Source organism: Vidua macroura, chromosome 2 (genome assembly GCF_024509145.1).
Source record: "Vidua macroura isolate BioBank_ID:100142 chromosome 2, ASM2450914v1, whole genome shotgun sequence".
Classification (NCBI taxonomy): domain Eukaryota; kingdom Metazoa; phylum Chordata; class Aves; order Passeriformes; family Viduidae; genus Vidua; species Vidua macroura.
Window position 1 is genome coordinate 63,495,360 of NC_071572.1, and position 284,876 is coordinate 63,780,235.

General features: G+C 43.1%; 10 protein-coding genes across 25 annotated transcripts; 5 read left to right on the forward strand and 5 right to left on the reverse strand.

Moving 5' to 3' along the window:
* Nucleotides 1–75,970: 75,970 nt before the first annotated feature.
* IMPG2 (interphotoreceptor matrix proteoglycan 2) lies at nucleotides 75,971–128,036 on the reverse strand. The gene is made up of 21 exons (XM_053970946.1): nucleotides 127,964–128,036; nucleotides 126,306–126,566; nucleotides 115,941–116,107; nucleotides 107,014–107,045; nucleotides 106,892–106,915; nucleotides 102,061–102,090; nucleotides 97,908–97,954; nucleotides 97,330–97,421; nucleotides 94,178–94,339; nucleotides 93,049–93,107; nucleotides 91,709–91,726; nucleotides 89,568–89,812; nucleotides 88,859–88,941; nucleotides 84,822–85,131; nucleotides 82,704–84,355; nucleotides 81,582–81,801; nucleotides 80,177–80,387; nucleotides 78,306–78,494; nucleotides 77,920–78,118; nucleotides 76,935–77,014; nucleotides 75,971–76,039 (listed from the first exon to the last, which is right to left on the reverse strand). Exons 1-21 carry the CDS (start codon nucleotides 128,034–128,036, stop codon nucleotides 76,027–76,029), a joined length of 4,167 nt encoding a protein of 1,388 aa, XP_053826921.1. The 3' UTR covers nucleotides 75,971–76,026.
* A 4,984-nt stretch (nucleotides 128,037–133,020) lies between these two features.
* On the reverse strand, nucleotides 133,021–186,886 carry SENP7 (SUMO specific peptidase 7). Its single transcript, XM_053970781.1, has 24 exons — nucleotides 186,824–186,886; nucleotides 174,351–174,397; nucleotides 171,742–171,849; nucleotides 169,457–169,551; nucleotides 161,003–161,200; nucleotides 159,236–159,433; nucleotides 155,798–155,913; nucleotides 154,866–155,035; nucleotides 153,564–153,915; nucleotides 152,845–153,002; nucleotides 151,793–151,939; nucleotides 150,364–150,397; nucleotides 149,402–149,569; nucleotides 146,843–147,105; nucleotides 145,689–145,822; nucleotides 144,862–144,978; nucleotides 143,267–143,386; nucleotides 140,978–141,070; nucleotides 139,979–140,151; nucleotides 139,493–139,545; nucleotides 139,128–139,165; nucleotides 138,836–138,904; nucleotides 136,612–136,762; nucleotides 133,021–134,479 (listed from the first exon to the last, which is right to left on the reverse strand). The coding sequence occupies exons 2-24, from the start codon at nucleotides 174,384–174,386 to the stop codon at nucleotides 134,342–134,344; spliced, it is 3,129 nt and encodes a 1,042-aa protein (XP_053826756.1). The 5' UTR covers nucleotides 174,387–174,397; nucleotides 186,824–186,886; the 3' UTR covers nucleotides 133,021–134,341.
* A 669-nt stretch (nucleotides 186,887–187,555) lies between these two features.
* TXNL4B (thioredoxin like 4B) lies at nucleotides 187,556–194,490 on the reverse strand. Of its 3 annotated transcripts, none has more exons than XM_053970993.1 (4): nucleotides 194,367–194,454; nucleotides 193,937–194,092; nucleotides 193,464–193,615; nucleotides 187,556–188,724 (listed from the first exon to the last, which is right to left on the reverse strand). In XM_053970993.1, exons 2-4 carry the CDS (start codon nucleotides 194,066–194,068, stop codon nucleotides 188,592–188,594), a joined length of 417 nt encoding a protein of 138 aa, XP_053826968.1. In that variant the 5' UTR covers nucleotides 194,069–194,092; nucleotides 194,367–194,454; the 3' UTR covers nucleotides 187,556–188,591. The 3 variants fall into 3 exon arrangements, with proteins under 3 accessions (XP_053826968.1, XP_053826967.1, XP_053826969.1); XM_053970992.1 differs by lacking the exon at nucleotides 187,556–188,724 and adding an exon at nucleotides 192,660–193,019 and having other exon boundaries at nucleotides 194,367–194,490; XM_053970994.1 differs by lacking the exons at nucleotides 187,556–188,724; nucleotides 193,937–194,092; nucleotides 194,367–194,454 and adding exons at nucleotides 192,660–193,019; nucleotides 193,710–193,906.
* LOC128803743 (putative protein FAM172B) lies at nucleotides 188,731–191,374 on the forward strand. Its single transcript, XM_053970986.1, has 2 exons — nucleotides 188,731–189,800; nucleotides 190,297–191,374. The coding sequence occupies exons 1-2, from the start codon at nucleotides 189,570–189,572 to the stop codon at nucleotides 191,350–191,352; spliced, it is 1,287 nt and encodes a 428-aa protein (XP_053826961.1). The 5' UTR covers nucleotides 188,731–189,569; the 3' UTR covers nucleotides 191,353–191,374.
* A 3-nt stretch (nucleotides 194,491–194,493) lies between the features above and the next one.
* TRMT10C (tRNA methyltransferase 10C, mitochondrial RNase P subunit) lies at nucleotides 194,494–198,362 on the forward strand. 4 transcript variants are annotated; one of them, XM_053970989.1, is made up of 2 exons: nucleotides 194,494–194,563; nucleotides 196,535–198,362. In XM_053970989.1, exon 2 carries the CDS (start codon nucleotides 196,566–196,568, stop codon nucleotides 197,817–197,819), a length of 1,254 nt encoding a protein of 417 aa, XP_053826964.1. In that variant the 5' UTR covers nucleotides 194,494–194,563; nucleotides 196,535–196,565; the 3' UTR covers nucleotides 197,820–198,362. The 4 variants fall into 4 exon arrangements, with proteins under 4 accessions (XP_053826964.1, XP_053826962.1, XP_053826965.1 ...); XM_053970987.1 differs by lacking the exon at nucleotides 194,494–194,563 and adding an exon at nucleotides 194,581–194,693; XM_053970990.1 differs by lacking the exon at nucleotides 194,494–194,563 and adding an exon at nucleotides 194,735–194,797.
* Nucleotides 198,363–199,887: 1,525 nt separating this feature from the next.
* Nucleotides 199,888–209,142, forward strand: PCNP (PEST proteolytic signal containing nuclear protein). Of its 3 annotated transcripts, none has more exons than XM_053970444.1 (5): nucleotides 199,888–199,965; nucleotides 203,415–203,635; nucleotides 205,559–205,633; nucleotides 206,121–206,176; nucleotides 207,148–209,142. In XM_053970444.1, exons 1-5 carry the CDS (start codon nucleotides 199,911–199,913, stop codon nucleotides 207,275–207,277), a joined length of 537 nt encoding a protein of 178 aa, XP_053826419.1. In that variant the 5' UTR covers nucleotides 199,888–199,910; the 3' UTR covers nucleotides 207,278–209,142. The 3 variants fall into 3 exon arrangements, with proteins under 3 accessions (XP_053826419.1, XP_053826418.1, XP_053826421.1); XM_053970443.1 differs by lacking the exon at nucleotides 199,888–199,965 and adding an exon at nucleotides 200,042–200,349 and having other exon boundaries at nucleotides 203,467–203,635; XM_053970446.1 differs by lacking the exon at nucleotides 199,888–199,965 and adding an exon at nucleotides 202,148–203,391 and having other exon boundaries at nucleotides 203,467–203,635.
* Nucleotides 209,143–213,128: 3,986 nt separating this feature from the next.
* ZBTB11 (zinc finger and BTB domain containing 11) lies at nucleotides 213,129–232,658 on the reverse strand. Its single transcript, XM_053970441.1, has 11 exons — nucleotides 232,192–232,658; nucleotides 228,986–229,221; nucleotides 228,117–228,348; nucleotides 226,175–226,977; nucleotides 223,440–223,619; nucleotides 222,697–222,933; nucleotides 222,161–222,305; nucleotides 221,035–221,152; nucleotides 218,325–218,483; nucleotides 217,692–217,867; nucleotides 213,129–216,365 (listed from the first exon to the last, which is right to left on the reverse strand). The coding sequence occupies exons 1-11, from the start codon at nucleotides 232,499–232,501 to the stop codon at nucleotides 215,833–215,835; spliced, it is 3,129 nt and encodes a 1,042-aa protein (XP_053826416.1). The 5' UTR covers nucleotides 232,502–232,658; the 3' UTR covers nucleotides 213,129–215,832.
* Nucleotides 232,659–235,325: 2,667 nt separating this feature from the next.
* RPL24 (ribosomal protein L24) lies at nucleotides 235,326–239,161 on the reverse strand. The gene is made up of 6 exons (XM_053970447.1): nucleotides 239,054–239,161; nucleotides 238,863–238,938; nucleotides 237,657–237,767; nucleotides 236,399–236,535; nucleotides 235,941–236,004; nucleotides 235,326–235,453 (listed from the first exon to the last, which is right to left on the reverse strand). The coding sequence occupies exons 1-6, from the start codon at nucleotides 239,056–239,058 to the stop codon at nucleotides 235,373–235,375; spliced, it is 474 nt and encodes a 157-aa protein (XP_053826422.1). The 5' UTR covers nucleotides 239,059–239,161; the 3' UTR covers nucleotides 235,326–235,372.
* A 94-nt stretch (nucleotides 239,162–239,255) lies between these two features.
* Nucleotides 239,256–256,669, forward strand: CEP97 (centrosomal protein 97). Of its 7 annotated transcripts, none has more exons than XR_008435723.1 (12): nucleotides 239,256–239,421; nucleotides 241,622–241,764; nucleotides 242,674–242,832; nucleotides 243,232–243,333; nucleotides 243,818–243,931; nucleotides 244,686–244,852; nucleotides 246,078–246,242; nucleotides 248,051–248,184; nucleotides 248,701–249,472; nucleotides 250,484–250,559; nucleotides 251,295–255,263; nucleotides 255,808–256,669. XR_008435723.1 is itself a non-coding variant. In XM_053970442.1 (11 exons), the coding sequence occupies exons 1-11, from the start codon at nucleotides 239,370–239,372 to the stop codon at nucleotides 252,006–252,008; spliced, it is 2,598 nt and encodes an 865-aa protein (XP_053826417.1). In that variant the 5' UTR covers nucleotides 239,256–239,369; the 3' UTR covers nucleotides 252,009–256,669. The 7 variants fall into 7 exon arrangements, 1 of the variants encoding a protein (XP_053826417.1); XR_008435718.1 differs by having other exon boundaries at nucleotides 251,295–252,950; nucleotides 253,759–256,669; XR_008435720.1 differs by having other exon boundaries at nucleotides 251,295–252,950; nucleotides 255,155–256,669.
* An 8,086-nt stretch (nucleotides 256,670–264,755) lies between these two features.
* On the forward strand, nucleotides 264,756–280,134 carry NXPE3 (neurexophilin and PC-esterase domain family member 3). 3 transcript variants are annotated; one of them, XM_053971025.1, is made up of 6 exons: nucleotides 264,756–264,963; nucleotides 272,097–272,857; nucleotides 274,483–274,556; nucleotides 277,542–277,748; nucleotides 278,629–278,998; nucleotides 279,216–280,134. In XM_053971025.1, exons 1-6 carry the CDS (start codon nucleotides 264,871–264,873, stop codon nucleotides 279,298–279,300), a joined length of 1,590 nt encoding a protein of 529 aa, XP_053827000.1. In that variant the 5' UTR covers nucleotides 264,756–264,870; the 3' UTR covers nucleotides 279,301–280,134. The 3 variants fall into 3 exon arrangements, with proteins under 3 accessions (XP_053827000.1, XP_053826999.1, XP_053827001.1); XM_053971024.1 differs by having other exon boundaries at nucleotides 278,629–279,292; XM_053971026.1 differs by lacking the exon at nucleotides 264,756–264,963 and adding an exon at nucleotides 269,424–269,498 and having other exon boundaries at nucleotides 278,629–279,292.
* The last annotated feature ends 4,742 nt before the right edge of the window (nucleotides 280,135–284,876 follow it).

Below are 284,876 nucleotides of genomic sequence, written 5' to 3' on the forward strand. Positions count from 1 at the left end.
CTCCGGAGCGCCGTGTTCTGCCTCTCTAGTCGTCTACATCTTAGCGAAAAACTTCTCCGCTGCATTTCGCAAGGAGAAAGCCTACCAGCACTGCTCACGTTCGCCGATCTTGCCAAGAAATGGGATTTGCTGCTCATGCCAAGGACACTGCACTTTCCTGGGCAAGCTGCAAAGTGCTGGCAGATGGCCGTGCTCTCTGCCCGCTCCTGCCCAGCTTTGGGTAGTAGCGGGCACATTCCAGCCTGGCGAAGGCAAAAAACCTCGAGAGCTTTCACGCAGCTTTAGGAGAGCTGAGATGCTGAAAAGCAGCCAAGCTGAACAGCCGGGCTCAGCTTCAATAGGGTGCAATTGCCTGAATGGGGAAAACGAAGCAGCAGAGCAGCGGGCTTCTGTGCGCACTGAAGGCAATTGCAAGCATGCAGCAGCTGCTCCTTGCCAAGCACAGGCAGCTGCCTATGTTCTTCTTTCTTGACAAACTCACTGCTGCCCTTCTTTTCAGCAGCTGCCATCGTGTTCTCTGCATCTGGGAGCCTCAGGGGACGAGCAGGATTTTCCCAGGAGGGATGCGTCAGGACTACGTCAAAACCCAGGCAAGTTGTCCTGGAACGCCTTCCATCCGCATGCCAAGAGGGAATTCAGCAGGCAGGAGAGTGGCAGCCAGCGTCCTCCAGCAGTCTGCCAGCTTCGCACACAAGCCTGCTTCTTGGCGGCTTCGTTCTTCGCCTCTTGCAAGCTACCGCGATCTCTGGCTGCCGGAGGCGGAGAAGCGGCTACTTCGCGCACAGAAGACTGGAGCGGCAGCGGTGCCTTCCGGAGCGCCGCTTCTGCCGAAAGACGCCGGCAACCGGCGCTTCCCTTCGGCCAGCTCCGGAGCGCCGTGTTCTGCCTCTCTAGTCGTCTACATCTTAGCGAAAAACTTCTCCGCTGCATTTCGCAAGGAGAAAGCCTACCAGCACTGCTCACGTTCGCCGATCTTGCCAAGAAATGGGATTTGCTGCTCATGCCAAGGACACTGCACTTTCCTGGGCAAGCTGCAAAGTGCTGGCAGATGGCCGTGCTCTCTGCCCGCTCCTGCCCAGCTTTGGGTAGTAGCGGGCACATTCCAGCCTGGCGAAGGCAAAAAACCTCGAGAGCTTTCACGCAGCTTTAGGAGAGCTGAGATGCTGAAAAGCAGCCAAGCTGAACAGCCGGGCTCAGCTTCAATAGGGTGCAATTGCCTGAATGGGGAAAACGAAGCAGCAGAGCAGCGGGCTTCTGTGCGCACTGAAGGCAATTGCAAGCATGCAGCAGCTGCTCCTTGCCAAGCACAGGCAGCTGCCTATGTTCTTCTTTCTTGACAAACTCACTGCTGCCCTTCTTTTCAGCAGTTGCCATCGTGTTCTCTGCATCTGGGAGCCTCAGGGGACGAGCAGGATTTTCCCAGGAGGGATTCGTCAGGACTACGTAAACACCCAGGCAAGTTGTCCTGGAACGCCTTCCATCCGCATGCCAAGAGGGAATTCAGCAGGCAGGAGAGTGGCAGCCAGCGTCCTCCAGCAGTCTGCCAGCTTCGCAGACAAGCCTGCTTCTTGGCGGCTTCGTTCTTCGCCTCTTGCAAGCTACTGCGATCTCTGGCTGCCGGAGGCGGAGAAGCGGCTACTTCGCGCACAGAAGACTGGAACGGTAGCGGTGCGCTCCGGAGCGCCGCTTCTGCCGAAAGACGCCGGCAACCGGCGCTTCCCTTCGGCCAGCTCCGGAGCGCCGTGTTCTGCCTCTCTAGTCGTCTACATCTTAGCGAAAAACTTCTCCGCTGCATTTCGCAAGGAGAAAGCCTACCAGCACTGCTCACGTTCGCCGATCTTGCCAAGAAATGGGATTTGCTGCTCATGCCAAGGACACTGCACTTTCCTGGGCAAGCTGCAAAGTGCTGGCAGATGGCCGTGCTCTCTGCCCGCTCCTGCCCAGCTTTGGGTAGTAGCGGGCACATTCCAGCCTGGCGAAGGCAAAAAACCTCGAGAGCTTTCACGCAGCTTTAGGAGAGCTGAGATGCTGAAAAGCAGCCAAGCTGAACAGCCGGGCTCAGCTTCAATAGGGTGCAATTGCCTGAATGGGGAAAACGAAGCAGCAGAGCAGCGGGCTTCTGTGCGCACTGAAGGCAATTGCAAGCATGCAGCAGCTGCTCCTTGCCAAGCACAGGCAGCTGCCTATGTTCTTCTTTCTTGACAAACTCACTGCTGCCCTTCTTTTCAGCAGCTGCCATCGTGTTCTCTGCATCTGGAAGCCTCAGGGGACGAGCAGGATTTTCCCAGGAGGGATGCGTCAGGACTACGTCAAAACCCAGGCAAGTTGTCCTGGAACGCCTTCCATCCGCATGCCAAGAGGGAATTCAGCAGGCAGGAGAGTGGCAGCCAGCGTCCTCCAGCAGTCTGCCAGCTTCGCACACAAGCCTGCTTCTTGGCGGCTTCGTTCTTCGCCTCTTGCAAGCTACCGCGATCTCTGGCTGCCGGAGGCGGAGAAGCGGCTACTTCGCGCACAGAAGACTGGAGCGGCAGCGGTGCCTTCCGGAGCGCCGCTTCTGCCGAAAGACGCCGGCAACCGGCGCTTCCCTTCGGCCAGCTCCGGAGCGCCGTGTTCTGCCTCTCTAGTCGTCTACATCTTAGCGAAAAACTTCTCCGCTGCATTTCGCAAGGAGAAAGCCTACCAGCACTGCTCACGTTCGCCGATCTTGCCAAGAAATGGGATTTGCTGCTCATGCCAAGGACACTGCACTTTCCTGGGCAAGCTGCAAAGTGCTGGCAGATGGCCGTGCTCTCTGCCCGCTCCTGCCCAGCTTTGGGTAGTAGCGGGCACATTCCAGCCTGGCGAAGGCAAAAAACCTCGAGAGCTTTCACGCAGCTTTAGGAGAGCTGAGATGCTGAAAAGCAGCCAAGCTGAACAGCCGGGCTCAGCTTCAATAGGGTGCAATTGCCTGAATGGGGAAAACGAAGCAGCAGAGCAGCGGGCTTCTGTGCACACTGAAGGCAATTGCAAGCATGCAGCAGCTGCTCCTTGCCAAGCACAGGCAGCTGCCTATGTTCTTCTTTCTTGACAAACTCACTGCTGCCCTTCTTTTCAGCAGCTGCCATCGTGTTCTCTGCATCTGGGAGCCTCAGGGGACGAGCAGGATTTTCCCAGGAGGGATTCGTCAGGACTACGTCAAAACCCAGGCAAGTTGTCCTGGAATGCCTTCCATCCGCATGCCAAGAGGGAATTCAGCAGGCAGGAGAGTGGCAGCCAGCGTCCTCCAGCAGTCTGCCAGCTTCGCACACAAGCCTGCTTCTTGGCGGCTTCGTTCTTCGCCTCTTGCAAGCTACCGCGATCTCTGGCTGCCGGAGGCGGAGAAGCGGCTACTTCGCGCACAGAAAACTGGAGCGGTAGCGGTGCCTTCCGGAGCGCCGCTTCTGCCGAAAGACGCCGGCAACCGGCGCTTCCCTTCGGCCAGCTCCGGAGCGCCGTGTTCTGCCTCTCTAGTCGTCTACATCTTAGCGAAAAACTTCTCCGCTGCATTTCGCAAGGAGAAAGCCTACCAGCACTGCTCACGTTCGCCGATCTTGCCAAGAAATGGGATTTGCTGCTCATGCCAAGGACACTGCACTTTCCTGGGCAAGCTGCAAAGTGCTGGCAGATGGCCGTGCTCTCTGCCCGCTCCTGCCCAGCTTTGGGTAGTAGCGGGCACATTCCAGCCTGGCGAAGGCAAAAAACCTCGAGAGCTTTCACGCAGCTTTAGGAGAGCTGAGATGCTGAAAAGCAGCCAAGCTGAACAGCCGGGCTCAGCTTCAATAGGGTGCAATTGCCTGAATGGGGAAAACGAAGCAGCAGAGCAGCGGGCTTCTGTGCGCACTGAAGGCAATTGCAAGCATGCAGCAGCTGCTCCTTGCCAAGCACAGGCAGCTGCCTATGTTCTTCTTTCTTGACAAACTCACTGCTGCCCTTCTTTTCAGCAGCTGCCATCGTGTTCTCTGCATCTGGGAGCCGCAGGGGACGAGCAGGATTTTCCCAGGAGGGATGCGTCAGGACTACGTCAAAACCCAGGCAAGTTGTCCTGGAACGCCTTCCATCCGCATGCCAAGAGGGAATTCAGCAGGCAGGAGAGTGGCAGCCAGCGTCCTCCAGCAGTCTGCCAGCTTCGCACACAAGCCTGCTTCTTGGCGGCTTCGTTCTTCGCCTCTTGCAAGCTACCGCGATCTCTGGCTGCCGGAGGCGGAGAAGCGGCTACTTCGCGCACAGAAGACTGGAGCGGTAGCGGTGCCTTCCGGAGCGCTGCTTCTGCCGAAAGACGCCGGCAACCGGCGCTTCCCTTCGGCCAGCTCCGGAGCGCCGTGTTCTGCCTCTCTAGTCGTCTACATCTTAGCGAAAAACTTCTCCGCTGCATTTCGCAAGGAGAAAGCCTACCAGCACTGCTCACGTTCGCCGATCTTGCCAAGAAATGGGATTTGCTGCTCATGCCAAGGACACTGCACTTTCCTGGGCAAGCTGCAAAGTGCTGGCAGATGGCCGTGCTCTCTGCCCGCTCCTGCCCAGCTTTGGGTAGTAGCGGGCACATTCCAGCCTGGCGAAGGCAAAAAACCTCGAGAGCTTTCACGCAGCTTTAGGAGAGCTGAGATGCTGAAAAGCAGCCAAGCTGAACAGCCGGGCTCAGCTTCAATAGGGTGCAATTGCCTGAATGGGGAAAACGAAGCAGCAGAGCAGCGGGCTTCTGTGCGCACTGAAGGCAATTGCAAGCATGCAGCAGCTGCTCCTTGCCAAGCACAGGCAGCTGCCTATGTTCTTCTTTCTTGACAAACTCACTGCTGCCCTTCTTTTCAGCAGTTGCCATCGTGTTCTCTGCATCTGGGAGCCTCAGGGGACGAGCAGGATTTTCCCAGGAGGGATTCGTCAGGACTACGTAAACACCCAGGCAAGTTGTCCTGGAACGCCTTCCATCCGCATGCCAAGAGGGAATTCAGCAGGCAGGAGAGTGGCAGCCAGCGTCCTCCAGCAGTCTGCCAGCTTCGCACACAAGCCTGCTTCTTGGCGGCTTCGTTCTTCGCCTCTTGCAAGCTACCGCGATCTCTGGCTGCCGGAGGCGGAGAAGCGGCTACTTCGCGCACAGAAGACTGGAGCGGCAGCGGTGCCTTCCGGAGCGCCGCTTCTGCCGAAAGACGCCGGCAACCGGCGCTTCCCTTCGGCCAGCTCCGGAGCGCCGTGTTCTGCCTCTCTAGTCGTCTACATCTTAGCGAAAAACTTCTCCGCTGCATTTCGCAAGGAGAAAGCCTACCAGCACTGCTGACGTTCGCCGATCTTGCCAAGAAATGGGATTTGCTGCTCATGCCAAGGACACTGCACTTTCCTGGGCAAGCTGCAAAGTGCTGGCAGATGGCCGTGCTCTCTGCCCGCTCCTGCCCAGCTTTGGGTAGTAGCGGGCACATTCCAGCCTGGCGAAGGCAAAAAACCTCGAGAGCTTTCACGCAGCTTTAGGAGAGCTGAGATGCTGAAAAGCAGCAAAGCTGAACAGCCGGGCTCAGCTTCAATAGGGTGCAATTGCCTGAATGGGGAAAACGAAGCAGCAGAGCAGCGGGCTTCTGTGCGCACTGAAGGCAATTGCAAGCATGCAGCAGCTGCTCCTTGCCAAGCACAGGCAGCTGCCTATGTTCTTCTTTCTTGACAAACTCACTGCTGCCCTTCTTTTCAGCAGCTGCCATCGTGTTCTCTGCATCTGGGAGCCTCAGGGGACGAGCAGGATTTTCCCAGGAGGGATGCGTCAGGACTACGTCAAAACCCAGGCAAGTTGTCCTGGAACGCCTTCCATACGCATGCCAAGAGGAAATTCAGCAGGCAGGAGAGTGGCAGCCAGTGTCCTCCAGCAGTCTGCCAGCTTCGCACACAAGCCTGCTTCTTGGCGGCTTCGTTCTTCGCCTCTTGCAAGCTACCGCGATCTCTGGCTGCCGGAGGCGGAGAAGCGGCTACTTCGCGCACAGAAGACTGGAGCGGCAGCGGTGCCTTCCGGAGCGCCGCTTCTGCCGAAAGACGCCGGCAACCGGCGCTTCCCTTCGGCCAGCTCCGGAGCGCCGTGTTCTGCCTCTCTAGTCGTCTACATCTTAGCGAAAAACTTCTCCGCTGCATTTCGCAAGGAGAAAGCCTACCAGCACTGCTCACGTTCGGCGATCTTGCCAAGAAATGGGATTTGCTGCTCATGCCAAGGACACTGCACTTTCCTGGGCAAGCTGCAAAGTGCTGGCAGATGGCCGTGCTCTCTGCCCGCTCCTGCCCAGCTTTGGGTAGTAGCGGGCACATTCCAGCCTGGCGAAGGCAAAAAACCTCGAGAGCTTTCACGCAGCTTTAGGAGAGCTGAGATGCTGAAAAGCAGCCAAGCTGAACAGCCGGGCTCAGCTTCAATAGGGTGCAATTGCCTGAATGGGGAAAACGAAGCAGCAGAGCAGCGGGCTTCTGTGCGCACTGAAGGCAATTGCAAGCATGCAGCAGCTGCTCCTTGCCAAGCACAGGCAGCTGCCTATGTTCTTCTTTCTTGACAAACTCACTGCTGCCCTTCTTTTCAGCAGCTGCCATCGTGTTCTCTGCATCTGGGAGCCTCAGGGGACGAGCAGGATTTTCCCAGGAGGGATGCGTCAGGACTACGTCAAAACCCAGGCAAGTTGTCCTGGAACGCCTTCCATCCGCATGCCAAGAGGGAATTCAGCAGGCAGGAGAGTGGCAGCCAGCGTCCTCCAGCAGTCTGCCAGCTTCGCACACAAGCCTGCTTCTTGGCGGCTTCGTTCTTCGCCTCTTGCAAGCTACCGCGATCTCTGGCTGCCGGAGGCGGAGAAGCGGCTACTTCGCGCACAGAAGACTGGAACGGTAGCGGTGCGCACCGGAGCGCCGCTTCTGCCGAAAGACGCCGGCAACCGGCGCTTCCCTTCGGCCAGCTCCGGAGCGCCGTGTTCTGCCTCTCTAGTCGTCTACATCTTAGCGAAAAACTTCTCCGCTGCATTTCGCAAGGAGAAAGCCTACCAGCACTGCTCACGTTCGGCGATCTTGCCAAGAAATGGGATTTGCTGCTCATGCCAAGGACACTGCACTTTCCTGGGCAAGCTGCAAAGTGCTGGCAGATGGCCGTGCTCTCTGCCCGCTCCTGCCCAGCTTTGGGTAGTAGCGGGCACATTCCAGCCTGGCGAAGGCAAAAAACCTCGAGAGCTTTCACGCAGCTTTAGGAGAGCTGAGATGCTGAAAAGCAGCCAAGCTGAACAGCCGGGCTCAGCTTCAATAGGGTGCAATTGCCTGAATGGGGAAAACGAAGCAGCAGAGCAGCGGGCTTCTGTGCGCACTGAAGGCAATTGCAAGCATGCAGCAGCTGCTCCTTGCCAAGCACAGGCAGCTGCCTATGTTCTTCTTTCTTGACAAACTCACTGCTGCCCTTCTTTTCAGCAGTTGCCATCGTGTTCTCTGCATCTGGGAGCCGCAGGGGACGAGCAGGATTTTCCCAGGAGGGATTCGTCAGGACTACGTAAACACCCAGGCAAGTTGTCCTGGAACGCCTTCCATCCGCATGCCAAGAGGGAATTCAGCAGGCAGGAGAGTGGCAGCCAGCGTCCTCCAGCAGTCTGCCAGCTTCGCACACAAGCCTGCTTCTTGGCGGCTTCGTTCTTCGCCTCTTGCAAGCTACCGCGATCTCTGGCTGCCGGAGGCGGAGAAGCGGCTACTTCGCGCACAGAAGACTGGAACGGTAGCGGTGCGCTCCGGAGCGCCGCTTCTGCCGAAAGACGCCGGCAACCGGCGCTTCCCTTCGGCCAGCTCCGGAGCGCCGTGTTCTGCCTCTCTAGTCGTCTACATCTTAGCGAAAAACTTCTCCGCTGCATTTCGCAAGGAGAAAGCCTACCAGCACTGCTCACGTTCGCCGATCTTGCCAAGAAATGGGATTTGCTGCTCATGCCAAGGACACTGCACTTTCCTGGGCAAGCTGCAAAGTGCTGGCAGATGGCCGTGCTCTCTGCCCGCTCCTGCCCAGCTTTGGGTAGTAGCGGGCACATTCCAGCCTGGCGAAGGCAAAAAACCTCGAGAGCTTTCACGCAGCTTTAGGAGAGCTGAGATGCTGAAAAGCAGCCAAGCTGAACAGCCGGGCTCAGCTTCAATAGGGTGCAATTGCCTGAATGGGGAAAACGAAGCAGCAGAGCAGCGGGCTTCTGTGCGCACTGAAGGCAATTGCAAGCATGCAGCAGCTGCTCCTTGCCAAGCACAGGCAGCTGCCTATGTTCTTCTTTCTTGACAAACTCACTGCTGCCCTTCTTTTCAGCAGCTGCCATCGTGTTCTCTGCATCTGGGAGCCTCAGGGGACGAGCAGGATTTTCCCAGGAGGGATGCGTCAGGACTACGTCAAAACCCAGGCAAGTTGTCCTGGAACGCCTTCCATCCGCATGCCAAGAGGGAATTCAGCAGGCAGGAGAGTGGCAGCCAGCGTCCTCCAGCAGTCTGCCAGCTTCGCACACAAGCCTGCTTCTTGGCGGCTTCGTTCTTCGCCTCTTGCAAGCTACCGCGATCTCTGGCTGCCGGAGGCGGAGAAGCGGCTACTTCGCGCACAGAAGACTGGAACGGTAGCGGTGCGCTCCGGAGCGCCGCTTCTGCCGAAAGACGCCGGCAACCGGCGCTTCCCTTCGGCCAGCTCCGGAGCGCCGTGTTCTGCCTCTCTAGTCGTCTACATCTTAGCGAAAAACTTCTCCGCTGCATTTCGCAAGGAGAAAGCCTACCAGCACTGCTCACGTTCGCCGATCTTGCCAAGAAATGGGATTTGCTGCTCATGCCAAGGACACTGCACTTTCCTGGGCAAGCTGCAAAGTGCTGGCAGATGGCCGTGCTCTCTGCCCGCTCCTGCCCAGCTCTGGGTAGTAGCGGGCACATTCCAGCCTGGCGAAGGCAAAAAACCTCGAGAGCTTTCACGCAGCTTTAGGAGAGCTGAGATGCTGAAAAGCAGCCAAGCTGAACAGCCGGGCTCAGCTTCAATAGGGTGCAATTGCCTGAATGGGGAAAACGAAGCAGCAGAGCAGCGGGCTTCTGTGCGCACTGAAGGCAATTGCAAGCATGCAGCAGCTGCTCCTTGCCAAGCACAGGCAGCTGCCTATGTTCTTCTTTCTTGACAAACTCACTGCTGCCCTTCTTTTCAGCAGTTGCCATCGTGTTCTCTGCATCTGGGAGCCGCAGGGGACGAGCAGGATTTTCCCAGGAGGGATTCGTCAGGACTACGTAAACACCCAGGCAAGTTGTCCTGGAACGCCTTCCATCCGCATGCCAAGAGGGAATTCAGCAGGCAGGAGAGTGGCAGCCAGCGTCCTCCAGCAGTCTGCCAGCTTCGCACACAAGCCTGCTTCTTGGCGGCTTCGTTCTTCGCCTCTTGCAAGCTACCGCGATCTCTGGCTGCCGGAGGCGGAGAAGCGGCTACTTCGCGCACAGAAGACTGGAACGGTAGCGGTGCGCTCCGGAGCGCCGCTTCTGCCGAATGACGCCGGCAACCGGCGCTTCCCTTCGGCCAGCTCCGGAGCGCCGTGTTCTGCCTCTCTAGTCGTCTACATCTTAGCGAAAAACTTCTCCGCTGCATTTCGCAAGGAGAAAGCCTACCAGCACTGCTCACGTTCGCCGATCTTGCCAAGAAATGGGATTTGCTGCTCATGCCAAGGACACTGCACTTTCCTGGGCAAGCTGCAAAGTGCTGGCAGATGGCCGTGCTCTCTGCCCGCTCCTGCCCAGCTCTGGGTAGTAGCGGGCACATTCCAGCCTGGCGAAGGCAAAAAACCTCGAGAGCTTTCACGCAGCTTTAGGAGAGCTGAGATGCTGAAAAGCAGCAAAGCTGAACAGCCGGGCTCAGCTTCAATAGGGTGCAATTGCCTGAATGGGGAAAACGAAGCAGCAGAGCAGCGGGCTTCTGTGCGCACTGAAGGCAATTGCAAGCATGCAGCAGCTGCTCCTTGCCAAGCACAGGCAGCTGCCTATGTTCTTCTTTCTTGACAAACTCACTGCTGCCCTTCTTTTCAGCAGTTGCCATCGTGTTCTCTGCATCTGGGAGCCTCAGGGGACGAGCAGGATTTTCCCAGGAGGGATTCGTCAGGACTACGTAAACACCCAGGCAAGTTGTCCTGGAACGCCTTCCATCCGCATGCCAAGAGGGAATTCAGCAGGCAGGAGAGTGGCAGCCAGCGTCCTCCAGCAGTCTGCCAGCTTCGCACACAAGCCTGCTCCTTGGCGGCTTCGTTCTTCGCCTCTTGCAAGCTACCGCGATCTCTGGCTGCCGGAGGCGGAGAAGCGGCTACTTCGCGCACAGAAGACTGGAACGGTAGCGGTGCGCTCCGGAGCGCCGCTTCTGCCGAAAGACGCCGGCAACCGGCGCTTCCCTTCGGCCAGCTCCGGAGCGCCGTGTTCTGCCTCTCTAGTCGTCTACATCTTAGCGAAAAACTTCTCCGCTGCATTTTGCAAGGAGAAAGCCTACCAGCACTGCTCACGTTCGCCGATCTTGCCAAGAAATGGGATTTGCTGCTCATGCCAAGGACACTGTACTTTCCTGGGCAAGCTGCAAAGTGCTGGCAGATGGCCGTGCTCTCTGCCCGCTCCTGCCCAGCTTTGGGTAGTAGCGGGCACATTCCAGCCTGGCGAAGGCAAAAAACCTCGAGAGCTTTCACGCAGCTTTAGGAGAGCTGAGATGCTGAAAAGCAGCCAAGCTGAACAGCCAGGCTCAGCTTCAATAGGGTGCAATTGCCTGAATGGGGAAAACGAAGCAGCAGAGCAGCGGGCTTCTGTGCGCACTGAAGGCAATTGCAAGCATGCAGCAGCTGCTCCTTGCCAAGCACAGGCAGCTGCCTATGTTCTTCTTTCTTGACAAACTCACTGCTGCCCTTCTTTTCAGCAGCTGCCATCGTGTTCTCTGCATCTGGGAGCCTCAGGGGACGAGCAGGATTTTCCCAGGAGGGATGCGTCAGGACTACGTCAAAACCCAGGCAAGTTGTCCTGGAACGCCTTCCATCCGCATGCCAAGAGGGAATTCAGCAGGCAGGAGAGTGGCAGCCAGCGTCCTCCAGCAGTCTGCCAGCTTCGCACACAAGCCTGCTTCTTGGCGGCTTCGTTCTTCGCCTCTTGCAAGCTACCGCGATCTCTGGCTGCCGGAGGCGGAGAAGCGGCTACTTCGCGCACAGAAGACTGGAGCGGCAGCGGTGCCTTCCGGAGCGCTGCTTCTGCCGAAAGACGCCGGCAACCGGCGCTTCCCTTCGGCCAGCTCCGGAGCGCTGTGTTCTGCCTCTCTAGTCGTCTACATCTTAGCGAAAAACTTCTCCGCTGCATTTCGCAAGGAGAAAGCCTACCAGCACTGCTGACGTTCGCCGATCTTGCCAAGAAATGGGATTTGCTGCTCATGCCAAGGACACTGCACTTTCCTGGGCAAGCTGCAAAGTGCTGGCAGATGGCCGTGCTCTCTGCCCGCTCCTGCCCAGCTTTGGGTAGTAGCGGGCACATTCCAGCCTGGCGAAGGCAAAAAACCTCGAGAGCTTTCACGCAGCTTTAGGAGAGCTGAGATGCTGAAAAGCAGCCAAGCTGAACAGCCGGGCTCAGCTTCAATAGGGTGCAATTGCCTGAATGGGGAAAACGAAGCAGCAGAGCAGCGGGCTTCTGTGCGCACTGAAGGCAATTGCAAGCATGCAGCAGCTGCTCCTTGCCAAGCACAGGCAGCTGCCTATGTTCTTCTTTCTTGACAAACTCACTGCTGCCCTTCTTTTCAGCAGTTGCCATCGTGTTCTCTGCATCTGGGAGCCTCAGGGGACGAGCAGGATTTTCCCAGGAGGGATTCGTCAGGACTACGTAAACACCCAGGCAAGTTGTCCTGGAACGCCTTCCATCCGCATGCCAAGAGGGAATTCAGCAGGCAGGAGAGTGGCAGCCAGCGTCCTCCAGCAGTCTGCCAGCTTCGCACACAAGCCTGCTTCTTGGCGGCTTCGTTCTTCGCCTCTTGCAAGCTACCGCGATCTCTGGCTGCCGGAGGCGGAGAAGCGGCTACTTCGCGCACAGAAGACTGGAACGGTAGCGGTGCGCTCCGGAGCGCCGCTTCTGCCGAAAGACGCCGGCAACCGGCGCTTCCCTTCGGCCAGCTCCGGAGCGCCGTGTTCTGCCTCTCTAGTCGTCTACATCTTAGCGAAAAACTTCTCCGCTGCATTTTGCAAGGAGAAAGCCTACCAGCACTGCTCACGTTCGCCGATCTTGCCAAGAAATGGGATTTGCTGCTCATGCCAAGGACACTGCACTTTCCTGGGCAAGCTGCAAAGTGCTGGCAGATGGCCGTGCTCTCTGCCCGCTCCTGCCCAGCTTTGGGTAGTAGCGGGCACATTCCAGCCTGGCGAAGGCAAAAAACCTCGAGAGCTTTCACGCAGCTTTAGGAGAGCTGAGATGCTGAAAAGCAGCCAAGCTGAACAGCCGGGCTCAGCTTCAATAGGGTGCAATTGCCTGAATGGGGAAAACGAAGCAGCAGAGCAGCGGGCTTCTGTGCGCACTGAAGGCAATTGCAAGCATGCAGCAGCTGCTCCTTGCCAAGCACAGGCAGCTGCCTATGTTCTTCTTTCTTGACAAACTCACTGCTGCCCTTCTTTTCAGCAGCTGCCATCGTGTTCTCTGCATCTGGGAGCCTCAGGGGACGAGCAGGATTTTCCCAGGAGGGATGCGTCAGGACTACGTCAAAACCCAGGCAAGTTGTCCTGGAACGCCTTCCATCCGCATGCCAAGAGGGAATTCAGCAGGCAGGAGAGTGGCAGCCAGCGTCCTCCAGCAGTCTGCCAGCTTCGCACACAAGCCTGCTTCTTGGCGGCTTCGTTCTTCGCCTCTTGCAAGCTACCGCGATCTCTGGCTGCCGGAGGCGGAGAAGCGGCTACTTCGCGCACAGAAGACTGGAGCGGCAGCGGTGCCTTCCGGAGCGCCGCTTCTGCCGAAAGACGCCGGCAACCGGCGCTTCCCTTCGGCCAGCTCCGGAGCGCCGTGTTCTGCCTCTCTAGTCGTCTACATCTTAGCGAAAAACTTCTCCGCTGCATTTCGCAAGGAGAAAGCCTACCAGCACTGCTCACGTTCGCCGATCTTGCCAAGAAATGGGATTTGCTGCTCATGCCAAGGACACTGCACTTTCCTGGGCAAGCTGCAAAGTGCTGGCAGATGGCCGTGCTCTCTGCCCGCTCCTGCCCAGCTCTGGGTAGTAGCGGGCACATTCCAGCCTGGCGAAGGCAAAAAACCTCGAGAGCTTTCACGCAGCTTTAGGAGAGCTGAGATGCTGAAAAGCAGCAAAGCTGAACAGCCGGGCTCAGCTTCAATAGGGTGCAATTGCCTGAATGGGGAAAACGAAGCAGCAGAGCAGCGGGCTTCTGTGCGCACTGAAGGCAATTGCAAGCATGCAGCAGCTGCTCCTTGCCAAGCACAGGCAGCTGCCTATGTTCTTCTTTCTTGACAAACTCACTGCTGCCCTTCTTTTCAGCAGCTGCCATCGTGTTCTCTGCATCTGGGAGCCTCAGGGGACGAGCAGGATTTTCCCAGGAGGGATGCGTCAGGACTACGTCAAAACCCAGGCAAGTTGTCCTGGAACGCCTTCCATCCGCATGCCAAGAGGGAATTCAGCAGGCAGGAGAGTGGCAGCCAGCGTCCTCCAGCAGTCTGCCAGCTTCGCACACAAGCCTGCTTCTTGGCGGCTTCGTTCTTCGCCTCTTGCAAGCTACCGCGATCTCTGGCTGCCGGAGGCGGAGAAGCGGCTACTTCGCGCACAGAAGACTGGAGCGGCAGCGGTGCCTTCCGGAGCACCGCTTCTGCCGAAAGACGCCGGCAACCGGCGCTTCCCTTCGGCCAGCTCCGGAGCGCCGTGTTCTGCCTCTCTAGTCATCTACATCTTAGCGAAAAACTTCTCCGCTGCATTTCGCAAGGAGAAAGCCTACCAGCACTGCTCATGTTCGCCGATCTTGCCAAGAAATGGGATTTGCTGCTCATGCCAAGGACACTGCACTTTCCTGGGCAAGCTGCAAAGTGCTGGCAGATGGCCGTGCTCTCTGCCCGCTCCTGCCCAGCTCTGGGTAGTAGCGGGCACATTCCAGCCTGGCGAAGGCAAAAAACCTCGAGAGCTTTCACGCAGCTTTAGGAGAGCTGAGATGCTGAAAAGCAGCAAAGCTGAACAGCCGGGCTCAGCTTCAATAGGGTGCAATTGCCTGAATGGGGAAAACGAAGCAGCAGAGCAGCGGGCTTCTGTGCGCACTGAAGGCAATTGCAAGCATGCAGCAGCTGCTCCTTGCCAAGCACAGGCAGCTGCCTATGTTCTTCTTTCTTGACAAACTCACTGCTGCCCTTCTTTTCAGCAGCTGCCATCGTGTTCTCTGCATCTGGGAGCCTCAGGGGACGAGCAGGATTTTCCCAGGAGGGATGCGTCAGGACTACGTCAAAACCCAGGCAAGTTGTCCTGGAACGCCTTCCATCCGCATGCCAAGAGGGAATTCAGCAGGCAGGAGAGTGGCAGCCAGCGTCCTCCAGCAGTCTGCCAGCTTCGCACACAAGCCTGCTTCTTGGCGGCTTCGTTCTTCGCCTCTTGCAAGCTACCGCGATCTCTGGCTGCCGGAGGCGGAGAAGCGGCTACTTCGCGCACAGAAGACTGGAGCGGCAGCGGTGCCTTCCGGAGCGCCGCTTCTGCCGAAAGACGCCGGCAACCGGCGCTTCCCTTCGGCCAGCTCCGGAGCGCCGTGTTCTGCCTCTCTAGTCGTCTACATCTTAGCGAAAAACTTCTCCGCTGCATTTCGCAAGGAGAAAGCCTACCAGCACTGCTCACGTTCGCCGATCTTGCCAAGAAATGGGATTTGCTGCTCATGCCAAGGACACTGCACTTTCCTGGGCAAGCTGCAAAGTGCTGGCAGATGGCCGTGCTCTCTGCCCGCTCCTGCCCAGCTCTGGGTAGTAGCGGGCACATTCCAGCCTGGCGAAGGCAAAAAACCTCGAGAGCTTTCACGCAGCTTTAGGAGAGCTGAGATGCTGAAAAGCAGCAAAGCTGAACAGCCGGGCTCAGCTTCAATAGGGTGCAATTGCCTGAATGGGGAAAACGAAGCAGCAGAGCAGCGGGCTTCTGTGCGCACTGAAGGCAATTGCAAGCATGCAGCAGCTGCTCCTTGCCAAGCACAGGCAGCTGCCTATGTTCTTCTTTCTTGACAAACTCACTGCTGCCCTTCTTTTCAGCAGCTGCCATCGTGTTCTCTGCATCTGGGAGCCTCAGGGGACGAGCAGGATTTTCCCAGGAGGGATGCGTCAGGACTACGTCAAAACCCAGGCAAGTTGTCCTGGAACGCCTTCCATCCGCATGCCAAGAGGGAATTCAGCAGGCAGGAGAGTGGCAGCCAGCGTCCTCCAGCAGTCTGCCAGCTTCGCACACAAGCCTGCTTCTTGGCGGCTTCGTTCTTCGCCTCTTGCAAGCTACCGCGATCTCTGGCTGCCGGAGGCGGAGAAGCGGCTACTTCGCGCACAGAAGACTGGAGCGGCAGCGGTGCCTTCCGGAGCACCGCTTCTGCCGAAAGACGCCGGCAACCGGCGCTTCCCTTCGGCCAGCTCCGGAGCGCCGTGTTCTGCCTCTCTAGTCATCTACATCTTAGCGAAAAACTTCTCCGCTGCATTTCGCAAGGAGAAAGCCTACCAGCACTGCTCACGTTCGCCGATCTTGCCAAGAAATGGGATTTGCTGCTCATGCCAAGGACACTGCACTTTCCTGGGCAAGCTGCAAAGTGCTGGCAGATGGCCGTGCTCTCTGCCCGCTCCTGCCCAGCTTTGGGTAGTAGCGGGCACATTCCAGCCTGGCGAAGGCAAAAAACCTCGAGAGCTTTCACGCAGCTTTAGGAGAGCTGAGATGCTGAAAAGCAGCAAAGCTGAACAGCCGGGCTCAGCTTCAATAGGGTGCAATTGCCTGAATGGGGAAAACGAAGCAGCAGAGCAGCGGGCTTCTGTGCGCACTGAAGGCAATTGCAAGCATGCAGCAGCTGCTCCTTGCCAAGCACAGGCAGCTGCCTATGTTCTTCTTTCTTGACAAACTCACTGCTGCCCTTCTTTTCAGCAGCTGCCATCGTGTTCTCTGCATCTGGGAGCCGCAGGGGACGAGCAGGATTTTCCCAGGAGGGATGCGTCAGGACTACGTCAAAACCCAGGCAAGTTGTCCTGGAACGCCTTCCATCCGCATGCCAAGAGGGAATTCAGCAGGCAGGAGAGTGGCAGCCAGCGTCCTCCAGCAGTCTGCCAGCTTCGCACACAAGCCTGCTTCTTGGTGGCTTCGTTCTTCGCCTCTTGCAAGCTACCGCGATCTCTGGCTGCCGGAGGCGGAGAAGCGGCTACTTCGCGCACAGAAGACTGGAACGGTAGCGGTGCGCTCCGGAGTGCCGCTTCTGCCGAAAGACGCCGGCAACCGGCGCTTCCCTTCGGCCAGCTCCGGAGCGCCGTGTTCTGCCTCTCTAGTCGTCTACATCTTAGCGAAAAACTTCTCCGCTGCATTTCGCAAGGAGAAAGCCTACCAGCACTGCTCACGTTCGCCGATCTTGCCAAGAAATGGGATTTGCTGCTCATGCCAAGGACACTGCACTTTCCTGGGCAAGCTGCAAAGTGCTGGCAGATGGCCGTGCTCTCTGCCCGCTCCTGCCCAGCTTTGGGTAGTAGCGGGCACATTCCAGCCTGGCGAAGGCAAAAAACCTCGAGAGCTTTCACGCAGCTTTAGGAGAGCTGAGATGCTGAAAAGCAGCAAAGCTGAACAGCCGGGCTCAGCTTCAATAGGGTGCAATTGCCTGAATGGGGAAAACGAAGCAGCAGAGCAGCGGGCTTCTGTGCGCACTGAAGGCAATTGCAAGCATGCAGCAGCTGCTCCTTGCCAAGCACAGGCAGCTGCCTATGTTCTTCTTTCTTGACAAACTCACTGCTGCCCTTCTTTTCAGCAGCTGCCATCGTGTTCTCTGCATCTGGGAGCCTCAGGGGACGAGCAGGATTTTCCCAGGAGGGATGCGTCAGGACTACGTCAAAACCCAGGCAAGTTGTCCTGGAACGCCTTCCATCCGCATGCCAAGAGGGAATTCAGCAGGCAGGAGAGTGGCAGCCAGCGTCCTCCAGCAGTCTGCCAGCTTCGCACACAAGCCTGCTTCTTGGCGGCTTCGTTCTTCGCCTCTTGCAAGCTACCGCGATCTCTGGCTGCCGGAGGCGGAGAAGCGGCTACTTCGCGCACAGAAGACTGGAGCGGCAGCGGTGCCTTCCGGAGCACCGCTTCTGCCGAAAGACGCCGGCAACCGGCGCTTCCCTTCGGCCAGCTCCGGAGCGCCGTGTTCTGCCTCTCTAGTCATCTACATCTTAGCGAAAAACTTCTCCGCTGCATTTCGCAAGGAGAAAGCCTACCAGCACTGCTCATGTTCGCCGATCTTGCCAAGAAATGGGATTTGCTGCTCATGCCAAGGACACTGCACTTTCCTGGGCAAGCTGCAAAGTGCTGGCAGATGGCCGTGCTCTCTGCCCGCTCCTGCCCAGCTCTGGGTAGTAGCGGGCACATTCCAGCCTGGCGAAGGCAAAAAACCTCGAGAGCTTTCACGCAGCTTTAGGAGAGCTGAGATGCTGAAAAGCAGCAAAGCTGAACAGCCGGGCTCAGCTTCAATAGGGTGCAATTGCCTGAATGGGGAAAACGAAGCAGCAGAGCAGCGGGCTTCTGTGCGCACTGAAGGCAATTGCAAGCATGCAGCAGCTGCTCCTTGCCAAGCACAGGCAGCTGCCTATGTTCTTCTTTCTTGACAAACTCACTGCTGCCCTTCTTTTCAGCAGCTGCCATCGTGTTCTCTGCATCTGGGAGCCTCAGGGGACGAGCAGGATTTTCCCAGGAGGGATGCGTCAGGACTACGTCAAAACCCAGGCAAGTTGTCCTGGAACGCCTTCCATCCGCATGCCAAGAGGGAATTCAGCAGGCAGGAGAGTGGCAGCCAGCGTCCTCCAGCAGTCTGCCAGCTTCGCACACAAGCCTGCTTCTTGGCGGCTTCGTTCTTCGCCTCTTGCAAGCTACCGCGATCTCTGGCTGCCGGAGGCGGAGAAGCGGCTACTTCGCGCACAGAAGACTGGAGCGGCAGCGGTGCCTTCCGGAGCGCCGCTTCTGCCGAAAGACGCCGGCAACCGGCGCTTCCCTTCGGCCAGCTCCGGAGCGCCGTGTTCTGCCTCTCTAGTCGTCTACATCTTAGCGAAAAACTTCTCCGCTGCATTTCGCAAGGAGAAAGCCTACCAGCACTGCTCACGTTCGCCGATCTTGCCAAGAAATGGGATTTGCTGCTCATGCCAAGGACACTGCACTTTCCTGGGCAAGCTGCAAAGTGCTGGCAGATGGCCGTGCTCTCTGCCCGCTCCTGCCCAGCTCTGGGTAGTAGCGGGCACATTCCAGCCTGGCGAAGGCAAAAAACCTCGAGAGCTTTCACGCAGCTTTAGGAGAGCTGAGATGCTGAAAAGCAGCAAAGCTGAACAGCCGGGCTCAGCTTCAATAGGGTGCAATTGCCTGAATGGGGAAAACGAAGCAGCAGAGCAGCGGGCTTCTGTGCGCACTGAAGGCAATTGCAAGCATGCAGCAGCTGCTCCTTGCCAAGCACAGGCAGCTGCCTATGTTCTTCTTTCTTGACAAACTCACTGCTGCCCTTCTTTTCAGCAGCTGCCATCGTGTTCTCTGCATCTGGGAGCCTCAGGGGACGAGCAGGATTTTCCCAGGAGGGATGCGTCAGGACTACGTCAAAACCCAGGCAAGTTGTCCTGGAACGCCTTCCATCCGCATGCCAAGAGGGAATTCAGCAGGCAGGAGAGTGGCAGCCAGCGTCCTCCAGCAGTCTGCCAGCTTCGCACACAAGCCTGCTTCTTGGCGGCTTCGTTCTTCGCCTCTTGCAAGCTACCGCGATCTCTGGCTGCCGGAGGCGGAGAAGCGGCTACTTCGCGCACAGAAGACTGGAGCGGCAGCGGTGCCTTCCGGAGCACCGCTTCTGCCGAAAGACGCCGGCAACCGGCGCTTCCCTTCGGCCAGCTCCGGAGCGCCGTGTTCTGCCTCTCTAGTCATCTACATCTTAGCGAAAAACTTCTCCGCTGCATTTCGCAAGGAGAAAGCCTACCAGCACTGCTCATGTTCGCCGATCTTGCCAAGAAATGGGATTTGCTGCTCATGCCAAGGACACTGCACTTTCCTGGGCAAGCTGCAAAGTGCTGGCAGATGGCCGTGCTCTCTGCCCGCTCCTGCCCAGCTTTGGGTAGTAGCGGGCACATTCCAGCCTGGCGAAGGCAAAAAACCTCGAGAGCTTTCACGCAGCTTTAGGAGAGCTGAGATGCTGAAAAGCAGCAAAGCTGAACAGCCGGGCTCAGCTTCAATAGGGTGCAATTGCCTGAATGGGGAAAACGAAGCAGCAGAGCAGCGGGCTTCTGTGCGCACTGAAGGCAATTGCAAGCATGCAGCAGCTGCTCCTTGCCAAGCACAGGCAGCTGCCTATGTTCTTCTTTCTTGACAAACTCACTGCTGCCCTTCTTTTCAGCAGCTGCCATCGTGTTCTCTGCATCTGGGAGCCGCAGGGGACGAGCAGGATTTTCCCAGGAGGGATGCGTCAGGACTACGTCAAAACCCAGGCAAGTTGTCCTGGAACGCCTTCCATCCGCATGCCAAGAGTAAATTCAGCAGGCAGGAGAGTGGCAGCCAGCGTCCTCCAGCAGTCTGCCAGCTTCGCACACAAGCCTGCTTCTTGGTGGCTTCGTTCTTCGCCTCTTGCAAGCTACCGCGATCTCTGGCTGCCGGAGGCGGAGAAGCGGCTACTTCGCGCACAGAAGACTGGAGCGGCAGCGGTGCCTTCCGGAGCGCCGCTTCTGCCGAAAGACGCCGGCAACCGGCGCTTCCCTTCGGCCAGCTCCGGAGCGCTGTGTTCTGCCTCTCTAGTCGTCTACATCTTAGCGAAAAACTTCTCCGCTGCATTTCGCAAGGAGAAAGCCTACCAGCACTGCTCACGTTCGCCGATCTTGCCAAGAAATGGGATTTGCTGCTCATGCCAAGGACACTGCACTTTCCTGGGCAAGCTGCAAAGTGCTGGCAGATGGCCGTGCTCTCTGCCCGCTCCTGCCCAGCTCTGGGTAGTAGCGGGCACATTCCAGCCTGGCGAAGGCAAAAAACCTCGAGAGCTTTCACGCAGCTTTAGGAGAGCTGAGATGCTGAAAAGCAGCAAAGCTGAACAGCCGGGCTCAGCTTCAATAGGGTGCAATTGCCTGAATGGGGAAAACGAAGCAGCAGAGCAGCGGGCTTCTGTGCGCACTGAAGGCAATTGCAAGCATGCAGCAGCTGCTCCTTGCCAAGCACAGGCAGCTGCCTATGTTCTTCTTTCTTGACAAACTCACTGCTGCCCTTCTTTTCAGCAGCTGCCATCGTGTTCTCTGCATCTGGGAGCCGCAGGGGACGAGCAGGATTTTCCCAGGAGGGATGCGTCAGGACTACGTCAAAACCCAGGCAAGTTGTCCTGGAACGCCTTCCATCCGCATGCCAAGAGTAAATTCAGCAGGCAGGAGAGTGGCAGCCAGCGTCCTCCAGCAGTCTGCCAGCTTCGCACACAAGCCTGCTTCTTGGTGGCTTCGTTCTTCGCCTCTTGCAAGCTACCGCGATCTCTGGCTGCCGGAGGCGGAGAAGCGGCTACTTCGCGCACAGAAGACTGGAACGGTAGCGGTGCGCTCCGGAGCGCCGCTTCTGCCGAAAGACGCCGGCAACCGGCGCTTCCCTTCGGCCAGCTCCGGAGCGCCGTGTTCTGCCTCTCTAGTCGTCTACATCTTAGCGAAAAACTTCTCCGCTGCATTTCGCAAGGAGAAAGCCTACCAGCACTGCTCACGTTCGCCGATCTTGCCAAGAAATGGGATTTGCTGCTCATGCCAAGGACACTGCACTTTCCTGGGCAAGCTGCAAAGTGCTGGCAGATGGCCGTGCTCTCTGCCCGCTCCTGCCCAGCTTTGGGTAGTAGCGGGCACATTCCAGCCTGGCGAAGGCAAAAAACCTCGAGAGCTTTCACGCAGCTTTAGGAGAGCTGAGATGCTGAAAAGCAGCAAAGCTGAACAGCCGGGCTCAGCTTCAATAGGGTGCAATTGCCTGAATGGGGAAAACGAAGCAGCAGAGCAGCGGGCTTCTGTGCGCACTGAAGGCAATTGCAAGCATGCAGCAGCTGCTCCTTGCCAAGCACAGGCAGCTGCCTATGTTCTTCTTTCTTAACAAACTCACTGCTGCCCTTCTTTTCAGCAGTTGCCATCGTGTTCTCTGCATCTGGGAGCCTCAGGGGACGAGCAGGATTTTCCCAGGAGGGATTCGTCAGGACTACGTAAACACCCAGGCAAGTTGTCCTGGAACGCCTTCCATCCGCATGCCAAGAGGGAATTCAGCAGGCAGGAGAGTGGCAGCCAGCGTCCTCCAGCAGTCTGCCAGCTTCGCACACAAGCCTGCTTCTTGGTGGCTTCGTTCTTCGCCTCTTGCAAGCTACCGCGATCTCTGGCTGCCGGAGGCGGAGAAGCGGCTACTTCGCGCACAGAAGACTGGAACGGTAGCGGTGCCTTCCGGAGCGCCGCTTCTGCCGAAAGACGCCGGCAACCGGCGCTTCCCTTCGGCCAGCTCCGGAGCGCCGTGTTCTGCCTCTCTAGTCGTCTACATCTTAGCGAAAAACTTCTCCGCTGCATTTCGCAAGGAGAAAGCCTACCAGCACTGCTCACGTTCGCCGATCTTGCCAAGAAATGGGATTTGCTGCTCATGCCAAGGACACTGCACTTTCCTGGGCAAGCTGCAAAGTGCTGGCAGATGGCCGTGCTCTCTGCCCGCTCCTGCCCAGCTTTGGGTAGTAGCGGGCACATTCCAGCCTGGCGAAGGCAAAAAACCTCGAGAGCTTTCACGCAGCTTTAGGAGAGCTGAGATGCTGAAAAGCAGCCAAGCTGAACAGCCGGGCTCAGCTTCAATAGGGTGCAATTGCCTGAATGGGGAAAACGAAGCAGCAGAGCAGCGGGCTTCTGTGCGCACTGAAGGCAATTGCAAGCATGCAGCAGCTGCTCCTTGCCAAGCACAGGCAGCTGCCTATGTTCTTCTTTCTTGACAAACTCACTGCTGCCCTTCTTTACAGCAGCTGCCATCGTGTTCTCTGCATCTGGGAGCCGCAGGGGACGAGCAGGATTTTCCCAGGAGGGATGCGTCAGGACTACGTCAAAACCCAGGCAAGTTGTCCTGGAACGCCTTCCATCCGCATGCCAAGAGTAAATTCAGCAGGCAGGAGAGTGGCAGCCAGCGTCCTCCAGCAGTCTGCCAGCTTCGCACACAAGCCTGCTTCTTGACGGCTTCGTTCTTCGCCTCTTGCAAGCTACCGCGATCTCTGGCTGCCGGAGGCGGAGAAGCGGCTACTTCGCGCACAGAAGACTGGAACGGTAGCGGTGCGCTCCGGAGCGCCGCTTCTGCCGAAAGACGCCGGCAACCGGCGCTTCCCTTCGGCCAGCTCCGGAGCGCCGTGTTCTGCCTCTCTAGTCGTCTACATCTTAGCGAAAAACTTCTCCGCTGCATTTCGCAAGGAGAAAGCCTACCAGCACTGCTCACGTTCGCCGATCTTGCCAAGAAATGGGATTTGCTGCTCATGCCAAGGACACTGCACTTTCCTGGGCAAGCTGCAAAGTGCTGGCAGATGGCCGTGCTCTCTGCCCGCTCCTGCCCAGCTTTGGGTAGTAGCGGGCACATTCCAGCCTGGCGAAGGCAAAAAACGTCGAGAGCTTTCACGCAGCTTTAGGAGAGCTGAGATGCTGAAAAGCAGCAAAGCTGAACAGCTGGGCTCAGCTTCAATAGGGTGCAATTGCCTGAATGGGGAAAACGAAGCAGCAGAGCAGCGGGCTTCTGTGCGCACTGAAGGCAATTGCAAGCATGCAGCAGCTGCTCCTTGCCAAGCACAGGCAGCTGCCTATGTTCTTCTTTCTTGACAAACTCACTGCTGCCCTTCTTTTCAGCAGCTGCCATCGTGTTCTCTGCATCTGGGAGCCGCAGGGGACGAGCAGGATTTTCCCAGGAGGGATGCGTCAGGACTACGTCAAAACCCAGGCAAGTTGTCCTGGAACGCCTTCCATCCGCATGCCAAGAGGGAATTCAGCAGGCAGGAGAGTGGCAGCCAGCGTCCTCCAGCAGTCTGCCAGCTTCGCACACAAGCCTGCTTCTTGGCGGCTTCGTTCTTCGCCTCTTGCAAGCTACCGCGATCTCTGGCTGCCGGAGGCGGAGAAGCGGCTACTTCGCGCACAGAAGACTGGAACGGTAGCGGTGCGCTCCGGAGCGCCGCTTCTGCCGAAAGACGCCGGCAACCGGCGCTTCCCTTCGGCCAGCTCCGGAGCGCCGTGTTCTGCCTCTCTAGTCGTCTACATCTTAGCGAAAAACTTCTCCGCTGCATTTCGCAAGGAGAAAGCCTACCAGCACTGCTCACGTTCGCCGATCTTGCCAAGAAATGGGATTTGCTGCTCATGCCAAGGACACTGCACTTTCCTGGGCAAGCTGCAAAGTGCTGGCAGATGGCCGTGCTCTCTGCCCGCTCCTGCCCAGCTTTGGGTAGTAGCGGGCACATTCCAGCCTGGCGAAGGCAAAAAACCTCGAGAGCTTTCACGCAGCTTTAGGAGAGCTGAGATGCTGAAAAGCAGCAAAGCTGAACAGCCGGGCTCAGCTTCAATAGGGTGCAATTGCCTGAATGGGGAAAACGAAGCAGCAGAGCAGCGGGCTTCTGTGCGCACTGAAGGCAATTGCAAGCATGCAGCAGCTGCTCCTTGCCAAGCACAGGCAGCTGCCTATGTTCTTCTTTCTTGACAAACTCACTGCTGCCCTTCTTTACAGCAGCTGCCATCGTGTTCTCTGCATCTGGGAGCCGCAGGGGACGAGCAGGATTTTCCCAGGAGGGATGCGTCAGGACTACGTCAAAACCCAGGCAAGTTGTCCTGGAACGCCTTCCATCCGCATGCCAAGAGTAAATTCAGCAGGCAGGAGAGTGGCAGCCAGCGTCCTCCAGCAGTCTGCCAGCTTCGCACACAAGCCTGCTTCTTGACGGCTTCGTTCTTCGCCTCTTGCAAGCTACCGCGATCTCTGGCTGCCGGAGGCGGAGAAGCGGCTACTTCGCGCACAGAAGACTGGAACGGTAGCGGTGCGCTCCGGAGCGCCGCTTCTGCCGAAAGACGCCGGCAACCGGCGCTTCCCTTCGGCCAGCTCCGGAGCGCCGTGTTCTGCCTCTCTAGTCGTCTACATCTTAGCGAAAAACTTCTCCGCTGCATTTCGCAAGGAGAAAGCCTACCAGCACTGCTCACGTTCGCCGATCTTGCCAAGAAATGGGATTTGCTGCTCATGCCAAGGACACTGCACTTTCCTGGGCAAGCTGCAAAGTGCTGGCAGATGGCCGTGCTCTCTGCCCGCTCCTGCCCAGCTTTGGGTAGTAGCGGGCACATTCCAGCCTGGCGAAGGCAAAAAACGTCGAGAGCTTTCACGCAGCTTTAGGAGAGCTGAGATGCTGAAAAGCAGCAAAGCTGAACAGCTGGGCTCAGCTTCAATAGGGTGCAATTGCCTGAATGGGGAAAACGAAGCAGCAGAGCAGCGGGCTTCTGTGCGCACTGAAGGCAATTGCAAGCATGCAGCAGCTGCTCCTTGCCAAGCACAGGCAGCTGCCTATGTTCTTCTTTCTTGACAAACTCACTGCTGCCCTTCTTTTCAGCAGCTGCCATCGTGTTCTCTGCATCTGGGAGCCGCAGGGGACGAGCAGGATTTTCCCAGGAGGGATGCGTCAGGACTACGTCAAAACCCAGGCAAGTTGTCCTGGAACGCCTTCCATCCGCATGCCAAGAGGGAATTCAGCAGGCAGGAGAGTGGCAGCCAGCGTCCTCCAGCAGTCTGCCAGCTTCGCACACAAGCCTGCTTCTTGGCGGCTTCGTTCTTCGCCTCTTGCAAGCTACCGCGATCTCTGGCTGCCGGAGGCGGAGAAGCGGCTACTTCGCGCACAGAAGACTGGAACGGTAGCGGTGCGCTCCGGAGCGCCGCTTCTGCCGAAAGACGCCGGCAACCGGCGCTTCCCTTCGGCCAGCTCCGGAGCGCCGTGTTCTGCCTCTCTAGTCGTCTACATCTTAGCGAAAAACTTCTCCGCTGCATTTCGCAAGGAGAAAGCCTACCAGCACTGCTCACGTTCGCCGATCTTGCCAAGAAATGGGATTTGCTGCTCATGCCAAGGACACTGCACTTTCCTGGGCAAGCTGCAAAGTGCTGGCAGATGGCCGTGCTCTCTGCCCGCTCCTGCCCAGCTTTGGGTAGTAGCGGGCACATTCCAGCCTGGCGAAGGCAAAAAACCTCGAGAGCTTTCACGCAGCTTTAGGAGAGCTGAGATGCTGAAAAGCAGCAAAGCTGAACAGCCGGGCTCAGCTTCAATAGGGTGCAATTGCCTGAATGGGGAAAACGAAGCAGCAGAGCAGCGGGCTTCTGTGCGCACTGAAGGCAATTGCAAGCATGCAGCAGCTGCTCCTTGCCAAGCACAGGCAGCTGCCTATGTTCTTCTTTCTTGACAAACTCACTGCTGCCCTTCTTTTCAGCAGTTGCCATCGTGTTCTCTGCATCTGGGAGCCTCAGGGGACGAGCAGGATTTTCCCAGGAGGGATTCGTCAGGACTACGTAAACACCCAGGCAAGTTGTCCTGGAACGCCTTCCATCCGCATGCCAAGAGGGAATTCAGCAGGCAGGAGAGTGGCAGCCAGCGTCCTCCAGCAGTCTGCCAGCTTCGCACACAAGCCTGCTTCTTGGTGGCTTCGTTCTTCGCCTCTTGCAAGCTACCGCGATCTCTGGCTGCCGGAGGCGGAGAAGCGGCTACTTCGCGCACAGAAGACTGGAACGGTAGCGGTGCCTTCCGGAGCGCCGCTTCTGCCGAAAGACGCCGGCAACCGGCGCTTCCCTTCGGCCAGCTCCGGAGCGCCGTGTTCTGCCTCTCTAGTCGTCTACATCTTAGCGAAAAACTTCTCCGCTGCATTTCGCAAGGAGAAAGCCTACCAGCACTGCTCACGTTCGCCGATCTTGCCAAGAAATGGGATTTGCTGCTCATGCCAAGGACACTGCACTTTCCTGGGCAAGCTGCAAAGTGCTGGCAGATGGCCGTGCTCTCTGCCCGCTCCTGCCCAGCTTTGGGTAGTAGCGGGCACATTCCAGCCTGGCGAAGGCAAAAAACCTCGAGAGCTTTCACGCAGCTTTAGGAGAGCTGAGATGCTGAAAAGCAGCCAAGCTGAACAGCCGGGCTCAGCTTCAATAGGGTGCAATTGCCTGAATGGGGAAAACGAAGCAGCAGAGCAGCGGGCTTCTGTGCGCACTGAAGGCAATTGCAAGCATGCAGCAGCTGCTCCTTGCCAAGCACAGGCAGCTGCCTATGTTCTTCTTTCTTGACAAACTCACTGCTGCCCTTCTTTACAGCAGCTGCCATCGTGTTCTCTGCATCTGGGAGCCGCAGGGGACGAGCAGGATTTTCCCAGGAGGGATGCGTCAGGACTACGTCAAAACCCAGGCAAGTTGTCCTGGAACGCCTTCCATCCGCATGCCAAGAGTAAATTCAGCAGGCAGGAGAGTGGCAGCCAGCGTCCTCCAGCAGTCTGCCAGCTTCGCACACAAGCCTGCTTCTTGACGGCTTCGTTCTTCGCCTCTTGCAAGCTACCGCGATCTCTGGCTGCCGGAGGCGGAGAAGCGGCTACTTCGCGCACAGAAGACTGGAACGGTAGCGGTGCGCTCCGGAGCGCCGCTTCTGCCGAAAGACGCCGGCAACCGGCGCTTCCCTTCGGCCAGCTCCGGAGCGCCGTGTTCTGCCTCTCTAGTCGTCTACATCTTAGCGAAAAACTTCTCCGCTGCATTTCGCAAGGAGAAAGCCTACCAGCACTGCTCACGTTCGCCGATCTTGCCAAGAAATGGGATTTGCTGCTCATGCCAAGGACACTGCACTTTCCTGGGCAAGCTGCAAAGTGCTGGCAGATGGCCGTGCTCTCTGCCCGCTCCTGCCCAGCTTTGGGTAGTAGCGGGCACATTCCAGCCTGGCGAAGGCAAAAAACGTCGAGAGCTTTCACGCAGCTTTAGGAGAGCTGAGATGCTGAAAAGCAGCAAAGCTGAACAGCTGGGCTCAGCTTCAATAGGGTGCAATTGCCTGAATGGGGAAAACGAAGCAGCAGAGCAGCGGGCTTCTGTGCGCACTGAAGGCAATTGCAAGCATGCAGCAGCTGCTCCTTGCCAAGCACAGGCAGCTGCCTATGTTCTTCTTTCTTGACAAACTCACTGCTGCCCTTCTTTTCAGCAGCTGCCATCGTGTTCTCTGCATCTGGGAGCCGCAGGGGACGAGCAGGATTTTCCCAGGAGGGATGCGTCAGGACTACGTCAAAACCCAGGCAAGTTGTCCTGGAACGCCTTCCATCCGCATGCCAAGAGGGAATTCAGCAGGCAGGAGAGTGGCAGCCAGCGTCCTCCAGCAGTCTGCCAGCTTCGCACACAAGCCTGCTTCTTGGCGGCTTCGTTCTTCGCCTCTTGCAAGCTACCGCGATCTCTGGCTGCCGGAGGCGGAGAAGCGGCTACTTCGCGCACAGAAGACTGGAACGGTAGCGGTGCGCTCCGGAGCGCCGCTTCTGCCGAAAGACGCCGGCAACCGGCGCTTCCCTTCGGCCAGCTCCGGAGCGCCGTGTTCTGCCTCTCTAGTCGTCTACATCTTAGCGAAAAACTTCTCCGCTGCATTTCGCAAGGAGAAAGCCTACCAGCACTGCTCACGTTCGCCGATCTTGCCAAGAAATGGGATTTGCTGCTCATGCCAAGGACACTGCACTTTCCTGGGCAAGCTGCAAAGTGCTGGCAGATGGCCGTGCTCTCTGCCCGCTCCTGCCCAGCTTTGGGTAGTAGCGGGCACATTCCAGCCTGGCGAAGGCAAAAAACCTCGAGAGCTTTCACGCAGCTTTAGGAGAGCTGAGATGCTGAAAAGCAGCAAAGCTGAACAGCCGGGCTCAGCTTCAATAGGGTGCAATTGCCTGAATGGGGAAAACGAAGCAGCAGAGCAGCGGGCTTCTGTGCGCACTGAAGGCAATTGCAAGCATGCAGCAGCTGCTCCTTGCCAAGCACAGGCAGCTGCCTATGTTCTTCTTTCTTGACAAACTCACTGCTGCCCTTCTTTTCAGCAGTTGCCATCGTGTTCTCTGCATCTGGGAGCCTCAGGGGACGAGCAGGATTTTCCCAGGAGGGATTCGTCAGGACTACGTAAACACCCAGGCAAGTTGTCCTGGAACGCCTTCCATCCGCATGCCAAGAGGGAATTCAGCAGGCAGGAGAGTGGCAGCCAGCGTCCTCCAGCAGTCTGCCAGCTTCGCACACAAGCCTGCTTCTTGGTGGCTTCGTTCTTCGCCTCTTGCAAGCTACCGCGATCTCTGGCTGCCGGAGGCGGAGAAGCGGCTACTTCGCGCACAGAAGACTGGAACGGTAGCGGTGCCTTCCGGAGCGCCGCTTCTGCCGAAAGACGCCGGCAACCGGCGCTTCCCTTCGGCCAGCTCCGGAGCGCCGTGTTCTGCCTCTCTAGTCGTCTACATCTTAGCGAAAAACTTCTCCGCTGCATTTCGCAAGGAGAAAGCCTACCAGCACTGCTCACGTTCGCCGATCTTGCCAAGAAATGGGATTTGCTGCTCATGCCAAGGACACTGCACTTTCCTGGGCAAGCTGCAAAGTGCTGGCAGATGGCCGTGCTCTCTGCCCGCTCCTGCCCAGCTTTGGGTAGTAGCGGGCACATTCCAGCCTGGCGAAGGCAAAAAACCTCGAGAGCTTTCACGCAGCTTTAGGAGAGCTGAGATGCTGAAAAGCAGCCAAGCTGAACAGCCGGGCTCAGCTTCAATAGGGTGCAATTGCCTGAATGGGGAAAACGAAGCAGCAGAGCAGCGGGCTTCTGTGCGCACTGAAGGCAATTGCAAGCATGCAGCAGCTGCTCCTTGCCAAGCACAGGCAGCTGCCTATGTTCTTCTTTCTTGACAAACTCACTGCTGCCCTTCTTTACAGCAGCTGCCATCGTGTTCTCTGCATCTGGGAGCCGCAGGGGACGAGCAGGATTTTCCCAGGAGGGATGCGTCAGGACTACGTCAAAACCCAGGCAAGTTGTCCTGGAACGCCTTCCATCCGCATGCCAAGAGTAAATTCAGCAGGCAGGAGAGTGGCAGCCAGCGTCCTCCAGCAGTCTGCCAGCTTCGCACACAAGCCTGCTTCTTGACGGCTTCGTTCTTCGCCTCTTGCAAGCTACCGCGATCTCTGGCTGCCGGAGGCGGAGAAGCGGCTACTTCGCGCACAGAAGACTGGAACGGTAGCGGTGCGCTCCGGAGCGCCGCTTCTGCCGAAAGACGCCGGCAACCGGCGCTTCCCTTCGGCCAGCTCCGGAGCGCCGTGTTCTGCCTCTCTAGTCGTCTACATCTTAGCGAAAAACTTCTCCGCTGCATTTCGCAAGGAGAAAGCCTACCAGCACTGCTCACGTTCGCCGATCTTGCCAAGAAATGGGATTTGCTGCTCATGCCAAGGACACTGCACTTTCCTGGGCAAGCTGCAAAGTGCTGGCAGATGGCCGTGCTCTCTGCCCGCTCCTGCCCAGCTTTGGGTAGTAGCGGGCACATTCCAGCCTGGCGAAGGCAAAAAACGTCGAGAGCTTTCACGCAGCTTTAGGAGAGCTGAGATGCTGAAAAGCAGCAAAGCTGAACAGCTGGGCTCAGCTTCAATAGGGTGCAATTGCCTGAATGGGGAAAACGAAGCAGCAGAGCAGCGGGCTTCTGTGCGCACTGAAGGCAATTGCAAGCATGCAGCAGCTGCTCCTTGCCAAGCACAGGCAGCTGCCTATGTTCTTCTTTCTTGACAAACTCACTGCTGCCCTTCTTTTCAGCAGCTGCCATCGTGTTCTCTGCATCTGGGAGCCGCAGGGGACGAGCAGGATTTTCCCAGGAGGGATGCGTCAGGACTACGTCAAAACCCAGGCAAGTTGTCCTGGAACGCCTTCCATCCGCATGCCAAGAGGGAATTCAGCAGGCAGGAGAGTGGCAGCCAGCGTCCTCCAGCAGTCTGCCAGCTTCGCACACAAGCCTGCTTCTTGGCGGCTTCGTTCTTCGCCTCTTGCAAGCTACCGCGATCTCTGGCTGCCGGAGGCGGAGAAGCGGCTACTTCGCGCACAGAAGACTGGAACGGTAGCGGTGCGCTCCGGAGCGCCGCTTCTGCCGAAAGACGCCGGCAACCGGCGCTTCCCTTCGGCCAGCTCCGGAGCGCCGTGTTCTGCCTCTCTAGTCGTCTACATCTTAGCGAAAAACTTCTCCGCTGCATTTCGCAAGGAGAAAGCCTACCAGCACTGCTCACGTTCGCCGATCTTGCCAAGAAATGGGATTTGCTGCTCATGCCAAGGACACTGCACTTTCCTGGGCAAGCTGCAAAGTGCTGGCAGATGGCCGTGCTCTCTGCCCGCTCCTGCCCAGCTTTGGGTAGTAGCGGGCACATTCCAGCCTGGCGAAGGCAAAAAACCTCGAGAGCTTTCACGCAGCTTTAGGAGAGCTGAGATGCTGAAAAGCAGCCAAGCTGAACAGCCGGGCTCAGCTTCAATAGGGTGCAATTGCCTGAATGGGGAAAACGAAGCAGCAGAGCAGCGGGCTTCTGTGCGCACTGAAGGCAATTGCAAGCATGCAGCAGCTGCTCCTTGCCAAGCACAGGCAGCTGCCTATGTTCTTCTTTCTTAACAAACTCACTGCTGCCCTTCTTTTCAGCAGTTGCCATCGTGTTCTCTGCATCTGGGAGCCGCAGGGGACGAGCAGGATTTTCCCAGGAGGGATTCGTCAGGACTATGTAAACACCCAGGCAAGTTGTCCTGGAACGCCTTCCATCCGCATGCCAAGAGGGAATTCAGCAGGCAGGAGAGTGGCAGCCAGCGTCCTCCAGCAGTCTGCCAGCTTCGCACACAAGCCTGCTTCTTGGCGGCTTCGTTCTTCGCCTCTTGCAAGCTACCGCGATCTCTGGCTGCCGGAGGCGGAGAAGCGGCTACTTCGCGCACAGAAGACTGGAACGGTAGCGGTGCCTTCCGGAGCGCCGCTTCTGCCGAAAGACGCCGGCAACCGGCGCTTCCCTTCGGCCAGCTCCGGAGCGCCGTGTTCTGCCTCTCTAGTCGTCTACATCTTAGCGAAAAACTTCTCCGCTGCATTTCGCAAGGAGAAAGCCTACCAGCACTGCTCACGTTCGCCGATCTTGCCAAGAAATGGGATTTGCTGCTCATGCCAAGGACACTGCACTTTCCTGGGCAAGCTGCAAAGTGCTGGCAGATGGCCGTGCTCTCTGCCCGCTCCTGCCCAGCTTTGGGTAGTAGCGGGCACATTCCAGCCTGGCGAAGGCAAAAAACCTCGAGAGCTTTCACGCAGCTTTAGGAGAGCTGAGATGCTGAAAAGCAGCCAAGCTGAACAGCCGGGCTCAGCTTCAATAGGGTGCAATTGCCTGAATGGGGAAAACGAAGCAGCAGAGCAGCGGGCTTCTGTGCGCACTGAAGGCAATTGCAAGCATGCAGCAGCTGCTCCTTGCCAAGCACAGGCAGCTGCCTATGTTCTTCTTTCTTGACAAACTCACTGCTGCCCTTCTTTTCAGCAGCTGCCATCGTGTTCTCTGCATCTGGGAGCCGCAGGGGACGAGCAGGATTTTCCCAGGAGGGATGCGTCAGGACTACGTCAAAACCCAGGCAAGTTGTCCTGGAACGCCTTCCATCCGCATGCCAAGAGGGAATTCAGCAGGCAGGAGAGTGGCAGCCAGCGTCCTCCAGCAGTCTGCCAGCTTCGCACACAAGCCTGCTTCTTGGCGGCTTCGTTCTTCGCCTCTTGCAAGCTACCGCGATCTCTGGCTGCCGGAGGCGGAGAAGCGGCTACTTCGCGCACAGAAGACTGGAACGGTAGCGGTGCGCTCCGGAGCGCCGCTTCTGCCGAAAGACGCCGGCAACCGGCGCTTCCCTTCGGCCAGCTCCGGAGCGCCGTGTTCTGCCTCTCTAGTCGTCTACATCTTAGCGAAAAACTTCTCCGCTGCATTTCGCAAGGAGAAAGCCTACCAGCACTGCTCACGTTCGCCGATCTTGCCAAGAAATGGGATTTGCTGCTCATGCCAAGGACACTGCACTTTCCTGGGCAAGCTGCAAAGTGCTGGCAGATGGCCGTGCTCTCTGCCCGCTCCTGCCCAGCTTTGGGTAGTAGCGGGCACATTCCAGCCTGGCGAAGGCAAAAAACCTCGAGAGCTTTCACGCAGCTTTAGGAGAGCTGAGATGCTGAAAAGCAGCCAAGCTGAACAGCCGGGCTCAGCTTCAATAGGGTGCAATTGCCTGAATGGGGAAAACGAAGCAGCAGAGCAGCGGGCTTCTGTGCGCACTGAAGGCAATTGCAAGCATGCAGCAGCTGCTCCTTGCCAAGCACAGGCAGCTGCCTATGTTCTTCTTTCTTGACAAACTCACTGCTGCCCTTCTTTTCAGCAGCTGCCATCGTGTTCTCTGCATCTGGGAGCCTCAGGGGACGAGCAGGATTTTCCCAGGAGGGATGCGTCAGGACTACGTCAAAACCCAGGCAAGTTGTCCTGGAACGCCTTCCATCCGCATGCCAAGAGGGAATTCAGCAGGCAGGAGAGTGGCAGCCAGCGTCCTCCAGCAGTCTGCCAGCTTCGCACACAAGCCTGCTTCTTGGCGGCTTCGTTCTTCGCCTCTTGCAAGCTACCGCGATCTCTGGCTGCCGGAGGCGGAGAAGCGGCTACTTCGCGCACAGAAGACTGGAGCGGCAGCGGTGCCTTCCGGAGCGCCGCTTCTGCCGAAAGACGCCGGCAACCGGCGCTTCCCTTCGGCCAGCTCCGGAGCGCCGTGTTCTGCCTCTCTAGTCGTCTACATCTTAGCGAAAAACTTCTCCGCTGCATTTCGCAAGGAGAAAGCCTACCAGCACTGCTGACGTTCGCCGATCTTGCCAAGAAATGGGATTTGCTGCTCATGCCAAGGACACTGCACTTTCCTGGGCAAGCTGCAAAGTGCTGGCAGATGGCCGTGCTCTCTGCCCGCTCCTGCCCAGCTTTGGGTAGTAGCGGGCACATTCCAGCCTGGCGAAGGCAAAAAACCTCGAGAGCTTTCACGCAGCTTTAGGAGAGCTGAGATGCTGAAAAGCAGCCAAGCTGAACAGCCGGGCTCAGCTTCAATAGGGTGCAATTGCCTGAATGGGGAAAACGAAGCAGCAGAGCAGCGGGCTTCTGTGCGCACTGAAGGCAATTGCAAGCATGCAGCAGCTGCTCCTTGCCAAGCACAGGCAGCTGCCTATGTTCTTCTTTCTTGACAAACTCACTGCTGCCCTTCTTTTCAGCAGTTGCCATCGTGTTCTCTGCATCTGGGAGCCTCAGGGGACGAGCAGGATTTTCCCAGGAGGGATTCGTCAGGACTACGTAAACACCCAGGCAAGTTGTCCTGGAACGCCTTCCATCCGCATGCCAAGAGGGAATTCAGCAGGCAGGAGAGTGGCAGCCAGCGTCCTCCAGCAGTCTGCCAGCTTCGCACACAAGCCTGCTTCTTGGCGGCTTCGTTCTTCGCCTCTTGCAAGCTACCGCGATCTCTGGCTGCCGGAGGCGGAGAAGCGGCTACTTCGCGCACAGAAGACTGGAATGGTAGCGGTGCCTTCCGGAGCGCCGCTTCTGCCGAAAGACGCCGGCAACCGGCGCTTCCCTTCGGCCAGCTCCGGAGCGCTGTGTTCTGCCTCTCTAGTCGTCTACATCTTAGCGAAAAACTTCTCCGCTGCATTTCGCAAGGAGAAAGCCTACCAGCACTGCTCACGTTCGCCGATCTTGCCAAGAAATGGGATTTGCTGCTCATGCCAAGGACACTGCACTTTCCTGGGCAAGCTGCAAAGTGCTGGCAGATGGCCGTGCTCTCTGCCCGCTCCTGCCCAGCTTTGGGTAGTAGCGGGCACATTCCAGCCTGGCGAAGGCAAAAAACCTCGAGAGCTTTCACGCAGCTTTAGGAGAGCTGAGATGCTGAAAAGCAGCCAAGCTGAACAGCCGGGCTCAGCTTCAATAGGGTGCAATTGCCTGAATGGGGAAAACGAAGCAGCAGAGCAGCGGGCTTCTGTGCGCACTGAAGGCAATTGCAAGCATGCAGCAGCTGCTCCTTGCCAAGCACAGGCAGCTGCCTATGTTCTTCTTTCTTGACAAACTCACTGCTGCCCTTCTTTACAGCAGTTGCCATCGTGTTCTCTGCATCTGGGAGCCTCAGGGGACGAGCAGGATTTTCCCAGGAGGGATTCGTCAGGACTACGTAAACACCCAGGCAAGTTGTCCTGGAACGCCTTCCATCCGCATGCCAAGAGGGAATTCAGCAGGCAGGAGAGTGGCAGCCAGCGTCCTCCAGCAGTCTGCCAGCTTCGCACACAAGCCTGCTTCTTGGCGGCTTCCTTCTTCGCCTCTTGCAAGCTACCGCGATCTCTGGCTGCCGGAGGCGGAGAAGCGGCTACTTCGCGCACAGAAGACTGGAGCGGCAGCGGTGCCTTCCGGAGCGCCGCTTCTGCCGAAAGACGCCGGCAACCGGCGCTTCCCTTCGGCCAGCTCCGGAGCGCCGTGTTCTGCCTCTCTAGTCGTCTACATCTTAGCGAAAAACTTCTCCGCTGCATTTCGCAAGGAGAAAGCCTACCAGCACTGCTGACGTTCGCCGATCTTGCCAAGAAATGGGATTTGCTGCTCATGCCAAGGACACTGCACTTTCCTGGGCAAGCTGCAAAGTGCTGGCAGATGGCCGTGCTCTCTGCCCGCTCCTGCCCAGCTTTGGGTAGTAGCGGGCACATTCCAGCCTGGCGAAGGCAAAAAACCTCGAGAGCTTTCACGCAGCTTTAGGAGAGCTGAGATGCTGAAAAGCAGCCAAGCTGAACAGCCGGGCTCAGCTTCAATAGGGTGCAATTGCCTGAATGGGGAAAACGAAGCAGCAGAGCAGCGGGCTTCTGTGCGCACTGAAGGCAATTGCAAGCATGCAGCAGCTGCTCCTTGCCAAGCACAGGCAGCTGCCTATGTTCTTCTTTCTTGACAAACTCACTGCTGCCCTTCTTTTCAGCAGCTGCCATCGTGTTCTCTGCATCTGGGAGCCTCAGGGGACGAGCAGGATTTTCCCAGGAGGGATGCGTCAGGACTACGTCAAAACCCAGGCAAGTTGTCCTGGAACGCCTTCCATCCGCATGCCAAGAGTAAATTCAGCAGGCAGGAGAGTGGCAGCCAGCGTCCTCCAGCAGTCTGCCAGCTTCGCACACAAGCCTGCTTCTTGGCGGCTTCGTTCTTCGCCTCTTGCAAGCTACCGCGATCTCTGGCTGCCGGAGGCGGAGAAGCGGCTACTTCGCGCACAGAAGACTGGAACGGTAGCGGTGCGCTCCGGAGCGCCGCTTCTGCCGAAAGACGCCGGCAACCGGCGCTTCCCTTCGGCCAGCTCCGGAGCGCCGTGTTCTGCCTCTCTAGTCGTCTACATCTTAGCGAAAAACTTCTCCGCTGCATTTCGCAAGGAGAAAGCCTACCAGCACTGCTCACGTTCGCCGATCTTGCCAAGAAATGGGATTTGCTGCTCATGCCAAGGACACTGCACTTTCCTGGGCAAGCTGCAAAGTGCTGGCAGATGGCCGTGCTCTCTGCCCGCTCCTGCCCAGCTTTGGGTAGTAGCGGGCACATTCCAGCCTGGCGAAGGCAAAAAACCTCGAGAGCTTTCACGCAGCTTTAGGAGAGCTGAGATGCTGAAAAGCAGCAAAGCTGAACAGCCGGGCTCAGCTTCAATAGGGTGCAATTGCCTGAATGGGGAAAACGAAGCAGCAGAGCAGCGGGCTTCTGTGCGCACTGAAGGCAATTGCAAGCATGCAGCAGCTGCTCCTTGCCAAGCACAGGCAGCTGCCTATGTTCTTCTTTCTTGACAAACTCACTGCTGCCCTTCTTTTCAGCAGCTGCCATCGTGTTCTCTGCATCTGGGAGCCGCAGGGGACGAGCAGGATTTTCCCAGGAGGGATGCGTCAGGACTACGTCAAAACCCAGGCAAGTTGTCCTGGAACGCCTTCCATCCGCATGCCAAGAGGGAATTCAGCAGGCAGGAGAGTGGCAGCCAGCGTCCTCCAGCAGTCTGCCAGCTTCGCACACAAGCCTGCTTCTTGGCGGCTTCGTTCTTCGCCTCTTGCAAGCTACCGCGATCTCTGGCTGCCGGAGGCGGAGAAGCGGCTACTTCGCGCACAGAAGACTGGAACGGTAGCGGTGCGCTCCGGAGCGCCGCTTCTGCCGAAAGACGCCGGCAACCGGCGCTTCCCTTCGGCCAGCTCCGGAGCGCCGTGTTCTGCCTCTCTAGTCGTCTACATCTTAGCGAAAAACTTCTCCGCTGCATTTCGCAAGGAGAAAGCCTACCAGCACTGCTCACGTTCGCCGATCTTGCCAAGAAATGGGATTTGCTGCTCATGCCAAGGACACTGCACTTTCCTGGGCAAGCTGCAAAGTGCTGGCAGATGGCCGTGCTCTCTGCCCGCTCCTGCCCAGCTTTGGGTAGTAGCGGGCACATTCCAGCCTGGCGAAGGCAAAAAACCTCGAGAGCTTTCACGCAGCTTTAGGAGAGCTGAGATGCTGAAAAGCAGCAAAGCTGAACAGCCGGGCTCAGCTTCAATAGGGTGCAATTGCCTGAATGGGGAAAACGAAGCAGCAGAGCAGCGGGCTTCTGTGCGCACTGAAGGCAATTGCAAGCATGCAGCAGCTGCTCCTTGCCAAGCACAGGCAGCTGCCTATGTTCTTCTTTCTTGACAAACTCACTGCTGCCCTTCTTTTCAGCAGCTGCCATCGTGTTCTCTGCATCTGGGAGCCGCAGGGGACGAGCAGGATTTTCCCAGGAGGGATGCGTCAGGACTACGTCAAAACCCAGGCAAGTTGTCCTGGAACGCCTTCCATCCGCATGCCAAGAGGGAATTCAGCAGGCAGGAGAGTGGCAGCCAGCGTCCTCCAGCAGTCTGCCAGCTTCGCACACAAGCCTGCTTCTTGGCGGCTTCGTTCTTCGCCTCTTGCAAGCTACCGCGATCTCTGGCTGCCGGAGGCGGAGAAGCGGCTACTTCGCGCACAGAAGACTGGAGCGGCAGCGGTGCCTTCCTGAGCGCCGCTTCTGCCGAAAGACGCCGGCAACCGGCGCTTCCCTTCGGCCAGCTCCGGAGCGCCGTGTTCTGCCTCTCTAGTCGTCTACATCTTAGCGAAAAACTTCTCCGCTGCATTTCGCAAGGAGAAAGCCTACCAGCACTGCTCACGTTCGCCGATCTTGCCAAGAAATGGGATTTGCTGCTCATGCCAAGGACACTGCACTTTCCTGGGCAAGCTGCAAAGTGCTGGCAGATGGCCGTGCTCTCTGCCCGCTCCTGCCCAGCTCTGGGTAGTAGCGGGCACATTCCAGCCTGGCGAAGGCAAAAAACCTCGAGAGCTTTCACGCAGCTTTAGGAGAGCTGAGATGCTGAAAAGTAGCAAAGCTGAACAGCCGGGCTCAGCTTCAATAGGGTGCAATTGCCTGAATGGGGAAAACGAAGCAGCAGAGCAGCGGGCTTCTGTGCGCACTGAAGGCAATTGCAAGCATGCAGCAGCTGCTCCTTGCCAAGCACAGGCAGCTGCCTATGTTCTTCTTTCTTGACAAACTCACTGCTGCCCTTCTTTTCAGCAGCTGCCATCGTGTTCTCTGCATCTGGGAGCCTCAGGGGACGAGCAGGATTTTCCCAGGAGGGATGCGTCAGGACTACGTAAACACCCAGGCAAGTTGTCCTGGAACGCCTTCCATCCGCATGCCAAGAGGGAATTCAGCAGGCAGGAGAGTGGCAGCCAGCGTCCTCCAGCAGTCTGCCAGCTTCGCACACAAGCCTGCTTCTTGGCGGCTTCGTTCTTCGCCTCTTGCAGGCTACCGCGATCTCTGGCTGCCGGAGGCGGAGAAGCGGCTACTTCGCGCACAGAAGACTGGAGCGGCAGCGGTGCCTTCCGGAGCGCCGCTTCTGCCGAAAGACGCCGGCAACCGGCGCTTCCCTTCGGCCAGCTCCGGAGCGCCGTGTTCTGCCTCTCTAGTCGTCTACATCTTAGCGAAAAACTTCTCCGCTGCATTTCGCAAGGAGAAAGCCTACCAGCACTGCTCACGTTCGCCGATCTTGCCAAGAAATGGGATTTGCTGCTCATGCCAAGGACACTGCACTTTCCTGGGCAAGCTGCAAAGTGCTGGCAGATGGCCGTGCTCTCTGCCCGCTCCTGCCCAGCTTTGGGTAGTAGCGGGCACATTCCAGCCTGGCGAAGGCAAAAAACCTCGAAAGCTTTCACGCAGCTTTAGGAGAGCTGAGATGCTGAAAAGCAGCAAAGCTGAACAGCCGGGCTCAGCTTCAATAGGGTGCAATTGCCTGAATGGGGAAAACGAAGCAGCAGAGCAGCGGGCTTCTGTGCGCACTGAAGGCAATTGCAAGCATGCAGCAGCTGCTCCTTGCCAAGCACAGGCAGCTGCCTATGTTCTTCTTTCTTGACAAACTCACTGCTGCCCTTCTTTTCAGCAGTTGCCATCGTGTTCTCTGCATCTGGGAGCCTCAGGGGACGAGCAGGATTTTCCCAGGAGGGATTCCTCAGGACTACGTAAACACCCAGGCAAGTTGTCCTGGAACGCCTTCCATCCGCATGCCAAGAGGGAATTCAGCAGGCAGGAGAGTGGCAGCCAGCGTCCTCCAGCAGTCTGCCAGCTTCGCACACAAGCCTGCTTCTTGGCGGCTTCGTTCTTCGCCTCTTGCAAGCTACCGCGATCTCTGGCTGCCGGAGGCGGAGAAGCGGCTACTTCGCGCACAGAAGACTGGAGCGGCAGCGGTGCCTTCCGGAGCGCCGCTTCTGCCGAAAGACGCCGGCAACCGGCGCTTCCCTTCGGCCAGCTCCGGAGCGCCGTGTTCTGCCTCTCTAGTCGTCTACATCTTAGCGAAAAACTTCTCCGCTGCATTTCGCAAGGAGAAAGCCTACCAGCACTGCTCACGTTCGCCGATCTTGCCAAGAAATGGGATTTGCTGCTCATGCCAAGGACACTGCACTTTCCTGGGCAAGCTGCAAAGTGCTGGCAGATGGCCGTGCTCTCTGCCCGCTCCTGCCCAGCTTTGGGTAGTAGCGGGCACATTCCAGCCTGGCGAAGGCAAAAAACCTCGAGAGCTTTCACGCAGCTTTAGGAGAGCTGAGATGCTGAAAAGCAGCCAAGCTGAACAGCCGGGCTCAGCTTCAATAGGGTGCAATTGCCTGAATGGGGAAAACGAAGCAGCAGAGCAGCGGGCTTCTGTGCGCACTGAAGGCAATTGCAAGCATGCAGCAGCTGCTCCTTGCCAAGCACAGGCAGCTGCCTATCTTCTTCTTTCTTGACAAACTCACTGCTGCCCTTCTTTTCAGCAGCTGCCATCGTGTTCTCTGCATCTGGGAGCCGCAGGGGACGAGCAGGATTTTCCCAGGAGGGATGCGTCAGGACTACGTCAAAACCCAGGCAAGTTGTCCTGGAACGCCTTCCATCCGCATGCCAAGAGGGAATTCAGCAGGCAGGAGAGTGGCAGCCAGCGTCCTCCAGCAGTCTGCCAGCTTCGCACACAAGCCTGCTTCTTGGCGGCTTCGTTCTTCGCCTCTTGCAAGCTACCGCGATCTCTGGCTGCCGGAGGCGGAGAAGCGGCTACTTCGCGCACAGAAGACTGGAACGGTAGCGGTGCGCTCCGGAGCGCCGCTTCTGCCGAAAGACGCCGGCAACCGGCGCTTCCCTTCGGCCAGCTCCGGAGCGCCGTGTTCTGCCTCTCTAGTCGTCTACATCTTAGCGAAAAACTTCTCCGCTGCATTTCGCAAGGAGAAAGCCTACCAGCACTGCTCACGTTCGCCGATCTTGCCAAGAAATGGGATTTGCTGCTCATGCCAAGGACACTGCACTTTCCTGGGCAAGCTGCAAAGTGCTGGCAGATGGCCGTGCTCTCTGCCCGCTCCTGCCCAGCTTTGGGTAGTAGCGGGCACATTCCAGCCTGGCGAAGGCAAAAAACCTCGAGAGCTTTCACGCAGCTTTAGGAGAGCTGAGATGCTGAAAAGCAGCCAAGCTGAACAGCCGGGCTCAGCTTCAATAGGGTGCAATTGCCTGAATGGGGAAAACGAAGCAGCAGAGCAGCGGGCTTCTGTGCGCACTGAAGGCAATTGCAAGCATGCAGCAGCTGCTCCTTGCCAAGCACAGGCAGCTGCCTATGTTCTTCTTTCTTGACAAACTCACTGCTGCCCTTCTTTTCAGCAGCTGCCATCGTGTTCTCTGCATCTGGGAGCCGCAGGGGACGAGCAGGATTTTCCCAGGAGGGATTCGTCAGGACTACGTAAACACCCAGGCAAGTTGTCCTGGAACGCCTTCCATCCGCATGCCAAGAGGGAATTCAGCAGGCAGGAGAGTGGCAGCCAGCGTCCTCCAGCAGTCTGCCAGCTTCGCACACAAGCCTGCTTCTTGGCGGCTTCGTTCTTCGCCTCTTGCAAGCTACCGCGATCTCTGGCTGCCGGAGGCGGAGAAGCGGCTACTTCGCGCACAGAAGACTGGAGCGGCAGCGGTGCCTTCCGGAGCGCCGCTTCTGCCGAAAGACGCCGGCAACCGGCGCTTCCCTTCGGCCAGCTCCGGAGCGCCGTGTTCTGCCTCTCTAGTCGTCTACATCTTAGCGAAAAACTTCTCCGCTGCATTTCGCAAGGAGAAAGCCTACCAGCACTGCTCACGTTCGCCGATCTTGCCAAGAAATGGGATTTGCTGCTCATGCCAAGGACACTGCACTTTCCTGGGCAAGCTGCAAAGTGCTGGCAGATGGCCGTGCTCTCTGCCCGCTCCTGCCCAGCTTTGGGTAGTAGCGGGCACATTCCAGCCTGGCGAAGGCAAAAAACCTCGAGAGCTTTCACGCAGCTTTAGGAGAGCTGAGATGCTGAAAAGCAGCAAAGCTGAACAGCCGGGCTCAGCTTCAATAGGGTGCAATTGCCTGAATGGGGAAAACGAAGCAGCAGAGCAGCGGGCTTCTGTGCGCACTGAAGGCAATTGCAAGCATGCAGCAGCTGCTCCTTGCCAAGCACAGGCAGCTGCCTATGTTCTTCTTTCTTGACAAACTCACTGCTGCCCTTCTTTTCAGCAGCTGCCATCGTGTTCTTTGCATCTGGGAGCCTCAGGGGACGAGCAGGATTTTCCCAGGAGGGATGCGTCAGGACTACGTCAAAACCCAGGCAAGTTGTCCTGGAACGCCTTCCATCCGCATGCCAAGAGGGAATTCAGCAGGCAGGAGAGTGGCAGCCAGCGTCCTCCAGCAGTCTGCCAGCTTCGCACACAAGCCTGCTTCTTGGCGGCTTCGTTCTTCGCCTCTTGCAAGCTACCGCGATCTCTGGCTGCCGGAGGCGGAGAAGCGGCTACTTCGCGCACAGAAGACTGGAACGGTAGCGGTGCGCTCCGGAGCGCCGCTTCTGCCGAAAGACGCCGGCAACCGGCGCTTCCCTTCGGCCAGCTCCGGAGCGCCGTGTTCTGCCTCTCTAGTCGTCTACATCTTAGCGAAAAACTTCTCCGCTGCATTTCGCAAGGAGAAAGCCTACCAGCACTGCTCACGTTCGCCGATCTTGCCAAGAAATGGGATTTGCTGCTCATGCCAAGGACACTGCACTTTCCTGGGCAAGCTGCAAAGTGCTGGCAGATGGCCGTGCTCTCTGCCCGCTCCTGCCCAGCTTTGGGTAGTAGCGGGCACATTCCAGCCTGGCGAAGGCAAAAAACCTCGAGAGCTTTCACGCAGCTTTAGGAGAGCTGAGATGCTGAAAAGCAGCAAAGCTGAACAGCCGGGCTCAGCTTCAATAGGGTGCAATTGCCTGAATGGGGAAAACGAAGCAGCAGAGCAGCGGGCTTCTGTGCGCACTGAAGGCAATTGCAAGCATGCAGCAGCTGCTCCTTGCCAAGCACAGGCAGCTGCCTATGTTCTTCTTTCTTGACAAACTCACTGCTGCCCTTCTTTTCAGCAGCTGCCATCGTGTTCTCTGCATCTGGGAGCCTCAGGGGACGAGCAGGATTTTCCCAGGAGGGATGCGTCAGGACTACGTCAAAACCCAGGCAAGTTGTCCTGGAACGCCTTCCATCCGCATGCCAAGAGGGAATTCAGCAGGCAGGAGAGTGGCAGCCAGCGTCCTCCAGCAGTCTGCCAGCTTCGCACACAAGCCTGCTTCTTGGCGGCTTCGTTCTTCGCCTCTTGCAAGCTACCGCGATCTCTGGCTGCCGGAGGCGGAGAAGCGGCTACTTCGCGCACAGAAGACTGGAGCGGCAGCGGTGCCTTCCTGAGCGCCGCTTCTGCCGAAAGACGCCGGCAACCGGCGCTTCCCTTCGGCCAGCTCCGGAGCGCCGTGTTCTGCCTCTCTAGTCGTCTACATCTTAGCGAAAAACTTCTCCGCTGCATTTCGCAAGGAGAAAGCCTACCAGCACTGCTCACGTTCGCCGATCTTGCCAAGAAATGGGATTTGCTGCTCATGCCAAGGACACTGCACTTTCCTGGGCAAGCTGCAAAGTGCTGGCAGATGGCCGTGCTCTCTGCCCGCTCCTGCCCAGCTCTGGGTAGTAGCGGGCACATTCCAGCCTGGCGAAGGCAAAAAACCTCGAGAGCTTTCACGCAGCTTTAGGAGAGCTGAGATGCTGAAAAGCAGCAAAGCTGAACAGCCGGGCTCAGCTTCAATAGGGTGCAATTGCCTGAATGGGGAAAACGAAGCAGCAGAGCAGCGGGCTTCTGTGCGCACTGAAGGCAATTGCAAGCATGCAGCAGCTGCTCCTTGCCAAGCACAGGCAGCTGCCTATGTTCTTCTTTCTTGACAAACTCACTGCTGCCCTTCTTTTCAGCAGCTGCCATCGTGTTCTCTGCATCTGGGAGCCTCAGGGGACGAGCAGGATTTTCCCAGGAGGGATGCGTCAGGACTACGTAAACACCCAGGCAAGTTGTCCTGGAACGCCTTCCATCCGCATGCCAAGAGGGAATTCAGCAGGCAGGAGAGTGGCAGCCAGCGTCCTCCAGCAGTCTGCCAGCTTCGCACACAAGCCTGCTTCTTGGCGGCTTCGTTCTTCGCCTCTTGCAAGCTACCGCGATCTCTGGCTGCCGGAGGCGGAGAAGCGGCTACTTCGCGCACAGAAGACTGGAGCGGCAGCGGTGCCTTCCGGAGCGCCGCTTCTGCCGAAAGACGCCGGCAACCGGCGCTTCCCTTCGGCCAGCTCCGGAGCGCCGTGTTCTGCCTCTCTAGTCGTCTACATCTTAGCGAAAAACTTCTCCGCTGCATTTCGCAAGGAGAAAGCCTACCAGCACTGCTCACGTTCGCCGATCTTGCCAAGAAATGGGATTTGCTGCTCATGCCAAGGACACTGCACTTTCCTGGGCAAGCTGCAAAGTGCTGGCAGATGGCCGTGCTCTCTGCCCGCTCCTGCCCAGCTTTGGGTAGTAGCGGGCACATTCCAGCCTGGCGAAGGCAAAAAACCTCGAGAGCTTTCACGCAGCTTTAGGAGAGCTGAGATGCTGAAAAGCAGCAAAGCTGAACAGCCGGGCTCAGCTTCAATAGGGTGCAATTGCCTGAATGGGGAAAACGAAGCAGCAGAGCAGCGGGCTTCTGTGCGCACTGAAGGCAATTGCAAGCATGCAGCAGCTGCTCCTTGCCAAGCACAGGCAGCTGCCTATGTTCTTCTTTCTTGACAAACTCACTGCTGCCCTTCTTTTCAGCAGCTGCCATCGTGTTCTCTGCATCTGGAAGCCTCAGGGGACGAGCAGGATTTTCCCAGGAGGGATTCGTCAGGACTACGTAAACACCCAGGCAAGTTGTCCTGGAACGCCTTCCATCCGCATGCCAAGAGGGAATTCAGCAGGCAGGAGAGTGGCAGCCAGCGTCCTCCAGCAGTCTGCCAGCTTCGCACACAAGCCTGCTTCTTGGCGGCTTCGTTCTTCGCCTCTTGCAAGCTACCGCGATCTCTGGCTGCCGGAGGCGGAGAAGCGGCTACTTCGCGCACAGAAGACTGGAGCGGTAGCGGTGCCTTCCGGAGCGCCGCTTCTGCCGAAAGACGCCGGCAACCGGCGCTTCCCTTCAGCCAGCTCCGGAGCGCTGTGTTCTGCCTCTCTAGTCGTCTACATCTTAGCGAAAAACTTCTCCGCTGCATTTCGCAAGGAGAAAGCCTACCAGCACTGCTCACGTTCGCCGATCTTGCCAAGAAATGGGATTTGCTGCTCATGCCAAGGACACTGCACTTTCCTGGGCAAGCTGCAAAGTGCTGGCAGATGGCCGTGCTCTCTGCCCGCTCCTGCCCAGCTTTGGGTAGTAGCAGGCACATTCCAGCCTGGCGAAGGCAAAAAACGTCGAGAGCTTTCACGCAGCTTTAGGAGAGCTGAGATGCTGAAAAGCAGCAAAGCTGAACAGCCGGGCTCAGCTTCAATAGGGTGCAATTGCCTGAATGGGGAAAACGAAGCAGCAGAGCAGCGGGCTTCTGTGCGCACTGAAGGCAATTGCAAGCATGCAGCAGCTGCTCCTTGCCAAGCACAGGCAGCTGCCTATGTTCTTCTTTCTTGACAAACTCACTGCTGCCCTTCTTTTCAGCAGCTGCCATCGTGTTCTCTGCATCTGGGAGCCTCAGGGGACGAGCAGGATTTTCCCAGGAGGGATTCCTCAGGACTACGTAAACACCCAGGCAAGTTGTCCTGGAACGCCTTCCATCCGCATGCCAAGAGGGAATTCAGCAGGCAGGAGAGTGGCAGCCAGCGTCCTCCAGCAGTCTGCCAGCTTCGCACACAAGCCTGCTTCTTGGCGGCTTCGTTCTTCGCCTCTTGCAAGCTACCGCGATCTCTGGCTGCCGGAGGCGGAGAAGCGGCTACTTCGCGCACAGAAGACTGGAACGGTAGCAGTGCCTTCCGGAGCGCCGCTTCTGCCGAAAGACGCCGGCAACCGGCGCTTCCCTTCGGCCAGCTCCGGAGCGCCGTGTTCTGCCTCTCTAGTCGTCTACATCTTAGCGAAAAACTTCTCCGCTGCATTTCGCAAGGAGAAAGCCTACCAGCACTGCTCACGTTCGCCGATCTTGCCAAGAAATGGGATTTGCTGCTCATGCCAAGGACACTGCACTTTCCTGGGCAAGCTGCAAAGTGCTGGCAGATGGCCGTGCTCTCTGCCCGCTCCTGCCCAGCTTTGGGTAGTAGCGGGCACATTCCAGCCTGGCGAAGGCAAAAAACCTCGAGAGCTTTCACGCAGCTTTAGGAGAGCTGAGATGCTGAAAAGCAGCCAAGCTGAACAGCCGGGCTCAGCTTCAATAGGGTGCAATTGCCTGAATGGGGAAAACGAAGCAGCAGAGCAGCGGGCTTCTGTGCGCACTGAAGGCAATTGCAAGCATGCAGCAGCTGCTCCTTGCCAAGCACAGGCAGCTGCCTATGTTCTTCTTTCTTGACAAACTCACTGCTGCCCTTCTTTTCAGCAGCTGCCATCGTGTTCTCTGCATCTGGGAGCCTCAGGGGACGAGCAGGATTTTCCCAGGAGGGATGCGTCAGGACTACGTCAAAACCCAGGCAAGTTGTCCTGGAACGCCTTCCATCCGCATGCCAAGAGGGAATTCAGCAGGCAGGAGAGTGGCAGCCAGCGTCCTCCAGCAGTCTGCCAGCTTCGCACACAAGCCTGCTTCTTGGCGGCTTCGTTCTTCGCCTCTTGCAAGCTACCGCGATCTCTGGCTGCCAGAGGCGGAGAAGCGGCTACTTCGCTCACAGAAGACTGGAGCGGCAGCGGTGCCTTCCGGAGCGCCGCTTCTGCCGAAAGACGCCGGCAACCGGCGCTTCCCTTCGGCCAGCTCCGGAGCGCCGTGTTCTGCCTCTCTAGTCGTCTACATCTTAGCGAAAAACTTCTCCGCTGCATTTCGCAAGGAGAAAGCCTACCAGCACTGCTCACGTTCGCCGATCTTGCCAAGAAATGGGATTTGCTGCTCATGCCAAGGACACTGCACTTTCCTGGGCAAGCTGCAAAGTGCTGGCAGATGGCCGTGCTCTCTGCCCGCTCCTGCCCAGCTTTGGGTAGTAGCGGGCACATTCCAGCCTGGCGAAGGCAAAAAACCTCGAGAGCTTTCACGCAGCTTTAGGAGAGCTGAGATGCTGAAAAGCAGCCAAGCTGAACAGCCGGGCTCAGCTTCAATAGGGTGCAATTGCCTGAATGGGGAAAACGAAGCAGCAGAGCAGCGCGCTTCTGTGCGCACTGAAGGCAATTGCAAGCATGCAGCAGCTGCTCCTTGCCAAGCACAGGCAGCTGCCTATGTTCTTCTTTCTTGACAAACTCACTGCTGCCCTTCTTTTCAGCAGCTGCCATCGTGTTCTCTGCATCTGGGAGCCTCAGGGGACGAGCAGGATTTTCCCAGGAGGGATGCGTCAGGACTACGTCAAAACCCAGGCAAGTTGTCCTGGAACGCCTTCCATCCGCATGCCAAGAGTAAATTCAGCAGGCAGGAGAGTGGCAGCCAGCGTCCTCCAGCAGTCTGCCAGCTTCGCACACAAGCCTGCTTCTTGGCGGCTTCGTTCTTCGCCTCTTGCAAGCTACCGCGATCTCTGGCTGCCGGAGGCGGAGAAGCGGCTACTTCGCGCACAGAAGACTGGAACGGTAGCGGTGCGCTCCGGAGCGCCGCTTCTGCCGAAAGACGCCGGCAACCGGCGCTTCCCTTCGGCCAGCTCCGGAGCGCCGTGTTCTGCCTCTCTAGTCGTCTACATCTTAGCGAAAAACTTCTCCGCTGCATTTCGCAAGGAGAAAGCCTACCAGCACTGCTCACGTTCGCCGATCTTGCCAAGAAATGGGATTTGCTGCTCATGCCAAGGACACTGCACTTTCCTGGGCAAGCTGCAAAGTGCTGGCAGATGGCCGTGCTCTCTGCCCGCTCCTGCCCAGCTTTGGGTAGTAGCGGGCACATTCCAGCCTGGCGAAGGCAAAAAACCTCGAGAGCTTTCACGCAGCTTTAGGAGAGCTGAGATGCTGAAAAGCAGCAAAGCTGAACAGCCGGGCTCAGCTTCAATAGGGTGCAATTGCCTGAATGGGGAAAACGAAGCAGCAGAGCAGCGGGCTTCTGTGCGCACTGAAGGCAATTGCAAGCATGCAGCAGCTGCTCCTTGCCAAGCACAGGCAGCTGCCTATGTTCTTCTTTCTTGACAAACTCACTGCTGCCCTTCTTTTCAGCAGCTGCCATCGTGTTCTCTGCATCTGGGAGCCTCAGGGGACGAGCAGGATTTTCCCAGGAGGGATGCGTCAGGACTACGTCAAAACCCAGGCAAGTTGTCCTGGAACGCCTTCCATCCGCATGCCAAGAGGGAATTCAGCAGGCAGGAGAGTGGCAGCCAGCGTCCTCCAGCAGTCTGCCAGCTTCGCACACAAGCCTGCTTCTTGGCGGCTTCGTTCTTCGCCTCTTGCAAGCTACCGCGATCTCTGGCTGCCGGAGGCGGAGAAGCGGCTACTTCGCGCACAGAAGACTGGAGCGGCAGCGGTGCCTTCCTGAGCGCCGCTTCTGCCGAAAGACGCCGGCAACCGGCGCTTCCCTTCGGCCAGCTCCGGAGCGCCGTGTTCTGCCTCTCTAGTCGTCTACATCTTAGCGAAAAACTTCTCCGCTGCATTTCGCAAGGAGAAAGCCTACCAGCACTGCTCACGTTCGCCGATCTTGCCAAGAAATGGGATTTGCTGCTCATGCCAAGGACACTGCACTTTCCTGGGCAAGCTGCAAAGTGCTGGCAGATGGCCGTGCTCTCTGCCCGCTCCTGCCCAGCTCTGGGTAGTAGCGGGCACATTCCAGCCTGGCGAAGGCAAAAAACCTCGAGAGCTTTCACGCAGCTTTAGGAGAGCTGAGATGCTGAAAAGCAGCCAAGCTGAACAGCCGGGCTCAGCTTCAATAGGGTGCAATTGCCTGAATGGGGAAAACGAAGCAGCAGAGCAGCGGGCTTCTGTGCGCACTGAAGGCAATTGCAAGCATGCAGCAGCTGCTCCTTGCCAAGCACAGGCAGCTGCCTATCTTCTTCTTTCTTGACAAACTCACTGCTGCCCTTCTTTTCAGCAGCTGCCATCGTGTTCTCTGCATCTGGGAGCCTCAGGGGACGAGCAGGATTTTCCCAGGAGGGATGCGTCAGGACTACGTAAACACCCAGGCAAGTTGTCCTGGAACGCCTTCCATCCGCATGCCAAGAGGGAATTCAGCAGGCAGGAGAGTGGCAGCCAGCGTCCTCCAGCAGTCTGCCAGCTTCGCACACAAGCCTGCTTCTTGGCGGCTTCGTTCTTCGCCTCTTGCAGGCTACCGCGATCTCTGGCTGCCGGAGGCGGAGAAGCGGCTACTTCGCGCACAGAAGACTGGAGCGGCAGCGGTGCCTTCCGGAGCGCCGCTTCTGCCGAAAGACGCCGGCAACCGGCGCTTCCCTTCGGCCAGCTCCGGAGCGCCGTGTTCTGCCTCTCTAGTCGTCTACATCTTAGCGAAAAACTTCTCCGCTGCATTTCGCAAGGAGAAAGCCTACCAGCACTGCTCACGTTCGCCGATCTTGCCAAGAAATGGGATTTGCTGCTCATGCCAAGGACACTGCACTTTCCTGGGCAAGCTGCAAAGTGCTGGCAGATGGCCGTGCTCTCTGCCCGCTCCTGCCCAGCTTTGGGTAGTAGCGGGCACATTCCAGCCTGGCGAAGGCAAAAAACCTCGAGAGCTTTCACGCAGCTTTAGGAGAGCTGAGATGCTGAAAAGCAGCCAAGCTGAACAGCCGGGCTCAGCTTCAATAGGGTGCAATTGCCTGAATGGGGAAAACGAAGCAGCAGAGCAGCGGGCTTCTGTGCGCACTGAAGGCAATTGCAAGCATGCAGCAGCTGCTCCTTGCCAAGCACAGGCAGCTGCCTATGTTCTTCTTTCTTGACAAACTCACTGCTGCCCTTCTTTTCAGCAGTTGCCATCGTGTTCTCTGCATCTGGGAGCCTCAGGGGACGAGCAGGATTTTCCCAGGAGGGATTCGTCAGGACTACGTAAACACCCAGGCAAGTTGTCCTGGAACGCCTTCCATCCGCATGCCAAGAGGGAATTCAGCAGGCAGGAGAGTGGCAGCCAGCGTCCTCCAGCAGTCTGCCAGCTTCGCACACAAGCCTGCTTCTTGGCGGCTTCGTTCTTCGCCTCTTGCAAGCTACCGCGATCTCTGGCTGCCGGAGGCGGAGAAGCGGCTACTTCACGCACAGAAGACTGGAACGGTAGCGGTGCCTTCCGGAGCGCCGCTTCTGCCGAAAGACGCCGGCAACCGGCGCTTCCCTTCGGCCAGCTCCGGAGCGCTGTGTTCTGCCTCTCTAGTCGTCTACATCTTAGCGAAAAACTTCTCCGCTGCATTTCGCAAGGAGAAAGCCTACCAGCACTGCTCACGTTCGCCGATCTTGCCAAGAAATGGGATTTGCTGCTCATGCCAAGGACACTGCACTTTCCTGGGCAAGCTGCAAAGTGCTGGCAGATGGCCGTGCTCTCTGCCCGCTCCTGCCCAGCTCTGGGTAGTAGCGGGCACATTCCAGCCTGGCGAAGGCAAAAAACCTCGAGAGCTTTCACGCAGCTTTAGGAGAGCTGAGATGCTGAAAAGCAGCAAAGCTGAACAGCCGGGCTCAGCTTCAATAGGGTGCAATTGCCTGAATGGGGAAAACGAAGCAGCAGAGCAGCGGGCTTCTGTGCGCACTGAAGGCAATTGCAAGCATGCAGCAGCTGCTCCTTGCCAAGCACAGGCAGCTGCCTATGTTCTTCTTTCTTGACAAACTCACTGCTGCCCTTCTTTTCAGCAGTTGCCATCGTGTTCTCTGCATCTGGGAGCCTCAGGGGACGAGCAGGATTTTCCCAGGAGGGATTCCTCAGGACTACGTAAACACCCAGGCAAGTTGTCCTGGAACGCCTTCCATCCGCATGCCAAGAGGGAATTCAGCAGGCAGGAGAGTGGCAGCCAGCGTCCTCCAGCAGTCTGCCAGCTTCGCACACAAGCCTGCTTCTTGGCGGCTTCGTTCTTCGCCTCTTGCAAGCTACCGCGATCTCTGGCTGCCGGAGGCGGAGAAGCGGCTACTTCGCGCACAGAAGACTGGAGCGGCAGCGGTGCCTTCCGGAGCGCTGCTTCTGCCGAAAGACGCCGGCAACCGGCGCTTCCCTTCGGCCAGCTCTGGAGCGCCGTGTTCTGCCTCTCTAGTCGTCTACATCTTAGCGAAAAACTTCTCCGCTGCATTTCGCAAGGAGAAAGCCTACCAGCACTGCTCACGTTCGCCGATCTTGCCAAGAAATGGGATTTGCTGCTCATGCCAAGGACACTGCACTTTCCTGGGCAAGCTGCAAAGTGCTGGCAGATGGCCGTGCTCTCTGCCCGCTCCTGCCCAGCTTTGGGTAGTAGCGGGCACATTCCAGCCTGGCGAAGGCAAAAAACCTGGAGAGCTTTCACGCAGCTTTAGGAGAGCTGAGATGCTGAAAAGCAGCCAAGCTGAACAGCCGGGCTCAGCTTCAATAGGGTGCAATTGCCTGAATGGGGAAAACGAAGCAGCAGAGCAGCGGGCTTCTGTGCGCACTGAAGGCAATTGCAAGCATGCAGCAGCTGCTCCTTGCCAAGCACAGGCAGCTGCCTATGTTCTTCTTTCTTGACAAACTCACTGCTGCCCTTCTTTTCAGCAGCTGCCATCGTGTTCTCTGCATCTGGGAGCCGCAGGGGACGAGCAGGATTTTCCCAGGAGGGATGCGTCAGGACTACGTCAAAACCCAGGCAAGTTGTCCTGGAACGCCTTCCATCCGCATGCCAAGAGTAAATTCAGCAGGCAGGAGAGTGGCAGCCAGCGTCCTCCAGCAGTCTGCCAGCTTCGCACACAAGCCTGCTTCTTGGCGGCTTCGTTCTTCGCCTCTTGCAAGCTACCGCGATCTCTGGCTGCCGGAGGCGGAGAAGCGGCTACTTCGCGCACAGAAGACTGGAGCGGCAGCGGTGCCTTCCTGAGCGCCGCTTCTGCCGAAAGACGCCGGCAACCGGCGCTTCCCTTCGGCCAGCTCCGGAGCGCTGTGTTCTGCCTCTCTAGTCGTCTACATCTTAGCGAAAAACTTCTCCGCTGCATTTCGCAAGGAGAAAGCCTACCAGCACTGCTCACGTTCGCCGATCTTGCCAAGAAATGGGATTTGCTGCTCATGCCAAGGACACTGCACTTTCCTGGGCAAGCTGCAAAGTGCTGGCAGATGGCCGTGCTCTCTGCCCGCTCCTGCCCAGCTTTGGGTAGTAGCGGGCACATTCCAGCCTGGCGAAGGCAAAAAACCTGGAGAGCTTTCACGCAGCTTTAGGAGAGCTGAGATGCTGAAAAGCAGCCAAGCTGAACAGCCGGGCTCAGCTTCAATAGGGTGCAATTGCCTGAATGGGGAAAACGAAGCAGCAGAGCAGCGGGCTTCTGTGCGCACTGAAGGCAATTGCAAGCATGCAGCAGCTGCTCCTTGCCAAGCACAGGCAGCTGCCTATGTTCTTCTTTCTTGACAAACTCACTGCTGCCCTTCTTTTCAGCAGCTGCCATCGTGTTCTCTGCATCTGGGAGCCGCAGGGGACGAGCAGGATTTTCCCAGGAGGGATGCGTCAGGACTACGTAAACACCCAGGCAAGTTGTCCTGGAACGCCTTCCATCCGCATGCCAAGAGGGAATTCAGCAGGCAGGAGAGTGGCAGCCAGCGTCCTCCAGCAGTCTGCCAGCTTCGCACACAAGCCTGCTTCTTGGCGGCTTCGTTCTTCGCCTCTTGCAAGCTACCGCGATCTCTGGCTGCCGGAGTCGAAGAAGCGGCTACTTCGCGCACAGAAGACTGGAGCGGCAGCGGTGCCTTCCGGAGCGCCGCTTCTGCCGAAAGACGCCGGCAACCGGCGCTTCCCTTCGGCCAGCTCCAGAGCGCCGTGTTCTGCCTCTCTAGTCGTCTACATCTTAGCGAAAAACTTCTCCGCTGCATTTCGCAAGGAGAAAGCCTACCAGCACTGCTCACGTTCGCCGATCTTGCCAAGAAATGGGATTTGCTGCTCATGCCAAGGACACTGCACTTTCCTGGGCAAGCTGCAAAGTGCTGGCAGATGGCCGTGCTCTCTGCCCGCTCCTGCCCAGCTCTGGGTAGTAGCGGGCACATTCCAGCCTGGCGAAGGCAAAAAACCTCGAGAGCTTTCACGCAGCTTTAGGAGAGCTGAGATGCTGAAAAGCAGCCAAGCTGAACAGCCGGGCTCAGCTTCAATAGGGTGCAATTGCCTGAATGGGGAAAACGAAGCAGCAGAGCAGCGGGCTTCTGTGCGCACTGAAGGCAATTGCAAGCATGCAGCAGCTGCTCCTTGCCAAGCACAGGCAGCTGCCTATGTTCTTCTTTCTTGACAAACTCACTGCTGCCCTTCTTTTCAGCAGTTGCCATCGTGTTCTCTGCATCTGGGAGCCTCAGGGGACGAGCAGGATTTTCCCAGGAGGGATTCGTCAGGACTACGTAAACACCCAGGCAAGTTGTCCTGGAACGCCTTCCATCCGCATGCCAAGAGTGAATTCAGCAGGCAGGAGAGTGGCAGCCAGCGTCCTCCAGCAGTCTGCCAGCTTCGCACACAAGCCTGCTTCTTGGCGGCTTCGTTCTTCGCCTCTTGCAAGCTACCACGATCTCTGGCTGCCGGAGGCGGAGAAGCGGCTACTTCGCGCACAGAAGACTGGAACGGTAGCGGTGCGCTCCGGAGCGCCGCTTCTGCCGAAAGACGCTGGCAACCGGCGCTTCCCTTCGGCCAGCTCCGGAGCGCTGTGTTCTGCCTCTCTAGTCGTCTACATCTTAGCGAAAAACTTCTCCGCTGCATTTCGCAAGGAGAAAGCCTACCAGCACTGCTCACGTTCGCCGATCTTGCCAAGAAATGGGATTTGCTGCTCATGCCAAGGACACTGCACTTTCCTGGGCAAGCTGCAAAGTGCTGGCAGATGGCCGTGCTCTCTGCCCGCTCCTGCCCAGCTTTGGGTAGTAGCGGGCACATTCCAGCCTGGCGAAGGCAAAAAACCTCGAGAGCTTTCACGCAGCTTTAGGAGAGCTGAGATGCTGAAAAGCAGCCAAGCTGAACAGCCGGGCTCAGCTTCAATAGGGTGCAATTGCCTGAATGGGGAAAACGAAGCAGCAGAGCAGCGGGCTTCTGTGCGCACTGAAGGCAATTGCAAGCATGCAGCAGCTGCTCCTTGCCAAGCACAGGCAGCTGCCTATGTTCTTCTTTCTTGACAAACTCACTGCTGCCCTTCTTTTCAGCAGCTGCCATCGTGTTCTCTGCATCTGGGAGCCTCAGGGGACGAGCAGGATTTTCCCAGGAGGGATGCGTCAGGACTACGTCAAAACCCAGGCAAGTTGTCCTGGAACGCCTTCCATCCGCATGCCAAGAGTAAATTCAGCAGGCAGGAGAGTGGCAGCCAGCGTCCTCCAGCAGTCTGCCAGCTTCGCACACAAGCCTGCTTCTTGGCGGCTTCGTTCTTCGCCTCTTGCAAGCTACCGCGATCTCTGGCTGCCGGAGGCGGAGAAGCGGCTACTTCGCGCACAGAAGACTGGAGCGGCAGCGGTGCCTTCCGGAGCGCCGCTTCTGCCAAAAGACGCCGGCAACCGGCGCTTCCCTTCGGCCAGCTCCGGAGCGCCGTGTTCTGCCTCTCTAGTCGTCTACATCTTAGCGAAAAACTTCTCCGCTGCATTTCGCAAGGAGAAAGCCTACCAGCACTGCTCACGTTCGCCGATCTTGCCAAGAAATGGGATTTGCTGCTCATGCCAAGGACACTGCACTTTCCTGGGCAAGCTGCAAAGTGCTGGCAGATGGCCGTGCTCTCTGCCCGCTCCTGCCCAGCTCTGGGTAGTAGCGGGCACATTCCAGCCTGGCGAAGGCAAAAAACCTCGAGAGCTTTCACGCAGCTTTAGGAGAGCTGAGATGCTGAAAAGCAGCAAAGCTGAACAGCCGGGCTCAGCTTCAATAGGGTGCAATTGCCTGAATGGGGAAAACGAAGCAGCAGAGCAGCGGGCTTCTGTGCGCACTGAAGGCAATTGCAAGCATGCAGCAGCTGCTCCTTGCCAAGCACAGGCAGCTGCCTATGTTCTTCTTTCTTGACAAACTCACTGCTGCCCTTCTTTTCAGCAGCTGCCATCGTGTTCTCTGCATCTGGGAGCCTCAGGGGACGAGCAGGATTTTCCCAGGAGGGATGCGTCAGGACTACGTCAAAACCCAGGCAAGTTGTCCTGGAACGCCTTCCATCCGCATGCCAAGAGTGAATTGAACGTCCTGATCATATTTTCAAAGATTTCCGTTCGTTGAATCACTACTGTTGGCTCTGACTCCCAGCAGAGAGCCGAATGCGGGAAGTGTCCTTGACTGCGCTGATAATACCTTAATGCTGTCCCTACAGAACCTCCCTGTAAGCCATGCTTGATCAATTCTTCAGTTTTAGAACCATTTTAGAACTATTATAAACCTTCATCCCTTTAAATGAATGTATTATGATTTTGTCAGGTATATTATTTAAAGATTGTATTCTGGCAGTTCTGTTGTCAGCGAACATGCTGCAAATCCGGGTAAATAGAACTCCTTAACACCAGGGCATCAGTGAGAAGCGAGCATTATCAGCTGCGGCCCGCGTGGTACAGGTCCATCCAGCATGCGTTCCCATCCTCTGTAAGGGCGTTGCTTGCTCGCACTCACACAGGCACGCGCATCTCGATTCCCAGGAATTCGTACATATTATAATTGCTCATTACCATAATCCTGCCCCTGGTTCAGCCCCTTTTATTGTGTTGCTTTGGCTGTAGCTGTGTTCCTGATCCAGATACGCTCCCGTCCAAGGTTCCTTTATCTCCCTTCTTGTCCTTGCTCATTAGGCAAATCCTGTGCACCCTGTTTCTTTGCTAAGAGTACACATATGCACTAGAACTCCTTGTTCTTAGAGTAACCCTTTGGCATCAATTCCCCCCTTTGAAACTTCGCAAATCCCTTGAGGCCGTTTCATAAGTCTCAACTCAGGTTTTATCCACAGTATGTATATTCCTGCAAGATTAAGGTCAATCCTTTTGTGAACATGACCAATAGCAATGCTGATAATTATTACAATTATAATCACCATTATAATGGTTTCTGTACCTCAGCCAGCCATCTTTTCAAGGACCTTTCTATATCTTGAAGAATTTTTTTGAGCCAATTAGTCTCAGAGGCTGTTCAGATAGCATTGTTGTCAGCAACTTGCTCTATTTTTGTTGTCTTTGGAGATCTTTTGTTACATTTGAGATGTGCATACAACAATCATCTCTATCCACAATCCCGTTGTTCTTCGGCCAATAATCCAAGGTCATTCTGTTTTGTAATATCATTTTAGTATTTATTTAAAATCTGGAATCCCCTTTCTGTGACTTTGGATAGTTTCTTTACTTGCCAAATTCCTTTGCCATTACATTAGTCAAATTATCATACTGAATCACCATTGACAGATTTATGGGGAAAATTCCCCAAAGAACACATTCCCCTTCTAAACTGGGGATAGGGAGGCAGGCTGTAATGCTGGACAGATTATACATTTTACCAAATCCTTGGATTAAATTCAATACTAAATTTTCTTCAACACCTCCACCTAAAGAGAAAATGATTCTCATAAACATTAGTCTAATACATTTTGCTGCTCATTTATGGTTGTCTTTGAAATTTTCAGCTGCTGGGGTCTGGTGTTTTCTGCTGTCCACTCTTGGTCAGGAGCCCTCTTAATTTGGGTGCAAGATAAAGGAGATAATCCCTTTCACTTTCACAGCAATTCTTGTGGTCAACAGAACCAGATAAGGTCTTTCCCAGTGCTCCTGAAGTGGCTTGGATTTCCAGGTCTTGATGGATACATGATCCCTGGGCTGAAATCAATGAACTGGAATGTGTAGGGTAAGAGATTCTGAGAGAATGATAAATCTTTGAAGTTAATTCAAGGATTTCCCTAATGAAATGAAATATTCTATTTCCTGATTCCTAGTTTGTTCCTTGGACCCAGGGAAGGAGGCAACAGTCTCCCAAACATAAACTCATATGGGCTTACCTTCAAGGTACTCGAATTCCTAACAAGGCCAGTGGTAAAACCTGTGGCCTTTTCAAGAAACTTTCCTGACACATTTTGCTAATGTGCCCTTCTAAGGTTTGATTCATCCACTCAACCATTCCATTAGATTGTAGTCTCCATGGACTCTGTAAATCCCAACTAATACTCAACTGCTTACTAAGTTGCTGTAACACTTCAGATATAAAATGGGGTCCCCTATCAGATGACATCCAAACCTGGGTATGATCTCTTTGAGGAGTACCTTGGTGACTTCCATAACCTTGTTGGTGCAGGAGGGGAAAGCTTCTGACCACCTGGAAAAGGTATCTGCTAATACCAGGAAATACTTGTAACGTTTTTGGCATGGTAGGTCAGAAAAATTAACTTGCCAGTAACCCCCAGGAATGTTTCCTCTCTTAGTAATTCCTGGAGGCAGTCTTTTTGAATTTAAAGTGCTATTTTTAAGACATATCGGGCATTTTTCTGTAACAGACCTGACAATTTTTGTCATACAGACACCGAGTATCTGTGTCCATAGACCAGTCATCGGTTCCCCAGTGGGTTTGCTGATGTTTCTCTTTCACAATTTGCAACTCCATGTGGTAGGAGTCACCAACCACCCACCCTCTTCATTCTGGGCTTTGCACTCAGTAGTTAGTTTTGAATCAGCTTGACCATATCCAAGGCTAACTTCTGGAAGTGAAGTAATTTTCTTATGTATTAATGCTAAGGTGCCTTGTTGCATAACCTCTTGTGGAGCTTTCCCTACAAGTCTACTTCCTACATGAATTTGGGAATCCCCACATTGGTGTGCCTTGCAGAGTAGTTTTAGGGTAATGCTTACAGGCTGAGTTCATCAGAACAGCCTGGAGTTCTGCCAGCCCAAATCAAGGGTGCTACTGCATTTTTTATGGATTCTGGTATTTCTCCACAATTGTCTGGTTCCAGCGTTCCCTGCAACATAAAATTCCTTGCCTCAATGGCTTTAGTCTTCGGTACCAATAATTGTATTTTTCCATCTTTAAATACAATCTGAGCCTCCAATAGACAGGCCTCTTCTGAAAAAAAGAACCAGAAAGGCATGTATAAGAACTGGTGTGTTATCCACTGTTTGCCAAATTTAATGGGGTTAAAGAATATTTGTTTTTCCAATTTCCCACTTACACCAATAATATTTACAGTTTCTTGGCTTAATTTTCCCTGGTTGGTATTTAACACTGAATAAGTAGCCCCAGTGTCCGTTAAAAGTCCATTCTCTGTTTCTAATATTTTTCCTCCTTCTCCTTTTTCCTCTTCCACTCAGACACACAGCACACACACAGTGCACAGAGAGCACACGCAGGGTACACAAAGCTAGCACGAGACAACATCAGCTGTTAAATGGTCACCTTCAAACCTCTTCCAGCCTTGCAAAATGCAATCTAGAGGTGAACCTCTTGGTATTCCTCTGCCTGGAGCCTGTGATGATAATCCTAAACCCATACCAAATCTTGCAATCACTAAGACTGAAACAAGAGGGCACTTCACACCCACAGATGCAATTCCAGCCACGCACACAGAAATCAAAGCACAGTGGACAGCACACACCACAGTTGCCACAAAACCCCAAAAGACACTCAGCCATGCATTGATAAATGAGTGAATGAGAAAACAAGCCTTACATCACAGGCATCCCAGTGTCAATCCTATGTGCCAGCAAACCCAAATCAACCCAGAACTCACTCTCATACACACGCACTTCCAGAGCCCAAGAAGGCCTCAGAGCATCTGATCAAACCTCACCACAAGGCATGGAATAGCACCGACCATTAGGAAGAGAATGCAGCCATCCCCTCAGCCAGGGACCCCGTGGAGCTTTTGCTCTGGAAGCCTGTGTTTTAATCCCTAATTCTGGGGTTAGATTTAGACCTGAAATGTGAGGCTTCTGTTCTTTCCAGTGATTTTTTTTTTTCCACAGACTTTTAGCTGTGGATACAAGAGATAATTAGGATTTTTTGTTCTTTCAAGTGGATTGTGACAGCAAGATTTCTTGGTTGCTTGGGTTTTTATGTTGGCAGTGGTATTTGTGTGTTTTGTTGTGGGGTTTTGGTGGTTGTTGCTGTAGTTGTTGTTATTACTATTATTATTATTATTATTATTATTATGTTGGGGTGTGTGTGCCAGTTACATGAAAAGTTTGTCTTCCAAAATCTTCAAGGAAAACATCCTAACTGTTACCAGAATGAGGATGTGGAGCAGTGACTGCACTGCTATGTAATGATGTAGGAACTAAAAGCTACTTTCACCATCATATTGGCCCAGCATGGCCAACAGTCATGTAGAACTTCTTGGGAAGTAAAGCAATCCTTCCAGTTACCATGAGGAGCAGATCTATGGGTCAGCAGGGCCTTAGCTCAAGTGCTGCTTGCTTAGAACACATCCTTTTGAAATAATGACAAGTTTGGAAGTGGATGTAATTTTTTTAAAGATGCATATTATTTAATCAAAGGTTTATACAGTGCCATACTGAACATGGTTACCGAATTTCAGTTTCTTTCATGAAAATCTGTAGCACTTCCAGGCTGACTGCAGGAAGAATTCCTTGAAATACATCTTTTTGTCCAGCCATTGTTGGTCACTCTAACTGAGAGGGAAAATTCTGGGGGCCAGTCAGGACTAGGAGCTTGGCTTTGCTTGAATATGACAAAACTCTAGGTGCTTATTACTTGTGTGGCCACCAGACACCCACTTTCAGCTGCCTCTTAAAGCACACTGATGAACGCTTTCATAGCTGATAGAAAGCACACACGCCCAAAAAATAGGTACTGGAAGGCACACATCCCAAACACAGGTGCACAAAGAAAAAGGGAGAAAAACTGGCAATAGCATGTTCTCTTTTTGCTTATGCTGCTGTAAGTTGGGAGATGTTACTCATGTTCCAGCAGCTCACATTTCCCGTCTTTTTGGTCTAGGACACAGGTAGTCAAGTTGCCATGGCAGCATTTACATTGCAGTCAACCCTTGTCATTTCCACTTGTGCAGGTTTGCTACATCTCCTGTTCAAGTCCAGCACACCAACTCTCATCTCTCCTCCTACACACACTCACCCCCTGCTATAATTAGGTGAGCAGCTACAGGTTTTTTGACCCCAAATGTTCATTTGATCACTGTCAGCACAAATGCAATAAATTAGACAGACTGCATGCAGCTCCACAACTGGAATGAATAGTCCTTCCTGCACTTATAAGAAAAACAGCATTTGGGGGAGCAGGAGGCATGCAGCTAATGGAAAGTATACACTACAATAATCCTAAACTGACCTTCCTTCTAAAAGATTAGACTATCATGTGAAGAAATGAGGAGCTCATGTTCTTGCTGTGATTTAGGCATCTCTTCTTTTTCCAGTCCTAGGTAGCAAAATTTGATTCTCGGAGAACTCCTGTTTTGATAGCCCAATTAAAAATTGTTGAGACCAAGAACTAATCACCATGTTTAAAAGGAATTTAGTTTGAACTTTGCCTGTCTGCTCTGGGATCTGAGGACATATCCTCTGCAAGATCTGGAACATTTGCCATCCAGTAAAATTACACGGGAGTAGGCAAAACAGGGAGACGTTACATTTAATGTTTGTATCAAACCAGTTGCTACCATTTGTTTGCAAAATGATGTTATTTTTAGTTTTTAAAAGAAACCAACCAACCAAAACTCACAAATTGCAAATGGGTTGTGCCCAGTTGCAAAGTGGTGAACATTTTTTCTTTGCCTTCTAACAGCATTCACAGGACCAGTCAGTGATGCAAAATTTCCAGTCAGAATTTTTCTGTTGTGGAAAGTAGAAAGTGGCAAATTTTCCTAACCTAATTATAGTTATATCTTGGAGATCTGTTTCTCTCCTCAAAGACTTCATATTTTCCTCTATAATTAACTTTTTTTTTCTGTGAAACTGTAAATACATGGTTGTTTTCTGGAGATGTATTGAATTAATTGATCACCTAGTCTTGTAGAGTACCATGGTATGTCTTTAAGAGAATAATAATAATAAAATAATGGGGTAGGGAACAGCAAAATTTAGGAACTTTCTTTTTTCCACTCTTCCCTTCAGTGTGGAGAATTGTGATACAAATGAATTAAATGAATACTGAATCTCCACTTTGCTCTTGGAAATTGGCTTTTCCTCTCATATTTGACATAGCATTTATTTAAATTTTTCTTTAAAGTTATTGTTGAAGCGAAGTCTTCTGTAGTAATTTGGGATAGCAGTCTAGATGTAACAGTCTAGTCTGTGCTCTGTCCTTAAGACAGTAGGTATTGACTACTTCCCTGAAATTTCCTTCCCTATTGTCCCATACTGGTGCTTTCTTCTAATTAAAATAGTATGCTTATTCTTTGAAGTGCAGGTTCCTTTTCTAATGCATTTCTAGGGCACAATGTTAACAAAAATATAAGACTTCCAATTATCATTTGTATAGGTATAAAGGTAAATTATTTGGAAAAGCATGAGTGAAAAAATTCTCAGTTAAGTACCAGCCTAGAAATTCCAGCAGAGTGTGCTGTAGGTTTTCTGCTTAAATACATTTGAGAGTGAGGGAGTAGAAGCAGTGTTGGAAAGGCAGGTAAATGTCTCCCTGGGATCCAAAATGTAAAGTTCAGATAGCGAGGCAGAGCCTGTATGCATACCTCAAAAATTTCTCAGGTGTTATTATTAATTGTTGAATTTGGTAGCTGTAGAATAATTTTATTTATTTGAAGCCATCACAATTTATTATTCAGCCTGAAATAACAAAATAGATCGATGTCAGCAAGTCATTTATATTTTACTTCTTTATTCAAGTTTATCCTGTTCAGGAGACTAAGCTGGTGAAGTAGATATGGAGAGGAAGGAGGAGTCTCTCACTTCAGTTACTTTATTGACTCTTTCTAGCTTGTGTTAGTGATAGGTCTGAATGGAGAGAGTTTAATTTATTTTAGATGGAAAAAATTTCTGTCAATAATACCAAAATACTCTTGATACTGTCAGAGTACCGTGAAATACTTCACTTTCAAAAGATTGATCCATGTTTGTCTGTTGCCTTCCTAATAGTCAACATGGTCATTCCTATCTGCCAAATTGGTATGCACTACATCAAACTGCCTTTATGTAGAAGTCTTCTGAACTACGGCCTTTTGAACTATGTTAGGGTTTGAGTCTCTTATCTTTCCCTTTTTTCCCAAAGCTCAAAAGATGAAAAGAAAATAGCATGAGACTTTCTAGAGAGATCGCATGAGAAAGGCCCAAGTTAACAAACCTTTAAAATCAGGAAGCTCTAGTAGAGTCTCACACATCCTCACACCAAAAAAGACAAAGCAAATGCCCACTTTAAATATGTTCTTTTAAATCCACTATTGAAAGAGGTCACTTATGCTTTATGAGCAGCCAGAAGGTTTTGCTGGAAAGGCATCAACTGATTAACTAGAATTCAGGTTGGTTGCATTCCAGCATGTCCTACAGTCTCTCAGTTGCTTAGTCAGATGGCAGACTATTTTTACAGACTTGTTGGTTTGTTGTCAAATGGGATAAAGGGACTCATCTGACTGACAGGAAAGCTTAAATTTTTCCAAGCCTGTCAGGAAAGAAATCTTGTAGTAAGGGGAAAGCTTGTACTATGCCATTTGCCAAAGACAGGACTGACAGGAGGTAAGACTATTAAATAAATAGATCAGCTTTCTTTACTCAGAAGCTGTGCAGGAATGATAGGCCATCTGCTCTCCTGATTGTCCTTAATGGATAAATGAAAACTGAAGAGAAGTTTGGCCAGGTTTTTTCCTTCATTCTTTCTAATGAGCCCTGGTGCTGCTAGTTCAGCATGCAATTTTAATTTAAGACAACTGTTACTCCTTATGTCAGTTAACAGCTTGCAAAGACCCTGACACTGTGGTTAGTAAGACACGAGGAGAGCCATATAAATGCAGAGAATTTTCTACCAGTAATTTGGAGGAGAGGTAATATATGTTTAATATGTTATACAATCTTTTATGACTCTTTATTTGTCCTGCATTATAAGGGTCTGAGGTGTTTCACTGCTTTGCTTTTCTGTTTATTTTTGGCCAGATTTAATGGCTTTTTGTGTTGGGTTTTAGTTTTGCTCTTTTACCAAAATTCATTCGTACAGCTTATGTGTGAACTTTCCTCAAATGCTTAATGGACCCCTTCAGCACCCAAATGAGGCACTAATATAATTATTGTCTAATTAATAGAGGAGAACAATTAATAGATTGAGGAAAAGGTGTACAGATAAGTGTCATTTGGCCTACCATTAACCTGAGAAAGTGGAGTACTTCTCTCGGTTCTAATGAAGAGGAAGAAGTGCTCCAGATTTCCAGATATTTAGTAACTTAGCAGCTTGCCCAGAGCAACATAGAAACTGTGTGACAGCTAGGAATGTGGCCCAGACCAGAGGAAACTGAACATGATTCTGTAAACTAAATGTACAAGGCCAGACATAATTTCAGAATATGAGCATAGTGTATTTATAACTATATAAAATACTGGAAATGGGATCCTCTTCTCTGTGTTATTAAAAGGAAGTTACATTTCCTTTTCTTAGTTTTGTAAGTTTGGATTGGTGGGATTTTTTAAGTTGGCAGCACTCATTGGATACATCTGTTGAGTAGATTTCCTACTGGGAAAGCATGTCTGTGGGATTGGGGTGGGAAAGCACCCCAGTCACCCCAATCATTAAAAGTGTTTCAAAAAGGAAGACAGGGGAATCTCCACAGACAGCTGTGGACAAGAGTTTTTTATTGGAGGTAGTACAGAGAGTGGGACAGCAAAGGGTGGTGGCACTAAATGGGATGGATGGCAGCACAGTGAAGCAGTACACTGTACAGTACAAGGTAAGTCTGTTCCTGGAGGCAGGGGATGAGTCCTGGTAGAGCCCCCAGGCTTATGAGGATGACTGATCAGCGAAGGAAGTAAAATTGAAGCTACTGCTTAGGGTAACTATCTAAATAGTGCTACACTGAATAGCTCTGAGGAAATGTGATTAGTATAGAAAGGCCAGTGGTGATGGGGCTGAAAGAAAAAATATCAGATCAGAGAGAGATAAGATTCCAAGGTAATACAAAGAAAGAAATAGCAGGTACAGGCTGGAGATGAGACATACACAAAAAATGCTGTGGTCAGTGTCACAAGTATGATATCTTTACAGAGGAAGAATCCAAGATTGTTTTTGACCACATTGTATTTAAAACCATTACAGAATGTCTGGGGGGGGGGGGGGGAAGTGAAACTCAGGTCAGGATCCAGGAGTTGATAAAAGATGGATCAAAACTTATTTTCTCTGTGAACAGTTTGTGAAATTCACATTTGAGTAGTGTAAGTAGGCACAATTTTAGAGGGAAGAAGCCCCCGTAGGATCTAACAAAGTTAAGAATGTGAGTTACTGAGAAAACTTCTAGCAGAATTTGCATTCATTAACTTTCGAGATCTCTGTTCCCTTTGGTGCTGGCTTCCACCTTTGTTTCAGAGAACAGAGGACAGTGCAAACTTGCTGGCTGGGGTAGCTCTGGGTGTGCACAAAGTTATGATTTTTATGGGTATTACACAGATATGCTGATTTTTATGCTAAGTAAACCTAGTCCCATGTAAGTGCTTCTGTACCCTGAGGCTCATCTATATCATAGTAGCCATGTACAGAATGTAAAGCAGAATTGCCAAAAGCAGATGAGGAGAGATGGTGATGGCTGAAGCAGTATGTCAGTTTGGTGTGGTCAGCTTGATCAGGGGTGTAGATGAGGACCAGGATGAAGTCCACATACATGCTCATGCTGAAAGGTATTGCTGTCAGATGCCTTCAAGGGTGACCATCACATTTCTCTCTTAGAAGTGAAGCTAAGGTGTCCCATTTTAGAAAGCTGGGGGGAATAGTATTTAGGTTTGAGGACTCCAAGTAGAAATGAGTCCAGAATCCAGTCAACCCCTCCAGAACCACTGTGTGTTTAAATGCCTGAGTACTTCTCATTTGTTGTCCAGTTCTTTTAAGTTCATTGTCAGGTCACAGGATCTTGTTAAATGCCTTTGTATGCTAAGTCCTCCAGTCTCAGACAGCTTCTCTTATTTCAGGTGAATAGCAAGACAGACTAATTTTAATCCTTATTTTCAATTATTAGCTCATCATAATAACAATTTTGAGGCATAACAATCTCATCAAGGAAAGGCAACTGGATATTAGGGGACACAAAGTCTTGTTTAAAGTTGAGACACCTGAGATAGCACATGAGAAAATCAGCTGCCATTCAGTGTGCAACACTCCTTCAAGTCCCACTTTATGACAGAAGAAAATTAAATATTATACTAGATTATACCCATACTATAAGAAATGCAGCTAACAAGTGGGAGAAGTTGAGAAAATTAAAGGAGCAAAAAATCAGAAACTAAAAGAGAAACTGGGGCATGGAAAACAGTAAGAAATAGAGAATATAGTCTTAGCACACACCCCTTTTTTCTCTGAGTGTTTTCTGGTACATCTAATAACATTGAAGTCTGCTGCAGTAGGAGTGTGTAATTTTTAAAAAAAATCTGCATTTGATATTTTATTTTACATATTTACTTATTCCCCTTCTGCACTTGGAGACTGAGCTAAAAGAGTTAACAAGGCATAGCAGGGTAATTCCACAAGCTGAGTCTTGCTCTGATGGTGAGGAAGTTTGCTGATTACACAGTTAGAGGCAGTTTTCCATGTATATTACTGCAAATGTAAATCCAAAAGTGACTAGCACCAAGGTGTGCACTCTGAGTTTAGGCTCACCCAGAAGAATGTTACTGCATCAATGGTTATGATGATGTATGCTCCAATATGGACCACAAGGCTTCTGAGAGTTTACTGCAGGGGTCTTTGCAATGTGCAGATGCACCAATCATGAATTCTTGGTGGATTTTCAGAGCATTGCTCTGGATTTTGGAAAGCATAGTCCCAGATGCAAATTGTGGGAAGCCACTGCTAGCTTAGACTCTGTTTGGGAATTGGACACCTTACCAAACCTCTTGGGATCTTTGCTCTGGTTTTACACAGCATCTAATAAGACACCTGGTTTGCCACTGCACTCTGGTTTGAGCTGGTTTTGTGGGGATGACAGCAAGTCTCTGTTACCTCCTGTCCTCCTGGTTTACCTTTGTTAGAACAGCACAAGCTTATGTTGAAGTTTTGTGGTCCATTTCAAAGCAAACTTTGTCCCTTTATCTCTTTTCTAGGACTCCATCTTGTTTCAGCCAGCTTGTAATTGTATTTAAGCCTGTATCAAATGGTTGCTTTTTGGTTCTGGCTTTGTATTTATGTTGTTGTTGTTTTTCACCTGGAAAACTTGCTAGAGCCATGCACCAGCTGACAGAGAGCCTTAAAGAAGCCATTTGTTTTCATGAGACACAGGAAACTTGTTGGGACTATCTGAAAGCAAGGCTCAAATTAAGCAGTCTTTCACTGTCTGTGCCACAATACATAGAAGAATCTGAAGGACAAAGGCTGTGGATTGAAATCTTAAATGGACAAGTGTCAAGAAAATCCTAAACTGGGCTGTCTTTCTAGCATGCCATGCAGATATGGCAGGCATCTGGGCCCTTGCACTTTCTTGTCCTTGAAATTCTTGAGTAACTCTTCATGCACTGCACTTCATTTTTAGAAGAGCACCCCTTGAAACTCTGCACATTCATTCAGCCAGGAATTCCACTGTGGTTCAGCAGCTGTATAATTAATAGCATGCTAGAGCTGGAAGGGAGAAGTCATTACAGAGACCAAGGTGCACACCGTGTTTAAACTACAGCCTGGAGCTTGGTCACTTTGAAGTAATGCAGACTGTTCTCTGTTGTGCAGGGCTACTTTTAGCTCCAAATATTTGGTGACTAAGTAGTCATTGATGCTTTTTTTAAATATTATTTTTTCTCAGAGTAAGGATAAAAGCCCAAAGATACCTGGAAAAATTTAGCAGATGCATGAAAATTTTCCCTGGGGAGCCCTGCCAGACAGTGCACCCAGACACAGGTGGTCAGACCAGGGAGCTGGTGTGACTGGAGTATGAAAACACATAATATTATTTGTAAGATGGTGTTTCTGGCAGATCTCAATCCCTTTTAGTTATTTCTAGCTTTGTCTTGGCATGTGTTAATCATCCTGATAAAACAGACAAAGGAGAAAGAATAGAAAGTCTCTAGTTTGCATTGTCATGCCTTTGATTAATAGTGTTTAAAGTGTTCATGGGGTAATGAAATAAGAACAGTTTTTGGTTTTGGTTTTTTCTTTCATTAAGAGGCTACAAAACAACAGGTGCAGATTTGCCAAGGAAACTTAAGAGATTTCTCTGATGTGATTTGTGTTCCTGGTCCTTACATTATTTGAAAGTAGCTGCATTCAGCCTTAGCCAAAAACACACTGCTTACTCTAGGATAAAAATAGAACTTTAAAGAAGGCAAGCAAATTATCTTCTGACTATCCAAGTTTCAAGTTATTCAGATAAACTCCTGTATGCCACTAAGAAAGATTAGATATATTAAACAGCTAGTAACTTCTGCTATATATAAAGTGATTTCCACATTTCCAAGTGATAAATTAGCAGGAAATTCAGAGGACATTTATGTACCTGTTGTTATTAATTTTAAAACTGATAGTAACTGCTTGCATGTTTCCTGCAATATTAATGATAATATTGCTTTTAGGAAAAAACCTTTCTAACTTATAGGGAGAATTTGGAGTATGAGAGAGCAAATTTATAAATGAAGCAGATAACTCAAACTTGGATGGTACTCTTGAATAAAAAAGCATAATGTTCAAAAGAACTCATGGAGGCATAGAAGCTGATTGCTTCAGGCTTCCTTATTATGGGTGATATGAGAGCTGCTAAATGTGAATCTTTGTAAAGTAGCACTGCTATAGCAGCAATGATTTAAGAAGCTAGATAAAGTTTTTAGAAAAGGAGACTATTACACCTGCTGCTTTGGGGGGTTGTGATGGAGGAAAGAAGTAGATGAGATTTTGGGTTGAAAACCATAAATCTTCCTGTTCCCTAATAAAGGGAATAAAATATGGTCATATTTTAATTTCTGATATTGGGTTGGTAGTATTATGTGGCATTCAGCTGTCCTCACTTCTCAGGTAAATAGGCAGGTTATACTGGGGGAGGAGAAGAGTATTCTACCCCTCTTTGATCTGTAAGTAATAAAGCCAACAAGACTTTCAGTTATGGTGGTGGATTTTGTGTGTGTGAGATATAAACACCTGTTTATTTTCCATAAAATAATAAGTCACCAGATGGTAAAGGTTTTTATCCATGCTGCTCTAGCAGGATTTGTACTAGTAAATTGGAGGTGAAAGGTACCATACCATTAGTGCCTCTAACTAATAGTGAATACTTTGTTAATTCCCAAAGTATTCACTATTCCTAAAATAATTTTTAACACCTTTTAGTGCTGACATCTCCCTTTTATTAACATCCATACTTATTTATGTGGGTAATGTTCAGATGAAGTGTAACTTAGAGTACATGGGGTTTTATGTGAGTGCTCCTGAGATTCAGTGCCAACTAGAAAATCAGTTGTCCTCAGTGATTTGGTGGCTTATGTGAAATGAGTTGGTCATATCATTGCAGTCTCCAGTGAATATGGACTGTCACCAGCAGCCTCAACAGAGAGGCAAACTGCAGATAAGTGTGATAATTTGGGAAGTGATACGTGTTCGGGTGGATAATAGCTAATTATTACTGCCAAAAAGTGTTTTACTGTGAGCAATGGTGCTTACTGTCACTGCTGGCAAGGACCTACTAGACTGGGATGAGACTGTTCTGAGGTTCTGGGAGCAGAGCTTATTGAAGATACAGTTAAAGATTGGACCTTGGTGACTGTGTGGGTAGATGGCAGTTTTGGAGGGAGGTGTAAAGCACAGGATTAGTGTTGACGGAGTTTACCTAGATCAGAATTTTTCAAGACTTGGTCACGATCAATTCTGGGACAACACTTAGGGGTTTGTTCAATGGCTGGATGTTCTTCATCCTAGTAAGCGTCCAGGGTGATGGACACTTACTTACAGCCAACTTTCTGCAGGAAGCACCCTGACTACAACACAGTGCCTCTAGAAACACTTTGTGGCAGATTTCTCACCAATGTGTCAATATCTGAGTTAACAGGTTGCTTTTTAAAAGTGATAGGCATAAGATTTCCAGCATGATTTAAAGAAATTATTTCAAAGCAAGGAGAGTGTCAAACTTTATGCTGACAGTGGGAATAGGACTGCATTTATTCGATCTTCCTTTAAGGAGCAAAGGCTGTACCAGTAGTTGATGTCTTCTGCAGAGGAATCAGTCATGAAACCACTTTCCATAATAAGCTCTGAGATGAACTGTCAGACTCTGAAACCAGAGAACACTTTTGTCTTTGTGGTTCTGTCTGTTCAGGAGACACTGGAAAATGTTTGGCAGCTGCAGTGTTTCCACCTTTGGCAATGAGCAGTGCCCAGCATCCTTCCAGCCTGTGCCATTTGGAGAACCAGTACAGCACTATGTGTGCCAGATGTGAGCACCCACCAAAGCCAGGGAACCCCTTCATGGCCAAACTGAACTGCCTTGTCATCACTGGGCAGGGAGTTTGGCCTCCCTCCCCATGGGTGGGTGTGGATAGGGGTCTTGCTGAGAGGACAGCTGCCATCAGTGCAGGTGAAATGATGAGGGCTGCCCCATAGGATGATTCTTTCCAGGCCAGCAATTGCCAGCTGCAGCCAACCTGCTTTTCCAGAGCTCAGTTGCTGATCAAGGCAGCAGATCAACACTGATCAAACCATCACTTGTGTGTTCTGTGAGGTTCCCTAGTCTGGCAGCAACCTGAGCAACATTATAGTCCATGTACAATAGCTTACCCAAGAGGGCAAGTCAGCCTTCACTGAACTTCAGTCTGTGCTGCCCTGAACCCAAACTAAGCTGGCAGTCTTCCCTCTTAGTGTGAGATCAACTGTTTGTGGTCTGCATATTTTATGGCAACTTTACTGAGCTTGGTAGCCTGCAGTTGCTTTGGTCTTCTTGCTGATACTCGGGAGAACCCTGTTTGTCCATAAGGTATTTTGAAGGCAGCTGCAAATGAGATTTAATCAGTTGGAATAAACCAAAAACCTTTAAAATAGAGTAGGCTGATATCAGTTCTTTGTCCTGCTCTTAGAAAGACCCTGTAAATACAGGTGGATGAGACTTCTTTCCATTTCTACAGTTTCACATAGACTTGTATCTGAGCTGTTGTTGCTGACTCAGACTGTAGCTTTGTCCTTTCTCTATTTTTCTCCCCATCTTTTGCTGCTTCCTCCCAGCCTCAAAAGCATTCCAAAGTGGGATCCAATTGATATGGATGTAGAGTAGTTAGTATTGCTGTTGCTAGTGGGTTGGGCTGCTTCTTTAATTTGAACCAAGTTTTGATTTGGCCTTTCAAAGCTGAAGCTCTATGATACTAACTAAAGGGAAGAAAGCTCAGAGTGGCAGGATTTTGAGGCAAGCGTACTGGAGATCAGAAGATGTCCTGAAATGATCAAATAATCCCAGATGTGTGAGACAGCTGATGGTTTAATAACATGCAGCCAAAGACAGAGTAAGTAATGGCATTTTGCTGTACCAGTTCTGTTTTTCAGCATTAATTTTCTGTGGGATTTAGCATGATCTTTCATTTAAAGCTGGATAAATACTTCTGATTTTCAAATTTGGTCTCTGAATGCATCCTCTGATGAGTGATCTTTGCTAAATTTGAGGTTTCCTATTTCCCAGAGTAGAATGGGGACAGGGCACAACCATTGTATGTCAGGAGGCTTAGTTAACTAGAGCTTGTTTAATAAATGTATATGAGAGGTTTTCATGAGTGTTGGAGAATTCTCATCTTTGGTTTTCTATATTACAGGGCTGAACAGTTCTCCTATTTTTGTTGCATTGTCTTGTGGGGTTTTTCCCCCATGACCAAGTTTCTCTTCTTATAAAATCACCTGTTTTTTGCACACAAGTAATTAAAGACTGGAAAGTTTTGTTAAGTGCTTCTGAAACATACTGGTCATCACAGCTAATCAGGTTTTTTATATCATGATAAGGTGTGCTGCAGTGCTCAATCTGGAGAGGAACAGTGCACACTTCACAAGTTTCTTCACAGGCAGCTGAGAGTACTTGATACAAGACAGTTCTTGAATAGGTGCTGAGCAGTGAAGCTGCAGAACCCCTGCTCTGCTGGTCATGCACAACCCTCACTAATATTTCAGAAGTAAAATTTTCCATGTAACCTCCAAGAATAGATGCACACAGCAATAGATGCATCCTTCCTTCCTGCTTATCTCTGGGTGCAGAGCAGGTTGCAGAGGGCCTGACTGGGCAAAATGCTCAAAGTTCTGCTCTCCCCTTTGCAAAGCAATATTAAGGATAATTACATAAAAGCTTGATTTGACTTGAAAGTTTATCAAATCTTAATGATTGTGGGGTATTTCTCCTCTTCCTTATATAGGAAAAAAACCTTTAAAATATAATATCTTTCTTTACTTTATTTTTCCTGACATGACTTTATTCCATCTTTCCAAGCTAAATTATTCCCTTTTAGAGACTGGTTTGGTCTGCCTGTAAACTGTGGACTAGTTCTGTGCTTTGAACACCTTACCAGGAGCTTCTATTTCCCTCCTTTTCTTGGCAGATAAGTGAAAAGCTCTCATGTGCTTTGCTCTTTGAAAAATGTCCATGGTGGCATCAATATTCTTAGAGATAACCCCAAAGCATTTACCATCCACCTTACTCTCCAGTCACATAGCCACTGCTTCTGCTTTTGTTACCTTGGTGTATTCAGTGTTGCATTTGCATGTCCATCAGGAGCTATCTGCATAATTCTAAAGGTTTAAGGGTCAGTCTCAGTGTTTATGAGGCTCCCATTCACATTCCCTGCTAGCCTTGGGAGGACATTCCAGTGTGGGATCGTTTTTGAAACTTGAATGGTTTTTTTAACAGATATTCACATGCTGACTTTATAAATGTTGATGTGGTGGGAAGAAGAGCAAAATGAGAATTCCGTATGGAATAGCTCTGTAGACGACACTGCCTTCCCACCATGGCTGTGGGTTTGCCTCCATGCCTAAGGGGAGCAGGTAAAAAGCAAACATTAAAAATAAGTGTGGGAAGATTTTGTTGATTTTTGTTGTCATTGTTGTTGTTGTTTCTGGTTGTTTTAATTTTTTAATAAAAACTTTAAATAACAAAGGACAATAAAGGAAAAAAAAAGCTGTGCAGCAGTCTCTGGCTTATTGGAGGACTGTATAAAGCACTCTTTTGGATCAAAACATTCTGATCTTTCCATGTGAAACTGGGAATGGGAAGAAAAGGCACTGCCTTACTGAGCAGATGATGTGATCTACAAACAGTTAACTGCAGTCAGTTACCTGTAGGTCACAGCAGGAGATGAGTCCTGTGCTGCTGCTGGAAGTGTTCTGCATCCCCCTCCCTTTCTGAGACAAGTGATCATGTAATCACTGTGTAATCTTCTTTGGGTGGGGCTGAGTGAATTTCCTCATAGCTGTCTCCCATGAGTAGATGGAAATCTTTCACACTTCAGTTTGCTTGTAAGCTCACCTCTGAAACTCTACCTCTTCACTTGCTGTCTTTTATCCAGCCACATGCCTGTGCTACAACATAAAGTTTTGATGTGTAGCCATATCCTTTATTGCTCCCATTTTCATTTCTGTTCAAGCTATGTCAACCTTTCCAGAAAGGCATGGTTTCCCCATCTGGTAATCAGCTGTGGAGATGCAACTGCAAGCCTAATTAACACCAACTCTAATTTGTGCTTAATAGATTTTTGAACAACGTTTAAACCTCCAATGATTCAAGACACATAGTCCTATTTTGTTGGTTTAGTTGTATAAATGAGAGCTGGGGGCAGTGTCCCCTTATAAAAGGTAAAGCTTTAAGTGTAGTTTACTCCAACTTATATATTTAGTACAGAAACAAAGTCCTTAGATATGCTGATGGTAGAATTGATTTTTAAAAAATATAAATTGGCATCTGTCTCACAAAATTCTAGTATTGAGGATATTTCTCATCCTGAAACAACTAAGAGTTGGAATCTACTTTTGTGCTTAACTGGAAACACAGGAAAACTAAAAGCACAGGCTCAGAACAGCTGTAGCAGCTCAGGCAAGATTATGTTTTAGTCCTGCAACCTGCTGCCATCCCCCAAGCAGAGCTGCCTGCACTGCTCAGTGTGGTGGGTGACCCAGTAAGGAGGGTGAGTAGCAGCATAAACAAGAGTCCAAGAGGACAGGAACTCAACAAAAATTCCTGGGGGTCATTAATAATCTGGAATAGGAGAGCTAATTAGTGATAAATACGGCAAAACCAAAACTTTCCCACTTGGTCTGACAAATTAAAAAAATTCCTGGCACAGGAATAGCTTTGGAATTTTTTTCCAGTTGCAAAACCAAAGCAAATGGATCAATGTTATGTAGAAGATGATGCATCTGTTCCCAAACTGGATCAAGTAGCGGAAGGACGAGACAGAAATGCTACTGGTGTTGTAGTACCCTTCAAATAAACCAAGCACCACAAAATCCCTGTGAGTTTTTTACTGATATTTAAAACAGTAACAATGCCCTGACTCATTTCCTATGCTGTATAGAGTCAGTCTGTGTCTGTCCTACAATGCTTACAGATAGACAAATAAATTGGTATTGGTGAATATTTTTGGTCTGTGTTTTATAGGATGAGATGAGTGTGCCTATGCTGGAGCTCCAGCACCTTTGCATGCCTCTCTTCACAGAATCCATGTGGCAGAAGGCTCAAAGTCCTCTCATACTCCTGTAGCCCTTCAGAATAAGGAACAATTACAGCAGGCCTGATGAGAAATGTGAATTAAAATCTTGATTATTAAAGGCTTTTTTCATTCTAACATTTAAGCTGTAAGTTCTTAAAACGTAAAAAGTTTATTCATGCACTTCCTTGGAGGTTTGGAGGAGATAGGAGAAATTTGTAGTTTCAGCTGTCTCTGAGAACCTGAAAAAGCCTGTTTTCTAGAACTAAACAGTTATCCAGCAGTACCTGAAGCTCACAGTCTGGGGCTTCATGGAATACAGACTCAGTTACTTGGTATCTTTTAGCTTCTTGCTGGGCAAGGCTCTGTGCTCTGCAAAAAAAAGCAAATACAAGACAAGCACACAATTCAGCCTGAAAGGCTGATAGTCTTGCAGCCCTGGACACTTGTTTTCTGTCAGAATTTCTGGCCCTGGCACAATTCTGCCACTGTAGATTCATGACTTGAGGTTTAAAAATGTCTTGAGAGATCCAGCCTGGGCTGCTGTGTGTTTGAGACCCTCTGTTAAAGGGGCAGCTGGTCGCATCCTGGGGGACCTAATTTTCTTCTGTGCTTCCATCCTTGAGGGGAGCCACAGATGCTGATAGAACTGTCAGCATTTAGTGAACAGTACCTACTTTTTTCCATGCTCTTAAATTAAGCCAAGTCATTCAAACCTGCACTTTTTACTTCTATCAAGTGAAAAAGCAATGCTAACTGATAATAGACTGATAGATTTTGTTGGGTGGTGGTTGGCTTTTATTTTGTTTTGTGGGTTTGGGAATTTTTTTGTTTGTTTTGTTAGAATATTTAGAGTTCTTTATCTTTGCCTTGGATTTGGGAAAGTATCAAAGTCAATCATTAAGTTCTTGGCTTTTTGAATAGGGATGAAACACCTTCAAAAGAGTTTAACTAAAAGCAAAGCACCCAGGAATGTGCTTTCCAGCATGAATTTTCAGTCTATAGCTTTGCAAGTGTTAATGAACTATATTTGGCACTTTAGTTAGCAAAGAAGTTTAACAGCTTAGCCAACTCTGTTAAAATAAAACAATTTTCTGATCCTACACACACATAAATGCTCATGGCTAAGACACCTTCTCCATGTCAAACCCATAGTCTCTACATGAATGTTATAGAAAAAAATTTGGAAATAAATTTTTATTGTAGTGAAAACATACCATCATTTTCATATGTATACACACACACAAAGAAAATATCACTGTATATTCACTGAAACACCTCACACTCAGTGTAACCAAGCCTCCTCTCAGCTTGTGCACAGCAGAATACCTTGAAAACCTCTGTGATCCCAGCTGCCATCCACTGCTGCACCCAGCAGGAGCAGCACCAAATCTCCCAGGGCTGGCAGCTGAGCTCCACAGAAACAAGTCCCAGGTTGCTGCCCACCCTGAGCCCAGCAATTCTCTGCTCTGACAATGTTCAGCAGCACCATAATATTTCCTGCTGTTTGGCATTATTTGGCTTTCAGTGGTTTATATAAGCATTTCTTTGACAGATGTGTGGCTCTGATACCCATCCCCTGCCACTCAAGGCAAGAAGGTACTACACAAATGATCCAGTGAGGTTCTCCAGGACATGTAGAAAAATTGCATTGAAATATTCTGTTGTTTAGCTAAGCTGTCTAAAAACAATCCAGTAATTCTCACTCTCACTTAACTCTAGAAAGTATCAGGTGGCTGTTGGCACATGTGGGCCAATAACTACAGATGTAGTAGAAATAAATCACTTGCCCTTTTTTGCTAGCACAAGCGAATGTGATTGTAATTGATGCCCTAACCCTGACAGCTGTGTTAATGACTTAAACAAGAGACATTGGGTGACTGAACAGAGCCCCAACACATGTAGTCAGAACTCTCTTCATAACTTGAAGATAAAAATCTATTTATTTTCTTGGAAGTACCCCTCTCAATTCAGCTGTTTCAAAATGCTTTTTCTATTTAAGGAATTCTATGCTGGTTTCCAGTAAACTAATTTCAGTTTTTCCTTTCCCTACAGGAAAGTGCTGACATCTACCAAATGTGCATGGACTTAAGTACCTGATTTTGAAAGGGTGCTCACGGCAGGCTATTGCCCAGTTCAGTAATTTCAAATATTAGTTGGCTGAATTCAACCGTGAGTAAACACTAAATATAATATAGATATAAAAAACGGGCACAAATGCTAGTGTAATATTTCATTATTAAAACTAGTCATCTTTCTATTTCAACAACTAAATCCATTATGAAAACAAGCTGGGAAGGAAACACACAACAAATAAATAATGCAATTAGCTTACTAAATATGAAACAAAATGTATACATACAAAAAAAAAGTAAAAATCAATGTTAGTCACTTAAGTTTCACAGAACATTTGTATGATAGAAGCCCTTCTGTGCCCCAGCTTGTGTGTCTGCCAGAATGAGCTAGAGAACCACCCATCCTGGCTTTAAAGACACTGTAGTGTGGTGCAGAAGCACTGTCCTGCCTAGCCAAGGCTCCCTGTGGGGTCACTGACAGGTGGTGGTGATGCTGATTTCCAGGGAGAGCCCCCAGGGGGCTGCAGGCTCAGCACTATCCTCTTCTTTGCTAATGCCAGGTGGCAAAATGTACATCAGGCAGCTGTACAGAAGAATAGCTTTTCCAGTGAGGTTTTGTTTGTGTCTGCTTTAAAATTTTGCAAATGCTTTAAAATAACGCTAACATAACTCTAGCGCAGTAGTTCTCCCCTACAACTCATTCATTTGCAAATCAAATATTTCCTTCTGCTAGTGTTTTATACCCATAAAATTGCCACTGGAACCTCCAGTGAGGGGATAAAATGCCAGGCAAGGATTTTCAATGTGCATTTTATTTTGGCTGTGCATGTATCTTGTCTTATCCGAGGGGATTTTTTTTGCCTTTTGTACACAAAATCTTTCAATGTCCATTTTGAAGTTAAAGAAAATTGAACTTTCATAACCTCTGCCACTTCTGATTGCCTCTTAAAAGTGTCAGCTTACATGGAAAAACCAGAAGAAATTGAGATAAACAGACATCTGTACATTTTAGCCTTTCATTTAGAAAACATCTGTATCCATCCATGCAATGTTAAGACTATAAGTAACTTTGCAGTTACATGTGAGCCCATTGCTGGGGCAGCAAGGTAGCATTTATCTCCCACGTGTATTCTATCAATTTCTTTTTTTTCTTAAAGCAGCTTCCTAAAATGAAAAACAGAAAAGCAGTGGTTAAGTTCATCTCTTTCAAACATTGGATTCAAGGCTTATATAAGGCAGCCCTTACTGTTTTCCAGCTGTGGAAAATCTAGATGCTAATCCTTTTCAAGATGAAAAAATGAACGACTGACATGGAAAAATGGGAACTGCTGTTCCTTTCAATAAAAAAAAAAATATTACTGATGATCTGGGAACATGAGATTTTGCCACTGTATATATTGTTAATAGGATGCCAAAGAACTGTACTACAGTATTGTTCAAAATAACCCAGCAAGTTGTGGTTTGCTGCTTCCTACAGCAGGAATACATTTCACACGAGTGTGCATGCTAAAATTCAGTCTTTGAGGACCTTCTTTGTGCTTAGCTTTCATCAAAGCATACAGCTCAGACCGATTAATTGTTTGGAATTTTAAAGTTTCTGTTACAACTGGTGCCCACCATACCAGACAGGACTGTACCAATGATCTGTCCAGTGCTGGTCAGTTGCCAAGTCTTGAGAACTCAAGACAAACTAGCATTTTTGTTTAGGCTTTTTAAAATTTCTGTTTTTAAACAAAGCACTGGGTAATGGGAATTACACCAGATGATTTAACAATATTCTATCTGTGCTTTCAAGGACCTAAATTGATGTCAGAGCTCTGACACCCATTAACTCTGGAATTCCCCTTCACTGCTTTTTGTTTTTTTTTTTTTTTTTTTCCCTGGGACTTCTGGGATTATTAAATACTGTAAAAGGGTTGAACCTCTTCAAAAATAATGTTGAAATCTTAGCCTCTAGTGTCCCAGCATTTCTAGAACCTTAAAAAATAATACAGTAATGTAAAGTCCAGAGGACACAATATCAAAGGAGTTAGTTATCCAGACAAGACATTTCACTCACATTTGATGCTGCCTAACAAACTCTGCAAACTGGCGGTCTTTAGCGTAGAGCTCTATAATTCGAATTCTGTCCTGAATTTCCTAGAATACAACAAACAGAATTGTAAGTACACAATAGAAATCAGAATGCTACTGAAATAACTGATTTCTGGGTTTTGGAAAATAAAACTCCTATGTGTAGCTATTTCAAAGAGTGGAGCTTGAAATTGGGCACTCCAATGCTAAATTTCTTCTTTATTTTATTTATTTTATTATAATTTTTCTAATTGAAAATAAAAAATAAGTGAAGCACTTCATTTGAATTCAGTAATACTTCACTTTTAAACCAAAAACAGGGTTTGGACAGAGTGTGGCATTTCAACAGGCTTTAACAAAACCATTTATCTCTCAGAGATACTTTGCCTACCAGTCAGCCTACCAGCTACATACTGGATTCACACCTTTCACAGTTGCTTAAGGATCTGTGGTTAGTTCTGGGATGTAAATCCCTTCTCTTTAGCCATCTAGAGTAAACCTTGGATACTGTGTATACAGGAAGAAATAAGATGTGATCTAACTTGCAGCTTATAGAAAGACTTACACTTTAAAAACAATCAGAAAACACCCAAAACAAAACTGCCCTGTGAAAAGGCCTGGATGTACCAATTTTTCACTCTGTAACTACTCTTACATAAACGAGTTGGCTTTAAAAGGTGTGTCAAGTAATACATCAAACCTCCCCAACTCCCATGAAGTTGCCTAAGGGGTCAGCTCCTTTATTATGTGTAATTCATTACAGGTCAGAAAAAACCCATAACCTTCTGTAAAAGCAAGCAGGGAAAGCAAGCTTTTCTGTCTTCTTTTAAATAGCTGCAGCAGCTGCAACCTGTTTATCTGGAGCATAGACACTGGGGAAAGATCGGGCCCACCTCTGAGGTTAGAAGTGTGGAGTAAGCTTACTGTTTCCATGATCTTTCCCATGTCACCATGAAAACAAGGTAATTTACCTCCTTGGTAAGTTCACTGTTTTCATAAATGTGCCTGATCTCTTCACTGCTGTAGTCTGTGGATGTCTCTGCACTGGTAGAACTGTAGGACGTTAGCTGCGGATATCTCCGGTAATAATGGCTGTAGCCAGTCGTGTCACTTTCATACATGGGGTTGTATTTAACTGCATTCTCAATGGATGAGAGGCTGTCACCCTGCCTGGGGGAGCAATAAACACACTGTGAGCTTCTCTGCAGCCTGGAAGGGCAGCAGATAGACTAAGGAAGCCTGGCATTTGGAGGTGCCTGCACGTCCTGTTGCTTGTAAACTGTGTGGTATAAGACTTATGACAGAATTATCCTCATTGTAGTCAATGTGTTTTAAAATATTAGATGGCGTCACCTACCCCTGGGAGTCCCCAGTATCACTCTTTGTGTACTGGTCTCGAAGGGTCCTGGCCAAGAAGAAGATGACAGCAGATGCCACAAGAAGGAATCCTACCACAGAAGCAATTGCAATACCCACAACCAGTGGCTCAGACACGTATTCCTCACAGTGCTCCCCTCTGTACCACCAGTTCTCTCCCACACGGCACCTGCCACAAAGAAACACAGGGAAATTGCACACCAGCAAAAGCTTTGGTTAATGTATTTAAGTTCCTGTTACGATGTGCCCTCAGTTAAGTCACCCCAATAAATATCTTTGCATTGTCCAATCACTAATTTTCCTTATTATTGTTATTATATGTACATGCTTTTTGGTAGATAATCATGTAACAGTTTGAGTTGAGAGAGACCTTTAATGGTCATCTAGTCCCCTGCAATGAGCAGGGACATCTTCAACTACATCAGGTTGCTCAGAGCCCCATCCAGTCCAGGGGCATCTACCCATCTCTCTGGATAACCGGTTCCAGTGTTTCACCACCACCACTGTAAAATATTTCTTCTTTATATCTAGTCTGAATCTACCTTCTTTTAGTTTAAAGCCATTACACCTTGTCCTATCACAACAGACCCTGGCAAAGAGTTTGTCCTCACCTTTCTTTCAAGCCCCCTTTAAGTATTGAAAGGCCACAGAAAGGGTCTTCCAGGAGCCTCCTCTAGTAGTAGTTCCAGGATGAACTACCCCAATCATGGAATTGAATGCAGGTAGGTAAAATAGCAAAAAGGGTAACGCATTTGTGGTAGAAAACACCTGTGCATTATGAAATGTACAGTACCCTGTGAGGTGTTAAAACTGGAAGATGTTTAGACTGAGGAAAAACTCCTGCCCTGATTGAGCCTTGCATGTGACATATCAACATTGCAAAGGTAGGACTGGAACAGGCTTGGTTTCACATACCTACCTGCTTCTGATTAACACTATCACACAAATGTTTAAATGTATAATTCATATTTAATAATATCAAATTTTAAAGTTTTAAAACCGTTTTTATTTCTTCTGTTAACTGTTAGCAGTCTAAGATTGACTTTAAAGAAGTTCTAGGCGAACTTTAAAAAAAAAAAATCACATGAAGTAACATAAATAACTACTAGTAGTAATACTATTGTTTGTGGTCATTTTCTTAATTTTTGTTGATAGACACATTTTATTTTTAAAAATAGACTATTACATTGTTTGAAAAGTAAAAAGTAAAGTGCCATGTCAGGGGCATCACCACCTTGTCTGCATCTTGCACAAAGTCTCTTTTATTACCTGCAAAATACAGCGATCCAGTTCAGATGTATCTGTATCTTTTTTTTTAAGCAAATATCTGGGACCTGTTCCTTCATCCTTTTATGAACCCAAATGTACAATTATTTACTTTGATCTTTTTTCCAGACCAAAAGTAGTCTATTTAATGTATTTATGCACTATCAATGTGATGTTCAGATATAAATTTCTGTTATGGAATAACCTCTCATAGGTGACATGACACTATTGAACACTTTGCTACTTGATAAACCTCTGGAGGTAAATTCTGTCCCCAAAGGCCAATAAAAGTGATTTGAACAACCGAGTGTGTTCCATTACAACCACTATTCCTCGTTAGTTTTATTTTCTGATGTTTCTGTTCTATTGATTTGTTACTGTCTCATTTATGATATATAGATAGGAAAACTAATGTTAATACTGTGACTTGCACTGAGCAGCACAACATGAATGATAATTACAATCTACTCACTTGTTACACAATATTGCACAAAATTTTTGACAAATCTTATAGAACACTACAACAGAGGAGACAATAAGAGTTTTCATCCAGGAAGCACAACTTTCAGCAGCAGGGTGACCTACCTACAGATGGCCCCTTGCCCAGGGCTTATGTCACACTTGCCGTCATTCAGGCAGAAGTTTGGCTGCAGATCACAAATGCTGTTGCAGGGCAGCCCATCAATGCTGAGGTAGCCAGGATTGCAGACACACTCAGCTTCCCCACTCCAGCGATTTACTAAGCACTCAGAGAACTCGTTGCAGGCCTGGAACTTGCAGGGATCTGCTTGCTCACCTGACAATACACAGAGCAAAAACTATTAATGAAAGGGGAGAGCCTTAACTGAGACAGGGTGCTGGCTGTCAGCATCTCTAATGGTTTCCTGATAATCCACAAAAATCCAGTGTGCATCTTTCCTGAGTAACAAAAGGTTCTGCTAAGGTGAATAAGCACTAGCAAATATTCCCCTGTCTGCACATGCCAGTGGCATGGCTAGGACCACCCAAAAAACAGTAAAAAAAGCAAGTATGAAGCGATTTTTTTTCATATTGGAACAGACAGCACCTCGTATTTTCTCTGTCTGCTGGAACTCTCTTTTACAAATTAGTAAACCACAGGTGATCTCCAGTATTTCTTGCTATGGAAAGCCTAGGCAGCATATGGGGAAGGGCAGTGGGATATCAGGCACTCACCATCTGCTGCAAGGAGATTTGCCTTTTTGTCTGCAAGGAGTACAAGCTTGAAGCATTCAAGATATCTCACTTGTATCAGGCTTAAGAGGCTGGCATACAGCTAAACAATCAATATCAGAACATTTGCCATGCTAATTAGACCATCATTATAAGATACCTATCTGGGAAGAACAGCTACCATATGCCAACAGGTCAGCACTCTTATTTTTCTCTAACCTTAAAACAGGAGAGATTTCTGGGTTGCTTATATGGTAAACTACTGGCTAACTTGGACAGGGAAAAAAAACCCAACAAAACAACCTTCTCCCTGTTTCAGAGAAGTGAAGCAAGAGGGCTTGTCACTTTTTAGTGTAATCAAGACCTTACCCCAAGCATGAGGCAGCAACTGTTACCAGTGCAGATGCCCACCTGGCAGGTAAACTGGCTACCACCTGTGGGAATAACCATGTGGAGTAAATTCAAACCACACATGAAAGTAAGCATAAAAGAGATGGGCACCACTTCTCCCTGAGCTGTCTGTTCCTCCACTCAATGCAGGGGCATTATGCATTGATTTTTCTCCATAAATCTATATGGATCCTATACAGCTTTCTCTGTCTGGGTCCCACGTTGACATTCATTTCTTTAGTCCCAGAGCAGATTTTCATTTGTTTCTTTTTACTCTATGAAAGACTGTCTTTCTAAAGCCCAGCCTGTGAAAAGCAGTGGGCAGCCTCTGAGCTGTGGGAACCTTAGCACTTAAACCAGAAATTTTTCTTTATCTCTTGCTTTAAACTGCATTTCCGTGCTGCCTTACCCGATTCCACATCCAGGGAGTATTTATCGATGGCCAGGTTCATGGTGTGATATGCAGTGTTGCAGAAATCTTCCAGGATCATGTACACAGCGTTGGTGACATTTCGAGGCACAGGTTTGGCAAATTTCATTCGACTGTTCACCACAATGCTACCATTTCTGAAGTTCAGGATTTCCAGATTCTGGAATCCTGTCAGATTTGACTGAAGGTAGGGCACCAGCTGCAACACAGGGGATATGACAGAAAAGCTGAATCTTTGAGTCTCTGCTCGAGCCAGTTGCACTGTTACTGCAGCAGACAATTAGAGTCTGAATGATTTTATCCAAATCCTACATCAAGGGCATTAATCTTTACCCAGCTGAGGTCTGTGCTGGCAGCCTGCCAGAAGCCTGAGTACTTCAGGCAGTTCTTAAGAGTATAGCAATTTGCAAGGAGTTTCTAAAAATCTACAATTCAGAAACACAGTTCTCAGGACACACATTGTGTTCTCCCTTGATCTAAGTACCTGGAATACTTGCCATTTCACAGGGTTTTTCCCTCAAGCATGTCCCCGTCCCTCTCTCTGCTTTGCTTCCTTCAATTCTCACAAGAGAATGCTTGTTTCACTCAGAAGAAGGGAATTTCACAGTTAAAATTTGGCAGTTGTTGCTGTGTAACTCCTGTGAGGCTTTCCAAGTCATCAGTCAGGTTAGGAACAGCTTAGTTCCCTGAGCTACCTCCCACTTAGAACAGGTTGAATGTGTTGCAGAAAAGTTACCTGCTCACAGCCCCAGGTTTTCTTGCATCTTCCTCCCTACACACTAAATACAGAGCACTCTGGAAGCAAGTAGGGGGAGTGTAGTAGTGACTTCAGCTACACTGCTATATTTATTGACACCAGCAGAGCAGCTGGTCCATGATGCTAAGGAGCTCTCCTTTAGAGAGATTATTATCTGAATAAAAGATGAACAGCATCCCACCATCCATTTCCAGACAGAACTTTCCCCACCGAGGGACACAAATCTTATATGTGAACACCAGTTCTGAGTTGCTTTCTGCAAAAGAGAGATGACTAAACATAATTTACCAACAGTTTTTGTCTGTCTGGTGCTAATGGACATTTAGCACAGAAGTGACTCTTACCAGTTCCAAGAATCGCTGCTCCAAGGCTTTGTATTCAGGGGAGTTTTTATTAAACAGGTCCTCTGAAAACATCATGTTGGTAACCCGAAGACTGAAAAACACCACTAGAGCTCGGGATGGGACGGTACTACTGTAATGAGTTTCATGTGTGGCCCAAGCCACACTGGCCATCTCTGTGGACTGGACACGAGTTGTTAGCTCCATGTGACTTTCAGTCATTCTCCTTCCCTCCTCAGTCTGCTCAGGAGAAAATTGGACAGTGCTAACACGACCCAGGTCTACTGAAACATCCAGGACTCTTGTTGTTTCATCTCCCAGCTTTGTTGAGGTAGCCACAGATAATGATGGCATGGATCCCACAGGAGGAAGATGGGACAAAAGCTCAATGGTGCTTGTTGTTACACTCACTGTTTGATAATCCATAACAGTGCTGAAGCTCATGGAAATATGTGTGCCATGGTCTGTACCATCCTGTCCAGCAAAGCCCTCTAGGACAGTGGTGTGACCTATTACAGAAGGAACTGCAACTGAACCTTGAGTAACCACTGGCATTGCTGGTTGCACTGTCTGATCTAAGGTTTCTAGTGCCCTGTCAGTAGGCCAAACATCAGCTGGTTCCTTCACTGCTGATCCACGAGTGTTTTGGACTGCCAATGATGAATCTAGGGCTTGCTGCTCTTCTGTGGAAGCATCAGGCTTTACCACAGAAGGATCTGCAGTCAGAATAGTTTCTAAAGAGACTGTGTCCAAGTGTTCTATTGTAGCAGCTTCCATTACATCTGGCTGCTTCACTGTGAATAGTTCTTCTACCACTGCCCTGTCTTCGTTTTGGTGTTCAACTACTTCAGGGATTATGTTCTGGCCTACACTAGACTCCTCAGGTTGCTCCATACTGACAGTCCCTGTAGATATATGGAGACTATCTTCCACAGACAGACCTGTATATGGTGGTGAGACAGGGGCCTCTCCAGCTGGCATGACAAAAGAGGAATCATACATGCCCAGTGTTTCTGTCTGTGTAGATGGTTCCACAGATGATGGCTCTTCTGTCTGTAACAGAGGTACTTGCAGAGTTGTAGTCTCTGGAAAGACAAATATTTCAGACTCATCAAAGAAATCTTTTATATCGACTATCCCTTCATTCTCATCTTTGGAAAGATCATAATCTAATTTATTCCCAGAGTTAAGAATATAGTCTAAAATCATGCCTTCAGGAATATCCTCAGTTTTGATTAATAAAGACTCATTGTCATCTTCAAGCCAGCTATCAGGACCAGGGTAGAAAACTGGTTCCAGGGTTGCTTCTTCCCAAGGCCAGACACTTGATTCCATTTCTTTTCCTGAACCATCAAAAGCCGAACCAGACCCATCATCATATATAACTCTATCTCTAAGAAATATATCAGTTTCGTCTTCCATAGGGGGCACTTCTAAGGGAAAAGGAATTTCTTCCACAGAGTCTGCACTGTCACTGCCCTCAGGACTACCTTGGATTACTTCTTCCTTCTCTTTAATATCAGTCTCTACAACTGACAAAGAGGCCACTGTTGGTGCAGAGAGCAGAGGAACTGCATAGTCATCAGTAGATGGAGATTCTTCAGGCACAAGGTGAGAAGGACTTAAAGGCAAAAGTTCTTCAGAGAGTCCAGTATCTTCAAACATTAAAAATAAAAACAAATTGACAATTTTATGTTGTTTATGATAAAAAGTGTCAAATTTCATTCATTTTATTATCTGTAAATGTGTGTTCCACATTTTCCATAATATATCCCAGCCTTTGTATTCCAAAGTCATAAGGACTCCTGTTAACCTCTCCCACTTTCCATTCAGATATTCTATGGGCCAAGTCAAGACATACCAAATTACTTCTATGCTATTTAACAAGTGCCATGTACGTATCATTTCCAGAAGAGAGAAACAGGTATTATGAGCTATTACAAGCATTTTACCTTGGTAAATAGCTCTTGGATACATGCACACACAAAAGGTAAAAACTGGCAGAGAAAGATACTCAATTTTCAGAGCTTTCTGAAAACACATTTCAGTGAACTACAATTTGGTGAGTATCAGGAAATACTTGTATCCAAATTTAAGCTTCAGTTAATGGCATTAACTTACCGTCTAAAGAACTGGGGGCTGAAAACCATTCCAGAGAGTCCATAGAATCATGTTCTAACACTGGTACAGTGACTAAATGAGTAGTCTCTAAATTCTGCCCAGGCAAAGAAGTGACATTAGCCTCTGAGGAAAGTGGAGCTTCGGGTGCCAAACCAGCCTCATAGTCCGTGTTCTCTGGTCTTGGCTGGATTTCATTGTCACTGGCCTGCTCACTGTCTGAGGTGGAATCTGGTTTGGTGTAGTCAAAGGGCAAAGCATTGCTGACAGTTGACTCATCTGCAGAAGGACGTTCAGCTAAAAAGGTGCTGTCCTGGAACATAAAGCCGCTATTGATATTTCCAATAATAATATGTTGGAAGACTGACTGACTACTACAAGGGAAACACTGATTGTCTGCATTGGGCTGAACACACAGAAGGGGTTAACAGCAGGCAGTGGTCAAGCCTTGGACTACTGCCTCTGAGGTAACAATGCACAGCAGCAGGATGAGTGGCAAATACAGACCCTTGCTAACCTTGTGCAATATACATGTAAAATGCACATCCTTCTGACTAATGTCATGTTCAGTCATGTCCATGAGAAAGGGAAAGAAACCATTCAGATCGTTTGGAGTGCAGAACCCCTTAGGCTATTAAGAGATTTACCATCTATATCCAACCTCATCTCCTTTCCTATGCTGAAAAAACAAATCTGTCCATCTCCAACTAAATCAAAGATAAATGTTGTCTGCCTTCCTAAAGCATGATGAGGCTCTCACAGCTATTATTCATCAGCCACACAACCAATACAGTAATTCTAATATTTCCGTTACTATGATACGTGAAACAGTGTAGAAACTGAACTTCAATGGATGCATGCCCAGTTATCATTTATTGATATCTTTTAGTATATCTGTAGTACCCAAGAGAATAGCAAAGACCAGAACCTAATGAAGAGCATTTAGAACCTGGAATAATTTAGTCTCAAAGCCAAGATACCTGTGCAGGAAAAAAAAAAAAAAAATCTATCAGCAGTAATGATGAACAACAAAGTGCATGCAGAATGAATTTGTGAATTATTTGAATTGTGAAAAAATGATTTGTTGTTACATCTCCAATTACCACACTGTTTACTTGCTATTCCACGTCCCAATCATTAGCTGGTTTACAGTTAAAGCAGTTAGCATATTTCATCTTTGAATATTAATCTCCTAGTTGGTGTCTGATGAAGTAATTATATTAGAAAAAGGCAATAAAGATATTAAGTTATTTGGTCAAGGCTACGAAAGCAAGCTGATAGCCTAAAACTCAGGAATTAGTGTTTTACATGGATACCTGCCCACACATAAATGCTGTGCAGCAGTGGGATATGGACCAAAAACCCTGTAGGGTATGAAAAACTGCCAAGCAATTTCAAGAAGCAGCAATTTGCTAAGGGCTAACAAATTGCCAATGGTAACAAATAAAGTTAAGTAAAATTACAGTGGAATACAGTGGAATACATATTACAGGTTTCTGTAATATGTATTACAGTTCAAAACAACTGTAATAGTTTCTGCAGCTCACTGTTCCTATCAAATCTCTTTCTATTGCTTGACCAGCAGGAATAACAGGAAGAATCCAAATACTTTTCAATTTGAAATTTTACTCCAGCTTGAAGTGTGGGTGAATTAAATTTTCAGCTTAATTCAAACTGCATTTGAATGCTTTGGAAACAGGCCAGTTTTTTTAAGTTTTTGGTTTTGTTTTGTTTTTTTTTTCTTAAATTACTTGTTTGCATGTATTAGAATATTTTAAAATGCCAATTGTTATGCCACCACTGTCTCATCAAATTTTTTAATTTATATGGTAAAAATTGGTTGAAAAGTATATAGACCATAGAGACATGCTCCAGCAATTTTATTTTTGGCAAGACTAGCCACTATAAATAAAGCTGTAAGAAGAGTTACTGTACAAAATTAGAAATAAATTACACATATAAATTCCATAAAGAATGAATTAAGGCTACCAGCACTTGCTCCTTGATACATTTATTTAATGTAAGCATTTAGTTGCCAGGGATTGCACCTTGTCTTTTATTTGAATATGGATAAATGCTCCTATGGCAATTAACATTATTCAAAAATCCTTGTTACAGGGCAATATATTATACTAACAAGTTTAATATAATATTGGCTAGTTCTGGTTTTCACCAATGTAAAAGGCTTACAAATATGATAGATGGCTGGAAACACAGAACCCTTCTCCATGATTTTTCATTTTCTGCTGCCAGAAAGGCATTGTATTCCTCAAGCCAGAGCATTCTACCCTTACAACACAACATAAACAACAAGAAAATGTGGATTTCAAAAACTAGACTTAATTTTTGTTTTACTTTTAAAGAGAGCTGCAAAACTCAAAAGAATTATTTGTATCATCTAGTAGCAATTGGATGATGAAATCATGACAGTCTCATGTTACGTCATGATACTGGTATGCTAATACAAATCTAGCTTATTCTCAAATCACCTAGGGCAAACTACAGCAAAATTCTCTTCCATAGGTAGCAGTTCTACTTGAAAGCATCTACTAGAACCATAAAGGTTTGACATCTGTGGAAATAATTGATCAATTGCATACTGTCTAATCATATTTAGAATTTTCTTGTATTTGTCTGAAGCTACTTTGTAAATTACCTCTGTATTGCAGATGGTACACAGCCGGTTTGGAGATATACTTGATACCTTTTACATAATCAGAGTTTTTGACTGAAGGCATAGAAGCCTTTGTTCATAGTCATGATTAGAAAAATATAACTTCCACATTTTTTGTCATAATATTCCCAAAAACTGGTTTTAAATTTATTATTGCAAAGCTACCACTACTCTAAAATATCTTCCTGCCTGCACATCTGTCAGAGTACAGAATGGCAGAATTCTTTGTCTCACTAAAATTAACATCTACAACATTTTAGACTAGTTCAATGTCTCTAGTAAGATGTCTTCAGTAAAGAGAAAGCCCTTTTCTGAAAGCTAACTTAAATTCATGTTTATCTACACCATGTTTAATCCATTATGGCAAATCCATGTGAATTTTTATTTTAGACATCAATAAGCAGTTTTTAAAACTCAACAAAAACTTACATGAAATTAAGGACATTATACGTACATCCATTCTAACAATATTTGCATTCTGTGAAAACAAATTTTGTGTACATAAAATTTTCAGAAGTTGGCTAAAATTAAATGTGTCAGTGTTCTTAACATTATCTCATGATGGACTGAGAATCTACCATCCAGCACAAGTGGATCTGGATTTTAGGGCATTATCTGAGCTCATTTCTTGTTGAAAGCACATCTGTGTTACAGAACAGAGTGGAGAGCAGAAACCAACTGCCCAGACAATGATTCAGCACTCAGAAGATCTCTCTGTTGGCAGAACTAACTGACTTGATCTCAGCATTGCTGGCACCTAACTTAGTATCTTTGTTTAAAGTCCCTTTGTACAGACATGGTCAGGGACATCAAGTCTCCTGTCCAATACAGAACTCTAGTCTGTGTCTTGGATTATTCCAGAGGGAATTGGGGAAGACAACTACAATTTCAAGAGACAAAAAAATAGAACCAGTGCCAGTAATTTTCCTCTGCTGGTATTAGGAGAATGGTATCATTTTAAAGCCAAATTAAGAACTTTCTTTGAAATAAATACAGTAACAAAAGGAGATTATTAAACTTAGTGTTTTATCTTTTCTAGCAGCCAGCTGTAGGATTTACATCTATTTCTTCTTTCCAAAGAAAAGTAGTATCATGGAAGGAAGGATCACCTCTTTAGAGATGTTTACAATCAAAATAAGATGATCACAGAAAACTGTTGGGCAGCAAATGCTACAATTGTCACACGAGAGATTTCACCAGTTCTTACTCCAATATAACGTGTCCCTTGATTAGTACTTAGTCTGCATGAACAACAGGATAGAGAAGCTCTGAGTGTTGGCTACAATTCTACCTTGCTGAACTAAGTTGTTCAAATGTGTCCAAAGGCCATTTGAACAGAAAGGCCACTGCTCAGAACCATACTCACATTGAACTCCGGTCGCTCCAGCTCAACTGGATGCTCAGTAATCCAGGATGGGTCTTCCGATGTAGGGTGCAGTATTTCCTTCACTGTGGAAACAGAAACACTTGGGATCTAAAGGCTGCAGTAATAGTGTGAGGAAGTTGTGTTGGAAGACCAACTGAAAAACTCTCTCTGATTTCAGATTTGTAAGTAAAATCTTCTCAAAAATTTTGCCAGAGAGATTTTGTTTCTGGAAATGCCTCCAAATCACTGACAGGAAGTGAAGGGGAAAAATGAGAACAAAGGCGTAACAGCACCCTTTCATCACCTCTGGGAGGCTCACTGAATATTCAGCAATAATCCAGGTATTCCCTTTGTGCTGCCTAAGGCAAACACAGAGCTACTAAACTGAAGGTCACCCTGATGCAATGTGCACCATGTGAACCACATTTCCCCCTTTTATTCCTATTAATTTTTTGAAAATATTACTGAAACTGCACACTAAAACCCTCCGTTTCAAAATAAAAAATGGGGGGGGCAGGCTAATGGATCAAAAATAGGATGCTACTGCTCATGACTTGGCCTGGTTAAGATCAGAGCAAAACAGGCTACAACATAGTTGATTCCGTTCTGTTTAATTTTTCAGAGGACAGCTGAATAATTCACTCATCTGAGATTTATTTTATAAGAAGTCAGATGTGTGGCACACTGATGCATGATAATTAATACCCACCATTAGTAAGCTGAAGAGAGTTTGGATCTAAAGCGATGGAAGCATTTTCAAGCAGAGCATTTTTCTGGAGAATCTCAGCAATATAATCTCGGAAATCACTGATGGTGTACACAACTGTTGGATTATCCTCTATGCCCATGAAGGAGTTGTCTTCCACCTTGTTTGAATGAAGGTTAATCAGGTCCCAGGTGGCATTGCTGATGGCTTTTCCATCAAATGTGACAGCATAGTGAACTTCCACCCCGCTTCAGTTGTACAAAGAGAAAGAATACAGATGAGAAATTCCAGGTTTTCCTAAGCAAGCAAACACTATATTTTTTCACAAGAGCCCACGTCAATACCCTTTATAATATAAAAATGGCTTTAAAAACTACTTAATACTTTTTACAAAGTTCTCAAGGGAAATGCTACCCAAAACTGACATCTGGTCTGGTCCCAGTCCCGTATTTCTACTAGTGAATGGCAGACAGACCACAAGCAGACCAAAACACTGGCTTTCTGCAAGCATTATTAGTGGGTCCACCAGCATGCAGTGATGAGAGTGGTGATTTTAAGATCATACCAATAATAGGAACAGCTCTGAGGTATGAAAATAGATGGGCAAAACATGTTGTACATAGTAGCAATCTATAGTAGCAAGTGAGAGTCCTAATCTCTGTCACTGTGCAGTGTTAAACTGCTTGAAAGAATGTTTTTAATAGCAACAAAATAGTATTTAATTCATCAAATTGGGAAAATTTATCTAGACTCATTTGATCATTTATTCTACAACTCAATTTTGTATCTGTGTACAGTTTAGGGTTCTTTTTTCATATTAACTCCTCCTTTTTCTTTTTTTTTTTCCTTAATAGATCTGGATGTCCTTTTCCACATGACAAATTAGGCTGCAATCAGATTTACCATACACTAGGCATAAGCAAAAGGGAACTTTACAAGATACAACATATTTTGGCTGTAGACAGAATACAGCAAGAAAATTAAATAACCTCTGAACATTAGAAACATGTGCTCTGAATATAGGTTTTCCTGATTCCAGAGAGCTGGATTGGATTTCTAAAACAATGGCTCTGTTTAGAGAAGTCTTTAAAACCCCAGTTCCAGATACAACAGAGAAAATTCACAAATACACTGACTAAACCCAGGAGCCTGGGGTTTTGCTGCTGGTTCATTGGCATGAACCCACCACAGGCTCACCATGGGCTCTGACTGTCAGCAGAGGAGATTAAAAAGGACAGCAGCAGTGAAAAGGCACAGGAAAAATGGAACAGAATATGCTCCTCAAACATAACATTTAGGTTTAATACAACTGTGCTGTCATTCATAATTCCTAACAAATAACTACAACACCATCCTCTTTCTGGAAAGGGCTGAACATCTGGTGCCTGGAACATAGCCCTTGTGAACAGTTGCATACAGTTTGTGAAGAGATTTGTGTTTCTAACCTTTCTTGAAAATGCTCATTCTCTTTAAACTTGTTCATGGAAACTGGTTATGCTGAGATACACACAGAACAAATTAATAAATTTAGTAAATTAAGGCTGCAGTTCTTTTTCTGTCTTATGACATTCTTAACATACTAAAGAAGGAAAATTCTGGATTCTTAGCTTGCATGTGTCTGATGAAAAACAAATCCAGACTAATCTCATGTTCTGCTAAAGAACATTTCTTAAAGTTCTGCTAAGATCTGCAGCACCTCTGACCTTGAAGCTAAGCCAACAGCCTTTGCTGGAGAACTGTGGGTTTCTTACCTACTTCAATTTCAGTAACAATAATAATCCCATATCTATTCAAGACTTTGCTGCAAAGTATGAATACTTTGAGTCATTGTTAAGCAATTTTGTTTTCTTCACAAAAGAGACTCTTATACACAAGTTACTCCAGTAGCTGACTTGTGTTTAGGATGATTTTTCCTGAGTGTTTTTATTTTTATTATGACTTAAATAAGCAAATTAAGTTTATCCTTAATTGAAACAGATCAGTTACTTGCAGTTTCTGGTAGAACCCTCTCTCACAATATTTATGTTAGATAACTATCTTGCTCTGAACACAAAAATACAAATCCCAAAAAAAACAATGCCCTCCAGCAAAGCATGTTTTTCCCATCTGTATTATGACAATATCTATAAAAAAATTGTCTTTACCTGTCTTCCTCAGAAGGGCTGATTATAAAAACAAAATAGAAGAGCAAAACCTATTAAATCAATGTTATAACTTCCTTTAAGTCTTAAGACTTTAACAAGTTTGCTTTGGTATTCTACAGGGCATAACCATTTGAAAACGCATACAGGAAAATCCTTTTAAGTTGCATAGTTATTCATAGTTATTCAGCTACATAAAAAATTGTTCTGCTTTTAGTGAATGGAGATATTTTCTATTGATCCCAAGGAATGAGCAGAGCAGAGACATCTCAGATTATTGTAAATAATGCAGGTAAATTGCTGTCAGTACCAAGAAGATCAAGGCTCAGTTATTTTACCTAAAGGTTTAACTTACAAGCAATGGGTTTTTACAAGCAGTGAACAGACTTCCAGAAATACCAGCCTTTTATTTGTCTTCTCAAATTAACCAAGTGCTTGCAAACCTACTAGACTGCAAATACCAAGATGGAAGGTTTTGCTACCTTCCAGTCTGAAAACTGGATGTAGCCTAGGGTTCCAACGACAAGACCTCTTTTACTACAGCTGCTTTGTTACCTACATGTGTGCTAGTTAAAATACTCCAGGCGATAAATTCTAAGAAATACAGTTTACAGTCTCAAATAAAACACAATTTATATTAACTCATGAAAATTAGAACTCATTAGATTTTAAAAGTTATATCCAATCCATTCAAGAAAAATCACAATTTGTGAGCCCTGTACTCCAAAAGTCAGACATTTTACATTTGATACATTAACTTAACAAATTAACTTTAAATTTCACTCTGAAGCACAAATGGATTTGAGGGAATCAGGTCTTTAAAAATATATTTCTAGAAATACAGAGAGTTAAAACATCCCATATAATTTATCAAACTATCCCCTACCTCTTTTTTTTGATCCAGGAGGGAGAGACCTTTACATATCCTAAACACTAACCTTTAGAGCCATCCCAAATTAACATCAAGAATTTGAAAAAGAAATTTAAATATACCACATTTTTCCAAAAGGATTTCTGTGTCCTTCCTTGCTTAATACTTGGTCATATTAGAAGTAGCAGATACAAATATATCTTTTAATTTTAGGATAGAATCTTGAACAATAATGCCTTGTCTTAAAATCACAGCAAACATTTCATGTGAAAAATGTCAGGAGGAAAAAAATTCAGTTCTGTATTTCTATTTCAGTTGTATGTATAGAGGTACCAAATATGAGAGCACTCAGTTAATACATCCTAGGAGTTCCCACACACACGACTGACATCCTGCCAAGCATCGTGTCAGCTCATTGCATCATCATACATGATCATGCTCAATCACCATATATGCATCAGCATCTTTTTACCTGTAATCCAGGATATGGATGTTTTTGTATCCAGGTAGTCCTTCAAATACACTTTTAATCTATTTTGATGGAAAAACAAACAAATTTAACACAGATTCTGTTCACTTCTGCTCACGTGGTGAGAAATCAGGAAGTGTTTCTAGCATTTTCCAAAAATGTATCTGAGCTGTTATATAGAATAGGTGAAAAACAGTTAATTATTCTTTTCTTTATGGAAGAGTAGTTTTGGTGACAAAAAAGAGAAAAGGGGGAAATAAAAGGGGAAATAAAAAGTACGAAGAACAACATCCAATATTCCCAAGAACTGTATAGAAACATTCCAAGGAGAGAAATCGAAAGAAACTGCCAAGATAATCAACTGTGCTACAGGAGTCAAAACCAAGATAGAGAATACTGAAAATTCATGCTGGTTTAGAAAGTTTTTTAGCTTCCAAAGATCCTTGCCAGTTGAGGATTATTTTTTATTCTGTAAATTCTTGTTCCCATCCCCCATCTCCTTATTTTTAAACTGTCTCTGGTGAGACTTAAACAATCACAGTGCTGCTGACATTTTTTTCCGAGAGCGTCTTTATTCAAAGTCAAAGAAAACCAGGCAACCAATCAAAGGATTGGAATATCCATGTGCCAGGTGGACTCTGTCCCATTCAACATTTTTTACACAGACACATACCATGGCATTGCTACTTGGACTTACAGCTAGGAAAACTGAGATGTCTAGCCTACACTAGTAACTTGTGAAAGTCATGGTGATAGTTTTTGGCTGCAGTGAAGAGTACATCTCTTTCCCATTTGGCCCAGGATCTGGCATAGGGTTAGCCCCAGTAAAAAGGATTCAGAGAATCAACCCAAACTAAATGGGGCTAAGAAGGAGGCAAAGCTAGAGAAAAGACAAGCCTCATGATAAGCAGCCATATGACAACTTAGATGCCTCTCCAAGGAGAAAAGGAAGACACAGACCCAGCTCCCAAAATATGATGGCAATATAATTACTGCCATTACAGACAAAATGAAAAACAAATCTTGGAAACCATAGGTACACAAAAACCAGCAGCCCTGACACAGGTGATTTTTGCTGTTATTGCTTTGCAGAGCCAGCAAAAGGAAAAATGAAGTTAGGGGAGGGAATCACCTGAGAAACGAATCGTTCAGACAGCAGTTGATACACAGCAGCAGATGGGTCCTTCAGCTCCTCACTGTACTCTTCACCAACAATCAAAATGTTGAACTCAATCATCTGCTCAGTTACAGGTCTGACTAGCTTTTCATCCTGCCTCTTTATCTCATTATTGATCTGGAAGGGAAGGAAGAAGGGACAGAAGATAAACACTTACTGACACGTGAGTGCTGCAGTCCAAAGCACAGCATGTTCACTGCTGGAGCCATCAGCACACCTGTTTGCCCTGCACTGTAATGGAGAGCTCGGGAAGCCTCAAGGACAGAGGCAGCAACTAATGAGGCAGTCTAGTAAGCAAGAACATTTCCTGAATTGAAGATAATTCTCCATTTGGACACCTTCAGTGTAAGTCCATCTCATTGACCTCAGGTACGAAGTGAAGTACAGATGTGTGGACGGTTCACGAAGCAATTTAAAGTGCAACCATGCCTACTCAAACATCTCACTTGAGCCCAGTCAGTGCAGGCTGATTTACCCAAAATTTACTCATTTATCACAAGGCTCCTACTCACTATTCTAGCTGGGAGACAAGCTGCCTTTGCCGAGTTCTACATTTGGAACAACATCCTGCATTGTTCAGCCTCAGGAGGTGAGAGATCCCCCCAGATATACAATGGGCACTAGGAATGGGAGCTCTGCTGAGCTAAAGCAGTGGGCTTCAACTGCTGTGTCTACAGCTGCCCAAAAAGCCCCAGAGCAGTGGCTGTGCAGTGCATCAGAGATGCATGGAGCTATCATGGTTGCCACAGGCAGCAGTTTTAATGCCAAGTTTTAATCTAATTTGAATGACTGGGCATGCTTTCCTGGTATTTTTAAAACAGCATACTATTCCTTGTGGTATACTGAAAGACATCAGAAAAATTAAAAAAACAAAAAAATAGATACTTGTCTGGGAGGGAAGAGAAGGCTGGCTTGTTAATTTTAGCCAAATGTCTTTTCCTAGAGGTTTTGTCTTTGACTATTTACATACATATTTGTTGCTTTTTTCTGATTAAAAAGGAAAAATTGAGAGCCAGAAAACTAGATCTTTCCAATGGAGCTGCAGTCTAAGTTATGTATCATGCAGGAAATGGAAAAAAACCTTTCTCCAGAAAGTTTATGTGCCATCAGTGAGTAACTCATACATTGTTTAATAACCCTCTAAAAATTTTTAGTTAAATTCTCTTTCCGGCCCCTCACATTCCTTTTTCACTGGATAACTCTGTCCAAAGACCGTAAGGACTGGTACATTACTTAAAGTTAGTTAGCATTTGAGTGATACACATTTAGCAGGCATATATATAGTGCTATCATTTGGCTATTTGCAACACTATGTAGTTTAAATAATTTATCAGCCCCCCAAAACCTGGTACAGTCAGCATGCAAAGTGCAGAAGACGAGCTTTGCTCACTCTTGGCCTTGCAATCAGCAATGCATTTTGGCTGCTAAGATCAATGAGGTGAGATGTAACTGTACAGAGTAAAAATGCTCTAGCAGCAGCAATCTAATTCTGGTTCCTTTCCAACTTACTGAGTGGTCCTATTCTCTGCTCCAGTAGAAATATTCTGGGCAGCTCTGTTTCAAGAGAATAATGCTGTTCTTGGGACCAAACCACAAGTGTTCTTGGTACATAACGTAAGGCAGGACCCTTGAGTCAGAAGCTGTCTGTTTCATATTCTCTATTTATTCCAACATCAGAGCTCCAGTCAGCACTGAAAGCTCTAGAAGAAAGTACAGTTTGGCTCAGCTTTGTTTCAGGGCCACACTAGGTTATTGAACAATATGGCCCAGTTAATCCCAGTACAATAAATCAGCTACTTATATGCAGTATGTGAAACTTTGTGAGCTTCTTTGTGATCCATTGAGCATTTCATTTTTATAAGAAAACAAAAGTCAGCTGATTGATAACACTGGTTTACAAAATTGTCTTCAGTCATGTTGGCCCATGAATACTGCAATTGGATTCTAGGGTGTGGAATTCAAATTTCATCTGGAGGACCTGTTTCCTAGAAGCAAATACTGCCCTGGGACCTATGTGGTGGTCAGCTCACTTCTACAGAGATGTTTTAAATATGGGTCTAGACTTCTCTGTGTTGTGAGCTTTGGTTAAATATCACAGAAAAGGTGACTTGTAGGATGTTAAATAAAAGTTCACCTACATCAATAGAGGAAAAAGAGCAGAGTATCAGAGTCTTCAAGGCTGTCCAGGCCACCTCTCTGCTGTCCTACATAATTGTACTCTGCAGACCCTTGGAACTCTACTACAGCAACCTAGGGAATATTGTGCTTCCAGAGGAATAATAATGTTCCACATTCTTCTTGAAGCTTTCAGAGCCACTAGGCATTCCCTCTCTAGTCCTATGACACTAGCAAAATCCTCACCTGATAGTTCAACTGATATATTATCTCCCACTGTGGGGGAAGAGGCATTTCAAAGCCTCTCCAAAATATCTGACCAGGAAAATGTCTTAAAACTTTAGAAATTCACACCCTGATTTTATTGATGCCATGATGATTTTTTGTCTTTCTTTTTAATATACCTCTTAGGTACTCTCAGTACCCTTGGCATGCATACTTATAATTCCTTAAGTCTGATACCTTAGCATAGTCCTGGTATTCTGTCAGGCCAGGAAACCAAACACCCTAAAGGCCTCACAGTTGGAGACCAGAAAGCCCTATGCTATCTTGAGAAACCAAGGCCCCCTCTAGAACACATCCTGCAAATCAGGATTAGGCCCATCTGAAGGGGAACACTTTGGGATAGGGGGATGCCATATTATTAATTCAAGCATCTCATTGGAACATCTTTGTTAGACATACTAATTTGCAAGGTCCATAAAATCGTATATGTGATCTACCGTGAGTGTGCATTTCAGCATATTCCACCTTGGCAAATTGTCGCACCATAAGAATCCTTATTAAATACTGAGGTAAAAATCCTTTATCCCTTAACTGTGTCTGGCTCTTAATTTTAGGACCAAGAAAAAGGCATCACTATGAAATCTTAGTTTGTGTTAACACACCATATTAAGAACACCTTTAATTGCTATTAAAATGTAAATGACCATAAACAATATCATGTAGGGAAGGCAACAGAATGTTGAACCAAATGAAAAAAACCCACTCACAGTGGTGTCTACATTGTCATGCTCATGGATGGTATCACTCGCAGGACTCTCAACGGAGACCTCATGAGGGGGAGGAACATTGGCAGCTGCATCTGAGTTTGAAAGAGAACAGTATTACTTTGTTTGGGTTTGTTTGCTGTTGTTTTTTTTTTTTTTTTTTTTTTTTTTTTTGTTTTTTTTCTATATACCCACAAAGCAGTTCAGCAAGCATAAAAAATAGAAAAATTTGATTCCTATTCCCATTATCTTGACAGCAAAAGCACAGGAGACACATGAAGAGCCTGAGGAAAAGTATCAAAAACACTAATCACTATAAAATGCTAACATTCTGCCTAAGCAGATGTATTTTTGGAAACATGAACATAGGCGCAATAAAACCAGCACAGAACTAATTTCTTGAGTAGGATTTTCATGATTCACGAAATAACAAAATGTCAGCACATAACACGATCTCCAGATTAGAAATGGCATTAGAGAGGTGTAAAAATTCAGAGCTCTTTCTGAAATCCAAACACATGAATTTCTCAATTTTCTGGTAATTCAGAATGAGCCTTAACAGCAGTTAGATAAAAACTGACCTCTCAGTGTGGTAACATCAGCATCTGAAGGTGGAGTAGGAGTCCCACTAGATAAAAAACAAATCAGAAATTGAAGCTGGATATGGTAAGATAAATGTAGTAGTTTTTAATATTTCTGTGATTCTGATAATACACCAAGAAGTACATGTGCAGAAGAAAATTTTTGTGGCACTATTTTCCTCATAACTTCATAAAAATTAGGCTTAGCAGTATTTCAGTTATATTTTACAACTTAGATTTGGTGCCACTTGCATCATACAACACATAATGTGCATCTCTGGGTTGCTAAGCCTCTTGTACCCCAAATGACCTTGAGTCCCATACAAAAATACATTTTGCCTTCTAGCAGTTCTGTAAAGAAAGCAAATGCAAAGAGATAAAACACAGAAATAACTGCTTATACCCTATAAACCACTCAGTTTTTAAAACATTCCCCAATGCATTCAAACACCATAACTGCACTGCAAGAAGATGGGTTCTTTTCATAATTAATTTTACTATGCTTATTTGGAAATCTTCAAAACACATCCATTTCCAAACCCAGTTATGGGATTCACACACACATATAAAATGACTCTGGGCCAAATGTGAAAAACATTTCAGAAGAACAATCACATGAAGACTGTCAGCCTGAAGAAAAGCTAACAGCTTTGACACAACTCTTAGAGTAAACCCAAGCTGCTTGGAGCCAATTCTGTAAGCCTGGAGCAACTGTCAAGTTACCAAGAGTGGGAGACATGCTCTGACAGAAACAAGTCTTTCCTGAATGAAGGGAAAAATATTTTTTGAGTTTGTCATATTGTTAACATATACAGCACAAGTGGTAAGACTAGAAGTTTAACTGCTGGGGAGAAACTGAACATTACTGAAGTTCATTATATTGAGATGTTTTTCTCACTTCTAAAGGATCTCCTTTTTTATTTGTGATCATACTTGTGCCATGAAACACACATTGCAGCAAGTCTTCACTCTAATATATACAACATCAGCCATGGTCCTGGCCTTGCCAGGTTTGTTTTATATAGATTCACATATTCTACAACTGGTCTTGCAATCTAGCCTATCCTCAAGCAAAACTCCACTCAAAGTTGATATCTTGCCTCCTTCAGGCTGTATAGTCAGTCTTTGTATTACTCCAAAAAAGGTTTCCACCACCAGGCAGACAACCAGACTCACATTTCCATTCTATAGATACCAGAGCACCAGCATATGACCAGAGACCACAGATTCACTGAGTTAATGTCTGAAACACTTTCTCTCTCTGCCCCTCACAGACACATAAGGCCTATGTGCCAATAAACAAACCTGAGGGCAAACCTGATGAACTTTCTATTTAAGTCAAGAATCTTTTCACCCATCTTTTCCCAGAAGGCACAGTAAATCCTCCACAAAATAATTAACTATACCAAAACATAGTTCAGGGAATGTTAAACAGACAGGGTGAGATCTCCACAACAATTCTAAAATATTAACAAAAAATAAAAACTTCCACATGAACAAATCAGAAAATACTTATTCAAGAGTTTAAACAGTATCTTCATGTATTTTCTTGTACAAATAAAATCAATGAACTCCATGCAAGCTTTGAAGTGTAGTTCTGCCTTCTTCCATCTCATGGACACTGGTACCTGTTTTCAGCCAGCACAGTGCAAGACTGCTTTTGAGTTTGCCAATTCTTTGACAAATTCAGTAAATCATTTTACTAAAAAGTGTAATTTAGACAAGATAGCCTCTCTTAAGGATATTTTCTTGGGAATGCTGGTTATGTTTTGGAGGGATTTAGTTTATTTACTCATTTGTCATCTTAGAACTGCAATAAAAATTATTTCTTAATTATTAATTGGTCTGATGAAACATTTTCCAATAAAGTTCACCTAGCTTCAAGAGGCCTCTTTTACCAGTTTCAATAGGAAGTATATTACATCTATAACAGAGTGTCACCAAATAACAGCATCAGAGCATTTTAGTGCATCATGTTTAATGTTCAGAAGCAGGAATGACTCTACTTTTCAGTAGAGGTGAACCAGTTTGTTATTTTATTCCTTACAAACTATTCAGTGTAACTAGGGTCAGAATAGAAACTCAACAAAAGCAAAGTGATGAATAGTAAAAACTCTGCTACAGGATTTTTAATGTTCTGGTCTTTCAAACCTATATCTAGCCATTAGCTGAGTCCACCCCCTTTTCTAAAGAAGAGGGCAACAAGATACATGATTTGCTGTGGGAAGCCCTGATCCCAACCTGAGACTCATGGGTCTTGATCCAGGTGGCCATAGATTGGTGCCCAGCATCCTTTGAGGGGCCTCCAGGCACTCCTGACCTCCAGCTACTGCCCCACAAGGCACAGGTCACCCATGCATCCCACATTGTCCCTGCCAGCCTTCTGCACACTTGTGCTGCAACTAAGGGCATCTCAAAAGGACCAAAATTACTATTTGACCAACTGAGCACCCAGTTCTGGGGTGGGTTAGCCTTGGCCAAGGGCCAAACACCCACCTAGCCACTCTCTCAGTCCCTCCATCTCCGTAAGACAAGGGAGAAAATATGATGAAAAGCTTCTTGGTTGAAATAAAGCCAGGAAGATCACTCACCAATTACCTCCATGGGAAAATCAGACTCAACTTAGGGAAAACTAATTTATTGCATATTTGAGTACATTTGGGTAGTGAGGAGCAGACTAACATTAAAACACCACTTCTTCACCCTGTCCCAGGCTCAGCTTCACTCTGGACTCCTCTACCCAGCACACGCTCTACAGGGGCAGCAGCTCCTTCAGGAAAGTCCTGCTTGCTCCAGTCTGAGTCCTCCCTCAGCTGCAGGGAATACATGATTTGCCATGGTGTGGTGCCTTTGGCCTTGGCATTCCCCACACCACTGTTTCTCATTCTTTTTGCTCCCTCTTCCTCTCTCTGTACCATGTTTTTGCCCTTTTTCACACAGGCTTTCCCTGATCTGCTGCTGCCACCAGTGTAGGGCTCAACCCTGCCCATCAAAGCTGTCTGGAACAGCCTCACGGCAGCCCCAGACCCACCCAGAGAGGAGCCCCCTGAATTAAGTTGCTTAAGTTTTTAAAGGAAAAATCCTCAAAGTAGACAAGGAGCCCCAAACAAAATGCTGTGGCATAAATCACACTTTCAAAAGAGGAGCTGTTTACAAATGGAAAGGCCTAATATCTTTCTCAATTTCTACTTCAAGATCAGATTACTGGTCCTAGACACATTAAAGTGAAGTTCTCCAAGTTTCAAAAGTCCAAGAGGACTTTCTCTGTGACTGACCCCAACAAATGGCAGCTCCCCAACAGGGTACTTCTGTCACAAGCATCACCTTAGGCACTGGTTTAGCCACATGGTTACAACCACAGCCCAAGCCAGGCCTTGGGGCAGCCATGATAGCTCTGAAAGGTGAGGTGAGAGTAAGGCCAGTGTCACGGTGAGAATTAAGGTTGTGTAACAAACCCAGATCCTTAAGAAATAACAGACCACACTCTTTGTCAAGGCTAGGTAATATATTCTTACCGGTGCTGAGGGGCTTTTAAATACAAGCCCTCAGGAGCTACCAAATTTTCTGACAGAATTCCAGTGCACAGCTGGCTGAAAATTAAAAACCAAGCACTTGAACATCACCTAATAAATCTAACCAAACCAGTCAAACACCAAATTTGGTCAAACGATCAACTACCACTTTTTTCCAAGAGGATGAAAATATAGTTTTAAGGACACTATGCTGTAACCAAGCTCACTTTATGCACAATATTGATTTTTCATTACTTTACTAGAATAATGAGATCTGCTTTCTTTTTGCCTTCTACTTCCCCTTAACATTTTTCAAATGCCTACTTTATTGATCACCTAAAAATGCATCAATTTTACTGGGCACCTATAAGGAGGTAATTAAAAATGTACATGGTAATGCATATGAATTGTCTGAACACATCACTTTTCAAGGTAAAAACAGATTCAAATTTGCTCTCATTTGCACCACTTAAAATACACAAGATTTTGTATGGTTTTGCCCCAGGATTAATCCAGGGCCCACACTTGATTTTTAATTCTACCTACACAAGCAAGCCACTTCAGGTAGAGGGACTGTATTCCAACAAGAGTTTATTGTGAATTTGACACAGACATATGAAATGTAATTTCCATTGTCCTACCTGCATGAGTGATTCCCTGGATCATCTTGGCTGAGCAGTAAGCAAAATATAAAAACATACACATATGTATGGAGAGCAGGAAGGAGTACAGACAAGCAGATGTCTATGCACCAGAACAAACAACACTGCACTTGTATTTCCTTGGTAGAAACAAGCGGTTTCAGATCACACAGCTCTGTTAGACACCAGGATCCAGGCAGGTGTAAGACAAGACAAGGGCCTAGGAAGATGATCTGAAGCAAACAGTGCTTATGGACAGCCTATACATATTACTACAGCAATCACAGCTCACAAATACAGCCTACATTCCCCTTCTTGTCAAGGCCCATGGTACAACTTCTGTGTGACATCAGTCATGTCAGGAGAAGACGTGACAAGTTCCAGTCCACCAAAGCATAAACAGAGTTCCACTGACTCATAGGCCTAAACTGGTTCTTTATGTGCAGCCATACTGTGTAATTAAGGAGAAACAACACTGGACCTGTCAAATGGGCCATCACTGATACCATTTCACAGCTCCCCATGAAGTTCTATGAAGGTATTAGATTTTTCTCTACATTTCTCTTCAACGTTTAAGACAAACCCAAGTCTGTGGTTGAAGAAAATAACATCTTCAGATTTGCAATACACGTTCTGGACATCCACCAGTTTATCCATTATTTATAAGATAGTTGGTCAATTTGAATGTTCTAAAGTCTAACTGGCTATGTCAAGCATTTCTTTTTCTTGAACAATATTACTTCAATTCTCATATTGCACAAAGGAGAGAAAAATTTATTGTCTGATTTTTCTCATTTTTGAATATTTCAATCACACAGTCTTGAACCAACTAGTGTGCAATTTAAGAAGTATTCTTATGCAATTTCAGAATGCAAGACAAAGCCTTGTAATCAGATTCTCTTCCTTTTAAATTTTACATGTGTTTATCTTAATTTTCATTTAGGTAGTTCTTGAATTTTAATCTCTCTTGGTTCTAATTAAAACAGGACAAACCTTTCATATTTGCTGCCAGACAGTAGGGAGCACAAAAGAAAATATGCAAGTGAAAAGGAACAGTGTGGAACTCTTCACATGTGGTAAAGCTGTGTAGATGATAAAAAATGTCAGAAATTAGGAATATCACGGCCAAGTGCACATGCAAAGAAACTCATGCACAGTAAAGAAACTCAGGTACCTTTCTATGTCACTGCAGGCAGAACTGCTGAACTGATGAAATTATCCCAGCATAGAAGACAAACTCTTACTCTTTCATGAAGCACATTTAGATAAATAGTACAAAAGCCAAATTGATACATCATCATCCATTGCTACCACCGCTAATTAAATATGTATTTCAGATTTGGCAAGGCAGAGAACATGGACAGAACACAGGAGGTCTGGACAAGATTTACTGCCACTAATTTCAGTGAGGTTAGAATCAGCAAGTACCATCAGAAAGGACACGTGCCTCTACATATTTCATTTTACATTAAAAAATGCTCCTGAAGAAGTGGAAAAGTAGTATGTTATATTCCTCCTTTTCAACTATCCTATCCTCTTTATCTTTTCCTCAGTATGCTGTTGTGCATACAGCATTCAAGCAAGGCTATGACATAAAAGCTCTTGTTTTCCACTGCAAAAATTTTGTGCTACATCTTTGCTTGCAGCTGATTCTCAAGCTCTGGCTTTTGATCCCCCAGGAATTAGACAAAAGAACTGTCCTATTGTCAAGAGACAGACTCCAATATTAAGAGACAGAACTTCATTGTGTGAAGTGCCAGTGGCCTACTGAATAAAGCAATCAGTAAAAGTCTTTAGCTGATGTAGTGGTCTGACACTTCCAACTGGGGCAAAAACTCTACAATGCCCACTGCACTGCTCTGTACACATGTGGATTGTGTCCCATATATTGCTTTTCCTTTTGACGCTTTCTCCTTGGTGGTACTTAGCTTAATCACTCAGTTCCTGAAAAGGCGAGGGTAGCTGAGCATTCAACCTATGTGAATGCATGCTCTAAACCTTACGGGGACAAACTTCCATCCTGCTCTTACGCCACTGTCAGTAATGCCGGATTGGGAGTTATTCCAGGAACTAAACCACAAGAGCACAAGGCACCTTTCTGTAGGCTACATTAAAACTAGCCCAGCACTTGACTAGATGAAATCAGATTTTCCAGCTAGAGAGAGACACCACATTGACATCTATGTAGGATTATATGAGTTGTATCCAACTACTCAAGTCACAGCTTCAGTTCTACAGCTATTTACAGCCTTCAGCACAGATTTGATTTGCTTTAGAGAGGTAGTAAGTTAAAAAGACTAACAGCTATCAAGGGCTTGTCTTCCATTCCAGATCAACCCAAAATTAAGAAATTGTTTCAAAGAAAAAATATGTTTCACAAAAAAAAAAAAAAGAGATTGGTCGCAGCTTATGGAATAGTTTCTTGTGTGGAGGCTATGCTCTAGAACCTATGGCAAAATTTCTCTTGTTCTTATCAGTGGGAAAACAGACAGAGAAATATGACCCATGCCAGGCCTCCAAAGTGAAATGGCTGCTTCTGCACAGTCATCAGAGACACTGGATCTCACCACAGGACAAATCAGAAACTTCAGCTAGACTCTTACTCCAAAGCACCATCTGGAGAAGCCTGCTCTTCCCTGGCAGTGTGGGAATCTCACCTGAATGTCTCATCTAGATACTGAGGACAGTCCTGCCTTCCCTCGAGACAAGACCAGAACAGTTGTCCCTTCTGACACAGGTGGCACAGCTGGGTGACAAGTCAGCTGTGCTCAGATCCTGGCATTGCCCTGCACTGGGCCAGCCTCTCTCTGCACATGTGGGTCAGCAAGTGAGAACAGCAATGCCCAGGAGAGGGTAGGACTGCACTCACTTTTCCTTTCACAGGATTTACCATCCTGTGCCTTAGAGGCTGATGGTGGTCCTGGGTTGGGTACTTATGATAATTTCTTACAGAATATTTTTAGAAGAACATTTATTCTGATCTTTACTGGGAGGTCTGGTTATTTTTCAGGGACTAACATTGGCTGTTGGCAGTATTGAGATGACTGACTTACTCCTCTTGGGACAAGATGTCTGGAGTTAGATGAGACATCTTCTACCCATGACAGAAAATCATGGCTTTGTTTTTTATAGGACTCTGGCTTACAAACTTCACATCTTAAACCATGAATACTCTAAGATGTCTGGAATGGTCTTAAAGTAAGTTTGGATTTTATAATGGAAAAATAATTTCTACTAATTTCTCCTGATGTTCCATTACCCAGGGCAAGTCTACCTGTTTCTGTCACTACTTCAGTCCTCTATCACCCTCTTTATGCTATAAAACACTACAATTTCCAAACACAAGACAAGCAACAAATCATAGAGGAAAGGATACAGTAAACCCAAAATATAAACCAGCAATAACAAAGATCCCAACCTAAAGCTATAAACAGTCTGAAGCAATACATACTGAAATAATAGCAGTGCATTTTTGAGACAGATGCAGCACAGCCCCACAGTGAACTGAGTTTGGCAAAGTTTGCCAGTTGTCTACTGGAACCCCTTTAATTATGTTGCCATGAAATACTTCATAAGATGGCTTTTGGACAAGTACAACATTTTATCACTCTGATCCACCTTTCAATCAAAAGCTGATCTTTTTGCACTGTTCCTTTGTTTAGCCCAGTACATGGTAAGAGTAGACTAAGAGTAAGTAAGAGTACATGCTTAGACTCTAAATGCATTGACTCCAATTCCTCTTATGTATCTCTACATTTACTAGATTTCCTGAGTGATCACACAGAAGGATGCAGCAGGTTTTCAAACTCAAGCTTTTTCAGAACAGATGGACACTATCCAGTTGACCTGGAGGCTTCAGGGAGTGCTCTTGTCAAAGGAGCACTCCACAGGACAGAGAGAAACCAACCTTTTAGAAATCACTTTAGCCATTATAATCTCACATTATTAATTTTAACATATGCTATGGTTATGAAATCACTATGAGGATACCTAATTTGAGAATTTGGGGGCTTTTCTAAGAAGTCTGTTAAATAATTACTCTTCCTGGTATTTTAACTACTCATATTTAGCATAGCTTTATGTGGCCTGTAAAGCAGAGAATTTAATCTGCCAGTTTTTCAGAGGAGCTCAGTACCAGAATGTTTGGGTTTGAATTACTCTACAAACAACAGCTTAGATTAAGTTCTGAGTAGCAATGGAGCAATAATAATTTGAACTTGTTTTCAGTTCAATAAAAGACATGAAAATAACAGGTCAGGTTCAGGTTTGCTTTGCTACAAAGATGCCACAAATTAGTTTTCAGTTTTATTGCCTTGTTAAAAGTGTGAGGAGCCCAAACAGCCAGTTCCCTTGTAACTGTTAATGGAACACATCTCTTGAAAGTCTTTCAAAATAGCATTTTAAAATATTCCATTTTCTTTTTCTATTTGTAATGATGACCAGGACTACCTGAAAGCCTTTGGGAAAGATTTTCAAGACAACCAGAACACTAATACAAGTGACTATGGACACACCTCTTTCCCAGAATAGATTTCCCCCACTAAACCTCTTCAGGTAAATAGCCTGTGTCTGTGCCTGGCAGCCAACAAGGTGATGACACACTTAAGCAGAAGTACAAGCCTCAGATTGGCTGAGCTATTTTGAGCATGCCAACCATACCAGGACAGAGGCTCACATGCAAGAACCACCAGATTTCTCCACCACACTTTTCTTTACGTCCTTTTGCACAAAAGTGAATTTTATTCATCTCCAGTGCACCAATCAGTGTCAGCAGCAGCAAGAACCAGAGAAACTATCTACTACTAGCCTTTAGAAAGGGAAAATTACTTACCCACATGACCAATCAGCACAGGAACTGAGAAGAAAAAGAGAGAAAAGGTTACAAAATGTCACGGCTCAGCCATCTTGTCATCTCCAGAGAAAATAAAATACAAGGAGAAGACAGATACTCACCTGCCCATTGCTTCCTTTGTATAGGCCAGTTTCTGGAAAACAAAAACAAATCCTAAATATATTTGAGTAATATAAATTGAAATAATTTGAAATGCAGTTTACACCACTTTATTTCCTTCTGCATGCTGAAATAATTCTATTCTCTGTACTGTCATTTGTTAAGTTCAAAATTTATTAACAAAGTCCCTGCTGAAAACGAAATATGTCTGACATTTCCAAAATACAACTGAAACTCAACATCAGGCAGTGTAAAGAGCATTAGGTTTGTCAGAGGTGCTCTACATTTCCTAAAGTGTTCTGCAGGTACAACATTCTCCCACGTTAGAGGACACCAACAATAAGAACCTTTTAAGCAAGCACTCTTCAGAAATTCAGTATTACTTCTTCTAATTGTCTACAGATTGAAAACAATCTTTTGAAAGTAAAGCTACAGCTTGAAGTACCACAGCAGGATTAATCTGATGACTTTGTTCACAGTTATACAAGTGGCAAGGATGATGTTTTCTCCTGTACTGGTGTAGGGCTACACAGTTCATTTTTTTTTTCATCAAAATTCTCAAGGTATTAGTGCAATTAGTTCTAGAGGCAAGTCAGAGATGCTTCTGTGAGGAACACCACAAGAAGTGGAGAAGGTCCTGAGAAATAATGGGATCTGTTGAGAAATAATGCTGTTGAGTATCCTGCTGCTGTACCAATATAAAGAGAATATCAAATACTTACAGAGAATGAATGTCCGTCCACAAAATTCCTACTTCTCTGCTTTAGGGGGTCAAAAAAGAATTGTTTGGTGGACTGCTTATTGGGCTGGCTTTCTTTGTATCATCAATGCAGGTATATTTTTCAGTAAAAACAACAGGAGGTGAATAAACTCAAGTATCTCCTTTGAAATTAAATTAAAATTCACTTTAAACATACTATTTTCACTTTGCAAACTTCTCTGAAAAACACCCATATGTATTCAGTGACCTAAAGACTGTCACTCTAAGCTATTCTGATGGTTCTTGTGAAGGAGCGTTGAAAAGGCAAAAGAGACTTTTTGAGCAGGTTAGCCTGCTCACTCTCTCCACTTGTGTTTTCCTGTGCTTCTAGGAAAGTGAAGAAATTCAGCTGCTATTGATTTGGAGCCATGTCAGTGAGTAGCCTTCTCTTCTTTCTAGGACATGAGGGCATTGTGATCACAGCTAGAACCGCAGACAGCTTGGATATCAGCCCAAACAGGGCTTGCCAAAATACTAATTTCAGTCAGGTTGCCTTTCAGCATGTTCTTTGACCAACATTTATTATACAACTCAATTTAATGAAGCATTTGGAGATTCTTTAGTATGAAAAACTAAGACACAGCAAGACTAGTTGTAAGTGACAAACAAAGAAACCAGGGAGCCTACAGTGGAAACTCTAACTTGGGGGCACTAAAGCTGCACTGGACTTTGGGTAGTTTTATTAAGGGCTTATTATGCTGGCACTGGCATCTACAAGGAAGATAGTGATTTATTCCCTCTCTACAAGGCTTTGGAAAGTTATCTGTAGTAGTAGCTCAGTAAAAACTGGTTTTTTCATTAGAAAAGGAGATGTTCATCCACACTCAGCCAGTCAGGACAATTTGTAAGTGCTGTTAAAACCAACCTCGGGTATTACAGGCCACACACATATTTTCAATACCTAGTGCTAGTCTGTACCCAGCAGCTTTACTCACTGCTCCTCAAAAGCCCCTGAGACCAGAGCTCAGTGCAGTCCTGACTTCCTAGAGCAAGGAATAGGGACACCCCAGTGAGGGGTACCTGGGCCAAAACTGTTGCAGGGCAGTCTGAGGAGCTGGTGATTCCTAAATTCCCTGAGTTTGGGTCTCTGGACTTAACCAATATGTCTTATTATTTCCAAGTCATCTAGTCAACAAATTATAAGGAGAACTTATAAGAACCAAACCTGAAATGTCAAATCATTATTTGAATGGCCAAAGTCTAGAAAAAGAAACACTACACAATCTCCACAAACACATTTTTAATAAGGCATCAAATTACTAAATTCTCATATAATTTCATAGTAACCTAGGACCCCCTATTGCAATAATCTGTAGTGTGACTGTCTTCCTCACTCTCAAAAGTTTAATTTGCTTTCCAGCCTGGGGTAGGGCAAGCGATGACATATTTGAACTCCATGGCAAAAATCACCTTTTCTCCCTAATTAGAAGCCAAGGTCTCTAGAGTTCTAATATTGGCTTGTTTAATCATTTAGGACAGAACAGCCTTTGCCAAAGGCTCACCTCACTTCTCTGATTCAGTTCCTTCATTAAGATGGAGTTGGAAATTTACTTATTGCACACAGACTGAAAAGATTATTTAATGTTTTCACACTTTCAATACTTGAAGTGATCTATAAATAGTTCTCCATAACAGCAGCAGCCATACCAAAGCTGAGGGGAGCTTTTACTCACTGAAGCTATCTCTGGCAGGTGCTTTGTACAAAATTAGTTCTCTTGAAGTGAGACCTTCCTGACATTATTCTACCAATTCTCCTGATGCTGGGACCTGAGTTTTGTGTCTGTTGCTTTAGTGCTTGCCTTTCTCAACAGTCATTTTATGTAATGAAAAGTTATCATGAATTAATACCAACACATTAAACACAGGCTACAACAACACAGCAAATCACATGTAGTACCAACCAGATGAGCTTCTGTCAACTCAGGATGTTGCAGAAAAGCCATTATATAGGATATTCTTGCCTGATCCTAAGAGACTATTGTTATGCACAGAAGGCAAAATATCCTGAGGGTAATCCCAGGCAGGAGAAAAAGGCAAAGGAAACGTCAAGGAGATCTAAAATAATCCTGTGGCGTGCAACATAATCCCATATTAGTTAATCCCATCTGTGTAGTACTGTATGAAGTATATTTGATTTAACCCACCTATACACCTCATTTACAACAGGAAAATCACACCAAGAAATGGTTCTTTATCTGCCAGTCCTGATTTCCCACCATGGTGCATGGCAGAGCCACACTGTCATGAAGGCAAGGCCACAGCACTGGGGATTATTCAAGGAAAGGGAGGACAATGCCCAGAACTGAAGCTATAGAGAAAGGCCAGAACAGGAGCAGTGCTTTGAGGCACATCCCTGACAAGTCAGGTAAAAATACTGTTTACAGTGAGTTAGAGGAGAAATTGCAGGAGCAGCTTAGTGGAACAGGTATTATTTCAACTATGTGCACCTTGAAATGAAGGCCACAGACATATATAGTGCAAGAGTGGAGGGGTTTTCTTTTTAAACCAGAGGAGGCTAAAACTTGTAATGCAAAGAATGAAAGTTAATAAGAGAACAGTAAGTGCATGGATAAGAAAAGGGCTGAAGAAAATCTGACACTATGGCTGAAAGGAGGGCAACTGAAATTTTTTTTGCATGCATAGAAGGAGATGGGGGATGTGAAAGAGCAGATATGATCTGCTTTTTTCCAGATTTAGAAGAAACTAAAGGAAGTGTTCTATGCAAAGAAAACAATGTAAAGAACTGGAAAGAGTGGTAAGGACACTTAATTAAACAGAGAAAGACAATGGTAAGCAAGGAAGGTCACAGAACAGGGGAAGAAGAGAGACAGCAGAAGAAATTTTCCACAGGAACCTGAGGAATAAAAAATAATCTGCCCCTGTGATGTGTTCAAACAACAGCACTGGGAGTAAATGGTTACAAATAATTAATATAATTGGGATACCACATCCCACCTTCGAATACGGCTCTCAGAATTCAGGCAAAATCACTCATTTTACATTGCTAAATACCCATTTCATCATGCTAAGGAGGTGTTTTGTTATGCCACCCATTCAGGCATCCTCAGGCAGGGTTGCCTTCTCCCCTCTTATCCTAATCTGTCACTGAGCAGTTTATGCTGCAAACACAGTGAAGCAGATAGAGCTGCTCATGGGCTGGAAAGTAAATACTACACAAAAGTACTGCTGAGTCAACACCTTGAAGAGTTTGTATCTTGTCCTGGGAATTTTTCAAGCTGCCTTTCAGTAGATTAGCACCTCCCATCACAGTTTGGGGGATTCCTGGGGAAATTGTCTGCCTTTTGAATCTCAGGGAAAGCTCTACCACTAACTCATTTCCGCACTAAATCTCAGCTTAACTCTTGGCTCTCAGACCCACCAGAGTGGGCAGAGCACAGATTCTCCTCTCACCAGCAACCAAAAAAATCTCACAGACCTGCTTCCTTTGGAAAGGATTCATAACCTAGTTCCTGCTGTCCCAACAACAGGTACTGTGCCCCTGTTGCATAGAGCAACAACTGCCCAACACTGTCAGATATACTTTGTTAAAGAACTGGGGTTGTACAGGAGTCCTCAGCAGGTATGGTTGAGTATCTGCTCAACAGATTAAGTTGCATGGGTTCCTTTAAGGCTTCATTTCTCATAACAGCTTTTCTCAACATCTCTTGTCATTGTAGACTGTCATCAGATCTGTAAGGAACAGCAACTCCTTAAAACTTTATTTTCTGAAATTTGATTGAAATCCGGGGAAATTGAAATTATAACGTGTATTACATGCCCGCATTGGAAATACAGGATGCAGACAAAACTTTACACTGAAGGCCCTGCAGGATCAGGCTTTAAGCTGTTTTTTGCTATGGACTCAGGAAGGCGTCCTGTATGCCAGCTGTAAATTCTCCTGTGAACAGCACAGGTTGTGTTGCTTTGGCAGCAGTGTCTCAATCCCATAGCAAGTCATCCATGGTTCTTGGGAAATCAGTATCTCCTCACTTGGATTTTCCAGAAAATGTCTAGCACAAGTTGGGACATGGCCACAATCACAGGGGAGCGTCAGGGCGAATTTGGCAATACTGGAATTCCAAAAATACATGTCTCAAAGCATAGAATGGGATGAATGAGGATGTTACAGAGGATGAATGTTACATTCTATGTAACAGGGTTTTACTCCCCACTGAAAATACATCTACACAGTAAGGAACACAAGCCAAGTTAATTTATAGGAAGGAATGTTTACATGAAGACTTATACTGGAAAAAAACTCACCCTATAGATTGGAATTACCTCTCCATTTGCATTTCTGTCAGGAATTGAAAAAAAAGATGGGTTGACAATCTCACAATTTGTAAATCTACTTAACATCCAAAGAAATTAGTTAGGATAGTGTTCTTCATATGTCAGTTAACATGACAACAAAAATTAATATGAAAATTCAAGGGGAAAAATATTTTAAATATTTTTTATGCTTGGCATTAATATGTCCACCTGCTCATTCTGAAAATCTGGCAGGTGATCTGCTTAAAGAAACTCAGGGTATATTCTGTACTGGTGCATACAGAACATGCATGTATATAAGATATTATATGGAAACCCCCAAAGGTAGACCTCACATCTCCAAGACAAAAAAAGAAGTATGAAAGCTGAGACAAGCTTGTCTAAGCTTCAACTGATATCCAGTAAAAAAGTATGTTAAAAGTAAGAGAAAGGATTTTTCTCAATATGAACTAGGTTAGGATGGAGCAGACATTGCAGCATCTGTGGGAGTGTGACAGTGATTACTGGGGATTAGAGGAAAGGGTAAGAAAGAAAACCAAGGAGGAAGGCTAAGAAGATGGCATTTAATTACACTGCTTGTAACAGACCCTCCACACTATAAGAAAAGCATCATGAAAGCATGAATTTGCTGAATTACTGTTTATTAAAAGTAAACCCACAGATTTAATTTGCCTAATTTTCAGATACACAGAACTTCTTTGGGGGGGGGGGGTGGAATTCAGGACATGCAGTATTTCTAAAAATTAAATTTCATGTTGTAATCTACCAAAAAGTAATACAAAAGTACACTTTAAAATAATACTGCCAGAATCTGCCAACATGGTTTCCAGAATCTACAAACTCTCAACTAACCTCTTGAAATTAACCACAGATGATTTGCAGACATTGGAGAGCAGAGGAAGATTAGAAACAAGTGGTATTTAATGAGGAGTGTAATGGTCAAACAAAAAAAAACACTTCAGAAGTGAATCTTCCTTTTAAGCAACAGTGTGGCCCATTCACAGGTACCACACCTACGCACTACAGAGTCCTGTGCATGCAGTGAAACTACAGCAGCCCTTTGGTGATCGGCTCCTTGCTTTAAGGATCAAACTTAAAGAATGGGGAAAAAAAAATAACAACAGCTAATCATGACCAAATGAATGAGCATTCTGTAATAACGAGAGGGAAGCAAAATCCCACTAGTAATGGAAAGGCTTGACCATAGAACTTGGACTTCTTAGCTGGTGAGAGTGGAAAGAACACGGGAGTTGGACACAGGGCTTTAGAAAGTGTGTTTGGTCCCACAGGCTGAACCCCAGCTCTTACCACCACATTAGACTGGAGCAAGCAGCTACCAGGAAGAAGGATGTTCTTAAAAGCAGAGATGTATCCACTGCATCTGTTTGAACTTAACATTCTCACAGCTGCTTTAAAAAGGTTTTACACTCTGACAAGAATTTTGTGCACAAGCACATATGAGAAAGGTGAGTCAGTACTAGAGCAATTAAATCCACTCTCTGACCCATGCATTTAAAAATACCATTGGATCTTTTGACAGTGACTGACTGGGGGATAGGGTGCTCTTGCCTTCAGTCTTTGGTTCAAAGTCAAATTGAGTTCAGCTTCTTATTCAAAAAAAGTCAACTGACTGATTTGTGACATTTGGGGGAGCACAGAGGTGACAGCATTTGGTCCCTCTTGTCACAGACTAGTCCGCCATCAAATCAGCTCATGAACTGTAATGAACAGTTTCCACGTGTTCCCCAGAGATGTGGGCAGGGCCTTCTTAGTTCCCATGGCAACACTAAAAAAAAACACTACTAACTCTAGCTAAGTACTGATATTGAAATGCTAATTAGCTAATTGCTCTGTTTGTTTTCTCTAAACTACCTGGAGATAACTGGCCTCCCACCTCTCCACGCTGCCATTCTGGGACTAACATGCAAATAAAAAACCCTTAGGATCATGGGAGTATTTTTAGGAGATAAAAAGGACTATAAATCAAAAACTGAACACAGTAGAGGAGTCTAGACAAATGCTCTAGCTGAGGAAGAGGGAAGCACATCCCCTGATTGACTTTTACCCATCACCATCACCTAAGAAAGAATAGACTAGATTAGGCTTTGAGAAGCAGGGCTACAGAGAGAGAGCCCTGGTGCTGCCACCATGGAAGGAGTGGGGACAGCTGTTGTTCTGGACTTCAGCAACAGACTCTGCACGCCATGCCTCCTCACCCTGTGGCCACCGGTGTGCCACAAGGAAAGAAGAAGGGACAGCTGCTGCTCTGGACTTCAGTGACAGACTCTGCATGCCTCCTTCCTTTTGGCCACCTGGGAAAGCTACAACCGTGGGGGCGAGCTCCATGTCGAGCCCCCTGCCCAGCTGATCTTTTTAATAAAGAGCTGAACATTAATAAAAGCATTAGCCCTGTTTATTTCATGAACCATCACCTTTTACCACTTGCGCTGAAAGAAAATAGAATAATGAACAGACCGTTTTCCAGATTACGGCATTGCTGAAGGGAATATATCCATCTACAGGAGAAAGGAAACCTTCTGAAAAGATCAAACCCAGAGCACTTTATGTGACTCCACTGAAAGCCTGCAGAGCCATACCCAAAAAGGGAGAGCAGCAGTGGGAAGTTAGATGCATCATCCTGTTTCCAAGAGTAATCTTGGTTTGTCTTAGTAAACTCCCATTATAGATCATCTCACTGCAAAAATTGAACACAAAACAGTTACATGCACTGTGTGCATGAAAAAAATATCACATTAATTTTATTTCTCTCTATCTTTTTGCAAAGACTTCAAGGGCAACAGCATCATCAGACTTCACAGAAGCAATCTTTGGCTCGCATCACCTGGGAAGACTACCATGCAGGCTCATGGTAAAAAAAACCTTCTCTCCATTATCCACATCAGTTTCCATATTCACATTCCTTAGTGCACATTCCTCGCACAGAAGTCCAGCAAAAAAGCAGGAGGGGAAGAAATCAGCACATCCACACTGACTGAACATTACTGTTTCTATGGGGTTAGACATTTAAGACTTACAAGCTTCATAAAACTACTACTCCATTAGCCTGCAAAAGTAATCTTAAAGAAGATCCATAAGCCACCACACATTTTAAGAAGCCTTTTATCCAGAGAAATTAAGATATCTTACTGTATCTTAGATGAATACAAACGTAGGCACTTTATTTTAAAATTCACCAACTCCTGAAATTACATCTTTGTATTTCATTTGAGACAGGCTTTTTTAGTTTGATTTAATATTTCTTTTATTTTCTCTAAGCTAAAATAAATTTGAATCAACAGAAAATACACAAAGATATTCAGCATTTTTTATTGATGTGTTTTACACTCGTACACTGATTTTAACCTGCAGCTTTCCATGGCGAGTAACCTAATGTTATTTATTGCCTTCATAGGACACCAAAGTTTTTATATTTATAACTACACTCATTTCAGGCAGGCAGCAATGCACAGACATCACAGACCTGTAGAACAACCAAAAGGCAATTATGCCATAGGGTTTGGTAGCACCAGAACTACAGCTTGGAACTTCCTGCTCCCAAGTGCCATTTGTGCTGAAGGCACTTCAATGTGCAGCTTAGAGCACGGAGGCTGCTACACACCCCAGGGGAAAAGGCACCACAGCCTGGCTCATGAGGTGGGTCTGAACACCATCTACTTGTCAGGAACACATCATTGTTGCTTTTCTCTGCATTGGATCACCCACAACTTTATTTTGGAACTGATCTCAGAACTACAGATCCCAGAGCTGGAACACCCACACCTGCCTGTCTTGAGGGCTCTGTCCATCACTGCCAAATGCCATATGCCAAAGGTGCATGTTGCAGTGGGACACAATGCCCTTGCCCATGAGAACTCTCCTAGCAGCTGCTGCACCCACCTTCACGATCAGGCTCCGGTGCTCCTCAGACTGACTGAAGTTGGTGCCCATTTCAAAGATGCTCATCATGCCTTCCTCACACAGGCTCATCCAGGTGTTATATTCTTCCCGCTCTGGCAGTCTGTCCCAGAATGTCTTGAAGACCTCCCAGACTGTTTCCTGGCACACTGAAGGCACAAGAAAGGTCTGGTGTTAATACAACAGAAGTGCTTCTGTGGCACAAGCAGCCAGGCTATTATTGTCCCAATGTTGTAAGCTTGTCAGGACATTAACATATAGAAAACAGCAACCTAACATCTACATGGAATTAAGGAAAGCATTGAAGCAACTGAAATGAAGATATGGTGGCTCATCCGCACTTATATTACCTCTTTCCCTGAACAACAGTATTTCCACTGAGTGAAACTGCCATTTGATCAATGAATTGAATTTTTGGAAAACCTAGAATACCAAAATACTATGGCAAATGTCCTAATAGGAAGTAGAGGTGGAGGTTAAGTTGTAAGAAAGATGTGGCACTGATCAAAGTCTAGTAAGCTCAGTCAGCAACAATTCCTTCAGATTCATCTTTACACAGAATTTAAATTACATTTCAGGAATTGCAACTGCATTCATAATTCAAAAAACAAGGCAGGATGATGAAAAAAAGAATATGCTACTAAATAAGTCAAGCTCTAACTGTGCTGTACATGTTCACTGAGAAAGAACTGGACAGTTCTGAACAGTCAGCCTGAGAATTAAGGCATATACTACACTGCCTACTTTAATCTCCCAACCTTGCACATGCTCTTTTTGCCAGTCAGAGCAGTTGGTCACATGATGCTCAAGCAAGAACAACTCTGTGACCAAGGATAACTCAAAGAGAGAAAGATTTATAGGATTTTCATTATATCCTGGAAAAGAGCAACATTAAAAGGTGAACTCTCAAAATCATTTGTACCAAATGCCATCCTGGAGGAGTAGCAGACAAACCTGCTTTTTGGCCTTAATCTGATTTCACTTATTAGACAGTTTAGCGGAGAAATGCTTTGCATTCTGGGACAGTCCTGACACTACAAGCAAACCCTTACAGGAGACTAAATATCTCCAGAAATCCATTTTCTTCAATCAGCTTTAAAATTAGCTCTGGGCCACCAAACCCAGTACCTTGCTGTTATTTCTTCCCTATGCTTTGTTTTCCAAATTCCAAAGTTGTTGAAATGTACCTATGTAAAACTTAACACACAGATCACATATGGAAACATTTTTATTCAACCAAAAGATGGACATTTTTCTTAAACGCAAAGGCCTTACAAACAGCAACCTTAAGGAACTGTTTCCTATGCAACACCACCCTTAAAGTTGAGCTGACTCTGGCGCACTGGATGGCACCATGCAGAAAAAGTTCTTTTCTTCACCCTCAATTTCAGTTTATAAGAGCAGCTGAGACCATTTCTTTGTTGTGGAACTCTACAGACACAAAGATATTTCTTATTTCCATGGCACACTCCCAGGTTTATGACATCGAGATTAGCATTGTAGCTCATATGGTATGCAGGACCAGAGAACAATAAAGTCCCCAAACTCTGCATTGTTAACTGTCAGTAGTATATTACTATTCTAGCACCCCTTCAGCATCTATGCAGTTAACTTTATCTGTAAAACACACTAGTTTGGAAAGTATTGTCCATGTTTCCAATGAGTGTATGCATCTCTATTAATCAGAAACAAATAGCCAAATTGACAAACATCCATGTACTATCTCATGTTCCCCCCTCGACTTTCACTTGCAAACCCTTTGAAGCAGAGACCACATTTCCATCTGACCTCTGCACAAACCTCGGGCAATGAAGCCATAATCCTGCTCTGGGATTCCTGGTTCCTGATAGAGGTGTAACAAGCTTCCTGAAGCAAAATAACGTCCATAATATTCTCTCTACCATCCCACTTGTAAGAGCTAGGCATCCAGGAAAAGACTGAAGTCTAGTTTCAAATCCAGAAGCCTACACTAAGGAATATCACTTGCTCACATTTCTTTTGATGGTACTTGTATCCTACATACCTTTCACTCCACGTGCCACATTGTGGAGCAACAATCCTACAATGAGATTACTCGCTGTGGCTGGGGTAAGTCCTCAGCAGACTCTCAGTAACAACTGAAGCCATAGCAATAGCCTGCAAATACATTGCAGGGACACTGTCTAATCCTAGAGTTTTCAAATACCAACAGGCAAAGGACTGGCTTTCCAGTTGCAAGTAATTGAAGATAATTTTCCTTAATGCTCTTAAACTAGTTTAAAATAAATGTGATGAGACAGTTTCTTGACTGAATACAAGCTGCTCCCATATAAACAGTTGTTCCAATCGGCTCCCAATAGATTAAGGATTTTCTGTGTGTCCTTTCATTTGGAATTAGACACCCTACTGAATTCCAGTAGCAAAGGCTTTGGGCCATCTGTGGGCTCCAAGCCCATTAATTAGACCTAAGCTGTCAATGCGGCCATGTATTCTGCAAAAGGAGATGTGGGTAAGGAGTCGTATCTTGTCCTCTCCAGCCTCTCCTGTCTAGCTGTTTCCACTGAGGTGAGCAACAAGTTGGACAACGTAGTGCAAATTCCTTCTATATTCTCTTCCATCCACACAGTCAGCGTGTTAGTTCTGACACACAGGGAGGGATTAAAAACTCCAAGCAAACATATACCACAACTGCCATTTAAACACTTCTGTTAGCCTTGTCCAGGAAACCACAACTTGGTGAGCTGCTCACCAGCACAATCACTCTGCACCACCTTGTTGACACACAGTCCATCTTGTCACTGTCTTGTTTATTCTAACTGGCCAGTTTGTAAAGCAGGGGATTGCTTTGCAGGATAACAAATCCAGGCTGTTAAGGGCTCAACACAAGAACCATCTTCAGATGTGTTTACCCATAAGGTGCTCAAGAGTAAATTAATGGATTGGCTAAGAAAGACTGAAACAAAATTGTTCTCTTTCTTTCTCATAAATATTTTCATTGCTTTATAGTTAGAAGAGTTGCCATTTCACACAGAGAGAGAAAACAACACAATTTATTCAGCATGGTTCAAATCACACACATGAAAAGAAAGAGACAAGCACAATTCTATCTTCCACCTCTCCTTCAGGAACATCAAAAAGGGAGACAGTTCTCATCTGGACTTGACATGGCCACCCAGGGAACTGAAAAGACACCAGCCTCACAGTGCATTTAAAGTTGGCTAAAAAGATTGACCTTCTTTTAACTTGAAGGTGTAGCCCACCCTGTGATGGGTTTTCAGCTATCTGTAGGTGAGAGAGGTTTTTCAAAGTTTCTCAAATTCTGGAGAACTCCCATAAAGAAAAACACGTTTTTCATTAACCAGATTTTAAGCATTCTGAGACTGTAGACAAACATTGGAGGCACAAAACCAAAGTTAAACAGGACTTGACTGGAAGCTTCAGGTAATAACTATAACTTACTGTTTCAAATAATTCATTTTCTTTTCTGTCCTTCCAGAAACTTGCAGTGTCTGTGTCAAATACATGACCTATATATGCTGACAATAAACGAAACAACTTTTGACTAAGATTTAAAATAGCAACTCCTTCACACCTAAACAGAAAATGAAACAAAATGAGAGTCAAGGGAACCAAATGTTGACCACTGAGCTTTTCAAATAGAAATGCTACTCTGAATTTTAAATCTAAAACATTTAAAGGAGATAGAGAATGGGGGGGGGGGGGGGGGGGGGGAAATTGCTGCATGAGAGCTTATAATAAATTGTCATGAGCCCAATTATTCAGTTATGATTAAAGCTGCAGGGCAGGTTTTGCATAATGATCTTTCCAGGATTTAGTTTTCGAAGACTAGATACAAAACTCTTTAAAAACAGCAAAGCAGACAGTCCTGCCAGCATGAGGAAGAACTGCTGAGCAGACCTAGCAGCACTGCCACTGCCACCTGAAGAGCAGCTCAGCCCTCGGGCCATGTGCGAAGAGCTGCTCTTCATGCCTGGATCTCACACCAAACTTTCACTAGCCTGCTACAGAGGCACAGATATATGGGACAGCATTAACCACACCAGACCCTGGAGGAGACAGGATTTGTGGTGAGGCCTCTAATCCCCAGCAAGCAATACTGATTAAAAGCATCATAAAATCGAGATCAATCTTTTAAGGCAGTGAGCAAAGAGTCTTGAAGCTACATGTGAATGGGAAGGTAAGCTCCCCTGGAAAATTGTTTCCTTCATTCCATGGCTGCAGTAATAAATAACTTGTATTCTTAAGTTAGTTGACCTCGCAGCTACCTTGCAATTTTCCTCCAAAGAATTCAAATGTTAAAAAAAGAATGAAGACTTATGAGAAGAGAAGCTCCCTGCTACAAGTGCTGTGATCAAGTCCAGCTGACTACAGGAAAAGGAATAGTTATGCTGAAGACATGTAACTGATTGGCACAATAAACCAGAATTCAAACCAAGAATGCAAATAACACAGCTTGGCTGCAGTTTGTCTCCAAAGTATATTTTGCATGCATATACTACATTTTCCAGGTACTCCATCCCGAAAGCCTCACAAGTTAGAAGTCACTTAACTTATCACTGAGAATCATCTTCATCATCATCTTCATGAAAGGGGATAGGAAAAAATTTAAAGATGGGCACATTTGGTCCATGCCCTTATTCAAGCTTTACTAAGCCAATTGTCACAGGTACTTGAAGTAAGCAATGTCTTCACCTTTAAAGGCCATATCGGGTTTCCAAGGTTGCTTCAGAAAGCCAGACATGTCATAAGACAATTCCAATGGGAACTGTCTATCAGCATATCTGCTTCAAAAGCAGAAAAGCCCAGCCCTTGGGAGGTTATCTACTTCAAATGTAGTGTCTATGCTCAAGTAATACTCAAAACTAATAGCAAATATCCTGAAAAGCTTAAGAAAATTGTGTTTCAATTCAAAAAATTCCTCATAGGCAGACACAAGCTCTTTTCAGTCCTATAATCTGCAGAAATTAGTGAAAAAAAAATTATTTGAAGCTTCCTTTCCCAAAGGCATCATCACTGTTTTCAAAACCTCCAGCTAAGATTTGTGATGTGATTAGATGACCTTTCTCTTGCTTTGAAATTCTCCAGTCCAGCTGCCCCTCATGCGCCTGGGTAGGATACAGCATCCTTGTGGCTCAAGCTGTACCACTGGGGATGCATTTATCTCTCAAATGAGAGACAATTAGCCTATTACACTCAGTCTGTGCTCAGGGATTTCTGAGGTTAACAGAAGGAGCACCACATGACAGCACTGAGCACCCTGGAGGGGGTAGGGTGGCTTTCGGGCCATTTGTGTAAGTGGGCAGTGCTGGAGCTTAATCCCAATCAAATCTCATTAGTGCTTCTTAGGAGTTGAATCATCTGTGGTAACTAGGAGCACTGAATCAGGTTGAATATTCTATTTTGAGGCAATGTGAGGCCAACTCCTCGTCCTCTCTAACAATTTCTGCACAACTGAACAGATGAATTGCAGAGGGGCTTGATAAAGACAACTGTCACAGGGACAGACACTTCCTAAGAGGTCATTGCTGCAAAGGCTTTGTTAGCATTTGTTAAACAAATTAATACACAGAATGCTGCTGTGTATGGCCTGTAACACAGCAACCCTTAAATGATATATAACACAAACAAGGGGTTTAAATTGAGAAAATAATTGAATGCAAATTAGCTAATTCACATGAAGGATTTTTGATTTGAACACTCATTACTAAACTCTAGCACATAAATTATTCTCACCAATAATATTTCAGTAAAAACTAACAAGTGTCCTCCATTGAAAAAGTTTCTTGGAAACATATGCTGGTATCTAAAAATTCACATGTAGAGGGAGACAGACCTTCTACAAATAAACTTCAGAAATGTATTGCTGAGTATGAGGTACATGTAATATGTGCCAGGGGTGTGGAAGAAACAGGGAAAAGGGCTCACTCAGACAGATTCTTTATTTAATGTATGCTTTTTATCCAGGTACTTTTCATGACTTTTGGCTCTTTGCTTTCATCATTATTAGCAAGATCTGAATAATTTGTAACATTGTGATTTCAGTATCAAATTGAAACTTTACTCTTGACTGTGTTCATGTGCAGAAAATGACACCATTATTTCTAATACTTCAGTAAACAGATTTGAAGGGACTGAAAAAAGGGGGAAATGAACAGGCATAGTGCTATGTCTAATCTAGGGATTACATTCATGCATAGAATTTAATTCCTGAGAAACAGGAATTCTGTCCAAAGTTCAAAAATATCTCATCAGCTACAGCTCACTGCAGTATCATCTATTTCTTTGTTTGGTCAGTATCTTTAAAAGCTAATCCTTAGATGTTCAACTTTATCTGAAGCTCTGGCTGACAAGAACAGTTCTGGCAGAGAGACTATCTGACCTACTCATGTGAAAAGAAGATCAGTGCTCACAAAAAAAAAAAAAAAAGTACTTACAACATACACTGAATAGTTTAAGACAGAGGGTCACAGGAGGAAAAAATTGTAAAGAGAATTTAAGAAAGTTAGCCACCAGAGTAATTACATCTCAAAGGTGGCAAAGAAGCATATTACCCTGAGCCATGGTGACAAAATCCAGCAGCCCAATTAAGAGGCATGAGGTAGCATGGCTTGTACTGCTTACCCAACTTGTAATCCTTATATTGTTTTTGTTTTACATGCTAATTCAACTTCTAAGTCTACTACAATCCTCTACCAACAGCTTACCCAACAGAGAATGGACAAATTCACAGAACTGTGCACATAAGGCGACTGGTCACAAAAGACTTGGTCTGAGTGGGCGTGTCTGTTTTTCCTGTAATAAACTTTATTTATCTATTGCTCAGGCTACCATTTCCCTGTCAGCAGTAAAGAACATCATACCAGACACTAACATGTACAGCCCTCTCACTGTCTGAAATCCCACTATGAGATTTCTACAACATTTTTTTTGTAGAATCTCTAGCTGCCATCAGACACACTTTGTGTTTGTCACAACAGTCTAGCAATGAATCACTATTACATTTACATGACTCTTCCATCAGCAACCATAATGTTACACCATTTAAAAGGACATCAGTCAAAAACACTCTGAGACCCAGCCTATAGGCCTACAGTACCCAATCTGTAAACATCGATCACTGATTTCCATCCCCACATTCCAAAAAACGAAATACAAAGTCAGCCAACAGCAGCAACCTCTGTACACAGCTACAAGAGAGACAGAGACAGGGCAGTACAGAGACAATCATAACCCAGGATTCATCTCAAAAGAGTGATAATAGCATCATCTGCTACTGCAAAACTCTGTTCTGATTGTAGGAATAGAGAAGCACTTTAGAAATTTGTCTTCTAGACCTCAGGTGTAGAAAGACAAGTACAACCCCCCCACCCCATTCCAGGCTGATGCTTGTGAATATCATAGTAATAAAATGATCACCAATAATCATACCATTACTTAGACTTTTATATGTTGAAGGGTGATACTGCTGTTTTAGAAAATACCAATTTTTCTCCAGATCCCTGTATTTTGTTGCACTTTGATTTTTTTTAATGGTTTATTATGTATTTATCATATTCTTTATCTTGTATCTTTTTAAGGCTCAAAAAATCCAGATGTCAGGAAAAAAAAAAGCTGTACACTGTAAAGCCTACAGCAATATGACAGAAGCACTTCCTTAAAGCCCATGACAGGAATGTTCATCTGCCAGTCTCTGACACTCAGCGAGGCTTTTGCCAGCTAGCAAAAGTAAATAAAGCTATAGGAGCTACAGACAGATAATTACATTCCCACCTGTCTCCTTCTAAGGTAGACACAGCTAGAAAAAATAATCTGGATAATCAGCATGTGCAAACCTTTTCTTATTTTCTAACATGCTCTTGCATCACAATACAATCTGCCTTTCCTTCCAATGTAGTGGCATGGTATTGCTGGCAGTACAGCAAAACCAAGGGAAGAAGAGACTGTATTAGAACCATCCTTTCCAGAGAAAGTATATATTTATATTGAAGTATTTTCTTACTTCAATATATACAGAATAAAAAAAAAAATCTAAAAATACACACTCAGATTGAAAAATCAATAGATTCTGTGTACATTTATATTTATTCCCTTCTGGGGTCAGTTGTTTTCCTAGTCACTCATAGTAGCTGTGGTCAGTTCATCATCACAGTCTCTGCCACTACTTCGTCCCCTTCAGGGGGAGGACTCGTCACACTCTTCCTCTGCTCCAGTGTGAAGCCTCTCCCATGGGAAACAGTTCTTTGCTAACTTCTTCAATATCAGTCCTTTCCACAGTCTGCAGTTCTTCACAGGCTGCTCCAGCATGGGTTCCTTCCATGGGCTGCAAGTCCTTCAGGAACATATTCCCATGGGGTCACAAGTCCTGCCAGCAAACCTGCTCCAGTGCAGGCTCCTCTCTCCATGGGGCCACAGGTCCTGCCAAAAGCCTGCTCCAGTGTGGGCTTCCCATGGGGTCCCAGCCTCCTATGGGCATCCACCTGCTCTGGCATGAGGTCCTGCACGGGCTGCAGGTGGATCTCTGCAGTTCCATTGACCACCATGGTCTGCACCACAGGCTGCAGGGGAACTCCTGCTCTGGCACCTGCAGCACCTCCTCCTCCTTCACTCACTTTGGTGTCTGCAAAGCTGTTTCTCTCTCATATTTTCACTCTTCTCTTTCAACTGCAATTGCTGATGTGCAACTTTTTCCTTCTCAAATATTTTACCCCAGAGGTGTACCACTGTTCCTGATGGGATTGGCCTTGACCAGCAGAGCCAGTTGTCCTTGGCTCTGTTGGTATAGGGGAAGCTTCTGGCAGCCACCCTTGTAGCCCCCTGCTACCAAAATTTTGCCACACAAACCTAGTGCACATGCACTCTCATGACCTCAGATGCCTACTCAGGACATCATTAGATGCCACCCAACACTTCTGGAGCAGCAATTGCTGCTAACAGAATGAAGATGACAAGTTGCTTGAACCAGACCTTGTGTGACTTGCTGCTAATTAGTCACCTCTACTATTTTCAGAGGTCTTTTTCAGAAGTTTTAACTTAAAAGCACTAATGGTAATCACGGACTCTCTGCTCAAGAAAACATTGTGGATTGTGAAAGCTGTTAAATCCAGTAAGGAAACAGATGGACTAGGTGGATTTTTGGTTCAGCCTAGGATTATTAAGACCTAAATATACTTTTGCAACCTAATTTACAGATTTCTTTCTTCTTTATTATCACTCACACCGTTGCTTAGCTGGTATTGCCCTAATGTACCCCTACTACAGACAACTGAGAGGTGACTGCAGTTAAAGCCCATGGTATGCATGGATCCATTTGGAACAAACAAAGAACAGTTGAGTCCTCCTGGGTGGAAATAAGAAACTGGCAAAACCTGTCAAACCACCAGCATCATCATCAGTGTCAACATCCCTTGCAAGCTGGGCACAATTCATATTTGAATGAGGCTGTAAAATCCCATATAATTCCACTTTGTTCTCCAAATACATTGTTTATGTTTACTTTCATGCGAACACTAAGCAACTCCTGGTTGTCAGTGGTTTTCATTTGTCTAGTAAAGAAACTGTCACCAGTAACAGTTTCTCTATAGAGAAAAACATGAGTCTCTGAACACCCTTCCTTCTTCTCTGACAGCAGCTCTGTCATTTTGCCAGTTTTGTACAGACATGTTAAAATGTCTGACAAATTGTTTTAATGCTACAACATGAAGAGCAGAAAGTGCTGCATGACTGTGATACCCCATTCCAATGCAGTCAGACAGAAGGGCTTGAAATACGTCATGTTACTGTAATATTTCTTCAAGTGAAAGAATATGTTAGTGGGAATATTGCAGCTCTTCAGAGAAAGCTCTGCCACACCAACTTCCACATATTAAAAGAAAGGCTGCTTATCTGTTATACTACAGCCTGACACACAGAGACTGTACACTTTGTACAACCAGCCATAGCCAAAAGTCACATGGCTGAAGTGCCAATGTCTCAGACTTGACTTTTCTGACTGGCCCCTCAATGAATTCTGCTGGCACTTTAAGAACACTAAATAAACCAAACAAATTCTATTATTTAGCTACTCTGTACATAGCACCTATTTTTCTTAGCATTCAAATTGTTCTGAGAAAGAATTATTTTAGTAAACAATGTGGTTTCTGGGAGCAAGAGTTCTTATGATATATGGGTGTAGACAGAGAGTGGTGGGGTTTCAGCCCAGAACAGCTCTCATAAGCAAGATTATCACAGAAAATAAGTTTCACCAGTAATAATGTATTTCCTATGGCCTGCTATTTATTATGTTTAAGAGCTTGAACTATTTTTTAATAAGTGAATGTCCTTTATCAATTACCCATGAGATGTACTTACCTCTGAGCCTGAAGTACTTCAGATGGTTGGAAATAGCCTGCTCAACAGATTCACCAGGGCAGATCTTAACTCCACTGGGAAACAGAATGGACCGCTTCCTTCGTAACTTCAAATGCCTGTGGAACTGCTCAGCATCCAGGATGCCATTAGGCTTTTTCAACCCAGGAGTCAGAGAAGGGTTTGCCAACTGCCAGTCACTGAGCTGAGGGGCTGGTGAAACATCTTTAGCCTGTCCTCCTCCTGCAGCTGAATAAGCTTCTGCTGTGAAATTAAAACCACACAAATTTCTCAGATGAGATAATGATGCAATCATCACTATCTTCATGCCTCTTCTGTGGTCTCTGAAGGAGATTGCTGTGCTTTTTTCTGTTAACAGAACCTGTCTCTGAACCTGTCTCTGATGTTATAAACAACCTTAAGCTCTTTACAATATCCCATCAAATCGTAACATAGGCTCTAGCCCTTTGAATTCTAATGCCTCAAGTTTAACTTTCCATCTGCCATTAGGCTTAAATCAACGGGACTATATTTGTGAACAAACATGTATTTGGAAGCTTTCAGGGCTTTTCAGAAGTAAAACAAATATTTGAGAAATAATCCTACTCCATACTTTCTTTCCATAACAGATTTTTATACCTTGTAAAAAGAAAGCCGTGTGAATTGACAGTTAGCCTTCCATCACTGAGACAGGTCTCTACTCTACTAGAGCAGGGGGAGGGGAGGAAGAGGAATAAAAGGGCTCATCAGATTTATGTTGGGGGTTTTTAGGTGGTGTTTTTTTGGTGTTTTTTGTTTGTTTGTTTGTTTTGTTTTGTTTTGGTGGTTTTTTTTTTGTTGTTTTTTGTTTTTTGGTGTTTTTCATTTTTAATTCCCTCTTATGTTAGTTGTTCCACTTCATTCCAGAGGAAGCTTAACGAAACAGCTGAGGTAAGAACATGTATATTGAGATTTAGTCTGACAGTCTAATTTTCCATCCTTTAAAGTCAGCTGATCTGAAATAATTTAATTCAACTTCTTTCACTTTTTCCCTGGAAAACATACCTGAAAAACAATCACAACCAATCATTTATTAGAGAAAAAATAGTAATAACTCCATGGCATTTGTCATTCAATAGATTATGAGTTCATTCTGCAACTTCATAGTCAATAGACCTTTGAGTTTTATGACTGAAAGATGAAAGGCACGGTTATTTTGATAGTGTATTAAAAACCAGCTCTGTTGCAGAAGATCACCAGATGGTATAGCAGAAGCAGAAAGAACATCAAAAAAGGTCTCTAAGACAAACCCCCAATCTTTACCCAAACTGATACATGTTCAGTGCCCATATGCAGAAGACAGAACCTTACTTTTTAATATTTAATAAAAAATTAATAAAGGAAAATGAAAACTAAAAAAAAAAATACCAGCATTTAACATCTCAAAGTTGAAAAAATTGCCTCCTATAGCTACTTCTACACGCAAGACAAATGTGCAGTTATACCACCTGGAAATCAGTCTAAGTATTCCATATTTACACTGCTATCACAGCACAGATGTGACCAAAGATTTCTCTGTATTAGACCCCTTTGTTACAATTAAATCAGAGAGCTATTTCTAATTCTATACACTGTCATAGTTAAATTTGTAACCAAGAACATAAGAAAGATGTCTGCATTACCTGCAATCATTTGAAGATCTGTGTTAATCATTCCCAGAAGGCAAAGAAAGATTTTCCACATGAAGCCAAACATGCTTATTTGTGTAATAATAAAAAAAAAATATATAAAAGCAAAAAATCGGAATCCCTTTTAGCAGAAGAGCTGTTGTCTTTACTGTAGCCTTGAACCAACCAAGAGCATTACACTTCTTGAAAATGTCTTGACGTTACATATTATCTTTGGAGAAAGCATTAGGTAAAAAAAGTCAACCAATACATCCTGGCTCTGCTCTTTTCAAAGACAATATTCTGCTTTAGTGAAGAAGCAAGAAAAGCTGATCGAAGTAGACTCCTTGGAGCTAGCAGATGGACTGACACAATTTTTAAATTTTAATCTGGCCAGCTAAGCTCTTTACCAGGGCTTGTCATACCATTAACAGACAGTCCAAACAAGGACAGCACCTTTCACATTTAATTAACCATGCTTTTTCATTGGCCTTTCAATTTCTGCTCTTTTTAAAAATCCTGCCGGCCACAAAACATCAGGGGGAGCACACTAATCTCCAGTAGAAAGTCTTGCGTGTTTTGTCTTCTGCTTGTACAAATATGAACACATATATAAGTGCACTACTAGCTTAAGCACCATTGTAGATGTAAATACTGAAGCAACCTCTCTGTGGGACTGTTTCTTCTGCTTACAGGGCTGCTGTCAAGTCTGTGCTAAAGGAGAAAGTCTTGTGCTCTTCCACCACTATCTCCTGCATCCCAAAAGCAGTGCCTCCTCCAAAGATAAAGCCAGGACAAGTAATGATTCTTTCATCTCTGTTCAGGTATTACCTGACATGAGCAGCAGCAAGAAGTGAGTACAGACAGCTGAAGAGATGATCAGCTAAGGAAACTGCAGAAAGGACAGAGCACAGGAAAGCAGCAGCACTCTCAGTTTCCATCCAGGGTCAGCTCACTGTGGAAACATCTATGGAAGCTGCCCTACAATGGCAGACTGCATTCAGACCACTAGGAAATCTTCAGGGCTGTCTTCTGCATGGTGATACTCAGGACTTCCTGGTTACTGTGTTCAGATCAATCTGAACAAACTGCTGGTTTGGCTGAAGTGACTATTTTTGGTAGTGGTTTTGTGTAAGTATTTCAAAGCTGGATTCCCAGGTGTCTGCCTGCAAAGCTTTTACACAGGGCTCCTTAGGCAGTACAATGCTCACTTCTCTCTTCTAGCTGCTCTGATGAACTGCCAGCAATGCACATATCAAGAATTATCAGCAGTATTACACATACAACACTCACAGGAATAAAATAAAATTACCTTTGTTTTTATGCTCTGTCTCTGACATCTAACAGACTAGCTGATATTTTTCGAACCAGCAACATATTTTCTTTGGTTTTCCCCTCTCCACCCCAAAATTATTAAATTACCCTTAAACTTAACCACTGAGCTGCTTGAACACCCCCAGTTTTTTTAGAATTTTAGACATTTTGGATCTATCAAACCATCACTGCAGACCTAGTCTGGCTCTGCCAAGCTAACCATGATGCTGGCAGCACTGTGCTGCAGCTACACACAGAACAGCACAGAGACAACACTGCACTGGTGCCCAGAAGCTGTTTCAAAGTCCTATTCAGCATGTCTGGGTAGAGACAGCAACTTCTGAGGTTAGCTTGGGTATCCTTACTATGACCCTGGATCCAACACAGACCAGCTTTATTTTTTAATCCTCTACAGAAACTCATGCTTTCAATGTCATGAATGTTTTTGCTCACATTACTCTGCACAAATCCAATTGGATCAAGGTTAGAAACACTACACATGCTTATAAAGGCAAAAGCTATCTTACCTCCAGAACATGTGACAACTAATCCCTTTACAGAATACACATACTTCAGTAAAAGCATAAAACCCAGTTAAAAGTTTTCTTGGAGGGTTAAAAGTTTTCTTGGAGGGTTTTTTAGATTTACTATTGTTGTTTCTTTCATCAAAGTACTCAAAGGCACTCAGAATGTGAAGAGTATAAAAACGTTCTCTGTCAAAATTCGTTTTCTATGGTATGGTTATGTCAGCTTCTGTGAAATAAAATATTTTAAAAGTGTAAATTCAGTTTTATTAGTATTAGTTTGCTATCAATTTTATATTCAAGTGATTTCAGCACTGAAATGTAGACTTGCAACAGCTGAAAATCTCCTATATTTATTATAGCAAAAGGCATATCTGAAAGCATAATAATTTAAAGTTTCTTAAAATAAGAAAAACAACTCTTGCAATAGATTTCCAAAATAATTGTGGAAAATTAACTCCTTCCTTGATTTGACAAAAGCCTTTACAGAAGCACTTTTTATCAGAAATAATATATAATTCTTCATTATCAGCATCCAAGTTGTATCTGTTCAAAAGTATTCATGCAAAGAACTCTTGCTGAAGGAGAAAAAAGGGGAAGTGTAATTCTAGTGACACAACACACCAAGTCATCCCAGTACCTCCAAAAATAAAGACTGTTTTCTGACAGTTTGCATTTCTGAGAAGAAACATGTATTTTCATATATAAATGTGATTAGCGGAATTAGAGTTCTCTACAGAGCAATGCTCTCTGGAATACTGCTACAGCACACATACCGTTCTAAATAATGTCCCTGTTTTTCAAATGCAATTTATTCAAAAAACTGAATCCACCTATAACAAAAAATGTGAAATAAAGGATTACTTTCATGAAAATTACTAATAAAGAGCCACACTATGGCTCTTTATTATGGAGATACCCACTATCTCCAAGCTCATGAAGTTTACTATCCAGACTCTAAATTGTCTCCCCTGACTGGACAAAAAAGATGACTTTATGGCATTAGACAGGATTTACCAACAAAATTCCCAATCAGTTTAGCAGAGACAATTAGGTTAGACAAAACTTTTTCACTTGTTCAGTTTCTGTGGTTGCTGTGGCCAAGCATTCACCATTGTCACTTTTTGCTTGTGCTTCTGAAGAGCTTTTTGGTGAACACCTCCTAAGAATAAACAAGTTCTGAAGCTGTTTAAACTTCCAGCTGATGAAATTCAGCCCACCACAGCCTGTTGTACTGCCACCTCTTCCATCATACAGTGTTGTAAATTATTTTGAGAAGAAAAATTAGGAAGTGATGTCAACCAAATTAATCTCACACTTATCAGCGCTGTCCATGTAATGTAAACCTATTCCCAGCATTCCTCTTTTTCTGAATTGCTGACCAGAAATCTCTTATCTTGTTCAACAGTCAAAGATTATCCCAGTGTCTTTGCTTCTCTTTGTACTTCAATTTCCAACTTCAGTTTGGTTGGGCAGAATTATTACTGTTAGTCTTGGTTTTATTCAACACATTTTCAATTCTGAAGCTTTTCAAGTCTCATCTATAAATCCTGCTTTTCCATCTGGAAAACAGTTGTTTTATTTTTGCTTGTTTGGGTTTGTTTGCTAGAAGCAATATTCTGCTTCTCTGTCCTAACCAAGATAAAAGTGATACTACTGTAGCTCTCAAGTTTTTATTATTTTCTAAGGTGTAGTACTTCCTGAGCACTGCAAGTTCATCTCAGGGTCAAGTTCTAGGAGGTGAGTACCACAAAAGCCCAGATGAACTACAATTAATCCATGCCTGCAATTCCACCGCTTAAACACAGCAGTCCCCTCATACTTAAAAAATGAACAAAAACCCCCAAAAAACATACTTGCAGATTTGCTTCTCCAGTTCTTAATGAAAACTAAGTGTCTGGTTTTAGATTTTTCCTGGCAGATTTACTTCCTACAAGTTACTTCTCTTCTGCCTTGCTTCTTGTGTAGTGCAGTACCTTAAACAGATCTCCATGACTCAGAGGTCTTTGTAGAAGACATTTTCTGGTCCCACAAATAGAATGCAGCAGCTTTTTCAAAGAAACTGATGGGTACCACTGACTGCCTTGAAACAAAAATTACACAGCTTAGGGTAAAGAGCCTTACAGAGACTGGTTTCCTTTGAAATACCCTGTCACTCCACTATTTCAGTTAAACAGGGCTTTATACAGGAAACGGAAATGCAAGAGATGTGCAAAAAGGTCCCTGAGTCAGTCTGGTTAAAAAGCTAACTCTGGGGAGTTCCAGCAAGTAAAAAGGTAGCATGGAGATACCTGGAATGTAGCTTCTTCCACAGACACACTTCCTAGCATTTACCACATACCTGGTAAATACAAATGGCTGGAAATGGGGTGGGTTGTGGCTGATGGTCCCATAATCACTGGGTGAGACATTTGGGTTAAGACACATGTACTGTGGATATACTTTAAAAGCAGTCAGAAGGCCTATGTTACACTGAACTTGTGGGTTATTTGTAACAGCTGGGAAAAGAATGGTAACAACCACAGTCAGCAACTTCTGGAGATAATTTTAATATCAAATGCATTGGCATTCTCATAGCACATATGCATTAAATCTAAAAAGGCAATTCTTTTGTGTTAAAAAATCAATTTAGAAAATTGCATACATTATTTTGCTTTTAAATATCTATAAACCAGACAATCTAAAAAAGAAACAATTGCTTGGTGTTAAAACCTAAGTTTACCATGAGAAAAAGCCCAAATTGTTTTTCATAAGGGAGCACTGAAAAGATTATTCAATTAAGAAAGATGTAGAGAAAGGGAACATATTTCTGCATTTTATCTTTTGTTTTACAATAAATACACAGATTATTCTTGTAAGTAATGCTGGTGCTGTGATTTAAGTGCTGAAAGACACAACTCTGAGATGAGAAGGAAAGATGTTGAGAGGCAGGGGAAGAAGGGGTAGTGCCAAACTACAGAATTAAACTAGAAACAAAGACAAAAAACATACAGTCATTGCACAAGGCTGGTCACAGCTATACAGAAGGTAACTGTGCTCAGCAAATTGTTGTTTTAAAATTCTCTCCCCCAGAAAGAATGCTTCCTGGTTGAGAAACAAATAAGGGGGAGTGGAGGGGTGTTGGATGACAGTACAGAACCTGAAAAAATAACTGGATTTTTGAGAAGCCAAGTTTCAGAGTTGTCTTGAGGGAAGGGGCCCTGAGAATTCTGCAATGACAAAAATGCTCACATCTGTGGGTGGCCCTCAGTTTTTATTTTAAGTCTCGGTTGTATTTCCAGCTTTAAGAGCTCTGGTTTTGTAGACTGTTTTATGACACAAGTGGTTTTGGCAGTTATCTGACACACAGTCCTTCTGAAGGGTAAGATGACACTTCAGTAAAGTTACAGTGGGGAACAGGAGAAAGCATCCTTTTAGAACAGTTACCTTCTAACGTGCAGTGAATACAGAAAAAAGCACACACATCAAAATGTGATCACTGTTCAAGGAAAAGCTACATAAATACAAATTAAGACAATGATGAACTTGTGCTAATTTATCAAATCAAGTCTGAGTTCACTCAATATTCAATCATCTTTACTCAATTCTCCTAAGCAAGGTACAAATCCTGTTTGTCTTATATGTAAATCACATATCTTAATGACCTTATATTTCAGTAAAACACCTCAGATTTTTGAGGTTGTTAAGCCACAGCCTGTTTGTCTTGCTAATGCAGGTGATGCCTTAAGATTTGTAGGAATTATTCCCCAAAATCAGGTGAACAGCATTAAAAATCTACTGCCTACACATATTGTATTGGTATGCACTTTGAGAGCAAGTTTGCTTCTAAAATCTGCTAAGAAAAAAAAAACTTAAAAGAAAATGCACTCCCAACTTTGAAGTATTTCAACAGTCACTCTCAAACAAAGTGAACACACTTTTATGAAAATGCTAGGAAGGGGGAAAATATTTTTTTTTTTTAAATCATCAAAACTCATGAGCCTCAAATCTTGGCAGAATTTTCTGACACATGCTGATTACTTCTGTATATAATCATAAACAAAACAAAAAACACATCTCTAAAGAGAGTCATCATTAAATCCTTAAAGTAAAAAAATACATAGTATTCATTCTATCTGTATCAACTGCAAGAGACATACAAGATCCAGATCCTGTCTTCAGACATGACTCCTACAGGAGCATCCATGTTTATACAGAATTATAAAGAATAGGCTCAAAAAGACAAAAGTATTTTTACATCCTTGAGGCATATACCTGTAGCAGGTTTCATATTCCAAGAATCAACTAGCAATCCATATGCATTAGGTTAAACTTACATATTTACATTCTTATCTACAACCTTCTCCTTTCCCCATTCCAGCATCTTAAGACCATACAACACCAGTGAAAAAAAAAATCTTTAAATAAATACATTCCAAACAAAAAGTACTCCTTGTGCCTTATTTTTTTTTTTTTTTTCTTCCTTGCAAGGCAGGGAGAGACCAAACACCACTATGCAGAGTTCCAGTTATTTTATACAGCAGTGTCCTTTGCCAGGACTGCCTTATTAGATTTATTAGCTGCTGCTGCCACTTTGCTGTTGAAAGTGCAGTTGCAAGATCAGGTCTCGAATTTCTTCTCTTTTGTTCCTGATCAGCTGACGAGGGAACCAATTCTCCAGATGCAGTGGTTGTTCAAAATTAACTATGGGATTCTGGCAAGAGAAAAAGGAATATTTATGGAATTAATTTCCTAGCACAACCTTCAGAAAGAATTTCAAACCCTTCCACTGCTGCTGAGATCAAGGAGGCACAAGCAAGTTTCCATACAAGACTGCCAACCTTCAAAGTAAAATTGCAGTTCCTTCATCATAATCATACATATATGTGCCCTTATCAAAAGGTACTCATGGTAAACACCAAACAGGTTATCATCACTAAGATACATCACTATTAACACATATTAAAAGGCAGATTTCATGTATTTTGACAAATATATAGCAACTATAGCAAACTATAGCAAAGAATCAAGCATACTGTGGTTGAGCATCCTGAGATTTTTGTCTAAAGCATGTGTTTTTTCTGTCATGAGCAGGTCTTCTGACAGGAGACAACAAAAAGTAAAGAGTATTGATAATAGTTTTAGCAGGACATGAGAACGGCAGAATTGGAACAAATGAGGATAGCAAAATTAAATAGCTGAGAGGTGGTGGCAGATTTGGTAGTTAAGACCACAACATCACATCTGATTTGCCAAAATCACTTCTTTTTCTTCTTTCCCTCTTCACTCTTTTGCCATGCTAATGTTTCACCTCCTTCTTCCTTTGAATAAATATATGATAAATTGAAACAATAAACTAAAGAACACATCATGATTTGCAGTCTATGAGTCCTGGCAGGTTTAGAACAAGTTACAAACACCTTTAACTTTAACAGAAGTTACAAGGTGTTTGTAAACACCTTGTCCCAAACCTTGCTTCTTCAAGAAAAAGAAGTCCCCCTTGTTAGAGAATGGGCAGTTCAAAAGCTTTGGTAAGAATTACATTTTCCACCTACACAAGAGCTCAACCTATCTATTGGAGAACCACAGAATGGCTGGGGATTGAAGGAACTTCTGGAGTTTTCTATCCCCAACCAGACCTTCCTGGCTTCCAGCAGAGCACCTCTCCTCATTGGGTCACCTGTCACTCAGGTCAGGAACTCTCCAGGAAGCTGTCAGCCCAAGTCACCCCAAGGGTCCAGGGTCTGTGAACGTGAGGCTGCTTTTACCTGTCCAAAGGGACATTGTGCTCTTGTTCTTGATCAGGTGGCCAACAGCAGATGTCTGCTGCTATGTCACCCATGGTGCTCTGCTCTTTAGTCACTACCCAGAATCTCTCAGATGGCTCCTCAGCCACCCCTAGGCATAGATCCATGCATTCCAGCTGACCCACATGAAGGACAACTCTTGTGTCAGAAATCCTTGTGTTCTGTGCCTGTGCTTCTCAAAGAGCCCATATCCATTCATAGCACTTCTGTTGGATACATGATGTCCACATGTCCAAGACCTGGACAAGATCACAGCCTGCAACTGCACACAGAGCTCCAATCTCCCCACCCTCCCCCAAAAAATGTACCTGTGTACATGTGCTTTGGAATGGCAATCTGTTCTCCTACAGCAGAAAAGCCTGTCCACTGCCCAAGGCCTCACACAAGGCTCTGAATGCACAGGAATCTCAGAGAATGTGAACCACACACATCAAGCATCAAACAAGCAGAGCCATTCAAAGGACAGAGCAAAGGGCAGTGTGCTGTCATGGGGAGGAAGACTTGGGGACACCCTAGAAGACAGTGCTTGAAGCCCAGGATATGCAGGTATTTAAACATATGTGCTGGAAAAGAAAAAGAGGCTCCCTTAGCTCTACACATTCCCTTTTAATAATTTCCCCTCTCCCTCTCTCTACAGAAACTGCTGCCTGCAGATTCATTCAAAGACCGATGCACAAGCTGACAAAGTTTTAGATGCTGCCAGAAGAGATGCAAAGATAATTTTGTAACATCTGTAGGGCAGCAGTGCACACACTGATAGGCTCCAAATACATGCAAATAGTCAGGGATACTGCATGTGTCAAATTAAAAGCAACATTAAACTACAAAGTCAGAAACATTTGAGGATAGACACATATGAGACACCAGACAGAGAGACCCCTGCCATTACTTAAGAATGGGTTTCATCTCCTTTTTCTCAAATGGCTTTGACACTTTTGACACTTGACAGCTTTTTTGTGTCTGGCTGTTTTGCTCAGAAAATGGGTTTTTGTGGTTTAAGATAGTTTAGGTGAAAGGGGAAGGTAGTTTGCATTTGTACCTGGAAGAAGCTTTCCACATACTGCAGCAAATAGACCCCACAATCACTGCTGTTATCTTGTTTAGGCACTCTGGGACACAGGTCAATCATTGTTGATTTACTGAATTCCCGATATGCTTTTCGTTTAGCTTCCCATTCCACTTCAAGGTACCTACAAAAGAAAGAAAACAGTTAAAATACTTGAGGAATGACTCCCAAGCTCAATACCTTTTGGCACACTACCCAACATTGTTCCAAATATCCAATATTCTATTGTACTCAGAGGCATTTCTACCACATAATAGGCAATATACAAAACAAATATCCACGATGTAATTTAAAATCAGCTACTTACACAGAGTTTCTATAAGCTATTAGGATACCAGGGCATTTTTATACCTTAACTAAAGGAATCATTTTCTTGGCTATCACACATTATTCCCAGGTTCATTCTAAGAGGCCAGCAGTGCTTTTTCAACCTAAGCAAACCATTAAAGCCCCCTTAAACCTCACCTTACAAAAAACTTCAGTTACAATTGCAGGAATATAACCCTTGCAATCTAACAGTGCACAAGGTATTTAAAGTCTTGATGAAAACCTTAGGAAAGTTTTTATATAGTGATTAGGATATATTTGTTATCAGGCTTTTCTGTTGCTCTCATGCTTCAGTAGCAACTCACTAACTCCACATTCAGGGCTGGCTGCTGATTTTAGAGATGGGATGGAAAACCTAAGGGTCTGGTTTTCAAAGGCAATAGTTACGTGTATTCTTCTCCTGGCTTTAGCTAGACTTACAAAGTCTCAGGGCTCCTGAAAATCAAGCATAAGACTTAAGAGAATAAATATATGCATTTAGTCAGACCTTGTGTTTGATTTCTAAAAGCCCCAAGTCCTTGCAGTCATGAGAATAAAAATACATATACAACACTTAAACAGCTTTTGGAGAAAATGGCAACTGTGAAAAGGCACCAAATATGAAACAATTTAAAGATGAAGACATTTCAGTGAAGCACCCTTTCTAGAAACTGCAAGAACCTATGACTGTAGACTTTCTAATTCATTTGTTTGAGCCTGACAACTGCCCAAAACACAACAAAAATCAACTCAGGGAAAAGATGTCATAGAATCCCTACATCAGTTTCCTTAAACTTCTGCTTCCAGGGTGTAACTGGAAATTGAAAGAATAAGAAATTTGCTTCCCAAACTCCCCTGATCTCATTACTCCATAGGTTTCCACTTGTTTTCTGACTTTCTTTTTCTGACATCTCTCTAAACTCCAAGAAACCACACTCTAGAATTTCAGCCTCAGGAGTAGTTCAAAGAATAGTTCACTAAAATAATACATCCCACAGAGATTTTATCAATAAATAAATAAATAGAAGTTCCTATTTCATTCTTCCTCCCAAGACACAAGGCAAGGAGGTCTCTCTATTTAGGGAAAAGATGGTTTCACAAGGATTTCTAAATCTCATCTAAACTTTACATAGCATTTTGAAGAATTTACTTTTACAAGAAGGTAGTGCTATTTACTTTACAGATTTTTGTACCCTTCAGTGAAAGGAATAGCACAGAGAACAAAAAGAACAATTGCATTCGGCTTCAGATATTTAATATGTTTTTAAAGTTGTTGATAGACATTAAAGTCATTAGGAGTGTGTAAAAGTACTTAAAATTTTTATAACATTCTTCCTATACTTACACACTTATCACATACAAAATTGAATATACTTCTACACTTTTCAAAACAAATACCATTCCAGTATAACTCTACTGACACATCAAGCGTTTAGACAGCTTCAGTCTAGTTTTTGTATTTTTGTACATAGGAGTGGATTTAACATTAATTCTGTGTCATCAAGACAATGAACATCAGTCCCCTAGAAAACTGTCAGTCAGATTTCAAAGTATTCATTTTAAGTGTTTTTCTACCCTTAAAAGCACCTTCAGTTGCTGGACTAGATGGGATAAATCCTCCCCCCACAAAAACAACACCAGCAAAAACCTCTCTATTTTTCTTTTTTCTCCACTCTCCACTTTACAGTTTTTGCATCATATGTGGGTTGCAGAACATAGACAGGCTTTTCATGGAAGCCTCTGTATTATAATTACAGTTTCCTTAGTCATGACTCTTCACAGATTTTCCTTTAGCATTAGAAATATACACCTTTCTAGACAAAAGTACTTTGCATATAGAAATATAATCAGCAGCATCTATTGCTAAAAGATAGAAACTGGAGTTACTTACTCTCTCAAAACCTGAACTGTTTTCTGCACAGAACATGCTTTCAAGGAATCTAAGATAAGTATACAAGGCCTGTACACAACAAAAAAAAAAAAAAAGTCACTGCAGTCTTTCATCACCAACACCACTGAAGGAAGTATTTTGTTTGCATACAGCCTACCCAAAAGAATTAATATTTTAACCAATGTGGTAAAAATGGACAAGTACCTACAGCTGTGGTTTTATGACAATACCTGAAGTACTACAGAATTTCCTAATTTAACGTTACAATATTAGAAAGAAAACAGAAACATACCTTTTACAAATCTGCTTTTTGGAATTACTTAGGGAGATCTGAGACAAGAAAAAATAAAAATAAATTTTAAAAAACCAACACCAATTATAAACAGTAAGATCTTCATAAATTTAAAGTAGTTAGAGAAGCTCTCATTTCAGAAAAGTAGAAACTGATAAATCAATTTTAAAAACAGGTGAAATCATAGCATAGCAAATAGGTAACCAAAGGACGACAAAGCAATTCAAAATGCCTTGCACATGCTGCAGGCTATGCAAACATCAATAACTACTGCAAAAAAGATGATGCAATATTCTTTGGTCAAGTCTCACAGCCTTCAGAAATTCAGTAATAGGTTTTCTCTGTCAATACAAAAAGGCACTTACTTTAGAAATAGCTGAATATAGAACTGAAGTAGAAGCAGCAAGTTCATTGCCACCTAGTACAAAAAAAATGGGAAAAAAAAGAAAATAATGCCTAAACAAAGTATTTTTATTTTAAAGTTCATGATTATTAGTATTCAGAATAGGAAAGTAAAGAACTAATTTATATACCAACTTTTAACATCCCCTTTTGAATTCTGAAATAGCAGTGTTAGCAAAGGTCTTCCCTCCTGATAAAATTCTTACTGAAACCAAACAACTTTCCAATCATCCCTGATTTTCCATGTCTCTTCCAGTGTTTTCCAGAGTTCCAGAAAACTGGCAGTCCAGAAAACGGGTACATAAAAACATACTACATTAGTCTGGAAGTTTTAGAAATCATCTCTCACGTGATTTCCCTCCTTCAAGGACTAAGACACTTAGAACTGCTCATGGCTTAACATTACTTTCTCCTAGATTACATGTCTTTACAGAATAAACTTCTGTTACCATCCACCTCTTCTTCATCCCTTAAGAGCACTAAACCAGCTCCAGAGTTGTCACTCTCTGGCTCCAGTGGAGACTGCCGAGGCCAGTGGGATAATGAATTCTGACGGGGACACTCCTCATACACAGCTTCTTCTAACCAAGGAAAACAGATAACTGCCATGTACCAATGAGACCTGCCCAGCAGCAAGGAGAGGGAGGAAAAGATGTTAAAACTCTGTAACATTTGGTTCTGAAAAGGCTATGAAAAGCTTTTATAGTATTGAGAGCTCACAAGGACAACTGTTCTGTGACACACAACCATCATTGCCACGTTCTTTTCATGGCATCTCACACTAATCCTCTCCCTCATTTTTTACTTTGCATTGTGGCATAACAGCAAAAATAAGTATCAATTCCCTTAAAAACCCCAAGAAACCCACCACAGCAATTTATCAGTGTATGAGCACCCATTCCACACTTCAATTAAAATCCAAAATAAAAAAATACTAATCAGTGATGGTGATCCCAGTTTTGAATATAGCTGAAGGTATGGCACCTTTCCACAGCTGTTTTCCATTATGTACCTTTCAATAATGATTCAGTTTTACAATCTGAATCAGTTTTTTTACAATCAATTCAGTTTTCATGTACAGGTTGGTTATTTAACCAGGCCAAGGCACAGATTATGGAAGTTCTACTTTTATCTATTGCCACTATGAGTTGCTGTGATTTCCTTATAGAAATATTACAGAAGTGCATAGGAACCATCATAATGACACACAAATTAGTCTGAAAAATACCTAACAATAATTTTCAGTAAAACAAATATCAAAGGTACAAACTTGACAGCTGAATAAACATCTTAGCTTTTGAACAGTTTTCAAAAAATTACTCATTCCACATGTGTTACTTCTTCAAAATCTAATCTATCATGGGCAATGATCAGCCATAGATTTTTACTACCACAACATTCACTGAAATCTTTAAATAGCAGAAAAAGTGTTGAAAATATGGACTTACTCCTCATTCACAGGCACAAAAATATAATCTTTATTGAAGATATTTATATGGCGAGTCCATGTTCTTACTCTTCTATGTCTTCTCTGTGCTGCTCTGAAAAAACAAATTACAATTGTTGTTTGGTTTTGCTCCTTTCACTTAAAGCAAGGCATAGGGATTAGCACTCCTACATCTCCCCAGGCCCTCAATGGGTTTTTCATTTATTCTAGAAATTTCCTAGACAGATTAAAAATAAATCAGCACACCATTGAGCCAAGTAACTAATGAGCCATTTCTGAACCATTTTAAGCTCTTCTTGAAAGCAAACCCCACAATCATTCATAGATTGGAGTGGATTTCTTGCAATTATTATTTACTGAACTAAATGCAAAACACTCATCTAAGCACCAATCAGTGTAAATACAGATCTATAATAATTTTAAAATATCCAAGAATTAAGCTTCACATTACCATTTTGAAGGCCTATCTGAACAACTTTATCTTTTGAAGGGAAAAAGCTAAATGCCTTGCACAGGGTCATGCAGCACACTGGCAGCAAACACAGAGGTGAAACACATGCCCTCCAATCCTGAGATTTAAATGCTGCACCACACTTAATTTCCAGCTCTACAGACAAAGCAGGAGGACACAATATGAGGAGAACAAGAAAAAACTGAGAAGATATTTAAGTTTAGATTTTCAGCCTAGTTTGCACATGTTGAAATAGAAACCAACATTTCACAGATCTTTGCTCCAATATGAAAGTAATATTCACTTTACTCAGCAGACATCTTATTATCATTGTGATTCCATCCTCATCTTTGATTAAGAAACACAACTTCAGAGTAGTAGGAACTGGAGAAAATGAGTAGGGAGTGGAAAACCAGGCTGGTGTAGCACTCTGCATGGGTCAGCATTAAGTGAAGACTTGTTGCAAACTTCCGCTGCTACATGACTGTAGAAGCACTGGGAACTTCAAAGGGAAGGCCTGTTTATAACCTGGGAAAACACCTATAAAAGGAACTTTCTCAATCCAGCATCTGAGCTGTGTGACCAAAGTGAAGCAAAGGGTCTTTAAGTAGCTACATCTGTTGGGATTCATTTAATTTACAACAGTAAAGAGCCAGGATTTTCACTAGCCATTTATCAAAAAAACCCCACTGAAACAAACTAACATCCCAAACCATCTGCAGTCACCAGGTGAGTATCTAGGCCCAAACACAAAACCACAATTTCCAAAGCTATCTCCTAAACCAAAAAAGCCACATTCCTTGAAATATGGTAAATTAAGAGTGCCATTCCTATTCCTCCAGAAAATTATGGGTGAGGTGTGTGCCATTCTCTTCTCACAGGCAACAAGCAACAGCACAAGAGCCAAGAGGCTCAAGTTGTGCCAGGGAACAACTGGCACAACAACAATAGCCTAGATTAGCTATTAGGAAAATTTCTTCACCAAAAGCTTTTCCAAGGAACAGTCTGGAACAGGCTGCCCATGGAAGTGGCTGAGTCACCAGGCCTGGGGGTATTTAAAAGACATGTAGATATGGCATTTGGGGCCATGGTTTAATGGTGGACTTGGTAGTGCTGGGTAATAATTGTTGGACTTGATGATCTTAGAGGTCTTTTCCAACCTAATAGATTCTGTGGCTCTAGGAAAACAAAATGACTGCTGGTGGCTTTGCTCTCTAACATCAGTGTTGAGAAGAAACTGGAAGTGAGTTAAGAGTGCTTCTATCCTTTAGACAGTTAGCAGGAAATACAATGTGATACAGGGCTCCTGGGCTGCTAATGATATGTTTTTGGCAAACTCTCCAATTCAGTGAGCTCATGTGTTAAAAACCAAATGTGTAAGCTTGGTGTACAGTAAAATTTTCTTACTAAAGCTTTAGCCAATAATTTTTTACCAATATATAAAATGAAATATGCGGTAAATATAAAAATATTAGTAGAACCATAATTTCTTAAAATTATGCATGTCTTGCAAAACTGTGCATTTATGATAAAAATATCAAATAAATAACTGCCTGAAGTAAATAGTCAGATAAAGTTGGTAAAGTCTGATAAAGTCAGATAATAGTCCAATAAAGTTGGAGAAAGATGATAACATTTTCATTTATATTCAGTATGAAACACATTGATTTTAAGGAAAAACACCAGTATGCTTAAATTGTGAGTTACAATATTTAATCACTAATCCTTTGGAAAACACCAAAAAATATTTTATGTGCTGATTAGTAGATCTCCAGAACTTCAAAGTGGCATCAACAGATAGATTGTTTCTGGTCATAATGGCATCTAAAATGAACTTACGAAACTTTGACATCCCCCTCAGAGTTTTTTTCTGTCCTGGTCAGGCACTTGTAGAAGAAACTGCTAAAAATGTGTGTACGGTCAGCAACATGTTTTGGTGCCTTCTCCAACAACAGATACCTACCAAAGAAGAAAACAAAATTATGAAATTGTTTTTCTAGAAAGTACTGTTACTGCTAAAGAAAAAGGGCAGTTATTTTAATGACTTAGCATACTCAGGCTATGCTTAGTATAAGTTGCCTTCACAGACACTAATCACACCCAACTTTTCTCTTTTAACTATTCACATCAGCAGAGTATGTAACAGCCAAGAACCTACTAAGAAGGCAGTTATTTTTTGTCCCTGAGTTTTTCTCCAGTATTCAAGCTTCTGACTTTATTTTGAAAGTTAGGTACCTAGCCCTTACAATTAAGAGAGACCTGAAAACCTAACCAAGTATAAACCTATATATGCTATACTATGTGCCTATACTTGTGCCTATTCAAAGAACATGGAAAACAGGTCAGTAAAATTGTCCATTTCACTTTTGCAGGTTATGCATGTGGAAGCTAAGTACCTATTATTTCACTGCTGATAATTTTATTATAAACATCAGATTTTGTGTTTATTCTGTCACTCTACAAGGCCAAAACTCTCATAATTGCAGTTATCCTACACAAGGTACCTCCAGCTTCACCTGACGAATTGGGCAACACAGTCGTACATGACATTGCTTGCAACAGAATGAAAACTGAGAATGTGGGATGCCTTTAACAAATTGTAAAAGCAGAGGAGTTCTACAACAATTGCGTTCTTTTATTTATATCTTCCTTTTCTGTTGAGAAGCTACAGCTATTCAGAGGATCATGATGCATTATTTAGTTCTAGTTTAGAGCAAAATATGAGGGGCTTTGCTGTAAAACCCATCGTTACACATTTCCTTTTCCTATCCTCTAGAAAAGTCTTCCTGTTGCTCACAGTTCTTGCACCCATCTGGATGCCAAATAAAATGCAATTCCTGCTGACAAGCTTCAAAAGAACCAGAATTCTTCTTAGGTCTAAGTAAGCAGAGTAAAAATAAACCACAGCTTTAGGGACTGGTGGTAACAGTAACAAAGCCAGTTCTTGAAAACCTGCTTTCACAAGCAACTTTAGCAGGATGGCTTGGAGTAGCTAAGCCAAGCACAACCTCCTCAAGATGTATCAGCTGTGTTTCTTTCTGCAGATCTGCATGAGAAGAATACCTGAAATTGCACAGTATAGCAGAGGATCCACTTCGTGCAAACTTAGTAAATAAAATACTACTGCAGACCCTCTACTTTCTTCAGCTGCTTACTTAACACTTTCTGTTCTGTAAGGTCATCAAGAAGCTTTTTTCCTCCAGTTATTCTGTCTGGATTTTATCACAGCCCTTCAAAGGGACAAAACAAATGAAATTAAAACAAATGTAACTGCTAAGAAGAAAAAAAAGCTTTTTTAAAATGTCCAATGTCCAATTCATCACATTGTTACTTCTGAAATTGTTGTATTTAGTGACCAACACTTCCAGTAACATTCAAGTCCACATCACACCCCAGAGAGTGTGAAGGATACAAGCAGGGCTGAGATTACTTACTTAAGATAGAAATCAATGATGACATCATTGAGAAACTCTCCATATTCTAAGCACTCTAGGTCTTCTCTTGTGACTCCCAGTCCTCCTTTTGCAGGTGGGGGTGGATAAACAATTAAACTAGAAAACAAATCATATAATAACAGTGACAAACTGTTTTACGTGACATTGTTCTGAATATGGCTGTCTTATATGCAGAAGATTTTCTATAAAACCTGTGAAAAGCAGTAGTTCTCAAAACCTTACAATTTCCTTCTCCAACATGTAGGTGCTACAAAATAAATATCACCCCAAAGCACCCTGAAACTTTGATAAAAACTTTTGAAAAGCAGACTATTTTTGTCTTCATCCTGTTTTTCTATTTTGGATCAAAGTATTTGAAAAATGGCTATGTAAAATGTGAAGAAATACTAGAGGACAAGTAGTTATAAAAATATTTGAGTGTGACAGAACAGTAAAAGAAAACTTTGTTCAGATTTTACAAAAAGCTAGCTTAAATTAGTAAGTTTTTCTAAGATAGGATTAAATGGATACTGATAGAAACAATGAGATCCCCACTCTCCCTGTTGATGCACCCATGATATGACCTTGTAGCCATAGATCAGATTTATTCCAATTTCTGTGAGACTGTTATCCTATAACACATCCATATTGTTTTGTAACAGGTAACTACACTGATATTTGCTGATATTTTAGATTTGAAGAGTGACTTTCACACAACACTTTCAAATCAACTAGAGAATGGCAGACAACCGAGGGCTATTATTCCAGTATTTAATTTATTCATTTTTTTATATTTTCCCCTTCTCATTTATATGAAATACACTTACTTCTCAACTGCTCCCATTTCTCTTACTTCTTTCCATTCATCATTCAGTGCAGAGGACAAAGAGATACAATAGCAGCCACTATTCTGCTTATTTGCAAGGGCATAACTGGGCCTGATGACTTTTAGCTCTGATTCCTATCAGAAAAACACAGACAATTGTAAAAAGCATTATATACAGCTTGATACATAAAACACAAGACACAAAACCCAAGCCTAAAAACCACAGGAGTACCCTGCATCACTGAAGAGGATTCTTGCTGGTAATCCAAAGTACAAACTTTGATATTTGGGCAAACATACCATTGTTCAGACAACTAAAAAGTTACCAATATTTTAAAAAATAATGACAGATCTTAATTCATAATAATCTCTCTAAAACTATTCAAGTATTATTTGCCAAGTGAACCAGAAATGGTTTTGGAGAAGAAACATAAAAGAATGGAGACAAGTGTCAGACTGTCTTACCAGAAGCTGTATATGCTTAGAAGGTTTGAAAATCTAGTCCTTGAACAATATGCCTAAAAACAATCCATATTTGAGCTGGCTGGCTTCCTTTTAAAGTCCCCAGTTTCATGGACCTTGCAGATTGATATGCTGTCTCTTGGCTTTTTACTGGTGGGAACAAAGATATGTAATTTCTGTGTGACAATGATGTGGGGCTGGGTTTAGACATCTACTCAAGAGATTAAACCAAGACAACACATCAACTTGCAGAGATTCATTTCCCCAGCAGTCTGAGGAATAATTCAGTATTTTCAAGCTGTGGAGACCCCACAAGTATATCTAAAGGTATCTGGAGGGCCATCTACACAGCTCTTCCTCTGCTGCACTTCCAGCTCAACCAAAAAATGGTTCCATTACTCATTACATGATTAACTTCCTGCTTGCTGCCCTAGAGACACCACAAGGGCAGAACACCCCTGTGGTTCTAAACTTACACAACCATTAATAGATCTAAATCACTGGTACTTTACACTTACTGATAAAGTTTACAGACTATCCCTCTGTGGACACAATCTAGTTGACTGCAGATTTTGGAGTAATCCTGACTGGGTTTTTTTGAGCTATGAATTAAGGAAGAAGGCTGACCTAAAATTTACTCAGTGTGTGAATGCCAACCAGTGGTGATGAATGAAGCAACAGCTATCCACTAACCTGAATTACAGGCTCATGAGCATCTGAAGTATTCTTTTTTGGCATGAATTGCTTTAGTAGATCCTTATTGCAACTCACAAAAGAGCTTTCTTCAGGAGAAAGATCCTTAAACAAGGGTACTGCTTGTTTCAAAGACAAAAACTCAGCAAGATCTGGTGCTCTGTTCCTCTTGCTGACACCTGTAATCAGTTCAGTAAGTCTGTCTTCTTCCCATTCTGTGAGTGGTTGAGACAGTTCAAAAAATACAAATTCATTGGATTTGGCTGGAAAAGTGAGAGAATGGATAATATTAACTATTAGTTTATGTGATAGAAACTTGTCTGAACAACCACAAAGCAGCTTAAAGAGACAATGGCAAGAGGGAAGCCCAAACAATGCCCTGCCAGGTTGATCACAGGAGCCATCAGCCCACAGAAGTCCCACTTTCACCGGCCCAGAGGAGCACAGCAAAACAGCAGGTAGGAATCCAAATTACAGACTGAGCAAAGACACACAATCAGGGCCCTTCCCAGGGCTGCCCCAGGAGAGTCTCTGCCCAAGGGTCCAGACCCAAAACCCATCACAATAAGTCAATGCCAGAGCACTTTTTGGACTGAAAGGGGGCTGCTGCTGAGGTGTACAGCACACATGATGGGATGCAGGGGAAGAGGATTTTGGGATTGCACAGGAATCCCAAAGGATTGTTTAAGGAAAGACCTAAAGGCAGCAAAGAGAGACATTCACGTAATTCAGGGAAGAAGTATTATGGGCAAAGAGAGGATTAAGGGCATAAGAAGGACCAGTCACATTTAAATACTTTGCTGGTCATTGCACTTGTCTGGCCATGCCATGAGCATGGACCAGCACAGCCTATCCTGTCTTCTTATTAAAGTCCTTTCTAACTCTCCTGGCTGACCCCACTCAGGCTGTCAGATCCACCACAATATATTTTCCCCTAATATAAACACATTAAGGCAGCAGAGCAGAACCATAGTAACCATTGCCACAATCTGCAAAACCACCACTGATTTTTTCAACAAGTCTCTAAAAACACATCAAAACATTCACATTACTATGTAAAATTAAAAGGTGTAAAACAATCAAACAAATTTACTAAAAATTCCTGATGGTTTCTCCAATAAGAATGTAATCAATGCAGATAAACCTAATATTAAAAGATGCCTTGCATCTTCATACTCACATTCCACTCATTTCACTGGGAACTGTGTCTACAGAAGGTACCAGTAACTTCAATAAACTTGCATCAACTAAAGGTTGCTCTCTGCTAAAATTTTATTCAGTACTTTACTTGAAACTCCTTGTACTCCTTATGTAAAGCTGCCATTACTTATAATTTTTCTTCATACATGTGGTGATTGTATAGGGAATACATACTATTAAATGTCACACAGACAATGCTGACATCATCTTTTTCACAGATGCTATTTGCAACAATTTTGCTTACGTAAAAGCCTTGTATGATTGTGCCACTCTGAATATGTGAGCCAGAGTTATACTCTACTTTTTACAGAGCATGCTCTATTTTTTACAGAGATTCATGCTAGAAAAACAAATACAATGAGTCCATAATACTCTAAGACTAAACAGCCCATTTGGCCTTTTGTGGAAATTTTCTTCAATAATAATGCAATGGCTCACTGCAGTCTTGTCAAAGGTCAAGTCAGTCTTTACTTGCCAAGCCTTTTGTATAGAATATGCACTACTCAAGAGTAAGGATATTTAACACATCCATATATTTTAAAGAGAGAGATGCTTTGTACTCAAGTCTAGTTTCAGAAGGCCTTCTGACAGAGACTACAATTAAATTGTTCTGATGTCTTTTTATTAAGTAGCAATAGTTTTGAATTAGATAATATTAGGTTTTTTTCTTCCAAATAAAAGTACAGTGAAGCATTTTAGAAATTCAGAAGTAACCAACTTATCTACACTAGTACAGCCTCACCTTGAGGACATGTATGCAATTTTGGGCATCACAATATAAAATTACATTAAGCTATTAGAGAGCATCCAGAGGAGGGCCACAAAGATGGTAAAGGGCCTTGAGGGCAAGTCATACAAGAAGCAGCTGATATCACTTGACTCGTTCAGCATGCAGAAGAGGAAACTGAGGGGAGACCTCACTGCAGTTACAACTTCCTTGTGAGGGGAAGAGGAGGGGCAGGCATGGATCTCTTCTCTGTGGTGACCAGTGACAGGACCCAAGGGAATAGCCTGAAGTTGTGTCAGGGGAAGGTTATACTGGATATTAGAAAAAGGTTCTTCACCCAGAGGGTGCCCGAGTACTGGAACAGGTTCCCCTGGGAAGTGGTCACAGCACCAGCCTGACAGGAGTTCAAGGAGCATTTTGACAATGCTGTCAGGCACATGGTGTGATCCTTGAGGATGGTGCTGTGCAGGGCCAGGAGCTGGACTCAATGATCCTTCCAACTCAGTGTATTTTCTGATTTTGTGATCTTTAAAGCACTATAGACTTTCCTCTGCATTCAAAAAATACTGGTGTCAAACAGCCACTTTACTGATATGACCTTTTCATTGCACTTGAGGAGAGCAATTACTCACATGGTTGGCTGGCAACTAGCTTTCCCATCTGGGTTTCAATCTTTTCTACATAATCCACAGACAACCAAAGAAAAATAATTGTTGAAGAACAGCCACCACCACTTTTCCACCAGCCAAATCTTCTCAGATCCAGTATATCCACTGTAAGCTGAATGTTCTTAAGAAACACTGTAGAAAACAAAATCCAAAAAACTATGATCTTAACAGCCATAGATAGAGTAATACATATCACAGTAACTACATGGTGAGAGGTATGACTGGAGTGTATTAACACAATACTTATAGATCTTATTCCTTGCATTACAAAAAATACTGAGAATTCAATATTTTAGTCAGTTACATCAAGCTGCATAAAACAAAGTTACCAAATTGTAACACAAAAATCTAAACATCTGCATGCAGGATTCTTCCTGAACAAAACTGTTTTTTTTTTTCTCAAAACAACCACAGTTAATACCTACAAATATGGAAAAATGAATACTGCAAATCATTAATTCCTATTTGCTTTCGGTCAACTCAGCTTAGAACTGCTTATAAACCTTTTTCTACTACACATCATACTGGAAAATCAACTGAATGCAAATCTATAGTTATATTCCTCTTAACTTTAGTCTACTCATACATTTTTGTAAACCTAAGGATCTAATTTGAAAAGTTCTATGTTTCATCTCAACAACAAGCATAGTCATATCTACTATAGTTCAACACCTAAAATATGCAGGAATATGGGAGGCATGTCATTAAAACTATGAATTGACCTTAAAAGTAGAAGAAGCTGCTAAGTTAATGCTTACACTAAAGACACCAAAACTTTTATTTATTGAAAAACATAAATTTAAAGTTATCTAATATCTTTGTGAAATATTATAAATTATTCATAACAGAAATACATACTTAGTGTTTTAATGCAATACTTTAAAGATACAATTTAGAAAAGGCTAAAGAAAAAAAAAATCTCTTACCCTGAAATGGAATCACAATATTTTTCATTGTAAACTGAAATAAGATTTAAAAAAAAATATAAATTAGTTTATATTTTACAAATTGATTAAAACAATATATGGATTTAAAAATACCTGCACATTTTTCCTTATAGTGAAATAAACTGAAAATAATATAATAGAATAATTCTGTTTGGAAAACACCATTAAGCTCAAGTCAAATATGCTTAGTTTGAGACTTCACATTGCCTATATCACCTAAAAAAATATTCCTAAAGGCACTGCAGAACATAAATGACAGCAAGCAACTTTCAGAAACCCAAGGCACTGAGAAATGAGCACAAAGTTGCAGAACTGCCTATAGGCTCCTTAGAAAGAAAAGAACACTTGGGACAGAAGGAGCTAAAGTAACCTGTGAGAAGCTGTCAGATGCACTGCTTGAAGTAAGGACATGATAGAAGTGGTTCAACTTTATGCTAGTATTTCTTTCCGTCAATCTTTGAGTTAAAGGCCTTTAAAGATTGCACTTGCACTGCTGCTATGTTAAAGAGACTTTGCTAAATGAGGAATGCTTTATTGCCACTTTGACAAAAGGTTATATATATTAACAAAGGAGGTTTTCGCTTAGACACAAAGTTGTGTTTCCCAAGGAAAATTTCTACTTTACACTTACAAGCATTGATCCTAAGCTTATTTCAACTCATTCTTCAATTATTTTTGCCTATTAATTTAGAAAATTTCCATGAAATGTTTTTCTAACTGCTGTTTTGTGAGAAGCTGAAATTGTTATTACAATCCAAGATTGAAAAATGTCTTACAGAAGGCACAAGAGATGCAGGTTCAAACATCTCTTTTTCAGTTGCAATATACAGAATGAACCTGGTGAAAGACCTGTTGCAACTCCAGGAGTTGGTGCTCCATTTAAAGAACATCTTCACTTGTGTTTCTACACCCTGTGAGTAGCAGACTGTCTACACACTAAAGCTTTTAGTACTGTTTTTATGCTCTCTGAAGCCACAAAGTAAGCAATTTTCTGTTTAAAAGGCCAGAGCATAGTATATTTCTGCACTCTGATCATTATGAATTACTTTATTAGAACACAACTACTATTTCAGAAAAGTAATTGGTCTTTAAGTGGTATTAATTGGCCATTAATATGGCCCTTGTTTTCTGTTAGAATTCATTAAAAATTTCCTCAGTATGACTTGTGTTCCAGTACAGCATTTATACAGAACCTTTACACATGAAAACTGTGGCCACAGGAAATCACAGTTAGCTTTTCTACTGACAGTGTCCAAATGCACAAGGCCACACACTCCATTGTTTAGCCAAAGGAATTAAATGCAACAGTAATAAAAACACTGTGCTTCCACACTAAGTACCACTGTCTTTGTTTAACCAGAATTTTAATTTTTAAATATTCATAAAATAGCATAATAGAACAACTTACCCTAGCAGGACCTGTTGATAAACACTTAAATTTCCCGATGTGTAGTCTATCAAATTCAACATCCAGTGCCAAGTTTGTCTGCTTTCTAGGTGTGCTTCCAGAAGGTAACCTGAGAGGACATTTATCTTCAATTGACTCTGTTAAAAACTGGAAAAAAATGTATTTACTAAAGGACTTGTTAGATATGCTCCTCCTGTAACCTCAGGAATACCTTTCTTCATGCTTGTAAGAACTGACTCCCAAAACCAGCTTCCACATAAAATCATATTAAAAAACTCTAGATGTTATTGTATTCATTCCTTAAGGGTCTAACAGCACCTTGTTACGCCTCCATTACCAAGACACAATCTATGCTCTTGACTTGCTTCTAAATTAGTAACAACACAAACAACAGAGCAACAGAATAACACCTTTCTTTTCATAGCAAAGCTTCAGGATCCAATTCTGTGCTTATGATTGAATAGATTCACCTGTGAGAAGAGGCAGCATTGGCTCTTCTGACTTGTTTCAGGATTACAGAGATAACCCATATCCAAGTCAAAGGCTAATTAAGTCAAAAATGGGGCAAACAACCTTTAAGGCTACTTTTAGATTCAAGTTCTACAGCTAGCCTGATAGGAAAGGGAACTTCACCTTATCTCTGTCTGCTGTCAACAAAGATCCTGAACTTCCATAAGCCCTGAATTACAACAGAGGATTGGATGACAAAAAGAAATGATGACCAATTTAAAACAGTATGTGGAAACAAATTTTTCCGCAGATGTATCTTTATGATGTCTGTTTCTACCTCAGGTTACTATTTGATCTTTCTGTTTTCTGAAATTAAATATTTCCAAAAGTTTATTGTCAAAATAGGAAATACACTGTACATAGCAAAAACACCCAAGCTTCAGAACCAGAGAAATTCTCTGAAGAGTGTCCAGTATTCTAGCTGTGAAATAAATTACTGCAGCTTCGGCTTGTGACTGGGACCATAATAAACAATCATTTTCTATAACAAACATTACAGAAATAAATTGGCATAACAATACATAGGCCAAAAGCTGGACTACCTGCTCTGTGTGACTTTTCATCTTGTCTTCTAATTGCTCGTCTGAAAAACAGAAGTCAGACTGTTGGTCTGTTTCTTTATTTTCAGTGATATTATCCTGCATCAGCTCTGTGCATTGTGGTTCAGAAGGGCCATCTTCATCATCACTGGAAAGGATAACTAAAAAGGAAAAAAAGTAGTATACATATAGTACAAATTACAGACTTGTGAATATTTAATTCCTTGTGGATTTCAGACAAGTAGAGAATTCTGTCTTGCAGTCATGATATCAAAGTACACTGCTCAAACCAGTCAAGATCTGCATGCATGGAACTGTATGCAAGAAGCAGTGCTCTGCATCTTTACAAACACCTTTTATACCAGATCATAAAAATTATTTGGCTATTAAATGAAACAGGACACAGCACAGCTGCTTCAAATAAGAGACTAATTTTTCTCAGTTTTAGCATCATTAAAAATTAAAAGCTTAGTTTTTTCATAGCCACAAAATCAGCTGAAAAGGGACGATTGGAATTCAAGAATCTGGCTGTCCATCCTGTTTCTCAGGTACAAGATCCTGACACTAGGTACTGTTCTCTAACATGCACAATGCATTAAAAACAACAGGATGGCAGTCGTCAATCTTTTGTTCCCTATGTCTCAACTAGCCAGTTATGCTCCAATTCTCCTAGTACCCAAGTGCACACCAGGAATTGTCATCAGCACAGACACAGTACATACTTGGATCAATGGAAACAAGTTGCTGATTACCCCTGCAGATTCTGTTCCGCAGCTTGCTCAGGTACTCTGATTTGTCTATCTTTAATTTCCTGATTGTACGAACTTGTGGTGAAATCACATCCTCACTGGTGGCAGAAAGCTGTTTCTTTGACAAATTTATGGAAGAAGACTCTGAGGCAGAGTCCTCTGTGTGGCTATGAGCAGGCCTTAAGTGGTTGTGGGTGGAAGTGTCTTTAGAGTCTCTCTCTGCTGGACAGTCTGGCACCAGAATAGGATTAGATCTGTGGTTTTGTCCATCCTCACAGAGTATTCTGCAGCCAGGAGACTGAGTTGAACTAAAACTTTTCTTTTCCTAGAAACAGGAATCAGAGACAGGATGTAAGTTTATTGCTTGACATTTCTAGATGGTTCAGATCACTGATCTTAGCTATGTGCTAGAAAAAATAATTATAGCTTAACACAGTGACATTTAATGCTTAATTCTGGATCATTTCTCCCCCCTCATATTCCAAAGAGTATTATTACATAAAAGCTTGAGGGACAACCTTTTAAAAGGCTACAGTGACCCCTTCAAACTGGACAAGGAACTATTTCTGATTTTTAGCAGCTCTGTCAGTGTCAGACATGGAGAGGCCAATAATCAGTGCTTTCTTTACTTTCCAAAAGTGTGGCTTGGTCAACTGGATTTTACAGGTTTGATAAATGCCTGTCTCTGTATGGTTTAAAACAGAAGGCTACAGAGATGCCTTCATTGTTTATATTCAAATGCTAGAATATAAACCACACTTTGTACTTGACTGATTCCCTCAGTCTTTTATTTGTTGGGTTTTTTCAAATCCTAATGATGGGTAAGAACAAAATTTCAGGGAAAAGTACAGTGGGCTAAGGAGGAAGCAAAAAGGTGACATCTGCGAGATTTCAATAACCTCAGGTATGCTTTGCAGTTTTGCTGTTAAAGCCCCTAATTAGTCCCGAATTCTAGATCATTTGTGAAAGAAGCTTCACTTAAGTAGCTAGATGCCTTATTTTCAAAATTGAATCTATGCTCTTCTCTGAAGGAAACATTGTAATTCATCTTTCTCAACCTTTCTGCTACAATAAGCACATCGTGATGATGTGGACAGAAGAACTTTTATTCACTCCTTGTGATGCATCACTGAACTACTTTACCTCAACAGGTAATACCTGCTAATATACCTGTATAATAAATCCTATTTATTGGCATAATCCTTTTACTTGGGATGCTGCTACTGCTGCTATGTTAGTATGTGTGAATATGTGCTAAAATTAAGTGCAACTCACAGAGAACACAGGTGACTTTAGTGGAATGTGTGCATTACAATCATCAGAAATATGGCCACTATATCTTCTTTTCCTTTTCTCAGAATCAAAAGAGACCGATTCCTTCTGACTAAGAGTAGTGCTGTTCATGTGTCTACTCCTCTTCTCCAGTTCACCACAGTGTTTGTTTTCTGTGTCCAAAAAAAAAAAAAGTAATTGAACATATTATCTTTAAAAACCTTTACATATCTTCATATTGTTTATGTCTTATATAAAATGCATAGAAGCAGGCATAAGTTCTCTACAGTAAGTTCTTTCCTTTTTTAATTGTATATGGCTAATGTATAATTGTATATTCCCTAAAATTATTATTATTTGTGCATAATTAGTCAAGGGTATAACCAAATTCATGGCTGCCTTCCAAACAAGATTTAGCACTTTATACTCCACAGTCTTTATTTATCTTCTGCCAAAAGCAATATTCTCAAATTCCTATTCTAATCTGCAAGCATTAGTAACCAGCATAAAAAGGACAGCACATTATCCCTGGAGAGTGTGCATAGAGGTCATAATTTTTCAGCAGTGAAAGCTGATATTGTCTAGCATGAGTATTTTAGCAGGGTTCACAAACTATTTGAGTATCCTTAATGGATTACATTCTTTATTATAAGACTTTCTAGAAAATTAAGACTGTATCAGTGCAGTGAGGCTGCACTCAGTCTCATTTTTCTTCCACAGATTTGATTCACCATAGTTTTATTCCTATTTAAAATCAGGCATTTGATATATTTTTACTGTATCTGTAAAAAAAAAAAAAGTGTTCTGAGGAAACAAATATACTGAGAGCACAATTTATTTCTGTGCTTTCCTCACAATACTAGAGTAAAAAAGGAAAATATCCCAACAAGCTCCAAAATTCATACTTAACTACCAGATGACTGCTAACTACAAACCTTTCTTCTGTAGTTCTCGTCTTCTGAAAGTGACAGCATTAATTTTTTCTGGTTCCTTAGAAGCCTTGGTCAATTTACACAGCTCAACATCTGTCTTTCTCAGGCAACTTTCAGACCTGTAAATAATATTAACTATGACTTATCTTTAATTTTGAAATAATAGTGAATAAAAATCCCAACAGAAACAAGAGTTGATCAGATTTCAAACTTCTGCCTCTCCCATTAGCATGAGGACCTTGCCAAATGAAACAAACTAATTCAGTCCAGTTGCGGAAATACACAGATACTCTAACATTATTAATGAAACAGATGCTTCTAAAAGCACAGAATGAGAATCTGACATGCTTGAGATTAGACACTGAAACATTATTTTGCTTTAAGGAATGACTGCAACAAGAACACAAGAAAAAAAGAGAACAGTCAGTTGACTAACATTGCCTTTGTAAAAATATACTACATTCTCACCATATTTGTTAACATAGATTCAGAACTGGTGATGGAATACATTGAGTAAGATCTTGTGTGAAATTATTTGCAATAGAAATTCCTGCTCAAAAGAGCCTGAAACAGTAACTTTAAAGGTGGCAGAGAGAGATGGACCATCAAAAGAAAGAAACAGAAAAGAATTACAGTACTTAATCCAAATGGATTTTGTGGTTATCATTTCATAATGTGTTCAATTCAGAATGTTGTGGTCTCAAATTTTAAAAGAGCTAAGTGATCATCACAGCACCTGATATCAGTGACAGCCAAGCTTCAACTCCTAAAAATGATCACCCACCATGGCAAAAAACATTCTTGGCATCTCTAACCAGACAACCAAAACTGTTGAACACTTTTTGAACAGATGACTATTCTTTAGTGACTTATCTGTAAATTGGAGTTATCAGTGCTCTTTAGGAATTCTGTACAGAGAAAGATTCCTGGAGTGCTCCAATACTATGGTAATCAGCACTGTGAAAAAATTACTGATTATCTTTCCATACATAAAGAATAATGAATTGGACCAGATACAGAAGTAGTTTCCAGTAAGTTCTATTGTTCATTCTGTATATGGAACAAGACAGTCTTACAAAGACTAGGCAGGTCACTGTAGAAAACTTTATTTTGGAACACACACTTCTGTCTCAACTAAAATATTTGTATGCAAAACAGCTCTAGAGAGTTGACAGTCTTAAAAGACCATACAAAACAATCAAGTGTTTTTCAGTATTTGTTTTACACCAACATCACAATTCAGGGATTTTAACAACAGAAAGCACCTGAATAGGGCTGTTTCAGCTAACAGATTTCCCTAAACATATTTGCTTTATACATAAATTCCACTCATTTTATTTTCCATGCCAGCTTTGCTGATAATTCAGTTTAAAATGCACCCGTGAACAGATATATGCATTACTTATGAAGCTATGGCAATATATATTGTGAAGTGTTCTTAACAACCATGAGAAATAAATACTGTAAACACTTTAAAACCCTAGCTTTCTTTATATTTAAAACCTACTTCAAATTCATTAGTTATACTGACAGGTCAGTGCTCACTTAAATAAGTACATTTCACACTGGGTTGTGGTAAAGCAACAAAAATTCACCAATTCTGTAATACAAAGAGCAAGAATGGAAAGATGGAGCTGGCAGTAAGTTCTAGCTGGTAGAGATAAGTTAATTTATTATTGCCCTGTTCTGATGACACACAATTCTTCAACTTGATCTGAAATTTCCACAGTACAGAACTAGCACAATTTTCAGCAATAAAAAGCATGCATTCTGGCTACTCTGATGGTACAAGAGACTCTCTGTATGATCATGTGCATATACATGCATAACACTTACAAGGGGGGAGCTTTTATTATTCTCCTCCGAAGAAGAGACCCTAAACGAATCAGTGCCAAGTCTATGTAATGCACTGACTTTACTTCCAGACACATGACCAGGATCAAGCCATGACTTTGTTGAAATAACTTCTCAATTCTCCATTTCCATACTGTATCTATTACAAATTGCACTAAAGTGCTAGTCACTGGGGAAGGGAGAAAAGTCATCCTAATGTTGGTTCCTGATAACAAGCTTTTTACACAATACATTAGAAAACCATGCCACAGGTACAGATTATTAATCATTCAAACAATGAACCACTCCAAATCTAAAGCGAGTTCACAACTACTACAAAAAATTACTAGCTCAAACTATTATTGTGCTTAATATATGATATTGTGCTCCAGATATGAGTCAGAAAAAATACACAAGATATACCCTCAGATTTAGAGCGTTAAATACAAGAGTTCAAGTTTTCCTCTATAAATCCACTACCTCCCATCATCCAAAACTTTAAAAAGTTAAAAAATCAGATACTGAAAAATTAGTCTTATTTTGCAATAAAACAAAACAATAAAAACCAAAAACCTAAACTCACAACAATCCAAATGAACACCCCACACTTCAGCCAGCCTTAAGTCACAGAAAATTATTAGCAAAAAATATGATACTTTAAAACAGCCTAATAAACTGTTCTCTCTAAATCTCATTTAAATTGCAGCTTTGTCAGGTTAATCTAAGCAGCAATGGGCAACTGAATAGGAAAAAAATTGCTATTAATTTCAGTTCTCTAATATGTTGACGTATCAGAATGATGAATATGACTGACTTTTCTCTATTTTAACTTGGGAACTTTTAATTACTCCTGCCTTCAAAAATAAAAACCCACATCATCCTTCTCCTCTTCATCTTTCTACTGTCTTCCTCAGAATTTCCTGCTATTTTTCCCTGTGGAAAATATGCTGTTGTAGCCATAACACACAAACAGAGGCAGCTTACTTTGAATGCAACTGCCACCTTAGACCAAAACAGGTGTTATCTAATCTTAATATCTGATTTCTGCTAGTTTTATATGTCAAACATTACCGTGATGCTCAGTCAACCTAAATATTGGAAGAAAAGATGAAAAGTAGATGTTAAGTGATAGAAGGACACACATAGCCCTTAACCAAAGCCACCCTGTTAGGAATACTGTCACCACCAGTGGGTTAATGTGAAAAGAAATTAATTATCACAGAGAGGAATTTGGAGATATTTTGCAAAAGAAGTTTTTGAAATCATGCTAGAACACATTAACACCAACCGGAAAGCAAGATTTTGGTTCTGGACACAAAACCAACTAAGATATGTTAGAATTACTTGTGTTTCTTCCCGAATCAAAGCAGTGATGCATTGCAAGCAGAAATTCCTTCTAAGACAGAAAAGTAGCCTTTTTAACATCAGGTCCAGCAAACCAGAACAAATGCAATGTTAAAATGGCTCATTGGAGAAGCACGTTAATTTGCATTCAACAAACCGATCTCCTGATCCAAAAAAAAATGGTAGAACAAAAGTTGTTTCAGGGAAATTCTTTTCCATTGTGAAGTTAGGTCATTTCAGGAAGACTGGCAGTGAGTAACATACCTTTCAGAAAGGAAAGAACTTTCATGAGGAGAACTTAAGATTTGACATGTCTGTAGGCTGGCAACAGCTGATGAGGGTAGTTGACCCAATTGCAATTTGTCTGCAGCAGGTAAATTTGCATCAATTATTACGTGGCTGTCTATGTACTTTCTTCCAATTTTCGTACTCAGGACGTTCGTCAAGATAACTTTGGGTTTCCTGCCATACATATAATAGTAAATCATAAGTACTGCACTGCAATCTAGAGAAACACTTCTTGTTAAATTCATGTATCCTAAAGGCTTGGTAATTAAACATCAGAATTTTGTAGTCCCTTAGAGGCAAAAAATAAAAAATAATCCCATTAATGTACATGGAAAGCAGGTAAACACAAGGTAAGACCAATGTAAGAAAAACTAGCCATGTAATTTTACCTTAGCCAGATACTATGCACACTGCTTTGCCTCTAACATATCCTGCAGTACTGTTTAAAAACTGGCAAATATTTCTCTCTAAACAGCTTTCATGCAGTATCTATACACATTTGTCAGATCTCTGGAACAAGCAATCTTGATTTTCCTGTGAACAAGAAGCCTCCAGTAAAACAGCAAATTTTCTAAAGCACTTAGTGAACAGGTAGAAAAGTAGCCTGTACACAAAAGGTAGCATTAGATTTTATTCCACTCCTCAAATATGAGGTGGCACTCTGCAGTATTGCAAGACCCAGAAAAATACCCCCAGGTGTTAAAACAGACAAGCATCAAAAGTAAGCCAAGCAGAAATATAAAAATGCAACTCCTACTTGAACACGCACGTGATGTGTAAGAGCAGCTCAACTCCATACAATGACACAGCAGCCAGCTTGTTGTATAGCCCATAATCCCTTCCTTTCTCAGACTGGGATTTAAATGGTATCACTCCATTGCAATTTATTTTGGATTAGGTTGTAAGGCTATGGCCTTTTTGAACGTGTTTTGAACAACACTGCCTTTTGGGTATTGACTGCATAATTTTCCAGTTGTCTCTGTTCATCCTCCAGCACAGGCTCTGTGATGTCTGGAGAGCACTCAGATCTCCTCTTGCACCAAGATGTAAATTTGCTTTTCATCAGGAGACTACCTTCCAGACACGATTGCAGAGACCCACAGGGGATAAACAATTAAGAGATACAACTTAAAGATGAAAATTCTAATACTGAAGAACATGTAGACTGGATGTAAACTCCAATAAAGAAGCCCCTAAACTGTCTGTCATCCAAAGCTCAACAGAAAATCCAGAGAATAATTCACTCCAGCCATACTTTTCTCTGAATATCTACAACTGACCACTGCTTGCAGGGCTGCAAAGAAGATACTAGACTTGATACGCTTTTCTTCTGATCATTTATGCCAGTTTTCCTATTTTCATGAGTAGTCTAAAGCAGTAACAGTGAAAATACACCTTGGTATCTCCTCTTAGAAAAGCGCTGCAGTTAAATTCAAGTGTATTCTTTACATGAGAATAAAAAAAGCCAAACATTTAGAGAATCCAATGGTTAAACCATAAATAATTGGTCTTGACAGTACAAGACCATCTAGAAGCCATTTGATCAGAAAAAACACTAAAGCATGCCTGGCACCATCTCTCTCAGTGATTACCAAAAGGAACCAGGTACAAGTGAATTTAGTGAAGTGAGATAAAATACAGTTAATGAACAAGGAAACTGGCACAATGAAGAGCACTTTCTCATGAAGAAATAACTGCAAGGAAAATTATTTTGCTTAGTGACGTGAGGCAAAGACAACATACCTTTTAGACAGAAAAAGACTTTGGAGAGTAGGGTTTAAAATCTGCCATATCTTTATGCTGGCAGCAAATGATGAGGGTGCTTGATCTGACTGCAGCTTGCCAGCATCAGAAAAATTATCACCAGTTTTAGGTTGCGCCTGTGTGTATTTTCTTCCTATTTTTGTCCTCAGGACATTCGTCAAGATAATTTTGGGTTGCCTGCCATACATATAACCATACGTTAAGCGCTGAGAACTTTTTAAGTCACATGAATTCAATGAAGATATTCTGTGAGTTCGCTGTCTGTGCATCATTCCTTATAGAATTAAGGTCACTGCCCTGGCAATCTACAAAGCAATTCTCTTTGGAAAAGAGCAATCACAAATTTTTCTTATGATCAGGACAGCCTTTCAATGTTTCTCCTTCTGGCATGAATGACTAACAAAATCATATGCCATTCTGAAGAGGTAAACGTTCTGTGCAGAAACACTGAAATGGAAATTTTGGTACATCGTGTTATCACAAAATGTTGCAAATGGTGTAACTATGGCCTCACAAGCTATTCTGAAAGTGTACACTTCACCATTTGCAGGATATGAAAATAGGTACTCATTTTGTGTAATCTTATTTTAAAACCATAAATATTATTTTTTTCCCATATAGCAGATGAATTACAATCTTGCTGGGGAAAAAAGAAGTTATTACAAATCTCCCAGTCCTGAAGCTCCATTTCTATTCAATTTCACTAAACAAATTACTTAGAATTATGAATTACAAAGTCAGTAAAAATGCCCTACTGAAGTTCTTTAAAAAACTATCTATACTTTGGTAGTTCTGCTAGATTGGTACTGAAGTCTTCACATAAAGAATTAATCTGCATTATGGCCAGTAACTTGGACAGTTGTCTTACAGTATCATAAGGGTTGGAAAAGATCTCCAAGATAACAAGTCTTCAACTGAATACCACCACTAAACCATACTGCAAAGTGCCGTGTCTATTTGCCTTTGAGCATTTTCAGGGATGGTGAGTCCTGGGCAGACTATTACAGTGCTTAACCACTCTTTCAGTGAATAAATTTTTCCTCATATCCAGCCTGAACCTCCCTGGCACAACTTGAGTACATGTCCCTGTGTCTTGTCACTTATTGTCTTGGAGAAGAGACCAACACCCACCTTATCACAACCTCTTTTCATGCCATTTTACAGAGCGATAAGGTCTTCCTTCAGTCTTTTCTCCAGACTGAACAAGCCCAGTTCCCTCAGGCACTCCTCATAGGAATTATGTTCCAGATCCTTCACCAGTTCCACTGCCCTTCTGTGGACTTGCTCCAACACGTCAATATCTTTCTTTTAATGAGGGGCCCAGAACTGGGTACAGCACTCAAGGTGTGGTCCCACCACTGGCAAAGTACAGGGGGACAATCACTGTCCTGGTCCTGTTCGCCACACTATTGCTGACACAGGCCAGGTGCCACTGGCTTTCTTGGCCACCTGGGCAAACTCTGGCTCATTTTCACCTGCTTTTGACCACCACCACTACAGCCTTTTTCATCAGGTATCTTTCCAGACCCCCCTTTCCCCAGCCTGTAGTGCTGCATAAGGTGGTTGTGACCTAATGGCAGGACTTCAGCTTATTGAATTTATAAGTTGATAAGCATTATAGATCATAGATGATTTGTAAGTTGATAAGCATTATAGATCATAGATGATTTGTAAGGATTTACTTTATTTTCAAACCTCTGAGAACTGGACTTGTTTTCCAATAACTGGTCCTATGAAGACACTGAAGTTCAGGCTAATTTGTTAGGTTTTAAAGATTACTGAAGCAAGAATTGGGTTTTTTCCTTCTGCATGTCTTGCATAACAAAAAAAAATTGTTCTCATTGTAGAGCAAATCTTTTTAATAGCTAGGAAAAAAATCTTACTACTCACATAGCTGTTACACACATGCTACAGAACATTTCTTAAGCAAAGGGCTGCTATTCCTCATTGGGTTACATCTGCAAGCAGCTGTAATTGTCCCACTGACATGCTGCATTCAGCTCAGCAGCCTGCTTACATGGTACCTGGTGGCAAATACAGGTTCAGCGTGGAAACTTTTATTGCTGAAGGACAGACATCCTTGAACCTAAAATAAGGTCTGGAGCTGCCATGCTAGTGAAACACAATGAACTGGAGGCAGATGTTCCACATAAGCCTTTTATTTTGCTCTTTCAATCTTGACATTGAGATTTCCTCTCCCTAGTTACTTACCATATTCACAAGACACATAACCCCTCACTGAACCTGAAAAGACAAACGTTCCTACCCACAGCTTGGACAACCTACCCATAAGCTGTGGATGACTGTCAACCTGATGAGAACCTGCACCCCTGAATGCCATAATGTGTATGCCATGAGCTGCTTTTTCCTAGAGCTCTGCTACACCTTTCCCAGACCAGCAGTCTCCAAAAAGTTTTAAACACACATCCCTACCAGCAGTAAGTATTTTGAGCATGTACCTTCTACAAAGTTTATTTTATTAAAAATCTACAGAGATGTACTAGTGACAGGTTGATCTTAAAGGTCTTTTCCAACCTCAATTCTGTGATTATAAAACACAGAAATAGAAATTTAAAAAGGAACACAATAAAGATGATATAAACATTTAGTAATTGCACAAAAATATTTCCTTCCTGTAACCCAGTGAATTGTCTTGTACACCACACTTTGGATACCACTATCTAGACATTGCATAATAAATCTAAATGGCTCCTTTTCAAACCTAAGTAACTTAAGCTCAAGTGAAGGCAGTTTCCTTTGATCTTTGATCAGAAGTTTGCCAAAGAAAAACTGATGGAAAAGAGCTAAGGCTTTATCTCAAAAGACAAAGAAAAGAAAAGGCACCAATAAAAAAGAACCTCAAAACCCACTTAAGACACTCTGATGCCAAGGGCATGGACACAGGACAAAGTGTTATGTAACAGATTGGTCCTAATTAGCTGTTTGAAAAACAATCCAGGGTTTAGCAAGTGAAACATTGGCTCTGTGAAGGCAATAAGAAGTCACATGTGCAAAGACAGTCTCATTTGAATACCAACCTAAAGCACAGTAGTGCTCCAGAATGTTTTATGCAGTCTGGAAAAGGCTTTCCTCTTTCTTTTATTTCATCTAGTTCTGTATACACAGTCTATGAATGCTAATGCAAAAAAGTGTTCCAAAAATGTGCTCAGATACTGTAGATGTCAGAGAGGCTTGTTCAACACTCTAAGGATCCAGAGACTGGAGTTTCATTTCCAGATATACTTTAATTACTGAAAACCTTACAAAGCGAACACGGGTCCTGGGGGTCAGTTTAGTAACATGAATGTCTTAAATGGTGGAGCTCAACTTAGTGAGCAGCCTAGTGAGCACATCCCAAGTCTGGCAAGTGCTCTTGATTCAGCACAGGAAGAAAGATACTTATTTTCCTATTAAAATCCCCACTAAATCAAAAGTTCTAGCTTTCTTCTGGACTTCTCAAATGTTGAGCTCACACATGAACCACAGTTCATAAGCTCTCAGAAGAGCTTATAGCAACCAGACTTCTATATCATTTGTTGCTCGTCTGATGTAATGTATAGTAGAAATAAGAAATAAATAAACAGTACCTAAGGAAATAGAGAATATATATATATATATTTAAGAAACATGATCAATTAAAAAATTCAGCTACACAAGAACTTATTAGGCTGTTAAGAAAATTTACAGAAACTGAAGCAGTTCAGGAAAATTTCAAGGTAGAATTCATCAAGAAAATTTGTTCAAGTAATCTTTTGAAACTAGACATTCACTCTTGTGCTTTAAAATTCTTCCCTAAAGACAAGAAACACCCAAACTACTTTATAGGGCCAGTTACTGAAGACTAAAGAACTGAAGTCACTTCAGCTCTAGGGATGCCAGAAGAGATGATGCAATGAAAGACTAAGCTATTTCCCCTCCTCCTCCAAAAGGACTCAAAATTAAAAATCAAACCTTAAAGTAACTAAATTATATTTTTTCCTCCAAATAGAGAACAGTCATAGAAGTAAGCCCTAGCAATATGCAGATGTGAACCAGAAAATTCTTTCTTAAAAAATATGTTTTAAAATCATTACTGTAGGGATCATGACACAATATAAATGTATTATTCTCTATGGAACACTTCAGCTCTCCCAACTAAAAACGAACCAAGGCTATCAATTTCCCAGATTTCAATTCTTTCCGTTTTCACTGTTCCACCTCACAGAAATAATATCTTTTTTTCTTTTTATTTCTCAAACACATGATATCACAATGAAATTTTACTAAATTTAGGCTCAAACAGCAACATAATTAGTCCAGTGGGGACACACAATTAAAAGACACTGTGACCATGCATGATCAAGACTTGTAAAGACACCAAAAAATATCCCAACATTGAGTGTTTAAACAACATAATGACGGGAAAAGTCCACAGCAGGAGCCAAAGGAGTCAGAAGCAGAATTTCACTACCTATAGTTTGTTGGCCACCTTGAAAATTCAGGTCTGACATCCCTTGCTCACACTCACATCAGGCTAGACCTTAACAGGCTCTAGGTTCCTATATAATTTGGTTTACTGCTTGTTATGTGGAACAGAATTTGTAATGTTCCCCATTGCCTTGATTTAAATTGGGTTTATAGATTTTAGGCAAGTACTTTAGCAAAATTGATCTTATAATTTCAAGCACATACACATACCATGAAGCAAGCTTTGCAGTGGAAATCTGTGCAAAGGAGAGGAACTTCAACAAACAAGGAAGCTAATGGTATACACTTGTCAGCGCCAGGCTAAGGCATCGCTTCTGGTCTGGCACCAGGTTTTGACTGAAGTTTTTGAACCAGTCATGACCAAACCTTCACAGCAGAAGAGGAGCATAAGAGCTTTCAGTGTCTTCCCTTTCTAAAAGGGCTATGGTCTCTGGCAGTGTTTCTTGAAAATCATTTCACTAAGATGGGAGTACAATAGATTCAGGGAAATGTCTAAACCTAAACCAGCCCATACATCTGTAAACAATGGTTGGGACACAGTTCCCTAAATTATCTGTTAAATTGTCCACAGAATAAAGTGAGCAACTCAAGCAAAGGACATTTCAAAATATTAAAGTAAAGTAAGTGTCCAACAGAAAAAAGCAAAGTATACGTTAAAAGCAAGTCCCACCAGCAGACCCAGCAAGTAATTTGCATAACAGTAACACTGGAGGCATCTTGGTGAAGGAAAACCAAAGACAATTATTCCTATTTCTAAAACAAGTACCTCCCCAAAACTGAAAAAAATACAAAGGCAAAGGAAATGAAAACATAGTTATGCATGTAATGATGGAAAAAACAAGAAATATATTATGAAAAATGCTGTTAGCTGCTCCTGGCAAGTCTCATATTGCTTTTCACAGGCAATAAAACAATTATCCTACCTTATAAACCACAGGAACAAAAGCTATTGTTTATACCACTTTGGGGAAAAATGTTTGACCTCTATTTCACACAATATTCACAGCTGCTTGATATGGTTCCCTACCCAACGATCATACTGTGTACACACACCAGTGCTGGAACTACTGTCTCCAATTCATTCAAATTTGTATCAGAAAGTGATCAAAATGAGACAAGGAGACTACTGGCTCATTTGGGACTAAATTACTATTAATTGTCTACACCACTGACTTCACGGCTATATTCTTTTACTAGTAAACCCAAGTTCTGGGAAATAAATATTTTGGCAGTGGGATGTCACATACTGTTTAAGGGTTGTTCCCTCAGCCCTCAAAGAAGCTGAGGGTCTGTCCTGTGTTTACAGAATAAAGCCACTGATAAACTTGATGTGTATTCAGCTATCTGAGCTTCTGCAGCACATGCACAGCCCAGGAGCTCCTTGAACTTTCAGAGTCCAAAGGAATAACATGATCCACAATCATTAATGAGAATCACTGATTGATGTATTCACTGAGAACATTGTTGTGAGGAAACCTTTTGACTGTCTTCCTTCAGCTTAAAGGTCCTGACCTTGCACCAACGGATAAGTCAGTGACCCACAAACAGCAAACATGCTTTGCTGGACTAGGAGGTTATTACTGACCAAATGCACTTGTCAGGGCAAGGGGGACCAGTATGTAAACAACTGCCACAAAAACCTGACTGCTATGGGGTCAGCACCTGATTCAGCTGTAACACATATTTCACTGAATATTTAAAATACTGACCTGAAAGAACTGCACACATCTTATTTAATTACTCCTTCTACCTTCCTCCCTAACTAGGGAACTAACCCAGGAGCCCTCTCTGGGATCACAGACAAACCCCCTGACACTCACCTTTCACGAGCCCAGGAGCAGAGCTGTACAAGTGAGAGCAGCTGCAGTTGCTGCTACAGACCCCCATATCTCACATCACAGCACAACTGACAGAAGCAATTTTAACTTCTGGATTACAAATTTTGTAATCCAGAAGTTAAAAACACCCCATGTGAAGGTGTAGGTTTGTGCTAATATATCTACTTTGTCCTTTATGACTAAAATTAGGTGGCAGTAACAGTCCTTAAGCCACACTTTAGATGAAACACATCTCCCTAAACATCTGAGATTGGCTCCTATCAATAAAGTAGATTGCTTTTTTAAATACCAGGAGCTAATAGGAGTTTGTCATTAAGACTTATTTCCTAGTTTGTAATGCAAATGAAAAATGCCTCACTGGGAATAAAAACTGTTGCATAAGTCAGACCTGTAGCACACAACTTCACTCTTTCCTCTTTCTAGTTTTGTCAGCTCTCAGACTCTTGCCCAACAAACACCACCTCTTTAGAACCTGTGTGCTCTTTCCACTTATTATACAATGAAGTCCCCATGTTGATTCTGACTTACTGAGAAACACTGAGTACCCAAGAGGAACACTTAGTACAAGCTTCATTGCAGACAATAGAGTAAATTTACTTTACAGAGAGACTCCAGCTAGTCTCTAGAAACACATCTTTTTTCAAGGAACTGAAAAATGTACAGGTTTAATACCTAAATACTTGCTGTCTCTTTGTAGTCTAAATAATTTCTCACTATTGTGCTGGTAACAATTTGTGTAAAAATTATGGAACACCTATAAATGCTATTTGAAAGTCTCTTACATATTGAAATAAACAGAAAATTAATACACAACAGATTTAAAGGTAGCTTTAAAGAAACCAAGCTTCTCAATGTTTAAAGATCAGTTCAAAGTTTACTGAAAGACCTTTAGAGATGGATATCTTGATATCACATATCAACCATGTAAAAACATAAATAAAATTCAGCAAACTGCAATTAAATTCTGTTAGGTTGACCCTGTGAGCTGCTCCCTCAGTTAAAAGTTACTGACAGAAGCATTTTGAGGTAAGTACATGTAAACTAACAGCTATGCTTCTAAGGAGGTATGAAAAATAAACTCAGCATCTTTTACAATTTCAGCGCTTCCCTGCAACACTTTGAAGCATTCTGAATATACAGACCAGGCTAAACAATGACTATTCATAAACCACAAACCTACAGAACTCAGCAGTGTCAAAATCACCTGCATTTTCATTACCTGTGCACTTTGTTTTTAACAGCCTCTCCTGATAAGCAACCACTTATGGGCAAGTTTAGTTGCAGCCAGAAAACAGGGCAGAGAATGCTTATTCATTTATTTAGAATTAAGTGATTTAGGGAATAACAACTGCTTCATTATGACAAACATATTCATTTTGTCACAAAGTCATTATGTTTCCCAGCTCCTGCTAATAAATCTAGTTCTTCCTTTTTATTTCCATTTGTCAACTGCAGAAATTACAGCTTCACAATTTTCTTGGATAAAACAATTACCTAGCTGACAACTCTGAAGATGATGATTTTATCTTATAATAGCTTATCAATAATTTGCCATAATCTCAAAGAAACCAAGATATTTGCTCTTGGCAACAGAGAAAGAAGTAGCACATCAGCAGTCTTAATTAATTTACTTAAGTGCCTTGACAGTAACATAGAGGTGAAAATGCTCTATTTTTTTTTTTTTTTCATTTCCTTCCACTACTAATCACCATATTGTTTAAGGGATATTTTAATTGTTTTAAAGAATTCATAAAGCTTAGGCTAATGAGTGTGGACTACAGAACAAAAAGGGATGAGAAAAATAATTCTGAGGAGCTTCTTACGTATCTAAAGATATCTAGGGCTAGAATGACAGTTTACAATTAGAGAGTAATGAACACCTTTCAGGACTCCAAGCAGGTTAACAGTAATTCCTCTAGTAAGCACTCTCACTCTATTACACAAAGGAAAGGTTACAGTTGCCATTAGACCACTGAAGCATGATTCTCTGAAGGTGAGCCACCCAACAGCTTGAACACAAACATGACACAAACAATTAGCTAGAGACCAGAGACACTCATCTTCAAGAAAGACTGTGAAACTCTGAATATGGAAACAGAGGTAAACTAATTTTGAGATTACTTCTTACCCAATTGATTCTTCATCATTAGAGCTATGTCTGTTGCAATCCTTTTGCCTTTTTCCTTTTGTGGAAGGCTTTCTGTTGTTGGCACTTAATCTCCACTGAAATAAAACAAATAAAATTGGCAGATTTCAAAAAAAACTGAATATGTCATAATGGATAATGCACTTGGAAAATGGGACACTGAAACAATGCAACTGACCAAATATATCAAAGTTATGAAAAGCGTATACAACAATGTTGCAAATAATTAATTTGCTTGATTTAAAGAATCCACATACCACCTGATCTTGAACAGAACCTTTTTCTCCTGAGAAAATAAACAGGACAATTCCATTGTTTCCCAGTTTCAAGGGGGACTATACCAAACACAGACTTTAATATTAGGCCTGTTCCACATAATCACAAATACACAAGATGTAGAAAGTAGAGGCTAACGCTGTGCATTTAGGCAAATTTTACAGGCTACAATATGGATAGAAAAGATATAAAATTCTGAGAAGGAAAAGCAATTTGAAGGTTTGGTACTTAGGTGGCAAACCTCAGAACAGCAAGACTTCATTTTTTTCCAAATTCTCTTACCTTACAAGAAAGTACTTATATTTTCAAATTAAATAAATGAAGCCTCACCAAAACATAGTTATTGCTGCAAATCCAGAAACCTCCAACCCTCCTTCTAATCTTCCTCATTTCTTAAAAATTCAAAATATAATAAACCCAAGAGATGCTTGAAAATTATGGCACTCAGGCTGAAAGCAGACAAACTTATCTTCATTTTTGACTAAGTGTGGTTTGAAAGGGCATCTGAAAAGTTTGTGCCCATTCATATTCTACAAACTTTAATGAAGTCTGAAAGGCACATGCCAAATCAAACTTTTCACTACCATAAAGACTAACTCTAATGCAAAGTAACACATTATTCAAGTTGGCAGCAAGAAATTGACTTGACAAGCCTCTCCCCTCTTCCTGCCTTCAAACACCACCTAGCTCACCTCATACCACTGGTGTTCAAGCACAGGAGAGACCTGTAAAGCCAAATCACTGAAAACTGCACAAAGTTTCTCAAACAACATGGTGAAAACTCTGACAACTCACAACCAAGTTTTTTAAAGTAGAACATAAAAACTAGGCAGTGTTTAAAGTATTTGAAATCCCCCAATACATGGGAAAGCTTGAAATATATATAGACATAGGTAGGAAAAATAAGAAATGGAAAATTAGATAACATCCAAGAAATAACAAGGAAATAAAATATTTTTCAATTCACCATTCAAAGCATCCTTTTTATACAGGCAGAGAGAAATACAGGAAGAACTCCATGCAAGTGCTGTCTGAATCTGCCTGACAGGTTGCTGCTTGTAGCCTCAGGAGACATCACCTCCCATTTCAAAACCTGACTGCAACTGGATGCTCTGCTCACTGAGAGCATTACCAGTAGAGAACACAACCCTACAGTGAGTCTCTATTGCAGCATTCTCAAATGATCTGGCCTACCAAGAGACCTGGGTCACATTAGCACCCCTGCTCTAAGTCAAGAAAAATGCCTACCTTACCTCACTACACCTTTCAACCTCCTCTGAGGGGGAGAAGGTCTGTTTGTTCAGACCCATGATTCTGAAAGCACTAAATCCAGCAACAAACTCTGTATGCTGAGCTAAGGAAACAAGAGTAGCAAAATGCGTTTCCAACACTTGACATTTGAAATGCTCACAAAATTTGGAACAGAGTTATAGAAGCAAATATTTGCTTCTATATGTGACTGAAATAATCCAGACACTTAGTTATGATATACCTTAAGACTCTTACAGTCTTTTGTTCTTAATACAGTTATTTCTGTATTAGCACCTAAAATTCTGTCAAGAGGCATAGAGTGCTTCATATATTCTCTTTAAAGCTTAAGCTCTTGGATAACTTAAACTCAATGTAAAGGTTATTTCCATATAACAAAAAGTTTGGTAAGTGATCTGAATATAACCTAAAAGTTCAGCAGTCAGAAGACAATCAACTAAAAAAATTAAATATCATATTTACCTTTAAATCAATGATTTTAAACATAGTTTCAAACTACGCCCAAAGACAAACTGCTTTTCAATGATTTAGGACTCCCATGTCTGAAAATGTGTGCTTGCAACCAGATTTCAGACTTACACACTCGTCTCTCTCATGACAGTCTGGATTAGTTATTGGTCACAAGGCAGCACTTGGTGTTGAAAAAACTCAGCCTCCAAAACTAAACCAAAACCTCATGTAACATTCTCCTACACACTTTACACTGAAGAACTTCTCTTTACCTCTTTTAAAGGGTAGTCACAATCGTGGGAGCCTGGGAGCCTTGACAAAGGGGACTGAACTTGGACATCCTCTGATTTGGTGTTTGTTTTCTTCTTTGGTATACGAAACTGAAAATAGATGATGTTACACATGGTAAAACTAAATTATCCACTAGTGCTATGAGCTGACATACCTCCATGTACAATGTTGTCTTAACTGGGCAAAATAAAGTTGTAAAGGAAGCCCTGACTTGTGACTTTACTTGAAATGTATTCCTCATTAATGCTTGATCCCAAATCATGTGTCATACCACATGATGAGCTAGTTTTAACACAGGTACCCTCTGAAAAAGCTCCATCTCATTAACTTTACATCTTCAAACATGACAAAAAGGTGACAACCAATCCACTGGCACAGTTTTCTTGGTTCATTTTAATCTGTTTACACTCTAATTTAACTGTCTCAGCTTAGAGAATGATAAAGAGAAAACAAAAAAGATGAATGTCACAACCAGGTTTGCTTTCTCAAAAGAACAAGTTCAGGATGAAGAAAAATTACATATTATTGTTCTTCATTGTACAAGTATTTTGGTATGATAATTTAGCATCAAAAAGACTTTAATATACTCAAAATGGTATCAGCTATTGTCATTGCCAACTCCCAAAGAAATGGAGCCAGCATTTTGAAAGTAATTATTGGAAGTAGTTAGTAATCAACATGAATTCACCAGTTCAGAAAAAAAATCATACATAGGAAAGTAGGTTTGTTCATTGAAAATAAAAAAAAAATAATCAAACTAAATTTGTACTAGTTCATCAAGACAAGGAAACAAAATTATATCGCCTATCAGTTAATTAAACTAGTCAAAATACCAACTGAAAGAATAAAAGTGCAAGCATTGATATTGCTCCAGGCATCCTGAGAAGCAAAACCTGACATTGCAAATACAACCAGATCAGAATGTATCAGAGAGGGAATGCAACATTTACATCTCTCAGAAAACTGAATCTAGCTCAGGCAGGAAAAAGCTGAAGCTACTCCATATAATGGACACTGTAAAGCATCCTATGAACTTGATTTGCAAGCCACCAGATGCCTTGCATTGTAACATGAAATTACAAGCAGGGATTCCAGAACAGTGACTCTAACAACTTAATTATTAGCACCTTAACTGCATTCATTAGCTCAGCAGGTAGTCCTTCAGACAGACAATAAGAAAGCATGCTGCACCATAATGAGATAATATTTCAATCCTTCAGTCTCAATCGTGAGTGCTCTTACTCCTTCTCTACACTTCCTTGAAACTAAGATTAAAGTTTTATGTAATTAGACCCAAATTTCTATACAGTATCTCAGGCCCCCTTTGCTGGTCAAACACTGAAAAAATACTCCTTTAATAACAGATTCCTCAAACTCTAAAGGATACAAATGTCACACACAGGTAACAATTTCTCAGACAAGTACCTCCCTTCCTTTTCTATCAACACAGAAGGATTGAAACAACATTTTTTTATTCAAGAACTTCTACAAGGAGATTGTTTCAAATTTGTTTAGTTAGTTTCATTTTAGAGTGGCCTATAAACACATTTATCAGTCAGAATGCGTATTTCTGATCTGCACTGTAATGGCTGGGAACAGATCTCTTACTTCAGACCTCCACCTGCTGCCTGACTAGCAGCTTATGTTTTAATATTCCAAAAAACATACAGTTATCTAGAATTTTAACATACATTTAAAATTAAAGAGGTTCTGATAACCTCTGTAATGACGTAACAGACAACATTAAGTACAGATAAAGTCAGACTCAGTAAAAAGAAGAGACAACTGACAGAAAGGGATAAAAAGCACAAGATACATAAACCAGCAACATTTCCAGCTCACCACACAGCATCTTCCCAATGCTTGCACTCATTAAGAAGATGCTGGTTTACAGCACCCACAATTAATTTACAGAGCAAGCACAAAGTCAACAGGCAAAGAGAGGTCTGAATCTATGCTAAACACAAGGTATGCAGTTGCCTCAGCTTTTCCCAAATAAAAAGTGACTAACTCTACGCATACATATGCATACACACTCAGCAGACTCATCTAAATCAGCAATACTTTCCTGAAGGTTCCCACCTGTAGAAGCAAAGGCCAGAGAAAGTGCATAAACACAGTGTTGGAAACAGCTTATTTCTAAACCACTAGATCACCCAGACCTCACCCAATCACACCTAGTTCCTATGTCTACCATTTGTTCTCACCAGTACTCCCACTGCTAGAAACTGCTTCTAATAGGGATATTTTAGTAAAAAATACACACCAGCATAAGAAGCCTCTGAGTACATCTCTGCAGATAACGAAGTTTTACAGTTTTGCAGCTCTTTTCTACTTACTTAACATTACTCTAAAATTTTAGGCATTAGCCTAGGTCTTAAAATAACTTTGAAAATATCCTGTTTATACGTAATCAATGCTAAGCTTATAATGTATAAATAAATCTACAACAGTAGACATTAGTATTGACTGCCACCACAATAAACAGTGTCCCAAGGAAGCATGTTTCAACAAATTGAAGAATGAATCAGAACACCCTATGATACACACAGCCTCAAAATAAAATACTGACAATTTCAGGAATACTTACACTAACACGACTTGAGGTTGATGTTCGTCCTGACATGGTTTTCTCTACTGGAAAAAAAATACAAAGGAAAAAAAAAAAAAAGAAATGTAACAATTTCTGGTTTATTGATTAAGAGGGAAGTAAAACCAAAGTAGCAGGCACTAAAAGAACAAGAAAATAATTTTTGAGCAATCTAGAACAAAAGAACCACATTCATAACATGGCCTGGGCTGGATAGGGAATTTACAAGATTTTATAGTCCCTCCTGCCATGAGCAGGGACATCTTTCAACTGATCAGGTTGCTCAAAGCCTATTCAACCTGACTTTGAACACTCTCAGGGATGGGGCATCCACTGCTTCTCCAGGCAACCTGTTCCAGTCTCACCATTCTCATGGTAAAAACCATTTCTTCCTCATGTCCAATCTACACCTACCCTCTTTCAATTTATGACCATTCCCTCTTGCCCTGTCACTATAGGCCTTGGTAAAAAGTAATTGACAGCCACAATACAAGACAGACACACACCTGGGCAAGGTTCTGGATTGTCAGCATAGACTAAATTGTTAATGAAATTGTTCTAGAGTTTATCCTTAGCCAACACATTTACTGATTAACTCCTTACTGCAAGCATACAACTAATAAGCAGTTCACACTTAGACTATAGAGTGAAAAGGAGTAAAAAAGCATATCTGTACTACTGCAAGGGTTCCAAGAATAAATAGCCAAGGATTCCTGTTAAACCTATAAACTTAATCGCTAGAAGCACACAGCCTCAGAGATTCCAGCATTTATAGGCATTCTAGTTATACAGATTCTATATGACTCTGGCATAAGACCTTCAAAGATTACAGCTGGTTTGAAGTCTCTCGAGAAGTCAAACTCGGGGACTTCTACTTATCTTGGAGATTTTTTTTATGTTAGAGCCATAGTCCCCCAGGGTGGGGAACAGACCGATAAAGAAAAGCCACAGTACTGCCTGTTCTGATGCCTGCAACGAGGAAGAGCAGATGAATGGGGGCCGCCTGGAGCTCGGGGGAGCAGGCACCACCCAGGAGTGGCAGTGTGCGGGCTGACACCGCAAGAGCCCAGCCCCGGCACTGCACTGCCGCGGGCGGAGTGCCGCGGGCCCCGAGCTCCACAGCCCTGGCTCCCCTCGCTAGGAGGGAAACAGCTTTCCTCTGACAAACCCACAAATCCCAAGGGCCTGTTATAAATAAACTTGTTTTAGTAGGCGGGGGTAATAATGGATAAATTGTGTCCAATGAGTTATAAGTAACTACCAATTAATGTAACGAATTGTTAAATTGTTAATGTAGTGAATAGTTGTGAGTTACAAAGTTAAATATGTACTATTAGTTAAGTGAGTGTGCATAGTTGTCACAAAGTTAAGTATGTACTATTAGTTAAGTGGGTGTGCATAGTTGCCAATCAGGGGGAGGAGGCCAGGTGCATCGGAGAGTGATATCATCAGTTCAGCCTGCAATTGGAGGGATCGACCAACCAATAGTGCCTCGTAGTTCAAGAATGATTGGCCAGGAATGCACCAGTTTACAGACCAACCAAAGACCAGAAAGAGGGCCAATCAACAAAGGGATCAAGAACGCACCAATCAGCAGCTTCCAGAGGCTTTAACAACCCCAGGTGCTGGCCACCCGGGGTCTTTCTGCGGACTTTGTATCCAAGGAAACACCCTGTGTCTTGTGCACAGATACTTGTTACGTTTTGTTACTCTGACTTGCCCCTGAGGTCCTGGGCTTATCTTGGGGCCTTGTCCTCGGTTGTCTTTGATTTTAATAAACAGGCCCTGGTTTTTTTAACATACTCTGGCTCTGATTTGCCTGTTTTTAACAACTTGGGGGCTCGTCCGGGATAGCCACGGCCCAGAGGCGGTCCCGGAGAAGGACAGGTTCAGGAAGACTGGTCCAGCTGCATTTTTTGCTGCCCGGATTTGGATTTCTCCAAAACTGAAGACGGTTGCTGGCTATACCTGAGAGGTGACTGAGGACATGGCAACTCAGACCGGGAAGGCCCTTCGAGAGGGAGTGGGGCTCACAACACAGAGGTAGGTGTTGCGAGTGCGGCAGGCATAAGGGGGTACGTTCATGTATGGAGAGTGAATGAGACAGGGGCTGGCAACTCAGACTCCCGAAGTGAGAGTGAACCTCCTAGTACCACGTTTTCAGACTCCCACGAGGGGGCCAGCCAGGAATGGAGGGAAGCAATTGAAATAAATCGGAGTGAGTGTGGAACCCCGAGGGACCCTCCTGGGTGTGGGTGAAGGGGGAGTACCCTTCTTTTCTCCTGTCCTCACCCGCGTAGGCTCCCGTTCCCCCAGGGTAGTGGGGGCTCCTAGGGGTTGCTTGAGGCCAATAAAACGAAGGAACCGGAGGTGGGGGTTTGGTTGGGACAACTTTCTGGCCTGCTAGAAAGACCTTCGGAACCAGGTCTCCCAGTACAGTGTCAGGCATTGGGGTGGCTGGCTGGGGGAAGGGTGGACATCGCTGGACCTCTGATCTGGTTCAGACAAGGGGGACACAGGGGAGTTCCATCCGGTGGACGTCGCTGGACCCTTGATCTGGTTCAGACATGGGGGACGCAGGGGAGTTCCACTGGCTCAAGCAACTTGAAGGGCAGTTCCTCAGGGTGAGCGTGGGGAGTGTCCCGGGCATCTTGAGGAACTAGGACCTTTGGGGTGGGCTAAAGACTCTCAACCGGAGACCTGCTGGCAGTGAGGCCACTGGTTGGGGGATTGTCCCTCTTTTGGCAGGGGAAGGGAGTAGGAGCCTGACCAGAGGGGAGTAGGACCCTAGGCCAGGAGGGCTGGTCAAGGGGAAATTCCTCCTAGCACAGCGACGGGCCGGGGAGGGCGAAGGCCGCCAGCTAGGAGAAGTCCCCCTATCCATTAGGGGTAGGAGGGAGGTTTTAGAACCTGTCTGTTAGGGACACAATTTTGTTTCAGTTTATGTAAGTTGTCTATGTGTGACTTGTTTTTAGTTGGAGTTTTGTGGTCAATACTATCAAGTTTATTTTGTCTGTTATTACTGATAGTGTTATTTATTGGATTATTATACTGGGTTGTTTTATTTATTTTACCACAAAAATACCAATTTGGTATTTTGCAGTATTGTTTGTGGTATTCTGTCTAATCTTTTTGTTTTAAGTGATTGAGGCATATATTGCTTTGGGTAGATGGTTTTTGGTGTCTGCTCAGCTTATATCTCTGGGTTAGAGTTTCTGTTTGTGTCAGAGAGTATCTTGTGAGGCTGAGTTTAAGAGTTGGCATTTTGTTGTTTTAGTATACAGGTTTTAGTTGTTTTGGGTAGTTGAGGTCATTGGCACTGTGTGTGTGTGAATGTTGGTGGCTCAGAGAAGCCATTTTAGCTGCTTTTGAGGTACTCCCCTCGAGAAGGGGTGTGTCAGCCTGGGAGTGAGTGATAGACATCAAGGAGGCAGACCGGAAGAGTCTGAGGAGACTTCTGGCTGATCAGCCATTTTGGTTTGTTTTGAGTCTTAGTTCCCACAAGATACGATTTTCCCACGAGTTACCGTTTTGGTTCCCACGGTATTCAATTTTCCCACGAAGTTTCCTATTAATTTCTGTTTAAATTCTAGTTGTTCTCCTTTTTATTGTAAAGCTTTCTAGGTTGTCATTCTCTTTTAAAGTTTACACAGTAAATTGATACAAGTCGCTTATTGTTATGGGTCAGTGTGCAAGTAAGCGTTCCCGCAAGGGAAAAGCTAAGAAAATGAAATTGAAGGACATACCACAAGACAGTCCACTGGGGGAAATGTTAGAGAATTGGGACCATGATAAAAATTTAAAGGAATTGGATAAGATAAGAATGATACATTATTGTATTGAAATATGGCCACAAAAGAACATTCAAGAAGGACCTGTTAATTTGCCTTGGTATGGGGTCAAAAGAAAAATGGTTATGTCTAGCTTTAAATAAATACGTTAATTCAAGAGAAGTACTAGATGAGGAAGAAATCAAATATGCAGCCTGTTGGCTGGAAAATGAAATTTGGGATAAAAAGGTTCGAATGTATAGGGTGGGTAAAGAAATAAAAGAGGGAAAAGAAGAATTTATGCAAAAATGGGACCCATTGGATTATCTTCCTCCTCCTTCCCCTCCTACTCCTCCAGTACCCCCTCCTATCCAACCCGAACCCGTTCCGGCCCCTCCAGCATCCCTCCCTGCTCAGCCTATTTCCCCTCCTACCTCTTCAGGACCCCTCCCTGCTCAACCTATCCCCCACCCTACTCCTTCAGCATCCCTTCCTGCCCAACCCACACTTTGTCATACTCTTCTGACTTCACCGACAGTCCCCACCCCAGTAGTTTCTCCTATACCTCTCTCCATCCCTGTCACCCTCCCTCTGCCTCCCACACAAAATCATATTCAAACCCAACAGAATAGCTTGGAGGGGGCAGCAACTCACAACTGTGAGTGCGAAAGAGTTGTAAGACCGAAGGAGAGGATTGCAGTCTCAGGTAGTCATCATTATAACACTAGATTTCAAGCTGAGAGGAGCTTCCAAAAGGAGGAAGCAGAAGAAAGGTTATTACCTTTGAGAGAGGTTCCGATGGGAGGTGTCCAGGGGGGAATCGGTTTTGTAAATGCACCTTTGACGGGCTCAGAGGTGAGAAGTTTTAAGAAAGAACTTAAACCCCTATTGGAAGATCCTATAGGAGTTGCTGATCAAGTTGATCAGTTTTTAGATTCAAGTACATACACATGGGAGGAAATGAATTCTATTTTAGGTATTCTTTTTTCTTCAGAGGAAATGCACTTTATTTGGGTTGCAGGCACAAAAGCATGGGAGAAAGAGAATAGGGCCGGGCCACGAGGTGAAGAAAAGATGCCTCTCACTCCACCTGACTGGAATCCAAATACGGAAGAAAGCCGTAGAAATATGAATTGTTATAGATCTTTAGTTATTAAAGGTATCCGGGGAGTGGTCCCCCGGACTAGTAATGCAAAGTTGGCCTTTGATAGCCAGCAGGAGAAAGATGAAACCCCAAATGCCTGGTTAGATAGGCTAAGGCGAAATTTCCAATTATATTCCAGTGTGGATCCAGAGAGCACAGAAGGGAAAGTGTTGGTAAAGGTGCAATTTGTAACTAGAGCATGGCCAGATATTAGAAGGAAGTTAGAGAAGATAGAAGAATGGCAGGAAAAAGGCATGAATGAATTGTTAAGGGAGGCACAGAAAGTTTATTTGAGGAGGGAGGAAGAAAAGATGAAATCGAAGGCTAGAATTATGGTTGCAATAGCTAGGGAGAGTCAGGATAGAGAAAGGGAAGAGCCGAAGGGAAGGGAAAAATTAAGGAAGGAGGAGATTCGAGGGCAGGACGCAGACTCCTGGGAGGGGAAATGTTTTTATTGTGGTGAAAAAGGTCACTTTAGGAAGGATTGTAAGAAATGGAGAAAAGACAGGAGGCTGTACAAAGAAACAGAGATCGGAGAAAATGATGATTAGGAGTGTCAGGGGCTCTATCCCCTGGGGAAGATGGGTGAGCATAAAGTGGAGCCCTTGATAAATTTGGAAATAGGTCCCCAGGGGGAAGAATTTGAATTTTTAGTTGACACTGGGGCTGATAGGTCATGTGTTTCACGGTTCCCAAAAGGTTGTAAATTGAGTCAAAGGATGTGTAAAGTGAGAGGTGCTAGTAATGAGCCTTTTGAAGTATCGGTAATAGAGCAGGTTAAAGGAAATTCAAGAGAAGGATATGTAGATTTGTTATATATGCCTAAATTGGAATGTAATTTATTAGGTAGAGACCTACAGGTACAATTAGGAATAGGGGTAATCCCTAAGGAGGGAAAGATGGTAGCAGACATGCTGGTTCTCAAATTGGAGGATGAAAGTGAAATCAATAGCGGAGGCTGGGCAGAGGGGGGAGCCCGCAGCCTACTCGATATACCCCCTATGGAAGTAAAAATGAAACTAGGAACTTCACCAATACGAGTAAAACAATATCCTCTTTCAGCTGAAGGGAAACAGGGACTAGCTCCAATTATAAAATAATTAATTAAAGATGGAATACTAGAACCATGCATGTCTCCCCATAACACGCCAATATCACCAGTGAAGAAATCAGATGGCACTTACCAAGATATGAGGGAGGTGAATAAACAGACAATTTCATGGTACCCTGTAGTAACCAATCCGTATACACTTCTAAGTAAGGTACCACCAAAACATGCATGGTTCAGTGTGATAGATTTGAAAGATGCCTTCTGGGCTTGCCCTCTAGCTGAAGAAAGTAGAAGTTGGTTTGCCTTTGAGTGGCAGGATGAGGAGACAGGAAGGAAACAACAACTCCAATGGACCCGGCTACCCCAGGGTTTCACAGAATTCCCAAATTTGTTTGGCCAAGCCTTGGAAGAATTATTAAGACAGTTTCAACCAATGGGAAATACCCAAAATCTGCAATATGTTGATGATTTGTTGGTGTCAGGGGAACAGAGAGATCAGGTTCAAGCAACAACAGTGAAATTATTAAACTTTTTTGGGGAAAAGGGTTTAAAAGTGTCAAAAAAGAAACTCCAATTTGTAGAACAGGAAGTGAAATATTTAGGTCATCTGACTGGGAAGGGATATAAGAAATTAGAAGCTGAGCGAATTCAAGGGATCCTCTCCCTACCTGCACCGAAAACAAAAAGAGATATAAGGAAATTGTTTGGGTTAATTGGATATTGTAAATTGTAGATTGATGGGCATACTAAACTGGTCAAGTTCCTATATGATAAATTAGTTGAAGAAGAACCTCTAGATTGGAATGAGGAAGATGAGCAGAAGTTACAAGAGTTGAAGGGAAAGTTAGTGACAACCCCAGTTTTAAGTTTACCTGATTTGGACAAACCCTTTGAGTTGTTTATAAATGTAGAAGAAGGAATTGCATATGGAGTATTGGTCCAAAAGTGGTGTGGAGATAGAAAACCAGTAGTTTATGTGTCCAAGTTATTAGACCCGGTGGTTAGAGGACGGCCTACATGTTTATAATCAGTGGCTGCTACTGTAGCTTTGGTGGAGGAGAGATACAAACTAACATTTGGGAGCAAAATCAAAGTGTATACACCTCATGATTTGAAAACTATATTGAGTAAGAGAGCAAGTCAGTGGATTACAGATAGCAGGCTTTAAAATATGAATTGATGCTAACCAATATTGAGAATTTAGAATTAGCCACAACGAATGTTCAAAATCCAGCCCAATTTTTGTATGGAGAGCCACAGGAAAATTTAGAACATAGTTGTATAGAAGCCATAGATTTGCAGACCAAAGTAAGGGAAGATTTGCAAAAACAGCCATTACCAGAAGGAGAAGTGTTGTTTGTGGATGGTTCTTCCAGGGTAAATGAGGGGAAGAGAATGTCAGGATATGCAGTAATAGATGGTAAGAGTATGGACATTATAGAAAAAGGGAGACTTCCGGCAAAATGGTCTGCACAGTGTTGTGAGATTTATGCTCTATTAAAAGGGCTGCAGTGGTTAAAATACAAGAAAGGTACTGTTTACACTGACTCCAAATATGCTTATGGGGTAGTACATACGTTTGGTAAAATCTGGGGAGAAAGGGGGTTTATAAACTCTAAAGGCAAGACCCTAGTCCATGAAAAGCTAATCAAGGAAACATTGGAGGCTCTCAAAGACCCTTTGGAAATTGCAGTGGTACATATAAAAGGTCACCAAAAAGGAACTTCTAAAGAGGTGCAGGGCAACAATTTAGCGGACAGAGCAGCTAAAGAAGCTGCCTTAGACAAGGAAGAGAAAATCCTGCAGTTAGTCAATCTGGGGGACAGAGATAATGAAGAAGACCAAATTTTTAGTGAGCAAGAACAAAAAGAGTTGCTAAGACATGGGGAAATTAAAGATGAAAAAGGGAAGTGGATAATGCCGGATGGGAGGCAGGTATTAAACAAAGCACTAGCCAGGAAAATTTTGGAAAATTTGCATGCTTCAACCCACTGGGGAACACAGGCCTTGTGCGACCATTTTCTGCGAACTTATGTATTCATTGGAATATTTGAAGTAGCTAAGATAATCACTAGAGATTGTATCATTTGTCAGAGAGTAAATAGAAAAGTAATGAGAAAAGCCCCACTGGGTGGAAGAGAATTGGCCCAGAGACCTTTCCAAAATGTCCAAGTAGATTTTACTGAACTTCCCCCAGCCCAAAGGTTTAAGTATTTATTAGTAATAATGGATCAACTGACTCATTGGGTTGAAGCATTTCCAACTACAAGAGCTACAGCGGGAGCGGTTAGTAAGATCTTAGTGGAACAAGTCATACCGAGACATGGTACTGTAAACATTATTGATTCAGAGGGCTGCATTTCGTAGCCAAAGTCTTACATCAGATAATAGAGGCTTTAGGAATAGTGTGGAGACTTCACACCCCGTGGAGACCTCAAAGCTCAAGAAGAGTGGAGAGAATGAACCAAATCTTAAAAATAACACTCACCAAATTGGTAGAGGAAACAAAAATGAACTGGTCAAGATGTCTTCCATTAGCACTAATGAGAATAAGGACAAAACCAAGAGCTGACTGTGGTAGATAGAGACAGGCAAACGGAAGATTTCGGGATGTAACAGAAAGCAAGACCCTTCTCCCCTCATCCTGTGATATGTAATCAATCACCCCTGAGACATGCAGCCCCTCCTAACTCCAGTAGTTTTCCACTCCTTACTAACCCTAGCCGGACCCACTGTCCCCCTTTGATGTAGTAAAGCCCCCTTGACTATTTAACCTCACGAGATAAGGTAATAAATGCCATTTGACCATCCACCACATTGGTGTCTGTGCATGTCGGTGGCCTGAGTGACCCGGGCGAGGCCGGGTCGCCGTGCTGTGTCTTGAAACCAGGTCGCCTGCCTTCTCAGCAGAAGGCAACAGCCGACATTGGCATTTCTCCTTATGAAATGATGTTCGGGTTGCCATTCCTAACTGTCTCAGACCACACAGGGACTTACGAAGAGGGAGAACAGAGAACAAAGAAGTATGTACAAGTGATCACAAATACCTTAGAGGAATTAAGGAAAAATGGATATCTTCCCCAAAGCACCCCAACTGACTTTAAAATTCATTCGTTTCAGCCGGGGGACTGGGTTTTAATAAAGGTGTGGAAAGAACAGCCATTATCTCCTAAGTGGGAGGGTCCCTTTCAGGTTCTCTTAACTACTGAGACTGCAGTAAGGACACAAGAAAGAGGATGGACACATGTCACAAGAGTTAAAGGTCCGGTACAAGCTCCCACCGGACGGACAGTAGTCAATACATCCAACACAAAACTAACTTTAAAGAGGAAACCTCAAGAGAAGTGAAATAAGAAGAAAAACAGGGTTTTAATCTATTATGAACTGTTAAGATGTTATTTATTAACTGTCACCTATTATTTAAATAATTATTCTAACTTGTTATTAGTGTTAAAAGTTAAAATTGCTTGTATTTAAGTATTTATTATAACTCAAGTCAAATTTCTGGTATTTTTTTTTATTGCAGATCCCAAAGAATAGAGCATCCTCCCAGTCATTTAGTAATCAGGCCCTAAAAAGAAACACTCAAGTCAATACAAGGAGGGAAGTAAGTCACTGCAGAAGGAGGTAACGGTAAGATCACATTACAAGGGGCAAGACCGGGTCAGGATACACTCTTGCCACGAGGCAGATACACCATAGGCCTTCCCAAAGGGGGGTGAAAATATGGAGGTTGGGAGAGTGCCCTGTACCCGACCCTTGTTGCTATTAGCACTGCTAACAATGATAAACATCCAGGGAAGTCAGATAGACCCCTGTGATAGATGTTACTATCCACTTTATGCAGGAGACTCTCGGACTGCCGTCCTAAGAATTCATACAAATCCGAGTCCCAACTGTATTGACTTTTTACAATTAACAACACGTGTAGAGGACGGTGCAACCTATTGGCTCTCCGAAAACATAGGAAATCATAAACAAAAACTGTTGGGAGAATGCCCTACAAGGGAAAAATGGATATGTTTGGAGAAGAAGCCAGAGAAAAAGGGGAAAGCAAAAGAGGTTCACGAACATGACTTTATAAAGGAAAAGGAAGTGGAAGGGGTAATAAGAAAAGGAGCAGGACTCAAGATTCTAGGTGGGAAAAATCTGCTTTTAGACCTAGTTGAAAAGATAAGCCATGAATTTAATATAACTAACTGTTGGATTTGTGAAGACACTAGAACAGCAGAAATCTGGCCGTGGGAAGGAATTGCACTGAGTCCAAAAGAGATCTTAAAATTAATGAAGAATAAGATAAGAATCCAAAAGTCATCACCTGTGCAAGATAAAAGGAACAATGAAGAAGTATGGAATTTAAAATCTGAGGTAGTCAGTGAAGAATGTCTGTGGAGGAAGGGATCTTCTAAGTTCATTTCATATGTGTGAGTTATCCTGTAAACGATATCTAGTTACCAACAACACCCACCAATGGTGGATTCCTGGGGCTCCCCACCTTTATTGGTCCAGGAAACAAAAACAGGGGTGTTCTTATATTCAAAGGGAAAAGTTATATGAATGTATTACCAGGGATCCCAACCCTTTCCATGATGATCCCCAAATGTACAAGTTTTGGAGTAAAAATGGGGTCACTTCTGTAGAACATCATAAATTCTGGAGAGCCCCAAATGAGTTATTTTGGCTTTGTGGTAGAATGGCGTATGTAATGTTGCCTAAAGATTGGACAGGAAGTTGTTCACTAGGTATTATAAAACCTTCTTTCTTTTTGCTGCCCAGAGACAAAAGTCAGCATCTAGGAATCCCCTTATATGATGAATTAAAGCATAAGAGAAGAGACTTATCTGGTGGTTCTCAAAAGTGGGGGGAAGAAGAGTGGCCTCCAGACAGAATAATCGAGACATATGGCCCTGCCACTTGGGCCCAAGATGGGTCGTGGGGGTACCGAACCCCTATTTATATGTTAAATAGAATTATTAGATTACAAGCAGTGTTGGAAATCATAACCAATGAAATGGCCATGGTCTTAGATCTAATCTCTACCCAAAACCGCCAAATGAGAATGGTTATCTACCAAAATCGATTAGCATTGCATTATTTATTGGCAGAAGAAGGAGGGGTCTGTGGTAAATTTAATTCATCAGAGTGTTGTATTGAAATTGATGGAGATCTTATCAAAAACATTACAACCAGAATTAGAAAATTGGCACATGTCCCTGTCCAGAGATGGATCCCTCTGATAAAACCGAATTGGTGGGATAACCTCTTAGGGGGAAAATGGTGGAAGAAGGTTTTATTGATTGCAGGAGGCGCCTTAATAAGTCTTATTCTACTTCCTTGTGTAATACCTTGTTTAATTCGATTGATAACTAACATTGTGCAGAATTCCCTAGAGAGCTTAAGCAGAGAGAAGATCGAGAAAATCATGATCATACAAGAAAATAAACCAGGGGAGAACTCCAAAGCTGCCAAGAAGACCTATGAAAAGTACCAGAAATTAAGAAAAATTTACCAGGTCTATGATACTCCTGTTTAAATAAAAGGTTTGATGCGGGCTAAAGCCCGATCAAAGATTTAGAGGGGGGAGTTGTTAAAAATAAACTTGTTTTAGTAGGTGGGGGTAATAATGGATAAATTGTGTCCAATGAGTTATAAGTAACTACCAATTAATGTAACAAATTGTTAATGTAACAAATTGTTAAATTGTTAATGTAGTGAATAGTTGTGAGTTACAAAGTCAAATATGTACTATTAGTTAAGTGAGTGTGCATAGTTGTCACAAAGTTAAATATGTACTATTAGTTAAGTGGGTGTGCATAGTTGCCAATCAGGGGGAGGAGGCCAGGTGCATCGGAGAGTGATATCATCAGTTCAGCCTGCAATTGGAGGGATCGACCAACCAATAGTGCCTCGTAGTTCAAGAATGATTGGCCAGGAATGCACCAGTTTACAGACCAACCAAAGACCAGAAAGAGGGCCAATCAACAAAGGGATCAAGAACGCACCAATCAGCAGCTTCCAGAGGCTTTAACAACCCCGGGTGCTGGCCACCCGGGGTCTTTCTGCGGACTTTGTATCCAAGGAAACACCCTGTGTCTTGTGCACAGATACTTGTTATGTTTTGTTACTCTGACTTGCCCCTGAGGTCCTGGGCTTATCTTGGGGCCTCGTCCTCGGTTGTCTTTGATTTTAATAATCAGGCCCAGGCTTTTTTAACATACTCTGGCTCTGATTCGCCTGTTTTTAACAGGCCTAAGCCAGCAGTTCCACCTTTCCACACTCTCTCCTCAGCCTTCTCCCACAGGCGCAGCAACGCCGCCACTAGCCCTCCCTCCGTCCCTCGGTGCCCTCCGTTCAACCGCGCTGCCGGCTTCGCTCGTTTGCGGCAGACACCGCGGCCGCACGGCCCCCCCGCGAAACGCTAACGGCCGGCTGCAGCCCTGCCCTCCTCTCCCCCTCCCCCGCCGAAGGGCCAGCAGCGAACGGCCCCAGCGGCAGCACAAGCACTCACCGATACCGCCGGAGCTGTTTACCCGGGCCGGGCCGGCCCCGCCGCCGTCTGCGCAGCTTCCCCGGGTACTTCCGGGCCGGGCACCGCCCCGCCGTGCCGGAGCCGCCGCCTGCCCGTAGCCTAAGCGCTGCCCCTCAGGCCCTCCGAGCTTTAACCTGCTCAGGATGAGCTCGGTACTAGTTTTAATGGCTAAAAGCCATCAAAGAACTGAGAAAACCGCATTGCTTGTAAAGAAGCAATAATGAGCTGGGCTGGGCCCGGCCCGACCCAGGTTTAAGTTGTAGCTTGCTAATGACGCTTCCCCCAGCTGACAGCCAGACCCCACCAAATTAATCCCGTGACAGGGGATGCACCCCGGAGAGCGCCCTCATAACCCCGGCTGGCAGCGGTGTGTAGCCCCTGCCCTTAGAAATCCTCCTGCAGCTAAGGGGAGGCGAAGAATTGGTGGCTGGGTTTTTTTTTTTTGCTCTGTGTTTTTTTTTTTTTTTCAGGGTAGCTTCAGAATTGTAAGTCTTGTGTGGTGCTTTCTACTTTGTTTTCTTCTTGGTAGTGGGAATTAAAACTGGTGTGGGCAAATGTTTAGTTTCATACTCAAGGTTTAGCCTTAGCTTACTGTCAGGTGTGAATTACAAACAGGAGAGGCGAGTTTGTAACTTGGAACTATCTGGAGCGCTTTAGGCGGCCACAAACTATCAGCTACTGACAGGTTTTGTAGATACACACCCCAGCATGTAAAGTAATGAAAACTGAAACCATGATCAGGTTTATTTTTTTCATGCAGAGGACTTATCTATGCTCCCAGAGTGAAAAATATTTCCGTCTATGATGATGACAGATTTTACAGAAGAGAATATGGTAATATTGGGCTTTACTAGAATGAAATGGTTTTAAATGGAAAGCAAAGTAATCTTTATGGATCTTATATAGTACTTATACTGCAGTAGTGTTTAGAATATGCCAAATGCTGCAACAAGCACCAGCTAAATTTACATCTGAAGCATTTTAGAATCTGAATAGAAAAGTGGGAGGAAGGGAAAGAGGGATTATGTTTCCCCCAAAAGCAAATTTTTAAAAATAAGGTAGCAGTTGTAAAGCCTGCCAGCATATACAACCTTGAATACTGCATTTACATATAGAGAATGAAGTACAAACAGCTATCAATGCTGATTTAGAATGCAGAATTACGGCAAAGAAGTACATGCACTGTGCAGCTGTATCTGGAACAACCTGTAATTGCTACTTTTTAATTCTATAATTAATTGTGTTGCTACAATAAAATCAGTCCTCTGGACCAGTAAGTATGTAATTATAAGCTGCTATTTAAGTCAACTCCAAAGAGATAACCTATCATTAATTGCCTCAAAATTTTTCATTTTGCATTCTGAAGGCAGTTTTGGGAAGGAAAGTCATATGTCCGCTTTATGTAAAACTTTGTTTCTGCCTCCTGAAATCTTCAGCAATTCTTTACAATGCTTTGTAAAGTAGATGTTCAGGGTTTAATTTGGAATCACATATCCTTGTTTTGGAACTGAAAAAGCAATGTTGCTGTTAGTAGCTGGAGTAAAAGAATAGTAACCTCCTATTCAGAGTATGCTGGGAAATTAGTCTCTCCAATCTTTTAGGGGTGAGGAGGGAAAGGGGCTGAGAGGTGGTCCCCAGCATACCACTGAGGAAACTGCATCTACCTATTCCTAATTCTTACAGAAAGCTGTACCTTTCTTCATACACATCTTTCCTTAAAATATGTCCATTTTTCTCCCACTTTGTTTCATGGGAACAACAACTGGAATATGGATAGCTTCTTTCCCACTAAGTATTTTCTCTTTTGCATTAATTGTCCATATTTCAGTAATATAGCAAACAGACTGTTTTCCCATCTCCTTTGTGTCTTTCGTGCCTTCCTGCAGAATGAAAAAATCGTAGATGAATGGGTGCCCTTTCATGTTCTTTGTGCTGTTTCCATTTCAAGAAACTGGCAAGACAGTAATAAATGGATTATATATCCTAGCATATGATTTTTTCCCTTTTTCTATGTGTACTGATTATATGAGATAAAAAAGGAGAAAGTATAATTTTCTAGCCTGCTCTCTATTATTTAGAAGACAGGAATGACCTTGAAGAGAGGACTTAATAACACTAGCCAAGTGGAAATTACTTAAAAGGAAAATACACACAGTATTCCAATGTTTAAAAGCAAAAAAAAGCAAAAATGTGTTTGTTTGGTTTTGTTTGTTGGTTTTTTTTTTTTAATTTGGGAGTGTAAGAAATAATTTTCAATCTGCTAAGCACCTTACCTCAAGAAAACTTGCATTCCTTGAAAGACTTGAATTCCAGATCAAGTCGCTTACATTAAAATATTCAGATCGCTTTTTGTCCTAGTAATTGGCTTTATCAAATGGTACGGTGACTTTTAACATAGAATGTAATTTACTGTGTTCTATAAAACTTCTTTCAGTTCAGCAAGAAAAACTTAAAGGTATACAGTCTAACTTGCCAAATATAACTTGATTCAGACCATTTACAGGTAAAAAATAAATTACTGTATTAGGACTAAACTCTTGTAAAGGTAGGATTCTGACCATACCAAAGGTTATACCTTGTTTGCAGTTCTACAGTCAGTAGGAATTACTGAGGAATTACTCAGAAAATAGCAGGTTCTGCTAAGCTTAATTTTTCAGCTGCACAAAAATCACTTTCTGGTATAACTAATATCAGTCATTAGAGATAATCTGAAATTGGAGACCTCATGATAGTTTGCTGCCTGGACTTTTTCTCCTGCTCCTGGATCACAGTGGCTAGTTTATTCTGTCATCCATTCCTACATTTCCATGTGGCAAGTGCTTGCAAGAATGAACGACTAACTAGAGAGATTAGAAAAAGCAAACACATACATGTATTGTCTGTTCTAGTGCAGTTGAATGTAGAAGAACATGGAGAGTATGCTGGTACACAAGCAACGGGAAGGTTGAAGTCCTTAGTAAGCGCAGCTTGTTTTCTTTAAAAACTCAGGATCCAGTTATGACAATTGGACTATTTCCAACTGCGTAGGCCTGTATTTCAAAGGTGGCCTTGAAACTCAGTGGAGTTCCAAGACAATGGCTAGGAGACGGCACAATAAAAGTTGCTCAAGTGAACAATGAACTATGTACATGTGCCTCCTTCTTAAAGCCTTGAATTCAAACTACCTTAAACAGATCTTTAAATAAACGTGCTACTTACAAATTTTTAACTACCAAACTGAAATAAGGTGTAATAAAGGCAGAGGAGTTACTGCTGTTGGAACCCTGCAACTGACATCTCTAACGGGCTTTAGAAGCAGCTGCATAGCAAACATCACAATTAAATACTCTGGATCAACATGTATTTAATTTGTAACAGCTTTTAAATCTAAATTCTAATGGAGGGGGGTGGGTAGACAGGTGTTGTGTAGAGGTCTATCGCTACTTTGACATAATACTCTTGTTAATTTGTAGTGGTTACAAATACAGCGTGAACTCAGTTCGAGGAAACTAATAGAGGTTTCAGAGTATCAAGAGGAACTAAAATACAACTTCAATATAAAAGGGGAACTGAGGCACCTGGATACAAATGAATCCTTTGTTTTCAATTACTACAAGAATGGACATGAGCAGAATCATAAATGCTACGAAGTTCTGGGACATTTTATTACTCAGTATGTTTATGAGCTCCTGGAAAGAGTCTGCATGCTGCAGAAGGTTTATATTCCTACTGACGCTACAGAGGATGAACCAAGAAGCTGCTTCTTCATGAGCAAGGATGCAATAACAAGTTCCTCTAGCCTAATTATCCTTCTTCAAGACCGTGGAGTTTTTTGTGCTGGACAGTGGGGGCAAAGGGCAATTGTCAGTGAGGGCCTGAAACATGGAACACAAATACCATTCATCAAAATGGCCCTGCAAAGGCACTGGGAAGTGATTGTACTGAACCCCAATGACAATTTCACTGATCTGAATACTGAAAAGGAGAGATTTTCTGCCAGGGAAGAAGCGCTTACTTTTACACAGTCTGTCTGTTGGATCCCCAAAAGGGGCAGCAGCAGCCCTGAAGTGCATAGCGTGTATGTATGGGATCATTTCATTGCAAAGAGTGCAGCCAGGAACGTGGCCTTCATTGCCCATGGCTATGGTGGGTTGGTGTTTGTTGATCTGCTGGTGCAGAGGAAATGTGAGGTGATGAATAAAGTGTGCTCTGTGGTGTTCATCGACTCCACACACAGCATGCAGCACCAGAGCAGACATGATCCAGAAATACAGGAATGGATACACAAAAACTGCCGAGAATGGGTGTCTAACAGTAAACCCCTAAATAAAACTCTGCAATTTCTCATGAGAGCAAATTGTCCTACTTTCTCTGCTGGAACAGAAAAGTATGGTTTAGCACCCTCCTGCTGCTTAGAACCCATCTTTAAGTACCTGAAAAGCGTGCTGAAAGCCAAGATCATAACAGCCTTGAGGAATTCACCAGTTGCAACTAGAAGCAGCACAAGAAAGAAGAGAGGCGATAAATAAAGGTACACTGGTTTGTTCTTGATAGTAGTCTCTTCCTTTCATAAGTGCCTCTGCACCTTTCCATCACTTAAGCACCTTCATCTTACTGTGGAGAAATTCACAGTTCTGAGTTTGAGACTATGTTTGGTTTTGAGAAGAAAAACACAAACATTAGCTATTAGGAAAGATATGCCTTGTTGAAAGCCTTAAGCCACAATCCTTTGGCTAGCTGTGAAATTTAAAGTTGAATTAAACATATTAAGGTATACCAACTCTCATCTATCATTTTCTACAATAAACATTCTATAGTTTTGGCTCTATAATCAGACTAAACTATCAGGAAAACATTTGCTTAAGTGCTTAGCTTCATTAGAAGGCCAAATCTGGAATAGCAAAAGCATGTAAACAGTCTGTTTCGTCCTATGTACCATGTATTGTTTAAAATCTTTCAAGAGCTGGAACATCCACCTTCCTCCTTGAAACATTTACTGTTAAGCTGAACAATGCTTCAGGGAAGTACATACTACTACCTTCCCTCCAGTCGGAGCTGGTGTGCCCCAAATGGGACACATGGAGGTAAAATAATTTCCATTTTAAAGCCAACTGAGCCAATGAGAATACTGGACGTGAGCTGCTACAGAGATACACTAGTCTGGCAACCTGCAGTTACCAAAATGATGCAAGGGAATGACATAGCCTTTTCTTCTCAGCTGTTTAACTTTAGAAAGAGGTGGGAAACACAGTTTTTAAATTTACATACTCAAGACTTGCAACGTGTACAAGCAGAAGTTCAAATAATTTTTAAAGTGAATGTAAACAAAAGAATTATTCTTAAATTCCAGTTCAAACCCATGGGAATCGAAAGTGCTCAATGGCCACAAAAAAGGATCCTTTGAAGGATGACAAAACCTTCTCCTACAAGTGTAGAGCATTCTAATCTCAGTTAAAAAAGCTGTTGAATAGTAATAATGGGTTTCAGAGAGAAGAGAGCATCAACTTGCCTTTGTGTTTATATCCATTTCAGATTTCATTCATCATCTCTCTCAGAAGAAACTTCTGTCTTGTTACGCAGCAATGGGTAAAATGTAAAATTCTATTGGAAAGGCACATTCAATTGAATGTTCTTGAGACAAGCACAGCTTTTTTTATTAGTGTCAAGTTTACTGTTATTATGTCAGAATGAAAATGGTACTACACAGACAACTAACGGAGTGCCTCGGTTCCCTGAAGAAGGTTGCACTGGAGATGCCACAGCTGAGAATGCACACAGCCTGCCTGTTTTGTAAGGGCTGGTCAGCACACAACTCAAAGAACTTTTGCGAACTCTGTGCATGAACACGTAGCTTTATTTATGAGAGAAGCATGAGGTGACAGAATATCTGTCTTCAGAAGGAGACCAATATGATCCTTCGGGATAAACACTCAAACTGTCCTGCAATGTCAGAGGTGGCCAAAAGTGCTCAAAGGAAAAAGGGACCTACAGCATCGTCCATTTGTGTAATTGTTATCTCAGGTCAACCTATTAAATTCCTTGGTAGAGAAGGTTGTATTTAGGAATGTTATTGGGATCAATAGGACTTCTCACAATGAGCTTTCCCCGCATTGCTCCGCGGTAAATCACTTCAATCAGATCTATAAAGTCTTGCTTTGTTTTGAAGCTTCCCACAAATTTGGTGTGATCTGGAGACCTAAATATAAGCATAAGACAAAGGTAGAATTGTAATGCTAAAGTATTCAGAGAAAAACCACCTAAAAATGTGAAAAGATGCCCAAATGAGAGAAGAAGTTCTGATCTGGTCATTCTGAAAGAATGAACTAACTCTGTAATGGCATAAAAAAGTCAGGAATATGCTGAGACCTCCAAAGGTCAAAAACAGGTGCAGCGTCATGGCTAAGATTTTAACCATTTCTTACTATTTTTTGCAGAGATGGACATATTTAACCTACTTATTGCATGAGAGCATATTTCAAATAACTTCCCTGATTACATCATTCTGGCTTCCTACAGAATTCTCAATGCAGATGCTGGTAATAACATTATAGTTTTCAAATATTACCTTCCCCAGATATAACAACATAGAAAAAGACTGATAATTCTTATGGACATAATAGACAATGGTAGGATGACTTACCCATAATCAACCTTCATGTGTTGTCCATTGAAGAAAAATACAGTAGATGGAATATAACTGATGTCAAAATATTGGGTGTAGACTGGGATGTCGTTCACATCCACCAGGTAAATGACTGCCATTTTACTTAGGTCATGAGCTGTTTTTGCAAGCTGGAAAAAGTGAGAAGGACAGATGACAATTAGACTGAGATACGAGGGGAAAAGGGTGGCAAGCTTTATAAAGCCTGTTTCTCTTATGTGTTACCAGTTAAAGCAGGTGTAGAATATCACATCTTCTCTACCTCAAGCCTTTGTTCAGCCACTACAATAGTAACACAGATGCTTACTTTTCAAACCTTTTTATAAATATTGTGTAATATTATTCTATACTTGTCACCAAACTTTTCATAAGTGCCCATCTTAGCAAAAGCAACATTCTCTTCTATGCACCAAATATGCTTGTACAGTCTGTTAAAAAAAAAAAGGTCTTACAATATCATCGAGCTGCAGACAAACAGCATCATTATCTCTTCCAAAACGGAGAACCAAAACCTTCTCAGCAACGCTTTTTATTGCCTGATCCACTTCCCTCTTACAGGTCAGTTTGGGCAGCAGAAAACTCATCGCGGTCGCCAATAAAATCCCAGCCTTACAGTTAGGGGAAAAAACAACAAAACAACGCATCATCAAACAACAGCAACCTGCGGGTCAAAAAGAAGCGAAACTTCTCTGTGCTATTAAAATTTTTAAAAGGGAAAAAAAGCGGGGGAGAGGGAAGAGGAGAGAGAGAGACAGAGAGACAGCACAGATCTGTAGGCCCATCTGACAAACCCCTCGGCCCCAGGAGACTGCCTCAAGCCCCAGCCCAGGGCGGCGGCGGGACCAGACCCGGCCCCGCACCAGGGGCGGCGGCAGCACCCACCGGCAGCCCCCTCAGTGCCCGGGGGCACCCCGGGAATGGAATACGGGAGAGTTCGGATCACCACCCGCCGCAGCTCCTGCCGTGGGGGCGCAGACAGCCCGGAACGCCGGCGCTGCAGCCGCGGAGCGCCGGGGACAGCCGCGGGGAGCACCGCGGCCGGGAGGGCCCGCCCTGCGCAGGCGCAGCGGCTCCGCGAGGTGAGCGCGGTGGCGGCGCGGTCGGGACCGGCGGTGACTGCAGGGCGCCTCGGGGTCCGCGCGGCCCTGCCCTGCCCTGCCCCGACCGACCCCGGCGAGGCGGGCGGAAGCGCGGCCGGAGATCGGACAGGTGCTTCTCGCCACCCGCGGCGCGGTGCCCCGGAGGCCGCGGTCTTCGCGGGCCCCGCCGCAGCGAGGGGAGCGGGCGCGCCGGTGTCCCCGGCATGGCTGGGGGTACGGCACCGGGCTGTGGGGTGTGAGCTGGCGCTCACCGGCTCGGGCGCTCGTGGGCTGGTTTAAAAGTTGTTAAACATGTGCAGTGCTGCTCCCCTGCAGCCGGCCTCATCAGTGAGTGTCTAAAGGGAGTGCCAAGAGTATGTATCCAGGCTCTTGCTCGTGGTGCCAAGCCATGGGACAAGAGGCAACGGGTTTAGAAACTGGTGCAGAGAAATACCACCTGAACATGGGGAAGAAAATCTTTACTGTGCTGGTGCCCGTGCACTAAACAGGTTGCTCAGAGAGGTTGTGGAATCTCCCTTACTGGGGATATTCCAGACCTGTCTAGACACAATTCTGTGCCATGTGCTCTGGGATGACCCTGCTTGAGCGGGAGGTTGGACCAGATGATCCACTGTGGCCTCTTCAAACCTTACTCAGTCTGTGATTCTGAGTGGGCAGCTATGCTGGAGAAGTAAGGCAAGTTGTTCAGTCTCTGAAATATCAGCAAAGAGCCTTTCTGTTATTGAGATGAGTTGCAGTGAAGTCATGCTCAAAAAGGAAAAAAAAAAAAAGAAAAATACTTTCAGTGCTACAAATCTAAGTTCTTCAATGAGCGTTAGATTAATTCTTGCAGTAGTGGTGTTAGGGTGAATGACACACTGGAAGGCAATTTGGCTCTATCAAAAGCTGTAATCAGGTATTCTGACGGTGTAAATCTGGTGCTCAATATTGACTTAATTGGAGCTCCAGTAATGTAAGTTAATTGAGGAACTGATCCCTTGATTTCTCCATGCTTCTTTGATTATTACTTTTGCCATTAGTTTAATGCTTCAATGTAAAATTAGGGATACTTCATTGTAGCAATTACAAATTTTCACATTGTTAGGTTGCTTGGTTGTTCTTGTTTCTTTTATCTTAATAACGGTAGAACATGAGAGGTCAGCCACCAACTTGACCAATTACTGTGTAATAAAACACATGGCAGGTTATATAACATTTCTAAATAATACACTGCTCCTTCTGTGCCTCTGTCTGAGCAGGTTCGTATTTACAAACCCAACATTAGATTCATTAACTTCTTGTTCTGTATATCACATTATTTTCAGTTTATTAGGAAAATTATGAATTTTGATATAAAAGTTATGAATTAATTCTAGTTTTGTCCAAATCACGTTTCCTCCGGGACTGAAAATTCACTGATGCTTAGTTCAGTAGTGTGCATAGGCCAAGGAAACTATTAAATGTTCTTGTGTGTGTTTTTCTTTCTGTAGACTTTTCATATTTAAGTACAAATGTGGATAAAATTAATGGGACTGGGGAGGATTTATGTGCCTATGCCAACTTCACAGACAATTTAGCAAAAAGAAGAAAGATGATCTTTACTAGTTTTTGTTCTTCCATCTCTTCTTTCTGTTCTCACAGGATAGATAAATTATATAAAAATACTTCTGGTTTGCATGCAGCATTTCACTGACTTTGGTTGTGAAGGCTCATCATATGATACAGATAACTTGAAGAGATCTTGCACAGTTCTTGAAGGTTGTTTGACTGCATTTTGAATTGCATTAAGTATAGCTGGTTTAAGCTGTTTTTATTTAGGAAACAGTAAAAAATTCATAGTCGAAGGAGGAATTTCTAGCATCCTCCAAGAAGTAACCTATTGTCTGTTAGTGTTACTAAGAATAAAAATCTGCATGTGTTTTCTTTGTGATTTCTGACAAGTTTTTTTCCCCTCTTATTGGTGTTTCACAGATAAGTGTTGCAGCACAGCACATGTCTAAGTATGCAGTCTGCTAATATGCTTCTGAGAAGAATTGTGGGACGTTTTGTCCTTCCATTTGCTGCGCAACATGGGATGAAAAAGGATTTGTTTCCACTCAGTAGAACTCTGAGTTTATCACTTCGTTTGAAGCAGGACAAGTCATGTGAACCCTCAGAAAAACTGGATTTAGATGAGTGGAAGAAGGTCATGAAATCTGGATTGCAAGAAGAGGTCAGTGAGACGGCCTCGGAGCCTAAGGAGCTTTCCAGTTTGGCTGCTGCACGTGAGACTTTGGAGATGTGGAGGCTAGCTGGCAGAGCAGTTCCAGAAAATATTAGTGAAGAACAGCTAAAAACTTTTATGGAGTGTCCATCTAAGTCAGCCAAAAAGAAGTATTTAAAATACTTGTATCTCAAAGAATTTCACAAGAAAAATGACAAAAGAAAGATGGATGAGAAAAGGGAAAGGAGGCTGGAAGCACAAGATCAATATTCAAAAACAGATGAGACCAAAAAGAGTCCATTTGTATGTTTATGGTCACGCACAATGGATAAAGCATACAATTGGAGGGCTGCTCAGTCCATGGTCTTTGGCCAGCCTCTAGTATTTGACATGTCTTATGAAAAAGAAATGTCTGTCCGAGAAGTCACAAATACAGTGAGACAGATAGTAATGAGTGAAAGCAGCAATCGGAGATCTGTGGATCCATTCCACATCCACTTCTGTAACTTCAAAGATGATAGCCTCTATCATAGGGAATTTATCAAGAATTATAGAGATGCATGGGACAAACTGCTTATCACAGTGACAGACCAGTGCTACACAGAAATCTTTCCAAAGGATAAGCTCATCTATCTGACAGCTGATTCTCCCAAAGTAATGAAAACATTTGATCACGATAAGATCTACATTGTTGGGTCGATGGTTGACAAGAGCATAAAAACAGGAGTTTCTTTAGCACGGGCAAAGCGATTAGGACTGGAGACTGCAGCCCTTCCACTGGAGAAGTATTTGCTTTGGTGTACTGGTGCCAAAAATCTCACACTGGATCAAATGATGTATATTTTATTAACCTTGAAAGATACTGCTGACTGGGAAAAGGCTCTGGAATTTGTTCCGAAAAGGAAATACTGTGGCTTTGTAAACAAGCCTGTAAAGGAACTGAAAAAAACGTTAGACCTGATCAACACACTTAAACTTGGAAAGGGACGGGAAAAAGTAGAAAAGCAATTTGCCAAAAATTACCCCAAGAAGTATAAACTAAAGCAAAAGTAGAGTGATGGGAAGGAAAATGAATTTTTTACACACAAACTGTATACTTTAATGCTCTGGCTTCTTGGTACATCTGGAGCTCTGTTCAGCTCTTAATCTAGAACATGTTTTGTTGCTTACGTTTGAAATAACTATTGTTAAGAGTTGGGTTTTTTTAATGACTTCAGTAGTCCAGCTGTTTAAATTTATTCACAAATTATTGAAATTATGTAAGAGAAATGAGATAAATTGTTGTAAAAAAAAATCTCTACGCGAAGACTATCAGTCTGTTCAGTTGAACTGTGCTTGGACAAGGGTGATTGTTACTGAATGCAAAGGTCTTCAGAGCTCACTGTTTTAGAGGCTGCCTACAGTTTTATTCTAAAAGATCACTTCAGATGAAGTAGAAGAGACCTCTCCCATTACTTCCTGAATCCTCTTGTATGCAGATGAATTGACCTTTGATAGCTGAACTAAATGGTTAAAACCTTGCATGACTTTGGGGAACTGCACCATTTATTTCTGGATGTTCTATCTGGCACAAATAAAATCCCTGTTTGCAAGGAATGAGGCAAATTTCTTTACTGTGCTGGAAAAATTTAATCTTACCTACTTCTGTGTAAGACTTGTATCCCAGAGTGCTTGTGTTTTCAGACCATGTAATGTAGATTTCCCAAAGTGCTGGAACTTCTGAGATGGTAAATTGCCCTATTAGTAAATACTTAGAGGAGCAGAGAGCCTTTTAATATTTCTCACAGCTCAAAATATATTGGTGTCTCTCTGGAAGTCTGTGTTCAGGCTGCAGAGCTGCCATGGGCAGCTAAATACAGGACTGCTGTCTGTAGGATGAGGAGGGCTTTCTTTCTGGGTGATGCTTAAAGTCAGTGATGGCAGATGATGAGTTGGTGATGACCCACTCCCTGGTGACCTCTTCCTACATGCTGTTGTAAGGTGGGGATTGGAAGGCAGAAGATTCACTACCCTGATACTGCCTTTCACTGCCTGTTTGAGGTGCAGGGGCCTGCAGGCATGGATCACCTCTGGCACAGGGTGTTTACCTGGTTCCTTTCAGCTGTGTGTCCTTGGGAAGTACACAAAGCTTCACCCTAGGGTGGTGTTCCAGGTGATGCTGAGAGCTGCCTTCAGCTCCCTGGGAAGCCCTGAAGTACAAGGACTGGCTCTGTGAGTGTGTGTGCCTTGCTACGTGCTGCTGAGAGTCATAGAACTGTGGAATGGTTTGGGCTGGAAGGGGCCTCATCTAGAGCCACCCCCCTGCCATGGGCTGGGTGCTATGTCCCTTCTGTCATTTGCTCTTGCTCCATACAAACAGCCTCTTCTGATCTGCAGACTGGCTTGCACACTGGGGTGGGGGAAGGTGGTGTCACTGCTCACTTGAACTAGTCTCTCAGAATCACAGGCTGGCTAAGTTGGAAAGGGCCACAGTGGGTCATCTGGTCCGAGCTCCCGAATGAAGCAGGGTCATCCCAGAGCACATGGCACAGGGTTGTATCTGGAGGCTCTTGAATATCTCCAGTAAGGGAGACTCCATAGCCCCTCTGAGCAACCTGTCCAGTGTTCGGTCACTGCACAGGAAAGAAGCTCTTCCTCATGTTCAGGTGGAACTCCTGTGCATTAGTTTGTGCCCGTTGCCTCCTGTCCCATGGCTTGGCACCACCGGATCCTTCTTGGCGCACCACCTCCACACAGTTTAGATATTTATACACACCGAGGAGGCAATGAGGTAATGGTATTTGTGAATCACGGGAGGTAATCGTTAAACCACGCGCAGTGGGGAGGGCGCGGCAGCGGACGTGGTTCCTTCGCGCCCCTGAGACGCAGAGGCTCAGAGTGCGATGCTAGGAGTGCCGGAGGGGGACTCTGATCGTCCCGCTTTTCCCGGAGGAGGGAATGGAAGCCGTGCCCATTTGCGCAGCAGCTCCGGACGAGCATCAGATCGGTGCTGCTCGGCGCGCTCCCGCTGTTCCCGCCGCTCCCGCCGCGCCATCCCCGCGCGCCGCAGGGGCGGGGCCGGCCGGGCCGCGAGCGGGTCCTCGCGGGGACGGGCCCGAGCGGCGCGCGTGCGCGGCGCGTGAGTCGGCGGAGGAGGCGGGGAAAATGGCGGACGGCAGAGCCGAGGGGGAGAAGGCGAAGCGACCGCAGCCCGCAGGAGGTGAACATGTAGAGCCTCTCACCGCGGAGCTGTGGGGTGGGAACGGGCTCCAGGCTGGTCCAGTGGGGGTGGAGGGGATCCAAGTGTGCCTCATCCGGCCGTGAGTTGCCCGAGCCGGGCCGTGCGGTGCCCGGCCCTGCGAAGAGAGTGGGTGGCCTGGGCCTAAGGGGGCTGCGCTGGAGGAGAGGCCGAGTCGCGCCTGCCGTGCTCAGCTTTACCGGCGCTTTCGTAGAAACACACCAGCTTCTCTTTGTCCATGCAAATACGCTATTTCTCTTACGTAAAAATACACGGAGTACTTACGCCGTGTTCTGAGAGAAATACGACTGTTGCTGTCTGCAAGGATGAAGACAGAGCCTTAGCTATTAACTTTCAGCAGTTATGGTACCTTTTTTATAAATGAATTTTCTTTAATTGCTGTTTTAAGCATTTGGGGATTTTTTTGCTTGGCAACAATCTGTAAGTTTGCTCTTTGGTCTTACAGTATTTATATTGTGACTGGACATTCCTTTAATTTCTGCAGAATTTGGTTCGAAAATTTTAATTGTATGGTTTTTTTTCTTCTTTCTTCCCTTAAAGTTGAGAGGACAGTGTCTTTGCAAAGATAAAGCTTTTCTTTCTTGGTGTGTTTCTTTTTTTGTTTTAATTGGGTTTTGGTAGTCTTTTTTTTTTTTTTTTCCCAGTATATCTGTATAGACAGGGCCCTTCTTAGATCTGTCGAAAAATTAAATCGGACTTGTAAACTAATCAGGATAGCCTCAACAGTGAATGTTATTTCTGATAATCACTGACATTAGAAGAGTATTGATTTTAGGTGTTCCTTGACTCTTGGTTCTCTGTTGGGCTTTGGTGGCTTTTTGTTTTTTATTTTTTGGTGGTGGTATTGGGTGTTTTTTTGTATTAGTAATACAGTAACTGGACAGCATCAGCACATCAGTAATTCATACTGTCTTGTGTACTGTTTTGTGTGCTGAAACATGATCTGAATAAGTTGAGGTACCTTGGCCCTAAGGAAGAATAGTTGTTCCCTGACGATTTTTGAAAGCAATTTGCAGTCTTTAGCTTTTGGCAAGATAATGGAGCTTATCTTAAAATTAACTTAGCTGTGAGAGGTTTGTTCCCACATGCCCCAGTGGTTCCCATGGATAACAGATCCTGAAATGCTGTGCAGATGGCACTGTCACTCTTGGCACTTCAGCCACCTGGGCCATGGAAGTTGCCCACTTGTGTGGCTTGTTGATACGCATGAGTAAAAGTTAGCTGTGGATAGGACAGCTTTTAATGTTTGCAATCCATGGAAAGGGCACTAGCCAGTCTAGTTTGGAAATAGTACTGGTGCTTTCTGTAGGTGAAGTATGACCTCCAGAGAATGATAAAGCAGCCTTGATATGTTGGAATATATATATGGACTGGAATGGGAGATGGTAGACACCTGCTTAATGGTTAATATGCCTGCATTTCTGTTTCCTGCAGAAATCAAGCAGCACAACAGCTCCCTCCCCTCCTTCCCCAGTTGACTTGTGCCCCTTACAGCTCTCTCATCAAGCAAGAGTGTTTCCTTCATCAGTCTGGTGTTCATGCTTTGGCAAGCCCAGTAGAAATAACGCTCAGAATGCAGTGCTGGTAGGAACTAATTCTGAGAGAGATGCTCTTTAGGATTTGCTGAGAAAACAGATAAACAGATATGGGTAGATTGTATTAGGCTTCACCTTGTGCTTAGCAGTATTTGAGAATTTGCACTTAAAAGAAGTAAGCTGTAAGAAGTAGTGTGATAACCTTCAAGCTATCACTAGTCTAGGAACTGGTTCCCTGTGCCCTGAATTTTGGGCTGCTATGGATTTTGTATGTTATGCAAAAGAAGGCTTAGCCCTACGGTTCCAACAGGAACCAGCAAATCCGGCCAGTGAATCTTCTAGCTACCCTTGGAGCACAGTCTCTAGTGTACTGAGGCTGCACTTGGAACATTCTGTTTAATGTGATTCCATGGACTAACTGTAAGAATGCTCTGACAGTCTCTGCAGACTGCTGTTTGGTACACTCTGCTAAGACAGCTACCAGTACCCAAGGTCACTTGTGTAAATTTTGATTGTTTCTCTTTCCTCCTTTGTTTTTCATTTTTATATCTATATTTTCTGGATCAAATTTCTAGTAGCATTTTTTAATACAGTGAAATTGATTAAAGTTACCATTTTTTTTGTGATCTGCCATATTTCTGAAGGTGAATGATAAATCCATTTTGGTTTCAATCACTTATTGATACCTGGAAGAGTGGGGTAGAAGTGGTATATCCTGCTGCTTCTGATTTGGGAAATAGCAGACAAATATATATATAGATTAAGTCCCTAGTTTTTCTCTTTCCTGATGTTGTTTGCTTCTTTTTTTTTTTTTTCTCAGAGCTACAATTTTGTTGACTCCCAGTTCAGACTTCCTTCTCTCCCATTGCTTCATCTTACATAGTAGCTTTTTGCATTAGCAGTGCAAGGAGCTTTATCCCCTTATGGGTGGAATTTGCTGTGCCTGGAAGGTGCTGTTCTCCATTTGATGTGATGAGGAACTTGTGCTAGCTCCAGTTTGTTTTAAACTGCTGCTGTGAGCACTTCCCTGTCCATTCCTTAATGTGTGTTGGTTTTTCCCCCCTTCTGTTACTGCAGTGGTTTGCTTATTGCAGCAGCAGGGAAGTGTCTTTTTGCTGAAGCATTTACTCTGTTCAATATGAGTTTTTCAAAGACATCCTTGTCTCTTGGTGTAGCTGAAGAAGCTGATTTTATAGGAATGGAAGTGTTGCTTGAATATTTTTTCTCTGTGGATCACTGTTCAGCTGCTATGTTTTCCATGACTATACAAAACCAGAAAAGATGAAATCTATATATATGTTTTTTTAGTGCTGATTCCTTCCTCAAGCAGAACTTGGCAGATTTATTACAGATGAGATGCGGACAAGCAGTGACTTGAAACATGATTGAGACAGACGGCCTCATTGTAGTCACTCCCATGATTTTAGAGTTGTGCCAGACAAGCCTAGAGACTGGCATGGACATGATTTTGTAGAAATTTAGTAGAATTAATTTTAACTTAGGTTATCTACTCTATATTTGGAATTGGGATTCCAATTATGAAAGCTTATCTGTGGCAACTTAAAAACTTAAAAAGATTTAGTCATCTACATTTAATTTACTACATGAACTTTGACTTCCATACTAAATAAAGAGATGGTGCTTCAAGATGGTTTTCCTGACTCATACAAGAAGTTCTTTACAAGTAGTGGAGTGCTTGCAGTTTCTTCTCCTCTTTGTGTTTTGCTGTCCACTAAATATACATTGGTGGAAACTGCTGTCACTAAAAACATCTTACCTATTGAACCCAAAGTATAATGCTTTTTGAGGTTGCTGCTCCCATCAATCTGCTCAATAAAAGTAGCTCATCTTGGTAAGTTGTTTCGACTTCACCAGGACCTGAAGAAGAGGCAGAAAAACCTGTGAAAACTAAGACTGTTTCTTCCAGTAATGGAGGAGAAAGTTCGAGTCGCAGCGCAGAGAAACGGGCAGCTAATGAAGAAGCTGAAGACTTCACCACAAAGCCTGCTCCTGCCAAAATGTCCAAGTTTGGATTTTCCATAGGCAGTCAGACAACAAAGAAGGCATCTGCAATATCCATCAAACTGGGAGCAAATGTAAGTTTACTGAGGGCTTTTAATTTTAGGGAAACTGAGGGAAAAGGGAAGTACTTTGGGGAGGCTTCCTTGCAGAAGAAACTTGAATTCCCATGAGGGTAACTTGGGTAAAGCTTAAGCAGGCGTTGCAGGGCCAGCTAGTCGTGCATGTGTAAGTACTTCAAGGTGATTAATAACAGGTCAGTAGTCTCAGGAATCATAAGACTTGATTGAAATGAACTGTAGATCTTTGAACATGCCGAATAATTTTATAATGAGATTTGATTAATCTGCAGTAATTTCCTGAAGGAAATGAGCAGACTTGTTAAGCTGTTCAGGCTACTTTGAAATGAGTGCTGGGATCTTCATTGCATAGGATGCTTAAAGCTAGAAGAAAGCATCTAGATGGCTTAATAGGTTGTCTTCCACTCCAAAGATCTTATTTTAGCATGGGGAATTATAGCGTATTTCCTTGGCTTTGCCTGTTCTTTGCAAGGTCAGTATGATTTATTTGTGTTAAATGTAAGAGATGGGGCTTTGTTACATGGGTTTCTAAGAATTCTGATCCCCTTGATTGTCCAGTACAAGGTATCCTTGTGCTTGTTCAGATTGGAATCTGATGACTCTCTGTACTTCCAGAGTAGTCCTCCACTGGCTTGGCCAAGGACAAGCCAGGGGCTGTCTCTCTGTTTAATACAGTTAATTTACATTTCCCACCTATCACTGTGATGGATATAAGTAGCTGTCTGCACCGAATTCCAGCTCTAATTGTGAAACCCTTGTACCCGCAATGCCAGCATTTTAGAAACCTGCAGAGGATTAAAAGGGTGCTCTTATTTTCAGATTGAAGGGAGATGTGTGCTGGCAGCATTCTAGGGTATAAATACAGCCAGGCCAGCTCAGACTTTAGAAAAATAGACGAGGCTTCCTTCTCTGAGCTTCTAGCATACTTCAGTTTTTAATGTCCAAAGTGTCAATAAATTTGGCTCAGGATTTCTGGTTCACTGAACTTAGTGGGTGACGGACAGTGCTGAAATTTGCCCTGTTTCTCTTCAGTCATTTTTACTCCCCTAGAACATTCCCCATTCCTTGGGCATAGATGCTTTAAAAATGGTGTGGTATTTATATGTTGTGCAGTATTAGTAAAGAACAGCTGTAGGCAGTTGCATAAGGGCTCTGCTGCAGTACCAGCTTCTACGAGTGTGTATTAAAGAATTGCCAGTAAAGGCAAAATGCAGAAAGCACTGTGTAGGATTGATTTAGTACTATAGTAGCAATCTGTTACTAGTTACTTGTTTTTTTCTCAGTGGTGTTAAGTAACTTCTGGTACCACTGTTGTAGTACATGTAACAGTTTTGAGTTTGACAACTTCCTACACTTTAAATAGAGGAATAAAAAATTGGAAATAAAATAAATACTCTTTAAAGGAACTTCTATTAATCAGACTGTGTGATAGATACTGGTAGTAGTTTAAAAGCATTGAATTGTTTTAAGCGAGAAAGCTGTCACGTTGTTAAAATAGAAGAAAATAAACATATTATTTTTCTGACATTGATGGATAAGAATATCCCAAAAGAATAATGGAAATAGTGGCACAGTAAAATTTTGAATAGCACAAGTTATTCAGGTTCTGTTTTAATTGTTCATATCATGCACCAGTGGCTGAGTACCCCTGCAGTGTTCTAGAAAGTTAAGACCTGCATGTGGGGAGTTGTAATATGAGAGGGCTCAGCTTGCTGCTCAGAGTGATCACACATAAATGAGCAGTCATTTTCCTTTGTCATTAGAGAATCCTTTATGTGCTTGATTCAGACAAAAACTTTTCCCCCGGCTGCCCATTTCAGTGAAGATATTTGATTTAATTTTACCAAAATACTTAAAAAGCTATGGATAGCTTTTTTGAGTTAGTAGACTTATGTTACTTGTGCATTTTGTCTTTTCCAGAAGCCTAAAGAGCCTGTTCCAACCCTGGCTCCAAAAACCCTTTCTGTAGCAGCAGCTTTCAACGAAGATGAAGATGTGAGTAATAAGCCAGTGATCAACACAAAATACCATTGGTGTGGTAGGCAGAGAAAGTGGGTTATTTATGGTTCTTAACATAAATGTCAGGAATTTTCAACCTAGAAGCATCTCTTTTGGCTCAGATTAAGAATGTACAATACCTCTGTGTTGGTTCAAGAAATCATTAAAATGTTGATAACTTCTTGAAAATAAGATGCACAACATAATTTGAATTAATACTTGCTTTCTCTAGGCTTGATTAGGGGGAGGCAAAGGAAAGATGTGCTTCTGGTTTGCTAAATATTTTGTTGTCATATTAGTGCTCCTTCTTTCATGGAGTTGAACAAAGGAATTTGTATTTTGTTTTATAACCGTGTAGGACCTCCATTGTGTCCAAGGTCACTTTGCTGTGCTGTAGGGCTGTAGTCCAGCCTTTATCTTGTCAGGCACTGAAGTGTCCAAAGGTAGGCGCCCAGCCCTGCTCTGACCTCCTTTGTCCCTGCAGAGCGAACCAGAGGAAATGCCCCCTGAAGCCAAGATGCGCATGAAGAACATTGGAAGGTAGGGCAGCTTTGAACCGTGCTTTGGAGAAGGATCAGTGCATGGAATACCTCCCCAGCTCAGGGCAGATCTTGAGGATGGTTTGAGACTACAACGAGGTAGAATAGGTTAAAGAAGCATTTCTCCAGAAACAAGATTTTCAAATGTGTCATCTAGAGGTTAAAAGTACTACATTTGCATTTGAACTTTGAATCTTATTTACATTTTTTTGAGCCAGAAATTGAGTCTGCATTAAATAGAAGCTGCTTTTTCTTTTTTTCTTTTTTTCTTTTTTTTTTCTTTCTTTTTTTTTTTTTTTTTAAGTGTAATAGGTGGGAATTCCTGCTTGTCTCTCTACTTTGTATTTTTCTGGTTCTCCCTTTTATAAATTGCTTTGAAATAGGTAGTCTGGTCACATTTTTAAACTCATGTGCAAGGAGAAAATAAGAATCATCTCTCAGAAAGACAAAAAATTGCTTCTTTACTTTATAATAAATTATGTAATTCTTCTGCTTGCCACAGATTTGAGAGGGTAGGGGACCAGTCCTAAAATAAGTTGGGATGTTTTCAGAGGAGACTTCACTTAAATTAGGGATGAATTTTGAGAATTTGTATTTCAGAGGTGTTTGTCATGATAGACTGCTTTTAAAGTCAGTCACTTTGGAAGTTCTCTAGTTTGGTGGTTTTTCCTTTTTCTCCAGTAACAAATTTGGATCCTCAGTTTCTTAATTTTCGTAGCTGGCAGCAGTTATTACCACTGCCACCTCCTCTCCTGCCCCATCTCCTCACTCTGTTATGACATACTATATACAGATCAGTTCTGTGGCCAACTTACACTTGCTAATAGTGAGAGCTCCTGATGTAGCAGAAGGAAATTTGTGTGATAGTTAGAGGGGCAGACTGGGCTTGAAATCAGCATTTTCAGTGTCATATGGCACAGTCTACTATAGTTGAGCTGGCTTTCTCATCTGCTCTTGTTTTGCTTTTCACAGGGATACACCAACCTCAGCAGGACCAAATTCGTTCAATAAAGGAAAGCATGGATTTTCTGACAACCAGAAGCTATGGGAACGAAATATAAAATCTCATCTTGGAAATGTCCATGACCAAGAAAATAACTAAATGATGTGGATTACAAGTTGGGTGTTTGGGGGGAGGGGAGGGTGTAAAATTAAAGGAACAGTTTCCTTTTTTAAGAATGGTATGAGACTATCTTTGGAGCCACTTTTTTAAGACTTTGAGTGGTACACTAATAAATGAGTTTGAAATTAGAGGTAATTTATGTTTTGTATACAGATTTCAAGGCATTTGCTAATTTTGTAGGTCATGTGATTAGTTTCAAAAGGTTACAGATAATAAAGAAATTGGAGTGGTACCTTTTTAAGATAATTTTTTTTTGTCAGTGATTAAATTAGGTGGATAAAAAAAGGTTACTGTCTCTTTAATCAGGTTAAAATTGAATGTTCTTGCATTCTCACTTCTGGCTCCCTCTTCATTACAGGAGAAACAGTTGACTCCTATGAATTCTGCTAAAGAGAGTGAGCATTGTCTTGTACTAGAAGTGTTACTGGACTATTACTTTGAATATAATCTTACACAGGAAATAGTAAGAATTTGGATTTTTTTTCTCCCTGCAGTCACCTTTTGTTAAGTCTCTGCAAACTAGGAATTACGTTGCTCTGAGTGGCTCTGGTAACTTAGCTCTGATTTTGTTTAAAATTTCATGTAGGGTGTGTAACCTTCAGTGGCCTGTTCTGTCCTAAGGAAATGGGCCTTGTCTGTATATTAGATACAGTCTGTAAAGAATATTCATTACGAAGGTAAATCAGTATTTTCAGTGTGCTCCTTTTAAATCATTAGCCTTGAGTAGTTCTTGTTAGCATTTCCTAGTGGTACACAAAAGCCACCACCAAAAATACAAGCTAATGTACATTAAGCTTCACCTTTGGTTGAAATATTTTTCTTTACTATGCCTAGAAGGAATAAAAGCCACACCAAAAATCGGTAACTCACTGCTTAAGTATGAAAAATCTAAGATGCATTTTCCCTGTCTTGCCATTTGAGACAAAATGCCTTGATGCCTATGATCTCAGTGGATGCTATCAGGTCAAAGAATGCTGTATTTGCAGTCCTGATGTTCCTAACAAGAATCAGCTTCAGAAATAAAACTTGACCTTTTCCTGCCTGTCTTCCTTTTGCAGTGATTCTCCACAGTGGCATGAATCTGGTCAGTTTATTTCTTAGCTTCCATATTGCAGGGCAGTGCTGAAGGATTTCAGTGCTAGTAATGACTGTCTAAATTTCAGTCTAATTTAGACTGCATCTTTGTAAAAACATTTTATTAACAGAACTGGTTAAATTGAACAGCAGTTTAACTGGTTAAATTAACAACAGCAATACCACCACCTGCCCCAACAGCACCACCTCCCATAACCCAAATAAACATAAGGTTCTTTTTAAACTCAAATACCTGATAGTGTCAACCACTGAATTTCAGCTGGGAAATGGTTGTAGCATTCAATATATTAGTTGCTTTCATCCTGCCTCTAAAACTGTCTTCTTGCTAAAGTTGAACTTGCAAGTGCAGAAAGGAAAGTGCATCTTGAAATGTATTTTTTTATTATTATTTTAGGAAAGCTCTGACCACTTAGACTTTTGAGTTTGTAAGTTCTAAAAATATTTTTTGTATTTTTGTATTGTATGTGTAATCTTTTTTCTTTTGAAGTCTGATGCAGTTGAATACCTGTAACTGTTTTCTTTTAAAAGCCTTGTTATAAACTTAACATAAAAAGGTATACATTATTTTTCTTCCATAGCAGAAATATTTGGTTTATTTAAAACACACTTTCAAAACTGACTTTCAGGCCTTCCAAAACCAATTTGGGCATTACTGGAACTAGGCAAGACAAACTTTTCACTTATTTTCATCACATGTGGTTATGTTTGTCTAAATAAATCCCTTTAAGATAGTGGAAATCCATAGTGAATAGCTATTTTCTTGTGCTCCTCAGTAGCTGGTTCATACTATATCAATCACTTGTATAGGAACAAAGCAAAACAAAACTTCAAATATGAGAATGACTCAGATATCTATTCCTTGTTTTAATTAACCTACCACCACTTTCTTTCACATCTTTGTCTGAAGTAGATGTTCATACCCAGAATTTCCTTGTACTTCAAAATCATTTAGGAAATTGCTAGGCAGAAGAGCAGACATACTATGAAATACCTTCCATGCAACTGAGGGAGCAAAAGTTATATTTATCTTCTTACTTCCATGGTCAACAAATAATCCTAGACCTTGTGAGAGACTGCAGAAACTTCTAAATCTCAGCTGAAGGTGAGCAGTGATCCTGCCTCATCCAGTGCAGGTGTTCTCATCCTTCTCCATGTTTCATGGGAGCAAATCCATCAGGATGGTCTCAGTCTCCTCAGGACTGGGTGCCAAACAAGCTGGATTTTGTCTGCTGGTATTTAATGTCTGACACTTGCAAGAACAAACTGACTGATCTGAACAGTATCATCAAGGCAATATTAGCTGGGATTAACTTGAAGCTGTAGGCTCTTGTTAGAGTAGTCATGTTTTTTGCATGCCGAGAGCCTTTTTTTTTGTTCTTGGTGTAATTTTTTTTTTTTTTTTGGGTAGTTGGTTTGGCTTTTTCTTCCTAAGGATGTTCAAGAATCCTGAAACTCATGGTAAATGATCTGATTTAGCTGAAGTGCTTCCAGGAGGTATGCTGAGACCTTGAACTGCTTAGTACAGCATGCTGTGTGTGTCTGTCAGTGGTTGAAATACCAGCTTGTGTGGTTTTATCCCATGGGGCTCATGCTTGCTTAGCAGGAACTGGCACCTGAACAGCTTGAACATTGATGACCTAAGGTGAAGATATGAGCAATTACCCAGTAACTTTCTCTGTGCTACCCTGCAGCTGGGCTGTGCTGAGTTCGCTGGCTTGTAAATGGATCCAAATTCATCTAAATGTATTAAAATAATAAAAAAGCCCAACAACCCCTGCCCCCCCTCCCCCCCAAAAAAAAAAGACCAGCAAGAAAAGTCCCCTCCCAAAAATCCAAACCAAAACAGCCCCACCAAACAGTGCAGTGAACTGCTGGTGGCTATGTTTCAAGCAGTGCTGGGTGTGGCCCCTTACCTAATTTCATTCCTTTAAAGCATGGCAGGTGCATTGTCCAGATTGATTCTCAGAATGAAGATTTGATCAGCAGGAAGGAGTCCCCAGCCTGTCTCTAAGGTAACTGAGGGGTGCCAGTTCCCAGTTTGAGCCATATCGGAGATGACCCAATCCCAGTATTCGTTGAACTTTGGCAAAACCAGCTGTGGTGCTCCTGGGAGCACCAAGGCAGCAGCCGCAGCTGCCATCAGTCCTGGTGAGCTTCATCTCCACGGCTGCCAGGTTTGTAGAGCACCCCTTTGTCAGAATTCACAGGACTCTGCTGAGCTTCGTGTGCTGCCAGTGGCTTTATCAAAGTTGGCTTTCTGAAGAGACTTGGCAGGAAGTCAGCTTTTGAGAAAATGGCAACTTCTGTTTCCTGAAGAGGAAAACAGGTTTTAAACTATTGGAATTCAGTGGTGTCACTAGAACTCTTTATAGGCTGCTGTAAGATAAGATAAATCTGTTTGAAGAAGCTACAGTGTTTCAAGAAGGCTTTTTGTCTGTGTATTTGGTAGCTTTAAAGGGTGTTCTGCAAAGATTTGTTTTTTTTAAATTCCTTATTTATTCCTTATATATTCCTTATATAACTCAACTTGTAGTTGAGGAATGCTGAGTACTTCTAAACTCACCAGAATTTGTTGTCTGGTGTCTCTGTCATGACTCACTAGAACATCATAAATATTGGATAATTAACAGTTTGCTTTTTTACTTTATCCTATTAACACATCCCTTATTTCCTCTGGTTTCATTAAAAAAAAAGATTGTCTAATTTTGAAATACTGGCATCTTATATGGTGCTTACTTAGGAAAGCTGCTCATGTTTAATAATGTGGAGCCATTGCCTGGGGTAAGGTAAATAGTTATGCATGGAATTAAAAGCATAGAACATCAACTGTTACACTTTAACTCTGGACACAGCATGTTCAGTTTGTGTTTGCAAACTTGCATTTAGCAGTCTGCAGTGGTGGGAGCCCAAGATTTACTGCCCAAACCTCTGCAGCTGTTTGAGGTCTGGACACTCCAATGCCAGCTGCCCCTCAGGCTGGGTAAGGAGGAGGCAGGAGTGGCTGGTAATCAGAGCATGGACTTTCTGATGCAGTGGCATGGAACAAGGTCTGGAAAACCTCTGCTTGGCGTGTGGCTCAGTTCTTACATTTGTTTCTTGGGATTGGATTTCCTGATGAGATAGATATGCAAAAAGTGTTTGTGGTTCTGTAGCAAGAGCTCTGCTGAAACTTGAAGTTATGAACCCATATTGATGTTTTCCTGGGAGTACAAGTTATTAATTTAAAGTTAATGCAAGTTATAATAAAAATGTAATTATCTATTTTCTCCCCCAGCATCCCCTAATTTTTAAACATGGTAATTGCATATAAGGTGTTGGTTGATGCTCAGTAGCTTGTTACAGAATCACAGCAGTGCTTTGGTGACAGAAGTGTCCCCATTCACAGCAGCTGCCATCTCTACAGCTGCAGGCACTGAACAAGGGCCTAAAGGGGTGCTGTAGTTCTGTTACTTAGGTGCTTGTGTGACAATCCTGTTCACATGTAAAATTTAAAGCCATGACAAGAAGAGCTTGCACTACTCCACATGTAAAAGCACCACTTAACTCAGCAATGCTGGAAGGCATTGACCCCTGAGGAGAGACAAAGCCTGCAGCACAAAACTTTTCCTAGGGGAACAAGAAAAACTTCCTTTCTGCTCAGTCCTTTAAAGGTCACACGAGACTTGTAAGGATGCCCCCCAATAGCCCTGCACTTGAGGGTGACGACAGTGACCAGGGGCCTCTCGCCTGCAGCAGCTGGAATTTTTCTGCAGAACAGGACTCACTTAAGAGCTGCTTCAGAGATGCTGGGGGGTTCCACCACATTGTTGGCCACAGCTGTAAAACTGGCTCCTGTAAAACTGGCTCCTCACTGGTGCTGCAGAAATTCATGGTGCTTCCTTTAACAGCAAGGAATGACATGGTTGTAACTCCAGTAGAAACAAAGCAGGGCAAAAAATTATCCACGCATCACTTGGCTGCTGTGCATCTGTAGTTGCATCCCTGTGGAACAGTAGTTGTTCAACAGAAGCCTACCTTACTCCTTCAGCACTCAGCCTTTTGAAACCCCCACTTTTCTTTAATTATAGACTTAGCTTGGTTACTTACAGGGGCTCACAGAGGAGTTAAAAAGCTCCTAGTGTTCCCTCTCTCTTCCCAGAAGAGAATCAGGCTTTCTGCAACATTGGTGCTGCCTTGAAGTTCCTATAACAGCAAAGGGAAAGGCACGGGACACTGTTCCCAGACCTGGAGGCAGCTGTACAGCTCATCCTTCAGCCAGGAGAGTGACACTGGAGGACAACCTCCACACCACAACCCCTTCTCAGATATCCATCCCAGAGCAGAGCCAAGATGGAAGTGCTGGCTGGTGCTTGCTTTGGGGTGCAGTGTTGTACACCCAAGTCTAAAGAAATATCGTCTGAAACAAACCAGAACGGTTACAGCTAGGTACCAGGGGGCCAAGCAGATACCTCACCCACCTCGAGGACTTGCAGCCAAAGCAATTTCAGTATCAATATACACGGTGTTTCATTAGCACTATGCTCTGGTACAGCCCTGTTCTGACACAATTCAGGAGGGCAATGTGTTTCCCTTCCTCATACAACATAACTCTTTGAGCCTTAAGCAAAACTTAAAAAGCAGGTGTTACTAGAACAATCCAGGCCAGAATCTGTCCATATATGGAAGATTAAATACTGCAGAGGAATCTGCAACACCTTCTTTCCCCAGAGAAAAAGAAAGTTTCTTGGAAGAGCAATTGATGGCAGAGCTCATTTTATTGATGACAGAAATAACTATAACTTTATACATCTAACACTAAATAAAAACAGCAGAATGTACAAATCTGATTCATTATGTACAGGAATTCACAAGGAATACTTAATGAACAGACACTTCTGATTAACTTTATTTCTTAAAAAAAATCAAATACCAACTGCATATTTGCAGTCTGACTTTTGCAGAAGGGTAGTGAATGTCTTAAGTGCTGACATCCAAAGAAAAACAAGGCAATCCCACACAGATGGGAACAGCAAAGCCAAGGGTGACACTCCCTACTTACCTCACATCGTTCTGAAAAGGTAAGGCACAGCATGTTAGGAAAGGGGTGCCACAAAATTCAGCTTTGACATTCCTGGCTGAGTCTTGTTTAGAAAACAACCTTTTGTTATTAGTTTGGTTGGTGGTTGTTTTTAAACAGCAGATCATTGAGTCAGTAAAAGCATTTTGACAGTGGATATGAAGGCTCCAAAATTCAGATTCACTTTTGCTTCTTCCATAGATTGGGCAAATAAAAAATGCACCAAAGATTAAACTAAGGTGCTGGTAATATTCTTTTTTTGTAAGGTAACACACTAAATATACAAATAATGTTCTAGCACTATTTACAGCTGTTTTTCCTTGAACACTTCTTCACTTTAGTAATACATAATTATTTTTAGGATACAAACATTGAAGTAAGTTTTCAAGTTTATCTAGTGCTCTTTTAAATCTTTTTCCATTATAATGGCAGTATTTCAATTTTTAGCAGGATGGCTATCTCCAGATTCTTTGCCATACAAAAATTCAAGTTACAGCTAGCAGTATTTTTTTTTAATATTCATTTTAGTTTTACTCCATTTGGTAATTAGAAAATAATACAATTGTAAAGGGGTGCAGGATATATAAATAACTATATTATCTGAAATAAGACCCTGACTTTTGAAATAGGCATCTACAAATTAATTTGGATCCAAGACAGGAACTCAAACATAAAAATTTTCAACAACTGCTTATCTACAGAATTGCCAAGTACAAAAAAACCCAGTCCATTCTGAGGTTAGTATACAGATATCCACATAGTTAAATAAGATGAAAAGTAGAAATACTAATTCAAATGAGGTGGTTACTTTGCCACAGGGTTTGCTGAAATTTTGTTCAGTGGATCTGATTCACAAGTAGCAGAGTTATATGCATGTCACTTTATTTATGAAATTTACCCTGCAATATTACAAGTTTCTGGCTGCTCGGATATCTTACTGCTGTCCAGGTTAGGAAACATGTGATACCACTATAGACTGAGAAGAATTTAAAGACTACAGCTCTGACTGTTCACATGCAAACACTCTTTGTTTCCTTGACAGACATGCTGCTTGCTTAAAGAAACCACGCAGCAACAAAGGAACCCCCACCTTGTACAGATTAACATGTGCCCCGTTCGTGGTGATAAACCAGGGACACAGAAACCTGGGCCCAGCACAGCTGTCATTCACACTTACTTGCAGGAACACCCAGTAAGGATTTTTCCAACTATGTGGTGTTAACACCAGGCATCAATTGGCCCTATTTCTCTTAAAGCAGCAGTAATAAGGTCTTCTAGAGATTCTGGTAATTTTGAGGCAAATTTGATTTTTACCCCATCCCAAGACTTTCGTATTTCTCTACCCTGATACTGTCATGTGTTCTGCTTGGGAATTAGCAGAGCTCCTCCTTTCAATACAATACAAGACCAGTCCATAACTACCTGAACTTCCTTAGTTCCTGAAGAAGTGTGCCATTAGACCTTTATCCTTTGACAGTTTCTACATCAAACGTAAAGCAAAACCAGAAGCATCCCTCATGAGGCTGCTGTGACCACACACAAAGACTGTGCTGGGTCCACACATCAGTGCTGGCAATAGCTTCCAAACAAACATGGAGCAAAACGAGGCTGTGCACAGAGGCTGCGGAGCAAACTCCTCCCTTACAAAAGAAAAGGAGTTCACTTCCCTAAGTAGCCTCCCTGTGGTGGGCTGTCCTCTGGTCAACTTCAATGCACAACCACCTTGGGAGAACAACTTCCTCAGACTCAGCAGATCCCTGCCCATTATCTATAAAACATTTTACAGAATTTTGCTGAACCTTGGACCAGCCACCCACACACCTGGAATTTAAGTAAGTTCTTCAGAACTGGGATTCACTAACTACCAATGGTGCATTTGCCCAGAGAAAAAAGCTTCAGTTTTTCTGTATGCCACATGAAGCACAAGCCTACAAAAAGCATTCTAACACCTCCCTTGTCTTGGGAGTAAACAGACAGAATCCAACACAGGTAATTTGCTCACAAACTTGAAGAAATGCACATCAAAACAAACAAAAAAGCTACCAATAGTTGTGCATTTCTAGGTTTTAGTGCAGCCTTTTTATATGTTTTTTCTTTTTAATTTTTCAAAGTTACAGTATGATACTTCATGACACAAAAACATAATTTTAACTTTTTTGTTTTAAGTTACAGCCAGTATAGAAATCTTAGCTTTCAAAGCCTTGGGCCACACTGGAGTACTGGTACTTTTTCAATATAATGCGTGGTGCAGTATTCTGTCATCACAACATTCAATACTGAGAATTAACCATTTGAAAACAGGCATCACTGAAAGCCTCAGCTAACCCATTATACACTTGCTTCTCACAGATACAGAACCTCACCCTTCCTGCTCTTTCATATACTAAATTGACTCTGTTGTTGTTACATGGGCCACTTCCACTTCTACAGTTTCAACGGCCTGTGTCACTTCAGCCATTTTCTGTCCTTGCTGTTGTGCCAGTACATAATTTACCACTTGCATGATGCTTTGGTCAGAAAGGGTAGAGACTGACGTGCATTCCTCAGTAGCTGCAACTGCTTCGATGGCTTCCAGCGTCTCTCCTGTCAGCACCACAGTCTCTCCCTCGCCAGCGCCAAAGCTGATCTCGGTTTCTTGCTCCTGGATGTCTGAGGCTAAAATGCTGATGGCGTGTTCCACCTGCGTCCCCTGGTTGTGAAACTGAAGGGTGTCTTTCTCCAGCATGATTTTGCAGGGTATGTAGTCCCTGTGGAACTTGGTCATGTGCTTGCGCAGGGTCCGCGCGTCGATGTAGGCCTCGTTGCACACGGGGCACACATAGGGCCGCTCCCCCGTGTGTGTCCGCACGTGGCGCTTCAGGGAGCGCGCGTCCGCCCAGGCTACGCCGCACGTCAGGCACTCAAACGGCTTCACACCTGCGCGGGGCAAAGCAAGCAAAAGTCACGGAGCCCGCCAGGAGTGATAGGGAGAACAGCAGCATGGGGGAACAGAGCAACACTGTGATGTTTGCCATGTAAGAAAGAGATCCTGTCCACCATTTCTGTGCAACAATACAATGCAAGCATAATGCATTCAGTAGTTAGATTTTCCACAAGTGCCCAGCCCAATCCAACACTTAACTTAAAAAAATTTTCAAGATTCCTTTTAATGCAGTTTCTTCCTTATTTTAAGTGCACAATGCTTAATGGAATTCTGATCATTTTGACGCCTTTCTGAAGCCGTGTTTTACTTCACAGTATTTGTCACTTATATTTCTAGTCATCCTTTGCTTGTCAATTCTTCTGTACACCTACAGCTTTACCCCTCCTCTTCACTGCATATGTTCAAATACAGCACCTGATGTTTGTATGATCTTATTTTCCCTCATAACATTGGAGTTCTGTGGTCTGTAATATCTAATGGGGTGTGTGGGTGGTGACAAACACCATCTCACTACTGGCTTTTCCTCTGTGACAGTTACTGTAGATTTAGGCTAGGTACCTACTACAGGACACTTCCTCTGTTTAGAAACAAACACAAGATCTTATTTCAATAGTTAGACAGCTGTCAGATTTACTCTTAAGAGCTCTTTAAAAGGAAACATGCTTCAAAACAAAAGTGGGTTTTGCCCCAGGAGAGGAGAATACAGACTCTCAACACAGCTGAAAGAACCAAATACTCAAAAATCAATTTCATACCTTACATCTAAAGTAAAAATGCACACAATTCCTTAACTAAAATTATAAAATGTTTTCATATTTCCCCCCAAATATCATACTATATCTATCTATATATATCTATATATATCTATATCACTTGTCATAAATTAATAAGTTGATAAATTTCCAACATTGGTCCATTTTTTTCTTTTTAAATTTAGGCCAATCATTCTCCTATCTGAAGAGTACTTTGTTAACTGCGTGCACCTTTGAAAATGGAGAATGTTTTAGTGCATCCAATTCTTTGCCAGATTTACCCTTCTTAGTCACTTGTAAAAATGTTCCTCTTCTATTCAGGTTCTGAGGACAAATTGGCACAGTCCCTGTGTGTGACTGGAGCTTTAGAAAGAGCCCAAAAGCAACTTCTGGGAATCACTGACAGCAAGTTACCAAAGCAGGATTCACATAAAACTGGAGAATCTGTAAAAAATCCTCCATGTGTGTGCCAGACAGCACACACAAAGACTCAAAGAAACAATTACCCCCTTGCACATTGTGTTTTTAGGGGTTGAGGGATGTAATGACTATTTGTGTTCTACATACCTTCATGATTGTTCATGTGTCTCCTATATTCCCGGAGTTGTGTGAATTTTCTTCCACAGTGCTCACAAACTCGTTCCAGATTTTGTTTTGCTCTTCCTTTTTTACCATGTGTGGCTTTCTTTACATGCCTTCTGTACAAAGCTTTCTCATAAAATTCTTTTCCACAGACGTTACATCTAAAATGTGTTAAGTGAGAAATCTATTAAAACCATTATTGTACGCTTTTAAGCCAAAATGCACTTTATTTACGGCAGACAAAGGTAATTGGCAATACTGTCTTATATGGTAAGTAGTTCCATAATTAGAAGTAATATTGTTGGCCCAAACTACATTTCCTCTTATCCACAGCCACAAAGCTTCCACTTACCCTTCTAGAGAAGTGAGATCACATAAGTTTCTAACTTCACTGATTGTATTTATACTCTTATGACGTCATGTCTTAGTGTGGGTTAGCTGCTAACCTGGGACACAGTGCTGGAACTATTTAAAGTCATCCATCCATCCTCAAGTACTCAAGACCCCAGTCACCATCAATCCATTGGTGGATTAGACAGTGCCTTGTTGACAGGCTCTGGATCTCTATAGCCTCACTTTGATTAGTATATTTCAGTTGTTAAATTAATTTCCTCTTACCTATAAGGGTCTGTGACAGAATGAGACTTTACATGAGAATACCAGTCTTTCTTCCAGCTGTAACATTTTCCACAGAACTGACACTGAAATGGCTTTACACCTAAATGTTTATTCATATGCTGCCGAAGATCCCGAGCTTCATAGAAACTCTTGTCACACCTGTAACAACAAATGTTTTAGCACCCCATACAAGAAAGTCACTGATTTCAAAAGCACCGGGATCCTCTTCCTTTATAGTAACTAAAGACTGAGAACACCTATGGCATCATGAGTATTTATTTAAAACATAATCCCATTCTAAACTAGGAAAATTTAAAAAGAATAGCAGCTTATTTGAAAGCCTGGAATAAAACTAAAACTTGAGGACCTCTGAAACCCTTTTGTCTGTTACTGAGTAACTATATTCTTTCTGCTGTTTTAATGGTGAATAATCAAAGGCAAACCAACTGGGAGACATCAGAAATTTGTATTATAGCATATGACCATATGAGGACAGTAACAGCTGCTTCTTCCCTTAACCAAAGAGGACTGACACAAAGATAACTGGAATTCATTGTTTTTAATGCTCAAATGTAGGGGATTTTTAGAAAATTAAAAAAAACTCAAATTCATAATCCTGCAAGAAAGCACCTGAAAGTATTGATACTCATTCTTTAGCTTGCTGCTTGTACACATCTTAACCCAGGCTAACTTATGGTTTTCCTTCACTGTACTTTGTATAGTATGACTATACAGCTCCTCTTGGTATGATGATTACAGAGTTTGGTCTAATCAAAAACATGGTTTCTCCCTTTGAAAGAAATTCTGCTGCTCATCTCTTTATCTTCCTCATGTAACAACATACAGCTGCATGATTCTAGAAAGGACAGAAGCAGAGCAATGCCGGCAAGCAAAGGCAGCTGATCCAACTTCTACAGTATCAACCACTGGAATGAGGGAACCTGAAAATAAAAAAGCTTCCATACAGGAACAAAACATTTGATATTACATTGCCTGAATAATGGGCATTCTGCAGAGAAAAAAAGTTGTCTTTGCTTTTGAGGGAGAAAAAAAATAAATGGGTAACAGTCCCTGAGCCACACAAACAACCTCCTCCTCGTCTGGAAAATCTCACTGCTCCAGTTCAAATGGGGCTCCCAGGGATCTCCAGTTTGCACATCCACATTAAAAAGTACCAGAACGACCCCTCAGGGGCTTGAAAGGGGTTGGCATTTGCCACTCTCTCCCTAAGGATTGCATATTTGGAAAAGCCATTAGAGAAGTAAAAACTCAAGCAATCACCATACATTGTCATGCATTACTGTGTTTTAATCAAACACATACTTCACAGCAAAACTTCCAGGAACATTTTAGGAAAATAATTCATGGTCAGCTTTGCTCAATGGGGCCAGAAGTTCAGACTGAAGCCTGACAGGGAAGTTTCCATTCCAAGCCACCGAACTAAAAAACTGAAGTCTGGTTATTGCTTAGTGAATCTCTCTGAACCACTGGTGACAACATGAATTATATCCTTAGTAGAGACCTTTGCTGGAGAAGCAGCAAGGACTGTGTCAATTTTGAAGAAGCTGGGGAGTCAAAATATCTTCTCTGTCAAGGTGATCTCTTGCATCCATGGCCCTACTGCCTTGAGTAAAAAATTTTTGTTTTATAAATATATTCCACCTTCAAAACTAAAAATCCCTTCCATAGTATGTTTCATGAAACAGTGTCTGTGCACCCTATTACCTCTGTTCTTTGTATTTTTAGAATTAATTTTTAGTATTTAAAATCACTAAATAAAAACACTCTTGATAGAACTGAAAAAGTTTTCATAATTTAGAAAATATTATTTTTGCTAGTATGCAGCAGCACTGAGATACTTTAAACAACTCTTTAGATCACTGCTTTCTTTAAAACCTTGAGATGCTACAGGCAATCATATAAATTGTACCACTCCTCTTAATATCTGATAGAGCTTCCCAGGGACCTCATTATGAATTCCAAAATTAAACATTATTTGTCCTTCCGCAGGGCACTTGAAAGGTTCCCTATAGTCTGCTTGGTCATGGAAAAAGTATCCATGTTTTGCTAATGCACTAAGAACACACTTTCCAGTTACAGTTTCTGCTAAAGTCCACAATGCTGTCATGTAAATAATAATAAATGCCATTAATAAAAAAAATAAATGTCATTTATTGCAATATTTAAGTGGTCACATATGTTTTATAATCTAGATAACTGCAACAGTCAGTGAGTCTCACTTTGCAATGTTCCTAAACACAGCCATGTTTCAGAAAACACTGCACACAAGTGCAGGACATTGCAGACTCTACAGGACAGCTTCAAATCAAACTGAAATCCACTATCACACTACAAGAAGGGAAAACCAGGCTGAAGGCCCTTGGCCTCTTACAATCTTACACTCTTTTATCTGTCCTACAAAAAAGATGTGTACCCACACAGCTACTGATTACAGCACCAATTACAGTGCAAAGTCATTAGAGAATAGCTGCATGGAACTAGAGCTAGGTAACAGCTTAAAGCCAAGACTTTGCTCTCCAGCACATGTATTTACAAAAATACATTTCTTATTCTCCACTTTCCAAGTCTTATCCCAGGCCAGAGGAACAGTTTTACGCTACAACAAGAAGCTGCTTTTAATCTTGAAAATTACTAGGATCATCAATACTAAGAAAAAAAGCCCACCAAAACCACCCATCACCTGACTTACTGAGTACACTGATATCCACGAACTTCAGGCTTTGGCTGATGTTTCTTTATGTGTTTACTGAGTCCTGATGCCCTGTGGAAAGATTTTCCACAAATGGAGCAAAGATATTTGGATTCTCCTAGCAAAAACAAAACAAAGTATGTTACCAAGCCAGGCCTCCATTTCTCTGGAGTGCTTTGTGACACAGGTTTTTAATTCATATATAACTTACCTTAAGTAATCAGAGCAGTACTACAAAGACAAATTTGTTCAATTACACACTGAGGGAATTTTAAAGTGTATTTTGTATATATTAATGTAATTACACACAAGGGGGAAGTAGCAACTCTAAATTATTTTATGTTTTTAAACATAGGTACATTGCTGCAACTATGATTTAGTGAGGAAAAGTGAGCAGCCTAAAAACCTGCCTTCTTGTGTGAAAAAAACCACAACTGCCTGTGTTTATGTATTATGCAATTTCTTCAGAAACACAGCATTGCTTATGGATTATTGCTTATATCTTGCATTTGCGGAAAAACACTTTAAAATAAAAGTTTTTGCTCCATTTCATCAACATAGGAGTGATGACTACTAATACAAATTCCTTAATTTCAGGAACAAATTATCCTGAGTATCTCTCTTGATTCTGCTCAGCCCAGAAAACCAGAAACACAAACAATCGTTACAAATTGCAATTTTAAAACTCTGCTTGTATTGAATTATTATACTGCCATCTTTCACATGCTAAGATCTTTCAAGACACTAGGCTTTACAAAATGTCAGTATTAGTACAGAAAATCTTGTAAAACATACACAGAGATATTGAGAGATTTAACTTAGCATGTTTTCCTCTAAGAGAAATCTTAAGAGGAATCTCTATGAGATTAAGTGCATTAGAACATTCCAGCCTGTTGCCTATTTCTTGTTGAATTGACATGATACAGGCATTAAATACCTACATAAAACCACAGGAACAGACCAATTCGTTCCTGTACAGAACATCTGCATAATAACACTAAACTATGGTTTAGTCCCAGAAAATGACTATTTACCGCTATCTTAGCTGCCTGACTGAAAACAACATAAAAGTTCAGCAGTACAAAATAGCCAAGCAAAGGAAAAGATTACCTTTCTCATCACTTACCTGTATGAATGCTCATGTGCTCCTGAAGACTTCTTTTTGTGACAAAAGACTTTTCACACAAGTCACACTTGAACTGTTTCTGTACTTCATGGAGAGCTAAGTGCATTTTCAATCCATGTTTATACGTAAAGGTCTTTCCACAAACCTAAAAAAAATCCATACGTGGCGGAATAGGACAAATAAAACTAATTATGTAATAGGTGTTTAACTTCAAACAGAACAAAACCTCCTGTATTTCTTGGGAACTATGATGGCCAAGCCTGTGATTTATCACCAGTGACAGAACTAGCCTGTTAAAAAAAAGGAATCATCGAAGGAAGACATTCTTCTAGACACAAGAATATGAACTTGCACAACTCAAATTAATTCTTGTTTTCTCACTCTTGGACTGCAAGCAATTTCATCATGAATGTTGCACTGGTTCTCCTTATTGTGAAGTAACCAAGATTAACATAAATTTTAGGGCAGAGCGTCAACACCAAAATATTGGTAATAGAGAACATTACTAATCTGATTAGAGGGCAAAAGGACTTTACCTTGCATGCATGGGGTTTGACACCTGTATGTTTAAGCATATGGATTCTGAGGGAATAGAGCTTAGGCAGAGTTCTCCCACATATGTCACATACGAATTCCCGTTTGGTTCTCCCTTTCACTGAGGACACGCCTGTCCCCTCAGCACCTGCAGCAGCACCGCTGGCTTCTGTCTTCTGTGTGTGCCGCACCAGATGGGCCCGCAGGGAGGCACCATACTGGAATTCCTTCTTACACAACTGGGACAGAAAATATTACAACTTTACTTTGCATGTAACACTCAGAATTATTAAAAAAAAAAAACAAAACAGGAATAATCAAATGTTTTAAGTGCAGTAATATGATGAGTTAAATCTATAACCCAACTCCAACAGCCATTTTGAATGAGGTTAATGATTAGTTGTAAATTTTTATTTTATGGCTACTGACAGAACATCCAATCACTTCCCAGTGAGATTAACTTCCAGACTAGACTAAATACAAATTTACTGGTAGGGTTAAAAGCAAATTCCATACTAGCACTGTCTTGTGCAGCAAGTCACACACTACTGTCAGGCCAAGTGGCTGCACTCCATTCTACCTCACCTCATCCTGGTCAAGGCTATGCCCAACTCTGAAATCAGTAAGGAAAATAAATATACATACCAAAAAAGGCAACAAAAAATAATTACTAATATAATTACAGAACTAATTTTTGTAAGGAGGAAGGTTTACACAGAAAAAAAAATCCAACCCCTCAACTTACTGGGCATTTATATTCTTTAGATCTTTCATGTTTCAGTGTGTGCATTATAAGTGCATAGCGCCGTTGGAACACCATTCCACAGTCAGTGCATTTGTGCTGCACTTCCACTTCGTTATTTTCCGTGGTCTCTCTTTTGGGCTGTTTCATTTTTTTCCCTCTTTGTACTAGCTTCATGGCAACCTAAGTTGGAAAAACAGAACCTTTGAATGAATTTTACTGCATTGTACTACATACCTTGTCTGAAAGTTTGTATTAAAAGCTGATGTTCTGTGTTTCTGTATTACCACTTAATTTTGCTCAGCTGACTTAGCTGCTTGAAAGTTACCTTGTTTCAGTTCACTACAAAACTAGAGATCTGAAGGTGAATGAAAAACCATTCTTTTTTAAAAACCATAAACTTACTGTGATGATGGTGACACAGTGACTTACTAGTTCAGGGACCATGAACTCTTCAGCCCTAACTGCCTAAATGACAGCTATGGGATAGTTAAAGAAGAATCACAGAGTACTGCCAGTCAGGATTTCTATCAAGTTGAGAGCATTCCAGATTTCCTAGAGATTTTTTATATAGGAATAAGGCACTAGAGGGTTTTTTTAGGTGGTATTGGCAGTGCTACCTGGAGCTGATAATCTCATCCTCCTTTGCAGAAACTTGCTGCCAAATTCTTTAGAAGCCAAATTCTAAGTGATCAGGTGGAAATGTCCTGTATCAGGTGTGTCTCATTTGGGTTCCTGAGAATAAGGCAAGGGAAGCAAATACAAGCATCCCAATTTCTTCACCCTGTTCTCCCAACTGTTGTAGACAGGTAGAAGAATTATAAAAGAAAAGGCTTTATGAAATCAAGGCCTCACTTTGCTAAATTACCAAAGCTGCCCTGTCACTTCTTCTAAGTGCCACTATCAAGCAGTTTGCAAGTTCCCACATGAAGCTATTTTGAGAATGAGACATTTGTTAACGTAACTATCTATTCTGAGGGTGAAAAACAAATGCACCTACAATAACAAGGATTTGTCCAATGAGAACCAACAGAAAAAGTACCTAAACAATCCAAGAATAAAGAGATTTGATAGACAAGTAAAATACTGTTTGCTAACCAATGAATTAAGTGGTAAGAAAACTACTAACCAATAGGAGTCAAACATGAGGTCTATGAAAACTGTATAAAATAAGTTATGTGAATAAAGATTCGGCTTTTCCTGCATGAAGAAAATGGAGTCTTGCATGATTTATTCCGATACCCAACAAGAGAGGTATGTAGCAGTTTTTGAAAAGATGCCAGCCCTTCCATGCCTCTGAAAACAAAACTGAAACTCAATACAGAGAAAACTTTTTAACATATTTTTTTTAACTTTCCTGTTGCTCTGAAAACTTAGCTAAATTGTGCTAAACTAAAACTTAAAACTTAGCTAACTTGGCTAAATTGTGAAGCCACAAAAATAATTTTGTTCAGTACGTGATTAGTAAGAGCTAGGAAAATAATGAATTCCTAGGAAGCACACCTCATCCCCAATATCTCCATGCCAGGTGCAAGTACTGTAATTTAAACCAGAAGCATTTTTCCTGCAATCTCTTTCCTGTTATTCTCCCAGTATCAAAACTGGGAACTCAAGAGAGCATCTCCTTCCCAATGCTTATATGACATTCCATGCCATAGGGGGAGTTGAGGGACGCACAAAACACTAAAGGCTACGAAACAAGTTAGGAAAGCAGAAACCTATTCCTGAGTCCAATCCTGAGCAATCATCCAAACCAATTTCTTTTTTCCACAGGTCTGTGCACTTCATCTGTCAAGGAGCTAGATTTAAGAACTGCAAAATACATTAACATGAACTATTCCCAAAAGTAAATACTCCCCTTCCCAAAACAGAACAAAATCGTGGTGCTCTCCAACCAGCATAAATAGGTTGCTCAAGTATTTTGACTGTGCTAGTTTTAGCATCTGGGCTTTAAGCTGTCCATCTGTAAAAAGACACTAATGCTACATTTTCTATCTACCAGGGTGCTGTAATGATAACAAATTATTGTCCTGTGTGTGGGATTGGTGTCTCTAGTACACAAAACTCTCAAGACTCCTCTGGTAATTAACAGTTCTTCAGAAGACTTTGCCAACATGCAGTGAAGTGCACTCTGTCACAAACTAAATGCATGAATGCCCAGTGAGATGATTGTCAACTATCCAAAGGCACTGAAAGAGGAAAGGCCCTCAAATGGGAAAGAGTAATAAGACTGTTTCATTTAAAAAAAATGTAACTGGAACTAGTTCAATTACTTAATATTTAGTATGTTCAGGTGCTAGAGTTTTTAATACTAGTGCTCTAAATTGACCCTATCAGAAGGTAGCAGGAATACATTACTGTGACTCATGACTACATCTTAAGATCTACAGGGGATGTAAAATTTTTCATTCCCAATGCTGTTGTCAAGTCTGAACAAATGCAGGATCTCATTTCTCTAATAGATAATTGTATGTATCTGTGACTGACATACACATGAGCTAGCTCAGAATTAAATTCACAGATCATTAAGAATTTTGGGGAGATGATACAACTTCTGTCCAACCATAAGAAGCTGTGAGAAGATACTCAACCTAGACTGTGGCCACTGAGCATTCTAAGGACCTTCAATATGGAAGGAATATTGATGCCAAGTCAGTGCTTTTGGGATTTTGTCTGCCCAGCTGTCACAGCTTAGAAATTACTCTGGTAACTACAAGGTCTAATGACAGACAGAATACCTGCTGCACTGCAGATTTAGGATTTGTCTTTCTATTCTGCAGTTTTTTTTCAATTCCTTTATGCAGCCTGATGTATCCCCCCTCACTGACTGAACGCTGGCGAAGCTTGCTTTTGTAAGTATCATCCTGGCTGGAAGCGAAGCTTTCTGGCAGGGAAATGGAGCTGCTCTGCTCATTACTTTTTTGCTTGAGTGTCTCTGAGGAGTCTTCAGAAGCAGAGGCCACATGTGCTTTATCACTCTGATTTTGAACTGTCTCAGTTTCCCTTTGACTCTGTGCGCCCATAGCTTCCACAGCCGATGGCTCAGTGCTGAGTCTATTGTAGAGGCTGTTTGCAATGCTCTCCACCAGCTGGATCTTGATGTAATTTTCAGTTGTTTCACACCGTTCCACAGGCTTGGAAGAGTCACCTGCAGTGGCCTCCAGAGGCTCTGGGTGCAGGAGGTCAGGCCAGGGTGCTGCTGCCTCCTCTGTCCCAGCAGAGGAAGGAGCTCCATTCACAGCTACTGGCACTTCACTGGCTGTGAGTTTAGGTTGCTCAACACCATCCACGGGCTGCATCTCCACTTCAGCCTGCTCTGCTAGATTTTGTGTTGACTCTACTGTTTGAATATCTCCCTTTTGGTACACTGTAATTTGTTTCTCTTCCATCTGTTTGTGCACATTCTTACAGATTTCAAGGACCTCTGACATGAAGAGATGCTGGGCAAGCATGGCCACTTCCGCCATACTACAAAAGTCAAACGTTAATTCTGAAGTATAAGCAAATTCCAATAAAGGCAGGAAACTGGACTTGCAGAAACCTACCAGGAATAAAACAAGATATTAGAGCAAATAATGATGACCTGAAATTACCCCAAAATATCCCATGATGAATACAACAGTTCACCTTTGATACAGTTAAACCTGAAATTTAGAGCAAAACACACTTGTAAATAACAAGCCCATCACTGGCACTCAATTAATTTGTCATTTACACTACAGCTTTCTCCTCACGTAGTTTCCATGTATGGGTAAGCTCAGACAACTTTTCCAAAAACTAAGTAGTACTTAAAGAGTTTCACAATAAAACTCTTTGAGGAATATTTGTGGAATATTGTGGCTGGGAGAGCCACAATACTTTTGGAGCAGATTAATTGAACCAAAGTCTTTCTGGATCTGCTACATTCAGAAAGTACTCAGGTCTTAAGTAACAAGTGATGTGGTAGAAAAATAAGGAAGTAGCTACTGAAAACAATAAAAATATGGATATATAAATAGAAATGCTGAAATATAAGAATTTGGTATAATTGTCCACAGTTGCATAAATAATAAATCAAATATTTAATGTGGGGAACCTTCTGGACTATCCTATTAGAGAATTATTGTTCATGCATGCCTACTATTCATGCAGAGAAAGACAGTTAATAAATGAGAAAGCAATGGAGAAGGCATATGTTCTGTACACTATTCTTCATCACTACAAAGCTATTTTTAGAACATATATTTTAGCTCCTGTCTTTCATGTACCAGGTCTGAGAAATAAGCAGACATGTATAATTCTGCTTCACAGAAATAAGAAGCAATTTAGCATTCATTAAGCTGAACAACTCTCCAAGCAGCCTGTGAACATCCCCACTTGATGTACTCAAGCATTTGACTTTGTTCCCTTTTTAACATTTGTGACTAATACAAAGAAGAAACACGCCTAAGCGAAGTAAAAATCCATCAAAAGCTTCTCAGAAACTTTAAGGTTAAATACCACAGTCCATGGAAAATCAGATTAGCCAAAATCAGTGATCACTTTTGCATTACGATCCACACAAAATACTTTTAGATTAAAAGAGAGAAAAAAGCAAGATAAAATTTGGTTGTCTTTAACACTCAAGAAAGACTGAATTAAATACTGTACACCTTACTTAGGATATTATGATTTCTAGCTTTGAAACCCACAGCAATTCACCTGACAGATCCACTACAGCTTCATGACTAGTGACAGCTCCCTTTTCAATGAAGAGCTCTCGGAAGTACTCGCTGTTGGCTGCCAAGACAGATTTGTGAGCTTTGTACTCCTCTCCTTCAATCAGCAAAGTCACATCACAGAACTGATTGGAAAGCCTCTGCTGATTCAGTTGGTTTAAGACTGACAGACAATGTTTGGAAGATGACTGCTTCACAAGGCCCTTACTGTCAACCTGTCATAAACAACATTTGAGAACTTCATTACATTTGGATTGTGCCTTTTTAAGCATTCACACTGAAACACAGAAAAGGATTATTTTCTGCAACCATACAATCAGTTTGAGCCTGTAGAATATAGAGCTTAACTTTACTATTGTTTTCTTTAAGTTTCACCCTCCCTCCAAACACAATTAAAACCGACTGGAAAAATGGGAAGACGTATTCAAACAGCTCTTTGACTGTATTTTTCTATGCTACAGTCTGAAAAAGTTTCTAAATTCAAATGTCTTTATGTGCATGCGAGCCTGCAGTTATGAACAACAATTTTATATATCAGTATAGCAACATTTATTAAGGAAAAGATATAGAGGCCATAAGAATCTGGTATGTGATGTTTTACTACTGCCATTCATTTTATCTTAGATTCTATATGCATAATATATATAGGGTGATTTTATTTCCCAGCAACAATGTCCTGTAATTAATTTCATGACATATACACCAGTATCCCATTTCTACATATTCAAGATCTTTGGCAAAATTTATAGTCTTGCTGTGACAAGATTATCACAACAATGGAAAATAAGTACATCACCAAGAACGCAGTAATAGAAAATACCAATCTATTCAGATGTAAACAGTGGTACTTACAAACACAAGCTCGTGCTTTGCTATTGGCTTCTTCTTCACAGGCTTTGGGGATGCTGCTGGGATTGATGCTGTGTTATTCAATTCATCATCTGTTTCATTACTGTCTTCATGAGATTTTGCATCCAGTCCTAGCTCCTCCAGCATTTCAGAAGGATCTGAGAGAGATCTAGAGCGATCTAGCTTTTCCTGGCACTTGCTGCATTCTTTAATGTAATCTTTAACCTGCTTAAGAATACCTAAGAAAAATTAATGGAGCTTGATTAGGCTTCTAATCTTAATTCTATTTACTATAAACAAATAACTAAGTATGTAGAAGATTAGCAAAATATCAATAATTAATAATCAAAAATATTACATACTAACCAAGAAAAATAAAGTCAGTCACCTACACTTTCCCTCTCTAATGCAATATTACCAATTCTATTCTCTCACACCATTGCATGATATTGTATGTCTCTACTGCTAATTTGAGGTAGAACATTTAGAATGTCACTACATCAAGGAAACCCTCCTAGAAAGATTATTAAGGCTAAAAAAAAAACCAAAACAACAAAGTATTTAGACATTTAGTCTCATCATCCCAAGGTAATGATAAATGTAATATAATCCTGTATTTAGCCCTCACAAATGGCTTGCTCCTGCTGAAGAGGACAAGAATTGGAAGGCTCACTTATGAGCTTTTGCAAAACTGGGATCAACTGTGCTATATGCAATGACACTAATAGGTACTATTAACACTGATTTAAATCAATTGCTTATGATTTTGGAATTTAAATAAATCAATTTCCCACCAGTACTTTAACCAGTGGAACCAAATATAAACAAGAGCACCCAAGGAAATAGCCTGAATTTGTGTCAGGGGAGGTTTAGGTAGGATATTAGCAACAGGTTCTTCATCCAGGGGGGGTGTTTGGGCCCTGGAACAGGCTCCCCAGAGAAGCAGTCACAGCACCAAGCGTGACAGAGTTCAAGAAGTGTTTGGACAATGCTCTCAGGAATGACTCTTGTGCCTTTTGGGGTCCTGTGCAGGGCCAGGAGCTGTATTCAGTGATCCTTGTGGGTCCCTTCCAACTCAGCACATTCTGCAATTCTGTAAATAATTTCAGATACTCAACAGGTCCTAAGTGCAGGGTCCTCTTCTAGACACCAAGGCATTTTCCATGCATGGCTGTCAATCCGAGCTTGTTCTCTTCACTAGGACAATATAAAAGCATATATAGCACCTGGCCTTCTATGGCTTAAAATCCAGCACAGCTCAAAAGCTTTGCTGACCCAGACTTAGACTTGGTTGCTCACATCTCCTCAGAGCATGACTTGCACTATCATTAAATACCTATCTTTGTAAGGATGAGGAAAACAGAGACTTAAGGCAACCTAAGATATTAATGCCCATTTCAACAATTGCACACCTCCTTGATTTCATCTGAAATCAGACAGGAGGTCTCTGGCCTGCAAATCACATCTCTAACACCCTTCCTGGCCTCTGAGCCATTCTCTAGCCTATGGCCTTGCAGTTACAGAACACACACCAGGCTGATGTCCTTCTCAGGATGACAGCTGGGCCAAAGCTGCTGTCCATAGCAGCCAGAGAGCACTGTAATGCCCAGGAAAACATTGTTTTAAGGGAGACACATGTAAGAAACGTAATACTTGAACTGAAAGCATGGAATGAATTTTAGTATTCTCAGTGTAAGAGAAGCAAGAGGATTTAAGATGTGCAAATAAAGGTGATCAGTAAGATCAAAATAATACAGAATGCCTTCTCCTGACAAACAGAAGCTACACTGAGGCCCATGGAGGAAGTTTACAGCACAGGATGAGAGTAGATGCCAGAACAGTACAAAGCCGGGCAGACAATGAGAATGCAGATAAAGGCAAGGAAACCACCATCCAGAATGGGTATATCAGCTTTGAGATGCCAAACCCTTTCTTCACATGAAAATATCTTCAAGCCAATGAGATTTGGACTGGAGGGACTGGCTGCAACTAGAGCAAAATCTCTCCTGAAATTGAAAACAGGTAAAATTACAGCTGAAATTATAGACTTACTGATGGATGAAGAGAGCAGAACAAGAGAAGCAATACAGACACACACTGGGCCCACGGCAAGCGAAAAGCAGGCTATTTGTTTAATGGATACCTAGGGCTAAAAGTAGAGCACCAAATCCAAAGGGAACAAGATATCAAGTCATTCCCTCAGGCAAAAGAAAGTCCCAGTTGGGAATTATTGCTGTTCAGGCACCACCAGTTTTAACAGCTGTGACATCACTCAGGACCCAGCTGAGAATTAGTCAGCCTTTTCAGCTTCTCATTGCAAGAAAGAGACAAATACAACAATGAGTGCCAGGACTGCCAACCACCACTGGCAGCTGCAGTACTTTAACATGAACACCATCACATGCATGAATGAGGTCCAAAGCTAACACAGGTCACGTGGACTGGATTATCACCCTATCCCAAAGGCTCAGTTAAGATGTCACTGTCTTACCTGGACTGTGTGTAAGACCGGGAGGGGACAGCTGTACTCAGTGTTTCCATATATTCAAGGTGCCACCACCAGATGAGAAGCCCTGGACAATGTGCTGACCAGGATGTACTGTGCACAGTAAACCCTGCCTCTCAGGGTGTGACACAATGTCACTGCCCACAGACCACGTGCTTCGAGGTGGCGTTTAAAGGCACTGGTCACTCAGCAAGTGACAGTCCCCTCCTGGTCCCGCCAGGGAGGGCACATGGACATCCCTTCAGCAGTAGGGAGACATGTAACTCCTGGAGCGGGTACAGCGGAGGGCAACAAAGATGGATAAGGGACTGAATCATCTCTTTTACAAGGAAAGGCTGAGGGAACTGCGCCCGGTCAGCCTTGGCACGAGACGACTGAGAGGGGACCGCATTAATGTGTATAAATATCTAAACAGGGAGTATCAAGAGCATGGAGCAAGGTCCCGGTGGTACCAAGCAATGACACAAGAGGCAACGAGCAGAAACTAATGCACGGTAAGTTCTACGTGAACACGAGGAAAAATTGTAAAGGTGACTGTGCACTGATAGAGGCTGCCCCGAGAGGCTGTGGAGATACTCAAGGGCCGTCCGGACGCGGTCCTGTGCCATGCGCTCCGGGATGACCCCGGGACCCACTGCGGTCCCTTCCAACCGCGGTTCTGCGGCTCCGTGCCCCTGCAGCCGCCCCCGCCCGCGGCGCTCACCTCTCCACCAGTACTTCTGCGAGAGCCCCTGCCAGGTCTGCAGGCGGGTGCGGTGCGCGCCGTCTGGCGCCAAGTGCGCGGCGCGGATGAGGCGGGCGCGACGCTCGGCCTGCAGCACCACCTCCAGCTCGGCGAAGCGCTGCTGGTCGCGCTGCCGCCGCTGGTAGTACAAGGTGCCGCCACGCACCACGTAGCAGGCGGCGGCCTTGCGGATCTTCCGCTTGGCGTTGCCCTCCGTGCCCGGCGCGTACGGCTCCCGCTCGTTAGTCAGGTACCGCAGGATGGCCAGGTAGCTCTCCTCGCTGGACATCGCGCGGCAGGGGCACGGGAGCCGCCCCGCGCCCTCAGAGCCGCGCCGGAGCTGCGGAGAAGCCTCCCGGGATAGGGGAAGGGAGGTCGGGATCGGCCCCGGCCCGGCGGGAGCCGCGCCCGGGGGGGAACTGGAGTGTCGCGGCCCGCGGCGGCAGGAGGGAGGGAGAAGCTTGGGCAGCAGCAGCGGCGGAAAGACAAAATGGCTGCTGCACAAGCGGAAGTGAGGCGGGGCCGCGCGCGCGCAGGAGGGGCCGGGAAGGGGCGGGGGAGCACGCGGGGGAGCGGGTTCGCCATCTTTGAACAGGGCAGGGGAGAGCCCGGGCCGCCATGTTGGAGCCGGGCAAAGCCTGCTGCGGGGGCGCAGTCGTGGCGGCGGGAGCCGGGGACGCTCCCGAGGGAATCCCTGTGCAGCCCCGGCCCCGAAACTATAGCGGCTTCTGCTCCAGAACTGCCTCGGGGGCAAGAGCTGCGAGGGGAGTAGCAGGGTCACTCGTGCCGACCAGGAGCAGCAGCAGCGCGGGCGGGGCGGCGTCGCAGCCACGCCTCGGGGCGCTCAGTGCGCGCTGTTTGTCTGTAAGGGGCAAGGAAGAAAATCCTTCAGAAGTCAGCTGCGCGTTTTACTTGTCGGAGATCTGCGCTGGTTTTTACACCCGTAACAGAGACACGCGAGGCAGGAGCCGGGGCTGTCGCGCCCAAGGAAAGCGCATCAGCAGCGACCCTTCGCGCTCGGTACCTGCGGGACGCACCTGGAGCACAGCGATCCCCACTCAGAGATATCGGCCAGACTGAGCAAGACCGGCCAAAGGTGCTATTTATATAGAAAAAGGGTTCTATATTTAGTTTTTCGGTTTAACAATGGCAGTGTTCGAATACTGGAACAGGTGGCCTTTGGAGGTTGTGGAATCTCTGTCCTTGGAGTTGCGTTCAAGACTTGGGTGGATACTAAGCAATCTCATTTAAACAGACACGTTTTCAACAAAGAGTTGGAATGGATGTCCTCTGGAGGTCCTTTTCAACCAAAATTATTTTGTAGGTCTGTGACAAACTTAGGTACTCAATTTCTTCTGACAAATACTTGATAGAGGCTCAATTACATTACATTAGGTAAACACAAGGGCTTATATTAATTTCCATGATAATTCATTCTATTACATCTATGTTTGAGCTGAATAAAGTGCTGTTACACCAGGGTAAGGCCCTGCTCTGAACATCCAGCCTCACTCAGTGCATAGCTTGTGAGAGGAGTAACCTGATGGGCTGTTATTTTTACTTCTTCTCACCATATTAGTAAGAATTCAGGAGTAAACATCAAGGAAAAGTAATCATGAAGCACTTCTGTGCAGCGCTGCAGTGATACCAGGCAGCCAAAGCCTGCAAACTTCAAAGCATTAACAAATACTAACTTATTAATTAGTCATATCAGCAGATGGTAAAAGCTCATCTTTATTTTCAGCTTCTTAGCTGAAAACATTTACAAGGACACATTCAGGGTACCAGGTGTCTTGTACAAGACACTGATGTGATTTTTATAATTGCCACTAGCACGGGTAATATTCAGAGGTGTTTTCAGCCTTCAGTTTTAAATTATTAAACATTCCTTTCCCTGCTAACTACAGGTAATTTTTCTCCCTCTTTTCCCCTCTAGTTTCTGGCTCCTTTGCTTTCAAATGTGTTAACCAGTTTAAAAGCCTTCGATTTCTTTCTAAACATGAGTAGCGCTGGTGTTTTTTTTTAATAGCAAAAAGCAGAATTGTTTGGAAGATCATGGTGCAAATTCCATTAATATCATCAACCTAGACCTTTTTTAAATGAGTTGTAGCCTTCATCCAGACCCGTATCTATTTTACTAAAACCCAAACAACATATAAGTATAGCCCATAATCCACAGTGCCCATTACAGCCATTGTTTTTGCAGCCCAGGACTGCAGGAAGTTGAAACACAGCTGTTTTCTTGACTGGTGTAAGATAACAAATCAAAGTACCGTCAAAGTACCAACAGAAAAGTAACTGATGCAGAAAATAGCAAAGGTTGGATTCTGTTTTGGTTCTAGTAAATCGCGACATTGCTTTGCCAAGGCTACTGCTGTCCAGCAAAACTGGCAAAGTCTGGGCATGCTGTCTGCACAGTGCAGTTAGACACAGAAATTCCCAAGAGGAATTTCAATCCCTCTAGCGGTGGGAGGGTGGAAAATTACTAAGGGAGCCCCTATCTACATCCAGCAAGTTAAATATGAACCTAAATGTGCTTTAACTGTGTAACATCAGCTGCATTTGAAACCCATTCAATCTTCACAGGCTTCCTTTTCCTGACAACAGCTTCCAGCAATTCATCATTTTGTAACTTCCTGACCCAGAAGTTGCATCTGAATCTTTGTGTGTAAGAGCCATGCAGTCTGTGAAACCATACTTTCCTTTTTTTTTACCTTTTCCATATTTGATTCTCTATATCTTGCTATATGCATTCCACAACACAGGACCTTTGTAAGTAATTTACAGATGGTATTACTTCACACCCTCTTTTAGCTTGCATGTATCTCTGATCTTAGAAACCTCTTTTATGTCATTTGTCATAGATGCAGAATAAACTTAGATGCTGTTCTGTCCTTCAGGCAAGAACATTCCTCAAATACCAGCTCTATCTTCCCTGATACCTGAGCCACTCAGTGAAGACTGGGGAAACGTGTGCTAATACAGCAGACTAAGAAATGAAGCGTTTTATGGCAGAAGATGCTTTTCAGTCTGCAAAACCCATACATGATCATTTCACAGATTCATTCCCTTCAGTATATCTCACACAGCTGAGCAGACCATGGCACAAGTAATGGAATTCCATTAGATGTTTATTCAGCATGACCAACAGTTTGGCAAGTTAGCGCTTTCCACCAACACGGGGAGCAGAAACCTTGACTGGTTTCACAATCTTCTGCTTAGGTGCTGCCTTCGTAGGGGCCTGGAGAGAAATAATGAAGTATGAACGAAAAGAAGCTATTTATCTGCAGTCCTAAAAGTCTCTTTGTATGTACTCTTCACAGAAATCAGATCAGACTAGAATTGCAATCTGTAATATTTGGATCACGTTAACAGATGTTTACACACATAATGCTAAGCCAACATATGGTATTAATTAATAAATGATAATGAAACACATGGTAGCATTCATTAATATATTGTTACCAAGTTCCTAGATAGTGAAGATGTCACATTCAGACAAGTTTTTATCTATTAATTATCTCTGATATTAGGTCAGAGAATTGTTTTACTGTAATATTTACTTATTCTGTAAAAAAGATTCATTCTATGCAGCTGTTAAGTTACAAAAATGCTTCCTCAAAACAGGAACAGGAATTTCCAATGAAGTGCTACAGTAGAACGCTGTGTGTCATGTTACAACATGGTGTATTCCATTTTATAATTTCTATTTGCCTATTGCATCTCACCTTTGCAGCAGAAACAGCTGTTTTCTTGGTTGCCTGCTTAGCCTTCTTGGCTTCCTTTGCAGCCCTGTTAATTCACAGAAAAAGTGGAAGTTATCCATGTCTGGCATTCACTGTTTCCTTGTTTCAGCACTGTAAGAGCTTCCCAAGATAAGGAATGGAATGCATTACTGCAGATTTCTCCTCTATATTCACTATCCCCCAAAGGAATTTATAGAGAGACAGCGGAACTGTGAGTGACAAAAGTACAAAGGGAAAAGGCAAGGAGAGATCCTTCTCTGCTCCCACCATCTCTTGCCAAGATTACACAGTATTACATACAAACATACAGATTAAAAGTGAACAAAAAACCCCACAAAAATCTTACAAAACGCAGAGCTCACCTAGAGTTTAAGCTTTTGTATGAAAAGTACTGTATTCTTTGAAAACCTTGGGATAGCTCCACTGATCTGACTTCTCACCTAATAGCTTGTTCCCTCTGTGCCTTTCGTACTTCAGGCTTCTGGTTTCGCTTGGCCATAATCTCAGCTAGAGAGGCACCAGTGATGGCTCTCTGAAACTTCACAGCACGGCGTGTGCGCTTCTTTTGGACCTCTTCCTAAGAGAGCAGGTGACAAACACAGACAATCAGCAATCACAAGACATTAAATACGTGGCTGAAGACAATTACGGAAACAAGCTGCTACTCAAATTGAAGCTATTTAAAACTGTACACTGTAGTAGAATTTTACTCCTCACTTTAGAGAATCCTTCTGTTGGGTACAGGGAAGTTCTGCCCTACCTCCATATGGCCCCTTCTCAAGCCACATCCTGTACTTTTCATACTGTGTTATTACCAACAATCCTTGGTTGGCTCCCCAGCTGTCCAGCTATCAATGTTGGAAACACACATATTAAACCCTGTATCTTCTATGCTTCTATAGCAAAGTATGAAAAAAATATTTTGAAAGAATGTTAGAAATTCAGCCATCTGTAACTCCCAGAAGAAAAAAGGTGGGAAGGATAAACCTTTGATGGTGTCTTCTGAAAGGAGAACACTCCATGCCTATTCATGTGGATCCAGTGCTGGGGAGCAGTGTAAGCCATCATGCATCAACTTTCTTCAACCAAACTGGCAAGAACACTGACCTATTGCACTGATGTAAGCCTTTCTCAAAGCTCCTCCTCTGCTGTGCAAGTTTAAACAAGAGCACTGCGGCATACCTTGTGCTACATGCCTTCATGATTTATCCTTTTCATGCAATGACAGCTACATAGGGAAAGACCTCATGCTAAGCTACAGCCCAAAGTTTTTAAGGAGAGAATATTAGGAGTGTCATCCTTGCCCCTCAAACCCCAAAATCAGCTCCCTATGCTGTCACCATTGAGAAGTTTACAAGACCAAACTTTTAGGAAGTCTGCATATTAAACAGCATTACCCACCTTCCCTAAAGCTAACTTTTAAATGCCATTCCCTACTGTTATTAAGATCTACTGAACATACTGTGGCTCTGAGTGGTCTCTCAAAGAAGTGCTACAACACAATATAATGCTTTTGTTGAAGTGGTGTATAAACTCATGTAACTGCACTCACATTTTCACCATTATTAACCAGTCTTCATCCTGGTAACTTGGGTCATGCTTCTGCTGAACACTGGCACACTGAAGTGACCTCTAACAGACCAGTGACCACATCTTTTGGTCACCAACCTGCAGTGCCATTAGCTGGTATGTACTTACTGACTGTCCCTTCTTGTGCTTACGCCTATACAGAACAGTCCAGTTGATCTGACGAGGGTTTCTCTTGGAAAGGAATGCAGACTCACATTTTGCATTCAAGAACTGAAAAACCTGGGAAGGCAAAAATGTTTTGTGTAAGCTTTGTTTCCGTGAAAGACATTATCACAATTTGCATTAGGTATTCTTTGAGTCAGTGTTTTTCGACATTGATGCTTTTGGAGCTTTTAAACACAGTTCTGACTATTCAAAACTTTAGAAGATAATTCAAGAAATCTCAAATTTTGCATTTTGTTACAGTGGTTGAACCTATGTCTTGCAAGGCATTCTGAAGTATCTTCATTTTTCTGAAGAAAGTTCAAATGACTACTTGCATCCAGTGCTGTGTATTTCAGGCACAGCATGAATAGCTATGTCCAGCATCATGCTTTCCAAGTGTCTGTCCTCAAGCAACAGTGTACTTCCTGTATGTGGGAGTGACTCAAAACCTGGCTTAGGTAATACAGGGAGACCAATGCTCACCTTCTCGGCTAGTCACACTAACCTGTTTGTCTAAATCAACAGGCAGAACGTGCAAGCTGGTTTGATATTAGCTATATAATTCCATTTAAAGTACAAGCTAATTCCCAGGAGTGCTCACAAGGATTCAACCAGTCTATCCCCTGGTCATTTTGCCGGGAATTCCACAGAGAAAGCTGACTGTACTGGAATACTCAAAAGCCAAGTCCTCCTTTCACGGGCAGGGACAATCCTGTCTGCGTATGACATGACAGCTTGAAAGGGTTCTCGACGCTATTTTACCTCAAAGATTTCTACTCAATTAAATTGGAAGGCCAGCTATTGGCTCCAGCGAATCTTAGCATTTGATGCAGGACGTCTAAGCACCATTTTCTACACAACTTCGGTACTCTACACCTGCTGCTTTAAGACTCCCTTTGAAAACTGCATTCTAAAACCCAACCCCAAGCTACATCACAGCACGAATCTCCTGCGAAGCAGCCACGGCACCTGCACGCCGATGCTGTTCTCATACAGCTCGATACGAACGACTCAGGCAGAGGCCACATCAACATTACCGGAGTCTCCGGACAATCCCAAAGGCACGGCCTCCGCTCCCCGCGCACCGCCCGGCCGCTCTCCCGGGCGCAGCGCCCTCCCGTCCGCAGGGCCGGCTCCCGCCGCCGCCTGCGGGGCTCGCCCCGGCCTCACCTTCCCGTCCGTGCGGGCGTAGCGGCGGCCATGGCCTGGGTAGATCTTGTACCCGCTGAAGCTGCACAGCTCGACCCTGCGCGGGAGAGAAGAGTTAGGGGAGGGCGCGGGTGGCCGGGGGAGGCGGCCGGAGCCCCCCGGCGGCCTCCCCGCGGCGGATGGGCCCGGATAGCGGCGGATGGGGCGCTCACTTCATGATGGCGGCGGCTGCGAGGGGCCGGAGAGGGGGAGGGGACGCCGGGAGGCGGTGTCGGGAGCGGCGCGCGGGGCCCGACGGGAGCGGAGCGGGAAGGGCAGGGCCGGGCCGGGCCGGGCAACACCGCCCCGCCCCCGCCGCACCGTGGCAGCTTCGCGGAGCCCTCACCCGGCCGGGTTACCCCGGCGCAGCCCCGGACGCGGGACCCGCCGCTCTAGCCAGCATAAAAGGCGCGGTGCTCCCATAGCGGAGCGGCCTGGCCCATCGGTGCCTGCCGTTCGGTTGCCTGGCGGTGTTGTCAAGCGCAGGGCATGGCGGCAGCCGGTGCTGCAGCCAGGGTGGGGGATGAGGCGGCCGGAGCGGGTAAGGGCAGCCGCGGACAGGTGCCGGGGGCCGGCAGGGCCGCGATGCTGGGGGCTGCGGGTCCCCAAAAGCGCTGTGGCGCTCGGTGGGGCGCGGGGGTTCGGCACTGTGGAGGCGGCAGCGCCACCTCCTCTCGGGGTGCGGGGCCGGCTCAGCCGGTCCGCTGCCCCCGCTCTCAGCCGGCTCCTGAGGGCCCCGCGGGGCTGGAAGCGGCCGGGGCTGTGCGGCGCGAGGGGGGCGGCGCGGGCACCGCTTCCCGCCCTGAGGACTGCCTCGTCTCGGGGCAGGACGGAGCGGCTGTCTATCGTGCTAAAGGGTCCCGCCGCCTTGTAGAACCTTTATAGGCCAGGATTTGAACGATATAGGGCCTGTTTTCCTTAGAGGGGAGGGCTGAGAGGTCTTGGAGACAGCGCCACTTCTGAGGGTGTAGTTCCTTGCTTCCTGCCAAACGAGAAATAAGCGATTTTGAAATATTTTTCTGGGTCCTGAAAGCCTATTAGGAAAATCTCGTTCCCCAGGTATTATATTAATGAGTGTTTATAGAATGGAATCATATTAATTTCGTAGAGTTATACGTGTGGATATAATTCATGCTGTATACTGAATTGCTATGCTTAAGCAAGAAAAGTAAAGCTTGTTGCAAGGAGAAGGACAGACGATGGTGAAAAAGAGACCTATGCTTCTCTGAATCTTGAAGGTGCTCATAAAGGATACCCCCAGACAGGGAGATAACTCCTCTGTGAAAACCTTCCTTTGTCAGCATCATGGAGAAGTGATTGTAGCAAGTCTGGCTGCAGGAATATCTACTTCAACAGCGAAGCAGGTGGATGATGTTGCCATAAAAATACAGGTTCTTTGCAAATAGTTGTGCGTATTATGTAGCAATTGGATCACGGTATACTTGAATACTGGAAATCTATGCGAACCATGTGTAAAGCCACATTCCAAGTGCTCCAGTTTGAATGGGCCTCCTCATGTGCACGAATAAAAGGATTGCTCTTTCACTGTACTGTGGGTCCTTGCCTCTCTCCTAGGTTGGAGGGGCCAGTTGTGAATTTTTGTAACAAACCCTTGGATAAATGAGCAGATGCAAAGTTTGTCTGGTCAATTAAAGTGACCAAGTGGTTGCAGAAATGACTGCTTGAGTGAGAAACAAGTCGTACTTTCTCCCTGAATGTGCAAAGACAGGAGAGTGATGTTTGCTGGCTCTGCCTTGCTGCTCTCCAAAGCTCTTGGGGTGACTGTGGATTTGAAAAAAATTGTGGGAATGTAATAAATGTCATCAGACATCTTTTTTAGAAGTTCATGTTCTCTAGCTGACAAAACAGTACACAAAGAAATGTTTGTCTCCATCCATAGTGTAACTAAACCCTAAAAACCTATAAACGGTAATATTAATATGTGCATCATATTAGGGTGAGATCACTATTTGAGATATGTTGCTGAAAAAAGGAAGCATTATTTATTGAACAGATATTAAGAGATCGAGAAGCACTACAGTGATGTTTGTACATCAAATATACAGCAGAGGCTCAATGTATGAAAATTATGATTATCAGGTGTCACTTTGGGTACCCAGTGATTCAAGCTCCCTGTAGAAGGCATATGTTTGCCTTTTAACTTTATGTTGTGACCGTTTCTGTGTGGAACATTTGAATTGTGTGTTACATTAAGTAAATGGTAGGCTAGCCCATTTACAGTTTGTTCCTGCCAATGCCCCCAGTACTGTAGTATGGCTGCATGGATGGCTTCTTAGTTTAGATAGAATGCTTACACATAGTTGACAAGCTGCTTAAAACTTAATTTCTCTGAAGAATTAAAAAATTTAGGTTCTTCTGAAATTTGGGGTTTTCAGGATCACACCTTTAAATTTAGGTACCAGAATTCTGCTGCATCTCACTTCAAAGGATCTGTTGTGACTTTCCCAGAATTCTGCCAGAGTTTTTAATTGGAACAGTGTCTGGTATGTATATTTTCCAGTAACTGGATCAGTTACTCTTAAAGTGTTTGAGCTCAAGTCATTTGCTTGAAGTTGTTCTTTTCCAGTTTTACATGGAAAAGAAAATTAATCAATTTTTCCAAATTATCTGCATATATTATAAGACAATTTTTTTTGTCTTACGTTGCTTTTCCAGTACATGTTCTCATATATAAACTCTGTGGTGCTTTTTTTGTTGTTTTTTCTCCTTTTTTTTCTAAGGCTCGGTAGTCAACTGCTCAGGTCAAGGATTGCAAAAACTGGGTCCAACCTTGCCCTGTGATGCTGATACTCAGACTCTGATTCTGGACAAAAATCAGATAATTAAATTGGAACACTTGGAGAAATGCAGGAATCTGATGCAGGTCAGTGTTACTTGATTTGAAATTATTATCAAATAATGGTGATATGATGTTAGAATCTTCTGCCTTCAGGCCATATTATGTAGTGAAGTAAGCTGGCAGTTACTGTTTTCACAGGAAAATAAATGATGGCTGACTAAAGTAGAAGGCTTTGCTTTCAGTGGAGGGGGCTGTAACTAAAAATGAGCTAAATAAATCCTAATGGGAGAGGGACATCATAAGGACACTTAGAAAAGTCACTGATAACTCAAATTTTGACACTACTTAGCTTTTGAGTACCTGGGCTTTGTAACCTTAAAAATAACTTAATATTTTCACTGAAAGTTCTTCCAGATAGACTTGAAGCTGCCTGATAAACTTCTACAGACCAGCTACACTGAGTTGGGAGAGGTGGGGTTTGTTGCTACAACAGACCTTCACCACACTGCCAGCTTGGTGATCATGTTACTGAAGTGTGTGTCTAGTCTGGATTTACCCTTTAAAAAGTTTGTGGTTTACAGTCCTATTAGCACAGAACCTGTTTGAGAATTGTGTGAAATACATTTTGTCCTTTGCCATATTGACAGTAAGTGCAATTTTACACCAGGAATGGGTCAACAATTTGCACAATGAATTGGCAATTCTGATATTAAAACCTAATTTTCATATGACACAATTTCTCATTCTTTTTCCTTTATTTAGCTGTTGCCAGGAGAATTTCCTCTTATGTTTTGAAATGAACTGTGATGACTCATGTTCTTTGATCAGTAATTTATTTCCTGGCTCTTGCAGGTTTTTTGTCCATGTCATTTACATGAAAATGAAATATGTAGATTGAACAAGTATCTGTTGGAGTAGATTTTTAACTATTAGAAATAAAATCTTTCTCTATCTGCATAGTTAAAACTGTTTATTTTGTGTGTCCGTCTGCAGCTCTCTGTAGCCAACAACCGTTTGGTGCGAATGATGGGTGTAGCAAAACTGACTAAGCTCCGAGTGCTCAACTTGCCTCATAATAGTATTGGGTACATGGAAGGGCTGAAGGATTTGGTGCACCTGGAATGGCTGAATTTGGCAGGAAATAACATTAAGGTAAAGTGTTTAGTCTGTTGCATTTACCAGAATCTTGTGTTATTGAATTTGGAAAATGCTGCAAAGAAATCTGAATATGTTTTGATTGGAACAACAGTGTTAATGTTTTGTGTCTGCTGGCTTGTGAAATAGAAGATGGCAGCTTTTGGAGTAGAGTTGTTTAGGAAAAAATAAAAGGTTTGATATCAAAATGAAATGAAAGTAAGGAAATAGTCTCTAAAATAAGAAAAATAATTATTATCTTTAAAATACAACTGTATTAAAACATAGTTTTTACTTTGTGTTACTTAGCTAGTGGGTTTTTTTATCTTTCAAAATAGTTTATAATTATTGATACCTGGTTTTATTTAGTAGCTAAAAAAGAGTTACTGTGAGTAACTGATTTCTTTATTCTTGTAGGCCATCGAACAAGTCAATTCCTGTCTGTCTCTTCAGCATCTTGATCTGTCAGACAATAACATAGCTCAATTAGGCGATCTCTCCAAGCTTACCTCACTAAAGGTAGATGTTCTATCTCTGTTTTTATTTCATTCCATACACAAAGAAATTTGATTTGAAAATTGCTGCCTTTAGACATTCACTCTTTGAACATTAGCTCTTAGAGCATTTTAATTCATTAACAGTAATTTCTAGAGGGAAGCATGTAAATATTCTCTTCCTTGTTTTGAAGTTGCAGGTGCTGAGGCAGTGATTTTTCTATAGCCACTCTAATGATTTTGATAAAGATATGATGGTGATATCTTCTTCATAGGTCTTTATTCTCTTATCTCCTATCATGAATCAAAACAAAACATGCTTCTAACTCTTCCAACATGCACTCTGTAGAGAAAAACGTTTCCAAATGCATTTTTTGTAACTGTGACGAGAAAGTCTTGCTTATACTTTTGCAATGTATTTTTGTCAGGTAGTGCCTGAAAAAGAAATCTGTGGGTTTTGATCAAACATTCATTTCATCATGTGTTCATCATGTGTTTTTATTTTATAGACTCTGTTGCTACATGGAAATATTATAACTTCACTTCGTGCTGCCCCTGCTTGCCTACCTCAGAGTTTGACTATTTTTTCTTTGGCAGAAAATGAAATCAGAGATTTAAATGAGGTAAGATATAGAAGATAGATCACCTTGTCTTTAGGTAGACTGAAAGAAGGAAGTTGAACAATTTTTTTGAGGTTGTAACTGAAAATGGGCTCTCTTCTTTGAAACAACCCAACTTTTAATAGTTTAATTGTTTATATGTAATAACCATATTTGCATTAGCTGCACGAGCTAGTGGTATCCTTTAAAATTTAGTCTGGAAAGAAATTTGCCTTTTTTCTGTTATGTTTTTGTTATTCAAGGATGTTACTTTTAGGCCTAACCTTTTGTATTTGTCTGCAAGTTGAAAGCTGAGCTGATTAAATGCTTCACACAGGTTCTGCAGCTGCTGGGAGTAGAACAGAGGTTTGAATTGCACTTGTTGCCACTGACCTATTTTTCAAACACTGTGTAAGAGAAACAAATAATCTGCCTTTGACTTTTGTCTTTATTGTTTTGTTTGTTTGCTTTATTACAAGTAGCAGCCAAAACTCTTGGTTGGGATTTCATGTCAGAAGAAAATTTTTTGGTAATTTCTCATCCCATTCCCAAATTTTAAGAGAAGGTAATACTTTCCAAGGACTAATAGCATTTACAGAAGAATTAATGGGAAATGGCAGTAACTGATAGAAGGTCCTTTGTAGTCTTTTGTGTTCAAAAATTGAATGTGATTTTTTATTTATTTGTCATTCTGTTGTTTTGCATGAGCTGTCCAGCTGTAGTTAGGAGAAATGTGGAATGTTTTGTTCAGTTAACAAATGTATCTTGTTTTCTCAAGGTTTCTTTCCTGGCCTCTCTTCACCAATTGGAACAGCTGTCAGTTATGAACAATCCTTGTGTGATGGCTACACCTTCTCTCCCTGGCTTTGACTACAGGCCTTATATTGTCAGCTGGTGTCTGAACCTTAAAGTTCTTGATGGATATGTGATTTCTCAAAAGGAAAGGTGACATAATAGTATTATTAAATCTCTAAAATTACTACATGAAGTTTGGCTAAGCTAAAATTGCTTTAGCTAAATTTTTCATCTGTTACAAATAGAATTATTATTTAGTTTGCTTAGATAGAAGTATTAAGTTAAGCTTTCGTTTTGTTCCTCAAATCACATGAACTACTACCACAGTTTTGCTTTGTAGAAGTGTTTATCAGTGGTCTGGTACCTTTTCTTTACAGCCTTTGACTTCGCAGATTGTGACAATCAGCAGGAGTTAAAGCTGTTGTCTTGGGGGAAGCTCAAACTTATATAAGCATGATTTGTGTGTGCATTTCTAGATTTGGCTTTTTTTTTTTTTTTTTTGTTATCAATTAGTTAAACACAATTTTTCTCAAATCATTTGTTACTGTATCACTGTGCTCATTATATCACTATGGTATCTGTATGACAAAGTTCTTGACATCCGAACGGTCCAAGCATAAGTATTATCCATTGTAAGCACATTCCAGTCCAGGACACTAACATATTCTAGGACATTAATGTCCTTTTCCCCCTGTTACTAAAATAGAAAGATGCCACTTTTTTGGTCAAAGGTAAACCAGTTCTTTTTCTCTTTCACCATAACATACTATGACTTTCCAAGAGAGTTGCCTGTTGGAATTCTAGACTTTTTTTTTTCATGACTAATGGGATGTTCCATTTCAACTGTATGTACATGTACTTGTATATATACAACTGTATATACATGTATTTGTATAATACATGTAGATGTATTAAATGTAGATGTATTAAATATTCTCAGGCAGAAATTAATTTGAAAAACAGACTTGTTGAATACTTTTTAGCAATATTTGCTCTCTGTGTCTGTTTTGCATATTTTTATGAACTTCTCTGTTTCTGTGAAAGCTTTGCTGATGAGTTAATTGAGACAAATGTGTTTTCAGTGCGCAAAGACTACACACAAAGCAGAGACTGCACAGTTTTGGACAAGTGGGTGGAGTTGGTTTTTTTTTTTTTTTTTGCTTCATTGATGCTTAAATGAATGTACACATTATTCATTGTTCTGTTAATGACATTGCCAGTTTCCCTGGGCATTGCACACATTCCAAATTTTGCTTAGATTTGTAGATTAGCTCTTCAGTACCCATTAGAAGAACTGTAGTGAAAACAGAGTTACTGTTTCTATGCTGTTTATTAAAGGTGCCATTTATTAAGCCATTTCCCCCCTTCCTAACAGTTTGAAAGCAGAATGGCTCTACAGTCAAGGGAAAGGAAGGTCATTTCGACCTGGGCAGCATGTTCAACTAGCTCAGTACTTGGCTACTGTTTGTCCTCTCACGTCTGCATATGGACTCCAGACTGAAGAGGATGCCAAACTGGAAAAAATACTGAGTAAGCAAAGGTGAGAACTTAGTTTCTTTCTTAGAGAATGTAATTGAGAACATAATTATAAATCTGATGTGTTAGATGTAGTAAGATGTCATTTTAAGTATTTCAAAGTAACAGTGAGGGCTGGAGATGCAAAGTGTCATGGAGGTACAGGATGTGTCCTAGATGGGAATGAGAGGCAAGGCAGCAGCAGCAGGAGTGTTTTCCTGCTTTCTGGGCCATCTAGGGGAAAATTCCTTCATATTTTTCAGTCTGTGCTTTGTAGGACACTGAAAGTAATTTGTGTTAGAACTGATTAAAATAAACTATGCACTGGGATTTTTTTTATTGCCACACAAAAAAAAAAAAGATGAAAACTTCAAAAAGGAGCTTAGTTTTTGTTCTAATTGTAAACGAGGACTATTGTGGTGCATTGGTGTATCAGCCACTTTTTTATTGTTGAGATGTTCTTTCTTGGTTTAAAATTGTCCTTTGAGGGACACTGTTCCTAGTGATGTGTTTGTACATCTGTATCTGGCATCTGAGGTCAGTCAGCAGAGACCTCAGGAGAGCCTGCTGGTTCTGCCAGCTGTAGCTGTGTTGCTAAGGTCTGTGCAAATAGATGAGTAAAGTTATCATGGTGTGTTTTTTGTCCATGTAAAGATGAACTAATTTTGGTTAGAAGGCAGAAAACAAAGCAATGTAGGTTGTTCTCTTCCCCAGGAACTATTTACAAACTTTTTCTTGCAGTAAGAGCAGAAAATTCAGCTCCCAGGAGCAGGCTACCTAAGTGGCATAGTGTGGTTAAAAATCTGAGCAACAAAAGTGTTGTAGTTAGCAGAAGGGTATCTCATCAAAAAGACCAGAAACTTGGGAGCATCTGGGAGTAGTTACTGCCCACTTTGCAAGTGTAGATTGGTCTTGGGAGGAAATTATAGAAATGTTGTAGCTGTTTCTGAGGAGAAGGTGCAGTCAAGGCATCTTGACCTTGGAATCTCTAGCTAAGTGCTCTAGCATTCACATGTTTCTGGGGAAAATTCAGGAAGTTGTTCTGCTAAATATAATTCTTCAAAAATTAAACATCCCTCAACAACCAAGCCAAAAAAAAAAAAAACACCACCCTAGCAGAAAAAGCAATCCCCTCAAATCGTCACCTGCATGCATATATGATTTATAGGACAGTTTGTCCTCTGTCTCCTGAGCATCTAATTTAGCTGGGCTGAAACAACCTGTGTGTCCTCTGAATTTGTAAAGGATGATTTCTTTTTTTTCTGTGAAAATATTTGTTGATTTCTACTAGGATATCAAGCTGTTAGTAACGGGAGTAGCAGGACCTATTCCTTGATTCACTCACTTTGAAATGCAAAAGATACTCCCACCATTCCTCAAACTCCTCTTAACCTACACACATAATGTATTCCACATTAGACACTTAAAATATCTGCATGCTTTCTTTGTGTGTAGAAATCACCTCATGCTTTTCAGTCTATAGTCAGAATTGCTTGTTGGTTTTTTTTCTCGTTTTTCTTTGGTGTTTTTTTGTTTTGTTTTAGTTTGGTTTCCTTGTTTGTTTTGGTTTTTTTGTTTTTTTTTTTTTTTTGGTACATGTATGAAGAAAGAGGGGATGGAGGAAGAGGAGCAGGAAAAGACTGCAATTTCCTGCTTTGTGAGTAGTCCTGTTAGTGCCTTCTGCATATAGGAGTCTGCATAACTAGCCTCTCCTTTAGAATGTTTTGATCACTTTTTTTCTTTTGAAATAGTTCATAGTTTCTTTTAGGTGTTTTTTGTACAAAAGAAAGTTTAAAAGGAACATAAAATCTGTTGTTGGCACTCTGTGCTTAGACTCCACCAGAGGCAGTTGATGCATGAAAGCCAAAATGAGGAGCCACCTACATCTTCTGCTCCCAGCAAAACAGTGCCAGTTGCTCATGAGCACAGTGGCCTGGCCCAGCCATCACATATGGTTCTTGAAAAGGGTAAGTAGCTTATCTACACCTGTGGTCTAACCTGTGGAAATAAATATTTTTCTTTTGAACATAGGTAACTTTGTGAAAGGAATTTCAGAACAAGGCCCTGTTATTATTTTATTTTACTGATCTTTGATTTTCTCAACTGAAGTTATAGTTTGCTTCTAAAAAAAATCCAGTCCATGCTTATTTGTGTCTTGAAATGCTAGTAGACTGGTTAGGTGAAAAACCCAATCCAAGAAACTAACGAGTTACTACTTTGACTTTTGCATTTTATACAAGTTTATTCTCCAAGGAAGTGCAGTTTGTGCAATTTCCTGTACCCAGTATTTGCCAAGTTTGGGTGTTACTGTGGTACATATTGTCCTGATACAGAAATGATGCTCATCATTACTAACATGTTAGATCATCTTACCCACCCAGGTGCTAACTGTCAAAACCAAACTGGGAATCCCTAGGAATTAAACAAACTATTAGTATTATTGAAATACTCTAACACTATAATGTGGCTTTCTGCCTATTTAGAACCTGTCATCCAGAGGAATTCTTGGGTTGGACCGAGTGCAAACAATGATCATTCCTATGCAGTAAAGAACTCTTTTCTTCATGAAAGAAGCTTTCCCAAGGAGCTACACCTCGAAGATGTACAGACAGATGAAGACAAACTAAACAGCAGCCTTTTATCCTCAGAGTCGACTTTCATGCCAGTTGCTTCAGGATTGTCTCCAGTGTCTCCTGCTTCAGACCTCAAGCTACATGGAATCAGTTTGGGCCTAGAAGATGATGATGATACAGTGATTAAAGGTGTGAGAGATAATAATAGTAGGCAAACTATTAACAAGCAAGAAGCTTTGCCTGTTACAGGAGAGCACCCTAATAGAGCAGCAGGAAGTGTGGAAAGGCAAGAGAGTATCAAAGAGATCCTGCAGGTGCCTGCTTCTGATCCAGTAACAGCTGCCCTGGCTGCAAAGACTGGCAACTCTTTAGGGGCCTCTGAAGGCCAAGTTCTGCACAGTCACCCCAGCATTTCGTTAGGTGCTGAATCAGGAGTAAAAACTCATTGTCCTGACCAGATGACAGAAGAAAGGTCTGGTTCACTGGCTGTGCAAGGTGCAGCACCAGCTGATCAAGGTGCAGCTGAACTGCAAAGGATGACTGAAGCAGCTACCAAGCTTCAAGCTTCCTGGAGAGGCTTTTACACGAGGAACCACCATCCTCGAGCAAAGGAAGTGCGGAATGAAATTCGACTACACAGAATGCAGGAGCACATCATTTGCTTAACAGCTGAAATAGAAAAGTAAGTTGAGGTCATGCTGTGTATTTGCAAGTCTGTCTGAATATAACCATCATTCCAGAGTATTTCAGAACAGATATATATGGTATAACTACTCACAGTAGAACCTAGCATCAGAAACATAAAACTGATTGCATTACAGGATCACTTCCTGTATGGTAAGCACAGTTTTGCACATAGCTATTCATACTCTCAAAGTGCCTTCTATAAGTGGATTGGGTTAGAACACATTTTTCTATTCCTCTTTTAGTAGGACTTGCATATTTCAAAATAGAAATTGCTGTGTGGGATTTTTTAAAATTTGTCTCCTCACAATTAGAGTCTATAAATCAAGTGTCTATATTGAGAGCCATCATTCTGTTGCTGTGAAAAGAAGAATTTCCTCTACCTTGTAAGATCCAATTTTAAAATGTGATTCTGTCTTTGGTTCTGTTTTAACTTTGGATCCTGTGTGAATCCATGTTTGGAGAAGATCATGGTCAAAGTTCCTCAATTTGTAAGGCAAAAATTCTGGATTTATTTAATATCTTTCTGAGTCAGCCTGTATCTATTAGTCTGACAAGCTCTTTTTCTTCACTATCACAAGTGACAAAAGTTCTGTAAATCAAGTTGAGTGCTCAGTGAACTCCAGGAACTCCCAGTGCTTACACATCATACTCCAATCCATACATCAGTGGGACAGCATAATTTGAAATGAAGAAGGGGAGGAGGTGGTGGTAGTTGTGCAGGAAAAAATAAGAGATTGGGTTCACTTTAGAATAAGACACATTATTGCCAAACCAACAAATGTGCTGCAGTAAAAGGAAGCAGAATTTCAATGTAACTGAAAAAGAAACTTGAAAGCAGCTGGGTATTTATGGCAAGCCAGACTGCAGTAATTTCTTAATGTTAGGCTCTGTTGTATCTTTCAAAAGTGCTGTTATATAAGTAGGCATTTTTGTGTGTTCTTGTTGCTCTTGTTTCCGAAATGTTGCTTATTTAAGCTGCATAAATTTTGGATGTGTGCTCTTGCAGACTGAGAAAAGAAAGAGAGGAAGATAAAATGCAGAGGCTTGTACAGGAGGAAGCTATCAAATTTCTTTGGAACCAGGTAAGTAATTTTAGTCCTCTTGTTTTTCTGCTTAAATATGAATTTGGAATTCGAATTTGAATCTGCCTATATGTGAATTTGCATTATTTCTTACTGTAGATCCTGCAGAGACAGTCAATATGGTTCAGTTTTTCCAATGATTTGAGTGGTTTAATAGAATCTTATTGATGTGTTGTCTGCTATACTGATACTGTGGGGGGAAATAACCCTCAGAACATCAGTACAAGAACACTGGTTTTATTACTAAAGGCTAAATTGTGGCCTGGTGTAAGAAGGAAGACAAAATGCAAGAAAAGCTAAATAAACATAAGCAGGACTGTGGAGAATGATGTTACTGTAAATGCCCATGGCAAGTGAAATGATACCAAGCTGTGTTGCTTGTGAGCAACTCATTTTTGAGGCAGGAAAGTTGTTAATACACCTTTTAATAAGCTTTTCTTCCAAAAATAAGGCTGTTTTCTTAAAAACAGATAATTCCTTTCTGGTTTTAAGAACAGATTTCTTTTTCTTCAGGTAGTTGAATTGGGAGCTTATGTGCTCTGTCAGTGTTTGGCATGTAGGTTTAAAAGCCATGATTTTAGTGAGAAGAACAAAATTTCCCTAATGATATAGGAAACCTTTTGTTTTTCACTTGATCTTGGATTTTATATTAGAGCTTGGTTGTTGAATGCAAGAAATCCACTAGAAATCAAAATACATCTAGCTGCATTTCATAATGAATTTTTCTCTATACAGGTTAAATCCCTTCAACAATGGCAGCTTTCAGTGATGCAGAATTTAGGTGGTGCTGGGATCCATTCAGCCAATACTTTATATACATCCAAACCACCTCTTAAGTCATCTGCAGTGGAGCAAGAAACCCCACCAGCTGTTAGTTCTGCTTTGTTAGTTCCAGCTAGTGAGGATGATCTTCAGGAAAGGTCCTTGTTGCAGTTCCCAGATTCTGGCTTTCATTCTTCTGCAGCTGATCAGACTCATGCCAGTGACCTGTGTAGCTCTGAAAAGAGCTCAGCTGAAGGAACTGAGAGCTCCCTTTCAATGGAAACCATCAAACAATGTGGCAATTGTGGTTTTTCAGCATGTTGTTCAGAAGAGGATGGCCCTGGGGAGTGTGGGCAAAGTAAAGAGAGCTCTAGTAATGAGCAGGACAACGGACTGATAGAACAGTATTTAAAATCTGTTCAGCAGCTGGAAGAGGCTGATGAAGACACAGATTGCAATGAGGAAATGGAGGGCAGCTGTCTACAGATCCCTGTGTCAGCAGAAAGCCAAGATTCTTCCTCTGACACTGTCTCTGTAGAGCTCCCTCAAGACACATCTTCCCCTGTCCGAGGTGAAATCTGTCAGACACCACCAGAAAGCTACAAACTGAATTCAGGAATAGTAGAAGGGAAGCAAACAGACTGTGATTCTTCGTTTCAGATGCTGCATGTTGGAATAGCTGTATAATAGGATTACTTCCACAAAGGACTAGGGATTCAATTTCACCTTCTCTTTTTTTTCCTGTTTATACAAAACTTATTTTTCATGTGTTTGTTTCAGATTTTGGCTCATGTTATCAATTTATGTTGTAATTACTATTTTATTGATGTTGCTGAGGATTGACACTAACTATGCTAACCTGAAATCAGCAAAGTTCTCAGTGACAATCATTATGCACTTTATTTTCAAACATAAAACTGGTATCCTAATAACTGGCCTCCATTAAATTAATTCTGAAGATTGGGTGATGGTGGTGGTAATGTTTCCTGTAAATTCACTTTGGTGAATGTGTTAATAATTATTTGTTTGGGTTTTTTTTCCTGCAAAGAAAGATTAAGTTCTTATTTTGCAAAGAGAAGCAAACAATGTGGGAAGAAATGGAGTCAATACAGGCAGTATATCCTGTCATAGGTAGGATGCAGCCTCCTGAGAAAGCTGAAAAGTTGCTTTTCAGGCTTCTTTTGACTTAAACAAATTAACTTGGTCAGCGTATCAAAGATGCATTCCAGAAAACCAGTGTCCAAGTCAGCGACTATTTTGTAAATTACTTGAAGCTGCTGGTGGGGAATTAGATCATTTACATACAAACACTGAGACAAAGACTTACAGGAGAGAGACCTCAGGAAGCTTCAAACAAGCCTTGACCTTTGTTTGCCCTGGGGTTGAATTTCCCTGCCTTCTCAGGTAAGACTCAAAATGGAACCAGTAGCAGCCAGGACTTACTAAGAATTTCAGAAGGGCATGTGATTTGGGAACATCATTTCCAGGACTCCCCTGCTGGGTTACAGCAGTAGACTTGGCGGTGTATGTTTTGCTCCACTAGGATGCTAATGTCCATGTGGGATTTGGACCTGCATGGCTTTCAAGATGTTAGTGAGTTTGATGGATCACAACTACTTCTATCTACAGGTATAAATACTAAAAGCAAATGCTATGACTTAACTGTTTCCTGATATCTCTGTTGGGTTTTTGGTTGGTTTTTTTTCCCCTGTATGTCCAGTAGCTGACATTTTAGTTAGACCTGGATAAAAAGTTGTATTTCTTTCCTGTTAACAAATATGCTGAGATACCTAGGCTATGCCTTCCACTTAAACACTGGGAAAGCAGCAGGGTTTCTATCTTACCTAGCCATGGCTATGTTGGGTTTTTTAATAGAAAATGATCAGGGATCTTACTATACTTCAACAGTGACAAGAGAAATCCATTTTGCCATGTGATTTGTGATGGCCGCTAGTGAAATAAAAGTTGGTGTTGTGATTTACAGGGATCAGTGGCATTTGTTGATGCTGCATTTTGCGACATGTACTGGAAGCCCAGTGTTGCAGTAGTTTGCTAATGTTTACTTCTCAGTTACAAAGACACATGTTTATTGTAATTCTCTGGATCCACAGGTTAACTTCTGGTGCTATGGTGTCATGAAAACCAACTAGCACTCTTAACTCATTCATGGCCATATTACCATGTAAAATAATTTTGGTTTTGTGAAAGCTTTGGTTGCATGTCTGCTTTGGTTCCAAGTTGAAATTTACCACTACTCAGGAGTTTAGGATGAGGCCAGTATCTGCTTGAGACCTCAAAATAGCCTTTATTTAGAACATCAGTGATGTATTGGACTTGTACCAGCCATGTTCCCAGTAGTGAAGTGTACCTTGGAAGAATAAAGCTTGCCTCTGTGTATAGAGTAACTGTCATCTTTTTTTCTCCCACCTCAAAAAAGTTCTAGGGCACCAGCTTCTCCAAAGAGCTGTTTCTGCAGTCAGGCTGACCTTTGACTGTGCCTTGCATATATGGGAGCATTAAAGAAAACCTGTAACAGCAGAGGTGGTAGGTTCTTAATGTGCTGTCTTTCTAACTGAATGTAGTCACAGCACATTTGTAGCATGACCATATTCATAATCTGATCTTGCAGATTATGCTTGGGTATTGAAAATGGTACAGGTGCATTAATGTATCACAATATTTGATTACCTGGGCAAAGCAGTGTGTAGTCCACAGGATCATACCTTTGTCCTCTGAAGGTGCTGAATTTGGCTTTAAATCTGCCATGCTTGGGGATCTGCAGTTCATAGGACTTAGCTCTTTGAATGTCAAGATGTTATATAAAACCCCCAAACTTCAAAGAAACTTCTTTGCATATTGAGAAAAGAATTATTTCAGTGTTTGAAACAGTTCTGGATCTTGCACTCTGGAGGCAGTGGTCAGGTGTAAGTTCTCTTTCTTGACAGAGTGCTATATTGCAAGACCTAGAAGAAACTAGACCACTGCCTGGATAACAATGTTTCTCTTACTGGAGACACTGAGGGGAGCATATGTATTTTGCTGGTTTGGATTCTCACTTTTGCTGCACAGTTAGAAGTGAAACAACTTTAATTTTGGAGTTGTCAGAGTGGGGGAAACTTGGTGCAAGTAATTTTTTTCTGGAAGCCTTAGATGTTTCTTGATATTTCCTTTTGTTATTAGAACTTGCAAGCGCAAAGACAAGGCAACTTAATTTAACTAATGCAGAGGTCAGCTGTTATCCTTATTAATGTGTAACCTATATATACAAAAATGTTTTTATGCAGGTAGAGCGAAGCATGTACTGATAAATATTCAGCTTTATCTTGCTTTTTTTGGGAAACAGTGAAATACTAGAATTTTTTTTTCTAATATTCTGAAAAGTATCTTGCATATGTAGAAGATAAGTTGCCTAAATATAGAGAAATCAAAGAAGGGTAAAGTTTGGGATTAGTTTTTACAGGATTAAATGTAATTAGTTTGTATATACAGAAAATATTTTCATCCTGACCATTAAAATACATACAGGGAAAGGCATAAGGAGGGATACAGTGGAAAAATAAGGAATAAAACTGGATGTATACTTAAAATTGTCTTTCAGCGCTATTTTGAGCTCTCAAAGAATCATGATGTGGAAGTATCATAGTTTAATATATGGCTTAGCATTTACTCATCTTTTAGTAAAATACCTTAATCTAGGTATGTAATAGTCTTTTAGTTGGATAGGAATGCACAGTTTTTCTTTGGTGGTGATGGAAATTTCATAAAGAAATTGGAAGGCCTAAAATAGATCTGAAACTTTACGGTGTTAATATTGTATTCTTTCCTTCTGAAAGGCTTCATATTCAGCAGAAGAATGTACTGTGTAGAAGAAATGCTTATCTCTTGTGATTTGTTGTGGGCTGATCCTCCAGTGTTAGTGGGAGAGATCACTTTATTTGCCAGGTAATGTTGCCAGTTCTGCCGTGAGTACAGTTCAAATGCTTCTTTAATTTGCTTCAGAAAAATCATATAAACATAGCTCAGACTATTTAAACTGCACCACAGAAGTAGTTTTGCCCCAAATGAGGTAGCTGGCACATGAAAGCTATTTTCACTAGTCTGTGGCAGAAATTACTCTTTTGCCTCTTTTTCTGAAGGCTGGGACAAGTGGTTCTATATACCATAAAGCAAGAAGGCATTAAGACTGCAAATTTTATTTTGCTGCTTCTAAACCACAAATGTTCTTCAGCAAATACTTGAGAAAATCCTTGCTAAACTAAATTGCAGAAGCCTAACAGTTGTTGATAGTTAAGTTTCTTAGACAACCATAGGTTCCACTATTTGCATGCAGCAGTTTAAATGCACTTAGCAGCTAGTCTCTATATTAAGATGTTGGGTTTTTTTCTGAATAATGTTTGTATTTGAGCTTGCAAACTGTTCCTGGTTTTTTTTATGAATTTGTATATATTGTCTGAAGAATTGCAATTTTTGTTTCTACTTGTTGCAGGTTATCTGATGAACAAAAATGGAATATATGTTCTTTTGAGATTACCTGGGTAATTTTTACTGCACTTGATGTTCTAGCGTGTCTCTAGATACACTTTTTCCTGAGAGGATAAAATGGTAGCAGTTAGGGGAGACTGACTGAATGACAGTAAAATGTAAAAACCAGTCAGTTCCCCTGCTAGTGGAAAAGACACTTCCTTTTGTTTTCATCTCCTGTTGTATTAACTTCCCCCCTTTCCCCCTTGAGGACTGTGCCACCCAAATAAGTATGCATCAAATATCCATAAAGTCTTTGAAAATGTCTTCTTTTAATAGTTGTACTTCTTTTTTTTCCCAGATTGGCTTTCTAGGACAAGTTGCTGAGGAACACTTGCTTTCTATATGCCTACCAAAAAGTTGGTCTATTTCTAAATGTTTTCTTTGTCAGTAATGGAAAAAGCACAGAATCCCTTTCTTGCAAGAACATAAACAGTATTTATCAGGAAAGGATGTTTTATCTCTTGGAAAGTGTCATGCCAGATTTCATTGTGCAAGAGCTCTCAGTAAGAATCTTTTTTTCTGGCTTCATTACGTTTATAAGTATATGGGCCAAATTAATTTTAGCATAATTCTACTGAAGTAATTTTTTTTGAGACTTTCACAGTGGTATTCTACCTCTAAACTAGAATTTGAGAAGAATTGGGTATTGGTTTGTCTTTCTATTTCTTGCTGTTTTCTGTGAACAATGGTGGGTGGTTAAATTGATACAGTTAATATATTTTCTATAAGTGCTTACATTTTGGATTTAATGTTTCTTAAGTATTTTGTTTGTATTGCTGAGTTTTGAATTTTAAATAAATGATTTGTACATTTATTGAAAATTTTATGGTGTACCTTATATTGACTCTTATGACTATAGCCATAAATTTTACAATTGGAGAGCTCTTCTGGACATGGGAAGCTCAGGAATAGAAAGCAAGTGATGACAAGATAAGCGTTGGCATTCTTTACTTGGCCCAACTGAGACATCTGATGGCCACTGTTCCAGTGCCTAGGACAGTAAGAGTATAGTAGGGTACATGAAATGAGTTCACCAATGACTCTGAAGTTGATTTTTTGTGATTTGCAGCCCTTTGTTTCTATTGTTGGCCCTCTCTCGTGTTCTTAATTACCTGCTGTGTTTAAATTAAAAGATGTGGCAGTATTCTGTACAGAGTTTTCTAGAAAGAGAATTAAGACTGAAGAGCTTATCAAGAGAAACACAATTGCAACGTGTGGTGTTGCCTCTCTTGGTTTGGTCAGATACCTGCTCTCTTTAATAAATGAAGACTAATTAAACATCTTTTAGTCTTTAACAAAAAGAAACAGTTGAGGAGTTCAGACATACATGGAAGTCATGTTTAACTGCAACACAGTTCTCTGAAAGGCAAAAAGAATACAACAATAACAAAACTGAAACAACAAATCTAACTTTGTTTTCACCCAATTTGTAACACATGGAGGTTAGTGGACATTTTAAACTCTTCACTATGTGTTTCTACTTCATTACACCAAAGAAAAGATTTTTTTTTTTTTTTTTTTTTTTTTAAGTGGGACTCTCTGCACTTCTGTGAAGGTATTTACTCTTAGGCTGGTGAGGCACTGGAACAGGTTGCCCAGAGAAATGGATACCACATCCCTGGAAGTGTTCAAGGCCAGGTTGGATGGGGCATTGAGCAATCTGGTCTGGCTTCCTGCCATGGGCAGGAATGCCTCTGCCCATGGTAAGGGAGTTGGAACTAGATGATCTTTAAGCTCCATTCCACCTCATTCTAGGACTCTATTTAAAAATCTATTTAAAATCTATTAAAAAATCTATGTAAAAATCAATTTTAAAAATCTATTTAAAAAATAGGCATAGCTAAAGTAACTCCAGGTCTGAAAAGAGAAGAGCAGTGCCCTTTTCTTTTAAAAGCCTTAAAGCTGTACCAGTAAGTTTAGGTGCTGTGTGTTGTAGGGATAGTAACCCCATAGTATTTCGGGGACTCAGGTTGAAGTTCACTCTTGTCCCTGGTTTTTATTCATATTTGTAATAAGATCAGACCTTAAAATCTTTGGCTAGATTTGGAAAATAAAGGGATGGCGAGGATGGGCCCATTTTGTTCAAATGGAAATAGTTACTTTTAATTTTATGGGCTGAAATCCTTACCTATGCTAGGATTTATTGGGCACCTCAGCCCATTTGTTTGTGGGGTGGTGTGAGAAGCAGGAAAGCTCTTGGGTCTGTAAGCACTGCTCAGCAGTACCTAAAACAGTCCTATGTTATCAACACTGTTTCCAGCACAAATCAAACACAGACCTACCATAGCCACTGTGAAGAAAATTACCTGTCTTCCATCCAAAACCAGTATAGCTGCTCTTTCTGATATGTGGAAGATGATAATTACCAAGGGAAGGAATATCAGAAAATTGTGCTCAGGATGTCCAAATCAAATGAGTTGCCTCTGACTTCTAAGATGCTTTAAATTGTGAAAATTGAGAAGCCAGTGATCATAAACGATGCTCTGGACAACATAAAATCTGACACATTGTGTTTGAAGTGTTCATGTGTTGGACTGAAAGCCATAAACCCTTAGAAAAGCCTAAATAATTCTCAGAAAATGTACTGCTGAGAGGAGCAGCAGTCTACCAGTCAGGGATGTTTGCTTAGCATTGTGCTAAACTGCATTCAAGCAACAGCCTTTGGGAAATCTTTTCCTATCCATTGTTACACAAGCTGAAGTTATCCAGTCCCTTGAGTATTAGCAACATGTTTTCTACTGTGGGAAGTGCATGGAAGATGTGCTGATAAGCTTACTACTGCTTATGCCTTAGAGTCTGTGGGACCTGGGGAGAAACAGCAGACACTGAGAAACTCTACAACCAGAATCACTTTTCTTCTTTCCATCAGTAGTTCCTACAGCCCCTTCAACCTGAAGTTTTGGGCAAATGCATGTGGTATTGGAGCCCATGTTTTCAAGACTGGCTCTTCAGCTGTCTTGTACTGATGAGCTCTCCAGGAGAGAGATGCACTTGTCCTCATTGCAGCTTGCTCATTCCCAAGCTCAGTAGCTTTACAGCAGATTGGCTTTCCTATTGGTCTCTGATTATTTGGCTTTACTCACAGATACTAAAATTTTTAAGCATGTGAACTAGGTATTATTTTACTAGTAGGACAGATAAGCTACCTTTATCTCACCTGCTTTCTCATATTCCTAGCTGCCTGATGCTTTCCTTCCTTTGGTGTAGCAGTGTCAGTGTTAAACTGGAAGGATCTATTCTGGACAGCCTATGGCTGAGATGGCTGTGGCCATGTCCATTGTCTGGTGGAGAAATAGAAAGGAAGACCAGGAAGAGTTTATCTTAGTCCCAAAGGTGAGAAGAGCTACCTGGAAGAAATGGAAACCTGTGTTCCTTCCTGCCTGTCCCTGGAGTGGGAATGCAGTTTCATGGAAAGGCTGATGGTGCCTATAGGAAAGCTTCTCTGCAAGCTTTTGGAAAAGGACTTGAGGAAACTGCAAGAGGATTCTTCTAGCAAAAATGTTATCCCTTTAAAGCATTAGAGGATGTGAAAACCATCTGTATGGCACCAGGTTAGCAAGTTTTTCCAATGGTTAAATAGACCTTATTGTTGCTATGCCTGAAACCAGGGGCCATGCTGAACTTGTGTACAAGATGAGAGTGAAACTCACTGTTCTAAGGACCGCAGAAGAACAAGACCCAGATGATTGTGGAAGGGAAAAAAGATTGGAGAAGTGTTACAAGGGTAATGTAGCAAAAGGAGACAGATCAAAGGTGTCTATAGAAAGGGAACAGTGTGAGTTGTGCTCTTTGCAGGCTGTCCAATGCATTGTTTGTTAAATCTCACCATACTTCAGCACAAAAGCATGTTTCAGTTTGTCTCAGGGAACAAACCAAAACATTCCTCAATACTTGCCTATAATCAAGAATGGGTTCAGTAGTCCCATATGTATTATCAAAAATACTGTGTTTTATTGATTATTTTTTGTGGGTAAGAGAGAGAAGGACAATGGGGCCAAGGGCCCAGCATAGCTTCATCTTACTGCATATAATTCTGGGAAAAAATAAGGAAAGACTGATTATTTTTCATTATCCAGCTTTCTGTACTCAAATCAAAATAACTGGCAAGTGCTTCTGGTGTGATAAACAAGGAGGGATGTAAGGTGAGCAACAGCTGCTAAAGCTGTACTTCTTTTGGCACTAATGACATTTAGATGTTGCATGGTGATGAGGTGGAACAGACCTCACTAATGCCATTGACTCTCAAATAACCCAAACAGCCTTTTACATCGGGTCTTCTGTAGAGCATGAGAACAAACACAAAGAAATTGGTTTCTGGCCTCTGTGCAAAAGGACTTACCATGTTAGAGATTAGAAAGGCATATTTTGATTCATTATTAGGCCTTCATCAAGACTAACTATAATGATAACTGAAGAATTTATGGAGAGAAGTAGTGTGGGGATCACTTCCCATCTCTGAGGGAATGTGAAATGTAACAGGTGGCAGAAGGTAGCATAGCAGTACCTATTTCCTTAGAAGTGACATGTTTTCTCACTGTTGTCACCTTCCATACCTTCACCCCCAACATCAGTCCAGACGTATTAAGAGATGGGATAATGCTTGGCATTTGGCACACGAGTTTTGCTGTAGGTTGCACTTTGAGCTGCAGAGTTTGTAGGGGAATTTGATGCTCATGAAGGAAGAGTGAAGAGAAATGAGACTGCTATAGAACTGATAGACTTTGTATATTGAGAGGGTAAAAAAATCAGTACCAATTATCCTTCAAAATGCTGTCTTTTTAATATGCTCTGCTTGTACAGCCAGATGGCTTTCAATTCTTGACCTACAGTGTATAATAGAAATAAAAGCTGATGCATGTTGAGATTTTGCTTTCTATCTCTACCAGGTAACCACTGTTGTAAGATGAAGAAAGGAGAAAAATAGAGGTAAGATCACTTCTTCAAAATAGGTATGGCTGATGAGGATGGAGGCAGAAGACAAAAGTAGGCAATTTCTAATGGCTAAAATACTGTGTTCACAAGAATATTTCAGCTGCTCTGTCTTGTTTCTGGTTTTAAGCAACTCACATATTCCTTAGTAAAAATAAGCTCAAACCCTTAAGCTGTACTTATACAAAGAACTTCTGGCAGGTGAGTGTTTCGGCATTCCCAAACTTATGCAGTGTTTACCAAACTAATTACAGATGTCCTGCGGATTGAAAGTGCCGTCCGGCTCTGGTGCAGGGTGCAAAGCTCAACACTGGCTGTGTGCATGTCCTCATCAAGCATCTTGAAGTCCTGCCCTCAATGCAGCTGCGTTTGCCCAGTTCTGTTGTGCTGGGCCGTGCCTGTGCCCCCCGCTCAGACTCCGCAGCTGCTGTGGGGCCAGACTCTCCCTTCACAACTTTCAGGCTCGGCAGCGTTTGACTTGCGATGGTTCGGTGTCAGAGCCTTCTCCCTTGGCTGGGGCTGCGGCTAGGGACCCATGGTGATGCCACTCAGGCCACAATGCCTGGCTCCGCGCCACCCTCCCCACAGCCTGCTTTCATAGGCTTCACCTGCGGTGGCTCAAAAATTACAGGGACGGTGGTGGTTTTTTTCTTGGGTTTTCTGTCTATTTCCCTTTTCACTGCTCCTTCTCGGCCCAGAAGCTGTGGCAGCTGCCACGGGCACGGAGCCGCCCGCTATCGGGGCGGGGCGGGAAGAGGCGAGGCGGCCGCCGCCGCTGTGTGAGGGGCGGGTAGAGGGAGGGGCGGCGGGAGCCGGGCTTTTACAGCGAGCGCCTCCGGGCCGGGGGCGAGGCCGCCGCCTGGCCCGGGGGAGCGCCGGGGGCTGCGGTGAGCGGGCTGCGGTGAGCGGGCGCGGGCGGTGCGGCCTGCGCGGCTCGTCTGGGGAGCGGGGGAAAGCAAAGCCTGGCGGGGCAGCCGGGGCGGCGGCGGGCTCGGGGCCGCAGGGGGAGGCCCGGGGCGGGAGGCCGGTGCGGGTCCCGGGGTTGGTGGGTGCCCTGCTCGGATCCCCCATCCCCGCGGCCGGGTCCGCCCGCCCGCAGGGCCGTGCTGCCCGCGCCGCTCGGGGTTCAGAGAAGCGGCGGCTGAAGGTGCTTCCTGCCAGTCCAGAGGCTGCCTTGTGCCGCTCCCCGAGGATGCCCATCCCACGGCACCCTAAAAAAGTACCTTTGAAGCAATAAAACAGAGCTGCGCGGTTCGCATTGCCGGCAGCGGTGCTTCCTGCTCGCTCCCCCCGTCCGTGGCTCGTGGTGCATGTCCGGTCCCGTGTTCCGCGGCCGGGAGCGCCGCGGGGGCTGCGGCGCTGCTCCCGGAATGTCAGCGGGCTGGGGGCTGCCAGCTCCCCGCGCCCTGAGGACCAGGGCGGAGTCTGCGAAAAACAGCAGGAAATCTGGTTTTCCGTGCTGGCAGCCACGCGAGCATCAAGCCCCTGTGCCGCAGTGACGTGGTTTGGACATCGCCGGTGGTAGCGGCTCCTCTGTGCCTTTGAGATTTGCATGACAGAATTTGGAGAGGTTGCGCTCATATCTGCCTTTGCAACGCTGTTGGCTTAGAGAGCTGTGGGGATAGGGAGCTAACAGAAATTGACAACTTGGAAAAAAACCCAAAGCAGCAATCCTGTAATGGAGCATGTGGCATAATTTAATGATGTATTCATAAAAATGCCATTAAATCGGTTTTTGTTTTTAACATTGGGTAAAATGGGGCTTGTGGTAACATGGAACAAGGCTGAGAGAAGCGATACTTAGCAATAAATAGCAGAAAATTCAAAGGTGCAGCATTGAAATTTAAAAGAATAAAATACTTCAAAAAAATCCTTGGGTCATTGTAGAAAATAAAGTGATTTTACAGGTAAAAAGTTGTAACTGCCATTTTATTTGTGCCACTGTAAGCAAACCGCCAATGTATAAATTTTATTAAGAAATATTTGTGTGTGTTTCTGTAGATGTATTTATTTTTTAATGTATTGTTTCCAAGGTTATCTGAACTTTTGTGTGGATGGCTTCAGAGAACATTTCAGGAGTAGGTTAAGTCCTAAGGTTTTTGGTGTACTTATGGGCTTCCCTTATACAAAAAATGAACGGGATCAATTGTTCACCAATTGTGATGAAACTGGCAGTATATTAAGACTTTAGCATAAAGAAAGCTCTAAACCTACATTTAAATTTTTTGGGGCATGTGATAGCTACAGAATACAGAAAATTTTGAATAAAAATATATGGAACCACGTTTGTGGTATTTTTAGGCATCTGAAATTGCATCTGAAATTTTAGTCACATGAAATTACATTACATTTTCAATGTCCTGTGCTTTTTCAGTGATGTGGAAAGAATTCTCAGCAACAGAATTGAAAATTCTGGTTTTGTCTAATGTATTTGTTTTTCTTCCTCAAATGGACATATATGTCCTTAAATTAGCATTTGCACATACTCTAGGTATATTTAGTATCAATTTATGACCCAAGCTTCTGTTTTATTCAAATTTCATATTAGTGCAGAACCATTCCAACAAAGCTGCATTTTTGTGGCATTTTGATACTTGCACTTTAATGGATGTCTTGCTTTTGTAATGCTAGTTCATTGGTCAGAAATACAATCTCTCTAATTCTCAGCAAAGCATTTGAAGTTATAATCCCTATAATCCTTGTAAAGCAATTTGATGTGTGGTCTATTTTGAGGCTGTCCTGGTTATACCAGTAATATATTTCAGTTTTCTAGCCTGTGTTGATTTGATAAATAATTTTTTAATCTTGATATGTAATGTATCATTATGTTTCATTTAAATTTACACAGCATTTTTCATATAGTCTTAAAACTATAGGTACTATATATTATCTTAATTGTATAAGTTCCCACTTATACGATTCATAGAAAGTTATACAAAGTTTATATAATCATTTGATTATGTTGTTGCACTTGGTGCGTGGTTGTATGAGTAATGCTACTTTGAGGATGTTGGGTTTGGAGAGATTGGTGTCTTTTGAGTGTCTCTCCTTCCCATCTGTTTTCTGTTTCCAAGTTAAGAGCTTCTGCAAGAACAGTACCCTTCTTGCTTGCAAAAAGACTGCATCAAAATTGTCCTTCTCAGAAAGAAAGGAAGGTTTAAGAGTCATTCTGAGCAAGCATTGAGAACTTTATCAGTGGCTGTTAATTCTGTGATTTTGTAGTAGATCAGTCAACAAGCAACCTTAAAGGAACTTGTATGAAAGTTTAAGTTTATGAAAGACAGTACTATTATTAGATTTAAAGAATCAGAAACACTGAATCCCAACATGTTGTATTCTATCCAGAAGTTTATTTTTTTATTTTTTAGGGCTGCATATGAGTACCTGAGATAAAAGGAATGATAAAAAAGCAAAACAGGGATGATGTAACGTAATGTTATAGATGTTGCATGAAGTTAAATTTTAGTGCTTTCGATTCTCTTAGGTATCTCCTCTTTAATGCTACAGTTGATTTATTTTCCCCTCTTCCCAAGCAGAAAACTGGAGGAAGTTTTACCTTGCTTATCTAAATTTGTTTCAGACACCAGTGTTTAATAAAAACTTATTGGAATGTGTAAACATGTAAATGATAGATGTCTAAACCCACAGGTTTCTGCTATAAAAGCTAATGGGAGATGTTCAAACCCACCAATTTCTGTTTCAGTCTGGTAATGTCTGGATGGTGGTGGTGTGGCCTAACAGATAAATAGGGTGGTAGTTATTTGTTTTTATGATAAGGGTTTGTTTTGACAGATCCAAGAGTATTATTTAACACGATAGATAATGCTGTTCAGATTAGTTCCACAAAAAGAATCTGTGTTGACTGTTCTATTGTGCTAGTTATTGTCCCACCATTTGTAAGCTTTCAGTGCAAAACTTGACTTTAGTTCTGGTAACATTTTGGGACTTAATACAGTTTTTGCAAATGCACTTACAGGAATGAAGTGGAAGTCAACTGAATTCTCTCATGCTCTGCTGAGACGAAATGACATTCATGTTTGCAGTGAATGGAAGTCATGGCAATGTGTAACATGGGAGGGAAAGGCACGAATGGACCATGTGGCGTGACTCATTCAGACTGCAGCTCTTCTGCCTGCTCATGGTAGTGCTGGCTGTTGTGGTGCTGGTCCATAACTTTTTTCAGTTAGAGGTAAGTGGAGCCTGTTTCTTCTCCAAGATGGCTTGAGCAACATTACTGGCTTTTGAGTGTAAGGTTAGAATTATCTTACTTACAGCATTTAGCTATAAATTGGAATCACAGAAAATTCATAGCTTGTGGGACGATAGTTGTAGAAGTTGTATTGACTGACAATAGTTGAAGGCATGTCTGGATGTATTTAATCCAACACCCCCCTCAAAAGGCTGGCATCAGAGTTAGCTTGGACTGCAACAAGGTATTTTGACTTTTGACCATATTCAAGGACACTCATATTTCAGAACTGACCTAGGCACCCTGTTGCAATGCTGCATCCCTCTTAGAGGGAAGAACGTTTGCCTTATGTACAACAGGAAGATGCCTTTTATCCTGTTAGAGTATACTTTAACTCCAGTTCCTCTCTGACTCCCCTGTGGGTAGTGAAAGACTGCAGTTAGGTTCCCTTCTGGTCTTCTCCAGAATTAAAAAAGATGCTTTGGTTCCCTTAGTGTCATTCCAGTTCCCTAATAATCTCAAGGGTTCTTAGCTGGTCTTGCCAGCTTTTCTCTGGCATGGATTGTCCAAAAATCAGACACAGTGTTCTAGGTATGACTTCACCATGGTCAAGTTGAGGAGAACTCTAACTTTGCTCAGTCAGCTGGTTAGGATCTTGTTAATTCCTGGCCACAGTTCTGTGCTGCTGACACATGGTGAGTTTGCTGTCTTCTGGAATCCCTAGGTCTTTTTCTGCAGAGCTGTTACTAACTTGCTCATCTCTGGCCTGTACTGATGCAATTTTTATTTACCTTTCCCTTTTTCCCTCTGCTGTGTCTGTCTTGCATCTTTCTTCATTTTACTTCTCACTTCAGTGCAGAGGTACTTTCAAACTGTTTAGTCAGTAACCCCAAGATTAAAGCCAAGGAGGATGAGGATCTCTCTGCAGGAGCCCTGGAGGCTGACCCTGCTCACTGGCTGCCTGCCTGGCCAGGCCTTCCAGTGCTGCATTTGGTGGATGAGCATTGTAATGCTTAGCCTAACACCTTGTAAATTATATCTGTCCTTTGTGCTTGTCAGCCAGTCAGTGATTGCTTTATGCTTTTAAGTTGTGTATATGCTGCTTGCAGAATCTTCCTTCCTCCTGGCTAGTGATGCCCAAATGAAATGATCCAAAAGAGAGGCTGTAAAGCCCCCTCACCCCACACAAAATACAGTTGAATGGGAAGAGGATCAAGTAAGGAAGATGTTTGGGAAGTCTAAAACCACAAGGGGCTGAGGATCAATAACTGAAGAATGAGTGTTTGTTACATATTCCAGTACTAGTGGACACATTAAATAAAAACTGCAGATGCTGATTTTAAAGGAAGCAGGGATATTTTTTATGGATTGCAGCAAAGCTACAAAAGCCTTTGCAGTTACTAAATGTATATATTCAAAAAATGTGGATGAATGCACAGAAGAAAAATCCATGAGAGGATACTAGATCTTAAAGATGTTTGCCCTAGTGTTTAAGAAATCTCAACCATAAAGGGCTAGAAGGTGAGTTAAGTCTACAGGAGGAAATGGCACAGCATGTTTGGTCTGTTTTCTTTTCCCACATACATGCTGTTGGAAACTATTGGCAATCAAAATATTGTGTTTGAAGGACTCTTGGTTCAAGTTAGCATGATCCATTTTGTTTGTAGGAGGTAGCTTTTGTTTTCTCTTTCTGTGGTTTTATTTTGTTTTGGGTTTTGACCTAGGATGTTGCCTGAGGAGTGTTGATATTTAGAATCTTAAACTGTTTTCTTTCCATTTTAAAATTACACTTCTTAGAGAAAAGGGCTCTGGCAGTGCTTTGAAAGTGAAATGGAAAATGCAGGTTGGGTGTTTGCTCTGTTTTTTCTGGCCACTGTCCATGATAAGTGTCTTTGTTGCCCTTTAAATATCTGCTATCTAACCTCAGTTAAGTATTGTGGTGCTGGTAAATCTTTACACTATAACATGCAACTCTAAGCCCTTCTGTTGCCATGACTTTTCTGAATGGACCTGCTCCCGTATTTGTCTTGGCTCAGTTTTCCAGGCAGTCTAATACAGGCATTTATGCTGATTATTTTCAGTCAGAGATCAAAGCCAGAAAAAACCTTATAAAGCTTTCACAGACTATCTGTAACCAAATCCGTTCAGGCTCTGGAAGGAGAGTTTATTGTTGGTTACTGTTGAGAACATGTTTGTCAATGCATCAGACATACTTCTCATCCCCAAATAATCCAGCCTAGCTGGCTAAAGCTCAAGATCTAAGGCAATTGTCAGCTAGTCTCCCTTCTTTTTTGCTTTAGGATTTTATACTTTTTAGTGTTGGAATGTTTCCTCTTAATTTCTTAAACTACTAATGACACCCTTGCATTAGTCATACCCATGTCAGAATTTTACTTTCCTTATCTTGTGTTTAAACCCTGCCCCCCTCCCCCCCCGCAAAAAAAACCCAAACCAGGCTGTCCACAAAAAGTTTGGTAGCCAGCTTATTATTTATTTTGCTTTTTATTATGGAATTACTATTCCCTTGAGGTCACATAGTTGATCATATAGTACCAGAAGAAATGTGGTTTTATTTTATTTTTTTTTCTGTGAATATAGCCAGACAGATAAAATGTACAATAATTTTTTTTTTTGGTGAAATATCAGGATGTTGCACAAACATAATGTTTTCAGGATGCAGGAGGGTTTGTGTATTTGTACCAGTGGCTTTTAGAGTGACAGAACCACTTTGGGATTGGCTGTTTTATTTAAAAACACCTAGAAAAGAGAGTGTACGTGGAGAAGGGAACTTTCTTGCCAGGACAGAGTATGAAATCAGATAGCTGAAACTGAACAAAAGAACTATGTAACAAAGTTTTAAATTCTTGCTGCTAAACTGCAGGTGCCTACAAAAGATAACTTTATCTTATTCCAATTATTTCTGGAACATTTGACTACCAGGGGATGGCTTTTGAGGACTGGCTTTGACACTTAGAGTAGTTTAGCAGCCACTTAGTGCTGTGAGATGGTAATGATAGAGAAGTGATTTCATATCTGTCATAGACAACAAATAAAGTACCTGGAGTGTAAAATTACTCAATATAAGATGACTGACCTTTCAGGAATTGGTATTTGTTCAGATTGTTGCTGATTCTTGGAACTTTTATTTCCCCACTGTGCCTGTTGCCTGGGAATCTCCTTTGTTGTTTCCTGCTCTAGTGACAGTGATTTATGCATGTCTGCAGCAGGTGTTCAGGATGTACCAGGCCAAGGCAGGAATTAACAGCTGCTGGAAGATACTGGGCTTTGAGGTGGAGTTCCCCGTTTTCAGCAGCAATGGAAATACTCAATGTTTTCATCAGCCACCTACATTATGGTGTTTAACTGAGGACAGGTGTTCATTGCTGATCTTCTCAAGTACTCTGTGACCCATCTAGAATATCTTTGAAAGCATTATTGCCTGGATTAATCTATATGTGGTATCTAATTTTTGCTTAGATGGTGGTGAGAATGCCAAAAACCGAGGAGATGAGCTGAAACTTCCATTAGTTCTCATAAAATACAGCTTCCTTTTTTCCTTTTTATGACATCTCTAATGAAGGAACTGCTAGTGGATTTATTTTTGCTTAACTGACATGTAATCTCTTCTGTCCTGCCTGTGTTACTTGGCAGATAGCCATTAAATTACTTTGTGGTCACATTTGGGTTCTGGGTAGCTTCAAAATGCAGTAAATAAAAAAAAAATGACAGGAAAAAACCCAACAAACAAAAACCCTAAACAAACTCCTCCCACACAAACAAAAAACTCTCAAACTCAACAAACAAACAAACAACACCCCTTGGGAATTGCACTTAAAATACATGACACCTTGAATGGAGTATACATGGAAATAAGCAAAGCAGGTGTTATCCACATAGACTGTAATGAACACTAAAAGAATCTGTGTCATAAAGGAAGGGCACTCTAGAGAAATCCTCTTTATCTGTTTTTCATAAAGGAATTTTGTTTAGTTTAGCTACTAACTACAATGGAAATCCCTCCATTCTGCACAGTCTCAGTATGACAACATAGGGAGCCAGAGAGGGAAATGCCAAGAGGGAGTAGGAAATGGAGTGGGGACCAACTAAGCTAATTATTTACCTCAGAGCAGGCCTTGTGTATCTATAGGGGCAGGAGAACTTAAGTACTTGTTTGGAGCTGAGCCTGGGAAACACTTAAGAAAGGAAGATGGTTTGGAAAGCTTTTCTATTCCAGTCAGGGATCTTTGGTGTATTTGGTGTATTAATTGACTGAAGCTTTTTCTGCCTTTACCAGCAAAAAGAATCTCGGCAATATTTTCTCCTGTAAATAGCATACATGGTCTAGCTTATTTTCACACATAATCTTTTAATTCTGCAACAATACAGGGTCCTAGTTGGGCTTGAAAGAGGGCTGTAAAGATGAGCAAGGAGGCTGGAAAAAGAATGCTCCTTCAGGATGTTGAAGTAGCTCTGCTTTTACCTTCATGGAGCTTCCCCCTCAGGCCCTTTGAAGATAGAATGAGGAAATATTTGTGGTATGATCTATTCTGCTTAGTGGGACATAGCCTGGAGATGTTGAAATGACAGTGCTTGTCTTTGTTCTCAGCTGCATACAAGTGAAGAGCTTTGGCCTTATGCTCTGCTGAAAATCTGTGTAGGTGGACTGATTTGGAGACATCAAACCATATTCTGTTTTCTGAATGAGTTTGTTGGCTTGGTGTTCTCTGCACCCTTTCCCACTGAAAGCCTAGCTAGGCCAGAAATGGCATCGCTATGTTCTGACAGAAATGCTGGGTTAAAAACCCTGAGGAAACTTATAGAAAATTAAAAATAGGGAAACATAAATTTTTAAGCTGTCTTAGATAACCATCTCTTTTTAATTTGAAAGGATTTGTTTTTCCCATGTCCACAAACCCAAACTACCAACTTTGGGTACCAACTGAAAACCAGAAACTTTCTCTTGGGAACTTACACTGAAAACAACAATTAATTGCAACACATATTCTCCCTTTCCACTCCTCTTTAATAAAATGCATAAATATTTTTGCTGAGACATTGTTACTGGCTTATTGAATGCATCAAAATATATAGCTAACTTTTAAAAATATTTCCATGCAGCATTTTCTGTTTTATATATCCATATATATATATACACATGAAAAAGCAAATGGAAGAAGTTGTGAAGGTATCCAAAAATAGAAACTTGGCTTAATTCAAGAATGCATATAGGCAAGATTTAAAGTAGAACTGTGCCTGAGATTCACTCTCAGCTTTGGCTGAAATTTACTGGACTAATAAAAGTAATGTGCAGCATACATCTGCAGCTTGGCTTGCTGCAGCTTGGCTTGATGCAATGGAAAACAAAAATGATTATGAATTATGGCCTTCAGGGAAAATTTATTAAATCCTGGGTGGGAATATAAAAGAGAAGATAAAGTTTGTATTGTGATGTTAACATCTGATGTATAGATGGATATATGTCAATTTATGTTTTAGAGCTACAGTGTAGCAATTTAAAGTTTCAGGTTTTATAGTTAACTTGGATATCAAACAAAGAAGCTTTTGTGTATCCATCCTACATCCTCATGTGCTCATCCTCTTACTCTAAAGCTGATCAAAACCAATTTATGTCACGGACTTCAAAAGCCTATATGTTTCTATTGCTTGTTAGGTTTACCTTTCTTCTAAATAAGTATGTTGAATCTCAGTGTGGTTCAAATGATTTTAAAACACTGCTGATATTTCCATGGCGTAAGAAAGGTTTATAACAATGAATAAGGCTTTAATATGAGTGTCGTGACTTTTAGTACATTACTGAGCAGTTAGTTAAGGAGTAAGTAAATGGAAAACACTGGGGTATTGGTAAGTACAATGGTATTTTTAAAGATTTCAAATAATTAATTTGAATTTTTTAGCAATCTTTCAAATATAAACGAGCATATCATCTGATGCTATGTGAATGATACACTGTATAATTTTAATCTTTTCTTGAAAACCAATTCTCCTTCTTTATGAAATAGAACTATGGATAAGTTATACTATATATACCTGGTAATTAATTGCTCGTTAACTGCTGATTTTGTGTGTATTTGAAGGGGTTTTTCTTAATTTGCTGATTAGAAGTCTCATGGGTACCTCTGGCGTCTTAGACTGTGCTATTTTTAAAATTTTCCAAGTGCAAACCCGCAAAATTATGTGATATCATAAAGAAGATTGTATCTGCAGTCATTTGCATGCAAATACAGTTTTGGACACTGATATTTTTGCACAAAATACAGTTTTTTCAAGTTGCAGCAGAAGCCTCCTCTCTTAGTCTAGTTTTGTATTTAAGTATTTTAATTTTTAAACTCTTGTGTGATCAGGGGATGCTTTGCTTGCTGTTTCATTTAGTGCTAGAAGCAGCTGTGTATAGATTTTTAAATCTTATAAATAAACAAGCAGGGTTTTGCCTGTTTAGTCCTAGCTTGTGCTGCACTATTCTACTTGCCAACTGGCTCATGCATTCATTGTCCCAGGAGGATCTGGGCTTTTGTTCTTTTATTTCTTTTAATGTGTACATTACAGGGAAACATGCATTTCAGATAATAAGCCAAGAAGAGATGTGAGTGTGACCAGATAAATGACTGCAGCTGCTACATGCAGCAAACCTCTCTGGAAGGCATGTGCAGGGGGTGCATCAGCTTAACCTGCAGTGTAGCATCTCAAAGAAACCCTATTTCCTTGCATTATATGGGGCAGCTATTAGAACTCATGGTGCTCCAAGACTAAAATGTTACTGCAGAAGAAAAGAAAACATGAGTTATAACTTAATCATCCAAACTTTTGTAATTTTTTTTTCACATTGTTGATATTTAGCGAGTATACTGGTAGCTGAAACACTGCCATACACTGGATGTGATCTCTTTAAATGCTTGTTTGCCAGAGCAGGATAACTACAGGTTGCCCACCTGTTTCCCTAGAAATCCCATGGTCAAAGTAATAGATTTAGGTCTTCTAGTGAAGTTGCTTCATTTGGTCAGTTTCAAAGCTCTGTAAAGCAAAGTCCAGTTCTTGGGATCATTTCCTGACAAAGCATCCATTATTCCCAGTGTTTCATTTCATAGTACAGCTTCAGTTAATCTTTTTCTCCCCAGCACCTGGATGATGACACAGTTTCAGGATCGAATTGGATTACAGAAAACAATGTCCAGAAGTCTCTGTCACAGACAACCAAAACCACCGGGAAGCCTTACTGTGGGTACATGCAGCAGAGCTTGTCCAAAAGGGAACAAGTGGAGCAGGAATTGTTGCTTGCTGCAATACAGTGGCCAAAGCCCCCTGATGGCAAAATCGCCTTTGCACAAAGCACTGATCCTACACACAGTGACTTTGTGATTGTGAAACCCAGGAGGTTCTTCAAGGTGGGTGATCAGTTAGAGGTACTCGTTCGTATGAAGGATTTCCAAGGAAAACCCAAGCAGTATGGTGGAGACTATTTACAGGCACGAATTCACTCTCCTGGGCTGAAAGCTGGAGCAGCAGGAAGGATTGTAGATTGCCATAATGGCTTTTACAAAGTCTTCTTTACCTTGCTTTGGCCAGGAGAGGTCAAAGTTTCTGTGTCACTTGTCCATCCGAGTGAAGCAATCCAAGTCCTACTGCGTTTACGAGAGGAAAGGCCAGACAGAGTCTATTTCAAAAGCTCATTCAAGTCTGGGAGGTATTCAGAGACTACAGAGTGCAATGTTTGCTTGCCTGGAGGTCTCCCAGTCTGTAACTTCACAGATCTCTACACGGGTGAGCCATGGTTCTGTTACAAGCCTCGAAAACTGTCCTGTGCAAGCCGCATCAGCCATGCCAAAGGTGGATATCTGAAAGGCCTTCTGACACAAGAGGAAAGCCTCTTTTTCCAAAGGTTTGTATGTTGTTGAATTTATATATATTCAGTCAAGTTGTTTTGTTTGTTTTTTTTATACAAACATTAGCCTGTTGCTTAAATATGGCACATTGCCTTAGAGGAGGAGTGTATCTGCAGGTGTTTGGTGTTAGTTGTTGAATAGTCTGTTCCCCTCCATTCACCTGTGCTAGAATCTTAGACAGCAATCTTAAAGGAACTTGGCATGTAGTTCTCTTTCTGTGCTTTGAATTCAACCCTACTGAATTTCACAGAAGCATGCTGTCTAAATCTGGTGGTGGTTTGGGGGGGGGGGCTGTTTCCTTATTTTCTGTTTCCATACCTACACTTGCAATATTAATAACAATGCTTTGAAAAGTATTTTTGTCCAAATATAAACTACCCAAACAGGCTCCAGGTTTTAGGCTCATTTTTACAGAAATTACCAATTGTTTTTGTCCTCATAAAAAATTATCTTAAATGTGTCCCTTGTTGCTCAATATGACTTTCAAATCTTAGAAACAGTTTTCATAAACACCCTTATGGAACAAATTGCTGAGCAATACCCATGCAAATGGAAATGATCTGTGCATGTTATTTCAAGTGTCAAACTAAATTAGTTTCACAGTCATGTTTTATTTCTGCATTCAACATTAAAAAAAAAACACCCAAACCATCTCTTAGTGTCTGGGTACGTGTGACAGAACTGCTTCTTTATAAAATTACACAGCTGAATTTAGATAGTTAGTTACTGTGTAGTGTCAGATTTGTAGTTGTAGGCTAATGCCTTGCTCTCCAACAAAGAGGTTGTAGGAAAGTCTTTTGGCATTATGTTCACTTGAGGTCTAAATTGCTGAAAGATTTTAGAGTAGCAGCTCCAAATAGTTTAATTTATGAAAGTATATGTGCATGTTCATAACCAAGACCAGAAATAAAAAGTAAGCATCAGTAAATTTTTTTTTTTTTGGCTCTTATGTATCAAGTTTGTAAGTGGGTCTTTTGACTTTTTGTGTCTCTGCCAGTCCACCTGTAAAATATAGCTTATATTTATTGGTGATGTTTCCATATGGGAATGGGAAAGGTGTATTTCTTGGTTTAGTTTTGATTGTTTATTTGTTTGTTTCATTCAGCTCTGAGACCCTTGACCAAAGTGGCTTAAAGAAATTCCAAATAATTTATTTCTTAAATGGAGAAAAAAAAATAGACAAGGATTCTCTTCAAAGCAGTAGAAAAAGACAGAACAAGATCTTAGTATTAGTCAGCTGGGAGCTGCCACTGTGGCCCTGTAGCCTTGCAGTGGTTTGTCCCCACAAGTTCTGCAAGCTGGGAACATCTTTGGGGCAAATCCCCAAAAGCTGCCTGCAGACCTCTGACAACTTGATTGTTTTGTTGAAGTTGTGTCAGTACAAGCATGCACAAGATTTGTGTTAATGCCATGAAATTTTGAATTTGGATTGAGAATAGCAATGGTGGTCTCAAAGTAAATGCAGAATTAATTCAACTGCAGGGAGTAGAGTAAACTTAGAGTAAAAATTTGTAGTGCTGTGTGCTTATTTGAAGTGGAGTAAGAAAACAATGAAATTAATATTACCTTCAAGTTTCACAGTAACTTTTACAAATATTGCTGTGTTCATTTTTTGTTCAAGTGACATGAATATCAAAAGGCCAATACTCTCCAGTGGACCTGATTCAGTCATTGTAAAGCCCAAGGCATTTACAGGTAAGGTGAACTGCATAAGATTCTTGTTTGCAACTCATAATTAAATTTATAAAAAGAACAGGCATCAAATAATTAGTTTGTTTTCTTAGCATGGCAAAAAAATCATTATCAGATTTCTATGGAGATGATGAAGGCTTTTGGGTGTTAACTGTAATACAAGCTCAGAAATAGTGAATTTTTTTCTAAAATTACATACATAAATGGGATTTTTAGCAAAAAAAAAAAAAAAAAGAAGAAATCAAAAAAAGAGAGAAGTTTGTTCTCTTGGCCAAAAATGTCTTTTATTTCCCGTAGCATTTACTCACAGTGTAAAATGTCTTAGAGTAACTGCTTACCAAACTCTCAATCTAATGAAAACAGCTGTGTTGTGTTTCTTAATTTCTTTCTTTGTTAAGAATGTTGTCTAACAGATTTTGATAACTTGCATTTAAGTATTACTATAATTTTTGTTACCACAGGATGTCAGAATCTACAGTTCTGAACTAGAACCTAATTGTTCTGTGCCCTTTCTAAGAATAGAACAAAGGCAGTCTGTTCTAAAATAAACTCAGAGGTTTCATCTCATTCATATCCAAAAGCAAGCTTTTTATGGTTCTAAAAAGTCTGCATAAAATGTGATACACAGAGAATTATTTCTTAAATGAAAACTCTTCTTTTTTTTTTTTTTCATAAGGTTATAAGAGACTTCAAGGTAGAGTTACTGACCTGAGCAATAAAGTCTGAACAGAAGGCAACTTACAACATTTCTTGCTTTTAGTTTTACTGTTCACAAAAAAATACATTTCTGCTATTAGGCTTGCAGCATTTTACCCTCCACCTCTTTTCTTTTTCCAGATCCTTTTGCTGATGTGTTTTTATTGCTTTTTTAATCCTGTATGTTTCCTGACAGAAACTGCTGCAAATTGAAAATTTGATTGTCACCCTTCTTCCAGGAGCTAAGAATGATCAAAGACTGCCAACAATGTCCTCACAATTAATGCTAGGTTAAAAAGGGTTGATAGGAGTAGCACATTTCCTCAGGGAAATTCCTTCCAAGTAAAGCAGTCTCTGAATAAACAAACTGAACTCATTGGTATAATGCTTGTGAATGTGTGGATTTGTTAGGACTGATGATACACACAAAGTCATTGTTCTGCTGGTGTTCTTTTTGTACATGTTTTTCTGTGTGGTGGTACATGTAGATCAAGTTTTTTAAAACCTTTCTTTTTCTGACATCCAAGTTTTTATTTCTATCCTTGGTTTTTAACTTCAGATTGGAGCTTTTATTCTCTTTTATAAAATCTCAAAGTAAGGGCCAATTCTGAATTCTGGGCCAAAACTGGTATGATACTATACACAGAGTTGAAATGCTGATTTACTGTGAGGCACCAAAAAGTTGTTCTTGTACCACTGTTATATATATATATAAAAGAATCCATCTAAAAGGTAAAAAATTGAATTGCTTTTGCATCAAAACTTAGAATCAAACAACCTCAATTAATTCACATTATGAATTCATCTTTAACTGCATGACCATGTGAAGGCTTTTTTTTCTTTCTTTCTCCTGTTAATAAATATTTGATAAGTCCACATTATTAGCTGGGGTTTTTTTTTCTTCCTTATTCCTGCTGTCAGATTTAAAGAATCATCCAGAGATAGATTTTTCTGATGATAATTGTGATTATATTATTTGTGTTACACAAACATAATAGTAGTTTGCTTTTTAGTGTCCCTGTGAGGTCTAAGGAAGTTAACATCCTCTAACCTCTAAGGTTAACATCTACTAATATAACATGCAGAGGATATTGAATAGAAAAAGAGCTGTTAAAAATGCTTATTAGGAAAGATGGTTATGGTTGGCTCTGTGTGTGTTATAATGAAGCATCTATCAGAGGATGCTTTTGGGCCCTGGAATTCCAGTGCTTGTACTTTTACATAATTTGAACAATCCCAGACATGATTTTGGCCACGGCAAGGTGTGCTCTATCAAACAGCTGTAAGTTATGACAGGGCATAGACTGTTCTTAGCAGTCTTCACACCAAGGTGAGTAGAAGTGTTTAAACAGCTGGAAGTGTCTGCTCCATGCAGCTGGTGTTTGTGCTGGGGAAGTTCTCCATGCTTGTTCAGCTGAGGTATTTGAATACACAAAAATGGCAAAGGACGAACCTGAAACAATCTTACGGAACTTTGATGTACCAAAATCACCCTGGTTACTAAGAGAAATATGGCAATATTTGACTAATATAACCATGAGATTGCAGCTTCTCTTCCTGTAATCTCCTGTAATCCTGACACATTTGCTTGCAAGGTATTGCTCAACTTCTGCAAGTTAAAAAGGCATCCTATGGAACAGAGCTTCCCTAATGTGTAGCTGCTCCTCAGGGGGCTGCCTGTCCCAGGCAATAAATGGGGAGGGGGCTATATAGCAGAGAGAAAGTACGAAATCCATGGAATTAGAGACTCTCATCATATTCATATAACATTTTTGGTCATAGCTTCAATTTTCTGGGTTTGGAGGCCTTATGGTTCAGACTTAACTCTTCTAGAGTGCCGGAGTATGTGTTATTCCGTAGGGGTAGTTTTTTGGGTTTTGTTTTGGTCTGTTTGGGGGTTTTGGTGGGTTTGTTTTGGGTTTTTTGGATGTTTCTCTGAGTGTTACCAGGTGTCCCCGCCGAGCAGCGCTGCCGTGCGCAGGCCGGGCGCTGGAGGGCAGCGGTGCGCCGCGGCAGGGCGGCCGCCGCGCTGGGATCCGCCGCGGGTTTGGGAAGATGCTCCGCTGGTCTCCCTGCCTCCGCTCCTGTCTGCCGGGCAAACGCCCGCCACTGAGCACTTCTAGCGCAGGGAGAAAGATGGCAGATGCGTTTTCACATTAGCGGCAGAGATACCGTTTAATTTAAACCAAGTTGAACTATAATCGGCCCCTCAGCTCTTGTCGCTGACTACGTGTGAAGATTATGGAGGCTGCTTTGGTTGCATGTTAATTTCAAAGGATTTTTCTCTTCCAGATTCAAGCAGTATGGGCAGAGCTGAAGATCCCACAGCTTCCCCTTCTGGTTATTATTATGAAGACCAGTGGAGGTCCAGAACACATTGGATCCATAATTTTAACAAATCAGATGACATAACCGAGTGCTTACAAGGAAAAGTAATCCACTTGTTTGGAGACTCTACAATAAGGCAGTGGTTTGAATATTTGACAGCATTTGTTCCAGGTATTTTTTTGTTATTCAGCTTTGTCCTTAAGGACCCTCACAAAGCCTTATTTCTCACATCTCAGGCACAGAGCTGTTTTTTCTGAGTGACAGTGACAAAACAAAGCAAGAGGAAAGACAAAACCTCATCAGAAGCCCTGGCAGACAGTCAAATGTTTGAGCAGACACTGAAAACATGTAAACCTTGTAAATGGGGCCACCAGGTATCTGTAAAGTTGTCCTTGTAACAGGACTGCTGCTGTGGTTGTGAGTTAAGGTGCCCACCCCGGGAGGCATGGCAGGAAGTCACTTGAATTGCCTCTGTAATGCCTTGCAGCATCCCAGTCACAGGAGAGATTTTGGAATGAAGTAGCAAATTATCTCCATTGCTGTTTATAGGTTTTGGGGCCCTTTTCCTTATTCAAGTTATTTAAGTAGAAGAATTTCAGTAGACAACTAAATATTCCTGTCTCCCTCATCCCTTTCCCCTGAACTGCTTCAATTGTGTTGGAATACAGTCTTTGAGCTGCCTTAATTCCTACATCTTGAAGTAATCTTTAATTTTAATAGAGTCCTAAAATTGCTAGAAGGGTTCTTGGGAACACTGGATTCAGAGAGTAACAATGACTATTTGGAAAATTTATTTTTCACAAGAGAGAAGGAAATAGTTTGGGAAACTTGGAAAAGGCATTGACAGCCTTATGAAATCTAAATGTGCTGTCCTGTGGATTTCAACACCCACAAATTCCACTCTGAAAAATGATTTTCACCTTCTGTTTAATTTTAGAAATATGTCCAGATTTCTTTATCTACTCCTGCTTTGCTCTGTGGTCCAAGCATCTTGTTGACAGTTTGAAGTTCTTGTGCCATCTTTTGCTAACACTTGCTCCTGGGCTTTCAGATCTAGTGGAATTTAACCTGGGGAGCCCTAAGAACGTGGGCCCTTTCATGTCAGTGGACCTGAAGCACAATATCCTGCTGAAATTCCGTTGCCACGGGCCACCCATCCGCTTCTCCACAGTGTTCAGCAGTGAGCTGCGCTACATCGCCAACGAGCTCAACAGCATCGTGGGCGGCAGGAACACAGTCATAGCCATAACCATATGGTCCCACTTCAGCACCTTCCCCGTGGAAGTGTACATCCGACGCCTCAGAAACATCCGCAGAGCCGTTATCCAGCTGCTGGACCGCAGCCCCAAGACTTCAATCGTTATCAGAACCGCAAATGTTCAGGAGCTTGGGCCAGAAGTGAGCCTCTTCAACAGTGACTGGTATTCCTTTCAGCTTGATTCTGTCATGAGGAAAATGTTCTCAGGAGTTGCTGTGCACTTTGTGGATGCTTGGGAGATGTCTGTGGCTCATTACTTGCCACATAACCTGCACCCGAATGAAATAATTGTTAAGAATCAAATAGATGCATTTTTATCTTATGTGTGCCCTCTGCAAACTTAGCACAAATGGGTATCCCTATGTTGTCTTTTGCTATAGCCCAAGTACAGTAGCTCTTTTGAGCTGTGGAATGAGGCTGGATGATATGGAGGAGCTCTGGGTACTATACTCGCATGCAGGGTAAGTAGGGTGGCCTTAAAGTCTGGGTAGCTGTGAAGGGTGGTAAAGAGGAGCTGACTCTTCAGGCCATATCTTCCTGCAAGGTTGATTCCTTCAAGCTTATCATTCATACCTGAGATTATTAGAGAGCACCTTAAATTAAATTGGCAGGGTTCAATAAGAGACTATTTGGGTTATTAGCTTTACTAGTTATCTGCGCTGTATGCCTAATTTAATCTGTGTTGACACTGATTCTGTTGCCAGGATATTGTTGCTCAGAACAGCGTGTGAAACCTGGAAAGGATTTTGGGAATGGTCTTTCTCTCAGCATTCCAGAGCTTAAGGGATGCCTCTTCCAGTTGTGTGTCAGAGAAGCACAGTGTCTGTTCTTGTTTCAAAGTCCTAATTAGAAATGTGAAGGGAATGTACCAAAGTCACCAATAAAGAAGCACAATCACAATATCTGTAGAATTAAGTCATGAGGAATTTGCTGAAATTTGATCGAGCACCCTAGTTAGGTACCTTTGTTGTTTACAGATAGCTGCTAAATAGAGCAAATAGCTGGTATTTTAGTTTGGTTTCTTGTACTACTGAATTTCCTTTGAGCTTTGATACACTGTGTACTTCTTGATTTATCGTTAGCAACGATATGTGTGTTTTATGACCTCAGTGAAACCACTGTCTCAGGCAGTTTTTGCAAGTTCAAGTTGCAGGCTCGCCTACTTGAAGCTTAAAGTATTTGCCAGTGAAAGTGTTTCATTTAGCAGTGAAAGTGTTTCATTTGCCAATGAAAGTGTTTCCATTCCCTGCGAGCTACAGCCGTTCCCTTATGCTCCTGCGAAGCCAGGTTGCCAACAGCGGCTCTTCACACAGGTGTCAGGACGGGGAGGCAAAGCGACCCGAGGGCCCTGGTGTGCTTTAGCAGTGGTGGTCAAGGCTGTGCAATGACTCCTCTTCAGGGTCTGGCAGTTCTGTCGTTTCTTCATGAACTTCAGTGCTGCCAATATAAAAGGTGGAACACCCTGCACCCAAAAGCCAAGTGTGCCCAGGGTTGCCTTCATATATCTGCTTGGCACAGACCCAGGTTTGCTGGTGCCTCTCCAGCCCCCTGGCCTGGCATTTACTGCTGATGATTTGATTGAGCCTGTCTACAGTTTTAACTAGAAGCACTTTGAAAACAGTTTTTATTAAAGTCAACTCCCAGATTAAACAGCTGAGAAGTGTTCCATGCTGTCTTATATTTGGTCCCACTCAGGCCAAAGCCAGTCTTCACTGGCTTGTGTCAAAACCAAGTTGGGTTTTTGTGAGCAAACTGAGAAGATTAATAAGGCAAATTTTCGGGTTGCACAGAGTGAAATTATCAAAATATCTTTATGTTAGAAAAGTTTCACACCTTGTTAGGTTTGCTGCTCTCCTAAGGAAGTTTGTGCCCTTCCTGGCAGAGCCCTAAGAGAGCCAAGGCTGCCAGCTATAGCAACAGTGTTTCTTATTGTGTTCATTTTAAAGGGCAACTGAGAAGTAGTTTAAAAACAAATATAAATTATTTCAGCATGTAAAAGGCATCAGTACTATCCATCTATTAAGTTAACAATTTAAAAAATATTTAAACATGTCTGGAGGAATTGTGTACACTGAAATAGCACCTTTTCTTAGCTTTTCAAATCAGCAGTTAAGAGGTCCAATTTGCTAGTTCCTACTGACAACTGCCTCACACAGCATCTGCCCATACATTAGCATTAGGTAAGTGTTTCTTACATTAATAAGGTAATGGAAATTTATCCTCTGCTAAAAAGAGGCCACAACCATTCAGGTCTGGGAAAGTAAACTGTCACAATGAAAAATGAACTTTCATCTTCTCCAGTTGTGATTTTTATAATAGGTAAAGGCTTTCATCCTGAATAACAACTCTATCCTAAAAATGCTCATGGAAATAGGACTTCAGACTTCTTTGAAGGAAACTACTTAATTTGTGGACTGACCATTAGATTTAACTCATAAAGCCATATTGTGTGTGAAAATGTTGTGGCTGTATGTTTCTTCTCTGGGTGTTGTAGTGCTTGCTACTGCTCCTCAACAGCAGCTTTATATCACTGTTAGCTACCGAGCACAGAGAGAGAAGAAAATATTCTTTTGAATGCTTTCACAGTTGAGGGAAAGAGAACAGAACTGCTATTAGAAAAGGTGTCTAATTGCCTTCTGGTAGAACCTAATCCTTTAGATTAATTAGATTAATTTTTTAATAACAGATTAATTTATCGGTAATGAACTTCAGGGAAATTGCCAGTTGATTTAGAATGAGGGTCAAGATTTTATTTTTTGGGGTCTGAAATAGACAGGGAAGAGAAATGAAGAATCTGAGGATTTACCTGTGTTTGGGGACACTGTACTTTTAGATGTTATTCAGGTGGTCTATGCAGGATTTTTCATTTCTCTTCTCATCTTGTTACCATCTATCTCATCATGTTACCAGTTGTGTATGTATGGAATATGCAAACACAGAAGCAATAAAATATTTTAAAATCACTTTATTTAAACTTCTAAATGGATTCTACTAGGGACTTAGGTTAAGGTGCTGGTTATTTTTGAAGTTACTTAATGTGAAACAGAACTGGAAAGGAATTTCTCAGCATCTGTTAAGGACCTTCCTCAACACATAACAAATTAATTCACAAGGTTTTCAAAGCCCTGTCTTTCCTTTCTTTGCATTTTCTTCCTTTGAAAGGAAGAAATTGTATTAATTTTTATATTTTCATTCTTGTACTGATAATTTTGATTATTAATCTTTCATTAGATATTTTTTATTTTTTAATTTCTCCATTCAAAATCCAGCTTTCTCAAATTCCAGTGAAAGAAACTAATTTAATTGTTTTTATTAGAAGATTTCAGAGTAATTTATTTATAAAATAAGTAAACTTCATTTTATATATATTAGTGCTGCACTGTAATATTTTGAGTGTTGTTTCTCATGTGTAGCTTCTTAGGCTGATTTCTTCCTTCTAGAAATTTAGTAAAAATGTTAGTTGAATTGTTGATGAGAAGGGAGGATAAAAAGCAAAAGCTTCCCTTTTTTCAAGTTTTCAGTTGCTTCTAATGTCATCTGCGAATGTAGCACTGCTTAATGAGATTTGTATTACCATTTTTCATTGCTTTGCTTGTTATGGGAAAGCAATTAAAAATGGAAACTTTGTTTACCACAAGTGTCTGTACAACTTTTTATGTACTGAAGGTGACAATTTCATGGATACATGACAAAGACGAAGGTTTGAAGTTGTCTTCTAGAGGGGTGGAGGATACTGAGGTTTTGTTTTGGTTTTGTTGCAGAAGCGTGGGTTAGAACATTCTTCCATTCGTGACAGTTTAAATAACAGTAAAAAACTTCAGTCACAAATGTGTTTTTCATTTGTAAAGCACTTACTCCTTAAGTCCAGATAATTTCATATATATTTAGATTGTTTGGAAGGCTCTTACTCTCCATTGGGAGGAGTGAAGAACTCTGTATGTTAGAGAAAGAACTTGTTTTGAAATAACTTGTTTTTTTCTAATATATGTATGTTATTATAATGCTTGCAATATACAAAAGGCTCTACTGTCTTGTTTCCTGATGTGATCAGAAAAACAATTTAAATAGCCAAAAAGCTCAGAGAATGAAAAGTTCCTAATAAAGAGGGCAAGTTTACTTGAACCATTTAATCTGATTTAGTCTCAGTTTATCTTGTTTGCTGTAACCACATGTCCTTTATATTTTTATAGCTGCATAGTAATTCCCTTAGTTTTACCTATTATATTTTGTGCTATGTGTTGGGTAGGAGTTTCACACTATGGTTTATAGATTGGATTCACTCTAAGTAATTTTTAAATGTGATTTGTATTTGGAGAGGGGTGATCTATACCTGCCGTGAGACCTAGCACTGAAGCACACTGATGTTTCCCTCTGTTGGTGTGTCAGGCCTGACACATAATAAAAGCTTGTACATAATCTAGGCTTCCTTCTTTGAGGGCTTTTGCAACCTGACTGACCCACAGGACATCCTTAAACAAAAAAAAGGGTGAAGAGCAGATGCAGCATGGTCATTGCTTCTCTATCTTATGAACAGTTTTTATTTAAATAATGGGAGAAAAATTGAGGAGAGATGTGTCCTGTAAATCAGTCAGTGTTCAAAGACTGTAGGGCATCCTGCACTGGTGGGCTGTGTGTCCACTGCCCCATGAGCCCAAGGGCTGTGTTTGCAGGGTCATGGGGAGAGGGAGAGAGTGGCTGCCTGGCACAGACTGGGGAGTCCTGGGGATGGCCTAAGGGTGGAGGTTTTGGGGGATGTCCACTGGCTTGCCTTGGAGTTAGCTTGCAGCCAGGGTTCACAGCTGGGAAAGTAGCCAGCATGGTGCAATGCCCTTTGTGCTGATTCTTGACGTAGATAGCCAAAAATAGCCTGTTTGACCAGGCTAAAAATCCCTGAATGACAAAGTCCTGACAGCTAGGAGAGAGTGCTGAGGCAGTATTGCCAAGTATTTGTTCCGGTTTTCTGTTCCCCTCTCATTCCGTGCTGACTGCTGAAGGGGGCAGGGTAGGGCAAGGGCCAGGGGTGTGATCTGGGTGCTGCTCACACATTCCTCCTGACCACAGAGCTGGGGCATGGCCCAGCCTGCTCTGGCCAGTCCCAACAGCCCCGAGGGGACAGGGCAAAGGCAAAGCAGCTTCTTCCCAGCATTTGGTTATGGAAACTGTATTGTAGTGCTGCTATCGTGTCCAAGCTACATCAGCCTTCACTCAGCCAAAAATGAATGAGAGAGGCTGCAAAGTATGAGCTGCTTTTCAGTGTGGTGTTAGGTCAGGCCCCAGGCCTCTTCAGAGGGGAAGTGAGAGTGATGAGTAGGATAGAGAGGGGAAGCAAAAAAGTAGGATGTAGTTAAGGAAAAACAACATGTAAAGGTCTTGCTCTGTGACACCAATGAGAGGAAGAAGGTCAGGGATTTGGTCAAGTGGAGATTGATTTCCAAAGGCAGTACCAATTGCATGGGACAGACTCACTCCTCTGAGAATGCATATAGATGTATTGCTCCACGTGTTTTAAAAAAGGAACAGTTCTTCCACCCATGCTGCTCACCCACCTCTTCCTCTGTGCCCTCCTGACAGCGATGATACAGCAATCATGTTAGGTACAGTTCCAAACTCTGCGTGCAGTTTGTTTGAAGCCCTGTGTATTGTGTTCTCACATGACTGTAGATGTGACAGATATCATAGCTGGGGAACTTTTTAAAAGAAACCCAAAGCATTTGTAATCAAGCGAAGCAGGCAGGTTTTCATCATTCACCAAGCACTCCTCAGAGGCTATGGTGACTCAGAGGAGGCATGTAACTTGCCTGAGATGGCATAAGTTGCTTGGCAAGGGCAGGGGCTTGAGTCTCATCCATCAGACACAGGGACAGGAGGCTCACCAGGGCTGGCAAAAAGCCAAAACGACATGGTTTCTGATCTGGCTTCATGTGTTCATCCTATGGTTTAGCCCTGCATCCTCAGTTAGCAGTGTATAAGGTAACTTCTAACATTAGCTGTCCTATTTATGGTGCAAGATCAATGTATTTGAAACCAGGGAAATGTTTTAT

Coding starts and splice junctions, on each gene's coding strand:
- NXPE3 (XM_053971024.1), top strand. CDS start 264,871: ATGTGGCGTGACTCATTCAGACTGCAGCTCTTCTGCCTGCTCATGGTA. Junction 274,557..277,541: donor AAAGCCCAAGGCATTTACAG/GTAAGGTGAACT, acceptor TTTCTCTTCCAG/ATTCAAGCAGTATGGGCAGA. Junction 277,749..278,628: donor TTTGACAGCATTTGTTCCAG/GTATTTTTTTGT, acceptor CTGGGCTTTCAG/ATCTAGTGGAATTTAACCTG.
- RPL24 (XM_053970447.1), bottom strand. Junction 237,768..238,862: donor ACGCCCGCACGGACGGGAAG/GTGAGGCCGGGG, acceptor TTGCCTTCCCAG/GTTTTTCAGTTCTTGAATGC. Junction 236,005..236,398: donor CAGAGGGAACAAGCTATTAG/GTGAGAAGTCAG, acceptor GTGAATTAACAG/GGCTGCAAAGGAAGCCAAGA.
- TXNL4B (XM_053970992.1), bottom strand. CDS start 194,068: ATGAGTTTTCTGCTGCCCAAACTGACCTGTAAGAGGGAAGTGGATCAG. Junction 193,616..193,936: donor GTCTGCAGCTCGATGATATT/GTAAGACCTTTT, acceptor CACTTTTTCCAG/CTTGCAAAAACAGCTCATGA. Junction 193,020..193,463: donor CACATGAAGGTTGATTATGG/GTAAGTCATCCT, acceptor GCTTATATTTAG/GTCTCCAGATCACACCAAAT.
- LOC128803743 (XM_053970986.1), top strand. CDS start 189,570: ATGATAGTTTGCTGCCTGGACTTTTTCTCCTGCTCCTGGATCACAGTG. Junction 189,801..190,296: donor CGGGAAGGTTGAAGTCCTTA/GTAAGCGCAGCT, acceptor GTTAATTTGTAG/TGGTTACAAATACAGCGTGA.
- ZBTB11 (XM_053970441.1), bottom strand. CDS start 232,501: ATGTCCAGCGAGGAGAGCTACCTGGCCATCCTGCGGTACCTGACTAAC. Junction 229,222..232,191: donor GCAGAAGTACTGGTGGAGAG/GTGAGCGCCGCG, acceptor AATTTTTCTTAG/GTATTCTTAAGCAGGTTAAA. Junction 226,978..228,116: donor AGCTGTAGTGGATCTGTCAG/GTGAATTGCTGT, acceptor TATTCCTGGTAG/GTTTCTGCAAGTCCAGTTTC.
- SENP7 (XM_053970781.1), bottom strand. CDS start 174,386: ATGTCAGGACGAACATCAACCTCAAGTCGTGTTAGT. Junction 169,552..171,741: donor GTGACTACCCTTTAAAAGAG/GTAAAGAGAAGT, acceptor GTTTTATTTCAG/TGGAGATTAAGTGCCAACAA. Junction 139,546..139,978: donor GGATGAAGAAGAGGTGGATG/GTAACAGAAGTT, acceptor TTTTTGTACTAG/GTGGCAATGAACTTGCTGCT.
- TRMT10C (XM_053970989.1), top strand. CDS start 196,566: ATGCAGTCTGCTAATATGCTTCTGAGAAGAATTGTGGGACGTTTTGTC.
- CEP97 (XM_053970442.1), top strand. CDS start 239,370: ATGGCGGCAGCCGGTGCTGCAGCCAGGGTGGGGGATGAGGCGGCCGGA. Junction 239,422..241,621: donor GGATGAGGCGGCCGGAGCGG/GTAAGGGCAGCC, acceptor TTTTTTTCTAAG/GCTCGGTAGTCAACTGCTCA. Junction 250,560..251,294: donor TCAAATTTCTTTGGAACCAG/GTAAGTAATTTT, acceptor TTCTCTATACAG/GTTAAATCCCTTCAACAATG.
- PCNP (XM_053970443.1), top strand. CDS start 200,222: ATGCAAATACGCTATTTCTCTTACGTAAAAATACACGGAGTACTTACG. Junction 200,350..203,466: donor ATTAACTTTCAGCAGTTATG/GTACCTTTTTTA, acceptor TGTTTCTTCCAG/TAATGGAGGAGAAAGTTCGA. Junction 203,636..205,558: donor CCATCAAACTGGGAGCAAAT/GTAAGTTTACTG, acceptor TGTCTTTTCCAG/AAGCCTAAAGAGCCTGTTCC.
- IMPG2 (XM_053970946.1), bottom strand. CDS start 128,036: ATGTTTGGCTTCATGTGGAAAATCTTTCTTTGCCTTCTGGGAATGATT. Junction 80,388..81,581: donor CTCCCTGGATGTGGAATCGG/GTAAGGCAGCAC, acceptor GTGTATTGTCAG/GTGAGCAAGCAGATCCCTGC. Junction 77,015..77,919: donor ACAGTGAACTTACCAAGGAG/GTAAATTACCTT, acceptor GTTGTATTCTAG/GAAATTCAGGACAGAATTCG.